At 40.7% G+C, this 277,796-nt stretch overlaps 4 protein-coding genes and 2 pseudogenes across 13 annotated transcripts; 4 read left to right on the forward strand and 2 right to left on the reverse strand.

The window, feature by feature from the left end:
- Nucleotides 1-92,174: 92,174 nt before the first annotated feature.
- On the reverse strand, nucleotides 92,175-93,041 carry LOC101270634 (frataxin, mitochondrial-like; annotated as a pseudogene).
- Nucleotides 93,042-101,439: 8,398 nt separating this feature from the next.
- DEK (DEK proto-oncogene) lies at nucleotides 101,440-131,395 on the forward strand. The gene is made up of 11 exons (XM_004273535.4): nucleotides 101,440-101,842; nucleotides 102,201-102,354; nucleotides 105,622-105,723; nucleotides 105,962-106,071; nucleotides 107,422-107,516; nucleotides 108,402-108,522; nucleotides 112,769-112,957; nucleotides 124,481-124,616; nucleotides 124,921-125,069; nucleotides 129,077-129,145; nucleotides 129,830-131,395. Exons 2-11 carry the CDS (start codon nucleotides 102,210-102,212, stop codon nucleotides 129,839-129,841), a joined length of 1,128 nt encoding a protein of 375 aa, XP_004273583.1. The 5' UTR covers nucleotides 101,440-101,842; nucleotides 102,201-102,209; the 3' UTR covers nucleotides 129,842-131,395.
- Nucleotides 131,396-131,755: 360 nt separating this feature from the next.
- Nucleotides 131,756-187,595, reverse strand: KDM1B (lysine demethylase 1B). 7 transcript variants are annotated; one of them, XM_033434834.2, is made up of 23 exons: nucleotides 187,438-187,594; nucleotides 187,077-187,120; nucleotides 185,749-185,787; nucleotides 183,816-183,915; nucleotides 182,839-182,966; nucleotides 181,651-181,740; nucleotides 180,997-181,108; nucleotides 177,977-178,093; nucleotides 168,484-168,522; nucleotides 165,027-165,231; nucleotides 163,082-163,266; nucleotides 160,335-160,511; nucleotides 159,883-159,957; nucleotides 156,577-156,714; nucleotides 155,535-155,706; nucleotides 152,614-152,741; nucleotides 151,475-151,606; nucleotides 151,002-151,076; nucleotides 141,670-141,786; nucleotides 140,810-140,935; nucleotides 139,777-139,899; nucleotides 137,841-137,993; nucleotides 131,756-133,714 (listed from the first exon to the last, which is right to left on the reverse strand). In XM_033434834.2, the coding sequence occupies exons 4-23, from the start codon at nucleotides 183,900-183,902 to the stop codon at nucleotides 133,631-133,633; spliced, it is 2,463 nt and encodes an 820-aa protein (XP_033290725.1). In that variant the 5' UTR covers nucleotides 183,903-183,915; nucleotides 185,749-185,787; nucleotides 187,077-187,120; nucleotides 187,438-187,594; the 3' UTR covers nucleotides 131,756-133,630. The 7 variants fall into 7 exon arrangements, with proteins under 7 accessions (XP_033290725.1, XP_033290727.1, XP_049572315.1 ...); XM_033434836.2 differs by having other exon boundaries at nucleotides 186,773-187,120; nucleotides 187,438-187,543; XM_049716358.1 differs by lacking the exon at nucleotides 181,651-181,740 and having other exon boundaries at nucleotides 187,438-187,595.
- A 156-nt stretch (nucleotides 187,596-187,751) lies between these two features.
- On the forward strand, nucleotides 187,752-211,762 carry TPMT (thiopurine S-methyltransferase). Of its 4 annotated transcripts, none has more exons than XM_033434842.2 (9): nucleotides 187,752-187,851; nucleotides 192,934-193,117; nucleotides 194,139-194,231; nucleotides 198,131-198,263; nucleotides 201,814-201,866; nucleotides 202,548-202,622; nucleotides 206,934-207,019; nucleotides 210,315-210,359; nucleotides 210,790-211,663. In XM_033434842.2, the coding sequence occupies exons 2-9, from the start codon at nucleotides 192,978-192,980 to the stop codon at nucleotides 210,900-210,902; spliced, it is 738 nt and encodes a 245-aa protein (XP_033290733.1). In that variant the 5' UTR covers nucleotides 187,752-187,851; nucleotides 192,934-192,977; the 3' UTR covers nucleotides 210,903-211,663. The 4 variants fall into 4 exon arrangements, with proteins under 4 accessions (XP_033290733.1, XP_049572330.1, XP_033290735.1 ...); XM_033434841.2 differs by lacking the exon at nucleotides 187,752-187,851 and adding an exon at nucleotides 187,880-188,004; XM_049716373.1 differs by lacking the exon at nucleotides 202,548-202,622 and having other exon boundaries at nucleotides 210,790-211,762.
- A 3,610-nt stretch (nucleotides 211,763-215,372) lies between these two features.
- NHLRC1 (NHL repeat containing E3 ubiquitin protein ligase 1) lies at nucleotides 215,373-218,044 on the forward strand. The gene has a single exon (XM_004273539.3). It carries the CDS (start codon nucleotides 215,887-215,889, stop codon nucleotides 217,231-217,233), a length of 1,347 nt encoding a protein of 448 aa, XP_004273587.2. The 5' UTR covers nucleotides 215,373-215,886; the 3' UTR covers nucleotides 217,234-218,044.
- An 18,019-nt stretch (nucleotides 218,045-236,063) lies between these two features.
- Nucleotides 236,064-252,015, forward strand: LOC101283999 (glyceraldehyde-3-phosphate dehydrogenase-like; annotated as a pseudogene).
- The last annotated feature ends 25,781 nt before the right edge of the window (nucleotides 252,016-277,796 follow it).

Below are 277,796 nucleotides of genomic sequence, written 5' to 3' on the forward strand. Positions count from 1 at the left end.
GTATACTGAAACCATAAGACACCGATGAAAGAAATTCAGGACAGAAATAAGTAGAAAGACATTCCGTGCTCATGGACTGGAAGAATTAATATTGTAAAGATGTCCACCCTACCCAAAGCAATCTACAAATTCAATGCAATCCTATCAAAATTTCAATGGCATTTTTCACAGAAATAGGACAAACAATCCCAAAATTTGTGTGGAACCACAAAAGACCCCAGATAGCCAAAGCAATCTTGTGAGAACAAAGCTGGAGGAATCACACTTCCTGATTTCAAACTATATTACAAAGCTATGGTAATCAAAACTCTTTCAGATCTGCCTAACGAATCCACAGTGTGCATCATCCTCTCAAGCATGTATTGATCTCCTCCCAGACAAGCTGCTTGATGTTAGGAAGACAGACATAAGTTGGACACGGCCCCTGTCCTCAAAGAGCTCTCAGTCCAGGGAAGGAGTCAGACAAGCAAATCAATTATCAGGATACTATGGTGTGTATGTATGTGATACAACAGACTGAAACATGATGTGCTTTGGGAGCACAGAGAAGAATTTAACTAAAGGAAAGGGGCTGGTAAAAAGAATCAAGGAAGGCCTTCCCTGAGAAAGTGACTTAAAGCTGATACTTCAAGGAGCCAAGTGGGGAAGGTGGAAAAAGGTGAACCAGTCAGAGACAAGAGCCACTGCAAATGCCTAGAGATGTCGGACTTTAGGTGACACTTTTCATAATTCAGACAGAGCAGATGCATTCAGAAGTAAAGAATGAGGGCTTGAACTAACATAGTGGCAACTGGCATGAAAAGGAAATGAAGAAATGGAGAGAGAGCTCAGAAACAGAATTAATGGGACTTGATACCTGACTGGATGTAGGGAATGAGGGAGAAAGAAGAGCCCAGGCTGCTGGTACCACTAATTGAGAGTGAGAATAAAGGAGGAGCAGCATAAGGAAAATGATTCCATTAAATCCTGCAGAACCTGAGGTGTCTCTGGGACATATAGAAGACTTGTCTAGTAGGCTGTCAACAGAGAGAGATCTGGAGTAGAGGGTCTTGCACAGTGTCTGATGGCACTATATGAGTTGTGAAGGTAGGGCAGTGAATGTCACCTCCTAGAATTGTGTGGTACACAACCTGCTCAGCTGTACAGCATGGCCCTGGCCTGATACACAAAAGAAACTCAATCAGCATTGTTCACCTTAGAAGGAAGGGAAAAGGAGAGAAAAAAAGAAAAGAAAGGGATCAGAAAAGAGAGCCCAAAGGAACGCCAGTATTTATTTAAAATGTAGGTAGAAGAGGAGCCCTCACATAAGCCTAAGAAGGAACTGCTTCACTCAGTCCACAAAAGTAGATGTAACATTTGATATCTCAGACTGAGAAGTAAAATCCAGTCACCTCAATCTACAAAAATATTTTTTTTATCTTTCTGAGCAATGATAGACGTAATATAATAAATTGTTCACCAGAGATTGCAGTCATGTTGACTTTCATCACAATAGAGAGTTTCCTAATCTGAATCACAGACCTTCCTAAAGAAAAGGCAAACAAAATCTTGGCATTAATGGTAAGTAATCCAAACCACAGGAATTGTATTAACTTGTAACATACCTAAAGTCATGTAAAAGCAAGACCAAGATGAATCTAACACATACTTATATAGCCAAAATGCAAATATAGAAATATAATTACTAGATTACTAGATATGCATGTGTAAGATACTTATGTAATATATGCCATATTATATAAAATGTAACATGTAACAGATTATATATAACATACATTGTAGTCCTACGTAAGAAGGAAATCAACAATGGAATTTCTTTTTAGAGAATTACTCTCATTAATTAATATAAAGAAATATCAAGATTCATTCTGATGCCACTGAAATTACTCTTCTCGTCTACCTTAGTATATGTTAGTAACACACACCTTAGACTTGACATCTTAATTACATCCTGCGATAAAACATTTAAAAAAATTTTTTTAATGATTTGTTGAGCTTCAAGAAATCAGATGAAAGAACACAAGTACTGGGAAACCAGCTTCTGCAACAGGTGCAATTCTCTCTCCATGGGAAAAGATTTAAGGCAAAGGTCATGGTATTCTGCCAGTGACAATTTGGTCATTTCTCATTTAGAGCTACCATTTCATTCACATTTTTCTGTTGGATCTAATGGGGCTCATCTTATACATACATTCAACATTTATTGAGGGTATTGAGTACAGAACAAAGACTAAGACACAATACAAAAATAAGACTAAAAACATCACAAAATAATATAAGAGAAACTATGCCAGAGATTCGTTCAGGGTGGCATGACAGTCAAACTACATGGAAAGTCAAAATATGACCCAGAAATGATCACCCAGCTACATCTGACTTGATAATAAGAGTTTTCAAAAAGCTGGAAACATATCATTTTGGTTTATTTCATGCATACAAGAGCATCTCAACATCTCACAGAGCAAGTCAAAACCAGCTGGGACCCAATAAGAAAAACCTGACCAGAATTGTCATCATCAAAAAGTCTACAAACAATAAATGCTGGAGAGGGTGTGGAGAAAAAGGAATCTTTCTACACTGTTGGTGGTAATGTAAATTGGTACAACCACTATGCAGAACAGTATGGAGGTTCCTTAAAAAACTAAAAATAGAACTACCGTATGATCCAGCAATCCCACTCCTGGGCATATATCCAGAGAAAACCATAATTCAAAAAGATACATGCACCCCAGTGTTCACTGCTGCACTATTTACAATAGCCAGGACATGGAAGCAACCTAAATGTCCATCGATAGATGAATGGATAAAGAAGATGTGGTACATATATAGAATGGAATAAAAAAAAGAATGAAATAATGCCATTTGCAGCAACATGGATGCACCTAGAGATTATCATACTAAGTAAGTCAGAGAAATACAAATATCATATGGTATCATTTATATGTGGTGGAATCTAAAAAAGATGATGCACGTGAAGGTATTTACAAAACAGAAACAGACTCACAGACTTCAGAAACAAACTTATGGTTAACAAAAGGGAAAGGTGGGGGAGAGGGGTTAAATTAGGAGGTTGGGATTAACGTATACACACTACTGTATATAAGATAGATAATCAACAAGGACCTACTGTAATAGCACAGGGAACTCTACTCAATATTCTGTAATAACCTGTATGGGAAAAGAATCTGAAAAAGAATGGATATATGTATAACTGAAACACTTTGCTGTACACCTGCAACTAACACAACATTGTAAATCAACTATACCCCAATATAAAATAAAAATTAAATTAAAAAAATTTTGAAAAGAAAAACCTGACCAGAATAATCTCATACTGCCATTGCCATCATTCCACACAAGAACCCATCATGACCCGAGGTGAAGGGCTGAACAACAAGACTCCTAACATCCTACATATAACACCACTAGCAAGCTGGGGTTATGGACTGATGAGAAAATGGAATTCAGCACTCTTGTTCATCACCTAACTCTAGAAAAAAATGACTATGTTAGCCCTGAATTTAAATTCGCCACTAGAAAGTCAGATGAAATCATCTTGAGAATCCTTATGTTTGCAAAGTTTACATTAATCCTTCTATTAAAATTACCATCTCCTCCAAATTCTTGCATATCAGACAATCAATGAAAAAATTCCCCAATGTTCCCATAAATCATCAGCCCAGCCAATGTACCAATTGGTTTGTAGAAAATGAAGGACTCAGTGCTGTGTACCCATATCCTATAGATAAAAGGACTCAGCTGAAATAAAAGTCCAACTATTTCTTGCCTTAAATCATGAGGAACTTCATTCTTGGAATTAAGATTCCAATCTACAAGGATCAAATTACCCATACTTGGGAATATTATAAATGTTGAGTTTTCCAGTGGGACTTTATTTTGAAAGGCACCTTAAAAAGTTAAGTCTTCTCTGTGATGTAGTTGGCTGATTCCCTTCTTTTCCTGCTTTCTCCCTTTCCTTCATCTCCTCCCTCTTCCTGAAAAACAGTGAATCATAAAGTCCCCAGTGAAACCAGGAGCCAGAGAGAGCTAACAAATTCTATCATCTGCAACAGATCAAAGAAACCAAAGTTAAGGGCATGGAAGCGAGGGCTCCGTTAATGCTGGTTGAAGAAATGCACATACCTTGAAAGGCAGGCATCCTATTCTGAATCCTACAAGAGAAAAAAAAAAAAAAAATCCCCTCCTGGGAAAGTCCATTTCCCTTCCATATCTACCACCCTCCACCTAAAGTCCTCCATGTAGATATTAACAATTGCAGCAAAAACCAGACTCTGTGCAACAATGCCTGCATCCCGAACAAAATGAAATCTCAGAGAGCCTTCTTACAAATCAGTGTTCCTTTAGTGGATCCTTCTCATTCCCCTTGGCCTCTGGAGAGGAATCATACTCAGATTAAATATACAAAGATCAGTTTAAATAAGCAATAATTGCAGTCATGCTCCACGGTGTTACAAAGCGCCTTTTTCCACAAGTCCCACAATCATTTTAGTATATTCCTGACCCACAAAACTATACTTATCTCATGAAAGTCACTGTTACTAGTTGCACATAGTTAATGATCTCATAAGGCCAGTAATAAAGAAAATAATCTTCTGCCCAGAGTGTCTCTATTCAGATCACGGGTCTTTCCTTCCTCCTCTAACTCAGGTCCCTTTATTCCCCAACCATGGAACTTAACACAGCACTCAAATTACTGATGTGTCTATCTCCCTGAGTAGTCTGTGAGAACAGTGTCATAATATTTTTCCCACTTTCTACTCACATCATGTACCAAAGTTAACAGCCTATGGTGTCTTCTAAACGTTTCCTCTGTGCTCATTTCATCACACTGATGTTTGCTAAACACACACACACACACACAAACCATTTATCTTAGCTCTGTTGTCTATTCATAGTCTTCATTTTGCTTTAGGGTAGTTCATGTTTTTCCTGTCTATTTACAAGAGCTCTTTGTAAATTATACACATTAACACTTTGCCTGCAATATAGTTTAAAAATACTTTTTTCCAGACATAGCTGATTTCTATTGATTTATTTTATGTTACTATTTCCAGGAAATGGTTTCGGATGGTATATATTCTGATATACCTTCCTTTTCTCATAGAGCCTCTGGGGTTTCCAGTCTTGATTAAAGAGGTCTCCCAAGGCTTAGATTGTACATGTGGGCTTTCCCAGATTCTTGTGAGATTTTGGGTTTTTTTAATGTCTTTAATCCATCAGGGAATTATCTTTAAATAGTATATGATAATTACTGTTATATTTTACCCAGATAGAGAATTACCTATAAGCAGAACAATTTATTAGGTAACCAGGATTTTCCCACTGAATTGGGCTGCAACATGTATCAAATATTCAGTTTTCCATATTTTGAATGATCTGTTCCTGAATCTATTCTCTTCCAATAATCGATTTGTTGATTCCGAGGCCAAAGGTATTTTGAAGTAGTTCTTCAAAGACACAAAACATTTCTAAAATCTGATTGACAGTGGACGGCAAAAAAGAGAAAACACATACTGTACACTGAAGGATTTTTTAATATTCAACATCAGCTTCATCACAAAAATGTTGTAGTTCAACTACTTAGTGAATGTAGAAAAATATTTGTAAAATTTGGCAATGATTTCTATTGCAGTTTGCTTGAAAGAAATATTGAGTTATACGTGCAGTTATTTGTGCAAATTTCTCTCCGTGGATTCCTTATTTTAGTAATTCCACTGTATGTATTCTGACATTGTGTGCCACCAAAATCTTTATTTGTATTTTAAAAAATAAGTCATTTTCAGTGGCTGCCTGGGGCTGAATGTGAAAGTGTGGATTGGCTGCAAAGGGAGCACCCTTTGCAATTTTGGGTTGATAGAAGTGTTCTAAAGCTGTATAGTAGTGATGGTTGTACAACTGTATAAATTTGCTAAAAGTCTTCCAATTGCAAACATAAAACGGGTGAAATTTTGGTATATAAAGTCTACCTCAATAAAGCTGTTTTTTTTTTTTTGCGGTACGTGGGCCTCTCACTGTTGTGGTCTCTCCCGTTGTGGAGCACAGGCTCCGGACGTGCAGGCTCAGCGGCCATGGCTCACGGGCCCAGCTGCTCCACGGCATGTGGGATCTTCCCGGACCGGGGCACGAACCCGTGTCCCCTGTATCGGCAGGCGGACTCTCAACCACTGCGCCACCAGGGAAGCCCAATAAAGCTGTTTTAAAAGTAATTTTATTTTTGATGATAGTTTTAAAACAAATTTACAATAGAATTCACAATAATAAATATTTAAATTTCAGTAGAATAACTATTCTAAAGCTTTACTTTGATTCCATGAATTATATGAAAATAATTAAACGATTCAGGTAAAAAGTTTAACTGAATTTCTATTTGAAGAATCTGATAATATTTATATAAATCTAGCATAATCTGTGAAAATTCCTCTTTTGCTAATGGGGCCAACAGATTAACAGCTATTACTTCACTTTTCTACATGCATAAGAAAACTTAACATTGAAAATGGGTGGAATAGTTTTAGAAGAGTCATTTGATCTAAATGAAAAGCCATGCTTCACAGAATGAAATAAAATGACACCTTCTGTGACTGCATGTGTTAAATCATGGTCTCTGGGCAAAGTATTCTTTTTTTTTTTTAAAACATCTTTATTAGAGTATAATTGCTTTACAATGGTTGGGCAAAGCATTCTTAAAATAATTACAAATTTTTGAAGTAGATATGGATGCTGTTCCAGTAGATGTGTGAATTATACATTCATCACCATCATTCTTAAGAAACAGAAATTCAGTACTTAATTTTTCATTAAACTTTGTACTTCTTTAGTTCATTTTCTGCCAAAGGGGATTATCCTAAAATAAATGTTAAAGTTTTAAACAATAAAATAAATAGCTATCGGTTTGTACCCTACAAAAATGACAAAACTGCTGTACCAGGAGGAGTCAGACTTTCTACACTTCCCACTGACCTCACCAGTGGTCAGCGTGTCAGCTGCCTGCTTTTCACAGGTCACAGTGGGGAGCGTGGCATAACTGGTCTACCAAGTAGCTGACAGGGTTAGCAACATCAAGAACTTCTCCCACCACCATGAAGACTGGAATGAGTTAGTTGTTCTCAGCCACCACTGTTGGAATGCATTTCATTTTCTCAGTAAGTGCTTTGCATGCTGTTCTTCAAAGGGAGGTGTAAGTTAACTTGCACTTGGAGAGAACTGGGGGTAAAAACAGGGTTATACTACCATCTTTCACATTTAAGCATGTGTTAAAGTAAAAGCACTCTTTTCAACAGATACATCTCACATGCTATTAGAGGAGACCATATAGTAAAACCTGATGTTATAAGGTGGAGGCTTACTATCTCATCTTACTTTAGTTCATTTTAAGATAATAATACTTCCTTAAAAATAAAGTCCAGAACCAATGCCAAATGGGACACAACAACTGGCACAAACTGGGACTTCTATAGTAATTGATCTGTTTGAATTTTCTACATGAGTCAACATTGGTCATTTATGTTTTACTTATAAAATTGTCCATTTCTTCAATATTTCAAACTTGTTTCTACAGAGTTTTGCACATAGTCTTCATGTATAATTCTTATAATTTTTCCAACTCTCCTGCTTCTGTAGTCGTGTCTGTTTCCTCGTTCCTAATGTTGTATGCTTTTGCTTTTTCCAGTTTTTTGTCTTTAGCCGTTTTATCTATTTTCTCTCCATTCCATTAATTCCAACTTTTAAAACTTTATCGGTTCCTTTATAAGTTTTCCTTTATAAGTTCTCCTTTGAGTAAAGTTTAGGGTATATGCTATGCCCTAAAGATTTGGGTATTTCCAATTTTTTATTGCTTTCTTTTTCATTCTTTTATCAAAGGTTTATCTGGGAGAGTTTCTTAGTTTCCAAGTGGTTTGGGTGGGGGTCATATTTTTACTATTAATTTCTAATTTAATTGGATTATGTTGAGGGAATGTGATCCAAAAAAATACTCTACTTTTTATATTTGTTATAGTTTTGCTTTGTTTTTGCCAAGTAGGTTAATAATTCTATTTCTAGTCATTGGTGTTTGGAAAACTGCACATCGCCAAAGAAATACTCCCTGAAAGGAGATGTGACCAGGTAACCTGCCCTGCTCACCTAAAGGCTAACTCCCAGAAGTAACAATGGCTCATGTTGCAACAAGAATTCTCACTTGCAAATCTGGAACCATTACATCTCTAAGTAGAAAACAAGGCAATTAATTATTTTTAACAGCCAGATGATTGTTTCACCTGGGAATTTAATCAAAACAAACCAAAGACATGCAATACTCCTGAATGGTGCCCAGCAAGCACCTGGTTCAAGTTTTCATTTTCCAACCTGGCATCTCAATTCTTCCACAGCATTAGTAGACATTGAATAAGCATCAGGCAAACCTGCTGTCCATCTACAAATCCAAGAGAAACACATTTGTCTTGCATGTCAAGAGTGCCTCAGCATGATTCACTGAAACCTGGAGGTGAAAGGGGCTAGTACTATTTTAAATGCAAGTAACTGCTAAAATATTTAGTCCCACCAAAGCTTTGAAGACTCTGTACTCAAATCAGATCAGCCTTGGTGATCTAAGATGCAAACAATGAGCACATTTAAGAGAGGAAATCTTGTTTAAAAACACCAAGGAAATTCCAAACTCTTACAAAAGAATTAGATATTTCAGCATAGATACACTTGGAGGCAAGGAGTTGTTTTTTTAAAGTTTTTCCTGAAAGTTCATAAAGGTAAAGTGGAAACTCCCTCAGGCCTGGTGTGTTTGAGGAATAAATAGATTATATTCTTGAGCATCTACTGTGTGCCAGGCAAGGTACTTGATACTAAGCATTTTGCATACATTATCTCTTTTAATCTGCACAAAAGTCATGATTACAGAAAATAACCTACATTTATGTGCGTGCATTTTTAAATGGTTAGTAATGGACATATAGGAAAGGCTCATTAAAACATAAATTCGGCTATAAATTTCTCTCATGATATAGTCCATTTAGAATTAAATTAAGACTCCAATATTTTTACCTCTAAGTTGAGAAGAACCCCTTAAAACTTCTAAGATTTCAGTTTGTAATTTCAGCAAACTTTTGTTTCAAACACAGACCGATATGCCCATCCATTTCCTTTGAAATAACTGTTACAAAAAAATTAATTAAATAATAAGTCATCTAATCAAATAACCTCAGGAGATCTAATCCCATCTGGTATTATCCAATTGACCCAGCACATTACAGAGGTAACTCTGGCTAATACCCTAAATAATTTTAATTGGCACAAAATTCAAAGTAACATATAACCTGCCTACCCTTTTAGATTCATCTTCTGCCCTTATCATTTTGCATCTAAATTCCAGCCATACTAAGCTATTTTCAGGCACTCTGAATTTCCCACTCACAAGTTCCTCTGGTCCTTCATTAGCCGAGGCCATTCTTCCCCAACTTTCTCACCGAATGAAGAGCTCCTCATTTCACAAAATGTCACTCACGGTGTATCTTTTCTGGGGCCACCTCCCTCTACCTAACTCCTCCCCCATCGGGTTAGATGGCCTCCTCTGGTCTTCCTCCGTTAGTACAATGCTCTCACACTATTAGAGCACCCATTCCTTTCTTCAGTAAACATTCATTAAGCTCCTATTATCGACCAGGTTCTTTACTAAGTACTGGGACTATAAAAATAAATAAAACATCAGACTTCAAGTGGTGTAGGAAAAGTCAGAGCAGTGCCACAGGATCCAGGAAGGCAGTTTTGTGAGCCCCACCCTGTAGGACAGGAAGAGTTGAATGGGTAGAATTGTGAGACACTGGGAAAAAGAAATTGCATGAGTAATGGTATAGAGATGGATAACACATAAGCTTTGTTGATGGCAGAAAAAAATTGCTAGCCAAGACATTTGATTAAAAAAGAAAAACTAAAATGACTCACTAATAAAACTTTGTTCAAGCTATTATAAAAGCAAAAGATAATCAGAGAAAGTCAATCCTAACTTTATTCCTAATTGTTGTTAATATCCAGGGCTTTCTTAAACCCAAAGAGGCTTATCAGTGATATGTTAAGACTTTCAACTTTTATCTAAAGACAAAAAGGTTATTATTATTTTTTTTTAGATTCCATATATGTGTGTTAGTATACAGTATTTGTTTTTCTCTTTCTGACTTACTTCACTCTGTATGACAGACTAGGTCAATCCACCTCACTACAAATAACTGATTTTCGTTTCTTTTTATGGCTGAGTAATATTCCATTGTATATATGTGCCAAATCTTCTTTATCCATTCATCTGTTGATGGACACTTAGGTTGCTTCCATGTCCTGGCTATTGTAAATAGACCTGCAATGAACATTGTGGTACATGACTCTTTTTGAATTATGGTTTTCTCAGGGTATATATGCCCAGTACTGGGATTGCTGGGTCGTATGATAGGTCTATTTTTAGTTTTTTAAGGAACCTCTATACTATTCTCCATAGTGGCTCTATCAATTTACATTCCCACCAACAGTGAAAGAGTGTTCCCTTTTCCCCACACCCTCACCACCATTTATTGTTTGTAGACATTCTGATGATGGCCATTCCGACCGGTATGAGATGATATTGCATTGTAGTTTTGATTTGCATTTCGCTAATGATTAATGATGTTGAGCATTCTTTCATGTGTTTGTTGGCAATCTGTATATCTTCTTTGGAGAAATGTCTACTTAGGTCTTCTGCCCATTATTGGATTGGGTTGTTTGTTTTTTGATATTGAGCTGCCTGAGCTGCTTGTAAATTTTGGAGATTAATCCTTTGTCAGTTGCTTCATTTGCAAATATCTTCTCCCATTCTGAGGCTTGTCTTATTTATGGTTTCCTTTGCTGTGCAAAAGCTTTTAAGTTTCATTAGGTGCCATTTGTTTATTTTTGTTTTTATTTCCATTTCTCTAGGAGGTGGGTCAAAAAGGATCTTGCTGTGATTTATGTCATACAGTGTTCTGCCTATGTTTTCCTCTAAGAGTTTGATACTGTCTGGCCTTACATTTAGGTCTTTAATCCATTTTGAGTTTATTTCTGTGTATGGTGTTAGGGAGTGTTCTAATTTCAGTCTTTTACGTGTAGCTGTCCAGTTTACCCAGCACCACTTATTGAAGAGGCTGTCTTTTCTCCACTGTATATTCCTGCCTCCTTTATCAAAGGTAAGGTGACCATATGTGTGTGGGTTTATCTCTTCGCTTTCAATCCTGTCCCATTGATCTATATTTCTGTTTTTGTGCCACTACCAGACTGTCTTGATTAATATAGCTTTGTAGTATAGTCTGAAGTCAGGGAGCCTGATTCCTCAAGCTCCGTTTTTCTTTCTCAAGATTGCTTTGGCTAATCGGGGTCTTTTGTGTTCCCCTACACATTGTGAAATTTTTTGCTCTACTTCTGTGAAAAATAGCAGTGGTAGTTTCATAGGGATTGCATTGAATCTGTAGATTGCTTTGGGTAGTAGAGTCATTTTCACAGTGTTGATTCCTCCAATCCAAGAACATGGTATATACCTCCATCTATTTGTATCATCTTTAATTTCTTTCATCACTGTCTTATAATTTTCTGCATACAGGTCTTTTGTCTCCTTAGGTTGGTTTATTCCTAGATATTTTATTCTTTTTGTTGCAATGGTAAATGGGAGTGTTTTCTTAATTTCACTTTCAGATTTTTCATCATTAATGTAGAGGAATGCAAGAGATTTCTGTGTATTAATTTTGTATCCTGCTACTTTACCAAATTCATTGATTAGCTCTAGTAGTTTGCTGGTAGCATCTTTAGGATTCTCTATGTGTAGTATCATATCATCTGCAAACAGTGACAGCTTTACTTCTTCTTTTCTGATTTGGATTCCTTTTATTTCTTTTTCTTCCCTGATTGCTGTGACTAAAACTTCCAAAATTATGTTGAATAACAGTGGTGAGAGTGGGCAAACTTGTCTTGTTCCTGATATTAGTGGAAATGGTTTCAGTTTTTCACCACTGAGGATGATGTTGGCTGTCGGTTTGTCATATATGGCCTTTATTATGTTGAGGTACGCTCCCTCTATACCTACTTTCTGGAGGGTTTTTATCATAAATGGGTGTTGAATTTTTTCAAAAGCTTTCTCTGCATTTATTAAGATGATCATATGGTTTTTCTCCTTCAATTTGTTAATATGGTGTATCACATTGATTGATTTGTGTATATTGAAGAATCCTTGCATTCCTGGGATAAACCCCACTTGATCATGGTGTATGATCCTTTCACTGTGCTGCTGGATTCTGTTTGCTAGTATTTTGTTGAGGATTTTTGCATCTAGGTTCATCAGTGATATTGACCTGTAGTTTTCTTTCCTTGTGACATCTTTGTTTGGTTTTGGTATCAGGGTGATGGTGGCCTCCTAGAATGAGTTTCGGAGTGTTTCTCCCTCTGCTATTTTGGGAAGAGTTTGAGAAGGATAGGTGTTAGCTCTTCTCTAAATGTTTGATAAATTTCACCTGTGAAGCCATCTGGTCCTGGGCTTTTGTTTGTTGGAAGATTTTTAATCACAGTTTCAATTTCAATGCTTTTGATTGGTCTGTTCATATTCTGTATTTCTTCTTGGTTCAGTCTCGGAAGGTTGTGCATTTCTGAGAATTTGTCCATTTCTTCCTGGATGTCCATTTTATAGACATATAGTTGCTTGTAGTAATCTCTCCTGATCCTTGGTATTTCTTCAGTATCAGTTGTTACCTCTCCTTCTACATTTCTAATTCTATTGATTTGAGTCTTCTCCTTTTTTTCTTAATGAGTGTGGCTAATGGTTTATCAATTTTGTTTATCTTCTCAAAGAACCAACTTTTAGTTTTATTGATCTTTGCTATCAGTGCCTTCATTTCTCTTTCATTTATTTCTGATCTAATCTTTAGGATTTCTTTCCTTCTGCTAACTTTGGGGGTTTTTTGTTCTTCTTTCTCTAATTGCTTTAGGTATAAGGTTAGGTTGTTTATTTCAGATATTTCTTGTTTCTTAAGGTAGGATTGTATTTGTTACAAACTTCCCTCTCAGAAGTGCTTTTGCTGCATCCCATAGGTTTTGGGTCGTCGTGCTTTCATTGTCATTTGTTTCTAGGTATATTTTGATTTCCTGTTTGATTTCTTCAGTGATCTCTTGGTTAGTAAGTAGTGTATTGTTTAGCCTCCACGTGTTTGTATTTTTTACAGATTTTTTTCCCTGTAATTGATATCTAGTCTCATAGCGTTGTGCTCGGAAAAGATACTTGATACGATTTCAATTTTCTTAAATTTACCAAGGCTTGATTTGTGACCCAAGATATGATCTATCCTGGAGAATGTTCCATGAGCACTTGAGAAGAATTTGTATTCTGCTGTTTTGGATGGAATGTCCTATAAATATCAATTAAGTCCATCTTGTTTAATGTATCATTTAAAGCTTGTGTTTCCTTATTTATTTTCATTTTGGATGATCTGTCCATTGGTGAAAGTGGGGTGTTAAAGTCCCCTACTATGAATGTGTTACTGTCGATTTCCCCTTTTATGGCTGTATTTGCCTTAAGTATTGAAGTGCTCCTACGTTGGGTATAAATATTTACAATTGTTATATCTTCTTCTTGGATTGATCGCTTGATCATTATGTAGTGTCCTTCTTTGTCTCCTGTAATAGTCTTTATTTTAAAGTCTATTTTGTCTTATATGAGAATTGCTACTCCAGCTTTCTTTTGATTTCCATTTGCATGGAATATCTTTTTCCATCCCCTCACTTTCAGTCTGTATGTTTCCCTCGGTCTGAAGTGGGTCTCTTGTAGACAGCATATATACGGGTTTTGTTTTTGTATCCATTCAGCCAGTCTATGTCTTTTGGTGGGAGCATTTAATCCATTTACATTTAAGGTAATTATTGATATGTATGTTCCTATTACCATTTTCTTAATTGTTTGGGGTTTATTATTGTAGGTCTTTTCCTTCTCTTGTGTTTCCTGCCTAGAGAAGTTCCTTTAGCATTTGTCGTAAAGCTGGTTTGGTGGTGCTGAATTCTCTTACCTTTTGCTTGTCTATAAAGTTTTTAATTTCTCCGTCAAATCTGAAAGAGATTCTTGCTGGGTAGAATAATCTTGTTTGTAGGTTTTTCTCCTTCATCACTTTAAATATGTCCTGCCACTCCCTTCTGGATTGCAGAGTTTCTGTTGAAAGGTCAGCTGTTAACCTTATGGGGATTCCCTTGTGTGTTATTTGTTGTTTTTCCCTTGCTGCTTTTAATATGTTTTCTTTGTATTTAATTTTTGATAGTTTGATTAATATGTGTCTTGGCATGTTTCTCCTTAGATTTATTCTGTATGGGACTCTCTGTGCTTCCTGGACTTGATTAACTATTTCCTTTCCCATATTAGGGAAGTTTTCAACTATAATCTCTTCAAATATTTTCTCAGTCCCTTTCTTTTTCTCTTCTTCTTCTGGGAACCCTATAATTCGAATGTTGGTGTGCTTAATGTTGTCCCAGAGGTCTCTGAGACTGTCCCCAATTCTTTTCATTCTTTTTTCTTTATTCTGCTCTGCAGTAGTTATTTCCACTATTTTATCTTCCAGGTCACTTATCCGTTCTTCTGACTCAGTTATTCTGCTATTGATCCCTTCTAGAGAATTTTTAATTTCATTTGTTGTGTTGTTCATCACTGTTTGTTTGCTCTTTAGTTCTTCTAGGCCCTTGTTAAATGTTTCTTGTATTTTCTCCATTCTATTTCCAAGATTTTGGATCATCTTTCCTGTCATTATTCTGAATTCTTTTTCAGGTAGACTGCCTATTTCCTCTTCATTTGTTAGGTCTGGTGGGTTTTTGCCTTGCTCCTTCATCTGCTGTGTGTTTCTCTGTCTTCTCGTTTTGCTTAACTTACTGCGTTTGGGGCCTCCTTTTCGCAGACTGCAGGTTCATAGTTCCCGTGGTTTTTGGTGTCTGTCCCAGTGGCTAAGGTTGGTTCAGTGGGTTGTGTTGGCTTCCTGGTGGAGGGGACTTGTGCCTGTATTCTGGTGGATGAGCTTGGATCTTGTCTTTCTGGTGGGCAGGTCCACATCTGGTGGTGTGTTCTGGGGTGTCTGTGGCCTTATTATGATTTTAGGCAGCTTCTCTGCTAATGGATGGGGTTGTGTTTCTGTCTTGCTAGCTGTTTGGCATAGAGTGTCCAGCTCTGTATCTTGCTGGTCGTTGAGCAGAGCTGGGTCTTGGCATTGAGATGGAGATCTCGGGGAGATTTTCACCCTTTGATATTACGTGGAGCTGGGAGGACTCTTGTGGACCAGTGGCCTGAACTTGGCTCTCCCACCTCAGAGGCACAACCCTGATGCCTGGCTGGTGCACCAAGCGCCTGTCATCCACATGGCTCAGAATAAAAGGGAGGAAAAAAAGAAAGAAGAAGATAAAATAAAGTAAAAGTTATTAAAATAAAAAATATCAAAAAAAAATTTTAAGTAATAAAAGAAAGAAAGAAGAGAGCAACCAACCAAAAAACAAATACACCAATGATAAAGTGCTAAAAACTATATTAAAAAAAAAAAAAAACGGACAGACAGAACCCTAGGCCAAATGGTAAAAGCAAAGCTATACAGATAAAATCACACACAGAAGCATACACATACACACTCACAAAAAGAGAAAGAGGGAAAAAAATATATTTATCATTGCTCCCAAAGTCCACCTCGTCAATTTGGGATGATTCGTTCTCTATTCATGTATTCCACAGATGCAGGTACATCAAGTTGATTGTGGAGCTTTAATCCGCTGCTTCTGGGGCTGCTGGGAGAGATTTCCCTTTCTCTTCTCTGTTCGCACAGCTCCCCGGTTTCAGCTTTGGATTTGGCCCCGCCTCTGCGTGTAGGTCGCCTGAGGGCGTCTGTTCTTCGCTTAGACAGGACGGGGTTAAAGGAGCAGCTGCTTCGGGGGCTCTGGCTCACTCAGGCCGGGGTGAGGGAGGCATACGGATGCGGGGCGAGCCTGCGGCGGCAGAGGCCAGCGTGACGTTGCACCAGCCTGAGGCGCTCCGTGCGTTCTCCCGGGGAAGTTGTCCCTGGATCCCGGGAACCTGGCAGTGGCGGGCTGCACAGGCTCCCCGGAAGGGAGGTGTGGACAGTGACCTGTGCTCGCACACAGGCTTCTTGGTGGCGGCACCAAGCAGCCTTAGCATCTTATTTCTGTCTCTGGGGTCTGCGCTGTTAGCCGCGGCTCGCGCCCGTCTCTGGAGCTCCTTTAAGTGGCGCTCTTAATCCCCTCTCCTCGCGCACCAGGAAACAAAGAGGGAAGAAAAAGTCTCTTGCCTCTTCGGCAGCTCCAGACTTTTTCCCCGGACTCCCTCCCGGCTGGCTGTGGCGCACTAGCCCCCTTCAGGCTGTGTTCATGCCGCCAACCCCAGGCCTCTCCCTGCGCTCCGACCGAATCCCGAGCCTCAGCTCCCACCCCGCCCACCCCGGCGGATGAGCAGACAAGCCTCTCGGGCTGGTGAGTGCCAGTTGGCACTGATCCTCTGTGCGGGAATCTCTCCGCTTTGCCCTCCACACCCTGGTGTCTGGGCTCTCCTCCGCGGCTCCAAAGCTTCCCCCCTCCACCACCCGCAGTCTCCGCCCGCGAAGGGGCTTCCTAGTGTGTGGAGACCTTTCTTCCTTCACATCTCCCTCCCACTGGTGCAGGTCCCGTCCCTATTCTTTGTCTCTGTTTTTTCTTTTGCCCTACCCAGGTACGTGGGGGTTTTCTTGCCTTTTGGGAGGTCTGAGGTCTTCTGCCAGCGTTCAGTAGGTGTTCTGTAGGAGCTGTTCCACATGTAGATGTATTTCTGATGTATCTGTGGGGAGGAAGGTGATCTCCACGTCGTAGTCTTCCGCCATCTTGAAGCTCCTCCCAAGGCTGGTTTTTTTATTGGAGTATAGTTGATTTACAATGTTGTGTTAGTTTCTGCTGTACAGCAAAGTGAGTCAGCTATGTGTATACATATATCCCCTCTTTTTTAGATTTCCTTCCCATTTAGGTCACTACAGAGCACTGAGTTCCCTGTGCTATACAGTAGGTTGTCATTAGTTACCTATTTTTTTTAATTAAGTAATTAATTTTATTTTTGGCTGCGTTAGGTCTTCGTTGCTGTGCACGGGCTTTCTCCAGTTGCAGTGAGCGGGGGCTACTCTTTGTTGCAATGCACGGGCTTCTCACTGCAGTGGCTTCTCTTGTTGTGGAGCACAGGTTCTAGGCGCACGGGCTTCACTAGTTGTGGTATGCAGGCTCAGTAGTTGTGGCTCACAGGCTTAGGTGCTCCACGGCATGAGGGATCTTCCCATAACAGCAATCGAACCCATGTCCCCTGCATTGGCAGGTGGATTCTTAACCACTGTGCCACCAGGGAAGTCCCTAGTTATCTATTTTATACATAGTAGTGTATATATGTCATAAAAAAGGTACTTTATGACTGCTGTGATAGGCATTAGTGAATAAAGATAAATCGTTCAGTCATGTGAGATATTAACATAGCAAACTGAGAAACGGGCTAAACAGGAGAGCGTCACTCACCTTTCCATGTAAGGATGAGAACCAATCAAGACAAATGGTAGAAACTTGGCTGCAAGGCTCCTAGACCATTCTGTTGGGCTTGGGGTCGGGGGGGGGGTGTTGTCAAGGACCTACCTTGGACAACATAGATGTTGCAGTACTTACCTACAGCTACCAAAATTAGAAATGAGGACGCAGAAACCAGATAACATCATCCCCAAAAGAATGTGGTAAGCTTGGGTGGCTGCCTACCCCGTTCATGCTGATTGTTTCAGTTGAACAGTACAGATTGCTCCAGATGTTCCTTTGCCATCACGTCAGCTTATGTCTCTTATCAGAAAGCATGGTAACAATCAATGCCCCAAATAAACAGAGGCACTGATCCGCATCATGCCCTGAATTATGCTATGTTTATTTTATACTGCATTCCAGAAAATCAAATGGTCAACTATACGTCAATAAAAACTTTTTTCAAAATCATTATGTTGCACACCTGAAACCAATATAATGCTAGATGTCAATTATACTACAGTATGTATAAATCAATCAATAAATAAAAAGAAAATCAAATGGAAGATGAAATGACAAAGGAATGAACATTATTACCTCTTTTCTGCAAGGATGGAATAAAAGGCGTTGAGCACAATACCCTAGGTTTAAAACAAATAAACCTTTAAGCAAATTAATCCTTGTTACAATATAATATAAACTATTTTGTTATAGTTTATATTATATTGAGGAAGGATAGTTCTAATCTCTAAAAACTAATCAAAACCTCGGTTACTATAGCAATGTGACCTCATCTGAGTGCTTTCACAAACATCCTCTTACTGAATACATGCAGCGCCTCTCAGTTGAAGTTGTATCCTTGCCCTTTTACAGATGAGAAAACTGAGCACTGAAAAATGAACTGACCCTCCTGGGGTCAAAGAGGCAGTTACTGGCACAACGTGGACTAGAACCTAATAACCAAGTCGCCTGATCTTCTGCTAGAGGATCACTTGCTTCCCAAAATAAACTTATAAGTGAAATCAAGCTCCCCTTGTTCTCATATCAGGATCTTTTTTGGAAGGAGGACAAAATTAGAAGGTTGATGTAAAACGTTTATTCCTATTTTTAGACCTCTACTTTGGGCAAAAAGCCAGGTGTTCTACCAAAACAAATTAGACAATACTCCTATCTTAGCAAAAGCCCAATCTCGACCAAGAAGAAAAAAGAAAATGTACATTGAGAGTTCTGCAACTCAGGGCATTACATCTCAGCAGTAGCCTTCTGCAAGAAGGATGGGGCAAGTTTCCTGGAAGAGTGAACAGAGTATGACTCAAAGACTATTTTAGTACAAGATCCTGTTTCACCCTTGTCCATCTGTTTTGCCGAGAATGTAAAGTTGTCTGGGTCCAAGTCAAAAAAGGGGATGAAATCAATCTGCTAAAGCCACATACGCAGGAGCCCCACGCAGGCACACAGTGATTACCTAACACGGCCGTGCAATTAGAGGCCAGGGCACACCTTCCGTTATCTGGCTGGACTTCTATGCAGTCATGTTGCCTCAGCCCAGGGAGGGGAGTTCAGGAATTCAGCTAAACCAATGGGGAATATTGTAAAATTCATTATTAATTTACTACAGGCTGATCGAAGGCAAAGAACGACTCAACTGCATACAAGAAAAAATATTTACACGCAGACATTGACTAACTAATGACAATACCTATTTATCAAATGTTGCAGCCAGTTATTCTCCCCCTTCTACTCTTCCCCCCACAAGACTTCCCTATCTTTCCTATGAGAGTCACTAAGGACATCAAACTCACTACTCTCCACCCTACCCTTCCTTTTGTGCCATGTAGTACCCCTGCATCCTTCAGCACTTGGAGCCCACATCTATCGTCCATCTGCACACCTCCACGGTTTCTCCCTACCTTCTTTAGAGGGAGAAAAAAAATGGGAAGTCCAGAGATTATCAAACTGTAGAGAAATACAGGGGAATTAGTATTAAGGAAGCTAGTGAATTCAGGGCTTTTGACATAGAAGAGTCGTGATGCTCATTTTAAGGGCAAGGAAACCATTTCAGCTGTGTTGTAGACCAAATGATCATTTACAGTTTGGCTAGAAACCTAAACTATCAAGTGTAATATTGTTTCCATAGTGAAATGAGTTCCAAGTTTTAAACCACTGACCCACAAATAAACTTTTGGAACACTTAATATTCATAAGTTTGGGCCACCTACAAAAAATGTAACAATAAATATTTCCCCTTGAGTTTCTCTTTACAGCTGCAGAAGAATATATAAAGTATACACACGTATAACTGGGTGCTAAGATTTGACCTCCTTCCTTAGAAGCTGCTTCAAATGAGAAAGTAGTTGGTGACCACCACTGGTTCCTAAGAGCCCCAGGTGAATTTGTTCTTCTCACTGAGCTCAATGAGAGAAACTGGACTCAATTCTTGATAAGCAGTGACCACTGGGGAAAGGACTCTCAACATTATCATAAAGAGACAATAAAGCAAGAGGGAGGGGATATGGGGATGTATGTAAATGTACAGCTGATTCACGTTGTTATAAAGCAGAAGCTAACACACCATTGTAAAGCAATTATACTCCAATAAAGATGTTAAGAAAAAGAAAGACAGTAATGACAACAGGTTGGGGGAGGGTTTTATTTGCTTTATATTGGCAAAGAGTCAGTAGAATTGTTACCATTGCAGCTTAAATCAAAAGCTGAGTTCCAAGGAGGCAAGTGGTTTCTTCTGAGCAGAAACTGTAAACATACTCCCTATGTCTAAGTGTGTGTCTGTGTGTGTGTCCGTGTGTGTCCGTGTAGAACCAACTGAGCTATGAAGAATAAGATTGAGGGGACAACAATGATGTACCTCAAGACGGGATGATCACTGACATAACAACATACTAGCCAAGCCTATCCTAGTCCTGTTTTCTCTTCAAAGAGCTATAATCATGGGTCGAACCTGGAGGGGAACTCTTAGACATCTCCATGTAACAATTAGAGTAGCCAGAATCAGTAGTCAAACTAGATGAGTGAGAAAAGACAAGAGTCAGACACTCCTACCAGTAAAGGATGGTGCCTCCAAATCCCATGGCAGCCATGTTTGGACGATGTAATTCCGTCTCCTTCAGCTAAAGCTGATTGGACCCAGAATGGATGTCTGTCTGAAGTAGAGCCAATCAGATTTTCTCTATCAGGAATTTGGAATTTGGATTTAGGGACAAATAATCTCTGCGTTTGGCTGAAGCCGTACAGTAGCCATATTCTGCCGTCTCACATATAAGAGAGAACCTGCGTTAAGCACCCCACACACCCAGGTTAATATCCTTACTATGCAATGCAACAGATCCTCACTTGTCCGGGAGGGGTGCTTGGATATTCCCCGGGTAGTCTGTACATACTCTTCTACAGCACTTACCCTCCTGTATTTTAAGCATTTACTTGCATGTCTGTCATACTAAACTGTGAATGAGCACAGAGAGCGTGTCTTTCATTTCTAGGATTATGATTCATATAGTAAATATTCAATAAATGATAAACTTACACTATTTTGTAAATATAAATTACGATTTGTGCTCATTTTTCACTCACGAAATAAAAAACTCAAGATAGTGTGCAGGCAATAAAAGAATTTTGATCCACTTCAGAACATCCCCCAAAATTCAATCTACAACAACCTTATCAGGGCTGAAGGAAGTCTCTGCTTCGTCAATTCTGAAGAATTACATTTTTTGGCAATGGAGCTCTATACACTGCACAACTTCTGGTCTTCTCCGATTCTCTTCTACTCAAAGACATTTCTAAAATATACACCGCCATACACAGAAACACGTGAGCTCACACATGTACATCCCACAAGTGTCCGATTTTCATGGAATTGTCATGTACCACAATCAGCCAAAATATATTCACTTGTTGCTTCTTACAGATGTTGAAGGTAGTGGTAGAGATGAGAAGAATTATAGTGACATTTCAAGGCACATATACTGCCCTCAATTACATTTTGAATGTGTAGTTAACCAAAACCAAACAAACTTGAAACAAGGTAAAGATCGATACACAGGGCAAACCCTAGTCTTATCTCCGTATTATTACTGCCTTAACTGACTCATAAATAATCTAGATACAGACTTCTTACTCAAACATAGCCTTTTATTCATTCATTCAGTGAGTTTTAAATAAATCCTTACTATGTACTAGGCACAGTGCTAGACCCTAGGGATACAAAGGTAAACAAGAAAGCCAGAGTGTCTGACCTCACAAAGAAAGGATAATCATTTTTTAGTTATTTTTCAGTGCTAATAATAAAGTGCGAGGAGCGTTATGCTAGGAGATGCACAGGCGCTATGGAAGCACTCAGCTGGAGCCCAAACTTAGCTTAATCTAGAACAACGGTTTCCAAGTATGGTCCCTGTAGCAGCAGCAGCAGTGTCACCTGGTGATTTTAACAAAAGCCCTCCAGGTGATTCTGATCCACAGCCATCCAGTGCCATCACCTCCCTATGGAGGTGACATTTAAGCTGAGACCTGGAAGAACAGGAGTCAGGAAGTAAATAGGAAAAGGAATTTCAAGGTAGCGAAAACTGCATGTTTAAAGAGCAGGCGGCAGAAAAGCATGGTGCATTTGAGGGATTTACAGAATTCAATAGGGCTGGATTACAGAGAGGTTGAAGAAGAGTACTTTGAATTTAGGATGAAGAGGTAGACCAGATGACGGGGAAGCAATTTGCAAGTTTAAGAGCTAAACTAGAAGACCACGGGAAGACTTTTTAAGCAATGACATTAGCACATCTTTATTTTTTAAATATCACCCTGGCTGCAGTGTAGAAATAGACTGAACGGAAGCAAAATTTAATGCAGGTGCTTCTAGGTAAGAATATGTTTCAGTAGTCCAGGTGAGAAATGATGCTGGTGGGAGCAGGGGGTTGGAGAAAAGTAAAATACTGATTCAGGAGCAGCCTGCCTATTTACAATTATTGAAGCCATGAATGTGAACGATATAACCACTGAGTAACTCAACTTGGAGGTAAAGAGAGCTTAGAAACTAACCGCTTAGGAACACTAATGAAGAGAGGAGAAAGAAAGAATAGAGAAAGCAATAGCAAAGGATAAAAAAAATGGCCAGCCTCTTTCCATGTCCAAGTCATGCAGCTCATGGTGCAGGACTCTAGATGGGGAGATAGAGGAGTGAGCCTCTTTGGCAGCACCCCACACAGTGGAGGGAACCAGATGCTCACTCACCTGCTCTCATTTTTCCCCTTACAAGAGAAATTGTGGAGGACTTCCCTGGAAGTCCAGTGGTTAGGACTTGGTGCTCCCACTGCCAGGGCCTGGGATCTATCCCTGCTCAGGGGAACTAAGATCCCACAAGCCGCACGGCACAGCCCCCACCCCAAAAAAAAGAGAGAGAGAAAAAAAAAAATTGTGGGCTGAGAAGTTCTCTCCTGGCCCTAAGTTGTGCCACCTTGTGGGAGGGTTTGCGCGGGTAAAGTCAAGTTTTTCCTCTTACCCTCTCCACTGTGTCCAAATGCATGTTTTTGCTTCAACAGTATGCTAGAAGCTCTCCTCTAGGAACCTGGACTTCCACAAAGGCTCTACCATCCTTGCGTGATCGTCTAAGACGGTGTCTTCCAGTGTTTTCCATGGCTCCTAGACCATGGCTGAGGAGGACTGGACCTGGTTCCTGGACCACTGCAGGGTCTACAGCTGCAACCAAGGTCTGTATGTCTGTTACCTGACACACAGATGGCCAAGACTCATCCTGAGTCCCACTGCTCCCACAAAGGCACTTCTGTCCATTAGTATATTTCTAACATACTGATTATTTCTAATGTAATAATATATCTGTGTCCATTAATACTCATTATTTCTAAAACGCTAAGATGCTTAGATAGAAACTGCTTTTAAAAGAATGAAACACACTACGTTAACTTTCTTGATCATTCGCGAATTGACTATATACTCCTTGGTTATTTACTTCTCACTCTTCAATTCCCACTGAAAATTTTATAGCAAATAACTCAGAAGAAACTGAAGAAAGGGGAGTTTTGACATCATATCTGAAATTTCTCTTACCCACATATGACAAAAACTGATCCAGCTATTGACAGACACAAAGTCATAAATATTAGACACTGATCAATAAAACACAATATTTATAGTATGCGTTCTAAAATAAAATTAGGGGTTAGCAGTCTAACTCTTTGGGGAAAAAAAAGGACCAGAACTAAAAGAATACCATACAGAAGGGGGAAAGCATTGTTAAATAGGTATGATTGATAGCCTCAGAAATTACACTGGGTTTTTATACCCCATCAATCCTCCTCAGATACCCAACATTACTATGTTAATGGAAAATAAAAACGTAAAGCTCTCCGTGTTCTCCCTCAGCATAGCTCAGTTACAGCTTAGCTTTAAAGACATATTTACCTCCCAGTACCCTGTTGCCAAACTCTTTGTAATCCTCAGAAGTATGGTTGAATTTGGTAGAGGGAAAAGAAGCATGGAAGGCTAGAGTTTTACTGTTTCCTCAGAAATGAAGCCATCTTGTGCAGCCTTCATGAATATTGTCATTATTTTGATGCTTTCTGAGTTCTTAGAATACGTTGATATCTGCATTATCATTCAAATCCCCAAAATTGTTTTCAATAGCTAAATCAAAAACTATTTCAAATTAGTTCTCATTTAGGATATCCCTAGTACTGTTCCCTTCCCAAATACAGCTACAGAAATAGAATAAGTACCCCAGTGATATCAGAAAACACAATTCTTAAACAGAATAGTTATTTGGAGGAGACAGCGCATAAGATTAGACTGTAGTTCTCAACTCAGGTCACACACTCGAATCACCTAAGCGTGCTTTTTATGAACACTTGCCTGGCTCCTTTGCCAAATCAATGAAATCAGAATCTGGGGTGGGGCCCAGGCACAGTATTTTTAAATAGATTTCCCCAGATGAGCTCAATGTGTACCCAAGGTTCATTAAGTAAGAATTAGGTTTGGCTGCATATAACAGAAAAAAAAAAAAAAAGAAGTATCTTAAGATAGAAGTTCTCTTTTTCTCTTTCATATTAAAAACTATTTTTTGAAAGTCTGCACATAATAGTGCATGTATTGCAGCTCTTTGAGTCATCCAGGGCCTGAGTTTATTCTGACTTCCTGTACTACAGTCCTGTGTTGGGTTTCTGATTTTAACATCCCTTCATGGTCCAAGATGGCTGCTGGAACTCCAGCCATCATATTCAGGGCTATAAGAAGGAGAAAGGAAAAGAATGTGTGCCCCTCCTTTTCAATAGCCTTTCTGGAATTTCCCAAACACTTACATATGATTGGCTGAACCATAATTATGTGGACACACCTGGCTGCAGTGGAGGCTGGGAAGTCTACTCTTTAACTGAGATAAAGTTCTATGCCTAAAGGAGAAGCTGAAAATGGAATTCGGGAAGGCAACTATTATAGTAGTCTCTGCCACAGATAAAGAAATCAGCAACATAACTCAGGCTCTCTCAATTCCATCTTGCTCTTTTTTGCTTGAATCAACCTCATTGTTGGGACTTCCCTGGTAGTGCAGTGGTTAAGAATTCACCTGCCAATGCAGGGGACATGGGTTCAAACCCTGGTCCAGGAAGATCCCACATGCCGTGGAGCAACTAAGCCCATGCGCCACAACTACTGAGCCTGCACTCTAGAGCCCGTGCACCACAACTACTGAGCCTGGGCTCTAGAGCCCATGTGCCACAACTACTGAGCCCACATGCCACAACTACAGAAGCCCGCGCACCTAGAGCCTGTGCTCCACAACAAGAGAAGCCACTGCAATGAGAAGTCCACGCACCACAACGAAGAGTAGTCCCCGCTCGCCACAACTAGAGAAAGCCCATGCGCAGCAGCAAAGACCCAACGCAGCCAAAAATAAATAAATTTATTAAAATAAAAAACCCTCGTTGTATGGTGTGCTGAATTGTTACTGGCCTTAGAAACATTAAGTTCTAAAGCTTGACACCATTATCTTCTGCTACAGTTGAACAAGCCAAAGACACCAAACCACATGCAGTAGCAGGATCAGTTGTCTATAATGTCACAGTGGACTCAGCTTCAAAGACTAGACTTAGAATTTAGGGATATGCATTCAATACACAATATTCATACCCCTTCTGGGCAAAGTGTGCACAAAGCCAGGTCTTTTTCAGCATAACCCTAAGCTAAGAATAGAGACAGAGATTCTTCGACATCACATTGAGTAGCATGCATACTAAGAAGCAGTCACCACTGCAATATAAGTCACCCAACTTTCTTGCATATATTTGACCCTGAGGCCATTCTTATAGACTCTGTGCATGATCAAACAGCTAAACCGATAATGGTCAGGGCCATCTTGCACAGAAAGTTCATTACTACCAACTTCCTATTTTAGTGTCCCACCACCCCACTTATGCAGCTTGCCATGCAAATCCTCTCTCTCCTTTCATACCCATTTAGGTACCCACAGTTTAGGGTTCTAATCATAGCATTCCCTCTGCAAAGCAGCCAATTCCAATTCCCTTGCCCCCAACTGTTGATGTCTCAGACCATCTCAGAGGAGGTATACACTATTGCCTCATGGCAACAATGGTAGTGTTAATAAAATAAACTAAAAACATAACCAATGAGTGTCCCTTCTAGTTAATGCCTGGTGAAAATGTGTATCCAAGACTCCCTCAGGAAGTGTTATGAGCTGAAGTGTGTCCTCCCAAAATTCATATGTTGAAGTCCTAACCCCTGGTACCTCAGAATGTGATTTGAAGATAGAGTCTTTAAAGAGGTAATTAAGTTAAAATGAGGTCATTAGGGTAGGTCCTACTCCAATGATACCGGTGCCCTTATAAGAAGAGGTGATTAGGACACAGACAGAGGGAAAACCAGGTAACAGCACAGGGAGAACATGGCCATTGACAAGCCAAGGAGAGAGGCCTCAGAAGAAATCAACCTTGCCAACACCTTGATGCTGGACTCCTAGCCTCCAGGACTGTGAGATAATAAATTTTTATTGTTTAAGCCACCCAGACTGTGGTACTTTGTCACGGCAGCTCTAGCAAACTAATACAAGGAGTAACAAAGTATTTCAAACGGCACCAACTTTAGGACTGGTGGTAAGTCCCACTGAAATCATTCCAGGTAAGCAGTTATTTCCTTTGCCTGCAGGTAGGCCTAGACCCAGTCAACGGTAACAGTCCTGCGTTTATAATGGACATTAAAAAATCTATAATTTGAGCAACAAAGTACTATTGGATTATAAATACAAAGCATAAAATAGGCATTCATGAGTCCATACTGATATAAATAAATAATGGAGAATTGACCAATCTCTCATACAGAACTCCAAATAATTGATGTAGATACTCCACCCTCAAGGAAGTGGCACACAACTCCCCGATTCTTAAGTGTGAATGACACAGAGACTTCCTTCTGAAGTGTACTGTAGGGAAAGAGGAAGAAAGAATAACTTTGAAGTGGATAAACCTGCCAACACCACCTCAGTCAGGTGATCAAGGCCAACATCAACAGCGACAAGTCATGTTGATAGTAGGTACCTTTGATATGATAAGAATGACACTTTATTCCTGTGGTCGTTCCTCCTGAAAACCCATAATCCCAGTCTAATCACTAAGAAAAGCATCAGACAAATCCTAAATCCCAATTGAGGGAGAGTCTAAAAATACCTCACAGTACTCCTCAAAACTGTCAAGGTCACTAAAAACAAGGAAAGTCTGAGAAATTTAGCCAAGAGGAGCCTAAGAAGAGATGATGATTAAATGTAATATGGTAACTTCGATGAGATCCTGGGACAGAAAAAGGGCATCTGGTAGACCTTAAGGAAGTCTGGATAAAGTATGATTGTTGGTTAATTTAAAACATGATAATAATAATCTATAGACAAACGTGCCCTATAGAATTTCAACAAGTAAGGCTCCCTTCTTTACCACTTCAAAAACCCTCAGAAACTGCTGAAGTCGTAGGTGGCTGCAGAGCAGCTGCAGGAAGTATGTTTCCGCAGCTGAAAAGGAGGCAAGTTCACTGTAGTGTACGTGCCAGAAAGGAAATGAGCCCCATACAGTTATCGAAGGCAACACGTAGCAGGCGTCAGTGCTGAAATTAAAAGGCAGCACACAACACAAAGGGAGGACACCTGAAGAGGGCCAGCTGGTCACCCATTCAGTGACATTGCCTTGGTGAATTCATCTCTACCAGGGTCAGCCCTCAGCCTGACAGGCTTGGCAACTACTTGCTAGTATCTTGAAGTTAATCAATCCCATGGATGCTGACTCATACTAACTAAACATCCGTGGGTATGATACAGAAAAAGAGAATGCCACACTGTCAGGCAAACCCAACACACTGGGCTTGGTCGGGTGGGGCATGAGAGTCTGCAGTTCCTTTTTTTTTTTTTTTTGTGGTACGCGGGCCTGTCACTGTCGTAGCCTCTCCCGTCGCGGAGCACAGGCTCCGGACGCGCAGGCTCAGCGGCCATGGCTCACGGGCCCAGCCGCTCCGCGGCATGTGGGATCCTCCCGGACCGGGGCACGAACACGCGTCCCCTGCATCGGCAGGCGGACTCCCAACCACTGCGCCACCAGGGAAGCCCGAGAGTCTGCATTTCTAACAAGCTCCCGGGTGACGCCAGTGCTGCTGGGCCATGAACCACACTTTGAATAGCAAGGGTCTGAACAAGCTACATGCGAAACCCAAGTGTCAAGTTTACCGATGAGCTGAGTATCAGTTAGATCACGAGAGAGGTCAACCACTTAACTGTTAATGCCATCAGGCTTTGGACGCCTGACGCATCCATCTCCAGAATAGAGAGAAACCTACTACTATCACTCAGTGGTTGCATTATCCCTGGCAGTTCACTCTTTCCTCTGGACGGGGCTCACATAGGTACAGCCAATATGCAGTTCCAGAGATTCTTACCTACGCTTCCACACTTAATCTCCTCCCACCTCCAGTGGGAGGAACAGATTATATGTGCAAATAAGACACCTTCACAATTATACTCCAATAAAGATGTTAAAAAAAAAAAAAAAAAGACACCTTCAATTAGTTTATGAGCTGGTTTTGCAGACTGAGGAGTCATTCCCTCCAAGGGGACCTGATCAATCTCTGTACTGACCTAGCGCATATACATTTCCTAGATTAGCTCTCTGAAGAAACTGTTGTTTCCCTCAGTCTTAATGGAAAAGGCGAAACACTGCACTTAACACTGTTGCCACAGTAGGAAGGATTCTCGTTTCTAAACTATTTATGGAGCCCCGGTTAAGTACCACACATGTTAAGCCCTGGGGATGCAGTGCTGAGCAAAAGTACACAGGACTCCAGCCCACATGCAAGGTTGCCATCTGAGAGAAGTGACAGGGTTTCTGCCTTTAGAACAGCTACATAAAACTTCTAATCTTTCAAACTTCCACTTCCTCCTTTTTGTCAGCTCCAGCTTTTTCAGACCTTTGGTTTGATAGCCTTGGGAATACAGGCACCCATGCTGAACTACAACCTGCTCAGCCCAGGTGGCCGTTCTACAGCACTTTTCCCTGGTTTCATCATCTGACCTGTTATGTTCATGAGACCGTGCAAAAACCCAACAATAACTCCCATCAAGTTCTGTCAGGTCAAGTCAAAGCATATTAAAAATGAGACAACTCGGGCTTCCCTGGTGGCGCAGTGGTTGGGAGTCCGCCCGCCGATGCAGGGGACGCGGGTTCGTGCCCCGATCCGGGAAGATCCCACGTGCCGTGGAGCGGCTGGGCCCGTGAGCCATGGCCGCTGAGCCTGCGTGTCCGGAGCCTGTGCTCCGCAGTGGGAGAGGCCACAACAGTGAGAGGCCCACGTACCGCAAAAAAAAAAGAAATGAGACAACTCTCTAGAAACCCTATACCAACCAATGGAGAGTAAGTATTGAATTTACAAACAGTACATGAAGAAGCATATTTCTAACAGATTGGTTTAGCAAAAAAGGAAATAGTGATCCCATTTCATTCATTCAGCTGTTTCCACTCATCCTACTACAGGAAAATGCCATGTGGTGTGTAGTTCTCAAAGTCTAGCATGCAGAAGAATCATCGGGAAAGACTGTTTCCAGGGTCTCACTCTCCCTACCCCACCCTCAGCCCAGCTCATTCCCTACTACCAGAGAGTCAGATTCAGCAGGCTGGAGCTTTTAAATCTCTATTTTTAACCCACACCCCAATTGATTCTGGGAAATACTGACTTAAGTCTGATTTTCACTCTCTATTATAGTGGTTTTCAACTCTGGCTCACATTAGATTTCTGTGATAAGCTTAAAAAAAACTCCTCATTGCCTGTACACTGTCCACCAAGATCCCAAAACAATCAAATCAGAATGTCCACTGCATGAGACTCAGGCATCAGTGTTCTTTCAAGCCTCCCAGGTGATTGAGTGTTTGGTGTTTCCAGGTGGTACTATTTGTCTGGGTTGTTACACATCAGATTCCAAGACGCTCCCTGAAGATTCTGATCCACTAGGTGTGTCTGGGGTACAGCTCTAGATTCTACATGTCACACAAGTGCCCCGGGTGATTCTTACAAAGGGGTTTGAGAAATGTGCCTGTCTTGCTCAGCTGAGTCAGAAACTCCCATCCCCAGCAAGACTGCTCCAACGGACCTTTTGACCTCCGTTTTGGAACCCCTATTCCATGCACTCAACTCCAATCTAACCTGGGTTTTCCTACGTAGGGAAAGGGAACTCACTTTATGCTACATGGTGATGAAAGCTACTGCTTTACGTGGCAGTGACTGCTGCAACCTCCCTTCTATTACTAATATAACAAATTATTTCTCCCACTCACTTAGCACTATGTACATGGTCTTATCAGCACCTAATATATTAACTAATTTAATTTTCACAGCACCATTAGGAAGAGGAACTCTTCTTAATGCTAACTCTAGAGATAAGGAAACTGAGGCAGAGAGGTTAAACAAACTGCCTGTTAGCCAAAGTCACAGGTAGAGGATAAATTTGAACCCAACATCCATATTGTAACAGGGCTCACCAAGCAAAAGCTGAAGAGCCTGCCTATGCATCGCTCGCTGCCGGAAAAAGAACACAGAAAGGATTCCGGAATCCCTACCCCGTGTTCTAAGTACTGGGCTAGAAGCTTTATTATTTCATCTAATCCAAGAGTCAGATATAACGCCTATTGTCATGGACACACTCTCCTGTCTTACTCAGCGATGGGAAGAGTTAACAGTTGTAGGGCATTAGGCAAAAAAAACAAAGAAAGCAGCCAAAGAGACCTTCCAAGTAGACTTGGCAGGCAAGATAGTGGAGAATTAGCCAGTTGTGGGTTTAGCGATTTGAGGCAAGAGGAGGCTGAGTAGGGAGGCACTGGGACTGGCTCAGGAAGGATTCTTCAATGAGGTAGAGCTGTGGAGATCTCTGATTCCAAGATAGGATAGGGCTTCCTGAGGTCTCGGGAAGAGACGGACCTTCACTCAGATGTACTGCTTCTCACAGTGAATCTTAACAAGTCAGGACAAATGGTGGAGGTCCACCCACTTTGGCGGATGACATGACACAAGCTGCCTTGAAAGATAAAGTGATGTTTCCAATTCCTGCAGGGCAACACAAGAGCAATACCTTTTGCCCTGCTTCCGGTTTCTTCCTGAGCAGTGGTACAGGAGGGAGAAAGGGGCTGCAAACCCAATGCCCTGAACTCCAAGGCATTTCAAAAGCCTTTGGCAAGAGGCCAAGAGAGACTGTGTCTTTATGGAAAACAGCGATGAGTGGCCACCTTTCTCCTACCTCTGTTTAGGGACACCACACCCTGCCAATCCCAAGTAACACAGCTGTCTAAGAAGAGCCACAGGGGGCTTCCCTGGTGGTCCAGTGGTTGGGACTTCGCCTTCCAAAGCAGGGGGTGCAGGTTCAATCCCTGGTGGGGGAGATAAGATCCCACATGCCTCCTGGCCAAAAAACCAAAACATAAAACAGAAGCAATATTGTAACAAATTCAATAAAGACTTTAAAAATGGTTCACATCAAAAAAAAAAAAAATCTAAAAAAAAAAAAAAGGAAGAGCCACAAGGAAATCCACAGGGCCTCCAGGGTTACGGAGGGCAATGCTATTTGCTAGGTCACAGAGCACATGTGGAAGCCCTAGCAGAACTGGAACTCTCCACTGAACAGCTGACCAGAAAGGGTCTAAAAGAAAGCAAGGATTAGATACACGGATGAGTTCCAGAGCAGTTGGAAAGGGGAGGTCTAGGCTGGCTGGCTAAAGAAAAAAAAACTTGATTTCAGGATAATCATTCAAGAGTAATAGCTCTGATCCTAGAATATGAACTGTTTGGTCTTTTCATGTGCGCTGTGGACCACTCTGGGCCCAAAGGCATTAACTGGAACTGAAAGGTAGGCAAAGTTCCACAGGTCAACCTCGCTCTTAACTGAAGCAGTGATATAAATGTTAAATTTCCATGAGAGTTGTGTCCCCATCCAAGACGAAGAGCAGGTGAGTTAGGTATGTGAAACCAGCAGAATCACAGGAGTGAGGAGAATAGAAAAGGAAGCAAAGTGTAACAAGCCTAAAAGAAGGGCTAGCGATCAAAAGGAAACATATGCAATCATTTTTCACTGAAGGCAATAAATAATAATAAGTAAATATTTAAAATCATTCTATACTTCACTCCTTTTTTATTGAGCTCCTACCATGATTTATTAGCAAATTTGCAAAACAAGCATTACCCCAAAAAGGGGGAAGGGGGAGAAGAGGGAGGAGGGAGAAAGAAAAAAGAAAAAAAGGTTGGTTGAAGAGTTTATTGTTTTTCAAACCTTCCACTATGTGTTTTATTCCTCCTGGGCATGGAGGGCTAAGTAGACCATATAAATCAGGCAAACCAGAATTCATGGTTCAAGCCTTTTTTACTTCCTCCATCCAAGAAAAAATAGCTGACAGTGTTTAGAATTGAACATTGTTTCAAGGCAGACAGCACTTCCATGTCCCATGTTTAATACATTCTGTTTCAAATCCATACTTACTGTTTTCCCTTTGTACATTATAAAGTCATCATCTCCCTTATGTGCTACACTGGTAGTGCCTTCCCCGTTGGCAAACAATGCAATACCTGCCTGCAACTCACTGAACCTTCAAAGCAAGCAACCTCACCGACTATTTAGTACGTTCTAGGCATAACAAATAAAAAACAAGCCTACTGCTTCTAAGAATTATTTGATGTACATCCATGAACAGCAAACTGGATGAATTCTCCACAAAAAAAAAAAAAAATGTTTTTTGGGAAACACCTACTGGCTTAAGGAAATCAACTTTGCCCAAACTGGACAAATCCCTATGAGAGCAAATGACCTTGTATTTTACATATCCCCTTGTCTGTGTCGCCCACTTAGCTGTAACCATCAGAAGGCAGGGACTTTGTCTAGTTTTTTCACCCACTGTACCTAATACACTGCATGGAACATAACACATGCTGAATAAACATTGGTTGGAAGAATAGAAGTTGCTCAAAGTAAAAAACCAAAACATTATGCAGTTGTGAAATAGCCTTGGCTAAAACCACAAAAAAATTAAAGAAATGGATTTGATTAGGCTCTCAGGCAAACACCTACATGTCTTTCTACATCGACGTTTGTCTGGCATTTAACACTTTATGTGGTTGAAAGGAAGACCCATAAGACAGCCATCTCATTGACCCTCACCTGGGAAACCCTGGAGCGTGGTATTAGAATTCTGATTGAGCATCACTGTGCCTTCACCTACTAGCCCAGTTTCCTAGGAAATTTCTTGACCTAAGACTCATTTTCCACATCTGTATAATGGGATACTTTTAAAGCTTCCTATAAGAATATCTGATGATAACTAACATTTATTGAGTATTCACTCTTTGCTAGAAACTGTGCTAAATTCTTTATATGTATATAATATTTCCTATATTTATATGTTATGTAAACATATAATCTCATTTAATTCTCACAACAACCCTATGACTATTCTCTCCATTCTACAGATGAGGGAATGGAGGCATCTGGACTTTTAGCTGTGGGCCCATGTCAAAACAGGTAGCGAGTACCAACACCAAGACCAAAATGCATGTAGTCTGGCTCCAAAGCTGGTACCCACAACCTCTGCTGTGGTTGTATCTATGGGCTTAGATCATCTCTAGGCACAGAAAAAAGTGGTAATAATCCTGCCTCCCAGGAGAAGAGCTGGGTGTCTGGGATACAGAAGGGATAGTTTTAACTTATACACCCTTACAAATCCTTGGAATTTTATGCTTTAGGAATGTATTCCCTATTCAGAAAAATATTATACTCTAAAGAAGGCTGAAATTGCTATATGAGTTGACAAACTCAGCAATGATGCTTCCCTTTATGTAAAGAGTTGGGGGGCAGGTATCATTTTCACTATTTAACACTAAAAGCATCATAAAATCTTATACTCATGCAAAGGCCCATGCAGGTGCCTGCTTACTACAGGCTGAAGTTCCTAACATAACACTGTATTAGCTCTTTTGCTCCAATTGTAAGGGTTTCGCTGACTGTGAAGAAGCGTGTCCACCTCAAGGCTTTTGCATTTGCTGTTTCCCCCACCAGGAGCCTTCCTCTCCCATTTATGCACAGGCCCCACCCTCACCTACCTCCTTCAGGTCCACGCTTAAATGTCATCTTCTCAATCACACTTTTTTTTTTAACATCTTTATTGGAGCATAATTGCTTTACAATGGTGTGCTGGTTTCAGCTTTATAACAAAGTAAATCAGCTATACATATACATAACCCCATATCTCTTCCCTCTTGCATCTCCCTCCCTCCCACCCTATCCTACCCCTCTAGGTGTTCACAAAGCATCGAACTTATCTCCCTGTGCTATGTGGCTGTTTCCCACTAGCTCTCTGTTTTACATTTGGTAGTATATATGAGTCCATGCCACTCTCTCACTTCATCCCAACTTACCCTTCCCCGTCCCTGTGTCCTCAAGTCCATTCTCTAGTACGTCTACATCTTTATTCCCATCCTGCCCTTAAGTTCTTCATAACCATTTGGTTTTTTTTAGATTCCATATATAAGTGTTAGCATACAGTATTTGTTTTTCTCTTTCTGACTTACTTCACTCTGTATGACAGTCTCTAGGTCCATTCATCTCACTACAAATAACTCAATTTCGTTTCTTTTTATGGCTGAGTAATGTTCCACTGTATATATGTGTCACATATTTTTTATCCATTCATCTGTCAATGGACACTTAGGTTGCTTCCATATCCTGGCTATTGTAAATAGAGCTGCAATAAACATTTTGATACATGACTCTTTTTGAATTATGGTTTTCTCAGGGTATATGCCCAGTAGTGGGATTGCTGGGTCGTATGATAGTTCTATTTTTAGTTTTTTAAGGAACCTCCATACTGTTCTCCATTGTGGTTTTATCAATTTACATTCCCACCAACAGTGCAAGAGGGTTCCCTCTTCTCCACACCCTCACCAGCATTTATTGTTTGTAGATTTTTTTTTTTTTTTTGCGGTACACGGGCCTCTCACCGTTGTGGCCTCTCCCGTTGCGGAGCACAGGCTCCGGACGGGCAGGCTCAGCAGCCATGGCTCACGGGCCCAGCCGCTCCGCGGCATGTGGGATCTTCCCGAACAGGGCACGAACCCACGTCCCCTGCATCGGCAGGCGGACTCTTAACCACTGCACCACCAGGGAAGCCCTGTTTGTAGATTTTTTGATGTTGGCCATTCTGACCGGTGTGAGGTGATACCTCATTGTAGTTTTGATTTGCATTTCTCTAATGATTAATGATGTTGAGCATTCTTTCATGCATTTGTTGGCAATCTGTATATCTTCTTTGGAGAAATGTCTATTTAAATCTTCTGCCCATTTTTGGATTGGGTTGTTTGTTTTTCTGATATTGAGCTGCCTGAGCTGCTTGTAAATTTTGGAGATTAATCCTTTGTCAGTTGCTTCATTTGTAAATATCTTCTCCCATTCTGAGGGTTGTCTTTTTGTCTTGTTTATGATTTCCTTTGCTGTGCAAAAGCTTTTAAGTTTCATTAGGTCCCATTTGTTTTTTTAATTAATTAATTTATTTATTTATTTACTTGTGGTTGTGTTGGGTCTTCGTTCCTGTGCGTGGGCTTTCTCTAGTTGCAGCGAGCGGGGGCCACTCTTCATTGCAGTGCGTGGGCCTCTCACTGTCGCGGCCTCTCTTGTTGCAGAGCACAAGCTCCAGACGCGCAGGCTCAGTAGTTGTGGTGCATGGGCCTAGTTGCTCCGTGGGATGTGGGATCTTCCCAGACCAGGGCTCGAACCGGTGTCCCCTGCATTGGCAGGCAGATTCTCAACCACTGCGCCACCAGGGAAGCCCCCATTTGTTGATTTTTGCTTTTATTTCCATTTCTCTAGGAGGTGGGTCAAAAAGGATCTTGCTGTGATATATGTCATAGAGTGTTCTGCTTATGTTTTCCTCTAAGAGTTTGATAGTGCCTGGCCTTACATTTACTTCTTTAGTCCATTTTGAGTTGATTTTTTTGTATGGTGTTAGGGAGTGTTCTAATTTCATTCTTTTACATGTAGCTGTCCAGTTTTCCCAGCACCACTTATTGAAGAGGCTGTCTTTGCTCCATTATATATTCTTGCCCCCTTTATCAAAAATAAGGTGACCAGATGTGTGTGGGTTTATCTCTGGGCTTCCTATCCCGTTCCATTAATCTATATTTCTGTTTTTGTGCCAGTACCAGACTGTCTTGATTACTGTAGCTTTGTAGTATAGTCTGAAGTCAGGGAGCCTGATTCCTCCAGCTCCATTTTTCTTTCTCAAGACTGATTTGGCTAATCAGGGTCTTTTATTTCCACACAAATTGTGAAATTTTTTGTTCTAGTTCTGTGGAAAATGCCACTGGTAGTTTGACAGGGATTGCACTGAACCTGTAGATTGCTTTAGGTAGTATAGTCATTTTCACAATGTTCATTCTTCCATTCCAAGAACGTGGTATATCTCTCCAACTGTTTGTATCAACTTTAATTTCTTTCATCAGTGTCTCACAGTTTTCTGCATACAGGTCTTTTGTCTCCTTAGGTACGTTTATTCCTAGGTATTTTATTCTTTTTGTTGCAGTAGTAAATGAGAGTGTCTCCTTAATTTCTCTTTCAGATTTCTCATCATTAGTGTACAGGAATGCAAGAGATTTCTGTGCATTGATTTTTGTATCCTGCTACTTTACCAAATTCATTGATTAGTTCTAGTAGTTTTCTGGGAGCGTCTTTAGGATTCTCTATGTAGAGTATAGTATCATGTCAACTGCAAACAGTGACAGCTTTACTTCTTCTTCTCTGATTTGGATTCCTTTTATTTCTTTTTCTTCTCTGATTGCGGTGGCTAAAACTTCCAAAACAATGTTGAATAATAGTGGTGAGAGTGGGCAACCTTGTCTTGTTCCTGATCTTAGTGGAAATGGTTTCGGTTTTTCACCATTAAGAATGATATTGGCTGTGGGTTTCTCATATATGGCCTTTATTATGTTGAGGTAAGTTCCCTCTATGCCTACTTTCTGGAGGGTTTTTATCATAAGTGGCTGTTGGATTTTGTCAGAAGCTTTTTCTGCATCTATTGAGATGATCATATGGTTTTTCTCCTTCAATTTGTTAATATGGTGTATCACATTGACTGATTTGCATATACTGAAGAATCCTTGCATTCCTGGGATAAACCCCACTTGATCATGGTGTATGATCCTTTTAATGTGCTGTTGGATGCTGTTTGCTAGTATTTTGTTGAGGATTTTTGCATCTATATTCATCAGTGATATTGGCCTGTAGTTTTCTTTCCTTGTGACATCTTTGTCTGTTTTGGTATCAGGGTGATGGTAAGGGGATGGAAAAAGATATTCCATGCAAATAGAAATCAAAAGAAAGCTGGAGTAGCAATTCTCATATCAGACAAAATAGACTTTAAAATAAAGACTATTACAAGAGACAAAGAAGGACACTACATAATGATCAAGGGATCAATCCAAGAAGAATGTATAGCAATTGTAAATATTTATGCACCCAACATAGGAGCACCTCAATACATAAGGCAAATGCTAACAGCCATAAAAGGGGAAATCAATAGTAACACAGTCATAGTAGGGGACTTTAATACCCACTTTCTCCGATGGACAGATCATCCAAAATGAAAATAAATAAGGAAACACAAGCTTTAAATGATACATTAAACAAGATGGACTTAATTGATATTTACAGGACATTCCATCCAAAAACCACAGAATACACATTCTTCTCAAGTGCTCATGGAACATTCTCCAGGATAGATCATATCTCGGGTTACAAATCAAGCCTTGGTAAATTTAAGAAAATTGAAATCTAGGAAGTATCTTTTCTGACCACAATGCTATGAGACTAGATATCAATTACAGGAAAAAAATCTGTAAAAACTACAAACACATGGAGGTTAAACAATACACTACTTACTAACCAAGAGATCACTGAAGAAATCAAAGAGGAAATCAAAAAATACCTAGAAACAAATAACAATGAAAACACAACGACCCAAAACCTATGGGATGCAGCAAAAGCACTTCTGAGAGGCAAGTTTATAGCAATACAATCCTACCTCAAGAAACAAGAAACATCTGAAATAAACAACCTAACCTTATACCTAAAGCAATTAGACAAAGAAGAACAAAAAAACCCCAAAGTTAGCAGAAGGAAAGAAATCATAGGGATCAAATCAGAAATAAATGAAAAACAAATGAAGGAAACGATAGCAAAGATCAATAAAACTAAAAGCTGGTTCTTTGAGAAGATAAACAAAATTGATAAACCACTAGCCAGACTCAACAAGAAAATAACGGAGAAGACCCAAATCAACAGAATTAGAAATGAAAAAGAAGTAAAAACTGACACTGCAGAAATACAAAGGATCATGAGAGATTACTACAAGCAACTATGTGTCAATAAAATGGACAACCTGGAAGAAATGGACAAATTCTTAGAAAAGCACAACCTTCCAAGACTGAACCAGGAAGAAATAGAAAATATGAACAGACCAATCACAAGCACTGAAATTGAGACTGTGATTAAAAACCTTCCAACAAACAAAAGCCCAGGACCAGATGGCTTCACAGGCAAATTCTATCAAACATTTAGAGAAGAGTTAACACCTATCCTTCTCAAACTCTTCCAAAATATAGCAGAGAGAGGAACGCTCCCAAAATCATTCTACGAGGTCTCAATCACACTCTTTTAAAAACTGCAATCCCTTTATTTTTCTCCGTATCACATACCTCCATCCAATGACACCTGTGTTTTTACTTATTTGTTGTATTATCTTTCTCCCTACCCCAGGCCCTTAGAATGTCAGCTCCACGAGGGCTGGAATTTTTACTTCTTCAAGTCACTGCTGCTTCCTCAGCCCCTAGAAGAGTGGAACCTCATTTAATTGTTGAATGAAATGAATTGAGTGTGGCCTATGGAATCCTCCTAAGGTGAACATTTTGAAACTTTTAAATTGAAAAATGTATCTACTTTACAGGGCCAGCTTTAGGAAAGAATGAGGAGTGACCAACATAGTATATTTTAAGAAAGAAAGAAAATCCATTAATCCGAAGTGTCACAGTAAGTAAAGTCTACCTTTACAAATTCATTCTCTGGGGTTCTTCTGAAAACGTTTCGAACGTGTGTTACAGCAGTCTTGCCGATTTGAATTGAGCTGGTGAAGTGAAAAAGGCATGGAGGTTGAAATCAGACTATAGATTTCCATGTCAATGTGGCCAGCCAGATATTTAACCTCCCTAAGTTTCCTAATCTATAAAAGGTTGATAATTATAACAGTTGCTTAACTTTATAAACTTGTTATGTGACTTACACTGGTTTAGGTGAGGATCAAATGAGTTTATGAGTGAAGCACTTGGTAAAACGTAACACATATTCTAACTAAATGTAAAGTCTAAGAAGGAGTAACGTAACAGATGTTTCTTTCAAAGTTATCACCAATATAGTAAAAGTTAAGTGACATTTAAAGAATAGAAGAGAAAATAAAATTTAATAGAAAGTATGGACTTAAAATGTCACTTAAATTAATGCCAGTTTCCTTGAGCTTTTCATTTTTAAGCTTTATGAAGCGAATTTGTAACAAAATCTACAGAAAATAATGTGGTATGGCTGCCAGTGGGCACATATTAAGAATTTCCAGAGGAGGGAAAAAGTTTTTAACATCACATGTTCTAAAAGAGCAAAGCCCAACAATCCTGACAAGCCGCCCAGAAAATTCAGTGGAAACAAGCATTTATTTAACGTCAAAGAAGCAGCAATGACTTGCTGGTTGATAAGGAAAAAAAAAAAAAAAAAAGTGCAAAGTCAAAATTCTCTTGCTGCCTTTTTTTCTCATTTATGTAAGTTTAAATGACTTCTTTCCTTGGACTATTAGAAGTATACAATCTTCTAGAGGGCAGTCAACCTTCATTTAAAGGGTAGGGAATGACTGACAGATGTTCAACAGTCATTCAATCCTTATAATTTGCATTACAAATCAGAGCCCGTGAGAAAAGAAGAGGTCGGAGCACCCAGTCGAACTCCCTCATTTTATAGAGAAAGAGACTGACACATCGGCAAATTAAATGGCTTTCCCAGCTCTCATATTCATTCATTAAAAATAGACACCAGAGTGTTTCATGTAATATGGAAATTACTTTTTTAAGGAAAAAATAATTTTCCTCCCTAGCCCAAAGGAATTAAATACACTGGATGAATGAGTTAAATAAACAGCCCAGACGGCCTTCTCAGGATCTTTTATCAGAGGCTTCTGAATCTCCTTCATATTTCAGCAGGGGTTTTCATAGAAGGGAGAGTAACAGCCTTTTTCTCCCTTTCAAGTTGAAAATCCTGAGGCTCACCATTTTAGCATAGATACAAGTTATAATTATGTGCCTCTCTTCCAAAGACCCTGGATATGTAAATATATATGAAAAAATATTTTCCTACCTTTATTGTGACTATACGTAAAACAACCCTCATCTTTAAGTGGCAAACTTTGACCTTCTTTTGGAGAGAAGCTCCTCCCTCCACCTGAATTCACCATCCTTTTAACTTTCAAATTATTCAGTGATCAGCATCACATATGCTGGAAGAGACGCCAATAAATTCAAAGGGAGATGATTTAAGAATATAATAAAACAACCTACACGAAGCAAATAATAAAACTAACACCCAGACTCATAATTCCCAAGTGTTTGGATACCATTTACTATTAAGAGAGTTTTCCTAATAATGCTAAGGAAAACCAGAGCTTTCTATCAGCTACCCAGGCAGATGCTCACATATAGCATGAGGCTTCAGAGAAGCCTAAGATGGCCCTAAATATTACAATTACACCTGCTAATTAACAGCTTGCTATGTGCTAAGCATTCTACCATCTGTTAGCCCACCTAATTCAAACAGCAACCCTGCCAATTGGAAATATCACCCTCATTTTTGAGATGAGAATCAGAGAGGTCAGTCATTTGCCCGAGATCACCAGGCTAAGAGGAGCCAAGATTTACACCCTGATCTTTCTAACGCTGAAGGCAGAATTCCTTCTCCAGAGACACCGTGTGACTTTTCCCCTTCTAGCCTGAAACTGGGACCATTGTTCGTTCTCCTTAAACATCTTCAGGAAATGGCTGCTTTATCTGAGACAATGATATACTCTGTAGCTAATATATTCACTCAGATGAGCATCTCTCATTAACAATTACTGTCATCTAATAGAAAGCAGACTCTGTGGGAAGAAGTCAAAGAATAGGGAGGGTTCACCTGTACCCAACAAAGCAGGGAAAATGAAAGGATTGGGGGGCCGGCTGGGCTCTGACAGTATGACAGTGATATCCAGAGAGCAAGACACCCCCACCCCATCATATGTATTTTTCATATTTTGAACTAATAGAATAAGTTACAAAGAAGTTCTACCCAAACCATTCTATTAAAAGAGCTCTTCTAAAAACACATTTGGGAAAACTCACAAGTGAATATACAGAAGCCTGTGGATAGGAAGAGACTCAAAGAACTTAATGATACTATCCCTTAGGAAGGGTTAAGGAATATTCAGGAAGTCCTGGTTGATTAACATTGAATCTGTAGAGCTCATTCATTGAGCCAATATAATCAAGCACACATTACATGCCTGTTCCCAGATATGCTTTCCATCTACCACGTCCCCAGGCTATATCAGGGAAACCAGAAATGTCATCTTTGGTCAGAATGGTCCATGGACTGTCTTTGGCACAGAGCTCTTTGCTGTTCTGGTTCTAGGTGGGTAAGAAGTTGGCCTGTGATTTCAGAGTTGTAGAAATAGAGTTTTTAGGACCAGGGAGGACCTGAGAGGATGGAACAAAGTTGCTTCAGGGCTAAAAGAAGCTATGCCTCCCTTCAGTAGGGCAAGGAGAAGGGTGGGTGGGAAAAGCATCTAATCTTCTCTGCTCAGAACACAGAATATTCCTTCACGGGTGCTTCCTAACTTCTCTTTTAAGAGTAAAAAGGCAAGTGGGGTGTAAGCCTGCTGAAAAGAAAATGGATGACATGCATGTTCCAAATAATATGTTTTCCAAAGATTCCGATTACATACAGGTTTTTCAGGGCTATATCATGATAGAAAAGCAGGATATGCTATTTTTGACTAAGAATGGAGTACAAGGAAAGTTATCAGAGATGGTGAAAAACTATGTGGAAAATTATCCCAAAAGCAACATCACACCTATCAGATTCGACCTGGGGTAAATCTAATACCACCCTTCTCTATACAACAAAATTATCTTATTAGTTAGAATTATAAAAGGAAACAGTGGCCAGAAGAGGGGAATAGGCAGGGACACTTTTATTTTATTGAACTCAATATGTATATGTAATCATGCCAATAAAAAATAAAGAATAAAAAGGAAAAGGAATTGCCATTCAAAAAAGGGGGAAAAGATGAATCAAATACCGTTTAATGACTTTAATATATTTTTTTAGAATAAAGAGGGAAAAACTTATCTACATATTAGTCTATCTTTATATATGATTAATGAACATGAATTTACCTTATATATAATGAATATTATTACAATAACTGAATAAGCAAATTTCAATAAAAATGAAATGTCTGAAAAAGGTACAATTTTGGTAAACTACTAAATCATATTGATGTGATATTGTATCTTTTTGTTTCTTCTTTAGTTTTAAAACAAGAATTTTTTAAAATAAATTTTAATTTTAAAGCTGCTATTCAAATTCAATAAAATGTCATGTGTAAATTAAAATTCACACTTACAAATAAAAATTGTACCCCTTGTGATTTGCACTGTTTCAAATTTTAATTACAAATAGAATCTCCAAATGGTCACAAAGAGTGACATAATTGAAGTAGATTTCTTCCTCTGTGCCATCATTGTGGTTATCACTGTTGACTTCAAATCTATGATTTAAGCACAGATGTGTGTGGCACCAGAGGGACCAGAGACTTGAACTACACCTGAGGTGAGCTCAAACAGTTCTGAACTTTTAGGAACTTACTGTCAAAGTGAATGTGTATGTATGGCTCACACAGGGAGAAGCCAGATGCCACAATGAACAGCCCTGTTGGAGAGGCCCAACCGGTGAGGAACTGAGACCTCCGACCAACAGCCAGTGAGGAACTGAAGACCAAGCTGGAAGCAGATCTTACTCCCAAGTAAGCATTCAAATGATGCAGCCACAGCAAAAATCTTCATTGCAACCTCATGACAGGTGCTGAGCCAGAACCATGAACCTAAGACACTCCTGGATACTGACCTTCAGAAACCATTCAAGATAATCTTATTATTTTTTAAGTATGTAGTTCAGTGTTCAAGTAGGTCTTCTCAAAATTAACTTCCACATAGAAACAATGTGTATTAAAGAGTAAGTAACACAAATGTCCTAAGTTTGTAGCTTACGAATGTGCTATTAAAACAACAATAAACATAGAAATTGTTTAGAACTTAGGCCAATGAAAGAGTTTTTTCAGGGAAGAGTATTTTATCACTGACATTTATTTAGGATTGTTCTCACACGGTGATATTAAAAAGGAGACCAACTATTAGTTTCATTACTGTTTTACAATTATACACAGAAAACACAACCCTCATTGTGTCCCCTCATGGCAGGCCACTCCTACTTTCCCATACTTGCTGGGTCATGGTCAGGAAAAGAAAAAGGCATTTTAAGTCAATTCCTGAATAAGATAAGAAACGTAGACTCACTGAATAGAGAGTGAAGAATCATAGCAGGTAGAAGAACATCTATTTAAATTGTATTGATGCCTCTCAAGAATACCAAAGTACCACATCACAAAGGAATCTACACTTAAACTACAATCTAAATAACAGATGTGGCAATTAAATAAAAAATGTTATACATCAAAATGGCTCAAACATAGGTATTTTTCAAATTTAAAGATATAACTGTCAGTGTTTTGTTTGTTTGTTTGTTTGTTTTGCGGTACGCGGGCCTCTCACTGTCGTGGCCTCTCCCGTTGCGGAGCACAGGCTCCCGACGCGCAGGCTCAGCGGCCATGGCTCACGGGCCCAGCCGCTCCGCGGCACGTGGGATCCTCCCAGACCGGAACACGAACCCGTGTCCCCTGAATCGGTAGGCGGACTCTCAACCACTGTGCCACCAGGGAAGCCCCTGTCAGTGTTATTTTTGACTGCCACCATAAGTGGAATAACTTATTCCCATTTTCTTGACAAGGATACTGAAGGACAAGAGTAAACCTGGGCCTCCACAGAGGCTACAAATAAAGAGACACTCCTATGTGCAGGTTAAAAACAAGTATTAAACCCATTCCAGCAGTCTCACCAGGAAAACCATGACCTCTGAGCACAATTCCTCAGCTTGTACCTGAGCCCTTATTCCCAGTTGTCACATGGGCAATCTTTTCTTAATTCCAATAGACTGAACTACATGGCTGTTCCTATCCCAAAGAAGAGCCGATCCCCTTGTAAAGCCTCTAGAAACCTGACATCTGCTTCACATCAAGTTTTCTGTTTGCAGTGACAATTGCAGTCCTAAGTGGCATCAAATGTGGTGTGCAGTCTTGGTGCTAAACCAAGACCAGGGACCTGGAACCCAAAACAAGGCTGTAAAAATGAGACACTTAGCAGACGTAGCCAGCAGTCTTGTGAGCCCCAAATATTTTGAATGGCCCTATTTTCTATACAGGCATTTGATTTAATTAAATTCAATCCATTTCAACCCAAGTAATAGTTACCTCTGCGCCAGGTCCTGTGCTACACAGTGTTTCGGGAGGGGGGTGGGATTAAATATAAATAAAAGAATCCCTGTTTCAAAATGCTCACAGTCCAAAAGGGGAGAGTACAGAAACCCTGAGATAAAGGTAACAATAAATAGTGGCCTGCTACAAAGGAAACAGAGGAAAGAGGGATCGCCGCGAGCTGGAGGATCGGAAGGTGATAGAGCTGAACTTAAAGGACAGCGGTAGTTTACAGGCAGGAGACAGGGAAATTCCCTCCGGTGTATCAGTACCAGTGAATGTCATGTCAAATTATTTTATCCATGAGTACCTTTAACACTGAAAACAATATCTATCCTTCTTATTTCAACTAGACAGCCGCAAAAACATTTGTAATGTCTGTTTTTCTCTGTACACACATGACAATATTTATGAACAAATGACCCATTTACAGAACTTACTTTGTGCTAGGTGTCACAATAGATATGTTAGCCCTACAATATCCTCTAAACGTTATATAGTCTTGTCTTTACAGATGAAAATCCTTTAGACAGACCAAGGTCACCTGGCTAGTCAATGGCTAAGGCAAATTTTGAACCAGGTTTACCTAAGGCCAATGGTTCTGGTCTTAATCACCATTCCAAATTTCCTCTTTATAACTTCTCTACATATTTAAACCAATCCCTTGTTTCTCTATTTAGTAAAGATCTCCAAGTTGACATAGTTATATTCTCCTCCTGCTAGGCTATGAACTAGAGCTAACAGTTTCCTTCTCACAGTTGCTTAAGCCAGAGCCCCTCCTTTCAGAATTGAACAAATCACAAAGCAAATGTAGAAGTTACACGGGGAAGTGGGAAGATGTTTGCTTTGCAGGACGTTGAGCTACCGTGGAGTTTTTGTGGCTAGGGGAGTCCCTGCTTCCAAAGCCCCAATTCTCGAAGTAGCAAAAGGAAGAGAAACTCTACAGCTGAAATGACTCAAGAAGGAACTTGAGAAAGTCCATATAAAACCAAAGACCACTGAAATGCTAAGGTCAAAGATGGAGAATTCAACTTTGCCAGCTCTTCCTCTGAGCTGAACCAGACTCACCCTTAGTTTCCCAGCCCTCATTCTCGCTATTATTTACAGTACATGGTGGTCCACTTAATTTCTCCCCATCAACAGAAACAGTCCCTAAACAACTGCTGGGATCTTTGAATGTGGCACAACTTTCTTGCTTTTTAAGGAAATTATATCAAATTGTGGTTGGAGGAAAAAACTGGCCAAACATTCTTTTAAAAGTTCAGAACAGGGGCTTCCCTGGTGGTGCAGTGGTTGGGAGTCCACCTGACAATGCAAGGGACACGGGTTCGAGCCCTGGCCTGGGAGGATCCCACATGCCGCAGAGCGGCTGAGCCCACATGCCACAACTACTGAGCACACGTGCCACAACTACTGAGGCTCACGCTCTTAGAGTCCGTGCTCCACAACGGGAGAAGCCGCTGCAGTGAGAGGCCCGCGCACCGCAATGAAGAGTAGCCCCCACGACACAACCAGAGAGAGCCAGCACACAGCAACAAAGACCCAATGCAGCCAAAAATAAAAAGATAAATAAAAATTAAAAATATAAAAAATGAAAGTTCAGAACAGTCTAAACTATGGGTTTGGACACACAAGGAGAAGAAAGTTTTGTTTTAATCTGATTTTAAACTGAATTAGTTGAGCCTGCTACAAAAATGAACTATGTAATTCGAGCAGTCTACTCAGTTAATATATGTCTACAATAAAGGAATACAGTCAGAGTGAAGGACAGAGACCCAAAAGCTTTTTTTCTGCTTTCCCCACTAAAGTCATTATCTTCTTTTGTAACAGGAAAAGGAAACACAAATACTACATTGTACATTTAATATGCAAAAAATACCTGATATTAAATAATTTTGAAATTCTATTTCTTACAAAATATACGTTTTATCACTTCTTGTAAAATAAATGTATCCTTTTTATGTGGGAGGGGGACCTGTTCTTTAAAGGGGTACTAAATGTATTTATTTACTTTTAACATAGGTCTCACACACATAAACTGATCACACTCACAATATATGTAACTGGAGGGAATTAATGCTGCCATAATATTTTTAGTGTCTCAACTTTTAAAATTAGTTTTTAAGCAATGACATATTGTTTATTAAACATTTTTAAAAACCATACTTAATGGAATTACTATTCCCACTTAATTTTTAGGACTGAAAAGAATCTCAAAGTTTACTGAAAAGCAGGGAGGAGATAGAAAAATCAAAGTTACACAAGACAGGAGAGTCTTTTTATTATGTCATACCAGCAGAAATGAGGCGTAACTGAGCAAGTTTTAGAAACAAGAAAGCCATGATGCTGATGAGTTTGAACTTAAACTTAGAAAGTCTCTCCAATGCTCAACCTAACATCAAAATAACAGGAGTATCACAGTTTCAAAATACAAAGAGAACATATATTCTTCAAGTGTTTTTTTTAAATGTTTTTCATTGAAATTGAAACATAAAAAGCAAAGTCAAACACAAAAAGTACAGTGAGTATAACTTTAGGAAACAAATAACTAACTTGTTTAACAAGGAACCAGTTTTCTGAGTTGGTGAAAGAAAGCCAGATCAAGTGATGCAGATTTAATCACTTCAAGGAAGGTGATTAAACTGAAAAGATTCCATTGGTACCTTAAATATTAAAATGCGACATGATGAACACGGCTCCTTTAAAGTCTTGACAGTAAATATTAATTTACTCCTCATACAAATTACGTGTAAGACCAGGGTTTTATAACACCAGCAGCAAAGCTGCCGTTCCAATAATAAGCAGGCAATATTGTTCCCATGGGCTTAAAAGGAAAAGAAAGAGTATAAGAAGGGATTACGTGCAATTTTCAAGTGCATGTAAAATGTGGTCAGGAACTGGAAGTTTGGACATGGAAAAATTGAAAGGAGTGCAGGTCATTCACTTACCAGTAAGTGATATAAAAATAATCAACTCATTCAATGAAAACAGAATGTAGAATTAGGTCAGCAACACAGACCCAGAAACCTCCTTCCTGTCTCCCCACCCCATGCGTACTGCAGCCAAGGCTGGCTGCCTTTCCACAAACCCATCCAATGAGAAAAAGCCAAGAGAGAACAGCAGTGAGGTGGAAGGAGGCCCCTCCTGCTTCGAGAGTGGCAGCGAGTATGGAAACCTCCGGGGAAGGCTCTTCAGAGTCACGGCCAGGGGAGCTCAGAGCTGGAAGTGAACGTGAGGACAGATGAACAGAACAGAAACTGTCTCCACAAAGAGCTTCTCTTTTGCACTGCTTGACCCAGAGTCAGCCCTGGAAACTTCTTCCATGTCTATCACCAGAGAATCTGCAAAGGAGGGAGGAGGGAGGCTGCAAAGTCCAGCTCTCCCCACACCCTTGCAAGACCCCAGGGGGGCTGGCCACCTGAGATGCTTTAAGTGACAGCTGCTGGGTGGGCAAGGGTAGTGTCCCGTCTGGTGCCGGTGAAGACACGCCAGGGCAGGGCTGGCTCCTCCGGCCCCCTCCTCACAATCCCAGCTTCCCCTTCTCTCCTCCATCTCCCCACAGGCCTGGGGCTTTGGTGGTGTCTGAATAAGGCTGCCGTACCTGTGCTCCAGAACGACAGCCTTCCCCTACCCTCTACTCCAACTCCATCATTCTTGTTTGCTTACTTCTGCTGAGGGTGCTGGTGAACGATCTGGGGACACAAATTCACATTCAAGAGTGAGTAAGTAACAGGTCTTTTCCCTACCTCAACGCCACTGCCTCCCCGACTCTCTCACTGTGAAATCAAGCCAATCTCCTAGTTCCTGTATTTTAAAGAGAAGGAATTGGGGGATAGGTTGGGGTGAGGGGTGATGAATCACACCACTCACTGGCCGTGGGACGTGGCAAGGAACAGCCAAGCGACAACTTGGAATTTCTTCAACGGCAGGAGGACGGCACCCCTGTTCTGCTTTCTCCCCTGGCCACCAGAAGAGGACAAGCCCAGACCCCCTCATGCCATCTCCTCTCCCGTCTCCCAGTTTTAACAAAGAAATAAAACTCTGACACAGGCTACGTGGATGAGCCTTCAGCACGTTATGCTAAATGAAAGAAGCCAGACACAAAGGCACAAATATCATATAATTCCACTGAGATGAGGAACCTGAAATAGGCAAATTCACAGAGACTGAAAGTAGAATAGAGGTGACCAGGGGCTGGCAGCGGGGAGAGGGGAATGGGGAGTTTCTATTTGGGAAAATGAAAAAGTTTTAGAAATAGGTAGCGGTGATGGTTACACACCGTGGTGAATGTACTTAATGCCACTGAATTGTACATGTAGAAACAGTCGATTTTATGTTTTGCATATTTAACCACACTTTTAAAATTATAAAACAGAAAAAATTTTACAAAGGGAGACAACCTCACACATACCTCCCCTACTCCCACCTCACCCACTGCTCACTGAAACCAGTTTTAGTCCTGAAGTTCAGTGTCTGTCCATCTGCTCTGGTTCCATGAGGGGTGGACACATTTGTCAACCCAATGAGCCCTGGCTCCTGGCCAGCCCGTGGAGGGTCACAGAGGGACTCGACTTTCTCCTGAGTCAGGTCAGAGCTGCCAAGGGAGTCCAAGCAGTGTCTCCTCCTCGAATTTTGCCTGTTCATTCCAGAAGTGGACCCCATTCTTGTTCCCATGCTCCCTTTACTCCATCCCTGAGCCAAACTCCCAAGGGTTGAATTAGTGGGTAGCCTTGAATCTGAATCCACTATTTTCAGGCAAGCCTTGATGTGACCCAGGCAAATCCTTTCCCAACCCTGATGGACTCCACTAGACCCTTGGGAGCTGGGGTGAGATTCACTGAATAAAATATGGGGGAAAAAAATATGAAGTGGTATTTTCCCTCTTTCCTTCTTTACCATGTATTTCATATCTTCGTGTCTTCATTCATTAGACTTTAATCACTAATTATTATGCCATGCAACTGCGTTTAACTTCATTGTTTAGAGCACATGTCTGAAGACAAACTTCCAGGCACTAATGTGTGACCCTGGGCAGCCCCCACAACTCCCAGTGCACCTCAGTTTCCTCATCCATAAAGTGGGGATAACAGTCACGCCCATCTCATAGGGTTGTGATAAAATTTGAATGTGCTACACACAAAAGGTTTAGGAAAAATACCTAAGCACATATTAGCATTCAGAGTAAGTTGCTGTTCTCGTTTTATCTGAATCAGTTTATCACCCTCAATTTTCCTTGCTCATTGCCAACAAGGGACATTTTTTATTCCCAGTGTTTGACATTTTTGTCCTACAAACGTAGAGGAATGGGGCGCAAGAAGATGACTTTACATTTTATAATTTTCTCTACAGTTTTTTCATCACTTATACTATAGTGGTCAAAATACCAGCCAGCCATCTGGCATGTGATAATCCAACCAAAGTTCTCCACCTCACTAGAATTCTCAAGAAAGATTTTTTTTTTAAACTGTAGGATGCAAAACTGTAAGCAGAGGTGAATAGAGCTGAGGGAGGTGGAGAGTTCTATGGTCATATTTGAATCTCTGATCCAGTAATTCCTCCCCTACCCCCTCAGACTTCCCAATTATGTGAGCCCACAAATTTCTTTCGCATCTGCTAGTCTGAGTGGAGTTTCAGTCACTTGCAACTAAGAGAGTCTTGACTGATAAGCTCAAAAACGATCTTGTTAAAAATGACAGTAGAAATATTGTCATCGATTTGATTTGTCTCTTCCCCCAGTGTTATTTTTAAGAAAATTTTACGGACAAGTAATAAAATGAGTTTTTACATAAATGCCTGAGGAAATGGTTGTACTCCTTAAGCAAATGAAGGTTCTCTAAGGAATAGAAAAAATGGGTTTAGAAAGCGCCATCTTGAACTCAAGCCAGCATGTCCATCAAAGACTTTATGATGTGTTGAAAGAACTGAGAGCTCCATCTCTTGAAGGCACTTCTGCCATCCCCCAACTCACATCCTCCCCTGGACCACACTGCACAAGGGACTGGGGTTCATGGTCCCTCCACTCACACCTTGGAAAGCCTGCTGTCCACCTGGAACCCGTGTCTTTCCTTGAAAGACACGGGGCATTAGCATATTAGTGAGGTCATCTCCTCATAGCCTGAACCCCTGGAGCGCCCGTGGCTCTCCTCTTAGCATTTGTGATTTTATCAGGGTTTATTTCTACGTTTGTTTCACCGACTGATCCTTAAAATGCTTGAAGGAAGACACTTCCACATTCATTTCACCAACCACACACCTGGCAACAAACTAAGTACTCAGTACAGGGTTAATGAATGGGTGGGCAGCATCTTCCCGACACTGACCTCTGTAGCCTTCTGGGGTGGTCTACTTGCCCACCTGCCCCAGTTCCCAGGTGTGAGACCCATCCCAACTCCTGCCTTCCCTCCTCTCTGGTTCAGCCTCGGTGTCCTTCCCTCCCCTACTCTGCCTCTGCTCCCAAAGCTCAGTTCAGATATTATGAGTCATGAAGCAATTGCCAAGAGATGGAAGTTTCCTTCGGGATCTCCTTCATTTTGATTTCACCACCACAGATGGTGAAACTACACAGTGTGAAGAAACTTGCAAGATCTAAAACAAGTTATCATGCAGGAGTTACTAATTGTGAGTGACTGTCTACGTGAAGCATGAGCGCACAGAGACACCCGCAGACACAAGGCATGCAAACACAAGCACACAGATGCACACACAGACACAGACACACAGAGAGACATGCAGAAGACTACTGAAAATGCCACCAATTGAGAAATGTGTTAAAAGTCACTTTTTTATCTCTATATAAGACAGGAGTTTTACAACTCCACCAACCAAATTATTTTTCTTCCAATAGAGATGAATGTCACTAACATTTCATTTTTCCATGTAAAGGGTACACCATTCAGCATGTTTATTTTAGAAGTAGAACTCAGTCAGGAATGTCTGAGAATTCTTGGGAAGTTAAAAAAACAATGTAGCAACAATATTCAGATCCCTAAACAGTCTGGCTTCAATTACCTGAGGGCCGAGGGGGCTTACATCTACCTGGCAAAGGGTCATCTCCGGTGTTTTCATAGCATCAGAAATAGACTAATTAGACTTAAATGAAAATCTCAAGTGATTTTTGGCCTCTCACTGTTTATCTAGCCTGAATCCTAGCAGCAAATGCAATGAATATAAGCATTTAACCATCATTTTTACTTCAAGGGAAGATTGAGGTTGGGGAGCAGTGCTTGTATGAGTATTTTCTACCAGGTGACAAAGAGCTATCTGTTTCTAATGTAAAATAAGCCACTATAAAGAACTTGATCGGGGCTTCCCTGGTGGCGCAGTGGTTGAGAGTCCGCCTGCCGATGCAGGGGACACGGGGTTTGTGCCCCAGTCCGGGAGGATCCCACATGCCGCGGAGTGGCTGGGCCCGTGAGCCATGGCCACTGAGCCTGCGCGTCCGGAGCCTGTGCTCCGCAACGGGAGAAGCCACAACAGTGAGAGGCCCGCGTACCGCAAAAATAACTACCTCCCCACATTCTCCTGAATCAAGTTTTCACAGTGTCACAGACTTTATGATTCTAACTGAAGGTAACTTCTAGACAGGGCACCTATATGCGAATGTAAATTTAAGACTAATCGACATTAGGTGTAAAAGTCAGGATAAGAGAATTTTAGACTTGAAAAAGACTTAGTCATTTAGTCTTGAAAAAGACTGAGCCACTTTACTAAGAAACAGGCCCAGAAAGAGCCTAAGATCTCCCAAAATCACAGCGACAGGGACAGAACCAGGGGCTCCAAGACCAGACGAAGAGTCAAACAATGTTTTTCCCCACTGTTTGTACTGCTGCCCTGAAGACTGGAGTCCTTGCCTAATAATCCACCCGTACTTAACACATATCATAAGAATAATGGGTGCCACACGTATGTAAAACAGTATCATCAGGGTTATCTCTAAAGAAGGACCATGTTATAGCTGTTTTAATTGGCTGTACAGCCCTCCCTTGCCCTGCCCCTCCTTCAAGAAAAAACAAAACCCCAACTAATGAGGACAGATTGCAGCCTAATCTTTATCTAACCTTAAGGCACTCCTGAAGATTTAAGGAAAAAAAGACATTCTGAAGTAAAACAAAAATAGGATTATTATTGTAAATCAACTATACTTCAATTAAAGAATAATAAAATAAAATAGGATTATCATAACCTCCAGCATGGGGACACACACACTCCAAAACATTTGTGTTGAATCTGATCATGTTCTTGGAAGAGTGAAATCAACTTACATGGACTTACCTAAATTTTTATAAACCATTCACTACTGAAGTTTGTAACATCCTATGTTTCCTTGCGTAAATAAAGCAAGATTCTTAATTACAGTCTAAAGCGCCCTCTAGTGTTCCTTAATTACTGTCTAAAGCGCCCTCTAGTGTTCTAGTGTTCCTAGTGTTAAAGACTTCTTTTAAGATACGGTGCCGTCCTTCCTAGTGATAATGGCTAGGACTTTTTGCCTTAGACAGTCCTGCTTTTGGCCAGTTGTCCTGCCGTCTTGTTTAGCTTAACATTTGCCTGGGTATTTTCACTTTAATGAATTACTATTAGTAATCGTAATAGAATGATTATGAATAGCCTCATTAAAATAAGCTGGGATTGATTTAGTAGCCCTCCACTTTGTGTTTCCATGCTCCTTCTATTGTCTTGTCCATTAGTAGTGCATAAGGCACATGAGCAGTGCCAAGAACTGAATGGTGTGCATCCCCAAAAGTCATAGGTTGAAGCCCCAATTCCCAGTGTGAGGTTACTAGGTTTAGATGGAGTCACGAGGGTGGGGCCCTTCAAATGGAAGTAGTGGTCTTATAAGAAAAGGAAGGAATCTCTGTGTGTGTGTCTCTCTCACTGCAAACACTGAGGACCTAACGAGAAGATGACCGTCTACAAACAAAGAAGCAGGCCCTCACCGGACACTGAATCTGCTGGCACCTTGATGGACCTGCCAGCCTCCACAACTGAGAAATAAATTTCTGTTGTTTAAGCCACCCAGTTTACTGTACTTTGTTATAGCAGTTCAAGCTAAGACAAGCAGTGAACAGAGCTGTCGCTCTCATGACAGTGGTTAAATCTCCAAGGTGACCAGCAATGACCTAATTTCCCCAGCCCTTTCCAAACACTTGGAACTAACACCTCCCTTTCAGGATAGCAGGGCATCTGCTCACAGAAGAAAATGTACTCAAACAGGAGCTGCCAGCCTCTGGTCGTGGTGAGAGAACTCTCTGATAACTGCCATGCTGTACCCTTTGGATTTACCAGCTAGGTGTGCCAGACCCACGGTAGGGCCCACAAAACTGCCAAGGCACAGCTAGTAGGGTCAATGGGAAAGGTGGGAAATTATGGGGAGGGGGAAGGTGAAATAGTTGCAGGGAAAAGAGGTCAAGTGTGCTGCCTTCAAGCATGTAGAGACCAATATGGACACTTGGAATTGGTCATTTCTTGTATGATGTATATCTACAACTATTCATTATGTTACTGTTTGGCTTTGCCTTTTTATTTCATAATAGGCCCTTCAACAGCAATGAGCTCAAAAACTGGAAGTTTATGTTTAGCAAAATACTAAAAGTGCTGAATTTTCAATTCTCAAGTATGTGAACGATGAGTGTAAAACTGCACAAAATGTCATCATTTGCCACCTCCTACAGCCATGAGGAACCATAAGGAAAGTGATATCAATAACCGAGTGAAAACTCAAAAACACCAACTGGCTGAAGAAGCATTATATTATCATAGAAGTCAAAAATCAGTAGCTGTTTTCAGAACCCTGTACTTATAGTTTGGTTTATCACATGCAGCTGTAGAAGGTGCTTACATAACATTTAGATCCAGTGAATGCTCTTCGAAATTGACTTTGTCAATTTTTTATTTCAAGTTTTTCTCTTCATGCACAAAAAGTAAAGCAAAAGCTACAATGTGTTGGTAGTGAAAGCAGAAGAATTTCATAAACAATTCAATTTTGCTAATTTTATCTCAGTGTTATCAAGGCTTCACTTAGATCAACTAATTCCAACAAGGGTTTAATTTTTTTAATCCACTTCATGGAATCAAAGCTTTTGGAAATTTAGTCTGTTTAAGATGAAACATCTAAAGTTACTGGGAAACTTCCTGCAGATTTAGTTTAAAAGTTCAACATTAAAAGTAAAAGTATTTGGTTTTGAATCACAACATATTATATTTTGATAATATAATTTTGGTGGACCATGGTGTCCATGGTAAAAACAACATTTTACTAAATTTTAAATTAGATATCTTAATTAAGATACGGAACAGAAAAATAATTGGAATTGGCTAGAGTATATATATATAAGTAATAATTTCATCCAAAGAAGTTGCATTATTTTACTGATTGAAATGGAAGCTCTAACTTGTCAAATTTTACAAATTTTGAATATGTCAAGTAATTAAATTACAAAACTGGGGATGAAGCTGATGTGGAATTAAACACACATACACACACACATCAGCATGGCAGTACCAGACTTTTCTCTTTGCTGCCCATCATCAGTTGAAACTACTTAATAAATTAATCTGTGTCCTGCCTAAGATACTGAACATTTTTGTAAACGAGTCCTCTAGATTTGGGGTGCATTCTGTTCAATATCAGTTAGAAATTTTAATTAAGGATTCAAGGAGCACCAGAAACCTTCAGATTTCTAAGCTTTTGGAGAATTACAATTATTGAAAAACAAAGTTGCAAAAAGGAAACAAATGGGACCTAATTAAAAGTTTTTGCACAGCAAAGGAAATCATCAACTAAATGAACAGACAGCCTACTGAATGGGAGAAGATATTTGCAAATGATATGACCTTTAAGGAGTTAATATCCAAACTATAAAAACAGCTCATACAACTCAATACCAAAAAAACAAGCGACCCTATTTAAAAATGGGCAGAAGATCTAAATAGACGTTTTTCCAAAGAAGACATCCAGATGGCCAACAGGCACATGAAAAGATGCTCAACATCACTAATCATCAGATAAATCCAAATCAAAACCACAATGACATACCACCTCACACCTGTCAGAATGGCCATTATCACAAAGACCACAAATAACACACACTGGCAAGGATGTGGAGAAAAGGGAACCCTGGTACACTGCTGGTGGGAATGTAAATTGGTGCAGCCACTATGGAGAACAGCATGGAGGTTCCTCAAAAAACTAAAAATAGAACTACCATATGATCCAGCAATCCCACTTCTGAGCATATATTCGAAGAAAACAAAAAAAAATAATTCAAAAAGGTACATGCACCCCAATGTTTATAGAAGCATTATTTACAGTAGCCAATATATGCAAACAACCTAAGTGTCCATCAACAGATGAATGGATAAAGAAGATTTGGTATATATACACAATGGAATATTATTCAGCCATAAAAAGAACAATGAAATTTTGCCATTTGCAACAATGTAAATGGACCTGGAGGGTATCATACTTAGTGAAGTGAGACATAGAAAAGCAACTACTGTATGATATAATTTACATATGGAATCTATAAAAAATGATACAAATGAACTTATTTACAAAGCAGAAATAGACTCACAGACATAAAAAACAAACTTCCAGAAAATAAACTTACAGTTATCAAAGGGGAAAGGGGGAGGACAGAGGGATAAATCAGGAGTTTGGGATTAACAGATACACACTACAATGTATAAAATAGAAAAACAATAAGGATCTACTGTATAGCACAGTAGATCACTGTATAGCACTGTATATTCAGCATACTGTAATGACCTATAATTTTTTCATTATACTGAAAAAGAATAGCTATATACAGAGAGAGACATATATATACATATATAACTGAATCACTTTGCTATATACCTGAAACCAACACAGCATCGTAAATCAACCATATTTCAATTTAAAAAACAAACAAAAGAATATGTCCATATTAGAAAAAAAAGTCTTCAAAAAATGCCAGTGATGTGGTATTAGAGTCAGCTATGACTAAAAAACTGATTAAGTATGTGAATACATATCAAAAATCATCACTCCACTTACTTTTATTGTTCGAATAAAACATTATAAAGTTTTTAAAGTTTTGCTTTAATGTACATGGCTATTTATTTTTAATTTTTGGAAAGAATTTCATTTTCAAACGTTTTTAAATAGAACTGTGGGCCTATCCACATAATAAAACTAATTTTGCAGTCAATATATAATTATTAAAATGTATTTATATATATTATATAATATGTCTCATCTTAGTACCCTTTTTCATTTTTGAAAGTGTACTGGTTTGGACAATAAACCACCCTTATAGCAACTACCATTTTCCAAGAGCTTACTATTTATCAGGCACTGTGCCTGAATCACTTTGTCAATCTAATCTTTACAAACACCCTGAAGGGTTAGAATTATCCTTATTTTACTGGGGACAGTAAGTGGCAGAGTCAGGATCTGCACCCAGGCTCTCCTCCGGCCACCCCTTGGCTGGCACTCCCCAGTCACCACATTCTGCTGCCTCTCTCCCTACGTTGCAGATACACTTCTGACCCAACACAGACTGAATCTTACAGTTAGTGATCTTGAATCTGGTTCCATCATGACCTCTGACTCCACTACCCACGTGGCCAAGGCTGTGCACTTTCATGATAGCTGGCACATTTAGAAGGCCAAACTATAGCTGCAAAGCCAAGCAATTAACTGCCCCAAGTTATACTTACCCCTACCTTTCAAGGAGCAGGTGACTTTTGCATGTTTAATCTCCAATTCTGCAAAATCTTTTATTTTTCATTCAGTGGTATCCTAGACACTTAAGGGGCAGACCATAAGGTAGAGCTCTTATGTTAATGTGACTTAAGTGGTATTTGACCTCAAACCTTACCTTCACAAAAAAATTATAAATTATTTATAAGTCCCTGGCTATCCTATGATATAGAAGATGCTATGAAAAGCAACAATAAAAGTATAATAAGTTTAGTCACTAAATGTAGCACTCGGTATGTATTCTGTTCTGTCTTAAAGTGTCACTATTGAGACTGGGAACTCTTAAAATATGATGGAGCTTAACCTAGGTACTTAGTTTTCTGATGCTTTTACTGTATTTTCATTGTTTCAATCATGTTTTAGATGTACAAAAGCTTTCCCTTTAAAAAGGAAAATAACAACAAAGACATTATTTAGTTATGTCTTTAATGTTAAACAATTAACAGTATGTGCTACCAGATAATGAAAAGATATAAAGTACCTGTTAAGTGCATTAAGCCAGGAGTGTTTTATCTGGGATAATATAGATGAAAATGTTGCCTGAAGGTAAGAGGTTTGCTTTAGATTAGGTACCCCCCAAAGCGGGGATTTTATTTGATTTGAGACAAAGATTTGATTGCAAAGTTTACTAAGGAGGTATAGGAATTACTAGTAGGGGAGCAGCAAGAAAGGAAGGAGAGCTAACAAAGGCTAAGTCATACCCTGGGACTTAACTCCACCAGGAAACTCTGAGACAAACAGGCCTTAGAATCATCCCACCCAAGGGGTGAAGGAGCTGGAGTAAGGACACCCTAAGTCCCATCAGCCACAGATGAAGAGCTTCTGGGGGTTGGTGTTAATTCACATTTGTTAGTCTGAAACCAATGAAACGATAAAGGAAGTGAGCCGGCCACCCACAGTACCTGCCACCCACTTCCAAGGGCGAGATACATTCTTACATCAAGTAGCTATGCAAATGCTAACTGCCTGCCCCCTCCCCTCACCAACACAAAGAGTCAAAACCTAGGAGTGATCGTTTTTTTAAGTAATTATAGCCAAGAAAAATAGTTCTAACTTTAAACATCCTTTCCCAAACAAAAACTTCCTAGAATATCACATAATTTAATGTTATACGGAAAAGGACAGAAATAAAGATTCAATTTAAACTTCTATTAGGTTTTGGCTTGCAAAATATTTTGAGAAAATCCATGAAATTGGCCCTACTAAAATATAACGGGGATTTCTCAGTCCAATCAGATCCCAAAACAATGTCAATGAGTCGTTTATGGATTGAGCTGGAGGTGAATATAAAGAACCAGAAACACAATTCAACTGTGTGTTTCAATATTTCAAAGAAGGGAAGGACTTGCCCATGGTCCCCTAACTGATCCAAATGTTCTCATTTTTTAAGAGAAAAATCAAGGTTTCTCATTTGTTTTTCTTTCTTGGTTGGTTGGTTGGCTAATAATTTACAGACTATGCAAAAGTGCTATTCTCCAACATATATATTGCAACAGTGCTAGGTATACATGGATGTTAGGAGAACAGCAGTACTGCATAGCGCATATAGTGCTGGTTTTGCCATATATACGTGGCAGGAGAGAGTGGAATTTGTTTACTCTGTTTGTTTTGGAAACGTACTGATGTTCCTTGGGTCTCCAAAGCACTCCCCATCTGTGGCTGACCTAAGTTCAGGCAGATGAGCATTCTGAGAGCTGCTCAAAGGAATGCAGCTTTCCCAGATATCAGATGGCAAGCCTACAATCTGTTGAAGAATTTCTCACCTAGTTTTCACCTCTGCTTATCGCTCACCAATTTTACATCTATACCCACCCCCTCCAAAAAAAACGACAAGCATTCCTATGGTCATATCCTGGGTGGATCTTAAAAAGTATTGGAAATAGCACATGCAGCTGTTAGCTTCTCCAGATACACAATCCAAGGCATTTAAATGCCCAGTCTGTAATGCTGGAAGCTAAAGACAAGAATAGGGACTTCCCTGGTGGCGCAGTGGTTAAGAATCCTCCTGCCAATGTAGGAGACATGGGTTCGAGCCCTGGCCAGGGAAGATCCCATATGCTGCAGAGCAACTAAGCCCGTGTGCCAAAACTACTGAGCCTGCGCTCTAGAGCCCACGAGCCACAACTACTGAGCCCACATGCTGCAACTACTGAAGCCCACGCGCCTAGAGCCCATGCTCCGCAACAAGAGAAGCCACCGCAATGAGAAGCCCGCGCACCGCAACGAAGAGTAGCCCCCGCTCGCCACAACTAGAGAATGTCCGTGCACAGCAACGAAGACCCAACGCAGCCAAAAAATAAATAAATTAATTTTTTTAAAAAAGACAAGAATAACAGTTACCTTTTTTTAACCAAAGATAAATGCCCCCAGATTACGCCTGAAAAAGGCAGGATCAGCCTAACTTCTAGTCAGAAAAGAATAGTACTAATGTCAATGGGAGAAAAGGCTCCTGGGAAGGATGCACAGACCCAACTAATTGAAGGGCTTTTAAAGAGGAAAGCAACTTGGTTTTAAATTTTGAAAAGAAAAATATTGATCTCAACTGCTTTCCAAAATTAAGAAGTAGATTTTTTTGGACTTGCCTGGTGGCACAGTGGTTAAGAATCCACCTGCCATGCAGGGGACATGGGTTCGATCCCTGGTCCGGGAAGATCCCACATGCTGCAGAGCAACAAAGCCCATGCGCCACAACTACTGAAGCCCACGTGCCTAGAGCCCGTGCTCTGCAACAAGAGAAGCCTGCACACCACAAGGAAGACATAAATAAATAAATTTACTTCTTTTTTAAAAAGTTATTTATTTTATTTATTTTTGGCTGCATTGGGTCTTCATTGCTGTGCATGGGCTTTTCTCTAGTTGCGTTGGTCAGGGCCTACTCTTCATTGCAGAACGTGCGCTTCTCATTGCGGTGGTTTCTCTTGTTGCGGAGCACGGGCTCTAAGCGCGCAGGCTTCTGTAGCTGTGGCACGCGGGCTCAGTAGCTGTGGCTCGCGGGCTCTATAGTGCAGGCTCAGTAGTTGTGGCACACGGGCTTAGCTGCTCTGCGGCATGTGGGATCTTCCCGGACCAGGGCTCGAACCCGTGTCCCCTGCATTGGCAGGCGGATTCTTAACCACTGTATCATCAGGGAAGTCCCTAGAAGTAGAGTTTAAGTATATACAACAAAAAGTTAGTTCTGATTTTCTCTGGGTGATGGAATTTCAGTGACTTTTATTTTCTTCCTTACATACTTAAGCATTACTGAATTTTTTTGACATGGATATAAACTACTTTTATAATCAAAAAATTTATAAAAGCTATAAAGAATTTCAAACTATGAGGGAAAGACAAAATAAATAAAGCTATAGGAAGACAAGAAAGAAAAAGCAAGAAAAGAATGTGAGCTTCTCATTCATTCATTCAATCATTTGACAAAAGAATTCTTTAGTCAGACACTGTTCAAGAGCATAATGACTACAGATTATAGCTGTGTTTGTTGAAAAAACAAATATAGGGCTTAGAAAGGGGCAGAGATTACTATGCGTAGTAAGGTCAGAGAAAGCCTGTCTGAATACTCCAGCTAAACTCCCAAAGAATCAAAGCTAACCTTCCGAAGAATGGTGGGGAAGAGCACACGATAATGTCCTGGTGCAGGAAAACCTTGGTGACTTCAAACTAGCCAGCATGCCTGGAATTCAGAAAGAAAGAGGCAGAGTGGAAGGGAGGTGGATTCCTTCAGGCACCTGAAAGCCCACTTAAGGAATTCATAGTTTAATCTCAATACAATGAAAGCCATTAAAGGGTTTTAAGCAGGGAAGAAAAGTAATCTGAGTTGATCATTCTCACTGCCCAGTGGATTGGAGAGGGGAAACAGGTTCAGATTCTACAGCGCTGGTGGTGCTGTAATAGGAATATCTTGCCTCTTTCACCCCTGCACTTGCCGCTACCAAAATCTCTGCGCCTTAGATCCAACCCACCTGGCAACATTGCCCCCAAATGTCTAATCATCCTAATCACTCAGCTCTCAGACACACTGCAATCTTCACCCCGAACCTGCGAACCCTTCCAAACTCATGCCCCCACTTCCTAGGGCTCCTGCCACACAGACCCCATCTACCCCTCGCTATGCAGCTTCTGCAGACCTCTGGGAGGAGTAAGGCCAATTCCCCCATAATTGCCATCTCTTTTACTCCTCTAATTCACCTCTTGGTTCGATCTCATGCCACCTTCTATGTTCCCGGTACTAGGTGTCAGTGTTTTATTTCATGGAACTGTAAAATGCCTGGGGTTGAAAAGGACTTTATAGATATTCTGATTCAACCTCCAGGTTTTCATGATGAGGAAAGAGACCTGGCATGGTTAGAAGACTTTTCCAAGTCCCAAAGGTTAGTACTTCTGACTTCCTACTTAGAGTTCCTTGCATGGTTTTAAAGCAATTTTTTTAAAAAAGAAGGCTTGCATAGTACTTCATGTTTTACAAAACACTTCTACCCACACCACCTTGCAGAATCACTGCAGCCCCCAAGTACGAGATATAAATTGAAGCTGAGAACGATGGAGCTGAGAGCAGGACTAAGCCAGGCTTGGACCCCGGTCTTCTGGTTCTAAGTACATCTTGAACTATGAAGACATCCCTCTTGTAAGATGAAGCTAGTCCAAGGGCATTAAAGTTAGAGGTTTCCTATTTCTGCTCATTATTTTTGATTAATAATACCTTTGTGTTTTAGTTGTATATACCTTCTGAAAATCAGATTTCTTTTACTGTGGTTAGGGAGGGACTATGCCCAATACTGGGATTTTATTGGAATGAGGGTGAGGGCTTCTGAGCAGGAGAGAAAACTTAATGGACAAAGAAAATTAAGAAGAAAGATGCAAACTTTACCAAGTTTATGATTTGGCCTAAAGGTGCATGTGGATGCAGACCCAATCGACACGGCAAATAACCACTGTCAGAAGACCCTCTCTAAAACTGGTCGTCTTAGGTAAAAGTTAACATAGCACAATTCCAACATAGTGAAAGAACGTGAATGGTTTCATAGAGATCATTATGAAAAGATTTGAACTATATACAAACTCGATTATTTGTATTATATTTTTTCGGCATATTTGAGCCTTAGAGTTTCAAATCCAATGTCAAACTCTAAGTGACAAAAAAAAGTCCTTTTTGGTTGCTTTGCAGGATGTGGAAGAGATTACTGCTTTGGAGTAAATATATTTAGGAATGCGTTGCATCCTCATGCTTCAATTAGTTCTATTCTTGTTCTGAAAGTGGAAGGGGGTCGGGGCCCTGCATAACTGACACTTAGCAACAGCAGCTGATGCAAACGAGGCATCCAACACTCGCCCAGGAGAAACAGCTCACTCTCGCCCTCAGAGCCCAACAGAGATCGGTTAACAGAACATTTATGCAAGAATTATTGCTTGCCTACTCTTTAATTTGCTTTTACTTTGATAAGCTCAAAATTCTTTTTCCCAAATATCAAACCTACTATTGTCAACGTCCCCTTAGGGTACGTAGGTACAGTTATTTGAGTGTGTTGTAAAACCTCTCAAGTGTGAATGAAAAAAATCTGCACTTACCTCAAACGCTAAGTACCCTAAGAATATAGCTCATCCCCTCTGTGACTACTTGCTGAGCTAAGAGAAATCTTATGGGTCTATTAACTGAAAGCCCAGAGTAACGTATTTATTAGGGTTTGCTTAATATCATCCGTTGGACTTGGAGAAATGGCTATGCTAACAAATCAAGCAAACGGCACTGCTTGTTTTTAGAAGGCTAAGATAGAATATCTAAAATAGCAAGTGTTCCACTGAAAATAATCATACAAAATGCACCTCTCTCTCATACCATCAAATCTGAACACATTCAGGACATCCTCTGTGTTACTGCATTCCATCCAGTTTACAGTCCTTACCAATTAAGCCACCCAAGTTGTGACATGTGGATCCTGGCTTAGCTCAGTTGACTGCTGGCGCATAAAGGAGTTAGTAAATACCTCACTCCACATACCTCTCATACCTATCAAGAGACCCCACGATTGTGGTTCACAAATATACAGAAAGCCTACAGTGCGTTACCTTGGCCTTGGGGGCTTATGCATTCCTCAGAATTAAGTGAAATCTGGAGGCACTGAATCACTTTTTCTAACACTGCACTCCATTGTAAGTAGCCAATGTTTAAGACCAGGTAAGATGACAAGTTGAAGACGATAAGATTGTACGGTTAAGATCACTCTTTTCAAGCTCTTTAAAGCACTAAATGGTGCTTTTGTACACGGGACTTTAAGCTCAATAAAAATTCTTGTGACTGAGTAACGTTTGTATCCATGTTGAGTTATTTTTTTTTTCTTTAGGTAAATGCACCAAAACTGTCTTTATATTTAAGATTCAGAAGAAAGCAGAAAATGAAAATAATGTTTTAGGAATACAAAATAAGTAACAGTTGTCCAAATGTCACACTCTGCTTTCCTAAAAACTGAGTTTTATTACATAAAGAGCATTTTATTTGCCATTAAATCAGGGCAATTCAGTAGGCTTATATTTTCAGGCAATTTCTGATTCTTAGAAGTGTACTTTACAAACAAGAAGAATGACGATCATTACGAGTAACTTTCTCCATCATTAATAGCTCCCTAAGGTAAAAGAATATCATGCTCCAATACCAACTATATGAAACTGCAATACCAAAAAGAAGTACAAGATGAACAATCCATGACATTGTCTACGTAAAAGCAAACAACTGAACTGGCTTTCATAGATCACTTCGTCCATTTACCGATCCATGAAGATAGCAATGACATTAATATAACTTAGATTTGCCGCTCCTGGCCAGGGTCTATGGCTTGATGGTTCTGTAGCCAGCTTAGTTTTGGCTCTGAGAAAAGTCAGTCAACAGCCAGAGCAAGAAACCTGTGACACCGCTTCCACCATTAAGGCACATGGCCATTGATCCTAAAGCCTTTGTCACTTGATCCTTCCATCCACATTGACTGCAAACAAAACGTTCTGAAGATTTGGTAGCTGAACTTTAAGCGCAGCCACTGGTGCACTTCCATCAAAAAGGGAGCCTGCCACTACTTTCCCAGGGTCTTAGAACTCAGCAGAAGTAAATTTAGATAAAGTTGACAAATCTCTTGAAAAAGTTAAAGATCTTGGCATCCACATCTCTTTTTAAAAAATGGAGAGATAAAAAAAGGAAGTTAAACAAAATAGACAAACAGTTCCACTGCATCCTTGGGAAACTTTTTCTGAATGCCAAAGAAGAACGCTCTTAAATATATGGGAAATACACTTACATATTAGAAAAACCTGGAAAATATATACTTTTAAAAACATAGATAGCACTTACAAAAGACCTCTGAAAATACAGTATATCATGTTTTGGAACAAAGTTTGGGATGATTTAAGCATTGTTTATAATTGAATTGTTAGAACAAGATATTCTTAGACCTGGTTTTTATATTTTAAAATTGTGCTTAAGATCCCTAACCCAAAATAGCTAGCGACATGTTACTCTGATTTCCTGGAATTACAGATCAAAAGTGCTAGAAAAATATTCAAGATGATTTGTTTCAACACCTATTTATAGATGTGCATCCTAAAACCCAGACAGGATGAAAGTCATGCAGCAGCAATATGAAAACGAGGACCCAGATTCCTTGACTCTTACTTTAATTTAGTGAGTCTTAGTTGTGACTTAAAATAATAATAGTTCAAAAAATTTTGAGATTGGTTGCAGCAGTCACTCCAGGCATAGTTTGCTACCATAGGTGATAAAAAATAACCAAAGGGGAGAATCAAGATAATGATACAGAAACATTACCCGCCCCCACAAAAAAAAAAAAAAAAAAAAACCCTTAAAAAGAAAAAAAAGAAAAAAAAAACCATATCATTCTTTTTGTCCTAAATTGTCAAATGTGTTGCCTAAATTCTTCATTTCCCTTTAATGCTATAGCCTAAATTAGAAGCATTTTCTTCCTTGAAAGAAAACACCCCTTAGCAAGTTTATAACCTGAGAATAAAGTAAGCCCTAAATCTTAGTGACTTAAAACAAAAAGGGTTTAAATGATACATTAAACAAGATGGACTTAATTGATATTTATAGGGCATTCCATCCAAAAACAACAGAATACACTTTCTTCTCAAGTGCTCATGGAACATTCTCCAGGAGAGATCATATCTTGGGTCACAAATCAAGCCTTGGTAAATTTAAGAAAATTGAAATCGTATCAAGTATCTTTTCTGACCACAACACTGTGAGACTAGACATCAATTACAGGAAAGAATCTGTAAAAAATACAAACACATGGAGGCTAAACAATACACTACTAAATAACCAAGAGATCACTGAAGAAATCAAAGAGGAAATCAAAAAAATACCTAGAAACAAATGACAATGAAAACACAATGACCCAAAACCTATGGGATGCAGCAAAAGCAGTTCTAAGGGGGAAGTTTATAGCAATACAATCCTACCTTAAGAAACAAGAAACATCTGCGATAAACAACCTAAACTTACACTTAAAGCAATTAGAGAAAGAAGAACAAAAAAATCCCAAAGTTAGCAGAAGGAAAGAAATCATAAAGATCAGATCAGAAATAAATGAAAAAGAAATGAAGGAAACGATAGCAAAGATGAATAAAACTAAAAGCTGGTTCTTTGAGAAGATAAACAAAATTGATAAACCATTAGCCAGACTCTTCAAGAAAAAAAGGGAGAAGACTCAAATCAATAGAACTAGAAATGAAAAAGGAGAAGTAACAACTGATACTGCAGAAATACAAAGGATCATGAGAGATTACGACAAGCAACTCTATACCAATAAAATGGACAACCTGGAAGAAATGGACAAATTCTTAGAAATGCACAAGTTTCCGAGGCTGAACCAGGAAGAAAGAGAAAATATGAACAGACCAATCACAAGCACTGAAATTGAAACTGTGATTAAAACTGTTGGTGGGAATGTAAATTGATACAGCCACTATGGAGAACAGTATGGAGGTTCCTGATAAAACTAAAAATAGACCTACCATACGACCCAGCAATCCCACTACTGGGCATATACCCTGAGAAAACCATAATTCAAAAAGAGTCATGTACCACAATGTTCACTGCAGCTCTATTTACAATAGCCAGGACATGGAAGTAACCTAAGTGTCCATACACACATAAATGGATAAAGAAGATGTGGCACACATATACAATGGAATATTACTCAGCCATAAAAAGAAACACAATTGAGTTATTTGTAGTGAGGTGGGTGGACCTAGAGTCTGTCATACAGAGTGAAGTAAGTCAGAAAGTGAAAAACAAATACCATATGCTAACATATATATGGAATCTGAAAAAAAAATAAAAGGTTATGAAGAACCTAGGGGCAAGATGGGAATAAAGACGCAGACCTACTAGAGAATGGACTTGACACGGGGAGGGGGACAGGTAAGCTGGGACAAAGTGAGAGAGTGGTAGTGTATATATGGACATATATACAGTACCAAATGTAAAACAGGTAGTGGGAAGCAATCGCATAGCACAGGGAGATCAGCTTGGTGCTTTGTGACCAGCTAGAAGGGTGGGATAAGGAGGGAGACGCAAGAGGGAAGAGATATGGGGATATATGTATATGTATAACTGATTCACTTTGTTATAAAGCAGAAACTAATACACCATTGTAAAGCAATTATAATCCAATAAAAATGTTTTAAAAAAAAAGAAAAAACAAAAAGGGTTTTCTCACTCGAGCTAAATGTCCTTTCTGGCTCAGCAGGGGGCGCTGCACATCATTCTCATTCAGGCCAATGGAGCAGCTAGATTCTCAGAGGGTCTCATACCATGGATTAAACACTCCCCCTCAGAAGTGACACACAATCCTGCTAGCAAATCATTGGTCAAACTGGTCACATGATCCCATCCAACCACATGGGGGTCAGAAAATGCAATATTGAAGGCAGAAAAACAGAAATATTTAGAGAACAGCGTTACTACCACACGCTATATTTCTGAAACATGAATAACCGGATATTGACATTCTCTGATTGAATACACAATTTTATTATGTACCTAGTTTTTTTTTTCCATCATACGCAGAAAGTAGCTAAGAAGAATGTCACCAAGAATCAAGAACCTTCAGCACCAGCCTTTGTTCAACCACCAGATAACTAATGACCCTGGCAAGCTACATCAGTTTCCTCATTTGTAAAATAACAATTGACAAAGGATGATTTCTAAGGTTCCATCTAGCTTTATAAAGCCTACAATCCTAACTTACTGAGTTTATAAAAATAAACAAGAGGACTTTTTGCTGGTTGCATTGGCCATGCTAAAATCAAGATATGTTCTCTTAAAAATGTAATATTCAAATATAGAAGCCTTAATTTCATACAAAAATGGTGAATACTTGGCTGTTGGGTTTGGGGATTTTTAGCTTTGTTTTGCTTTTTCCAAGTCATCACAGAAGTAGAAAATCTCACTCTGTTCAAGGAATTATGGCATGTAGCTTGCATAGCGCTTGCTCCGAAGAATGGTATACTATATCTAGGAGTAGTTTCCCTAACCAAAGCAAAAGTTTTCTGTTCATTCTGCACCTGACTACACTTTACTATGCTTACATGCACAATCTTTTTGTTATCTATTTCTCTCTGCTTATATTTGTCCCTTTTCTTATAGTGATGAAAGAATTCTAAGTTCTGCAAGGCAATATGTAGCATTATACTTTTTCCCTACAGGGATCAGTTCATGACATTTTACCTGAATTAAGGTCATTCTCTTTAATCAGCTGAGCAGATATGGACACTCATATTTACTCCTGATCATTAAGAATAATCTTAACAGGAAAAATATTTATTTTACATGATATCGAAAGAACAGTAGAAGATCCTCTTTGAGAAAGGAAAATGTGAAATTGGCCATGGGACTCCCTTGAAAAACTGAATCTGGGGCTTCCCTGGTGGCGCAGTGGTTGAGAGTCTGCCTGCCGATGCAGGGGACACAGGTTCGTGCCCCGGTCCGGGAAGATCCCACATGCCGCGGAGCGTCTGGGCCTGTGAGCCATGGCCGCTGAGGCTGCGCGTCCAGAGCCTGTGCTCCGCAACGGGAGAGGCCACAACTGTGAGAGGCCCGCGTACAGCAAAAAAAAAAAAAAAAAAAAAACTGAATCTGTTTTTGCAAACTATTATATATAGGATGGATAAACAACAAGGTCCTACTGCATAGCACAGAAAATTATATTCAATATCCTGTGACAAAACATAATGGAAAAGAATATGATAAAGAATATATATGTATAACTGAGTCACTTTGCTATACAGCAGAAATTAAACACAACACTGTAAATCAACTATACTTCAATAAAATGCTTTAAAAAAATGAAAAAAGGTGAATCTGTTTTAATAAAAGGTAGATTATAAAGCAAGTCACTTGAACCCAAAATACTTTATTTGGATCCTATGTTACTAAACATCTTGATCGGTGTTGTTACAGAAGCTGAATTTGGGGTCTAATGAATGAAAAGAGAGCCCCAGTTAGCTTTTGATCAACTAAGGTGGATGGTCTCAACTAAGCTTAAAATTAACTATGCACTATTCTCTTCCACAAATAACAGATTCCTCCATGGGATTTTTCCCAAATAGCCAATGTAAGGAAAAGACCCTCTTGCTTTCCAGTTATCTCCAGGAGCCTGCTTTACCCATATAAAAAAAGGAAATTTTTATATTTGCATAAACCTCAGGATTTGTGAAATCATGTTTCAAAGTCGTTAAAGATGACCAGAGTGGGAGGTGAAGCCAAGTCATGAACTATGCATGCTGTTAATCAGTTCAGATATATACGCATGTAAAATCAACTTAGTGGGTGACAAAATTATTTTCCTGCCTAGAACTAAGTCTTGGTCCCATTGACACTGTACGAACCTCAGTGTGGCTTCCAGCATTGGACCCAGCAGCTCTGCCTGCTCTCTCTCTGCTGCAGCTGTTTGCAACTAACTTGAATTATTATCATTAAAGAGCTTCTCCCAATTTCTGAACCCAAAACACAGTACAGAGCATTGTTCATTCATCTACATTATAGAAAAACAGCGATTTGTTTTGAAAATAAAGGTCTACCTAAAGCCCCCAGTCATTAAGTCAGAAACTAAATTGCAAGTTGATGGTAGTGAAATACGAGCTCAGAACTGAAGAAACAGACTCATTAAGGCTTACATTTTCTAACTGCCTATGTTAACCAAGGCAATCTTAAATCAGAAATATTTTTCTTCCTTCCAAGGAAACTCTTTCATCTACACAATTAAGGGGTTAGACAAGAGAAATGATTCTTCACCAGAAAAGTACATCAGATTACCTGGGAAACTTTTCCAAACACACACACACCCATCCACACCTCAGACATACTTATTCAGAAGGTGGCATGTACATTTTGAAAATGTTCCACAAAAGGATTCTGATCTCTATCTTCAGTTTGTAAATTCTAAATCTCTGAAGTCCTTTCCAGCTCTAAGCACTATGTTAATCATAGCCAATCAGAAAAGAGTTCTACAGAGTTGAATCAATAAGGTTCTGCAAGCAATAATGATTTGTTAATTACATGGTGAGATTGTAGTGGAAGAAGAGAGGCACCTGGTTTCCATCTTACAGTTCAGTTGTTGAAAAGGCTTTACTATTAGATTTGCATTTCACAGACAGCCTAGTATAGAGGAAAGGAATGGGCTTTGGCCCAAGTTCAAATTCTTGTTTCTTCATTAGTAGCTGGGTAACTAAAGCTGCACTAGTTACTGAACTTAAACCTTTTTGAGCCTCAGTTTTGCCATGTATCTAGTGGGAATAAGAATTCCTCTCTCACTTGTGCACAGTGCCTCACGCAGAGCTTAACATATAACAGGTGCTGGGTAAATGTTACTTCCAAACCCGTCATACTCTCTTCTGCTTCTGTCTCCTCATCTCTCTAAAGATAAGCCTTTTCTCACTATAAAACTAGTAAGACATTTTGGTTTAAAGAGAAAACTGTAGTCTTAATTATTCATGCCAGTGATAGAAAGATATATGACAGACAGACAAAACATTATAACTAATCATCCCAAACTTGTTTATATTTATTACTATTTCCTAAACCACACACCTCACCTTAGTCATTTCTATTTTCAGGTCAAATCCTCCAATTTTCTAAGTAGAATGCCTTGGGCAAGTCACTTTATCTTTGGGTCTTTGCTCTGTAAAGTATAAATGTTAATATCTTCACCATCTACTTCACAGGGTTGTGTGAGATCCAAATGAGATAATGTATGACAAAGTTATTTAATGTGCATTTAATATTACACAAATATAAAAGAAGGCTATTAGATGGCAACTCTTAACAGCCTTTCACCAGGTTTCTCAGACACAACAAATTTGACTTGCTTACACTCTCATTTTCTTTCTTCATTCCCATATTATAAGGGAGATGGTAAAAACAAAACCAACCAGCTACATGTGAAGAAGGTAAACATACCTGAGGAATAAATTGATTTGCAACCGTAATATCATATACGAGTTCCAACTACAGTAATGCCTATCCCATTTGTTTTCATTATATGTATTTCACTTTAGTAAATCACATAATGAAGCTTTTGTATTTCCCACAACCTTCCTAATACATTCTCAGAATAGTTCTCGTGGAATCATAGTTAAATATGCATAGATAGACTTTTTATTTTTCCAATAATATGAAAAAACAACGAAAATAAATAACAAAGGTACAATTTTCTAAAATGAGCAAAAATTTTTTTTTTGGCTGCACCACACGGCATGCAGGATCTTAGTTCCCCGACCAGGGATCGAACCCGTGCCCCCTGCAGTGGAAGTGCAGAGTCCTAACCCCTGGACCACCGGGGAAGTCTCTAAAACGAAACAATTTTAATATAGGGTGCTAGCTAAGCATACCAGAATAACTAAAGATAACAGAGAATACTGTAGCCCAGAAATTCCTAACATGTTATAAGATTTGCCCATTTAGGCTTGGTTGATTTGGGGATGCCCCCTTAGATTCTTATCTCACCTGACATATGGTGCCAGACGTCTATTTTTTAATTAAAAGAAATGATAAATTTTGCAAAATCCTTCAAAACTGTGGGTACATGAAACCAGGGTAGACAGTTATTATGCTGCCAACAGAGGGTGTGATCACAGAGTTTCCACTGACACCTCTTCAAGGCCTCTTTGGGAACGTAACATTTCTGTTGTGTCTGAGTTGACTTTTACCATATCCTAGCAATGAAGATCATGCAGCTCACTCAATGTTTGTTGCCTAAATCTGGGCTCCCCAGTCTAGCCACAGACCTAGGTTCCACAATTTCCTTCTTTCAGCTAATAATTTCAAATCCTGATTCTGTCATGCATCAAGTTAAAAAAAAATACATAATATTAAACAACAAAGAAAAAAATCATACATAGTAATTTTGTTTACTACTGTTTCTATTTTTACTCATGTTTCAAAAAGCTCTACTTTATGCATTTTGAGTAAAACAGTAATTAGTTCAACCAAATTAACACTATAATGATTAGATTATTTCCTTATGGTTATTCAACAAGCCAGGAATAATACCTAGGAATAAAGTATAAAACCTAGAACTAAATTTAACAATAAGTACACAGTACCTATTTTTTTTTTTTTTTTTTTTTGCCATACGAGGGCCTCTCACTGTTGTGGCCTCTCCCATCACGGAGCACAGGCTCCAGACGCGCAGGCTCAGCGGCCATGGCTCACGGGCCCAGCTGCTCCGCAGAATGTGGGATCCTCCCGGACCGGGGCACGAACCCGTGTCCCCTGCATCGGCAGGCGGACTCTCAACCACTGCACCACCAGGGAAGCCCCACAGTACCTATTTTTAATTGCACAGTTTCAGTAGGACATTAAAGAGAAGTTTCAAATGAAGGGTGGGATATATACCAGATTCATAGTGGGAGGTCTCAATATTATAAATACTCTCCAACTTAATTTATAGATTCAATATAATTCCAATAAAAAGTAAAATGGAATTCGGAGGGTAGATCACAAAATGAAGTTAAGGACTTCTAGTCAATAAGGCATGCTGAACTGATTTAGGAAGTGCACTCCATCCCCACCCCTTGCCTTCCCATCCCATACCTTTCTTTGCTAACATATATAAGCTCTGGGTAAGTATAACAAATTACTTTAAATGCATAGCTGGGCAGAAAGCAAGAAAGGGAAGTCTCCCGGAAACAAAAAAGAAACTCAAAACTCGTAATAGTGATTAGGAATCGAAGACCTAGTAGGAATATGAGAATAGGATATTTACCTTCAAGTGTAGAGTTTACCTACCACGTGAGGCTGGAATTAAGCACCTTACATAAAATCAGGAGGGTGGAAGAACTAGAAAAACTCCATCTGCTCAGAAGGAAAGCAGTACAAAACAAGATTTCAAGAGGAATCACACAGAGATCTAGAACTGAAAATATCTTTAATGAAAAAAAAGTAGACCATTTTAACATAGCCACACTTAAGGGGAAAGGATTTACAGAGGTGTACACCAGGGGGCGGAATCTTGGGAGACATCTTAGAGTTTTTGCCTACTACAGGGAAAAAGCAATATTTGAAGATATGTCCCAGGTCACACCACATTTAGCACCTTTGCTCTTAACCACTGTGCTAAGGGAATTGCACATCAAATACTAGAACAGCACGGAATTGGGCTCAGGATCCTAAGGGTATGGCAGGATTTTCTCTAGAGCCACTGAAGACTGACTCACCCTCAGGCCAAGTCATCACCTTTCTTCCATCTTTGCAGGTCAATCTAATATCCTACTTCTGGATCCAAAATTCCACTTCTATGGAATAAACGACACTTGTTGTCAATGTAAATACTCTGTGTGTGGCTCACATGTATTTTTCAAGTTGTCTTTTTAACTTCTAGGAACACATTAATAAAAACATTATTTAGATTGTCTCCTTGTCACTCCTTTACCATAAAAGACTTTGATTGAATAACATTACAAATGCTGCAAAGATCATATGAAAGCTAATAGTTTAAAGCCCTTTTAAAATTCCCCAAAGCTGAAAAGAGACATCCATTAGCATGCTTGTTTATTCTAGAGTTTATTGGCTTATGGGTATCAGCTTCATTGTTTCACAGGAATGCATACTTTTTTTTAATTGATCAACGGCAGAATACAAACGGTGAACAAGTAATCTTAGCTGTTGATTACTTCTATGATTCTCTGGAAACAGAAGGGGGAAAATGTCTTATGTGCTTATAACACAAAAGCACTATCTCAGATCATTTCCCCAGCTGTGGAACAGGTTGCAAATTTCATCTTAAAATTACCAAATGTATATCTTAATTGATTAAAATTCTTCTAGCATCATTTTAAGAAACAAAAATAGTTTTTGTGACATTTCTGTGAATAAATTTGATTCCTATAGTAACCATCTCTGCCCTTCCCTTCTATCCTCTTGCCAATTATGTATCATTGAAAAACTATACCAGGTTTTGTATGCGTGACCCTTATAATGAACAAGCAGGACCCATGGGATATAATCAGAAAATGACTGTTTCTTCCATTGCGTCTGTAAGTTTATTATGTGGGGCTGGTTTTTCCCTTGTCCTTGTATGAAATTCAGGACAGTTGTCATGTCTTTTGCAATCATTCAAATAATGAAGACTTTTCAAGTCACTCTAAGTCCAAAAAATCAATCACAGTTCTGTAATTAATGTGTCTAATTTAATATAGCACTCAAACTCTTCCAACTTCATGCAAAGTTAAATGGCTCCCTCCTGCAGCTAGGTATGGCCTAGTGAACACTTTCCCACATGTTCTGGGAAAGGTGAACAAAGATTCTTCTCTCTCTAGCCGGATTGCTAATTTAGGTTGCCCCCACTTTCTGATCCAAAAGTGGGGATGAGGTAGAAGGAAAAAGAGGCAGCAGGAACATTCTTCCTTGACTAATACAGACTAGTTAGATCATTAGATCTAATGCTGGTGATCTGTGAGCGTGGTGAGTGTTTAAAGGTTACTTTTTTAAAATTGAAATATAGTTGATTTACAATATTGTTTTAGTTTCAGGTGTAGAGCAAAGTGATTCAGATATATATATTTTTTTTGATTCTTTTCCATTGTAGGCTATTACATGATATTGAATATAGTTCCCTGTGCTATACGATAAATCTTTGTTGCTTATCTATTTTACATACAGTAGTATGTATCTGTTAATCCCATACTGCTAATTTATCCCTTCCCCCTCCACTTCTCCTCTGGTAACCATAAGTTTATTTTCTATGTCTGTGAGTCTGTTTCTCTTTTGTAAATAAGCTCATTTGTACTATTTTTTAGTTTCCACATATCAGTGATATCATATATTTGTCTTTCTCTGTCTGACTTACTTCACTTAGAATGATAATCCCTAAATCCATCCATGTTGCTGAAAATGGCATTATTTCATTCTTTTTTATGGCTAATATTCCATTGTGTGTGTGTGTGTACATGCATATATAGTGTGTGTGTATACATACATATATATATGTATGTGTGTGTGTGTGTATATATATATATATATATATATACACACACACACACATACACACACACATATATACATACCACAACTTCTTCATCCATTCATTTACTGATGGATACTTTAAAAGCTTACTTTTTCTTTTGAGCCGGGGCGGGATGGTGATGAAGATAACTGAAAGTAGAGAGGTGGGAAACCTCAACTCCAGCCCCAACACTGGGTATCTCTAACCTCCGGATCCTTTTTTGCTGATGGTTACTTAGGGCTCCCTCCTCAGTTTACCCTGCTGGGGTCCAGGTGGTCCTCTCAGACATGACCTGAGGTGATCCCCAGCTAGCTCACTCTCCATCGTGGTGATCTATCCTTGTTCTTTCGGGAACAACCCATGCACTCTGTGCTCTACCAAACTGTGGAACAGTGCAGCTACATCTCTTTCACTCCATCATCAGAGGAGCTAGCCAGCCAGTCTCTTGTCCTGTAGATTTCTCAGGCCTGAATCTCTACACCTCCCCATCTTCAGGGATACACATTAAACACTCCAAATGATCTGCATAAAACCCCTTTCTCTAGACATGAGTTGAGGGGCAGGTACCTCACACCCCTTTGTTGGTGGCCAGGATCTGGGACTCGAATTCACCACCAACTCTCTGAAAATCATCTTCTAATCATTCTTTTTTTGGCCTCTCCAACCTGTTTTATCACCTGGGAGTGGCCAATAAGCTAACCACGAACAGTTTAAACTGGTTCTCCTGTGCTTCCAAGTCTGCATTGTGGTCTTACTTTGGAATGTGGCCTCTACTGTCTTAAGCCACAGCTAAAACTGAAAACTAAAAAGTTCCGTTTTAACATCCTGTTCCATGAGTACTCATATTTCTATCAAGTGGTCCATTTCTATTTTTCTTCCAAAAGGAAATATATGTATTCTGTTGGCTCACAAACTCCTACAAGCAGGGTTTGAACTCTCAAGAGTTAAATAATTGTATAAACTGAGGTTTAACCATGAAGGATGAAATGACAATGGCTGAGGCGGGGTGATGGGGTGAGGTGGGGACCTAGGCAGAAGCACAGAGTAGCAAGAGTCAAACACGCAATCAGAGCTCCCAACCTATATAGCCTCCTGCGCGCTGGACTGAACCCACGATCTTCTATTCTCCCGGTCCCGCTCCTCTATGACACCACGTAGCAGAGTCACCTGGGAGTTATCTTAGATCCCTCCCTTTCTCTCATCTGCAAGATCCAATCAGTCACCAAGTTTTATTACTGCTACATATAAAGCATCCCTCCTACCCAGCCACTCCACCCATTCCCTCTGCCACTGTTTCATTTCAGTAAGAGTTAATGAGGACCTATGTTTTTTTAAGAGAGGAGAGTGGAGTATGCTTATATGTTAATGAAAAAGAGTCAATCAAGAAGAGATCAAAAATATTTGAGAAAAAAGACAATTGGTGAGGCCAGATCCGTAAAGGAGAAGGAGAGAAAGAACCCTGAACCCAGAGGGAAAAGGAAATCTTGGACAGGAAAAGAAAAACTTCACTATCTGAGATACTGACTTTCTCATAATGCTAAATTTATTCAGCTTTTCAATGTTAATATTTTCTTTTCTGAAATAAGATTAGACGGTGGTATTTTTAATGTCCTTACTTGAAACACATTTAAACTTGGCAAACATTCAGTCCCTAAAATTTGGGGTGGGAGGGAGATTTTTCTATTCCCTCAAATCCAATTCCCCAATCTTGAGTATCTATGTGGCTACTGACCTCTCTCTCTCTTTCCCTATCTTGTCCCTTTCTCCTAAGGGAGAAACATTTTTCTATTCGCTGTCTACACTTTCCTGTCTTCCTGAAGCTCATTCATCATTCCACTGCAGCCTTCCTTCTATCTGCATCTCGCCACTGAAACTGCCCCTGGCTGAGGTCACACTGACCCAATTGCCAAACCCAATGGTAACTTCTTTGTCCTCATGATGCTAATGAGAGTTCTTTTCATCTTAAATTTCTAAATTCCCTTTGATTCTCTAATTTCACTCTCTGCTCCGGCTACTCCTTCTCAGGCTCCTCTTGTTGACTTGTTTCCTATGTTCTCAGAGTTTCACTGTTGAGGGTTCCTTTTGCTGCACACTCTAGGTTCATCTCATCCATGCCTTCTACCACCACCTGACAACTCCTCTATAATTACCTTGTGTTACCTGTACCACTCTAGGACGTGACTATCACCTTTTCCAGATGAGGGAAATGAGGCTAAGAAAACTAATTTGCCAAAGTTCCATTATTAGTATAATTTTAAGGAATGTGTTTAAACCACAATCTTCCGAATCCAAAGGCCATAGTCCTCTGACTCTAAGACAACTGTTTTGAGGATAAAAGAAGATAATGTATAAAAGTGAAAACAGACAAAGGTTTCTATTTTAATCAAGTTCGGGCATCGTAGAATCAAGAAAATTTTGTAAAGAGCCCAAGCTCCCTTCTATAATGCCATCTGCCTCTTGCCGTCTCCCTTCTCTCTGAGGCGGTAAAGTAAATCACAGTACATTCCAACCTTCTCCTTCTCCTCTCTCTGACTGTGGAGTCAGCCAGGGATTCACACCATAGGTACAGGACCTATCGTACCCCTGATTCTGGACTAATTAGGCATTATTTCTCCAAGGTAGAGCAATCAGGGAAAAAGGACTAGGTATATGAAAAGACTATTGCAAAAGAAGACTCTTCTAAGTAATTACCAAAAATGGTGTCTACTGAAAGAAAGTGGAAACAGTAGAAAGTGGCAACAGTAGAAACTTTCATAGATTTTCTCTTTAGTGGACTCAGTAAGAAGAAAATGGACATCATAGCTATGAAACCAAAGCAGGTAGTCATAAAGCGGAGAGAATCTGAGATTAGGTAAGACAACTTGGATACCAAAAATATGACCCAATAAAAAGCTGCAATGGAGGTGGTGAGTAACAGATTGGAAATGATTGAAAATCTAATCAAAGTAGATTGATTAGATTAAGCTTGAGAAATTCTGCCCATATTCAGAGAAAAGGCAAAAGATTAAATGTAGTAAATAAAAAATGAGATACGGGAGATGAATACATAAATGTATATGTAATTACAAAAAGAAATAATCAGGAAAAAATTGAATTCCGAGATGAAAAGAAATTTTAAGTCTTCAAATCAAAAACTACTCAAAGAGTACCAAGAAAAATTAATATAACAGATTATCACCATGATACGATATGGTAAAAATTTTCATAGTATCAGAGAAAAAAAAACAATGCTTTTATAATGGAAAAGAATCTAAAAACGAATATATATAACTGAATCACTTTGCTGTACACTTGAAACTAACACAACATTGAAAATTAACTATACTTCAATTTTTTTTTAAATGATGCTTTAAGCGTCAAGACAGAAAAAGATGATCTACAAAAGAACAGCTATCAGGCAGACCTCAGACTTCTGCAATCCTAACCTCTAGAATTCAATAGAGCAACATCTAGAGAGCACTGAGGTAGACTGTGACCCAAGAATTTCATATAAAGCAAGAAAAACAGAAAAGCATTCCCATCTATACAAGGATTCCTGAAAACAATTTCTTAAAAACTTCTCAGCTATTTATGACCTCCTAAAAAATTACTTGAATATATACTTAAATTTGTCTTGCTATGAACTTAAGGATGGAGGAACTGTAATTCTATTAAGCTGGCATAAGCAGTAGAACAGCTTAAACAGAGTTAAGTCGAAATAAACTTGGTCAATATGGGCACAAACCTTAAAGAAAATGTCCAAAGTCCTTAAATAGAAAATAAATGATTTCAGCATTTATTAACGGTAATAAATTTGATTTTAATAACCCTAGATGATATCAACAAAAAAACTAGGAAATGGCAGAGCTGGAGAAAGAAAGGTAGTAAGTGTGTTAAATTTCTCATCTTACAAAAGAAAGTTTATTAATACCATTTCTCCCTGGCACTGATTAGGGAAGACAAGGTCATATATATATATATATATATATATATACACATATATATATATACATATATATATATAAAACAAACAAAAACCTTAAAGGCAGCTATAGTTGGATTTTTTAAATATGATCTATACCTTTTAATCTATCAGAAGAAAAGTTAGCAAATAAAATACAGTCCAGACAGCTAGAGAAAATTGTTGAATAGCAGGGGCAATTCTTATGACCTATTGTTAAATTTTTTAATAAAAAGAATGCACAGAAAAAAATCTAAACTCTGTAACAACATTCATACACATATATGTTCACATGGATACTTTTATCAATAAAACTGGAAAAATGATGCCAAAATGTTAGATGTGCTTATCTCTGGATGGTAGGATTAGAGGTGGTTCTGACAGTCATCCTTATAGTCTTCTGTATTTTCCAAAACCAAGATGTAAAATTAGTCAACAGTCTGACATGCTCCTTAGAGTTTTTTAGTGTTATTTTATTTTTATTTTTATTTTTTGCGATGCGCGGGCCTCTCACCGTTGTGGTCTCTCCCGTTGCGGAGCACAGGCTCCGGACGCACAGGTTCAGCGGCCATGGCTCACGGGCCCAGCTGCTCCGCGGCATGTGGGATCTTCCCGGACCGGGGCACGAACCTGCGTCCCCTGCATCGGCAGGCGGACTCTCAACCAGGGAAGCCCCTTAACGTTTTTTATAAGCCTACTTATAAACTTAAATATATTTATACATAAATTTACATATGATACTCCAAACACTCTTACCTCTTTCTGCTCACATGGTTTCCAAAAAAACATTTCAATAGTGATAAGGCACTAAAGTATGCTAAAGGAGAGTATTATTTTAAAAAGGAAAAAAGTCTGGACTAATTAAATACTATAGGAAAGAGGTATGAAGTTACAAGAACTTGCTTGAAGATTTAAAGCGAAATTTCCTGAGGCACTTCTGCACTTTCCAAGAGGCGGCAGAGCTGAGGACCAGGGCAAACGCTGCCTGAGTTGCTGGCAGAAACAGTCCCAGTTTGGAGACCCAGAAGCTGGGCTATATGAACATTATGGCCAAGACAGTTGCTGTTTGTACTAGACCTAGCAGCAGAACCTTTTAAACTGTTTACAAAAAAGATTTTCTATGAACCAACTAATGCAGAGAATAACATCTGCCTTTGAGGAGATGGAAGAAACTGCGAAGGAAGGACGCCTTCCACAGGTGCAAAGACTCTCTCCTGGGGTAGAAGCTTCAAGGTTAAACTTTAAGGAGACAACTCTTCACTTCTTTACGTAAGGTTTAATGTTGATCAGATAGAATAACAAAAGCCAAAAGAAGTTGATTAAAACATAAATTTATGAAACTAATGGTAAAACTTTTACTGCTAAATAGTTCTATTTGTGTCAGATTCAGTAGAAATATTCCTTATAGGACAATGACTCTCAACCCTCTCAAACTAAAGCTCATTTTTATAACAAATATTCTGTAAGTTACTCCTTTGCTGTCTTGAAATGAAATTCATAGAAAATATAGTCTAATTACATACATATTTTCAAAACCAAACAAATATAACATCCTAACTGTAATATATAGGAGACATAAAAGAAAGTAAATTTGGGCTTCCTTGGTGGTGCAGTGGTTGAGAGTCCGCCTGCCGATGCAGGGGACACGGGTTCGTGCCCCGGTCTGGGAAGATACCACATGCTGCGGAGCGGCTGGGCCCGTAAGCCATGGCCGCTGAGCCTGTGCGTCTGGAGCCTGTGCTCTGCAACAGGAGAGGCCACAACAGTGAGAGGCCCGCGTACCACCAAAAAAAAAAAAAAAAAAAGAAAGTAAATTTAATTAATACACATTTTAATTTATAACTGCTCTGGGCAGGACGACACTAGAAAACAGAATTTCTAAAAAGCCTTGAAGGAAGTGGTACCATGTAATACAGAATCACTTGTAGGGAGTAATGGAAGGTGCAGCAATTAGTCATACTATAGATGTGAATCACCAAAATGTCATGAAATTATAAAGAAAATATATTTTTAAAGGCGTCTTGGGCTTCCCTGGTGGCTCAGTAGTTAAGAATCCGCCTGCCAATGCAGGGCACACGGGTTCTATCCCTGGTCCGGGAAGATCCCACATTCCGTGGAGCAACTAAGCCCGTGCGCCACAACTACTGAGCCTGCGCTCTAGAGCCCGTGAGCCACAACTACTGAGCTTGGGCACCTAGAGCCCGTGCTCCGCAACAAGAGAAGCCACGGCAATGAGAAGCCCGTGCACCGCAACGAAGAGTAGCCCCAGCTCGCCGCAACTAGAGAAAGCCCACGCACAGCAACGAAGACCCAATACAGCCAAAAATAAAAATAAATAAATATTTTTTTTTTTAAAAAAGGCATCTTGATTGTTGAGGATTAATTCTAGTTTGGAACACGTATTTTAAATGTAGTAATTGTCTTTAGTCTTTAAATCTATGCAGGAATGTTGAGCTCCACACATTGAACACAGCTACACTGAAATACAGAAACATGTGAAGACTTTATAAGGTCTTTGCAGAATTAGGAAATTTGCCAGATATCCCAAAATTAGCATACTATCATCTACAGATTCAATCAACAGCTTGACTCTAGGGAAGCAGTGTGGGGTGTTGAAAGGGGTATGTGTGTGCCGTCAAGATGCTTAACTTCTCTGAATCACAGATCTATATAAAGGGGACCATAATGTCTATCTGTTAGGACTATGAAGATACTTTTTAATGTATGTAAAGTACCTAAATAAATAAATGGTGGTGAGTTGCCACACTAGCAAGAGTACTCCCCTAGATTCTATGTGGTCTCTTAAGATTGGATCCAATCCTTTCAGTGCCTATATATCAGGATAAATTCTTTTGTAAATCCTCAACCCTAGGAACTTGGGAAGATAGATTTTTAAGATAGAAGATCTTGAAAGGCAGAAACATCAAGAGATGGAACTTCCAAAAACCAAGTCTCATTTAAGTAGGATTTTGAGGGCTAGAAACCCCAGTGATTGTCTCCATTATTTCAGATTAAAATCTCTGGGGAGGGGTCTGAAGGCCAACCATTTCTGAATGATTTACTGATTCATTAAGTCATGCTCTTCACACATCCCACCACCTTGCTCTTCTCTCTTTGCCCTCATCTTTCTTAGGGTACTCCTTTTCTCCTGTCAGTCGGTTGAAATAGTCCCCATCCAAGATAATGAAAAACACAGGATGCTAGTTTATAGTCGTTCACCACCTTTGTAAATAACTTACATCGCCCTTAAGATCACACTTTGAATTTCATTGGAAATCAGAGATTTGCAACTTACTTTACTGCCATTCCTACATCACTGAACTCGTATAGAAATTCATTTCAAATGAGCGAAGTCCTCATTACTACAAGAACTGGAAAGAATATAAAATTTAATGTCTATGAAAAGAATATGAAATGTAATGTCTCTTCTCAAAGTTTGGATTATGGCTACGATTGCATCAACATTTATCTGTAGAAAGAAATTATTAGAATCTAGATGACTTCTAAAGTGCCTTCCAACTTTAATACTGTATGACTCGATTATTTCTATACAGGTTGAATCATTGGGAAATTAACACAGCACCATTAAATAAGGCAATTTGTGATCTAGGCTGCCCTAAGCCTACTACTCTCTTTGTGGCTAAAGGTATTTCTTAGAATACTGAGCTAAAAACGTAACTGAATTCTGCAACCAATGCAAACGTCCTAATTGATGGGAGTGGAAAAAATTCAATCCAGAGTGCTAGCAATTGCTCTGTGAGGCAAGCGCGGCAGGGGGAGTGTGGGGTCAGTGAAGCATCAAGTTACAGACCAAATTAAAGGTCTGGAGAAGAGTGGCAGGGTCTAATCATCCACTGAGGCTGCCAGAATTGGATCTACCGCCCTTAACTCGCTCACAAAGAACTGCTCGGTGGATGCTAAGCACATAGACTAAGGGCTTCAAACATCTTTCATTTAAAAAGGCCTTCAGTTCCAAATAGCTCTTGGTGGAATTATTTCCTTGAAGTTTTCAGTTCTGTCATATTAAAATTTCCATGAAAAAGTAATCAAAACCTAATGCTTACAGTGTCCTGTCACAAAGAAAATATTGCAGGTTTTCATTTCTATTAAAAACATGTGTTACATATATGTACATAATTATGTAAGTCCCAGACCCAGTGTACACATATATACACAGAAACCTTAGGAAAATAATAGTCTTCCCTAAGCCAACAAAATGTATAACACAACGTTGTACTCTGTTCATAACTCCCCTCATTAAGCCAATGCTTTGAAGATGTCAGCAAATAGTGAATATTTCTGCATACTTTGTGTCATAAGCTGCAAACACTAGATGTATTAGAATGAATTAAGGTCACTTTTAAAATTCAGACACAGTAGTTTCTGGACTTGGTTGGCTGAATCGTGTGTATCTGCACTATTTTTCCTAGAGGAAAGTTAATTTTAGAAAGGTGAAAAAGTTTGCCAGGAAAACAATCCCATTGGCTCAATACCTAGACAGTGACTCTAAAGGTTCAAAATGCTTTACAGTCACTTACTTGTCCTTAATATCCTTGAAAGCAAGTATCAAATATTATCCCTATTTCATAACAAGCATCTCATTTCATAAAATGTATGATTTACTATCATACCTACTTCATGGTATTTAAAAAAAATTAGTCCTTCACCTCAAATTTCCAAAAGACAGATAAACAAAAATCTTTATTTTCCCTGGTAGTTACACTCAGAGTTTGTTAGTTACTTAGAATGGTTCAGGTATAGATATACATGAAAAGCAGCAGATGTACATCTATGACAAAGTTCAAGATGGAGAAACAGTACTAGTGCAAACTCAAATACAATATAATTTACACTCTTAACCAATTCAGGGTAGAAGAGCTTGGTTCAAATAGGAATGTAAACAGGAACTAAATCAATTTATATGATAATTCCTCTTTGGGTTCCTAGAGATATAGTCCATTAGGGTCTTTAGCCTTAAAATAACCAACATGTAAAAATGCCAGTGGTCATTGACAGAAAGTCAGCCAATGCAAGCTCAGTGAAGGAAGCTTTTCTGATTCCCAGGAGAATAGGCCCCCGTCCTTTCTAATTGCCAGAGTACTTGTGAAGGAATTCTTACATCTTAAAAGCTTATGTTTAAAAACTAACTCTTTAACAAGGGCGGTTAGAAGTGGGGTATTTCTTTCCATCCTATATCTGAGTTTCAAAAGAACGTTAACCCTCCCGTCCCAAAATTGCCATCTTAAAACCAATGACACTGCACCAAATTCCCCAACTTGAAGAGAACCAGCTTTCACTCCGTTTTAATTCCCTATTCACACTACTATTTTCAGGGGATGTTTACCAACAGTTGGGTGCCCCCTCTCCTCATAAGGACCTTACAGATATTTTCAAGTAATTATGAGGGGAGAGCGCATCGCAATCACCTGGAGTGCTTTTTAAATACACAGAAGCCTGCGCGCACACGCACACACATCCCAATTTCTTAATCATGATCTCAGCGCCCGCGTAGGAGCTATTGCTTTAAGCTGTGATCAAGTTCTCGCACCGCAGTCACACAGAAAACCTTGTAAACTCATCACAGTATTTAATTTTCAGGAAAACAAAACCCAAAAACCAAAACCAAAGAACCTCCATCACTGTTTGGTGCAGATACAAAAGATAAGACACCTACCTTGACCACGGGTTAATATCCTCCCAAAGTTAGTATAGTAACAAAAGGGGAAAGAGGTATGTTTTGGAAGGAGAGGAGTTGTGATTTCTCAGCTTGGAAATTATTGCAGACTCGAGGGGGAAAACGGTGCGCCGGTGTTTGCGCCACACACCTGGACACGCTGGACGACCTCCTGCCTCCTCCTTCGCCCTCTCGTCCGGGGCCGGGGGTGCGGGGTTTCGGAGCTGCCCGGGGGAAGGGGGAAAAGTGAGGGGTGAGGGCAGAGAGGAGGCGGGGGGTCCGCGAGGGCCGGAGTCCCTGAGGGCCGCCCGCCTGGGGCTCGGCCGGGCTCTGAGGGGACCGGGGAGGGGGCGAGGGAGGGAGCAGGAGGTGACAGCCTGGGGAGGCCGAGCCGGCAGCTGGCACCGCGGGCCTGCAGCGCCGGTGCGAGGGCAGCAACCCGCGCCCCTCCTTACCATGCGCGCGAGGTCGGAGCCCGGGGCAGGGAGACCGCGAGGGGCAGGGCTCCGGCGAGCGCGTGCGCCCGCTGGCGTCAGCTGTCAGCTTCTCCCGGCAGCGGCTTCAGGTATCGGAGGCATTCGGGTCTCCCGGCTACCAGCCCCTGCGCGCGTCTGGGGCCCCTCCCCCGGCCCTCGCCCCCGCGGCTGCCTCCTCATCCCCTCCCGCCGCCCTTCGCGCGCTCCCCTTCTCCCCCTGCTGTTTATTCCGGAGAGCGGTGGCCCCTCTCCCGAGCCTTCCCTCCCCCAGCGCGCGCACGCACACACCCCCAGAAACGCGCTCCCTTTAGGAAGCTGGCCGCGAACGGGATCCTGGAAATTCTGGGGCTGGGCAATTTCAGAAAAACCCTTTTAAAATCTTTGATCTGCCCACCGAGGTTCAAGGCAGACACCACTTCCACTCATCCCCTGCCTCCGTCCTCATTTGTTTTAATCACAGCATCACTCGACAGTTGATATTCATGTAGATTGTGCTCTGAGAATCTGCTGCCAGTCATTCTTATTTTCCCAAAATTGCTCCTTCCATTTTATTGTTTTAAAAATGTAGACGTCCCCACTAGTTACCCTTAGGTGGCAAGGACTTTCGATTGGCCCCGGGAAGGATATGTTCAGCTGTAGAAGACAGGACAAGTTTCTTTTGCTAGCATTGTCGATACCTGCCACCTGTCAGGGCCCCACGTCAGCGCAAGGGCAGTTAATTTCACCTGGCTTGGAGTACTGAGCATGCCTCCGTTCCCGGTTAGGAGAGAGGCAGTTTTGAAGCCAAAGTTCTGGGGAGGAGCAGGTGGATGTATTCAAAGAGAGTTCTAACGGCAAACGAGCTAGCAAAAGGGAGAGCATACTGAATAATATAAAAGATGAGAGCGATGGGAAGCGATATGTGAAAACATCACTGTATCACTAACAGGCAGGAACTGGGAGTGACATATCCCTACTGGGAATGTGGAAGGTGAGTTGTTAAATGGCGCTCCGTTTGTTCATTCATTTACTTATCAATATACGTTTATAGAGTAGATTAGAGTGTAACATTATTCATAGTCATGTTATAATTTAAGGGTACTAGGAATTGAGAAGCAACCAGTTTATAACAGAGCGCTGGGAAATGCAAATACGTTAAAATACGTTTTAACTCCATGTTAGTCCACTATCTTTCCTAAACTTATCAGATAACTTTTTAATCTAAGGGCTGGAAAAAAAAAATTGGTGCTTACTAGAATTGTCAGGGTTCTCTATTGGGCAGGAGGCCAGTGCTGGAAGACAAACTCATTAAACAAGTTATTGCAAATGAAAGGACCCCCTTAGGTGACAGAGGAAGAGTGGGGGTGGGGGAGGTTAGCACAAAGGCTCTGGCCTTCTTAGTCATTCAGCCAATATTTATTGGATGCTTACTAGTTCGAGACACTGCTCAGGGCTAGGGATAGAAGAGATAGCAAGAAAGATAACATCCCTAACCTCGGCAAGCTGAAGAGGGGATAGGCAAGTAAACAGGCTTTTGAAAGTAGATGCTCTGATAGAGGATGGCACTCACAGAGGGTAGTATACAGGAAGCCATAGGAGGAGAAAGAGTTGGGGGAGGGGTAAGCATGCAGGGAAAACCGGAAGGTAAGAAAAGCCTGGTAATTCAGAGAATTTAAAGAAGCTCATTGATTGTGGCTGGAAGATTGTTTCCAAAGAGTGGGAGTGGGAGTGTTTGGGAGGAAGAATGGAGAGGCAGGCTAGAGAGGTAAGCAGAGGCCAGATCATGTAGAGTCTTCTAGGCCCTGTTTTAAAATTGCATCTTAGGGAATTCCCCGGCGGTCCAGTGGTTAGAACTCCGTGCTCCCACTGCAGGGGGCCCGGGTTTAATCTCTGGTTGGGAAACTAAGATCCTGCAAGCAGCATGGCAGGGCCAAAACACAAAACAAAACAAATCAAAATAATGGCTTCATCTTATAAAAAAATAATACAAAAATAAAAATAAAATTGCGCTTTATTCCACAGACAGTGGGGAGACATTGAAATGTTAAGGCAAGGTAATAACGAGATCAGATTTTTGCTTGAGAAAGACTACTGCCTACAGACAGGAAAAAAATGAGGATGGGGGGTAGGGATGAGAGGGAATGGAGAGAAGAGCTTTAGAAGGGAGACATGGTCAATGAGTATCAGCATGTAGATCCTCATGCCTTTGTGAAATCCGCCCCACCACAAGTCCTTGGGGGGAGGAACTCTTCCTGAAGGGACGTGGGGAGGGAGGAGAGTCAGCGTGAGAAACAATTGAGAAACAATAGAGGTAAATAGAAATTAGAGATAGAGAGAGAATGGTATGTTTTGGGGGTTGGGTTTTGTTGAGTTTTTTTACAAGATATTTTGTTTATACATAACTCTAGCTCATACAGTTCAAGGATAAAAAGAATGTTGATTTGTTACTGAGCAGTGGAGTAAATTAAAGGAAAATTGGACACACAGGAATCACTGATATATACATATTCCAAATTTCCTGCTTTGGGACAGCAAACCAGTATGCTCCTACCCCAATAAAGAAGGAGCTCGCCTCTCCTTCTGAGAGAGTTGTTTTATTCCTATTATCTTTCACTCCTGCCATCTAATCGTCTTATGACCTGCCTCGATTTCAATCCATCTGTCGGAAATCAAAGTTCATGCTACTTGTACTAGGTCATGCTCTCTAGATTAGTTTAGGTCTTAGACACCTGTGGCTGCCCGGGGAGCTGAATTACCTTATGGCGTAAGCATGGTGGGCTGTAATCAGAAGATCTAAAGGAAAGCTTAAGTGCTAGCGCTAAGGTGTTTGGAGGTACCAGGGCTCCCTGCTAGACCTTCTCTCTACTCTGAGAGCACAGGGGCAGACGTAATATCCAGGGGGAAAGCTGGCTGACCAGAGCCAGAGGAGGAAAGCCAAACATTTTACCCCTAGCTTTGCTTGTTATTATTTTGAGATCATTTGCTACATTCTCTCTCTCTCTCTCTCTCTCTTCTCTTATTTCTACTATCCTCAATTTTCCTTCATATTTTTCCTTTCCTATTTCTCCTCTCCTCTTTTAATCTTTTAAAATTTTTGTTTTAAATTAATTAATTTATTTATTTTGGTCTTTGTTGCAGTGTGCAGGCTTCTCATTGTGGTGGCTTCTCTTGTTGCAGAGCACAGGCTCTAGGCATGCAGGCTTGCAAGTTGTGGTGCACGGGCTCAGTAGTTGTGGCTCACGGGCCCTAGAGCGCAGGCTCAGTAATTGTGGTGCACAGGCTTAGTTGCTCCATGGCATGTGGGATCTTCCCAGACCAGGGCTCGAACACGTATCCCCTGCATAGGCAGGCGGATTTTTAACCACTGCACCACCAGGGAAGTCCCTCCTCTTTTCTTTTTAACTCTCTCTACACTTCTCTTTTTCCTTCTTTCCTTTCTCCCTTTCCTCCTTTCTTCATTAATTGATTCACAGATATTTTTGTATCCAGTATCTATTTTGTATCTATATAGTACAATCTACTCTGTTAGTGGCATAAGTGCTGGATCTACAGAGAAAACCAAGGCAAGGGGCTAACCCTTGAATTCATAGCCAGTCGATGTATGAATGAGGACTCTATGGTTGCAGGTAATAGAAATGCAGTCAAGATAACTTGGGGGTCGGGGGGAGAGGAAGTGTTTAAGAGGTAACAGGGCTGTCACCTGGGAGCCAAACATATGGATACAGACAGCAATCTGAAATGGGAATTGAATACAGTCCTGACTCTCTCTCCTTCCCTTCTCTTGATTCTCTTTTATCTTCATTCTCTCTCTCAATTCCTAATTCCCAGGGAGGGGACTAACTGGCCTTACTTGGTCAGATGCCCAGTCAAGGAGGACAAGGTGTCAGGATCATGATGTAAAAACATGCCTACAACAAGACATAAAGAACCTGAGTTTAAGTCCTGACACCAGCTGCCCAGGCTGTCAGTGGTCGTGGCAGCCCTTCTCAGTGGAGACAGCGCTTAGAGGGGTGCTTCACACAGAACACAGAGCCAGGGTCTGAGGCAGGACCCAGCGGACACGTCTGAGGGTTGACCTTGACCACCTGCGCACACCTCAGATCTCCCAGAGGAGCAATTTCTAAAGTTCCGTGTGGCCATGTCGCAGGAAGCCTCTGCAGTGCTGTGCCTTTAACCCCTCTGCAGCACCTTCACATCTCCCCCTGAACTTTGACAGATACCGAAAGCCCCACAGGTGGGAGAAGTTACCTTTGTGCTGCCCACAAGCATGTAGACAGACCCCAGACTGGTTGGAACCAGGTTGATGATGCTGACTCCCAACTGCCTCACCACCAACCAATCAGAAGAATGTCCACAAGCTGATCCTGCCCGCCTCCTTGAACCATTACCATAAAACTCTTCGCTACCCCTTCCAGGTCGGGACACAGTTTGGAGGGCATTAGCCTGTTGTGGCCCCCTTTGCCTGGCAAAGCAATAAAGCTATTCTTTTCTACTTCACCAATAAATAAATAAGAGGGAATATCCTGGCAGTCCAGTGGTTAGGACTCGGTGCTTTCACTGCCATGGCCCGGGTTCAATCCCTGGTCGGGAAACTAAGATCCTGCAAGCCACGCAGCGTGGCCAAAAATAAATAAATCAGTTAATTAATAAAAATAAAAAGAAGAGAGATTTGTTAGAGAATGGGTTTAGCTGTGATATGTTGAATTTCAGATATTAATAGGATATTAAGCGAGGAAATCTGATAGGCAATTATAAGAGTATGATGCTCAAAGAGAAAGTAAGTTGTTAAATATATTGATTTGGATTTTATTCATCTAGAGGTCATTGATACCAGGGGTGTGGACGAGATCACCCAAGAAAATCATGTCTAAGGAAAGAAGCAAGGGCCTATGGGGATCCCTGGAGAACACCAACATTTAAAAGGATAACAGATGCAAGATAGCCAGCAAAGGAGGAGACCCTAGAGAAAGCAATGTCATGCAAGTCAAGAGAAAAAGGTTTTGAAAGAAGGGGATGCTAAACAGTACCTAATGCTGCATAGAAATAAAGTAAAAGTATAGCAGTATTCAAAAGAAGTCTCAATTGCCTATTTGGAGATCATTACTGGTCTTTATGAGAGCAGTTTTAGTGGAGTGCTAGGAAAAGAAAGTACTGTACATTGCATGAGATTAAGGTTTCTTAATCTGAGCACTATTGATGTTTTGAACCAAATAATTCTTTGTCATGTAGGCTGTCTTGTGCATTAAAGGATGTTTAAGCAGCGTCACAAGCCTCTACCCACTAGATGCCAGTAGCACCTCTCCCTACTTGGGACGACCAAAAATGTCTCCAGACATTGCCAAATGTCCCCTGGGGGCATAATGCCCCCTCCCCCACTTGAGACTCACTGCATTAGATTGAGATGTGGATGGGAGAGAGACAAAACAAATGTATTTTTCCAAAAAATATTATTAGGAGGCAGCATCATCTCTTTTTTTAAATTTATTTATTTTATTTTATTAATTTTTGGCTATGTTGGGTCTTCGTTGCTGTGAGCGGGCTTTCTCTAGTTGCATCGAGCTGGGGTTGCTCTTCGTTGCGGTGCGCGGGCTTCTCATTGCAGGGGCTTCTCTTGTTGCAGACCACGGGTTCTAGGCTCTCGGGCTTCAGTAGTTGTGGCTCACGGGCTCAGTAGCGGTGGCTCATGGGCTCTAGAGCTCAGGCTCAGTAGTTGTGGCGCAGGGGCTTAGTTGCTCTGCAACATGTGGGATCCTCCCAGACCAGGGCTTGAACCCGTGTCGCCTGCACTGGCAGGCGGGTTCTTAACCACTGTGCCAGCAGGGAAGCCCAGCACCATCTTTGAAAAACCTTTTTCTTTTTGTTTTTTTTTTTTTTGCTGTTTTTTTTTTGGCTTATAAACAGAAATTTATTTCTCATAGCTCTGGAGGCTGGGAAGTCCAAGATCAAGGCCCCAGCAGACTAGGCGTCTGGTGAAGGACTGCTTCCTGGTTCATAGACAGCTGTCTTCTTGCTGTGTCCTCACATGGTGAAAGGGATGAGGGAGCTCTCTGGGGTCTCTCTTATAAGGGCACTAATCTCATTTATGAGGGCTGTGATTGGGGGTTAGGATCAACACCTTAGCATTCAGCCTACAGCCCAGGCTTAGCACGGTAATGGCACAATAAAAGATGATTACTTGAACATGAATTCAACTGAAATTCAAGTAGAACAAAACCCAAAACCATCTACTTACTCTATAGCTTAAAAAAAACTGTTCACTGTCATCTCCTCTACTAGAGGGAATTAAGCTGGCCTGTTAAGTTGCCTGAGGGGACCACTAAATGTCTAAATTGGGAATCGACTATATTCTATCCAGTTTAACCCTTTCTGTTAACACGGGGAAACAGAGGTCCAGGGAGTTCGAGAAACTGGCCCAGAGACAGACAACTACTTTTGTGCTGGGTCAAGTGTAAGACCAGGGTTCCTTTCATTAACACCAACATCTTTTCATTTATGTGGCCTTTCACAGTTTACCAAGCACCTCTCAGCTCCATGACCTCATTTATTATACTATATCCATGAGCTTACAGAGATGGCTTTTGGGGGATTTTTTGCATCCTCAGACCAGTGTTGCAATAGCTTATTCTATACTGACTCTTAAATTTAAAATATATATATGTACACACACATGTAAATGTATATGTAAAAATATATGTGTGTACATATACATGCACATATGGAAGACACGGCACCACATCTCCCTGTGTCACCCCATGCGGGCCACACCGGGGCAGTCACAAAGCACCAACAGAAAATGGTCTTCGGTTTCAGAATTCCCGAGTTGCCACTGATGCTTCAATACTAAAGGGCTTAGAAGTGTTTACACTTTCAAGAGGAGTAGGAATGTTTTAGGCTTCCCTTTAATGAGTCTCATTTTGAGATAGAATGGCAAGGTTGGTCACTCTTCATGCAGTTTTTGTAGTAAGTCTTTCAGGGAATGAATGGTGAAGCCAATTCATTTATCCTCCTGGAATTTGTCTTTCTTCTTTTTCTTTGTTGTGAGGTTATATATTAAAGGTATGGGCATACAGACATTACGAAAGATAAGGGCTATCACGGGAGGGAGGAAATCAGACAATAAATCCAAAGAAACCTACGGAAATTAAAAACCTGAACTCAGGGGCAGGGCAAGAGGCGACACGGTCTTTTCACAGAGCCGTTACACATAATGCAACTGTCGTCAAAAGCAGGAATGGAGAAGACTAGACATTCAGCTGCAGAAGGAAGCTGGGGTCTTGGCTTTAGAGAGCTTTCACTGTCTTTAGCATTCGGCTGGGCAGCAAGTGCCTTTTCCAGAGTAGGCCAGAGAACATAAGTCTAGTTTGGTTTTTAAGGCTTGAGTCAGCTCTGTGGCCAGCAGCTCGTGGAGGGACACACCGTCGTGGGAGTACACCCAGTTTCTCCCAGTCCAGTCGTAACGCTTGCGGACACTGGATGGTGAAGACAACCAGATTTGCTCGTTTGGGGTCTGCTTGTTGATGACGTACATTCCTAGATCTCCACCCAGTTTAATTCTTAAAACACCACTCCCAAAGGAGACATCATAGTCTTCAAATGTGTAAGGTTTGTCTGCAAGGTCTTCAAAAAAACTCTGCTAAGGAGTCCAGCGTCTCCTCGGCCCGTCTTTCATAGGCGGTATTGTCCTGAGGGCCAGCGTCACCCAAAGTTCCCGTTGTCCTCAAATTCATCCAACAGACACACTGCTTTTTGACATTCAGGATCCGGTTGAGGCAGCAGAGACTCAGACTGGGCTGGCTGGGTGTGCCGGCCGCGGCGGTCCCGGTGCGCAGGCCCCGGCAGCCGTAAAGCTGGGGGTCCTTCGTTGGCCGCGGGGCCCCGGCGCGGGCCTAGGCAGAGCCCGGAGGCGCCGAGTGGGGCAAGAGGCTGGCGGCCGCTCGGCGCCCAAGCGTCCACATCGAAAAACCTTTTTCTTTTCCTAACTTGCAAACATCTGTTCATTCTAAATTTACTTTTTTAAACCCAAGCTGCCTATGGGGAAGATACCCACCCAAACTTTCTCTAGTTCCTTTAAATGAAGAATAAGTTTAAAAAAGAAATATTTTATTTATAGAAGTCTATAGACTCAAAATAGGAATTATCTTTCTTTCTTTATATTTATTTATTTTTGGCCGTTTGGCTTGTGGGATCTTAGTTCCCCAACCAGGGATTGAACCCAGGCTCTCAGCAGTGAGAGAACAGAGTCCTAACCACTGGACCACCAGTGAATCCCCCCATAGGAATATTTTAGAGTTTCACGTCAATTTTTTAAGATAATGCTCTGTTTTGACAATCTTGTGACAATGTTGAGGATTTCTAGCCAACTTGTAGTGGAAAACACTTTTCTGCCCCTGATGTTATGATTCTACCAACAGTGATGGCATTTAATATAATCTAAACAATGTTAGTCCATAAGTAGAAAAGCCCCTTTCAACAGAGATGATTTTATTTTACAGAAAACAAGGGAAGTAATACCAAAGCTCTGTCGTCTCTATTTTTTTGGCCTCATTCCATGAAACAGTTGCTAAGGATATATTAATAAAATGTGTTACAAATGATATTTGCTAAATTTAGAGCAAAATTAGATTCTAGGGTGAAAATTTGGTAACCACTTATCCTTTGTTCTCCAACTGTTATTGTCTTACCACCATATCCCTCACCTTCTCCTGCTGCTTACTTTGAATAGTCTTCTCTGGCCATCGTCCAAGCTAGAATATCCCATTTATCAACCAACTGGATATCGTTGCATTCACATATTTTCAAACCTAATCTCAAATTACTAACCTGCATATGATACTTTGGCTAACTCTACCAGAATAGAGTATGATATCTTGTTTTTAGAAGAACCAAATGTGTCACTATATTTATATTTATGACCGGGTTTAAAAGAGAATCTGGTCATCAGCTTATTCGAGCCACGTTAATTTACGGAGCTGGTATTGCTGGAAGGTCTTTAAATGGCATCCAGACAACAGACCCATGCCACTGTCTTAGAACCAAAAGGGGATGCATTTCAATTAAACACATATTTTAGAAGTATTTGTGTTAGGCACTGTGCCAAGGACTGGGAGAGAATAATAAGCATGGATGTGGTCCCTGCTCATGAAGCTTGTCGTCTGGGAAAGATAGATATGTGTGTAAGAAAGATAAGATGTCTGTGTGCAGTGGATGTAAAAACTTCTTAAGGCAGAAATGGAACCAATTTAAGAATCAGGGTTTTAACATTTCCAAAATTAAACCAACAAATATTTTTAAGCATGGTCCCCGTTGATCCCAACTGTACCTTATTTGGTTGTAATTATCATCCCCTCTGTGCAGAGAGAGCAAAGCTCACCAACTGTTCCATATGTGCCCCCATGTTGCCTAGATTCTTTGCAGTGAGGTGGGGTAGCATGACCCATCTGGTCACTAGCCAATGAGCAGAACCCTAGAGGAGCTGGTATGAGTTCGTGTCTTGCTCTATTCCCCGAACACTCAGGACTCATATCGTGATGGTGGATCACAAGACCAAAAGGAGCCTAGGGCAATGAGTAAATCACAGGAAAGGAAGCCCTGCAGAGTTGCCTGAACTGACCAAGAGTTTTATAGAGTGAGAAATAAACTTCTGTTAAACAAAATTGTTTAACTGCTGTTAAATAAACTTTTGCCAAAAGAACCTGTCTCATCCTAATGTACCGTCCCAACGCAATAAACAAAAAATGCTCTGAATCTTCATAATAAGAGTTTATTTTGGTTTGCATGCATTTGGCAAATCCCTATTGATCACTTACTATGCGTCAGGCCCTGCTTTAGGTGCCAAGAATACTGTGATGAACAAGACAAAGTCCCTGCAGCCACAAGGAGTTTACATTTTAGTGGGGAAGACAGACAATAAGCAACTAAAAATTTCAGGTAGTGATAAATGCAACAAAAGAAACAAAGACCTTACTTCTTTTGTTGTTGTTGTTATAAATTTATTTATTTATTTTTATTTTTTATTTTTGGCTGCATTGGGTCTTTGCTGCTGTGCGCAGGCTTTCTCTAGTTGTGGCAGGCGGGGGCTGCTCTTCGTTGTGGTGCACAGGCTTCTCATTGCAGTGGCTTCTCTTGCTGCAGAGCACAGGCTCTATGCACACAGGCTTCAGTAGTTGTGGCACGAGGGCTCAGTAGTTGTGGCTCACGGACTGTAGAGCGCAGGCTCAGTAGTTGTGGCACATGGGCTTAGTTGCTCCCCGGCATGTGGGATCTTCCCGGACCAGGGCTCAAGCCCGTGTCCCCTGCCTTGGCAGGCGAATTCTTAACCACTTGCCACCAGGGAAGTCCAAGACCTTACTTCTTAATCTTGCCCTATTTTCACCATGTCTCATCCCTCTCACATTGTTACTTTCCTCCCTACTCAACTCCTATTCTATGCTCCATCATTATGTTCATTGTCGCACCTATATCTTCAACTCACCCTTCTCTCCTCTCTTCATACTTGTCTGAAAAAAGGCCAACCTGGTTAAATCCAATTATTTGCCACCTTTATACCTAATCCTAGTAGCTGAATATGGCTGCAGAACAACAATAATCCTGACTGTTCTCACTTTGACTTCATGGCCACTAACCTCAATTGGTCCTCCTTGCCGCTGCCTGGCAACCCTACTACATTCTCTTGTCCACTCGTCTCCCATTCTCCTATATGACTAGCACACATTCCTCTCTCCTGAAACCTCCAACTGTCCTCTCCCACACTGACAGTCAATGATTTTGCTCCTGATTTCACTGAGAAGTTCAAAGGAATAAGAACTTCTGAAGTTCCCACAAATCTGCCAACCCCACCCACTGTCTAAAGCCGTATCCTCTGTCTTCCCTTCTGCTACTACGTAGAAATTGTCCTAAGGACAGCTCCTCCACTTGTGTACTAGGTTCCGTTGCCTCTCATCTCCCATGTAGACATGAAGATGTGTCACCTAGATCCCCCTTCAAGGAAGGACCTGTTGCTCAGCTGCAGAGCCCGCAGTCAGCAGACAGCCTCCATGGTCAGCTTGTTCAGCGGCTGCCCCATCTGTGGTCAACTTCATCCCAGGTCATGCCCTTCCTGGAGCAGCTTGCATGCAGTGACTGGGCAAGGCAGGGGTATAAAAGCTCAGCCACGCAGGACACTCTGAAGAGCTGTACTCACTCCAGAACTCCCCATGGAGTTGGCTGAAGCTTGGCCAGTTCTGCTTTACAGTTTGACCTCTTCCTCTGCCCACTCTTGCTTTCTCCCCCTTCCTTTCACAGGTACTGATTCCTAATCAATATCTGACACCCCAGATTCTGTTTCAGCATCTGCTTACAGAGCCCAACTTGACATACCAACTTTAGGTCAGCTCCAGCTATTGTCCCCTCCTTCTCTTTCATCACCAATTTCCCCCTCCCTACTGATTCATTTCCATCATCACATAAACATACAGTAATATCTCCCTACTTAAGAACCAAACTCCCAGGTCTTCCCTGGTGGCGCAGTGGTTAAGAATCTGCCTGCCAATGCAGGGGACATGGGTTTGAGCCCTGGTCCAGGAAGATCCCACATGCCGTGGAGCAACTAAACCCGTGCGCCACAACTACTGAGCCTGCGCTCTAGAGCCCACGAGCCACAACTACTAGCCCACGTGCCACAACTACTGAAGTCCGCACGCCTAGGACGCATGCTCCGCAACAAGAGAAGCCACAGCAATGAGAAGCCCGCGCACCACAACGAAGCGTAGCCCCCGCTCGCTGCAACTAGAGAAAGCCCGCACGCAGCAACCAAGACCCAACGCAGCCAAAAATAAATGAATAAAATAACTTGATAAAAAAAAAAAAAAAGAACCAAACTCTCTTTGAGTTACTGCTCCATTTTTCTGCTCCCCCGAAATAGTAAAATTTCTGGAAAGTGTCTGATTCCATTCCTTACCTACCTGTCTCTCTCTAACCCCACTCCTGGCACCTTCATACTCACCACTGCAGAGAAACAACTCTTGTCAGTGCCGCTGATAACTCATCATTCTTATACCCAGCGGTCAATTCTGAGTGCTTATCTCACCTGACCTTTTAGTAGCTTTGACCCAGCTGATCGCTCTCTCAGCTTAGATACTTCTTAATCACTTAGCTTCTGAAGCTCGACATTTTCGCTTGATTTTCCTCCCACTTCACTGGGTTCAGTTGCTCCTTGTCGTCTCCTTGGCTGGTTCCACTTCCTCTCCTGAACCTCTAAACCTGGTGAGCTCCAGGGTACAATCTTGACCCTCTCCTCACCTCTGCTGATGTTCACTCTGTTAGTGCGCTCCTCCAGGCGCAGAGCTTTAAATACCATCTACTACGTGTTGACAACTCCTACATCTATATCTTGGGCTAGAGTTTCACCTGAATGGCAGACGTTCATATCCAACTGCCTAGACTGAATCTCCATTTGGATGTTAGCAGGAATCTCAGACCTAACAGGCCTAAAAAATAACTGACTTCCCTCTCCACTACTCCTTGCCCCTCCCCTAATAAAAGCCCGCACCCTCCCCCAACCCCTGAGGTCTTCCTCATCTCAGCAAATACATACTCTGTTCTGGTTATTGAACCAAAAACCCAAGGTCATCATAACCCAAATTCAGTACTCTAGAGAATTCTTTAGAATATATCTAGTCTTTCTCCACTGCTCTCATTTACTTAAGATCTCTTTTCAAATGACATCTTATTAACAAGATCTTCCTTAATTATCAAATATGTAAAATAAAATCCCATCCATCCTACTGGTCCTTCCTATCTCCTTTAACCTGCTTTACTTTCATAGCTATTTGTCATACAATAAATTCACTTGTTTGTTCACTGTCTCAACTAGAATGTAAACTTGAAGATGGCAGGGACTTAGTCCTAGTGACAGGTAGAGAGTAGGTGCTCAATAAATATTTTTTTAAAATTAATTAATTTTATTTTATTTATTTATTTTTGGCTGTGTTGGGTCTTTGTTGCTGCGCGTGGGCTTTCTCTAGTTGCGGAGAGCAGGGGCTACTCTTCGTTGCGGTGAGCAGGCTTCTCATTCTGGTGGCCTGTCTTATTGCAGAGCACAGGCTCTAGGCGCGCGGGCTTCAGTAGTTGTGGCACGTGGGCTCAGCAGTTGTGGCTCGTGGGCTCCAGAGCGCAGGCTCAGCAGTCATGGCGCACAGGCTTAGCTGCTCCACGGCATGTGGTATCTTCCCGGACCAGGGCTCGAACCTGTGTCCCCTGCACTGGCAGGCAGATTCTTAACCACTGCGCCACCAGGGAAGCCCCTCAATAAATATTTTTGAATGAATAAGTGAATGACTGAAAAAGAATGGAAAGGGAATAGTGATGCTATTGGGATAGAAGAAGCACTTGAGCATAGAGCTAAATGATGTGAAGGTACAAATCACTTGAAGATTCTAAGGGAAAAGCAGTCCTGGCAGTAAAAAAGTGGAGAGCCCAAAGGTAGGGGTGAGCTTGGCTTTATGGGGGAACATCAAAGGTATGTGTGGCTGAAACAGCCAAGAGTGTCAGAGAGATGAAATCAAGATTGTCAGCAACTGGATGATGTAGGACCTTATAAACCATGTGGACAAAAAAAAAATTGTTGCCTGCCATTTCAGTAAACAAAGAATGTTGCCTGTCATTCCAGTAAACAGCAAATGTTACCACCATCAAGCCATCAGCCACTGCACCCTGAGGGGAATTCAGGACAGAGAAAAACAGGATACTGGCCCTAGATAGTTAAGATGCATTTCTAAGGACTTCCCTGGTGGCGCAGTGGTTAAGAATCTGCCTGCCAATGCAGGGGACACGGGTTCGAGCCCTGGTGCAGGAAGATCCCACGTGCTGCGGAGCAACTAAGCCTGTGTACCACAACTAATGAGCCTGCGCTCTAGAGCCCGTGTGCCACAACTACTGAGCCTGCGTGCCACAACTACTGAAGCCCATGTGCCTAGAGCCGGTGCTCTGCAACAAGAGTAGCCACCGCAATGAGAAACCCGCGCACCGCATCGAAGAGTAGCCCCTGCTCACCGCAACTAGAGAAAGCCCGCGGGCAGCCACAAAGACCCAATGCAGCCAAAAATAAAAAATAAAAATAAATAAATTTATAACAACAACAAAAAAGAAGTAAGGTCTTTGATTCTTTTGTTGCATTTATCACTATCTGAAAATTTTAGTTGCTTATTGTCTGTCTTCCCCACTAAAATGTATACTCCTTGTGGCTGCAGGGACTTTGTCTTGTTCATCACAGTATTCTTGGCACCTAAAGCAGGGCCTGACGCATAGTAAGTGATCAATAGGGATTTGCCAAATGCATGCAAACCAAAATAAACTCTTATTATGAAGATTCAGAGCATTTTTTGTTTATTGTGATGTGATGGTATATTAGGATGAGACAGGTTCTTTTGGCAAAAGTTTATTTAACAGCAGTTAAACAATTTTGTTTAACAGAAGTTTATTTCTCACTCACTGCAACTAGAGAAAGCCTGCATGCAGCAACAAAGACCCAATGCAGCCAAAAATAAAATAAATAATTTATTTATTTTTAAAAAAGAGATGCATTTCTAAGGAATGATTTCCAATGAGCCCAATCTCTTGCATCTTCCCATTCATAGAAAAGCAGTAAAATCATTAACTTGAGATATCTTTTTTTTGTGATTAGCAGTAATCTTTTGATGTTTGACTACATGTTTTTGTTTGGGTTTTGTTGTTGTTGTTTTGTGGGTTTCGTTCAGCAAAAACTCCTATATATCCTGGCTCTTCCCTTACTTATTCAGAGCAGTTCCTCAGAGCGATCTGAGAGGCTGTCTCCCAGGCCATAGTCCTCAGTAAGTTCCCTGAATAAAACATAACTCGAGGCTTCCCTGGTGGCACAGTGGTTGAGAATCTGCCTGCCAATGCAAGGGACACAGGTTTGAGCCCTGGTCTGGGAAGATCCCACATGCCGTGGAGCAACTAAGCTCGTGCACCATAACTACTGAGCTTGCGCTCCAGAGCCCGCGAGCCACAACTACTGAGTCCACGTGCCACAACTACTGAAGCCCACGTGCCTAGAACTCGTGCTCTGCAAAGAGATAAGCCAGTGCAATGAGAAGCCGGTGCACCACGACGAAGAGTAGCCCCTGCTCGCCACAACTAGAGAAAAGCTCGGGCACAGCAATGAAGACCCAATGCAGCCAAAAATAAATTTATTAAAAAAAAAGAAAAAAGTAACTCGCAACTTTTAGGTTGTGCATTTTTCTTTGGTGGACAACCATAAGTATTTTGAATTTTATTCCAAGTATGATGGGGAATCATTGGAGAGTCTTAAGCAAGCGAGTACCCAATCTGATAATTAAAACAAAAATACAAACAAATCACCTTGGCTGCTACGTGATTAGTAGGAGGTGGGGCTAGCAATGTGGAAGCCACTTGACCAGTGAGGGACTATGTCCAAATCCAAGCAACAGAGTGGACAGGAGCTGAGTGACATCAGTAGAGTGAAAAACGGTTTTAAATTTGAGAGTATAAGTGACAGGATTTGCTTATGTTTTCAGTACGGGCACAAAAGGAAAAAAGAAGATTCAAAGAAAATGTCTAACTTTTGCCTTACAAACCGGAGTCCATTCAGGGAAATTTAACTGATCATATTTCTGTTAAATTCATCCAGTAAAAGGATCCTGTGGGCAGACAGTGGTTGAGGACTTCGGGGTGGGGGGGCGGGAATGAAGGGAATCAAATACAGTAAGGGGGAGCATTTGGGCAGGGGGAAGCACTGTGTTGTGTTTTGTTTTTTTTTAAACGAAGCCAAAAGATGAGTTTATTGCTAGGCTTTCGACCTGCAAGCCCGAAAACTCAAGGGTATGGGAGCAATGTGTTCACTTTTTTAAACGTTGAGTTTTAAAGGATTCTGCGGAGCTGGCCTAAAACTCTGGGAGAAGAGCCTGGACTGGGTGATACCGTATTTCCTCTATTATAACTAACACACATGATTTCCCCCTACATTTACAGGTCTGGAAATCTTTTCCTCTCCGGTGACTGTGAATTTTCAACGTGGTAGGGGCTTTTCCCTTGCGGTGCACCTTACAAGCGACGGGGTCCTCCGAAATACAGCAGATTCGGAAGTCATCACCAGCGTGATCTCTGGGACCCAAATGAGATCGCTCACTTAGTTATTCCCCTCAACCTCTGGGAAATACTGTAGCAGCGACTTCACGGGATGTAAACTTCTTCACCACCCTCCGCCCGCCCCCTCGCGGACCCGCGGCCGCTCCTCTTTTCCGGGAACGAGCCACGGAGACAATACACATGCAGGCCCTCTAGCGTTCTTCCGCTCGGCGCCGCCTCGCCGGTCCCGCGCCCGCTCCCGCCCGCCGCCCGGGAAGCGGCCTGTCCGCTTTTCAGGCAGAACGCCGACCAGACGCCGGACGCCGCCGGGGGCCGCCTTGGAGCGCGCGGCCCCTGCGCCCGCGGCCAGGGCCACCCTCGCGCCCCCGCCCCAGCCTAGCCCGCCGGGGCTTCCCACAGAGGCGCCGGCCCGCCCCGCCTCCCCCACTCCGCGCGCGCCAACTCCCAGCTCACGGCCCTGATTGGCCGCCGCATTCCCGCTTTCCTTCCCGAACCGCCATTTTGAAAATCTTGTTGATTCTGGGCATTCGAGAGAGCGGCGCAAGCGTCACGCCAGCGAGCAGTCCGCGCGCGTCCTCCTCGGTGCCCGTCGCCACCGCCCGGAGCGTCTTCGTGCCCTCGCGCGCCAGGCCCGCGGCGGCCGGGACCCGTGGTGAGGGCCGCGTTGGCGAAGGACAGGCCGAGAGGGCGCGCGGGGCCCGCCCGCACCGCCGCGGCCATTTGGACGGCGGCCTGGGGCGGGGGAGGGGACGCGGGGCGGCCGGCGGCGCGGGCCGGGCGGTGGGAGGGGCGGCTAGGCGCCCGCGCTTTCCCGCCTCAGGACGGCCGGACTGCCTGCGGGGCAAGAGGGAAGCCGCCCCCGGGGAGTGAGAGCAGCAGACCCGGCTACGCTGGGAGGCAACTTTGCGGTCAGGTTTCCCGCGGCTCCCGGGGGCAGCCGGCTGGAGCCGCCGCGTCCTTCCAGCCGGGGGCGAGGGGACCGAGACGTGTGGCTTCCTTCCCGCTCGCAGGTCCACAGCATGTCCTCCTCCGGCCCTCCTGCGGAGGGAGAGGGAGCCCCCGCCCAGCCCGCGTCCGAGAAAGAGCCCGAAATGCCCGGCCCGAGAGAAGAAAGTGAAGAGGAGGACGAGGACGACGAGGAGGAGGAGGAAGAGGAAGAGAAAGGTGGGGAGGAAGTCTCGTTGCTAGTGATCGATTTTCCCGAAAACGGTTTTCTGGCTGTTTTTGCGCTTAGAGACGCTAAATCGGAGTGATTTTCAGTAGGAATGTTTGCGGAATTAGGGTTTTTCGTGTTGAGCAGTAGCAGAGAAAATAACTTTGGGAATTCCAATTTAAAAAAAATTACTCGTTCCGTTGTTACTACTTTGCAGTGCAGTTTACTTCTCGCCAGCAACAGAGAAGTTCATAACATTTTATCATTTGACAGGAAGTTTGTAAGTTTCAGATCTGTTTTTTTAAAACTGCTAGCCTTGGGAGTTCCTAAGGTAATGTTTTGTTTTTGCTAATTTAAGTACACGTCCTTTGCCTTTTGAAGTTATTGTAGGGTCCTAACTGAAATCATATATTAAGACTTGAAAAAGTTATTAATACGAGTCTTGGAAATATTTTAATAGTTTTAATTTATTTGCCGAACTTCAGCAGACGTTCTTTTCAAAGGCTTAGGGGAGTTACTTTCACGGGGAAACACCGGTGAAAGCTGTTGCTCCCTTAGAAAGTAGTTAAATACGAAAGTAGTGAACTGTGAAAGTTAAATGAGAGCTCAGAGCTGTCTCAGTTTTGGTGTTGAGAGAGAGCGGTAGTAGCCTATTTGGACGCACGAAACCGAGGAGCCTTAGAGAATTGAGTGGTATGCTGCGTCAGTTTATCCAGGATGCATGGGGCAGTGCCCCTTAGGTGTGCCCGCTTCCTAAAATGTTTCTAACCACTTAAAGCTCCGTGTCACAGATCTTATCCTTCTCTCGTGGTGTTAGCCCAATCTAGGTTTGTTTAATATTTGACTACCGCTCAACCAAACTTGGGAAGAGGTTTGAGGATTTCGTCCCAAACCCAGGTTTCACTGTCAATTTTTTTTTTTTTTAAGTCTAAACCAGTCCACCGTCAGCACTTTTTATAAATACAATCTGGGTTGAGATTACGCGGTGTGCCTTTTGTTTGTCTAAAGTGGTATGTGCTCTAAGGGGAAGCATGTCCACGTTTAAGTACAAAAACGCTTAGGAAAAATATGAATTATTTTTAAATTATTCATGATATAATAACTGGAAATTGGCCGCAGTATCTCACTACTAGTCCAAGACTTTCTCAGCGCTTTTTCCTCGAATTTTTGGTTTTGGATACCACCGAGATGATGAATTTCTTCACATCAGGAAGAAATTACAGAAGTCATGTAAAAATTCTATAAATGACCGGTACAGTAATGCTAGGGAGATGGATGGCAGTTTAAATTGTGATTTTTTTTTAACATGAAAATTAAAAAAAAAATAGCCCCAGGCAGTTCTATAGTTGTCCTAATTTATTATTGTTCTCCTTTTCCTCATGTGAGGTGTTTGTGGAGCAGTCGAAATTGTGGATGTTTTTATCCTACTTGGCCCTGAAAATTTAACTCTACTACTGAGGCATCATAGAAACAAGACACTGAAATTTGTGCCAAGTAAGGGGGTGAATTGACTTAGCTTGGCAGTGGTTTGGGGAGTGAGGGGAAGGGCGGTAGGAGATGCCTTGTAAAAGATGACCCCTAGGTTTCTGTCTTTGGCAGCTGGGTGGATAATACTGCCATTTTCTGAAAGGTAGAATTCATGAAGGTGAGTGAGTTTGGAGATGATTATGACTTCTGTTTCGGATGCCTTGAGTTTGGTGCCTGTAGGACATGAAGTGGAGCTGTTCAGTTGACAGCCTGAAGCTCAGGAGAAGGCTCTGGACTGGAGGTAGACCAGGAATGTCATTAGCTTATAGATGGTAATCAGCAGCAAGCAAAGGGCTTACATCACTCAGGGAAAGGAAGCGAAGTGGTCACCAGCGTTGCTTTAGGGTGCTTTCTTTCCTTGCCGCACACCATTGCCAGCATACACCTGCTGGAATCCCTTTCTTTTTACTAATTCTTTATGGGCAGATCCTTACGTCTCCAAATCTTACCTGTCCTTCAAAGCCAGATCCAGTGTTTTGGTCCTTTTTCCATAATCGAAAAAGAATTACTCTTTTATCAACTCAGAGAACTTTCAATTATATCTTTCTTAAAGTGTGTTATCATCTACTTTGGAGTATATTTGTGTCTCACGGACCCCAGTAGACATGATCTCTTTCAAGAAATATTCAGTTTCTTAATCTATTGATGCCTCCTTAGTATCTAGTGCAACTTGGCACAAAATAGGCATGCAGGTGAATGAGTGGAAGCACTTCCAGCAATCTATAGTGTCCTCTTATTTATCTGACTTTATCTCAGTCAGAAAGTAAGTGGGTTTTAGAAAATCCAGCCTAGGGACTACCCTGGTGGCTCAGTGGTTAAGAATCTGCCTGCCAGTGCAGGGGACACAGGTTCGAGCCCTGGTCCAGGAAGATCCCACATGCCTCAGAGCAGCTAAGCTCGTGTGCTACAACTACTGAGCCTGCGAGCCACAACTACTGAAGCCCGTGGGCCTAGAGCCCGTGCTCCGCAACAAGAGAAGCCACCGCAATGAGAAGCCTGGCACCGCAACTAGAGAGAGCCTGTGCGCAGCAGTGAAGACCTAACACAGCCAAAAATAAACAAAAGAAAATCCAGCATAATGTTTAAATTGTAAAATATATATATTACCTAGCTTAGGAAAAAAAAAGCGGTACGGACTAAACATTGCAAAACTTTTTTACAGGGTTTTATGACCATTATTATGAACATCATTTATTGAACTACAAAGTAATGCCCTCCCAATTGATTGCCTTAAATGTAAACTTGTAGAATTTTACCCTAGCCATAGTAACTCCAGGCTGCTCTGCCTTACTGTTGCTTTTCTTCTGTCAGCTTACTAAATTATTGCTTTGCCCTGAATATCTCTTGAAGTTCTTAAAATCTCAATCTAAACTTGCTGTTTTCTGATGTACGGTAAATGGAATCCCAATTAATAGAATTATGTCTAGTCAAATCGTAGGTTTAATGAGTACCTTGGTGATTTTTCACAAATAAAGTGACTGGACTTCCATAGCAATAATTGTAGCTGGATAGAAGTTTGTTTGCTTTCTGATTTTTTTTTTAAAAACTGGTTCCCCTGTGGGGTTGCCAGGTAAGTAAAATGTTACTTTTAAAAAACTTCAGCGACGCTATTAACTTATCACGTATTTTCATCTCTGTTGTATCATTTACTTCTCAAAATCATGCTCAGGAGAAGAGTTTATGTTTATGTAATAAAGTTAATACCTTCTTTAAGCTTTTTGTTATTTAAGAAGTATTAAATTGATTTCTAGAAAAGAGTCTCATCGTGGAAGGCAAGAGGGAAAAGAAAAAAGTAGAGAGGTTGACAATGCAAGTCTCTTCCTTGCAAAGAGAGCCATTTACAATTGCACAAGGTGAGTTTATGTTCCTTTCATTTTATAGTGAAAACGCCTAAATGTACAAAATGATGGATAGCAGTGCTTATTAGTTTTTAGTGTTTACTAAGTAGCAATATATAACTGGTGTAATTCTATTTAATTTGCCCTATTAGAACAAGTTATATGTAAATTATGCTGTAAAAAACAATTCTCATTAAATTAAATGTTCTAACACATAATGGGTATTTAACTTTAACATGGTATTTTTTCCTAGGAAAGGGGCAGAAACTTTGTGAAATTGAAAGGATACATTTTTTTCTGAGTAAGAAGAAAACGGATGAACTTAGAAATCTACATAAACTGCTTTACAACAGACCAGGCACAGTAAGACCTTTTTTATACCTTTTACCTAGTAGTATACTTATGTGTTAAAATACTTCACAATGGAAGCATAATTTTAGTTCTGGAAAGGACTTAAGCAATCAACTAGATCAATCTCCATACCATACAAGTGAGCCAGCTGACACACAGTTGAATGACTTATCACAGGACATGTAGCTGGATATTAGCCATTAGTATTTTAACATCCAGGGCTCTTCATACTGTAGTTGTTTTTAAGGCAAACTAAAATTTCACATTGTGAAATCAAAATTATGATTTTAGTGATTTTTAACTGTATTAGAAGAAATCTGTTTTTTGGATTTTTAAAAAATTAATTTATATTTATTCATTTATTTGTCTGTGCTGGGTCTTAGTTGTGGCACGCAGGAGCTAGTTCCCTGACCAGGGATCAAACCCAGGCACCCTGTATTGGGAGCACGAAGTCTAACCGCTGGACCACGAGGGACCTCCCTTTTTTGGATGTTTCTAACCATTCAGAAATAAATGATTACAGCATATTGTATCTCATTTTGAGGAAATATCTGTTAAATTAGGTGGTAATTTTTTGCCAGTGTTAGAATAAATCAGTGTTTCATTTACTGAATTACTATACTGTACACACAACTTCAGTATTTCATATAAGTGAGGAGACTTTGAGCTGTGAGTGGACAAAGTAAAGTTTGACATTGTTTGACTGTCTGAAGCATGGTAAAATTTATTTTCATGTGTGTTACCTCAGTCGACCCTGACAACAATCTAATCTACACAAGTCCCATTACTGCTAAATGGTATTAACTTTTGGAGGTGCTCTGTTCTTCTTAAAGAATCAATCCCTGACTTTCTGTTGGAAAATAAGAAATATTACTAGCAACTTGTATTATTTAAGGAAAGGACGTCATTTATTTTTTAATGTTATTTATTTATTTTGGCCACACCGCACGGCTTGTGGGATATTAGTTCCCTGACCAGGGACTGAACCCGGGCCCTTGGCAGTGAGAGCACGGAGCCCTAACCACTGGATCGCCAGGGAGTAGGCTGTCCTTTTAGTAACTTTCCACATTCCCTGGTGCTGTCAGGTAACATTTAGTTGTGGTTTTATAATTACTAGTAAAAATTCCCAGATGAAATTCATTTCAATTCAAATTGTTATTTTCAAAGAATTGAGTTTGAACACTTTATAATGTTAATATTTTAGTAGCAAATACAGTTTTCCAATGTGAAGAAAAAATGTTGAATACACCAATATTGTAGTGTGGAGACAGGTGTGAAAATAAGGTGTTGGCTTTGAAATTTTTCTTGTGTACATTACTGGGTAATAAATAGTAGCATTAATAATAGGAGAAACATTTTCAGGTGTCCTCATTAAAGAAGAATGTGGGTCAGTTCAGTGGATTTCCATTTGAAAAAGGAAGTATCCAATATAAAAAGAAGGAAGAAATGTTGAAAAAGTAAGTTATTTTTATAAATATCATAGTTAATGTGCTTCACACTTAATTTTAAACATTTAAATATAACTGCCCTTACATTTTCAGTAGACTGATGATTCTTTGCTTTAAATTCCAAGAGCATGTCATCATAAAGTATTAACTATTTCTGGTAAATAGCGGCTGTCAAGATTATTGAAAACTCAAAAGACATTTCTGTTTCTTAGAAGAATGATACAGGTAAATCATTCACACAGTCCAAAATTCAGGAGGTCCAAAGGAAATGTAGTGAAAACTCTTCCATTCCTGTTCCCTGCCAGCCACTCTGTTCTCCCACTTATAGGTACCACTTAAACTATTTTGAAGTTAATCAACTTGATAGAAATCATTTCCATTCTAATGCAAACAAGATGATATATTCTTTAAAAAAATTTTTTTTAATGTGATGATATATTCTTATAAGAGTTTTTGTTTGTTAAGTCACCTGTAGTTTAAAAACTCTAAGTATTAAAGGTCATTACCTATACCTTCTTTGAGACATTGTCAGTAGGAATACTCGGGAAAATGTGTTGTTTAATCAGTCACCAGCCAGAAGAATTAACAAGTCTGTGAATTTTATAGTATTGAAAACTTTAGGTTATATTTCAGTGAACTAAGTGAATTTATTTTCATACCACCTTTAAGAGTTAATTGGTAAATGATGTTTTCCATTTATTAATAATTACATCTGGTTGTATTTTGTGCAGTAGTCAAGATTATCGGGAGTACTTCTAAGATTCAGAGAAACATTGGCTGTTTTCTTAATATTTGTGGCTGAGCCAGTTTGGTTAGCTATTATCTTTATATTGTGGAGAATGTTTATAAACTTTCCTACATAATCACATTGGTTTCTTCCATTTTCTGTTTCAGATTTAGAAATGCCATGTTAAAGAGCATCTGCGAGGTTCTTGATTTGGAGCGATCAGGTGTAAATAGTGAACTGGTGAAAAGGATCTTGAATTTCTTAATGCATCCAAAGCCTTCTGGCAAAGTGAGGATCACTTTTTACTATTTCAGTAACAAATCAGTTATTTGTAGTGTCTCCATTCTCTTTTTTTCTGGAACATTTTAATTAGCATTGCTGTCAACATTCAGTAATATCTTTTACATTCAAAGAATATGCCTTCCGTTGACATATCTGCAACAATTTCATGACAGAAATAACATCTACGGATGTGTTCTCCCTTATCAGATGTAAAGGATGTAAGATTAAGAAAAATAATTGTTAACTAAATGTCAAATGGGACAGAAATACAAAGGAAGTATCCAGAGTTATGTATATAGAAGGCACTTGAAGGACAGAAACAGGTTGAGCTGAGGGTGAGGTGTTGGGCTGGTGAGGGAGAGTGTGCGACCTATAATCAGATCAGGAAAGGCAAGATGGTGTATTAAAGCTGGATATTTACTAGATACTGGAATAAGGTTATGAGAAAGTGACAGAAAAAAGCTGGCTCTTTGAAGTTTCTTGGACTGTATTTCCAGAATCATCAAGAGAGCCCAGGAGCTGGACAGGGAAGTAAAAGTCTTACAGTTTTCCCTACTCTTCTAAAATCTGGATTAGGTTTGCCCTGATTGTTCAACAGTAACAAAGGACATCACTGAGTTAAAATGTTTATTGAAGTGTTAATTATATGACCTTGCATTTTCAGTTTGTTTTCAATCTTTTAGCAAATATTTTCATATTTTCTCATTTTGATAGGAAAGAAATTGGGAAGAGATCTAGAGGGCCTAGGAGTTCAGGGGAACACCATCAGTGAGGGGAGAAGGGCATTAAGATTAGAAATCAGAAAATAGCTCTGGGACTTTATTTTTGTCTGCTCTTGGTCCTGTTGACCATTAGCTGGATAGTGATACTTAAGGATATTTTTGTCATACAGCCACAAACTGAAGGCATATGGTAATGCGAGAGGAGGGGTTTTAGTTGATTTATTTAAAAGATGAGTTTGAACACTATTTCCCCAGAAGCAGTTACTAAGTTGCCTGAGATATGAGGGATATGTTTATATTCAACGTTTCCTCAGTGATTTTCAAGTGTGTTAGTCTCAAGACCCCATTACCCTTTTAAAATCAATGAGGGCCTCAAGAGCTTTTGTTTATGTGGGTTATTTTGATATTTACTGTATTCTGAATTAAAACTGAAAAGTTCTAAAATAACAGGCTCACTACATGTTAACAAAAGTAATATCTGTATGAAAAATAACTATACTGTACAAAATTTTAATGAGAAGAACGGCCTTCTGTTTTTGCAAATCTGTTTATGTCTGTCTTAAGAGAAGACAGCTCTCTACTCATTTGCTTCTGCATTTCCTTCTGTTGCAATGTATTGATTTGCTTGAAGTACATGAAGAAAATCCAGCCACACACAGCTGTGTATCTAGAAAAAGGAAGGATGTTTTAAAAACCCTTTCAGTTAATTATGGATAGTCTCCTTTGATATAACACCAAAACTCCACAGTGGGGAGGTTCTTAAAGGTTAGTTGTAATGTATCTAAAACCATGTTAATAAACTTGGACCTTTTACCTATGCATATTTTGTAATATGCACTCTCCATTTGGAAAATGTTGGTTCCCTGAATTATGCATATCTTCCAAATGCTGGCGCATTTCATTGAACACTGTCAAAAAGTCACATTCATTAATATAACCTTTGTCTCATCAGAAAAAAATATCTTTAGGTATTGGGAGGCTGTCAGTTCCATGATAGTGGATGTGAACTTTCCAAAATTTTAATTTTCACTTGAAATTTTGAAATTTATCATTGGCAATACATACTGTCAGGTTTCTTTTGAGGTGACAGGCTCACATTTATTTCTGAGACTATGTCTGTCAAATACCTAAGTCTGAATAGGCATAGTTTTTTAATTATTCTTTTAAAAATGATATTCCATGAAAAAAGGTAGCTTAGTTCACTGCTCAGTTGTGCAAGTGCTTTTCTTTGAGGAGATCAGTGAACTTCCTTATGTAGCCAAAGTACTCTGTGTGTAGCTCTGATTTTGTTATACAGATATTATAAAGACATGTACTCAAAGGTTGAGAGTTAACACAGTATTTACTGTTTCATCAAGAACTGGTGGGTGGTTGTGAGGAGTATGACTACAAACACAGTTTGCTGCCTCCATCTCGATAAGGTACCTTTGCTTTTTGCACAATTACTACAAATGTCAACGCAGTGAAAAGAGTGAATAAATAATGCCCTGGTATTATTATGAAAATAGTTCTGACCTTTTGGACTTCTGGAAAGGTCTCAGGAAACCGCAGGTTCCATGAACCAGACTTTGAGCACCACTGTTTTATCCTTTTTATGGAATCTTACTCTTACATCCATTTTTCATATCTGATTCTGTGATGATTACTCCTTAGTCTAATGGTATCAGTCTCAAGCTATTTTCTGTGCTACCATATGCTTCCATCATTTGAGGAAAACACTATAAAGTCATTAATACTAATTTTTTCTGCTCTAGGATAGTCTTAAAATTATTGATTTAACATTGTTTTACTATCTTTTTGTACTTCTAGTTTGACTGTTAATCAGATTTTGTTTCCAAAAAGGGATGATGCTCTTGACATTGGATTCTGATTAATAGATTCAGCTATTTTTAGAACCAGTATAGGAAAGCTCTAAGGCATTTATATATTATTACTTTTTAAAAATGAAAGTCTCTTCGTTTATTTTTAGAAGTTGCATTTTCTTGATGGGTTTCTTGAATGATGCAACATTCTTTCACTTTCTTGTATAAATTTATCCAGCACCCATTCCAGTCCTCATCTTACTGATTTCACATACAGATTATATTCTTATAACCTGCATCTGGTTTCTGAGCTGACATAGGGATATCACATTTTTCAAATATATTCATGTCTTGGATTTCATTTAGTGAGTAGTGAGAGTTTGGACGGTGAGTTACCTTTTCTCCAAACAAGCATATCAAAGAATTTATCCAGATGGATTTGGTTCCTGGTAATAGGTGGTAATGGCAGTAGTTCACATAACAAGGTTATCTGTATACATTCTAGGAGGTTTCTTGTGGAGAACCTCTCTGAGAAATATCTTTGGTCCACTGACTTATTTTCTGGAGGTACCTAGATTGGCTGTTTCCCAGTCTGTCTTTAGAGAAGGGTAGGTTGTTTGGGCAAGCTAGAGGCTGTCCTGTGGGTTGTAGATAGCCTGAAAATGCCATATTACACAAAGCAACCACCTTTTCTTAATTTTTGTACAGGTAACATTGACCCCTAAGACTGAAATTTCCTGGAAGAGAAGGGACCTGTGGTTCTGCTAGTTTCATGAGACATGCTTAGAGTTACCAGTAACATTTACACAATCGCATATCTTAAGGTTACGTTACAGAATTTTCCTTATTGTAGAAAATAACATAGGCAAAAATAAAGACAAAAGATGCCCATGATTTTAGAAGTAAATAATTTTAATTCCTTAGTCTTTTCAGATCCTTTATGCAAGGTTATTTTATAGTTTTCAATTTCAGAAGTTAGTAAATACTCCCCTAAGAAAGCATTTAAAAATTAAATTTTTTAGTTAATTAAATTATTTTCCTCATGTGATCTCTGCTTTTTAAATATACATGGTTTAATTGAATATCAGAGTAATGGCAGGGGCACTTATTCTGTGGTTCTTAATTCATTTCATAATTAACATACTCAACACTTATTGCATATTTAAAATCATCAGTGAGAATATAATCCTGGCATTATTGAAAGTAGAACCCATAGGTAATATGAATATAAACTATATGTTTCATCAATTCAAGATGTGTAAAGTGAGGTTTTATTTCCTTTATGGATGATTCCTCCTGGTCGATTAGTGGGTCCCCTAAAGCAAGAAGGCAGTGACAGTTTTAATGCTCGTAGGAGTGAAATAAATAGCAAGTCTAACTGCAGATATCATCTTGATGAAGTATAAACAAATATCTGAACTTAACACAGTGTGCACTTGGGCTTCTAGTCCCATATCAGAATGTAGAACACATACTTCTTTCAAATATGTGAAGAGTCTCTTGCCTAGAACCTAAGGTTCTGAAAAAATGAAAGGGTGTTGGTAGTGCAGACAAAAAGGTTGATTTGACACGTGAAGTTAAAGATGAATTCTCTGTAAAGCTGCTAAGCTTGGAAATAAAATTTCTTGAGACAGGAACAAGAAGAATTGAGTTGAGAAGTAGTTATCAAAAAGACGTGATTGACTTGGAAATATAATAGCTCATTGATGTTATCCTTATTTTATGCAGCCATTGCCAAAATCTAAAAAAACTTCTAGCAAAGGCAACAAGAAGGAACGGAACAGTTCTGGAATGTCCAGGAAAGCTAAGCGAACCAAATGTCCTGAAATTCTGTCAGATGAATCTAGCAGTGATGAAGAGGAAAAGAAAAACAAAGAAGAGTCTTCAGATGATGAAGATAAAGAAAGTGAAGAGGAGGTAAAATGTTGGGGTTTTTTCCTCATTTCTTTCCATGGAGAGAGTTAAATACTCCTGCTATATAATAGATTAAGACAGAAAGCATAGATTTGAAGGAACTATATGTGTACCATGTTGGTTGTTTTTAATTCCAAAGACACAGAAAGGATTAAGTGTAAACCCTTTCTTTCCCTTAAGGAGCTTTTAGTTTTATTGCCATGCCAGAGTGTAAGAGTTGGAAAAGAATGAAGTTGCTGTGCACTGTGTTTGAGCTGGACCTTGAAGGCTAGAGTAGGTAAATGAAGGGGGAGGAGTACATATCCTGACAGGAACACAAAGGAGACTTTTAAAGAAATTTTTCATAGTGTATTAATACTTTATGATTGACTTGTACCATTTTATTCTGCTTTATGCAAAAAGCAAGGGGTTTAAGGACCACCGTTTTATCTCAGTTTGGGATTATTTAATGAGACTAGTGGCATTTGAAGTTTATTTGATTGGTGGGCAAATTTTGTGTCACTTAGGAATGCCTGTCAGTTTCTTTTACTTGGCAGTATTTATAAAATGTTGAGAATGTTTAGTTTCCGAAGAAAAACTTTGGGAAGCGGAGAGCTGCTGAACCATGTAAGGGGTTAACTTTACCTCTCCTTAATATGTATCTTCAATCAAGTAGATGAGGGAGAGGGTACAAGGAGGTGATTTCCTGTTATTGTTAACAGTGTTTTGCTGGCTCTATTTTGACTTGTTTTGGTGCTCTCTTTAATGATCAGAACTTGCTCTGTAAATTGGGTAATCCCCCTTGTCTTATGTAGGGGCTTGATTAATGTGGCTTGACATTTTGGACCAAGATGATTCTTTGGTGTTGGAGGGGGCTGTCTTGTGCATTGCAGAGTATTTGTTCACTAGATGCTGGTAGCACATCCCTGCCCCCAGCCTCCAGCTGTGAAAACCAAAACTGTCTCTAGACATTGCCAAATGTCCCCTGAGGGCAAAATCACCTTCAGTTGATAACTGCTGGATTAGAGAGAATAAAGATGTGGTGAACTGTGATTTTATAGGTGTGCATTTTGTGTATACTTGTCTTTAGGTATTTAAAATCCATGCTTGTTTTAAGGTCAGATTTTATAAAGACTTCTATAAAGCTAAGTATAGAATGCTTCATAATTTTAAAAAGGATACTACAGATCCAGCAGGTGTTTCATAACTAGTATCTTAATATATTTTTGGTATGAAGGAAGATGAGTAATCTGAGCACTAGGGTTTTTATGGAATAGATTTTAAGGACATGTAGGAGGAAAACGTGTTATTTATATGTGAATATAAATAGTGGCAATTTTGCAGTAATAGATTTCCTCATTCAGCAAATTTTGGGTTATCTACTATTGTGTATTCACTACGCACGCTTCCCAAGACCTTTTTAAAGGCAGACTTAAAGCATGAAAAGTTGTCGTAGAATATAAACATCTAATTTTTTTTGTAGAAGCAAGATGATTAGCATGGCCTTTGGAAACTGGGTTCAAATCCCAGCTGTACTCTGATTGTCACTGTTTGACTTTGGGCAAGTTACTTGTAAATTCTGTACCTCAGTTTCCCACCTTTAAAATGGGGATAATGATAGTACCAGCCTCCAAGGGTTGTATTAAGTGCCTTTATTTAAAGCACTTAAGAGTAGTACTTGGCACAAGTACTATATAAGTATTAGCTGCTGCTATTACTATTAGTATTAAGATGACATTTTACCATATGCAAGATTTATAAATCCAGTCTTCTTGTCATTACTAAGGTGCAGGTTAAAAAGTGAGGATATTTTACACTCGTTTTCTCATTTGCTTTCCAGATTATTGTCCCTTTGTTCTGAATAGAGTTAGTTGACATCTGTGAATGTAGATGACTCCTGATTTATAACCATATTGGTTCCTGGATAATGATCACAAATGGAACTGTCCCACTACAGATCAAAGCCTTTCTTTCTTCATTGCCTTAAATGAGGATCATTTGCTAGAAACCCAGGTCAAATGATGAAAATCCATGGAGAAAAAAAAAACACAAAAATGCCTTTCAGACATTAAGTATGTAAAGCCACACAATCCAAAAGCTATATCATAATGCTCTGTTTTCTGCTTTGGTTTTTCTACTTGGACTGGTATTGACAGACTTCATAAAATATAATGCCAGTAAAATCTAGACTGAGAAATCTTTTCTTTTCCTGATAAATCACCCTCTAGCAAACATAGGTATTCTTCATTGCTTTAAAGACTCCTTCAAATTTAGGGCCATCCTCCTCAAAAACTTTATTGCTGATTCCATTGCTGTGAAAGGCTCTGATTGCCTTTGAAAGGTAAGTGTTGGCAGGAAGGATAGTATTTCTATAGTAACTTTGTTTTCCCTTATTCTGTTTTTTTGAGGAGTCTGTTAAGTGGCATCCTTGTTAGGGACTTCATAAACTGAGGTATTTTTGGTCAGTACTATGAAAGGACCTCTTTTCTAAGAGGCTATACAGAGGAATTGCAGGTTGATTGGAAAAGTTGAGGATTGCTTATAGATGTAATTTTTTTTTTTTTTTTTTTGTGGTACGCGGGCCTCTCACTGTTGTGGTCTCTCCCGTTGCGGAGCACAGGCTCCGGATGCGCAGGCACAGCGGCCATGGCTCACGGGCCCAGCTGCTCTGCGGCATGTGGGATCTTCCCGGACCGGGGCACAAACCCGTGTCCCCTGCATCGGCAGGTGGACTCTCAACCACTGCGCCACCAGGGAAGCCCTATAGATGTAATGTTTTTTGCAGATTTTTTTTCATGGAAAATTACTGGGTTAATATTATTTATTTTTATTTCCTGAAATGAATTTTTCCTTCATAGATAAGAGTTCTCCCTGTTAAGATCAGCTGCTTGTTCTATTTTAGATTCTTAGAGTAAATAACTGAACTTGTTTCTTGTTTCCTCTGTAAATTGAGAGCTTTGGACCAAATAATCTGTATCATATTGCTGAAGTCAGAAGTTTTAAGCAGAAATCCAGTTCAAGTTATAGTTGTTCATTAGCCAGTTACATGAGGCTGAATATCATTCACCTGCTACTTTCCATATTTAGCTGTGTGAAAGAGTAGGATAGTTAATTTATAATAAGTAAATATTATTTTAAAATGTATGTTTGAAATCACTGAAAACTGCAGTTGAAACAGAATTGACAGGGTTTTTGTTTTTCTTTTTAAGTCTTTTATATGAAATATGTCACATTTAGCATGTTAGCCAGCAATTGCTAAGACATTTTGTTTGAGGTTCTCTGTACCTATACCTCTGTTTCTATGATATGCAGCGAGCGGTTCCCAGTGATTTTTAATTCTCTTTTTCTTTAGAATTAATTCACATAAGGAGGTACTTTCTGAGTGTGACCTGGGTAATAATTCCTTTATAAAAGAGCTGGTCTAAACTTCTTTATCACCTTGGCTCTTGGACATTTGCTTACTTAGGGCAGTAGAAGGAGAGCAATTTGGAACCAGGAAGAAACTGATAGATGAGATTTCTTTAGAATGAGAGAATAGAGGTTTAATTATTTTCTGTAAACTTATTATGAAAATCAACTGATTTACACATTGGAGTAGATCTTTAGGGGAGGATTCCTGAAATGAACCAGTGAGATTAAACCATACTCAGGCATGCCGTTCACAACAGGTATTACCTTAGGTACAGAGAAATTATTGAGAGTACAGAAAAAAGAACGGAGAAGCAGTGCTCTCCACGTTAGAGAAAACAATTCTAATTATATTTTAGACCCTTAAAAGCTAGCTTAATGCTTCTTCAGTTTTTGTTTCCTAGTGTTTTTATAAATACTCTTTATCTCTAGGAAAGTATAAAACAAACTATAGATATTTACTTTGTGAGTATTGAATTTATCTGAATGTTCCCAGATACATCAGGAATATCTTCAGCTCTGAATACTTAAAAGCCCTACTGATAATGTCCAAAACAGGAGTTCCCTTTTTCTTTCAGGACAAGAAGTCCGCAGAGAGGCAATTCTGGGCCAGTAGAGTGGCTCAAGAAAGGTACTAAGAATTTGGGGACTGTCTCTTCCTGAGCCACCATCTTTACATGTGGCATTAAACCTCATGATCTCAGGATGATTGTTTTACCTTTAGGCATTGTATCCCTGTTCCAGATAAAAAAAGAGTAAAGGGATTTCTTCTAGTGATGTTTTGGCTTTTCCCCCACTGGCAGGGATACCTTTTACCAGAGATCTCCAGGTACATCTCATTGGCCAGAACTTTTTACCCAGCCACCTCTAGTTGTAGGGGAGGCTAGTAAGACCCAAGTGTTAGCTTTCCTGCGTCTATAAGAGGAAGGCAGATAAAAAGTGTGGTGTTGAGTGAGCCATCCTACAATGTTTACCAAGTGAGAGAAATTTTCAGTTATAGTTTTGATAAACATTTGGGCCATTTGAGAAATTATTTGGTAGTGGTGGGAGGGTGAACGTGAAAGCTTTGTTAGTCCTTAAATATGTTCTAAAAAATAAGAATTCCCCCATCTCAATCTGATCAGAGGAATTACAGAATTATATAAACTATTGAAACCTTTTGTTGGAAGGCAAAATTGAATAATTACCATAATAAAATCTGTTTAGGGTTAAACTTGCTTTCATAATCTTTTGTGGAATATAGCAAGGTTTGCACATTCTTTACTCTTGGCACTCTTGAGTTTTCTCAGCCAAGTTGTTAAAAGAATAGTGTATTTTAAGCTAATACTTATTTTGTTCATCTGTTCACCCAGTACAACCTTTCTGCTGTGAGGACAGGATTCTGGCTCTGTGACAGGCGTCTTTTTTGGAGACCCTCCTTCAATAGCCCTGCTGCCTATAAAAGATAGGTAAGCCTTCTCCCAAGAATTTTTTTTTGCCTTCCTTCAAAAAGTGCTCGTGTCATTCCTCTGATTCTATACCTTCACGGTTATCAGACACATGGAAAATCTCCTTCAAATTTTAAAAAATTTATATTACTACAGTACATTGTAAAAAGTTTAGATGACAGTACGTTGTACTACCTGAAATTGATGGCAGCTCTCAGTTTTATCTGTTTCCCTTTAGCATGTAAAAAATACCTACAGTGCTGGATGGTCCTGATTGAACCACTCACAGCATATTCAAAAATGGCAAGCCAGAATCTTAGAAATAAATCCTATGAGAATTTGGAAACTAGCTTTTTCTTTTTCACCTAATTTTTTCCCATACATTTTGCTAAAAGACTCACAGTCTTGCCTCCTATTTGATTAAATAACAAAGGTGTTAAATATCATAAGTACTTCCAAGGTTTTTGCTTTATAATGCCACGTACTGTGTTTAATTACTGAAATATTCAGAATATTTTTAAAAAGACTTAAAATAGGGGGCCAGTACTTGGTTTTTAATGTAATCACTTTTCGATTGCTCAGTTCAATAAATTGAGAGTGTGCTAAGTGCTGTTGGGGTTACAGAAAATATTTTCCTACCCAAATACCATTTCATTGACGCTTAATATAGGATTTCAAAAGAAAGAGAATCTCTCTGTTGATGAGTGAAAGCTTTGGGGAGAGATGGAAGAATTACCAATTGAAATTGACCTTGGGGATAGAAAGGAAAGTTGGACACATGAACAGAGATGGAGAGTAGGAAAGTACTGTGACAGACATGCTTGTTTGTGGTTAGGTAGTTTGTCCAGAAGTAAAGCGGTTAGAGATGAAGCTAGAGCAACGTACCTTGAAGCCAGACTATAGAGAACCCACGTGGTTGGGCATGGCTGTGTAATACAACCTTTGGGGGTAGATTGATCATTCTCCTTCCTTCAGAATGGTTGTCTTATTCTACCTGAGCATTTTGCTAAGTGGGGAAAAGAGACATGGCCTCTGTCTTCCGGGAACTGACAGTCTATCTGGGGAGAAGTACCACTCATTCCATAAGCATTTATTGGTATGTAACAAGGAGGATACTATTGAGATCTGCTGTGTACCATGTACTTTCACATCTTCTTATTTAGTCTTGACTCCATGAGAGAAGGTGATATATATCCTCATTTTTGTACTTTGAGGATATAATAAATAACGAACTTTCCAGAGCTTTAGGTCATACTTTTTGTCTTCAGTTCTATGTCCAAATCTGATTTTAAGCAGTAGCTTTAGGAAAGTTAATATGGGCATATATCCACTTCTGCTGGAAAAAATTTAAAACTAAAAGCTATTGACATAAAGGATCCTATTGATCTCTTTATCTGGCTCTGCCTTTTCCCTATATGTCTCCAGTAGTTCATGATCTAGACTAGGAGTTGGCAGACTATGGCCTGTATGCCAGATCCGTTTTTTTGGTACAGCCGAGAAGCTAAGAATGGTTTTTCCATTGTTTAAATATTTGTAAAAAAAAAAAGGTGAATGTACAACAATGACCATATGAACCAGCAAAAGCTAAAATATTTACTGTCTGGCACTTCATAGAAAAGGCTTGGTGACAGATCTAGACCATATATTTCTCTCATTTTACTGTGGTGCTTTTAAAAAATACATGGGTCCCCAGGCCGCACACTTGATTTTTTTTCTCTCTCTCTTAAATGTACAACCTATTTAGGTAAGTTGTGCCAGAAGACTGATACTAAAAATCAAGAAGTTTGGCTAACTGCTATTGATAGAAAAAATGTTTGTCTTAGCAAGCAGAGTGATTCTAATGAAATAGAACCTCAGGGTTGGAATAGATCGTTAAAGTTATCTAGTCTTCAAGGATCTTTTCCCATCCCAGTTTTCCAAATAATTACATAGCAACTGCTGTGTGCCAGTTCTAAGCTCTGCAGTGGAGATCAAGAGACAAATAAGAGTCTCTGTGTTAAGCCGTTCAATCTAGTTGGTAGGAGGGGAGAGGTCAAAGATTAGGAGGGAGAAAGTACAGTAAGGTATAACTTAAGAGCTAAGAAAGTGGTTTGCTCAAGATGGAGTATTTAACTCTTTCTAGAGGCAGGTAGGGAGCAAAGATCCAGACAGGGAAACGTCATAGGAAGTAGCAATTTGATCTGAGCCTTAAAGGATAAACAGGAGAGGTTGGCATAACAAAAGAAAGATTTGGAGAAAACTATGCAAAATTGGATTACACCAAAGGCCCATCTTGGCTTCAAAAAAAAAAAAAATTTTTTTTTAGAGAAATGATCTTGAGCCCATACAAAGTTAGGAGGTGAGGGCCAGAGACAGCCCTGATACTGAGTTTGGTTGTCCTTTGTTGCCCTTCTATATTTTCTGCCAACATTTTTTATTCATTGTTATTATCAGTAACATTTGTCTGTAACAGAAAAAGTTAAATTTAACAGTATGATAAATAGATTATTATATCATTGACTTACTGCATTGGTTTAGTTCAGTAGTTTCACCTCTGGCTTAAAGAAATACATAGGTACATTAGTCATTTCTGTAAGCAACTAATGCAGCAGGAGGCACACTGAATTTAATCAAGGTCTTGCTTCTTACTAGCTGTAAGACATTGGCTCACTTAACTACACAGATAAATTTTCCTTATTTATAATGAGATCAACTGTCTGGATTTTTTGTGTGTGTGCTTTGTTTTGTTTTTTAGGTCATAGATCGTGTATGTGAAAATAGTGCTATACAAATGCCTTTTTTCTTTTTCCTTTTAATTACATTTTTAACCATGTCCTGGGTTCAGAGTACAGGTAAACCAGATCCTGCAAACGATATACAGAGGTGAACATGGCAAGAAATATTTACATGGCTACTTTATGGCGAACACTCTTGTGGTTGTTAGGGACAGATAGAGCTAAATTAGATAGGTGTCTCTTCTTGTGGAGATTGTCAGATAACGCCCTTAAGAAACTTGGAGTGTAGTGGGAGAAGAGACATGCAACCACCTACAGTTTAAAAAACATAAATACGTTAAATATTTCTTTGGTGCCTTTTATGTATTCACTCATTTGATCCTCACAAAATTTTACAAACATGGCCATAGTTTGTCAAATCTGCAATGCCTGTAAGGCATCATTTTAATGTAGATTGCAAAATGTACCCCAGGATCTGAGATAAGGTGTGGGAGGGGGGAGTGTTAAATTTAGCAAAGTCTGGTATTATTACCTCCATTTTTACAGATGCGGAATCAGATACAGAAGGGTAAGTGACTTGCCTGAGAATGCAAAATTAGTCACTGGTGGAGTCAGGATTTGAACCAAGGAAGTTTGGCTCTAAAAACCTGTGTTCTAATTCACTGCTTCACAGTGCCTTCCAGAAAGAAGGGGCAAATGAATTGTAGGTCAAGTACTGTGGGATTACAGATTAATCAAGTTGGTGGTGTTATAAAAGATTTGGAGGAGGTGATTGCTAAGTTGGGTTGAGACTCATGAGTGAGGTTTTCCTAAGTACAGGAGGGGGAATGAAAGTAATGAAGACTTGAAAGGTCATGTAAAATTTAAGTAGGCATGTTTTTTAACTTTACTTCTCAGTTCTCCCAGGGCCCCTTTTCATTACCTCGGAAATACCAGATTGCCATGTTTGCCTTAACTGCCAAAAATTGTATGTTGGGTTCCAATATCAAGGTCTGTCTTTTGAGATGCCCTGTTTCCCAAAGTTACCTTTTTTTCCTATACATAATATCTCATCTTCAGGGCAGCTCAAATGATTCTTAGCAGCTGCAGGGCTAAAGCACATGATGTGAGTTATTTATCTGATTGCCTCCCTGCTCAAGATGAAACCCATAAGTATGAGTTTCTACAGTTTATTTTACTACCGAGTTTTCATGCTTCCCCATGCCAACACTTACCAGTATGAAAAAGATACTTTACTGAATTCCTACCTTAAGTTTGTCACAGAGTAATTTGTAACTGGTTACTAAAGATAAGCGAATTCCAGTGTAAATAACATAATTTGTTATTACAGAGATTCGGTTATTTGTGGGTCCAGTTCTACCAGAATATAATGAAATAAGCATGATGTATCATGGTTAGTTAACACAGGTGTCACTGAGGCAGTCTTACTGCTATTCTATGTATCTATTCTATGTGTTTGCCTTTTAAAGAAAACTTCAGGTTATTGGAGGAAATTACATTTGTATGATGAAAGAATTCCTTTACAGAAGGAAGCACTCATAATAGTAGTAATAATATTTATTGTTTCCTCTGTGCCCAGCACCATTAAAAGTACTTTTGTGTATTAATGTACTTACTCCCCCTAAGACTGAGTACTATGATTTCCCTCATTTTATAAACAAGGGAACTAGGGCCCAAAGATGTACTGGGTCTAGAATTTGAAACTAGGCAGCTTGCCTCCAGAGCCTACACTCTTATCTATTAGGTTGTATCTTCTATAGTACTTCTGACAGTATGTTTGCAACCTTTTTGTTAATAGATGATAATAGGCTAGTTGTCCATTTAAAAAACTGTAGAACACTCTCCCTTGTAGAAGATTTAAGTATAGAAAGAAGCTTAGCTTTAATTTTTTTTGTTTGTCCAATTGTAATATTTTTAAAAAATTTATTTTATTTATTTATTTATTTGGCTGTGTTGGGTCTGTTTCTGTGCGAGGGCTTTCTCTAGTTGCGGCGAGCGGGGACCACTCTTCATCGCGGTGCACGGGCCTCTCACTGTCGCGGCCTCTCTTGTTGTGGAGCACAGGCTCCAGATGCGCAGGCTCAGCGGCCATGGCTCACGGGCCCAGTTGCTCCGCGGCATGTGGGACCTTCCCAGACCAGGGCTCGAACCCGTGTCCCCTGCATTGGCAGGCAGACTCTCAACCACTGCGCCACCAGGGAAGCCCCAATAGTAACATTTTATGGAGATGGCTTGATTATGCTTTATTTATCACTGCACAGTTTTATGCTTTATCCAACTATTACTACTCCCAAATGCAGGTTTAAAAATGACACCATAGTGTGTGTTCTTTCTAAAATTTTACCTTATACCCTGGCCTTTAAAGGCTCTGAAAGTATTTTAATCATCTGATTCTAACTCTCTGATTTGAATGGGGATCAAGTGGTAATGCTTATAACATTGTTGCTCTCCCTTCCTCATCCCCCCCCCATGCTTTCTGTAATAACTTAAGTTTATTATAAAATATTTGAATGACCCGCAGGTCCAGATTTTATTAACCTTTGACTGATGAGTGATATATAATAGTCATTATTCTGTGTATTAAGTGCATCAACAGAACTTATGAAGTTTTAGTATTTCCTTTCAGAGCCTGGTGTGGTTCTTAGGAATTAAGTGGATGCTTAGTAAACTTAAAACTTAGTTCAGGTTAGTCATAGAAAATTGATGAACCATTGATGCCTTTCCGGCAACCCCCATGTCTGGAACACCTCTGAGAATTAGGAAAAAAAGTATAAATGGCCTCTAAATAGCAAAAATCCATAGGTGAAGCTTATAGACTTTATTTTTAGAAGCATGTTGGCCCTTTGACGCTGCTTAAATCCATTTTTTTAGTCGCAGTTAAACTAGATAGGTTAGCTAGTTTCCGGCCAACAGTGTATTATTGAGGTAGTGTAGGGTGATACTATACTTAAGTAAATATGTACAGTGGATGGCAGTGTAGCAAAAGGAAAGACAAGCACTAAAATCCAATGAACTTCACTTAGAAATAGCTTGAGCCCACCTAAGTTTAGAACAGGTTGGTCTATGTACTTTAATTTTTCTTTACGTTCAACATAATGTCTCTGTCCTTAAAAAAAAAAGGTTGAATTTTGATGATAATCTGAAATTCAGAGTATAAAACATTTGGAGAAACATTCTGTCAAAAGTGATTGCGGTGTTTTTGGTGTGTAAAGATGAGATTTTAAGTTATCTTGAGGTACTTGCCTTATATACAGGTACTTTTACCTTCAGGAACGTTAATGAATTAACGTTTCCTAATTTCATAGACTCTGCTTAAGACAAAGTTACAGTGAACTATAATTTTGTCATTTTAATCTAACCGTATGTGTATACTTTGCTTTTATTTTATTATCTGTGAGTTAGTGTTTAAGAAAACAAGTTCTGGAGTCAGATCTATTTGAATCTCACTTCTTTATTTTATTAGGTGACTGGACAAAACCTCTCTGAGCCTTCGTTTCCTCATACATTTATAAATAGTTTTTGAGCAGCTCCTTTGCACCATGCACTGTTTTAGGAGTTAGGGATATGTCAGTGAAAACAAAAAGGTCAAAAAAATCCATGTCCTCATGGAACTTACCTTTTAGTTGGGAGAGACTGACAATAAATAACAGAATATTAATAGTACCTATATTTTAGAGTTTTTTTCAAGATTAAGGTCTGATGGGGTAGACCTTAGTTAAGGGAGGGGTAGACAGTTTTCTATCTATAGTGTGTAATAAATGTGAGCACCTAATAATTTTAATGTTTGATTCTTGACCTCACCTGACTAGTCTCGTGTTGGGATAAAATTAAGTTCATTGAGTGTATTAGTCATCTCAAAAATTAATAATTAGTAATAATTTTTCATTGGTGATATTGAACACATTAATTTTCTCTAATATTGTTGAGGGGTGTGGAGGAGTAGAGGGATCGCAGGTAATCTCTCATCAGTGTATGTACTTTGTTTTTCTTTCCAACAGCCACCAAAAAAGACATCCAAAAGAGAAAAACCCAAACAGAAAGCCACTTCTAAAAGTAAAAAGTCTGTAAAAAGTGCTAATGTTAAGAAGGCAGATAGCAGTACCACCAAGAAGAATCAAAATAGTTCCAAAAAAGGTATGTTAGAAATGACACATTTTCAGCAGCCTAAAGATATACATTATATGCTATAATACAGGTTTTTTTGTTTTGTTTTTTTATAATACAGTTTTTAAGCATGTGTGGAAAATAGGTAAACTCTGAGGAACATTTGAGGGGGGAAAATAGTATACCAGTTTTTTAGTTTTTAATTTTTTAATCTAATACCTTTTCAAGGATCTGATGAATACTTACAGAATTCTTCCTAATGTGTCTTGAATATTAATTTACTTTGCTATATAAGAAAAATTTATTTTCATGTCATAAAATGTCTTACTTTTAGAAAGTGAATCTGAGGATAGTTCAGATGATGAACCTTTAATTAAAAAATTGAAGAAGCCTCCTACAGATGAAGAGTTAAAGGAAACAGTAAAGAAATTATTGGCCAGTGCTAACTTGGAGGAAGTCACAATGAAACAGATTTGCAAAGAGGTAATTGGACAAATGCTGAGATCATTTTGCTTCTGTTTGAAAAATTCTTTCACCCATCCCTCACTTGGAAGCTAGATTCTTATGTGCATTCATTCATTGAACAAATATTTATTGAACTACCACATGCCAGGTATTCTTACAGGTGCTGGGATACCACTTTCAGTAAAATAGTCAAAACCTGCCCTATTGGAGTCATTTCATAAATAACATTTGAATGTATACAGTGAGTAAAGTTAAGGTAATACATTTCAAACTCCATAGATGTTCTTTTCCTGATCTAGCAACTATTTTTATTGGTGCACCCCTAGATTATGTTAGTTTAAATAAGCAGGATCTTGTGGACCACCTTATTTTCAATATTACTATGATAAATGAGATGTTATAGATTAGGTTCTTAGCTCAAACTTCTCTTAAGTTCTTCTGATGCTTCTCAGGAAATGAAATGATCTAGTCTTGAATATGATTCTGTAGCGATTCCATACTGTAGACCAAAATTGGAAGGTTTTAAAATCTAGTTTCTTATGGTAAAATGAAATTAAAATTTGAAATGTACCAAAGGTGGAATATTCTTTACCTTTTTAAGACATACTGTTTTTCTTATTCAGCATTCGCTGAGCCTCTGCTACGTATCAGGCACTGGGATAGATGTTAGAGGGGGAGCAGGAAAAGCCATTATTTGGCTTCGGGGTCTTGTGTAATCTAGTGGGTAGAAAGAGGCAGCTGTTTTAGTCACTTAGTACAGTGTGTGAGAGCTGTGTTAGAAGAGTACAGAGGGTGCCACACCACCACAGAACAGAGGGTACCTGCTTGGGAATGGGGGTTGGGGGAGTCTGAAAAGGCATCTTGGAAGAGGTCTTAGAGCTTCAGCTTTCATACAATTGAGGAACATCAACACATTCACATAAAACATGACACGTAATGACTGTGAGGAATAATCATTAGTTTAATTTGCAAGGAATAGTCATTAGTTTAATTTGGCTGAAGACTAGAGTTGGAAGGAATTCTTCACAGAAGTTAGGAGAGAATACTAAAGAATTCTGCAGATTTTATATGTGTTGTTACAGAGTTTGATTTTTCTCCTTGAAGCTAATGAGGAATTGGGAGGCAGGGTAGGTTATTGAAAGGTATTTGGCAGGAGCAGTCTAGGATGACTCTTAAAAAAAAAAAAAAAAAGATTTTTATTTTGTAAGGGTCATCCTAGACACATCAAGAAGAACGGACTGGTGAAGAATGAGACAAGAGTCAAGAGAAACCTTTACATCATAATCAGAGTTACAGGGCTGCCGTAATCCAAGTCTGAAGTCAAGAGAGCCTGATCACAGGTTGCTCCGTGTGGGTGTAAGGGCTTGGGTGCATTAATCATAATAGGGAGTAGAACAAAAGGCTACCTCTTGAGGAAAAGATGAGTTTTGTTCTAGACATTTGAAGATGGAGTATTTGAAACATCCAAGTGGGAGAAATGGTGAACATTGTAATTCTCCAAGGTAGGAGAGAAACCTAGACTAGGATATTGCTGGGAGTTAAAACCAGAAGATAAGGTGGCCTAGAGAAGAAGGTAAAGGATGAGAAAGGCAAAGGACAGACCTGGAGACCATTGTCATCAGAGTTGGGAAGTAATTCCTACAAAATGTAAGAAATTGTAGAGTCAGTAGTAGAAGGAAGGCCAGAGAGAATAGTGCTGTAAAAGCCAAGCGAGGAGAGTTTCAAGAAGGGGCAGGGAGGGGTAGTTCCCTGCCTAAGAAAAGGTAATTAACTTACATGGGACGTTGGACAATGGCTGTGGAAAGTCAGGTCACAGAAAAGAAACATAAATGACCTGTAAACGTGAAAACATTAACCTTCCCTACTAATGAGGAAGATAGAAATCAAAAGGAAATACTTTTGCTTATTAGCTTTAACAAAATCTTTATAAAGATTAACAGTTTTCAAGGTTGGCAATGGAATAGGGAAACGTACTCTCATCCTTTAAGTTGTAATAACTTCGGCGAATAATTAGGTAGTATATTAAAATTTAAATGGCAAATACCCTTTAACCCAGCAATTCCGTTTCTAGGTCTGTATCCTAAAGACATAGTCACACCTGCACAAGATGATTTCAGTAATGTTAAGCGTGTCTGTAATACTGAAAAGTCAGAAACAACCTAAATGGCCATCAGTAGGAAAATGTTTAAACTGTACATCCATATTTTTGGAATATGAACTGTGTAGCAGTTCAAAAGAACATGGAAAACCTTCCAGGTATTGTCAGATTTTTAAAACAGGTATTTCCCTATTTGTGTAAATACAGAAAAACTATATTGCCATTGATATATGTTTGTATATAAACTCATTTTTAAAGGTCTGGAAGAATACACAGCAAATTGATAACTGGTTTCCTTTAGGGGAGAGGAACAAGGGCAGACTGGAAGGAAAATTGAAGGGAGACTAGTTCTGTTCATTTGAATGAGTTTTGTGAATACATTTGTGTAATTTTAAGGGGATTGTTAATAACATGGAGAGGTCAGGTGGGAAGAACGTAAGGGTTTTTTTTGGACTCAGCAATTAAGAGACAGTTCACATAATAGCAGTTTTGAAGGGTGGTAAATGCCAGGGTTGTCCCTTGGACTGAGAATTAATAGTGAGGAAAGTGAAAGCTTCTGATTTAGTAGTTAAATTGGGGGAAGATACAAGTTGATAAAATACTTTTTAAGGTCAGAGGGGAGTGGAAGCATGCGTTAGGCTAAGGGACAATTCTGGGAAAGAAGATGAAGGTACAGGAGCATTGAGTGTTGGGTCCCTGCAGAGGTAGAGGAAACAGGACTGTTGATGAATCCAGACACAAATGAACTGGAGGAGAACAGGCACATCAGGAAGTTGAAGGAATTCATAGTAATGGCTTCTTGGCTGAGAGCAGGAGTGTGGGACACTTGAATAAGGGGATGAAATTGCCACTGATGAGAATGTAAGGGGGACCTGATTAGAAATCCTTGGGATTTCTAGGGAGGCTTTGACATTGAATACCAAGTGGGACCATTTTTTTTTTTAACTTTATCCAAGTATAGTTGATAAAATGGAACCATTCTTTTCAAATTTGTTACATTTTCGCATTTGTTACATTTTCAGAATTTAACCATATAAAAGTTGGTAGTTAGACCAATTAAGGGTTGGAGTTTTACAGAGAAAGAACAAAGGGCAAACAATTAGAGTAATGTAAATGATTGACTATATTTGCAGAGGTTGGCAAACTACAGCCTGTGGGCCTTTGTAACACAGACATACACCCATCCCTTTAAGTGTTGTCTATGGTAGCTTTTATGCTACAATGACATAATTGAGTAGTTGTGACGGAAACTGTCACTGGATAGCTGAAATCATTTACTGTCTAGCCCTCTACAGAAAACATTTGCTGACCTTGAATTAGACAATAGGAGTGAAGCCAGCTTGGTGTATATGGCAGTTCAGGACCAGAAGTCATTGTGAAGCCAAGCAGCAGGTATCAAGTTGGAAAATTTAGAGAGTAAAAATTCAGGAGTGGAGGACTCAATGATACAACTGGATCTCAGTGATGCAGCTTTGGGGAGGGGATTGAGCAATGCTCTGGGGGCTGAAATTCATTAGAGTTGAAGTTCAGGAATCATAAGTAGTGTTAAGATGATGTAACAGAAAAAATAAGAGGATACCTAAAATATCTGATAGATAACCTACCAATATAAAGAATTTAATCCATTTAACCTAAGGTCTATCTAGAAGTTTTCCTCATCCATGTTTATTGTTAGTTCAACTGAAACTCCCACTTTTATAAAACACTGAGAATGTTTTCATGCTAGTTTACTGCTCTATATACAGTATTATTGAAACTACTCATTTGTTGTAGAATGCAACATGGTGAACCACTGGTGGTTAGAACGTACTATTCAAACGTACATGCAGCTCTTGTCCATGGCACACATTTCTTCATTATCCAAAGATAGAGAATATTATTGGATTTTTAAATCTACTTTTAACATTGTGTTTCCTTTTCACTATAGGTATATGAAAATTATCCTGCTTATGACTTAACTGAAAGAAAAGAGTTCATAAAAACAACTGTTAAAGAGGTAACTATATCCAACTTTTCGAACTTGGATCATTTTGGACTTATAAGACAAAAGAAATTACATGTATCAAATACTGCGTATTTTTCAAAATATTTATGTCACTAAATATCACATGTGATGCTCAGATTTCCTCAAAATGGGAAAGATAGTTATTTTCATTCCCATTTTAGAGCTTAAAAATAAAGTTTGAACATTAGTGACAAAACCTGGCCTCAGATGAAGATGTGGGTTCAGTGTACATGGGTAGCTGGGCATCTCAGAGTTCATACAACCACTTGAGCACATGTTCCTTTCTGTCCACCAGTTAAAGGCAGGAGAAGATCAACAGTAGCTGTAGTCTTATATTGATCCCAGCTGATTTCCCAAGGTCACAGCAGTAAAATAGAAGTTAAAAAATAAATGAGGGCTTCCCTGGTGGCTCAGTGGTTGAGAGTCCGCCTGCCGATGCAGGGGACACGGGTTCGTGCCCCAGCCCCGGTCCGGGAGGATCCCATGTGCCGCGGAGCGGCTGGGCCCATGAGCCATGGCTGCTGGGCCTGCACGTCCGGGGCCTGTGCTCCGCAGCGGGAGAGGCCACAGCGGTGAGAGGCCCGCGTACCACAAAAAAAAAAATAAAATGAGGTTTTATGTGTTCCAACTATTGTATGTTGGGTATGAGGAAATAACGTTTCTCTTTCATTACAGCTAATTTCTTAAGAGGACAGAAACAGATGACCTGTACCCATGGATTTAAAGATCTGATTTATACCATTATACCAGCAAAGAGAATGTATTTCCTTTTCTAAATCTTTGCAAGCATTGTGTTGGTAGAACTTCCTTCTGACCTTTTTATCTTGAGTGTTAGGTGAATTTGCGTTTGCCATTTTAAATTGCATTTCTATGCAGTTTTTAGTTTAAATTTTTGCATGGCAGTAATTGTCCCTTGCTTTTATAGTTGTATTTTGTACATTTTGGATTTCTTTATATAAGACTATAGATTCTTGAACTGTTGTAGTTTTTAGTGTGCGCGCAATATTAGCTTAAGACATACTTTTAATCGTAGAACAGAAACGATCATAACTGGCATTTATACATGCAGAGACTATTGCAGTATTTAGCATATGAAATATTTTGAATACACATCTGTCAGTGTGAAAGCTCAGTGTGTGTTCATCATATTAAAAATACACAAGCTTCAGCCGTCCAGATGACTGAATCAGAACTTTTCTCCTGCATGTGTATATATGTCAAATTGTCAGCATGACAAGAGTGACAGATGTTATTTTTGTATTTTTAAAAACGAATTTGTTGTATATAAAGTTTTTTTATTTCTTTTGTGCAGATCAATTTTTAAACTCATATAAGTACGTATCTTTACAGTTATTATAAACTATGAAACGTCAGTGTTCAGCCAGATGGTATGACGGAGCAGTGAAAGTCAGAATTCAGTGAAGAAAATACTGAAGGAACATATAGTTCTCTGCTTTGCCTTGGAAGTGTCATCAATTTATAGTTTTAGTGTTAACCCTGCAACAGTGTCTGTAGATACATTTTATAGTGAGGATAGACCAAAATCAACACATCAAAACTTCAAAAATTTGGGAGAGTTGGATTAAGTAGAAGCACATTTTGCTTATAATAAATGAACTGATTTTTATTAACTGCTTTTGCCCATATAAAATGCTGATATTTACAGGAAACCTGGCCACCTTTATAATTATGGTGAAAGTACCAGTTGTAATTCCAGATTAAGATAATGTGTAGACAGTAGTGGGTATCTGACAAAGTATTTCTCAAAAGTGATAACACTTATTTTTAACATTAAAGAAACTTAATGTATTTGTGGAATCAGGGGTGTTAGGCTTTAAATTTTGGCCAATTAGGATTCTAGGTGATCAACGTATGGACCACTCCTGAATGAGACTAATTTTGTCTTTTAACTTAACTGTCTTAATCGGTTTATTAAATTATCTCTTAATTTTAAAATAAAACATGCTGCTTATACAAGAATTAGGCCTTTGATAAACCATTGAGTGTTTAAAATATCTTTGCATCATAGAACAGAAATATATAAAATTGATATGTTGACTGTTAACAGGTGTTTTCACAGGTTTGACTTGTTTCTTGATAAAGTTATTAAGACATTAGAGAAAGGTATACTTAATACAAATTAATGGAATAAACAACTAAATGAGACTTAATAATTGGCATTTGGTTTTAAATATTTAATTTGTTCCTATAAACCTTGTCAATAAAAATAATAAATCACCACCTCTGTCTCTTTGCATTTGATGTTTTAACATGTATTTCAGAATAGAGATTTTTAAATGGATTTAGCCCCATAGCCTATATAATTTGGAGTGCTCGTCAGTAACTGACTGATTTTACTTTGAATTAAATACATTACAAAGAAATCCCTAGGGAAAACTTGAAGTGCTCTCATGAAACTAAGTTGATCAAAGTTAACAATTATGCGTGACCATTTACTTGAAAGGGATATGCAGTAATGCCTGTGACCTAAAAAGTCTAAAGAGGGTTTAGAGGTTGAGGGGATTGATTTGGTGTATGTGAAAGTTTGTGGTGAAGATGTATCTGCTTAAGAGTGTGCATTCACCACTACAGTGCACAGTGTATTTGAAAAACAAGTTTTATTAAGCAGTTTTACACAATCAGCGGTTCACAGTCTGCAGTTCAAACATTGTGTATATTCACTGCTACTCAATTACAAAATCTTCAGACAGCAGTGAAAAACATACTCAAATAACTCAAGAAAAAAAAGGTACCGTGGTTCTTTAAAGAACAAAATGTTAGTTGATGTCACTTGAGACAGGAAATGAGGGTTTTTTAAAAAAATTTACCATACTTTATTTAGGTAGGTTTTCCCCTTGTTTGCTTATAGCACTATACAAGTTTAAGTGCCCAGAAACTAAAGTAGTAATGTACTGTGAACCATTTCACCTTAAAATATTTTGCATTTATCACTTGACACATGCTATTCTTTTAACATTTTAATACATAAAACACTTGAAAACAGAATACTTCCCAATCAGTACCAATGAGTCTCATCAGATAACCTAAATATCAACATTTTCCTGTGTTAACCTTGAAACCAATATACTGCTATTTGCTTTCTTTCAGTTGTAGAATACTTTGCTGGGGAGGGAGGTGTGTCTCAGCTCTGTCTAAAGTTCACCATATGTTCTTTCTATAAAATACGATTTCTACTTATAAGCTGACTTTAAATTTTAGAAATACCTAATATTTTGAAAAGTGGTTTTAAAGTCATTTTGAGTCCTTTTTTAAGCTGACCAATATATTGAAAGAATTATTCAAAGACTTTTTAAAACAAAAGCACATAAATTACCCATATTTCTAACCTGTAAACTGAAGTTTCCTGGCAAGATGGGCATCCTGAAGACCCTGAAATCAATGTTTATTTTTTCTTGTCATGAGTGAAAGAAGGAAAAAGTAAATATTTACCATGTACTCAGGCTTTTAAGATATGGCTTATAAAATGTGTAATATTTACCAGGATAGTACACATTTTTCTGCAGTTTTCCAGTGGACCTGCCTATGGAATACTGAAAACGTAATTCTATAAAAAATATTCCTAGAGATGTAATCAGTTATTTTAAAAGGAGGCAGTGGGGAGAGGCTTAATTATTCTGACAAGATCCTTCTGCTAGTGGTTGCCAAAATTGAGGCTATTTAAAGTGTGCCATCCACCCAAACATGACTAAGAAAAATAGCCATATTCTATGTCTAAAGTATGAAGACCACACTAGCTCTTCCCAGTTCTCAGTGATACAATAACATGTACTGTTGAAGGAACTGAAAATTTTGCTATTTTGCCAATGAGTGCACAAACCTAAATTTTTTTTATAAAAGATACCTGAATTTAAATTTCTTTTGAACACCCAATGGAAAGAGATATGTACAATATAAAATAGAAGTTTCATTTACCTTTGACTGAAGAGTTTGTGCTGTATTCAAAATGGAAAGATTTCTATCTAAATTTTAAGTAAAAGCTCAATATTGGAGCTATATAAAACTCTTAAGGCTCATTGGCAAAGATACTGATAAATTGTCATAGAGGAAAAGTACATGGCTTTTTTTTTTTTTAATCCTGCTTGATTGACTTGGTTTCTCAATGTGTGAAAATTGGTCAGCCAAAAAAATGTCAGATTTAAAGGGAATCTCCAACCATGGAAGGATCATATCCAAGGTCTTAATTTAAGGTTATATTCTGCCTTATTCTGAGATCCGGAAGATTTAGTGCTAGTCAGACCTATGGAAAATGCCATTAAATATAAGTGCTTACAGAAGGATTCTTGGGGCTAGTGCTTTCAGAGTGGTAAAATGGGTTTACATTACCATGCCACCTTAGAACATTTCAGTTTTGCTACCCAGAGAGGATTTTTTGTTTGACTTTATCAAAGTGAGGTTTAACATGTTTTTCAGACTCTCCCATTTGGGAGAAGAAAGCTGGGTCCAGATAAATTCTGTTTAAAATGCCGCAATCTTACTTGCTTCTCGAACACCACTCAAATATGCCCCTGTAACAGTTTGTGGAAAATGCCTGTTTGTTGCCTGTAAAAAAAAAAAAAAAATTGTATAATTTGAGATCATGTATAAAGAATTTAGATGAAAATCAAAAGGTAAATACAAACTTACACTTTCTCTGATCCTCCTAAAATAAAGACTGTTGTCGCTCCTGTGTGCTCACATGAACACTCTACTCACCCATCCATAGCACCATGTTTCACCAAATTTATTCTACGATATAGTCAGTGCTCCCGTGAAATACTGTGTGACATTCATTAAGATATTGTCTATGTGTGCCAGGTGCTGCAGTTAAGGATAATAAGACACAGTCCCCTCCCATCAGACAATCTTAGTTGTTAAAATCAGTGATAAGTAAAACAAGCACAAAAAGTGAATCACAGTTCATCCACGGCTGGAGTTTTGCTAGATGAGTATAACAGAGTTGGGTTACTCCAAGGATAGATCAGTTCAACAGGAAGGGAAAAGACAAAAGGTGAGGACTGTCAACAGGAGAACCTCACTTTCAAGGAGGTTATAGTGCGAACAGAATAAGCAAACCAGGAGGACAGGAAACTTGAATTCATGACCGTTAGACATTAAAGACAAGGTCTGGGATGTGGTTATGGGGAAGAGTAGCTGAAATGGGAGTCGAGTAGGTCACAGAAAAGGGAGGATAAGAAACAGATGAAGTTCCACGTGAACTAATTTAGGTTCCATGTCACCTAAACTGATGAATGGAATGGAAAACATCCAGGTGCCAAAGACTTTAATAAATGGGGGAATGACCAGGAGGTCAGTAGGAATACAGTTACGGGGGGAGGGGGGGAGAGTCACAGAGTGACAGAAACTTCAAAGAAATGGCTTTTATAAGAAGATGAGGTAACAACTGTATCAAAGCAGCAAAGGAAAGTCAAAAACTTCCAAACCCTGTTCATGACCCTTTGGCACATTAGTCTAATAGGGCCATCTCTTGGAAGCAGTTCACAGCTGTTGCCTGGAATGCAACCATTATGCTCTGTTCCTACAAAGTTGGCTCTTCACAGGCCAAGGAGGAATCAAAGACAGCTGTTTTTAAAATTACATTCTTTTGTAAAAATTCAAAAACCCTGAAGCGAAAAAATTAAAAACACTATTTTAGATGAACCAGGAAGACCTGTATAATTCCAAACTATAATATACAAAGTATGAAGGCAGATCAAAGAGTGCTGAGAATTCATTTATTCTGCTAAACTGGGTGGATGTGTGTGTGTGGGGGGGTGGGAAATAGCAAAGGGAAACCAATTCACCCTGAAAAATCCTTTATAAATCTCAGCCATTGGTGCCATCATGGAGGCAGAGGCTTGGCAAGGGTGAAAAACTGAGGACTGGTTTAAAAGACTATGAAGAGCGGGACTTCCCTGGTGGTTAAGCATCCTCCTGCCAATGCAGGCAACACAGGTGCCATCCCTGGTCCGGGAAGATCCCACGTGCTGCTGAGCAAGTAAGAAACACAACTACTGAGCCTACAACTACTGAGCCTGTGCTCTCAAGCCTGTACTCCACAACAAGAGAAGCCCACGCACTGCAATGAAGAGTAGCCCCCCGCTAGATGCAACTAGAGAAAGCCCATGCGCAACAATGAAGATGCAACATGGCCAAAACGAATAAAAAATAAAAAGAATTTGAAGAGCAATTTGGTCCCTCATCAGGTTCCCCACTCCCCCTACTGCAACCCCCAGGAGTTCTGAGGTACAGGGCAGGGGTGAGGTGCCAAACAAAATGCAATTAAGTATAACTAAGAGTGAGGCTTCGAGTTCCCAGAATGCCAGGAGGTGAGCCTCTATCATGCAAACGAGAAACTAAGAGAAAAGAGCTATAGATAGATCCTGATGTTTGGGCCCCCAACCTCCAGTTGACAAGCTTGCTGGAACCTTCAGTTGGCTTTTTAAAAAGTGCCTCACTCAAATCTGAACAGTCAAGGACTGGACATTCGGACATATGGGAGGCAAAGGCTAAAGTAAACAAAATAGGAACTCAGGAGCCATGTAAGGAACAAGTTACGAAGCAAGAAGAAAATGCTACCAAAAAGGAATAATCTTAGAACAAGAAAGTGCTCATAAAGTAAAGGAGCCAAAGTTTAAAAAATCTACTCAAGGGTTAGAATATAAAAAACAGCAAAGAGTAACAGCAAAGAAGATTAGAATCAATTCAACAGTTGCAATATATGAAATAGAAGATCTAGAAATAAGAGAAAAATTGTAGGAACGAAATGAGCAGAGTAAAAAAAATCTAGAGGATGAAGGACATGAGCTCCAAGATTATAATGCAAAAAAATGGCACAGAAAGGATTAGGAATTAGAACCACAAAACATTTCTCAACAGAAGTAAATCAAGAAAGAAGAAAGGCTGACCTCACACCCATTAGGACGGCCATCATAAAAAAATAGAAAATAGTAAGTGTTGCCGAGGATGTGGAGAAACTGGAACCCTTGTGTGCTGTTGGTGGGAAGGTAAAGTGGTGCAGCTGCTGTGGAAAAGAGTGTGGTGGTTCCTCAAAAAACTAAAAAACAGAACTAATATATGATGCAGCAATTCCACTTCTGGGTATACACCCAAAATAACTGAAAGCAGGTTCTCGAAGAAATATTTGTACACCCAGGTTCACAGCAGCATTATTCACAATAGCCAAAAAAGACAGAAGCAACTCAGGTGTCCATGACAGATGAACAAACTAAATGTGATAGGTGCATATAATGGAATATTATTCAGTCTTTAAAAAGAAGGATATTCTGACACATGCCACAACATGGATGAAACTTGAGGGCATTATGCTAAGCGAAGTTAGCCAGTCACAAAAGGACAAATACTCTATTATGATTCCACTTATATGATGAGGGACCTAGAACAAATTCAGAGAGACAGACAGTAAGTTGAATGGTGTTTGCTGGGAGCTGGGGGAGGGGGAGTTGTACACAGTTTTGGTTCTGCAGTATAAAAATGTCCTGGAGATGGATGGTAGCAATGGTTGTACAACAGTGTGGATGTATTTAACGCCACTTAACTGGACACTTGAAGATAATTGAGGTGGTAAATTTTGTTATGTGTTGTTTGCCACAATTTTAAAAATAAATATTAAAAAAAAGAAAAAAGAGAGGGATCTAGGAAATAAGAACCCCAAGCCTGGAAAGTGGTAAGGAGGAGTGCTGGGAGGACAGCTCTGCAGGGGTCCCCGGGATCAATCAGTGCAGCCTGGAGCAGAGGGAAGATGCCAGGAAAGGAGGCTTTGAGAAACAGAACCTACAGGCCGGCCAGAGGGATTCAACTGAATTAGAGATGACTCAAGAAGGGGGAGGCTTTGGAATTTCCTGGCGGTCCAGTGGTTAAGACTCTGTGCTTCCACTGCAGGGGACACAGGTTCCATCCCTGGTCTGGGAACTAAGAGTCGTGCATACAACGTGGCCAAAAAAAAAAAAAAAAAAAAAAAGGAGTGGGGAGGATTAAGGAGTGGTATAAAAAGAATTAAGCTAGTGAAAAAAGAGGCCATTATGACCGAAGAGAAAACAGCTGTGTAAGAAAGGAATCAGTGAACGCCTTCCTTCCTGGCTCAGCAGTAAGCAGCCACACCATATAAGCACTGACACCAATTTAGTGAAAAGTGTTAAAAACCAGAGTGGGCTAAACCTTTAACCTGATAGGAAGTCGAGAGATATGTCTAACTTCTTAAATCAGAAGACAACAGTATAAAAATCTTAAAGCAGGGCTTCCCTGGTGGCGCAGTGGTTGAGAGTCCGCCTGACGATGCAGGGGACACGGGTTCGTGCCCCGGTCCGGGAGGATCCCACCTGCCGCAGAGCGGCTGGGTCCTGAGCCATGGCCGCTGTGCCTGCGCGTCCGGAGCCTGTGCTCCGCAACGGGAGAGGCCACAACAGTGAGAGGCCCGCGTACCACAAAAAAACCCCCCAAAAAACAAAAAAACTTAAAGCATGAAGTAAATTCCAGAAGAAACAGGAGAAAGAGTTAAAAATGGCTGCTCGGGGAGTTTGAGGAGGGTGCTGTCAGGGTACCTGGGGCTTGTTGCCGTAAGACTTTTGACGGCATTTGATGTTACTTTTAAACTCTGGACATAGATCACTTTAATTTAAAAGCAAGTGATCAAAATGAAAGCAATCGGGGTCGGAGTCCCCGTACACACCTCGCCAGCAAAAAAGATGGTTCCTTGTATTTCCTCAGCAAGGATGTCGTAGGCCTCACCACTGCCCCCTGTCTTCACGAAGCTGTATGCCATCTGGATCCAGGGGTCTGTGCTCCACCGCGTGACGAAATACTTCGTGGGATCTGGGACTTCCTGTCTCAAGTAGAAGGAATTGGAAAACGGGATCAAGAAGGGACTTAGACTTGATGCAACCCAATGTATAAAATTACAGTTCTTCCTCCATCTAGAAAGTAAGTTAATCCCTGTAGCATTCTGAGACAGCAGTTCTCAGCATGACCCTCCAGCCCCCTTGCTGCTCTGCCCAGGCGCCGTCTCTGTGCATTTTCCTCTTTCGCTGCCCCATCTCTCTGACCTTCCCCAGCACACACACATCTCCTCGCTTTAACACTTTATCCTTCTGCCAGAGATGCTTTCTCCCACCTACCAGGGGCCATCACCAATGGCTAAGAGTCCAGGCATTCCCCTTCCCATCGCCTGAAACGCGCTGGACCAGGGGAGGAAAGGGACGGGCAGGGTCTTAGGACCTCTAACTGGAATTCTCAACAGGCTTCTCCACAAAGCAGCTACACAGGTTAGGTTTCACTCTACGTTTCAAATAATTTTCTAGGCTGACCTCTGCCAAGAGCCACCATGAAATAGATTTCTACGGAGCCTGTGTTAAGTTCCAAATAACTGATTTGAAAACAAATTTTTGAACAAAAGCCCCAAGCTAATAAGAACTACTGTGAGATAGAATCACATCATGTAAAATACGCAATACCCCGAGGGCCCCCCTCTCTTGAATGTATGTAACATTTGAGGCATTTTCATTTCTTTGTACTTCTCCTCCTTTATTTGAAAAAGTTACATGTCACACGCCATTTATACTCTCCAGAGACTGTGAGATTTAGTAAACTGGCAACTAGAAAGTACCTTAAGCTTCTTGGAGAAAAGGGAGAGAAGAGACTCGCTGCGGGGTACAGAAAATTCTGGACAATGTCCCTTTGATTGGAAAACTGTCATCAAAGCTTGCTAGGGTTTGGGTCAATACAGAATCTGTGGAAAATGCTGAGCCTTTTACCTCCTTAGGAAAGAATGGGGATGTGCATGATGTGAGACAAAAGGGAGGAAGGCAATCATGTAAAAGGAGGAATGAGGTACTGTTATGGGCTGCACTGTGTCCCCCCAAAATTCAGATGATGAAACCCTAACCCCCAGTACCTCAGAACGTGACTGTACTTGAGATGCGGCCTTTGACGAGGTAATTAAGTCAAAATGCGATCATTAGGGTGGCCCTTAATCCAGTGTGACAGGTGTCCTTCTAAGAAGAGAGGATTAGAACACAGACAAGAGACAGAGCCGCGCCCATGTGAGGACACGGGGAAGGCAGCCATCTGGGAGCCAAGGAGCGAGGCCTCAGGAGAAACCAACCCCTTGATCTGGCAACACCTTGATCTTGGACTTCTAGCCTCCAGAATTGTGAGAAAATAAATTCCTGTTGCTTGAACTACCCAGTTTGTGGCATTTTGTTATGGCGGCCTGAGCAAACTAATCCAGGTACTTAAGTGGCAAGTTGGATACTGAAAGAAATAAGAAGAATGTGGTCCACTGCCTCAAGCCCCTTCATGTCTAGTATTGACGGATTAGCTTTGGGTTCAAACCACTCCGAAGAGTGAAGTTAGCAGCAAGAGTGTCTTTCTCTCTCTTTTTTTTTAACATCTTTATTGGAGTATAATTGCTTTACAATGTTGCATTAGTTTCTGCTGTATAACAAAGTGAATCAGCTGTACGCCTACGTATATCCCCATATCCCCTCCCTCTTGCGTCTCCCTCCCTCCACCTCCCCATCCCACCCCTCTAGGTGGTCACAAAGCACCGAGCTGATCTCCCTGTGCTATGCGGTTAGTCTTTCTCTTTGCAAAGAGGGGTGTCTGACCTGCTCCTTGAAGAGCTCGCGCAGGGTGGCCATGCACTGCTGCAGCACCTGCTTGTCCTCCAGGCTCTTGACGGCCGCCACCGCCTCCCCCGCGATCACCGACATCAACACGCTGTGCTGCTTCTGGACACGTGACGGGAAAAGCACTTTACACTTTGGACTTCGGGCACCAAAGTCTCTAGACGCACAGTTCCAAACAGAGAAGGACCTCATTCTCACATCAAATGTCATCATTTCCTACTGTCCTGTAGCCTCCTTTCCATCACCCAGGCCACACATACTCATTATTCATTTACGCATTTTATTGTTCCCTGCTGGAAAAACTCCGGAAGTCATGTAAATATCAAATTCCGGGTTCTCTTGGCTTTTCCCTTCTAAGAACTTGTTTTAGAATAAGTAGAAAGACATTGAGAAGGGAAGTCTGCCGGTCAAATAATGGGAAAAAACCTTCTCAAACAGTAAGGACATTTTGCCCTTGGCTCCCACGCGGAACCTTTGAAGATAAAGTGTCTTGGAACAAAGAGGCAGGAGGAAAAACAACTGTGATTCTTTGGCAGGACATCACCACAACTGTCACTTGCAAAGCCCCAGGTATGTCCTCTCCTCGTCTTCCTTGCCCCACCAATCACATCTACCGACTCCCAGACCTGCCCTCACCTGCGCCAGGCATATCCCACCCCTAACCAGGGCTCCCTGGCGGACTCTTGGGGAGTACCTTTCAAGTACCACTCGTTACTGTGCTGACACCAATTCTCCCTAAAAGGAATCCTTCCATCAGCCTGAAATAACACATTTCCACGGCAACAAATTCATTTCCCAGGAGGCAATATTAGTACTTTAAGAAAATATGGCAGATATTGGGGCTCTTTTCCTACAGGAAAATGTCCCATCCAAGTGTCCCCCCAGCATATAAACAGACATCTGGAGTGTCCACAATGTCCATTAGCTCCTGGGCTGGACACACGAGTAGTTACCAAACCAAACTCTAAACTGTAATAAGGGAATTCACACCACATTCCACCAACGATTTTACCTGGGGATCCATGTCATAGAACACGGCAAAAAGCCCTCGCTTGCTGGCACTAGGAGGAACGTGACCAAAAAAGTCAGCCCCTTGAACTTTACTGTCCCAAAATCTATAGGGAAATTGCAAGGCAATCTGGAAAGCGAGCAAGAGAAAGGTGGTTAACAGCTTCTTGAAATCAGAAGTACAGCAATCTCTAAGAAGCCACCTATAGCTCTTACATACTTCAATTAAAAAAAAAAAAAAGATGTTCAAAAAACTCAAACATTTCTAAATATTCCCTTTCCACTTTCCTAACCTCCTTTGTTCTCTTTGTGACCATCTGGCTTTTTATGCCATTCAGTCCTGTACTCCCACAGATAATGGTGGGAACCACTGACAACCTCTAGGCTAATCTGAAGATGCGGAGCATCCCTGAGACCTGGTCTCGAACCTTACGTCCATGAGATAAATTCTTACTAATCATAGGTCTGCTGGTATCTACTGTAGCGCTGAGAGATTCTGCTACAGGAGCTTTTCAAGGCAAAGGAAGTATAAAACACTCTCGTCACTGGGGCTAATTAGTGCAGGGTAGACATGGAAAGCAGAAAAAAAAAAAAAGAATTGCTTATTTATATACCCAGTTCAAATTCTGAATAACAAGAGTCATTCTCCTAAAATCAAAACTTGCAGACCTTAGCCAGCTCTCCTCTTTTTGTTTTGTTAATATCCTTTTATATTCTTCATGAACAATTACTCAAAGGAAAAGGAAATCTTCGAATTTGATTTGGATTCAAAAATTACCTGCTGCTTCCCAATATCAGAAGTTAAGGAACCCCTGTCATCTGATACTCATCTCTCTAGTTCTGAGGCTTAAGTAATTCAGTTACCTTTTCAATGATGCCTGCACCTAAGCTGTTGATAGCCTTCATCTTCTTGTCTGACAACGGTGGATTAAACTGAAGGGAACCTTTCTGCAGTAAGGCCAGGGGCACAGTGACTAACACCTGTGGGAAATAATGAACAGTTAACATACAAACAGCAACTGAATCTAATACTCAGTGGGTTCATTTCCAGGAAAATCTGCCCCCCTGCCTTTTATTGCCAGTCATGAGATTATCAACATCCTATGTTGTTACACTGGTAAGAAGAATAACGGCCATGTACAGTTGTGCAGGCTGTTCACTGCACAAGAGTGGACTGGCTGAGCAGAAGCAACATTCATATGGAGGAATCTGCATTAAGGTTTTGATGCATTAATAACCCTGGGTAAGAAGAGTCAGCAGATCTCAATCCTGAAAAGCAATGCTGTAAGAGGAAATAGCCCTAAATACAGAGTCAGGAGAACCAGATTTTGTGTATCATTCCTGACACTTTCTAATGCGTGGCCAAGGTAATACCTGCCCTACTAACCTTAAAGGATTGGGGATATGCTTAAAACTAAAACTCTTACAATATACATCAGTATGCTTCATAAATGGTAAAGCACATCACAAACATTAGGGATTATTATAATCATGTAAAGCCACATACCTTTTTTTTTTTAAAGGAGGAAACAATTTATTGCAGGTTTTCAACTAGTTTACAGAATCATTTAGAGCCTCCAAGAACAACTCACAAAACCAGACCATCAAAGAGAGCTGCTGTCTCTCCATACAATCAAGAAATTTCTGGTGAACCATCTGCTGAACAATCATCGACAGGAAGACGCTAGAACTCACCAAAAAAGATACCCCACATCCAAAGACAGAGGAGAAGCTGCAGTGAGACGGTGGGAGGGGTGCAATCACAGTAAAATCAAATCCCATAACTGCTGGGTGGGTGACTCACAAACTGGAGAGCACTTATACCACAGAAGTCCACCCACTGGAGTGAAGGTTCTGAGCCCCACGTCAGGCTTCCCAACCTGGGGGTCCAGCAATGGGAGGAGGAATTTCTAGAGAATCAGACTTTGAGGGCTAGCGGGATTTGACTGCAGGACTCCAACAGGACTGGGGGAAACAGAGACTCCACTCTTGGAGGGCACACAAAGTAGTGTGCGCATCGGGACCCAGGGAAAGGAGCAGTGACCCCATAGGAGACTGAACCAGACCTACCTGCTAGTGTTGGAGGGTCTCCTGCAGAGGCGAGGGTTGGCTGTGGCTCACCGTGAGGACAAGGACACTGGCAGTGGAAGTTCTGGAAGTACTCCTTGGCGTTTGAGTCCTCCCAGAGTCCACCATTAGCCCCACCAAAGAGCCGGGTAGGCTCCAGTGCTGGGTTGCCTCAAGCCAAACAACCAACAGGGAGGGAACCCAGCCCCACCCACCAGCAGACAAGAGGATTAAAGTTTTACTGAGCTCTGCTCACCAGAGCAACACCCAGCTCTACCCACCACCAGTCCCTCCCATCAGGAAGCTTGCACAAGCCTCTTAGATAGCCTCATCCACCATAGGGCGGACAGCAGAAGCAAGAAGAACTACAATCCTGCAGCCTGTGGAACAAAAACCACATTCACAGAAAGATAGAAAGATGAAAAGGCAGAGGGCTATGTACCAGATGAAGGAACAAGATAAAACCCCAGAAAAACAACTAAGTGAAGTGGAGATAGGCACCCTTCCAGAAAAAGAATTCAGAATAATGACAGTGAAGATGATCCAGGACCTCAGAAAAAGAATGGAGGCAAAGATCGAGAAGATGCAAGAAATGTTTAACAAAGATCCAGAAGAATTAAAGGACAAACAAACAGAGATGAACAATACAATAATTGAAATGAAAACTACACTAGAAGGAATCAACAGCAGCATAACTGAGGCAGAAGAACGGATGAGTGACCTGGAAGACAGAATGGTGGAATAAACAGCCGTGGAACAGAATAAAGGAAAAGAATGAAAAGAATTGAGGACAGTATCAGAGACCTCTGGGACAACATTAAATGCACCAACATTTGAATTATAGGGGTCCCAGATGAAGAAGGGAAAAAGAAGGGGACTGAGAAAATATTTGAAGAGATTCTAGTTGAAAATTTCCCTAACATGGGAAAGGAAATAGCCACCCAAGTCCAGGAAGCACAGAGAGTCCCAGGCAGGATAAACCCAAGGAGAAACACGCCGAGACACATAGTAATCAAAGTGACAAAAATTAAAGACACAGAAAAATTACTGAAAGCAACAAGGGAAAAATGACAACATACAAGGGAACTCCCATAAGGTTAACAGCTGATTTCTCAGCAGAAACTACAAGCCAGAAGGGAGTGGCATGATATATTTAAAGTGATGAAAAGGAAGAACCTACAACCAAGATTACTCCACCTGGCAAGGATCTCATTCAGGTTTGATGGAGAAATCAAAAGCTTTACAGACAAGCAAAAGCTAAGAGAATTCAGCACCACCAAACCAGCCCTACAACAAATGCTAAAGGAACTTCTCTAAGTGGGAAACACAAGAGAAGGAAAGGACCTACAAAAACAAACCCAAAACAATTAAGAAAATGGTAATAGGAACATACATATCGATAATTACCTTAAATGTGAGTGGATTAAATGCTCCAACCAAAAGACACGAGTTTGCTGAATGGATACAAAAACAAGAACCATAAATATGCTGTCTACAAGAGACCCACTTCAGACCTAGGGACACATACAGACTGAAAGTGAGAGGATGGAAAAAGAATTCCATGCAAATGGAAATCAAAAGAAAGCTGGAGTAGCAATTCTCATATCAGACAAAATAGACTTTAAAATAAAGGCTATTACAAGAGACAAAGAAGGACACTACATAATGATCAAGGGAACTATCCAAGAAGAAGATATAACATCTGTAAATATTTATGCACCCACCATAGGAGCACCTCAATACATAAGGCAACTGCTAACAGCTATAAAAGAGGAAATCGAAAGTAACACAATAATAGTGGGGGACTTTAACACCTCACTTACACCAATGGACAGATCATCAGGACAGAAAATTAATAAGGAAACACAAGTTTTATTTTATTTATTTATTTATTTTTGTGGTACGTGGGCCTCTCACTGGTGTGGCCTCTCCCACAGGCTCCGGACGTGCAGGCTCAGCGGCCATGGCTCACGGACCCAGCCGCTCCACGGCATGTGGGATCTTCCTGGACCGGGGCACGAACCCACGTCCCCTGCATTGGCAGGCAGACTCTCAACCACCGCGCCACCAGGGAAGCCAAGGAAACACAAGTTTTAAATGACACAATAGACCAGATAGATTTAATTGATATTTATAGGACATTCCACCCCAAAACAGCAGATTACACTTTCTTCTCAAGTGCACATGGAACATTCTCCAGGATAGATCATATCCTGGGCCACAAATCAAGCCTCGGTAAATTTAAGAAAATTGAAATCATATCAAGCAACTTTTCCAACCACAATGCCATGAGATTAGAAGTCAATTACAGGGAGAAAAATGTAAAAAACACAACACATGGAGGTTAAACAATATGTTACTAAATAACCAAGAGATCACTGAAGAAATCAAAGAGGAAATCAAAAAATACCTAGAGACAAATGACAACAAAAACACGATGATCCAAAACCTATGGGATGCAGCAAAAGCACTTCTAAGAGGGAAGTTTATAGCAATACAATCCTACCTCAAGAAACAAGAAACATCTCAAATAAACAACCTAACCTTACACCTAAAGGAACTAAAGAAGAACAAACAAAACCCAAAGTTAGTAGAAGGAAAGAAATCATAAAGATCAGATAGAGATAAATGAAATAGAAACGAAGAAAACAATAGCAAAGATCAATAAAACTAAAAGCTAGTTCTTTGAGAAGATAAGCAAAATTGATAAACCTTTAGCCAGACTCATCAAGAAAAAGAGAGGACTCAAATCAATAAAATTAGAAATGAAAAAGGAGACATTACAACAGACACCACAGAAATACAAAGCATCATAAGAGACTACTACAAGCAACTCTATGCCAATAAAATGGGTAACCCGGAAGAAATGGACAAACTCTTAAGAAGGTATAACCTTCCAAGACTGCACCAGAAAGAAACAGAAAATATGAACAGACCAATCACAAGCACTGAAACTGAAACTGTGATTAAAAACCTTCAAACAAACAAAAGTCCGGGGCCAGATGGCTTCAAAGGTGAATTCTATCAAACATTTTGAGAAGAGCTAACACCCATCCTTCTCAAACTCTTTCCAAAAGATTGCAGAGGAAGGAACACTTCCCAACTCATTCTATGAGGCCACCATCACCCTGATACCAAAACCAGACAAAGATACTACCAAAAAAGAAAATTACAGACCAATATCACCGATGAATATAGACTGAAAAATCCTCAACAAAATACTAGCAAACAGAATCCAACAACACATTAAAAGGATCATACACCATGATCAAGTGGGATTTATCCCAAGGATGCAAGGATTCTTCATTATACGCAAATCAATGAATGTGATATACGATATTAACAAACTGAAGAATAAAAACCATATGATCATCTCCATAGATGCAGAAAAAGCTTCTGACAAAATTCAACACCCATTTATGATAAAAACTCTCCAGAAAGTGGGCATAGAGGGAACCTACCTCAACATAATAAAGGCCATATATGACAAACCCACAGCAAACATCATTCTCAATGGTGAAAAACTGAAAGCATTTCCTCTAAGATCAGGAACAAGACAAGGATGTCCACTCTCATCACTATTATTCAACATAGTTTTGGAAGTCCTAGCCATGGCAATCAGAGAAGAAAAAGAAGTAAAAGGAATACAAATTGGACAAGAAGAAGTAAAACTGTCACTGTCTGCAGATGACATAATCCTATACATAGAGAATCCTAAAGATGCTCCCAGAAAACTACTAGAGCTAATCAATGAATTTGGTAAAGTAGCAGGATACAAAATTAATGCACAGAAATCTCTTGCATTCCTATACACTAATGATGAAAAATCTGAAAGAGAAATTAAGGAAATACTCCCATTTACCATTGCAACAACAAGAATAAAATACCTAGGAATAAACCTACATAAGGTGGTAAAAGACCTATACTCAGAAAACTATACCACTGATGAAAGAAATCAAAGATGACACAAACAGATGGAGAGATATACCATGTTCTTGGATTGGAAGAATCAATATTGTGAAAATGACTATACTACCCAAAGCGATCTACAGCTTCAACGCAATCCCTATCAAATTACCAGTGGCATTTATTACAGAGCTAGAACAAAAAATCTTAAAATTTGTAGGAGACACAAAAGACTCCGAATAGCCAAAGCAGTCTTGAGGGAAAAAAACACAGCTGGAGGAATCAGACTCCTTGACTTCACACTATACTATAAAGCTACAGTAATCAAGACAATATGGTACTGGCACAAAAACAGAAATATAGAATGGAATGGAACAGGATAGAAAGCCCAGAGATAAACCCACACACCTATGGTCAACTAATCTATGACAAAGGAGGCAAGGATATACAGTGGAGAAAAGACAGTCTCTTCAATAAGTGGTGCTGGGAAAACTGGACACCTACATGTAAAAGAATGAAATTAGAACACTCCCTAACACCATACACAAAAATAAACTCAAAATGGATTAAAGACCTAAATGTAAGACCGGACACTATAAAACTCTCAGAGGAAAACATAGGAAGAACACTCTTTGACATAAATCACAGCAAGATCTTTTTTGATCCACCTCCTGGAGTAATGGAAATAAAACCAAAAATAAACCTATGGGACCTAATGAAACTTAAAAGCTTTTGCACAGCAACGGAAACTATAAACAAGAAGAAAAAACAACCCTCAAAATGGGAGAAAATATTTGCAAATGAATTAACGGACAAAGGATTAATCTCCAAAATATATAAACAGCTCATACAGCTCAATGTTAAAAAAACAGACAGCCCAATCAGAAAATGGGCAGAAGACCTAAATAGACATTTCTCCAAAGAAGACATACAGATGGCCAGGAAGCACATGAAAAGCTGCTCATCATCATTAATTATTAGAGAAATGCAAATCAAAACTACAGTGAGGTATCACCTCATACCAGTTAGTATGGACATCATCAGAGAATCTACAAACAACAAATGCTGGAGAGGGTGTGGAGCAAAGGGAACCTTCTTGCACCGTTGGTGGGAATGTAAATTGATACAGCCACTATGGAGAACAGTATGGAGGTTCCTTAAAAAACTAAAAGTAGAATTACCATATGACCCAGCAATCCCACTACTGGGCATATACCCTGAGAAAACCATAATTCAAAAAGAGTCATGTACCACAATGTTCATTGCAGCACTATTTACAATAGCCAGGTCATGGAAGCAACCTAAATGCCCATCGACAGATGAATGGATAAAGAAGATGTGGCACATATATACAATGGAATATTACTCAGCCATAAAAAGGAACGAAATTGGATCATTTGTAGAGACGTGGATGGACCCAGAGACTGTCCTACAGAGTGAAGTAAGTCAGAAAGAGAAAAACAAATATCCTATATTAACGCATATATATAGAATCTAGAAAAATGGTACAGATGAACCGGTTTGCAGGGCAGAAATAGAGACAAAGATGTAGAGAGCAAATGTATGGACACCAAGGGGGGAAAGCGGTGGGGGGTGGTGGTGGTGGTGGGATGAATTGGGAGATTGGGATTGACATGTATACACTGATGTATATAAAACAGATAATAAGAAAAAAAAAAGAAAAAGAAATTTCTGGCTCTAGAACCATGTTACCACTGTCACAATCAGGAGCCAGTACTACGGCTACCAGCTCCAGAAATATGCCACTTATCGAACAAGCTGCACCAGCAAAAAGGATACCTCATGCCCTGGCTCTTGACTTCCAGGTAGTAAATGAGTGGTTCCTGGAACCTCTAATGTTCCGGCTGTGGAAGAACCCAACATCTAGACCATTTTGCTTGGCAGCAAAGGCAGCAGAAGTGAAGCAAAAGCCATACCACACCTCCCAAGTCTCATGCGAGTACATCTGACTGGCTGGACCCAATTCATATTTAGACCCTCGGCTGCAAGGGAGACTGGGAAATGTGTGTGTGTGTACGTGTGTACTTTCCATCATCTGCAGTACAGGATAACACAGTTGGATGAGAAAGGAGCTGAACACCAAGGACCATATCGACTGCTACCCTCATCAAAGATGTAGTCTATTGAAACCCCAACTCCAGGATCACAGGAAGTTCAGAGCTCTTCCTGTGATTTTGTCACTATTTTCTGCCACGTGAAAATTTTATAAAATATAAAACATGTTCTCTCTCCTCAATGTGGTTATAGATAATAGCCACCATGCAACAAAAAGAAAAAAGAAAAAAAGGAACAATTACACTCTTGGGTATATAAGACTATAAGTAAATAAGATCTAGATGTTTTCTTAATGACAAAAAAAAAAAAAGCTTTCAGAAACACACAAACTCAGGTAAATAGGCAAAAGATATAAACATACCCTGGTAAGGAACTAACGCTAGGTCTCAGTGGAAGCAGCCTAGACTGAATTACAGTTTGTTAAGTGTTTATCGGTGTATGCTGTTGGGTTGGAGATCTTTCACTTATAAGCTGGGGAAGCTTTCAATTGAAACTCTGTGATTTGTGCTGACTACTAAAAATAAACACATTTGCTTTTCTCATTTCAGAGCAGGCTTTGAATCACAGCCTGAAACTATGTTCTAATTATTCTAAAGAGCCAGAATACAAAGAAAGAAAGCAAATATGCCTGGTCAGGGTCAGGCAGAGGGTGACCCAGCAGGGTAAGCACACCTAGCATGTTGTCCTGGATGCAAAGAAGCAAAGTCACAAAATACCAGAGGTTGAGCCATCAGCCGACTTCCAATTTTTTTTTTTTTTTTTTTTTTTTTTTTGCGGTACGCGGGCCTCTCATTGTTGTGGCCTCTCCCGTGGCGGAGCACAGGCTCCAGACGCGCAGGCTCAGCGGCCATGGCTCACGGGCCCAGCCGCTCCACAGCATGTGGGATCTTCCCGGACCGGGGCATGAACCCGTGTCCCCTGCATCGGCAGGCGGACTCTCAACCACTGCGCCACCAGGGAAGCCCCCGACTTCCAATTTTATAAGGTGATATTAAAAAAATTTTTTTACCACCAGGAAGAATGTTAGATATTAGCCGGATTCTCACCTGGGGACTCACAGATAAGAACACTGTTGCCCAGCGGTTCTTAACTCTGGTTGCATGTTGGAATCACTTGGGAAGCTTTAAAAATACGACCAGATCAATTCAGCAAGAATCTCTGCAGGGTGGGGCTTGGCAAGCTTTCTTTTTAAGCACCTCCCAGGTGATTCTAAGGTGCAGCCAGGATTCAGAACTACTGCTACTCCAAAGTCTATATGACCAATACTCACTATCCAGCTAGTAAATGGCAGGAATAATATGAGGAAACATCCCCCTGGGCTCATACACTCTACCCCGTCTTTCCCATTTGACATGCAGTCCTTCATTTCTGTATGAATATCAAGGACTGTGAAATGATTTTTTAGCTAGCTGAAAAGCATAAAACACAGCTAGTTTAGGAACTTATGATGGTTCATCAATTACACTTTTTGGTAATCACTTCAGACATAACTAAATTTAAATAAATCTATGGGGTTTATTAATCCCCCTCCACCCCCAACACTTTATTTTCCAACACTACAGAAATCTCAGTGTGATTTCATATATTACATTACAGCACCTTTCACTGTCCGCCTACTAAAGCTGTTTACAAAAAATTCAAATGATATAAAAGTACTTCTGCCACTTTCAAGATAAAAATGCAGAGTGTTCTTGAGCTGATTTAAAAAAAGTTTCCATGGTACAAAAACAAAAAACACCACCAACTTGGGAAACACTGAATTACACAAAGTAAAACAGGTTTTTAAAATGCAGGACTTCTCAGAGCCTTTAATGTGCTCTTATTTAACCCTAAACTTAGACTGTAGTATATAATACTTTACAAACTAATTTGGCCAAGTTTTCTTCTCTTGTCAACTCTCAGAACTAATGTACCGTAGAACCCACTCTGAGAAACACTATTCAGAATTCCATCTGCCATGAATCTATATAGTGTTTGAATAATTAAATCTGATTTGCATATCCATACACAACAAGTAGAGATACAGAGCTCTCCAGAAATCGAACAAGGCTCTGGGCAGATTGCCAAAGGCAAACTGCTTGGTGGAAAACACTGGTCTCCCTTACTCCCGGGCCCCTGGCAGCACCTAGTGGAATCACAGCACTTACCTTTTGTGCTGTACACTCTGTCCCATCTGTAGTGGTAACTTGCACTTCATCTCCAGAATAATCAATACTCTTTACCTGCTCAAGAAAAGCAGTTATGAAAAACATAATGAGGGACGGAACCATATGATCCAGGATCCTTTCCAATTCTCTTATTATGGGAGTTTACATTTCCAAAGCCATGGGGAATCACTTCCTGGCATTCAGAGAACTAAACAACAGGTATTGCTACTTCAGGGAACTCTCACTCAGCCCCTTGATTATTAATGAAAATGCATCTCAGCCACTATTGTTTCCAAACAGCAGCAGCTACCTCATCGACAGGGATAATGTGACTGATCATAGTATCAAAAGTATTTGCAGACACTGGCTGAACATCAAAGCAGGCACCTGTCTCCTGTGTAATCCACGTGCCCCAAACTTCACATTCTCCAAACTCCACCAAACCAGAGCCTCCCACCACTGTGGATACTCACTGGAGATCTGAGCCGAATGTCCAGTCCCTCTGCCAGTTTTTCCAAGATGACGGAGTATCCGGGAGTGAGGAGGGTGTGGTCACCGGCAAACTGGGCAAAGAATTCATTGTGGTCCCAGGAGCGAGCAGACACCTGGGAAACATCAGGATAGGTTGGGAAACAAGAGGTGGTGTAAACCCTGGAGCCTGCACCTGAGGGACAAAAACAGGAGCCCCAAGGTGGGAAAGACCACCTCAGGCCAGAGGGCAGAGGGCAAAACAGAAAGGTGGGGGGGTGGGGCGTGAATAGATAAACCCAGGTGGATACCGCTGCCAGGGAAAGGAGATCTCTCAATAAAGCACAGGAAAGCTTATTTTAGAACAAAAGGTAGACATGATTTGGGCATGGGTACCACTCCCTGATAAAAATGAAAGGTGTATTATACATCAACAACCCTGGATAAGGAGAATTCCATGAGAGGAGAATTGCATTCAATCAACTCCATATATAAATATGCCACCTAGATGTCTTCAACATGGGAATTCCACAGACACTGAAATGCAGCATGATTTTGGAAAAGTGTGATTCCAATTGCAAAGAATCATCAAATGGAAACATGAATTGTTGTCCCTGCCCGCCCCACCAAAGAGGATTATTAAGTGAGGGGTCATCCACAGAACCGCTGTTCAATGTACAGCATATCCAAGTATCGAGATCACAGTTGGTGACATGAATCAGGCAAGTTTAAATTTATTTTAGCAAGATGAACAGATCCTAATTGCAAAGATGCTCTATTCTGGTTTCTTAGGAGCAGTGTTTTCAGCCCACAGTTGCACAGAAATGGCTCGAGGGCCCCCAAGGAGGGCAAGGGGAAGGCAAGGACACTGGCTCTTGCCGCCTCCCTGACTCAGCCCAGCAGCCCTCCTGTATTCAGGTTTACGGACTGGGTGTCTTCACAGGTATGATTTGAAGACAGGTTTCTCTTGCTTTAAAAATTTTTTTTTTCAAAACCACTGTGGGTTTCATATACTCTAAAGTCCTGGTGTTTGATCTTTTAAGCAGCAGACCCATTGTTCCCCGTTTATCCAGACCATCCCAGGCTAAATATCTCAATATATAAAACACACACATACACAGAAACAAGCGTCTTCAAAGCCCACCTGATGGAGGCTGCTGCCACAGGCATATTCCAGGTTACTGAGATGGAACTGAAGGACCTCCTCCTCCAGCTCACTGAACTGGATTCCAGACTCGTTAATAAAAGCTTTGTAGATCTCCTCTATCTTTTCTGCAATGGGAATGGAGCAAAGCAGAAAAAAAAACTTTAACATTATTCTCGAATTCCTTATCTTTTGCGTTCCACCTCCTTCAACCTGCAAGGCCCCAAACTTTCGAAGACCTTTCCCAGGTAAACTCAGGGGGAAAGAGCATCTGTCTTGATAAGGTTGGTTTCTCTCAGGAAGTAAAAGCTTATCTTAATGGGGAACAAAACTATGCAGGTTCTATGTCTTCAACCATGTTTCATTTCTGCTTAGTTGAGAGACTATTTCTTCTTTTGCTCAAGATAAAGGAAAAGTAACCCTTGCACATATAAAGACAGAGAGAGGATTCCCACTCCCTTTCTGGTCCTATTGCCATCACCTTAAAGTCAAGTTCTTATAACAGCTCACCTCAACTAAGAGACCTATCATAGACTGACTACTGGCTATCTTCTCTCCCAAACATTCCAAATAGTCCATCATGGACTTTCATCATGCCAACCCTCTGGCTCAACACCTTTAATTACTGGTTCTCCACTGCCTATGTAATAAATTCCAAAAACCACAGCCAGACAGTGTTAGCACATTTTTAGCCTTTCCAAAGACAGCAAACACCACCTGCCCACTCACAGGCTCTGCTGCACTGCTGCTCAATCTTTTCCTGGAAATGCCAACCCTGCAATGTCCGCTACTACCACGCCCCTCCCTGGAATGCCCTCCCCACCCCAGTCCCATCCGGCCTTTACAGACCAGCGTCACCTGGTCACTACCAGCCTCAGGAATCGCTCCTTGGTTATCAACCCCCAGCACTTATCTATCCCATTCACCTGGAACTTTCAACTACATATACACCGCCCGCCCCGTGACATCGTTCCAATGATTGGCTTAGATTCCTTTTTGGGGGGGGCGGGTGGGGGAAGGTTTGTGTCTGACAAAGTATAAGAATCTTAGCACAGGTTACTTCTTTATAACCTTCCCAGTGGTGACAACCACCCCACAGATACATTGCAGTCTCAAAGCTTCTATAAAGTATTGTGCACATGCTTGACTAGAAACAGAACGGAGCATCAGTTAACTTTTCTTTTTTTTGACAACTCAAGGTTCTCATTAAAATGTTCCATTCTTATGTTAGACTGTAGTATGGGGATGTCTGTGGCACCTCTGTGCTAGGCTTTTGCCCCTAGACCACTGGGCTTTTTTCCACTTTTAATACCTTTTTGTAACAATCCCATTCCTGCCTCCTGCTATGTAGTTTCTATTTTCCTTTAGGTTTTGTAGAGGTGTGGGAAGAACCAAGACTGCTAGAACAGTATAAACAGACTGAGAGAAGCCTCAGTGTGATCTCTACGTAAATAACATTTAAAAGCTTTTAGTATATTTGCTTTGTGAAATTCACTCTAGCTTCTTAGTATTTATATTTTTGTCTTTTCAGCTAAATGCTAATAAGGTGAGAGCTCAGACAGCTGAGATAGGGCTAGGCAGGTTCTAATTGTAACCTCATGGAGAGATGTGCACACTATTATTAAAGCTTTTCCAAAAATATACTGATGAGATGAAACAACTACTTACACAGTAAGTGTTGCTGATCCTCCCTTAATAACTTGTTTTAAGTAAAGCCAAGACAAAGCAATATTATTAACTTTTGTATTTGGTGGCCCTGAAAGAATCGTAAAGAAAAACGCCACCCAGCGACTATCACACATGTGCAAAAACACTAATCAGATCCTGACAACATAATGCAAGTCCGCCTGGTCGCTGTCTTCATTTCCAGAAAATTCAACGACTCACCACTTGGTCTGGACACCACATTTGGTTAAATGTTCCCTGTCAACCCCAGTAAGTTTCTAAAAATGTTCTGTTACGGTTTGTCAGTCAACACTTACTAAGGGCGATTAGAATGTGGGTTGGTCTCAGAGGCGAAGAATTGAGGTCGCGGTGGGGAGGGCGGGGGGCGAGGGGGGTTGGCGGCGTGGGGCAGGCGGGGAGAGAGGATAAAAAGAGGAGACAGACAGTCCCTGCTCTTGAGAAATGTACCCCAAACAGAGACAGAGTGTATTCCAGGATGGAGACTTGAGACCCCTTGCACAGAAACACATAGCTGAAGCAAATTAATACCCTGCCAATTGGATTCAAATGCTCGTACTGTAAGAAACTCCGACATGCTTCCAAGAATTACAAGTGAATACATTCAGGTCATGAAATTGTAGGTTAAATAAATATCAATTTAAGAAGCAATATAGTAAGATCTCAGTGGGCGCCCGCAGGGAAATGAGCTGTTACAGTCAGGTTTTCTAAAGGGTGAATATTGTCCATTTAGTACCAAAGCCTAAAAACTTTGAATTAAAGTTCTTAAATCATAATACAGAGTCTTGCATTCTTAAACAAAATATACTGGAAAAAAATCTCAACCTACTGTCCAAAAAAGAAAAGGAATCCTTTCACACAGGAACTCCAATCTAGAAGAGTCATTATGTGGTGGCTTGTTATTCACATAGAGCTTACCACATGCTTCCTTAAAAGTAAGCTCTTCTGGAAAATTGAAAATTAAACATTTAAATAATTTTTTTAAACACTGGCTATTGTGTAAAGCATTATGTGTGCGTATGTGCATGCGCGCGCACACACACACACACACGCACGCATCTAAAGGTCCCTGAGGCAGTTCTGCTCCCCTCTGTGGAATGGTCAGTTCAAAAGGAACGCTCCTAAGGGCTATTCTTGTTGCATCCATCCAGGCTTGTGGATGAATGACGCTACCGCTAATCAAGCTCAGGTTAGAATGAGACTCAGATGGAACAATCAGAACACCATTCTCCCCATACCTCCTAAAGGGACATCTTGGAGCTGAGTCTTATCCTTCCTCCACTCAGAGACCACATCCAAGAGAGCATTAAAATGAAAATCCATGCGCTTGTCAATAGTGGGGTCAGTTATTCTTCCACCTTCCTGAATTAAGTCACATCTTTCTCCAAATTTATGCATGCTGATGCCAAGCTTCAAAATAATAAGAATAAGAAGGTGAAAAGTTTTCCCTGGAAAAAACAGGTACAGGTTCTAAGCTGAAATCAGACAGAGCTCTCATGGAGAAAAGGGTCTAGGACCTCTCAAAAACAAATGCTGATTGGGGAATGGCAGCAAAGTAAGGCAGTGAAAAACCAGCATGGAATCTGCGAATGTCAGCGTGCCAGCAACAGCTCCTATGCCACGCCCTCCACAGCTTTCCAGCCAGTATTGCTGTGCACCGCCTCTCTCTGCTCTGACATCCTATTTCCTCTGTGGAATCTCATGTGAAAGAGCACACAAACACACGAACGCTCACAGAAGTTGAAATTGAATTGACTGTCAATAAATAGCTCAGAAAAATCCTTGGGCCTACCATAGGTCTTCAAAGACACTAGGTAGGTTTGCCTGATGAAAGATTTGATTCTCAGATAAACAATGAATACTTTTTTTTTTTAAGATAAGTATGTCCCAAATATTGCATGCAAAATATCCCGTGTAATATGTGGGACATACTTAAACTAAAAAAATGATTGTTATTTATCTGAAAGTCAAATTTAAGTGGGCATTCTGTAATTTTGTTTGCTTAACCTGGCGACCCTAATCAAGTGGCCTGTGAATAATGCACAAATACAATTGAAGACCTTGGGGCGGGGGCGGGGAATATTTTAAGTCTTCTAGTTCCACCTTTGCAGAAAGGAAGAACTATACTTGGTCTTACTTACTTTTCAGAGGGCGTGAGGGGGCAAGAAATCATTTTGGGGTTGTTACATATTATTTAGAAGCATATTAATACTGCACACAAGCAAACTGAGACCATTTTTTCTTTTCTTTATCTACAATACAAATCTTAAAGAAACCCACTTGTTCACACATTAGTGCTACTGGGTTGTTAATACAGCCGTTGACAATCTGGGCTCCTCGTCCCACTGTGACGCCTGTGAAAGACTTATCATCCCACACTCGGCCTCCAATTCTGTCTTTGGCCTCCAGGACAGTCACCTAAAAAGACAATCAGGGAAGCTGAATAGGATGCAGTATAAATGTACAGTGACATTGTTAAATGAGTTTCATATCCGGTTAATGTATTATTATATTATTAGAGAAACAACTTTAAAAAGAGGGCAGTGTGCATATGATCCAGGAATCCCACTCCTGGGCATACATCCAGACAAAACTATAATTCAAAAAGATACATGCACCTCTATATTCATAGCAGCACTATTCACAATAGCCAAGATATGAAAACAACCTAAATGTCCAATGACGAATGGATACAGAAGATGTGGTACATATATACAATGGAATACTATTTAGCCATAAAAAAGAATGAAATAATGCCATTTGCAGCAACATGGATGGACCTAGAGATGATCATACTAACTGAAGTAAGTCAGAAAGAAAGACAACTACCATATGATATCACTTATATGTGGAATCTAAAATATGACACAAATGAACTTATTTACAAAACAGAAACAGACTCACAGACACAGAGAACAGACTTGTGGTTGCCAAGGGGGAGGGATGAATTGGGAGTTTGGGATTAGCAGATGCAAACTATTATATATAGAATGGATAAACAACAAGGTCCTACTGTAGAGCACAGGGAACTATATTCAATATCCTGTGATAAACCATAATGGAAAAGAATATGGAAAAGAATGTATACATACCTATATGTATAACTGAATCACTTTGCTGTACAGCAGAAATTAACACACTGTAAATCAACACTACTTCATTAAAATAAATTTAAAAAAAAAAAGAGGGCAGTGTGAATAAGAGCCCAAGTAGATGTTAAAAACAAACAATGCAGGCTCTAGCAAGGAGTAAGTGAGTGGTCTGCTGGAGAAGCCCCTCAAACTGTTTCCTCTCGAATCCCAAAATGATAAGACTGGATGAACTAGCATGTGAAATGCACATTGAAAGCTTTTATTAAACAGTATTCCATAAATTAAAAGGCACTCTTAAAAACTAAGTTAGGGGCTTCCCTGGTGGCACAGTGGTTGGGGGTCCGCCTGCCGATGCAGGGGACGCAGGTTCGTGCCCCGGTCCGGGAGGATCCCACATGCCGCGGAGCGCCTAGGCCCGTGAGCCATGGCCGCTGGGCCTGTGCATCCGGAGCCTGTGCTCCACAACGGGAGAGGCCACAGCAGTGAGAGGCCCGTGTACCGGAAAAAAAAAAACTAAGTTAAAGAGGTGGTTTTGTCCTATGAAATATCTGTGTCTGTAGCAAAATTCCTTTAGCATTATAAACAGGCCTTAACTTCCCTATGACTATTATTAAAAAAAAAAAATCATATGTCATTATATCTAAGTATGGCCTCACAGGCTTGGCCAAAGCAGGTTGGTCCCACCACACCCAGACCGTTTTATCTCCTCCAAATTTCTGATGCTGGTGGTGGTGGGAGCTGCTCTCAGGTGGACAGCCCTGTGGCTCAAAGAGCTTCACTGCCCTTGGTTGTAGTAACTGAAAATGTGAATCCTCTTCAGGGCAAAACCAGTCCTTTCATTTCTGGATCCCTAAAAGCACTTCTTCAAATTGCTCCAGGAGGTTCCCCGAGCTAAACATCTCTTAGGTTAGGAGGAGTCTACTTCCTAACCACGAGGGAGTGGGGTGACCTCCCCAGGGTCTCCTTAGAGAAAGGGGAGAATAACAGAGGTCCCCTAAATATGCTTCTTCCTTGGACCTATATTTCTCATTTTCTCCAACTAGAAAGGCTACAGCTTGTGATTCTCCCCTCCCCACCTTCTTTCTCTGACTTCAGATGAACTCAGAACCATCCGTTTCTAGTTTATTTTAGTCTATAAGAGGAAGGCTGAACATTAAAGACAGCACCCCTCCTAGACTTTGGCTAGGACTAACCTTCCTTGTAACATAATCTGTGGGTTTCCCAAGTGAAAAATGAACAAGAAACCTTGGCCCTAATATCTAATGCTGAAATACATAAATGACCAATTAAAACACCTCATAGCTTAATACCACTTAGACAATATTTTGAAATGCAAACAGACTTCTTATACATTCAACTCAGATTCTTCTGTTTTGTCAGCAATATATATAAGAATCCAAGACGTAGGTCTTGCATTCCACCAAAAGGAAAACCTCTTAGGCAGAGCCACTGAAAACTTTCTCATCGCCGAAACTCCTCCAGCAGAGAAAAACGTTGTGAAAAAGAAGTTGTTTCTTTCAGCCAGAGAGAATACAGCGAAAGACTAATTCAATTCTACCAAACTGATTTTCACATTTGGTTTAATGGAAGAACAAAGTCCTTGCAAAACAAGTTTTTAAAAAAGGAGAAATGAGTCAGACATAGCAAGTCCCAGAAATTTGGAAGATTTGAATGAATCTAATGGAAATTAGATACTGAATTGCACAATTTTTGTTTTTTTGTAATCGTCTCTATTTTGGCTAATTTTGAACAATTAGAATAAGGCAACATACTAGATAAAAAGAAATAATATCCTTCTCCTTGGGGAAGAAGGATACCTCAAAAATATACAGTACTTTAAAAGTCACATAATTCTGTCTTAACCCTGGATTAACTAATTCAATCCTGCTTCCAAAAGCAAAGATTGTTTGTTTTCAAAGTGTGATTTTCATAAGAAAATGTAACTGGATAGTTCATTAACTTTTATGCAGGAAATGGTGCATTTCCAAGCTGCTATTTGTTGTCTCAAACTATTGCAGAAACAAGGGCTTTTTCTTCACTGCTGTGTCAATAATGACATGTCAAGAATTTCTGCTTTTTAAATTTTACTTTTTATTTTATTTTTTGGCCACACCACATAGCATGCAGGATCTTAGTTCCCTGACCAGGGATCGAACCCGTGCCCCCTGCAGCAGGGGCGCAGAGTCTTAACCACTGGACCACCAGGGAAGTCCCAAGAATTTCTGCTTTAATATCATCTTAGAGTCACTTGAGTCTTGCCCATCATAGTCTAAAATCCTCTCCAAAGCTGCTGGAGTTTCTATTTCCTCTACCTTTCTTCAATTAAACCAATTGCAAATTTTGTATCTTTTCTAGGATCTATTGTAAAGTTATAAAGATATAATGTATTTAGCATTCTTTGCTAAAATCAGGAACTAGTTTCCAAGTCTTAGAACATTCGGACCAAAGGAGCAGTTAACCATCTGTTTCCGCCTCCATGTCCCCCAAATCTTACCTTAATTCCAAAGTTATGCAGTTGCCTACCAGCTGCTAATCCTGCTGGACCAGCTCCAATAATGATGACTGATTTCTTTAACAAAAAAAAAAAAAAAGAGAAAGAAAAGAAAAAGAAACAAAAATCCAATTAGAGCAATGGAAACAATGTAATAGAAGGTACTAGCTGCTGAGCAACGTTCGTTCATCTGTATTTCCTTGATGTCCTGTCTGTACAAGTTATTTCCCTGAAGAATACATTAGTACTTGTCCTGAGTCAGCCCTTCCTCCTTTCTACCGCCTAGAGGAATAGTGATTGATATTCTCTTCCCTTGGAGAAATGCATATTCTACAAAAGTCTTGCCTTCTAACTTTTATAGTGCTTACGGGAGTTTTACTTGTATTATGAACATTAATGTACTAGCATTTATCATGACCGATGGTGGTGGTATTGCTAGAGCTACAGTCACCTACGTTGTGGTAATCTTTAGGAAGAAGATGCTGGTCGGTGCCGACGGTGAGAACTCCTGTGTTGATGAGACCTTTCCTCGTCATAAAATAAAGTATCCTCTCCACTTCCTGAACACATCGGATGCGCACGAGACCCCGGACGATGATGTGAGGAATACATTTCTGAGGAGTAAGAGCTTCCTGTGTTTGGAAATAAAACCAAACTGTTAAAACCAACCAACCAACCAAAAACAACTCTTGGTTCCTCAGAAAGTGAAACGTAGCATTACCGTATGACCCGGCAATTACACTCCTATGTATTTACTGCAAAGAACTAAAAACATAGGTTCAAAAAAAATTCACAGCAGCACTATTCAAATTGCCAGGACAACCAAGTGTCCATCAGTGGATGAAAGGATAAAGGAAAGGTGGTCTATCCATACATGGAATATCATTTGGTCATAAAAAGAAATGAAGTGCTGATGCATGCTACAACAGGAATGAACCTTGAAAACATTATGCTGAGCAAAGAAGCTAGTTACAGAAGGCCACGTATTGTATGATTCCGTTTATATGAAATACCCAGAACAGGCAAATCTTATAGAGACAGAAAGTAGTTGTCAGAAGCTGGGGGAAGGGAGGAATGGGGAGTCTCTGCTTAACGGGTGTGGAGTTTCCTCTTGGGGTAATGAAAAAGTTCTAGAACTACACAGAAGTGATGGTTACACAATACTGTATACGTATTTAATGCCACTGAATTATCCATTTTACAATGGTTAAAAGGGTAAAAATGGTAAATTTTATGTTGTGTGTTTTACTACAATTAAAAAAAAAAACAACCTCTCCAGGTAACTGGAATCCATCATTTATCACTAAGATATAGTAAGACCAAAGGAAGGTCTGCCTGGCGAAGGAAAAAAAGGAGAAAGGGACAAAAGAAGCACATAGCAATCTGCATTTTATCACCTAAGTTTCCCCTCGCAGAGAATGACTGACCCGAATGACTGACCCAGGAGTGTGGAGGCAGACCATACCACAAATATATTCCTGATTCAATAAGTCACACAACAAAGGCCATTACAGAAACCCAGGATGCTGCTTGCACTGGCAGCAGAAAAAGCTGGACACTCATCACTGATAAGACATGGGGGGAATGGACTTAGGAACTTGTTAAAAAAAAAAAAAAAAAGACACTGCCTTTCTCTTTTCACCCCAGCAGCTTTGGCAAGGCCTTGGTCTGTTTCAAAGATTCAAGAGTAATGTGGCCTCTGCCCAGTGTCACGAAGTTAGAACAGGCTTGGGCCATGCTGGCGGTGGCGGAGTGGGGAGAGGGCCCACCCTGGCCTTTCCTCTACTTGTCCCCAAGCCCCAGCTCCAACAGAACCTGAACACAGGAAGATGACTATATACTCAAAATGTGAAAGAAATAACATGTACAACATTGGCTTGGATTGCTGCAGAAGATTAAAACACGTGTTGGTATTCATGACGTTAAAAAAAAATCACGATGAAAGATCCCGCGCTCCGCAAAGAAAGATCCCGCATGCCACAACTAAGACCTGACGCAGCCATAAAAATAAAATAAATAAAGATTTAAAAAATCATTTCAAAGTCTGACCCCTTTAAAGCAACCATATTTGAGTTTTCCCACTAGAGTATTAAATAGATACAATACTTGCTATCTTATTACAAATTAAAATAGATCCACACTGATAAGTGGAGGATTTGTTTTTTTTATAAGATTCTTCTCCTGTATAAGTCAAATTTCAAAGTCAACTAAAAAGAAATGGGAAGAAAAATGAACCCAAGGCTGTTTCTGAAAAGTGCATCTTCACAACTTATTTACAGGAAATTCTGACCAGTTTTGTTTAGTTCAGCAAATGTTTATTGAATACCTCCCTCAAGCCTGCTGGAGAGGAAATGAATAATTCTACCTTGTCCAATCCACTCACCTGGGTGTAATTCATATAAACTGCATTTATAGCCAAAACTTAATCAAGTCATCTCAGACTGGAGTCTAATCCAGTGAAATACCGGGTTGGAACCGGAATATCTTTCTTTAACCAAGATTTCTTTGGCAGTCTTGTAAAATGTTCTGCATTCAGCAGTCACTCAGATAATTGCAGAAGAAATTAATAAATTGGAAAAAGACTAGCATCAGGAAAGCCTCTGCTTTAAAAAGAAAACAAAACTCGTGGTCCCGCCCTGCCCACCCTCTAATTTATCTTCATCCCTTTCAAGGTGGGCACTGTGTGAGGGCCCTAACATTTATTCAGTCCCAGCAAAAAGCTAATCGCTGGTCTCAGATGCTTGAGGATAATCAGGTGAGTCAGAATCCCTGCCCTCAAGGGGTTTATAATCCAATCTTTAATATTTTATTCTTTTTTCTCCTGGTATTGTCACTGGAACTCGTTGAACCAAATTTTGCACCATATAACTAGAGAGTGAAGAATTCTGATGACACATGGCCTAAAGTGGTGGTTCTCAGGAAGGGGAGACTTTGCCCCCATTTGGCAATATCTGGAGACATTTTTGGTTGTCACAACTGGGGGAAGGGGGTGCTATGGCATGTGGGGAGTAGAGGTCAGGGATGCTGCTTAAACATCCTACGATGCAGAGGACAGCCCCGACACAGAGAATATCTACCCACATGTCAGGAGTCCTGAGGTGGAGACACCCGGATCCAAAGGTTCTGTCCACAGTCAAAGCAACTTCTCTCCTTAACAGAAATCTGTGTCCATGTGCTGCTGGCTAACACACCCTTCACTCACCTTGCAGTTAGTGTACCACAGGGCGAGGATGAGGTTCCTCAGAGCCAGGTACATGGTGGGGTCTCGGGAATATTCTGGGAACTCATAGAGCTCGTCCAGCTCCATCACGTCTGGCCTCACGCACAAGGCTTTGCCGCACTCGTTGGGCTGGTAGAAAGGCTGGAAGTACCGGTTCATGCCTGGAACTGAGAGAAGACACAGAATGGGCAAACCTCACAAGCTGTAAATTCTAAATCTGGCTAAATTGAAGAGCAAAAAGAAACCAGAAAGGAAAGCCTAGACAAGCTCCCCAGTCTGTCCTACATAAATATTTCCACTTCCTCTGTCCAGTTAGACAAAATAGGCGTGAATTAAACAATTTTTTTTTTCCCATTCGTTCTTCAAAAATTCAATTTCTGTGGCATGGAAATTTTTTTTTTTTTAATTTTTTGGCCACGCCACACAGCATGTGGGATCTAGTTCCCCGACCAGGGATCAAACCTGTGTCCCCTGCATTGGAAGGACGGAGTCTTAACCACTGGACCACAGACCAGGGAAGTCTGGAATTTTTTTTTTAAATTTTTTACTGTGGTTAAAAAAAACACGTGCCATAAAATTTACCATCTTAATCATGTTTGAGTGTTACCATTCAGTAGTGTTCAGTATACTCACATTGTTTTCCAACAGATCTCCAGAACATCTTCATCTTGCAAGACCAAAATTCCAAGCCCAACTGAATGCCAAGTCCCCATGGAAATATATCTTAAAAGCAACTTTCACTGGAATTTTTCTGATTATAAAATTAATAGGTTCATAGAAGTAAATAACAATCACTAACTACTGATAATCCTTGAGCGGTGTTAACATTTAGGAGTATAGTCTAACCTTGGTTCTGTTTCTATGAATAGAGAATATAAATATAACTGATATTTTTTCTTACAAAGCCAGAAAAAAATGCAATAAAAAGGCTGTTTTTCCTACCTGCTTTTCAAGAACAGTGTCCCATGTCATTAAATATGACTTCAATGGACATATAATATTATCCTATTTATTATTTAACCACTGCCCTATTGCTGGGCACTTAAATTTCATCCAATTACTTCACTATTATAAACAATGCCACACAAATCTTTGGACTTACTTTTGATAATCTTTGATAATTTATTTAGGATAGATTCCTACATCCAAAGAACATCTATTTTAAGGTTTTTGATTCATGCTGCCAAATTGTCTTTCATAAATGTATACACTAGTGGTATCTGAGTTGCCTGTTTTATTCCTCCTTCATTAATACTGGGATTTAATCACTTCAGCTTTGATTTTGACCACACCTGCATTTTTAGAGGGCCCAGTGTTATTAGTTAAAAACCTTAAGATAGGGCTACAATGTCAAAACCTACTTGCACCACCAAAGATGAAGTTTGTTAGTGTGCAGGAGATGACCTACAATTCTTGCTTGTACACCAAGAATTCTGATGGAGAATTTTAAAGATCCCTTTAAAGTAAATGGTTATCAGTCTGCCTGCCTTGACCTGAAGTTTTTCCAAGAGTGGGTTGTTTGGCTGAGATTAGCAATGGCATAATTAGAAGCAGAAAGACTCGGGGAGAAAAAAGAAGGGTGGCTCATAGGGTCAAAACCTTCTTCTGGCATGTCAGAGTGAGTAGGTATTATCATCAAATTATGCAGCTATCCAACTTTCAAAGAAATGCTCGTTGAACTCCGTAGGCATGATTCCTGGACCAGTGTTACAGGCTTTCCCACTGACTGAGGGCAAAATTAACTGTCCAATATATACAAATGATACGAGTGATCCACAGTGAAACCAGATCCGTGAAATAATGAGGTGCTTTGTAGCAAGCTGCACACATTAAAAAAAAAAATCTTTTCCGTTCTGCTCACCCACATATTTCCAGGGCAAGGGCGGAGGGAGGAGGGAAAGCGGGGAGGGCCAGGACCAGCTCTCACCCAGCACACAGGGGACTGCCTTGGAGTGCTCCAGCTTCCCAGGACTGGCATCGCTGGCCGTGCGGTGCGTGCTGGTGCAGGACGGGCTCATGCCAACGCAGTCGGGGTAGTAGGCAGAGAGCAGGGGTGCTGCCACGCTATCTTTCAGCAAAGGAGGTAGGATGAGCATGGAGTACCACCAATGGTTGGAAACTTCCGACACTCTCTGCAAGGGGGCAGAGCAAAACGAAGAGGGACAATGGCAACCAAGAAATGTACATGCAGATGGTTCTCGTCGTGTCATCCATTCTCATTCATCCTTAACCCTTCTACTCTGCCTTCTCCCACTCCATAGTCCTAGACCAGAGTTCTGCACAGGAAGATCAGAAACAAAAAATGCCTGATGAGACCTGGAGAGAATGTTTCCTAGGCCGAGTTTTTTCAGATCTTCAGCAACGGCCTCCCCCTTTCCCTCCCTCAAAAAACCCCACCAACACCAGGTAAGTCTTAAAGCTACCCCCACTGACTCTACCGCAAGCCCAGGTTTGTTTGAGTCTGACATGAGAAACTTATTTCTGTTCCATAATCATTTATCACCCATCCCTTCCCCCTTTTAACTGAGGATCTAAAGATAACTGAAATTACAAAATTCAGCAGAAAAAACTATTCTCTGGAGTAGCAGTCCAAACAGTACTGCTTTTTGCCAGAGGCTACTAAAAAAACTTCAGAGGGAAAAGTACATGACAATCATCAAAATAAAATGCTCCATGTAGAACTGAATTGAAAAAGCTATTTTCAGTCTTAAAATATGTGATCATATTCCAGAGATGATTTAACATACGGAGCCATTCGATCAAAGCAGCCCCGTGATGACTAACTATTGTGATAAAAATAAAATTTACCTGGCTTCTAAAGTGAAACTGCCACATACCCTATGTTAGGCAGCCTTTGCTACACGTGATCTTGAATGTACGCTCCAGGAACTCTAGGAACCTGGTAGAGGAGAACTCTGGGCTCAGGGACCCTCTGATGCTAGTTATCCAGGCTCCACGCAAATGCCACTTGCCATCAAGCAGGGGTTTGTGATCTCAAGATGCATTTTATTTGCCCTTCAAAGTCCAAATCTGGGGCAAGCATTTTTCAGCTTACTACAAACCCTAACACCCCCCATAAGTTACTCCCAGCTGCTACACGCATTTATTTTACTTGCCCGGCCCGTGAAGCCTTTTCAGTTTGCAATCTTTGTCCTCAAGGCTTGTTTTAGGTTTGGCTACCCTTGAGCAGCCTGTGCTGGACCAAAAAGAAGGAAAGCTTCAGTTCCTTCTCCAACACAGCAGGGCTGCCTCTATGGACCCCCTTCCTGGCTCCGACAGAGTAAAACTGGGTGTTCAGATCCTGACACTCGAAATGGACCAAAGAGGGCAGAATGTAGATGCCTTAAAAAAACAAGAACCCCCCAAAATTAAATAAAGTAAACCACCCAAAAAAAAGGGAGGAAAAAACAAAAACAAACCACATACCCAAGTGCTTCCCATTCTAATCCACTTCCTGGGCCTTGCAGCTGTGTTGGGAAATTAAGTCAGGACCCAAGAGAGACCCTGCCATTGCTACCTGCCCCAGGCTTTCTTCTCCTTGGAAGCCCACCTGAGGGCGCGCCAACCAGCCTCTGGCTTAGCGTAGGAGAAACTCAATGACTGGTAAACAAACACGTGGTCTTGCTATTCCGAGTGTGTTAGCACACTCACCATTCTGGGACACCTGACTATAATTTTGTCAATATGCCATCAAATGTTCCACTCTCGCTTTTAATACACATACCACTGAAGAAACTGTGCTGGACACAGTCAGTCTATTAGCATATTTAATGAAATGCCCACTACACTCGGTTAAAAAGTTGTCTCCCCAAATTCACGTCTACCCAGAACCTCAGAATGTGACCTTATTTGGAAACAAGGTCTTTGCAGATGTAATTTGTCACACTGTAGTACAGTGAACCCTAAATTCACTCTAATGTGTCCTTATAAGAAGAGAAGAGACACAGGGACCGGGAGACACACAAGAGGAAAAAGGTCATGTGAAGATGGAACAGAGATTGGAGTGATGTGGCTATAAGCCAAGGAATGCCAGGGATTGCTGGCAGTGCCAGAGCTGGAAAAGGCAAGGAAGAATCCTCCCCTAGAGACTTCAGTGGGAACACGGCCCTGCTAACACCCTAATTTCAGACTTACAGCCTCTGGAACTATGAGACAATAACCTTCTGTTGCTTTAAGCCCCCCAGGTGGTGGCAAGTTGTCCCAGCGGCCCCAGGAAACTAATACAGGCACTCAAAATTTAGAAACTGCTTTAAAGGTAACCCCAGAATCCATATGAATAGAAAAAGGGCAGCAGGTATAGGTGACATGGCTATAAACCTGCTCCGGACTCTTTCTTAACCAAAGACAAAAATAAATAACGGGCAGATGAATATCCAGGGACTCTTCCAAGCTTTTTAAAGTTCTTATATCCCAAGAATATGGCCTCTGTCCTAAAGTTCAGACTCCTTGCGCGCAAAATGGGGAAATATTCTTAAGGTATTTGTAAGTGTTCTTTAAAGTTATTTTGTCCTTTCTTTCTGTAATGTCATCCTGTGTACCCTAAATCCAGAAATTATCTAGGCCACTGCTTTACTATGGAAATGTTTGACGGTACCACTGTTTTTATTTTTTTAATGGGTCTGTGTGCGCACGCACGCACACACGCGGGCATCTCACACAGCCCTTTATGTAACAGAATAGACATGCTAGGCGTCAATTCTCCCTTTGCCTAAACATCAGTCACAGTCCCTGGGTTTCAGACATCTAGAAAAACTACAAACTATCTTGGATCGCTGTAATGCAGAATAACTCAGAAACTCAGAATTTTAAAAAATCATTTTCTGAAACAGCTATTGGATCTAGCTATGTGGCAAAATTGGCCAGCTCAGGTGGCAAAGTTTCCTAAGACAGATGAAATGTGATGAGGCTCTGCCAGCTGCTTCCCCTTCCACATCTGGGCAGGGATGGGACAAAGCAGTTATGCTGAGGTCAGAATACACAAAAACACTCTCACAGCTGAGTCTGGGCCAAGACCATCAAATTATGGGCCTCTTGTTCTCTTCCTGGAACGATTCAAGTGGAGAGAAGGTCATAAAGTCGCCCTTGAAAAACAAGTATAACAAGTCTAGTCCCTGTAGGAAGGCAAGGTGTCCGTTTCTTCCTTTTTGTTTCCTTTTAACATAGAGCAATAACATTTTAGTTTTCTTTTTTTTAAGTTGGGAGAGGATCACCCACAATACCACTATTGCTAGCATTTTCATCATGTTATCCTGTTAGATAAAAACCCCTTGGATCAGCAACCAAAAAAAAGAGAGATACTCATAAAACTGTTACTGTCATTTACTTATAGCACTTATCACTGAAGGCGTGACGCACTCTAGGCTAGAACATGCAGAAATACTCACGAGATCCTCTGGAAGGGAACAATGATCTGAGGTCTCAGGCTGCAAAAACAATACAAAAAACAAGCATTAATTAGGTTTAATTATAAAATATAGTCTTAAGTGTCAATTACCTTCAAGAAGATACCCCTTTTCACTGATTAGACTGGTTAAAAAAAAAAAAAGTGTGATAAAACACCGCATGAATGAGGGTACGGGGAAGACAGCCTCTCTTGTAAAGATGTCCTGGCTGGAAATCTAAAAGAATGTAACCACTCTGGAGAACAGTTTGACAAAATACGAAACTTTTAAATGCACGATAATTTGGCATTATCTTGTATCTATGCCCAGCAATTCCAGCCTTGCTATACAGACATACCTCAGAGACACTGTGGGTTCAGCTCCAGACCAACCATTGCAATAAAGCAAATATTGCAATAAAAGTGACTCAAACGAATTTTTTGGTTTCTCAGTGCATATAAAAGTTATGTTTACACTATGCTGTAGTTTACTAAGTGTGCAATAGCAAAAAAAAAATTACCATACATACTTTAATTGGAAAATACTTTATTGCTAAAAATGCTAACCGTCAATGCAGGGTTGCCACAAACCTTCAATTTGTAAAAAAAAATGCATATCTGCGAAGCGCAAAAAAGCAAAGCACAATAAAACAGGGCACACCTGTGTTTTCTAGAGAGCCCCTCATCCATGTGCACCAAGAGAAAGATTAGAAAATGTTCAAAGGAGCACTGTTTTTAAGAAACAGAAGATACACACAACCCAGAAGTCCATCGAGAGTAGAATGGAGAAATAAACTGTATTATAGTCAAGAGAATAAACTACAGCTACATGTTACAACATGGACGCCCCTCACAAACATAATGGTGAGCGAAAGAAGCCAGACCCCAGAGCATACATACTGTCTGACTCCATGTACATGAAGTTCAAAAGCAAGCAAAACAGCCATAGTGTTGTGAAGTCAGAGGGGTAAGTACAGATCCACAGCCGTACCACCCTGGATGTGCCTAGTCTCTCTGGTCTCAGAAGCTAAGCAGGGGGTGGGCCTGGTTAGTACTTGCATGGGGGAGAAGAGTTAGTAGGTAGTTACTCTGGGGAGGCAAGGGATAGACTCTGTGAGTGAAAAGGGGTGCAAGGGGGCTTCTGAGGGGTTGGTAAGTGTTCAGTTTCTTTACTGGGAGCTGGCTAAATGGGGACTCTGAAAATTCACTGAGCTATGCATTTTGACTTGTGCATTTTCTGTTTGTATGTGATATTTCAATGAAAAAAAGTTACCTAAATAAACTGAAGACTGGCATACCATATGGCCTGGGAAATCTGGCCCTTGGAATATATTCCAGAGAAACTCTTGCATGTGTGCATGCACTAGGAGAGACGTGCAAGAATGCTCACAGAGCGCTGTGTGTAGCAGCCGCAAACCAGAAACAACCCTCACACCTATGAACAGGAGAATAGACATGTTGGGGTAGATTCACACAACGCAAAACTACACAGCAGGGAAAATGAATGAACCAGACGTGCAGGCATCAACATGGATGCAGCGGAAAAACCTCAACGTTAAGTAAGAGAACAAAGCGCAGAGGAATACACACCATAGAATACAATTTACAACCAACATAAAAATATGCAAAACTTTACATGTTATTTAGAGTGTCATACGTATTTATCAACTCTGTAACAAAAAGCAGAGGAAAAATGAATACAAAATGCGAAATACTGTTTGCTCTTGTAGGAGAGGCAGAGGAAGAAAACTACTGGGGGGAACCCAGGGAGTTGCAGAAGCACTGGTAACGCTCTGTTTCTAAAACCAGGTTGGGGGGCACACAGTGAGTGTTCACCTTCATCCTTTATTCCTCACACACAAGTTATAAATACTCTACTGGGTCTAAGAATTATTTCATATTAAAAACAACTGGATAGGGACTTCCCTGGTGGTCCAGTGGTAAAGAATCCACCTTTCAATGCAGGGGACACGGCGGGTTCAATCCCTAGTCGGGGAGCCAAGATCCCACATGCTGCGGGGCAGCTGAGCCTGTGCGGGGCAACTACTGAGCCCGCACACCACAACTACAGAGCCCACGCGCTCTGGAGCCCGCACACCACAACTAGAGAGAAGCCCGAGAAGCCCGTACGCCACAAAGAAGAGCCTGCGTGCTGCAATGAAAGATCCCGTGCGCCACAACTAAGACCCAATGCCAAAAATAAATAAGTAATATTTTAAAAAACAAACAAACAAACAAAAAACTGGATATACTTTGACACAGCAATTTTATTTCTAGGAACTGATACTACAAATACACTGAAAAATAGCACAGATACAAAGCTATTCATTACAGCACTCTCACTAACAGTAAATGTTTAAAAGTCACCTAAATGCCCTTCAGTCACACCAAATTCATCATGACATATCCATTCAGTGGACTATTTACTACACAGTCTTTAAAGAGAAAGAGGTCTTTACATACTGAAGCGTACGTCAAGATCTTTAAGAAGCATCTTTAAGAAATATTAAATGACAAAAAGCTCCAAAACAGTGTGTGTTGTTTGCTACAATTCTTTTTAATGCTGTTCTACAAATAAACCTTTCCAGACTTTGTCCTTGACAGAAGATCAAACTGAAAACCAAAAGGACTCTGGGTCAATAAACACCCTTTAAATAAATATTTCAAAAGTTCAGGCTCTGGGTGGTAATCAATCGCAATGGAGCAGGAGAGTCTCAAAGGAGGATTTCTTGGGCGGGGGTGGGGGAGGAGATTTAAAAGATGTGATACCATCCTTAGAGGCTGGGATCTAAGAAGATCATAAAGTCTTCAACATGAAGATGGATGGAAGAAGAGAAAGGCATTTAAGTTTTTCAAAAACAAGGACTCTGACACCTCAGAGCTCTCCTGGAAAAAAGTACTTGATCTTAAAATACATCCAAGCAGGTGATGAATCAAAATAATGGGATAGAAGGAACTGTAGTAACAGAAATTGTGGGCAGCAGTAATTGCATATAAGTGCAAGAGTAAACAATGAATGGGATATGGTCATAGAAAAAAAGTGATATTCCAACAGAGCAAACTAAACTAACACAAAACAGCAAAACCCTAACAAAAATGGGAGAGAGAAAAAGGGGAGGTGGGCTGAAGTATGGTGTCATTTACTTTTCCCTCTGTCTTAGCAGGGTGTCAATTGATACAACCTAAAATTGAAACATGCAATTTTGTTAAAAAGCTAGAGCGATTCCAACTTATCCTCATCATGTATTTTCTTAACCTTTTAGGGAGTTTTTAGAAACTACTATTTCTTGAGATGAAGAAATAACTGTCCTATGTCCCGCAATTTCGTATTTCACTTTGGCTTCTTTTACTTACTTTAAATTATGTTGTACTGAACTGAATCATTTTACATAAAACAAGCATATACAGCACTCCTCCTTAATATGAAGTTATCTATCTGCCAGGCTTTCTCCTTGTGTACATGCATGAATTCTCTTGAATGAATCTCATTTAATAATGGTTATTTCATGACGATGACTGCATGAATTTTTTTAATCTTTTTTTCTATATTGCTTGAATTTTTCAATGATAAACAAATATCATTTGTCTGAAAACAAACTCATTCTAAAGAAAACAGACTTTTCAAAAACTACACAGGGGCTTCCCTGGTGGCGCAGTGGTTGAGAGTCCGCCTGCCGATGCAGGGGATGTGGGTTCGTGCCCCGGTCCGGGCCGGGAGGATCCCACATACCGCGGAGTGGCTGGGCCCGTGAGCCATGGCCGCTGAGCCTGCGCGTCCGGAGCCTGTGCTCCGCAACGGGAGAGGCCACAACAGGGAGAGGCCCGCGTACCGCAAAAAAAAAAAACAAAAACGTAAATTGAAGAAATTGTAAATGACACACCTGAAGAAAAATCAAGTAATCAAAAAAAGCAACATGGATAATCTGAACAATTAGTAGAGATGAAGTCAAAGTTAGATTCAATTATCTGCAAGTGAAAAAGAGGAGATTATGGATAACTCTAAACAGTGGTTAAACCAAAGCACAGTACAAAATGATCTGAATGTGAACTTTTAATATAAAAATCACACCTAATATTTAGTAAGGTAACATTAGTATGCAAATATTCCTATATATATATATATATATATATATATTTGGAACTGTTCAGAAACTTCACAGAAATAGGTTGAGTGAAAATGACCCAAAGGCTAGCATCTATTAAAACAGTCTGCTATTTTTGACTGCTCCTTGGCTGAACTCTTCTTCAAACGTTACAATAACATGCCACTGAGTCTACTTTTCCCTTGAGAAGTAATCTGGAGCACAGGTGCTGGTTAAGTTCAGTGCAACCATATTGTTCCCGCCAGCTGGACATGCTCCCCTTCACCACACAGGCTCATGGTCCCTTCATCACTCAAACCCCAGTTTCCTTTGGTGTACCCACTCAGTCTGGAAAATCAATTACCCATTCCCTCGGGGTAAGCCCCCTCCCATTTTTTTCTCTTCTATCCCTCAGAGAGGTCTTCTACTCTGGAGGCTGAGCTCAAGAATCAATTTAGGGCTAAACTGAAAGGTTTTAGAACAGGATTTGTTAATTCCGGGACCCTGACCCCTGACCCTGAAAGATCAATGCTTTCCACTCTTCACTCCCAAATCACCAATATCAACAATAAAAGGATTCCACCATAAATACCAGTGGCATTAAAAGGAGAATTAAGAGAACATTGCAAACAGCTTTAAGCTAACAAACTTGACAATGTAGATGAAACAGACAAATTTCTTGAAAAACACCATGTTCTAAAATGGATAGAATAAACCACCTAAGTAGCTATGTATCTGTTATAGAAACTGAATTTGTAATTTCAAAACTTCTCACAAAGAAATTGGTCCAAATGGCTTCACTAGTGAATTGTACCAAACACGAAATAAGAAATAATATTAACCATCCACAAACTTTTCAGTAATAGAGAAGGAAGAGATACTTCTCATTTCATTTTATGAAGCCAGTGTAACTCTGACAGAAGAACCTGACAAGAACATTACAAGAAAAGAAAATGACAGGGACTAAACCTCATGAACACAGATACCAAATCCTTAACAAAATATTAGGAAACTGAATCCAACACAATGAGAGGATAATACATTGAGAACAAGTGGAATTTTTTTCCCCCAGGAATGCAAGGTTGCTTCAACATTCAAGAATCAGTGTAATTCACCACATTAACAGATTAAAGGAGAAAAACTGTATGATCATCATAAAAGATACAGAAAAAGTATTTGAAAAAATCTAACATCCTTTCATAATAAAAAGTTCTCAGCAAACTAGGAATACAAAGGAACTTCCTCAATCTGATAAAGGGCATTTGTGAAAAGCCACAGCCAACATTACACATGATGATAAAACACTGAACACATCACTCCTAAGGTCAGGAACAAGGCAAGGAAGTCTGCTCTTCCACTTCTATTCAGCTCTGTACTGGTGGTCCTGACCAATGCAATAAGGTAAGGGAAAAAAATGAGCAAAAGGATAGTTTTTTAAAAAAGCAAAAGTCTTTATTCACAGTTGATATTGTAGAATTCCTCCCAACAAAAAAATCTACAAAAATATAAATGGAATTTAAAATGAAGTCAACAAAGTCTCTGGGTATAAAGTCAATATGCAAAATTAAACTGTATTTCTATATAACTGCAACAAACAACTTGAAAAGTTAAAAATAAATTCTACTTACAATCACAGAAAAAATAAGTATCTAGAAATAAATTTAACAGAATACATTCTCGGTGAAAACGAGAAAACACTGTTGGGAGAAATTAAAGACCCTGAAAAGATGGAGAGACAGACCACACCCATAGGTCAGAACAGGGGTCGGGAAACCTTTTATTTATTTATTTTTTTGAATTTTATTGTATTTTTTTTATACAGCAGGTTCTTATTAGTTACCTATTTTATACATATTAGTGTATATATGTCAACCCCAATCTCCCAACTCATCCTACCACCACCACTGTCCCCTTGCTCCCCACTTTGTGCCCATACATTTGGGGAAACCTTTTCTTTAAAAGGCCAGATGGGGGCTTCCCTGGTGGCACAGTGGTTGAGAATCCGCCTGCCGATGCAGGGGACACAGGTTCGTGCCCCGGTCCAGGAAGATCCCACATGCCGCGGAGCGGCTGCGCCCGTGAGCTATGGCCGCTGAGCCTGCGCGTCCGGAGCCTGTTGCCCCGCAACGGGAGAGGACACAACAGTGAGAGGCCCGAGTAACGCAAAAAATAAATAAATAAATAAAAGGCCAGATGGCAGATATTTTAGTTTCTGCGGATCACATGGTCTCTGTTGCAACTACTCTGCCATTGTAGTATGAAAGCCGTCATACACAATACATGATGAATGAGTATGGCTGTGTTCCAATAAAACTTTATTTACAAAAACAGGTGGAGGGGGCCAGATTTGACCCATGGGCCATAGTTTGCTGACCCCTGGATTAGAAGACAAAAAAATGTAAAGATGTCAATTCTCCTTCAAATAATTTATAGCTTCAATCCATTCCAATCAAAATTCTAAAAGTTTTTGTAAATACTGACAAGTTGATAACAAAATTTTTATAGAAATGTAAGGACCTAAAATAGCCTAAACAATCTTGGAAAAAAAAAAGTTGGAGGAATTTATACTACCTGAGTTACTATAAAGATACAATAATCAAGACAGCAGGGTACTGGGTTAAGGATAAACAAAGAGATCAATGGAATAGTGTCCAGAAATTGGCTACAGGTATGGCCAGCTGACTTTTTTATAATGTTGCCAAAATAATTCAATGGGAAAAAAATTGTCTTTTGGACAACTAGATACTTATATGAAAAAAATTTGAATCTTGACCCATATCTTACATCAAAACCAAAAATTAACTTGAGTTAGACTAGTGTCCTAAATATAAAGGCTAAAATAATAAACCTCCTCAAAGAAAACATAGGAGGCTGTCCGTGCAAGTTGAGAGTTGCAATGATTTTGCAGAAAAAATACAAAAAGTTCTAGGCATAAAAAAAAAATGGATACATTAGGCTGCAAAATTTAAAAACTGCTCATCAAAGGGTCTATTAAGAAAATGAAAAGGCAAGGCAAAGACAGGGAAAAATATTCAAGATAACATATCTCATTTCCAGATTACATAAAGAACTCCTACAAGACAAGAGAAACCCAATTTTTAGGAGACTTGGACAAATATTTCTCCAAAGAGGAACTATGAATGGCCAATAAGCACATGAAAAGATGTTCCACATCACTAGTCATCAGGGAATTGCATTTTAAAACCACAATGATAAAACAATACATACCCATTAGAATGGCTGACATTAAAAAAAAAAAAAAAAAGTACCACCTCCAAATGTTGTAGTCTTGGTACAACAACTGTGTAAAACCATTTGGTAGTTCCTTACACATAAATTTACCATATGACTCAGCAATTTCCTATGTATTTACCCTTCAGAAATGAAAACATAAGTCCACAAAAACTTGCACAGAATGTTCATACAGATTTATTCATAACAGCAAAAAATTTTAAACAACACAAATGCCTTTCAACAGGAGAATAAACAAATTGTGATACATCCATACAATGGAACACTGCTCAGCAATAAAAAGGAAAAAACTACTGATCCATGCAAGAACATGGATGAATCTCAAAAGCTGTTTTACTCGGTGAAAGAAACCAAACGCTAAAAAGTATATACTGACTGATTCCATTTTACAAAGTTCAAGAGCAGGCAAAACTCTGTTTAGGGTATGGCAGTCTAAATAGTGTTTGCCTCTGGAGGGAGGGAAGGAAATGACTGGAATTTTTTAGGGTGGTGGAAACATCGTGTATCTTGACTGGGGTACTGGCTACATAGTGTGGACATTATCCAAAACTCAATGATCTGTGCATGTAATTACAATATGTAATTATACCACAATTTTAAAAACAAGACATAATTTTACATTTATTAAAAATATCACCACTCAGTGTAGGTAAGGTTTTGATAAAATGATCACTCTGAGCTATAGTTCTTTAAACCTTTAAAAAGTTTTAGATATTTGTATCAAGTGCCTTAAAAAAATGTGCCTACCCTGGCGGTCCAGTGGTTAGGGCTCCGTGCCTCCAATGCAGGGGGCACGGGTTCGATTCCTGGTGGGGGAACTAAGATCCCACCTGCCACATGGCGCGGCCAAAAAAAAGTGCCTACCATAAATACATAATCAAAGCACAAAAAAAGTTCTAGCAGGATAAATGAGTCGTTAAGAATGGTTATCTATTAGGGTGGGAAGGAAGAGATGGTTAAGGGGCACTTTCATTTTTTATTTGTAAATTATATGTGTGTGTATATATTTACATATACATACATATATTCAATTTACTTTTTTTAAACCCGAGATTATATTCATGTAATAACTGTGTAAAATTTAAAACAATAAAACACAGAACTCCTAAATGTTCATACCCTTTTTCTCACCATTTCACTTTGCAAAATCTTCCAAATATATTTACAATAATTATGAGTCACTTTAATAATATTTGTATCTTAAATCCCAGGCTTTTAAAAACTTGATCATAAACTTTATAGAGCTTTTCATCATTTCTTTAAAAAGAAAATATTTTGCTCATGATAACCGCATATCTTTGTGAATATACAGCAAACCACTGAATTACATACTTTAAAAGGGTGAATTTTATGCTATGTGAATTAAATCAAAATTTTCAAAAAAGAAAGCCTCTTGCTTCTGAGATTACAATGATTCCTAATATTCTTTAATGTACTGATGGAACTAGAGACATTTTGTAGATGAGTGCTTTAACACATTTAAGCAATTAACACATTTTTAAACGCAAGTAATTATCAAATCCCAAAACAGGCACACTATACCAACTATGGAAGACTGCTAACAGTCCACACATATATATCTTTTTCGCCTTACTAACAAGATCCTAATTTTGATTCTGTTATAAAATATTTTCTTCCAGTTATAAAATATTTTATAAAATATAAAACACGCAACAGTTATAAAATATTTTCTTCCTTGGTCCCTACTGCTGTTCAGAGTAGCTGCATGATACTATTCTGGCCAATGAGCTATAAATAGAAATCTACTGCTGGAACTTCCAGGAAAGCTCCTGGTTTCCCAATAAAAGAGGGAGAGACTTGGCTTGGAACACCCCAGCCTTTCCCATCTTTTCTGCTTTGAAGTTGGAATGATGGCTGACAGTGCAGTAATGATCTTGTGACAGAACTGGAAACTAAAAGGAGACTTCCTTGGATACCTACACCAACTCTGGACTGCCTGTTTCTAAACTGCTTATAGTGAGAGAAAAATAAAAGCCTTATTAATTGGTTAAGCCATTGTAGTTGAGATTCTGTTATACGTAGGACAATATAATCCTGATACAATGATCAACAGAGTTATTGAAAAATATACACCATTATTATTTACTGACAACTAAACTAACACATCAATTAATTCAGAAGGAAAACCAACAGAGATCATACCTTAACAGCAGTATTTGGTTTCATACCACATCGGTACGTCCTTGCTATCTGTGGAGTCAGCTGGATTTCCTTGGTAAGTTGCCTCCATTTCCTACACTCAGGTTTTGTACATTGAACCTAGATGGAAAGTAAGAAGTCAAGATCAATGGGTTGGCACCTCACGAGCTATAGCATTTCTATCTTCCACCTCTCACTTTGCCATCTTCTTCACATGATTTGGTCAACAACCATTCAGCACTTCCAAGTAAATACCTTTTCTTCCCCTTGCGCCATCGCCACCCATAAAATCCACTTTTACCCCATCAGTCTAATTTCTGATTCAATACTAGCTCAGGCCCCCAGAAGTGCAAAGGGGATCTTAGTACTGTTGTCAGAATGGCTTTCTAGCTCTAACCTAAGGAAACAGAGTTAAATTTAGTTGCAGGTAGTCAAAAAGTCTCACACTAAAAGCAATGTGGTATCCTGGATTGCATCCTGGAACAGTAAAAAGACACTAATGAAAACACTGAAGAAATCCAAATAAGTCTGTAACATACTTATTAGTACTGTACCAATGTTAAGTTCTTAGTTCAAAATATAATCCTGGTGTGTTAGATGATAACAGTAGGAGAAACTGGGTGAAGGATATACAGGAACTCTGTACTATCCTTGCAAATTTTCTATAAATTTAAAATTTTTCCAAAATAAAAAAGCATGCAGATATCCATCTGCAGAAGAATGAAGTTGGGCCCCTACTTAATACACATACAAAACTTAAAATGGATCAAACACCTTAATGTAAAGAGCTAAAATGATCAACTTCTTAGAAGAAAATATGAGTCAGTCTTCATGACCTCAGATTTGGCGTGGATTCTTAGATAGGACACCAGAAGCACAAGCATCAAAAGAAAAAATGGATAAACTGAACTTCATCAAAATTTAAAACTTCTGTGCACTAAAGGACACTATCAAGAAGTGAAAAGACAACCTAAAGAATAGGAGAAAATATTTGCAAATCACTTATCTGATCAGGGCCCAGTATCTAGAATAGATAAAGAACACTCACCATTCGACCACAAAAAGACAAACAACCCAATTTAAAAATGGGCAAAAGACTTGAATAGACATTTCTCCAAAGAAGATATACAAATGCCAGCAAGCACAGAAAAGATGCATTAGTCATTAGGGAAATGCAAATTAAAACCAGGAGATACCACTTCATGCCCACTAACACAGCTATAATTTTTATTATTTATTTATTTATTTATTTTTGCAGTATGCGGGCCTCTCACTGTTGTGGCCTCTCCCGTCACGGAGCACAGGCTCCGGACACGCAGGCTCAGCGGCTCATGGGCCCAGCTGCTCCGCGGCATGTGGGATCTTCCCGGACCGGGGCACGAACCCGTGTCCCCTGCATCAGCAGGCGGACTCTCAACCACTGCGCCACCGGGGAAGCCTCAAGACAGCTATAATTTAAAAAAATGGTAAACATGAGTTGGTGAGGATGTGGAGAAATCTGAACTCTCATACATTGCTGGTGGGAATGAGAGAGGGTGCAGCAGTTAGCTATGGAAAAGGGTTATCAGTTCCTCGAAAAGTTAAACATAGATTTACTATGATCCAGCAATTTCATTCCTAGGAATGTACCCAGAAGAACTGAAAACAGATGTTCAAAAATATTTGTATACAAATATTCACAGCAGCACTGTTTGCAGTAACTAAAAGGTAGAGATGACCCAAATGTCCATCAACAGATGAAGGGATAAGTAAAATGTGGCACATCCATAGAGTGGAATATTATTCCCCCATGAAAAGGAATGAGGTCCTAATACATGCTACCACAAGGATGATTCTCAAGTGCACTACGTTAAGTGAAAGAAGTCAAATATGAAAGGTCACACACTGCATGATTCCTTAATATAAAATATCTAAAATGGTAAATCCATAAAGACAGAAAGCAGATTAGTGGTTGCCAGGGGCTGGAGGCAGGGAGGAATGGGAGGTGACTGCTGAATGGGCACAGGTTTCCTTTGTGGATGCTGAAAATGTTTTGGAATTAGACAGAGGTGGTGGTTGCACAACATTGTGAATGTACTAAATGCCATTGAGGTGTACACTTTAAAATGGTTAATTTTATGTGAATTTTTTGTGAATTGATAGTTATGTGGGGACTTCCCTGGTGGCTCAGTGGTTAAGAATCTGCCTGCCAAAGCGGAGGACACGGGTTCGAGCCCTGGTCCCGGAAGATCCCACATGCCACGGAGCAACTAAGCCTGTGTGCCACAACTACTGAGCCCAAGTGCCACAACTACTGAGCCTGTGCTCTAGAGCCCATGCTCCACAACAAGAGAAGCCACCGCAGCGAGAAGCACGTGCACTGCAATGAAGAGTAGCCCCCCTCGCCACAACTAGAGAAAGCCCACTTGCAGCAATGAAGACCCAATGCAGCCAAAAATAAATAAATAAATAAAATAAAATTTAAAGTTATGTGAATTTCACTTCAATTAAAAATTTTTTAAGTATGCAGAGAGAAGCTCAAATTACCTGTAATATTAAATAAATTAGCAAATCATTTATTAAATGATGTTATATTTATATTATATATGCAATTGCTAAAATATGTTTTCAAAGAACAGCTAGATAGAAAAATGATATAAAGTTAAATTAATAAAAAAACTCAGTTAGCAAAAACTTACATGCAAAGTATGATTTTAAACCTAATTAGGATTTGTATATAAAGCATAAAATTGTGTTTAAACATACACAGAAAAACATGAATAGAAAAAAGGATGAGAGAGATATGGACCAAACAGCACTGACTATAACCAGTTGGTAATGAGTCTTTAGTTTCTTCTTTACACCATAGGTTGAATTATGTGATTTCTGTACAAAAATCAAAAATGTGATTTGCTTTAACAGTTACAGAAAGAATAAATGTAATAAAAGAAAACTTTCCTAAAAATTGGTATTTTCATCCATTCCTCTTGCATTTAGCTCTACATATCCTTTACAGAACAGTAAAGCGTTGTTATCTTCTTTACCCAGTAGGGAAGCTGCTGGTCTGCCATGAAAGCCTTGGGGCTAGGTTCAGTTTTTCCATTGCTAGTCCATATTTTTTTCCATGTAGTATATTTGTCATATCCATCCTTATGGCTGAAAAAGAATAAAAATAAATATATCAAGCTATAAGTTATTCAGGTTTTCAAAACAGGTGGCAGAAATCTTACATAAAGGACTTAACCAGCCATATTTTAAGGAGGGGGGTAGTTATCATGGCACCCATAAAACAGGTGGCATTCCTATCAGTTTTAGTACTTAAAACTATCAAGAAGGGATGGTTACCTGTCTGTCCAGCACCCTCTAGTTGTCAGCATCCTCCCCCTAATCTTTGCATTCTGCCCCCATGCATTGGCACAGAAGAAGCAGCTCCTAGATTTTTCAGAATTTGCAAACTAAGGAGAATAACTGTCTCACAGCAGATGCTTTTTGAGCGCTGAGTGTGCACACACATAAGTGTACACACATGCAAACTACAGCATCAAAGTCCTGGCCCACCGGTAGTCAGCACAGGTGTGGCTGAAACAGTGGAATAATTCAGTAAGCCTGGGGGCTCAGTCATAACCATCTGACCCCCTCCACCACCCAAGCCACCATCCCTTCCACCACGGAAACCTCAAACAATTATCAGAACAAACCTTCTATAGTAATGGTCAAAGCATTCATTACAGAAATGCTCCCCACAGGAGAGGTGATACCACCGGGATGTGTAGCCATTTTTGGCACATCTGAAAACAGCAAAAACGGGTAGCTTTGGTAATGAATAAACATTTCTTCTCGTTTTGTTTTTTTTTTTTAACATTTATCAAATCGTTTAAAAAAAAATTAATCAAGCACCTCCTAGGAGCCCTTTTGCCTTACCTCCAACAGACAGAATTACAACAACCAGAATTATAACAGGGGAATCCTAACAACCAGATTACAACAAGGGAAATGGAAAGGCCAACTGTTACATAACAGTGTACGGTGAGGACACAGGGACTTAGATCAGTGGTACCCATCAGAAGGGCCTGGGACTTAGCAGTTTTATCAAGACGCCACGGAGTGATGATAGGGTTTTAGACATGAAAGAAGGGATGCCAGTGGCCTTGCTGCATGTGAGTGAAGGAGCGAAGTGCGGTCTTTAGTAATAACATCTGGCCCGATACTAAACAGTGAATGAATCTGGCCAGCTGGAATGGGAGCATCCAGCATGCAATCTAGTAAATACAACCTACCACACAGCTAATCATGTAGTCAAAGAAGGAAATATAATGCCACTATGAACAGTAACACCACCACCTCTTTGTGATTAAAAAAACAAAACAAAAAAACCAAAAACAACAACAAAAAAAAAACCCAGGATATGTTTTCCAGGTTTTACTGAATGTTAACTGAAGATTTTTCTCTGGAAGTAAAAGGTTATGTTTGGGTCATCCTAATAAGAATGGCAAGAGTACAGTTAGCTACACAGCTTTAAGGAGACCTGTATATATCTGTTGGAGGAGAAGGTATGTTATATGAGGGAGAAAAGCAGCACAGGGAAATAAGCATATACTTGTCTCTCCAGGGAGGTCAAGGTTCTCTCTCCTCTGCCCCCACCTCTTACCCCCATCCCATCCTCAAACTGTCCCCCCTGCCATCCCCTACCACCAGAGGTACAGCCATTGTGAATGGGACTGGAGGACACGGATTGGCAGAGTTGGGCGTGCTGTATACAAAATGGACAGACAATGTCTCTGTTGTTGGATAACAAGTATCTCTATGTATCTTCAGGAAGACTATGTTTGAGGATGAAGGCTCTCACCCGCAGGAAGGTGAGGCCAAGACCCGCCATCTAAACAGACCTTTCAGAAGCGCTGGCAAAGCACACGGGACACGCGGCTGTACAGCCGGCTTTTTCGCATTTCCTGTACTTCTTCTCTGACCCACCATCTTCATCCTCGTCTGCCGTCTCTGTGGCCTTTTTCTTCACCTGAGAAAGAACCAGCTGAGGTTAAGAGTACACCGGTAGGGCCAAAGGTAAAGGCGGTGGGAGGTTTACTACTGAAATCACTTCCACGTTAGAAGTTCTAAACGTGAAGATCAACAACATCCTGGCAGTGGGGGAGGGGTTGATGATACAGCCATTTCCCTGAGACTGCACTGTGCAAATAACTCGCTAATTTGCTAGAAATTCAGAACTAGCACTTTGACAACAGCTCTCTGAGTAGAGAACTAAAATGCGTATGAGCTTCTCTTAGGAAAAAGCTGTTTCAACTATACTTCAATAAAAAAATTAAAAAAATTTTAAAAAGCTGTGCCATCAGAAATAAAAGCCACTCTCAAATCAAGATTTTTTTCTTTACTTAGTTATATCCTCTCAGTATTATAGATTTTAAAAACTAGACAAATTCTAGAAAAAGAATTCCATCATTCAATATTTTTCTTTAAAAAAAAAAAAGTCCTACAAGAGAGATGGCAGCAAGTAACCTGCTAACAGCACCCAACCAACTACAAGCTGAGGCCCAAATTCCTATGAATGACACCAAGCGAAGCATGATCTGGCCCCAGCTCATATCCTGGAGGCAACCCTACAGCTGTGATTCTCTGAACACCCCATGCTGATTCCCACTCTGTGCCTTTTATCTCTGCAGTTCCCTCTGCCAGATACACTTTTTTCCTACATTCTATCACTTTATCACACTGATTGTCCCAAGGTGAATTTCTTCACTAGACTGCAAGCCCCTTGAGGGCTGGAATTATATCAACTCTAATTCTTCAGTCCCAATCACAGTAGCCTGTTGTTCAAAACAGGTGCATTGAATGAACAAATGAGTGATACCTGCCTACCGGAGCTCCTCAAAGGAAGGCTATCTGGAGAATGATCAAAAGGTGCTTTTTTCTTTGTCCTCCCCCGTGGGGTTGCCATCGTATCAGAAAATCTGAAAAAAAAAAAAACCAAACAAACATTACATATTAGCATCTGCTAATACTTTCAACACTCTGAAGTCAAGTTATTATGTAATTTAGTTGGTAAGAGTGTATGTTCCGCAGTCAGATGGCCTGAGTGTGAAGCTATTGCTTTCAAGTTACTTAAGCTCGCTAAGACTACACCTCAGTGTCCTCATATATAAAATGGGCACAGCCAGAGTGTACCCTAGCATTGGTGTGAAGATTAAGTAAAATAACTAAATTTAAAGCACCAGGCCTGGTATAAGTACTCAGTAAATGTTATCCATTAGTAGTATGTATATTTACATATAAAAATGTAACCACACGAATGACCGATAAACAACTGACACTACTGTTTATAAAATTCAATGAGTAAAAATATCTCATTTTTGTTTGTAATATTCCTCTCTATCTCACTGCATCTTCTTAGTTCCTGAATTTTGCTCTCTTATTATACTTTAAAAAGAACACTCATTCATTCCTTCTCAATAAAACCCAACAAATAAATCTCAGGCACACTGTCTAGTCACTACTGAATATAGGAATCTGGGTTAGATAGTCACTAATATCTTCCACTGGACAAATTTTATGAGTTCTCAAACTAGTCTAATAACAGCACAGTTAAAGAAACATTAAGAACCAAAAGTCTACAAGAAAAATAATGCATAAAACCATGAATGATTAAGTTATCATATTAATATTTTTTCAATTAAATTTGATAAGGAATGAAAAATGCTTCGCATAAGTACGCAACAGTGTATGGATCCTACAATTATCACACATCTCCTTCCCTGATCCATATTTACTACACACACATACACTTACACAAAACGATAGCATGAGAAATAAACAGGACATACCTATGGATAAGAAAATGGAAAGTGGAAAAGTGTTTTTATCTTAAGATATAAATCCCACATATATGATCTTAATCCTGGGGAAAAGCTTTAAAGGGCCTGTAGTCCTATTGTTTCACTATAAAGTGTAATCCTATTGTTTGCACTAACATTCATAAGCGCATTTTTCATGGATTATTAACATCACGTGTGAAGACTTTCAGTCTGCCATCTATAACAACTTTCAGAAATCTTGACACCGATGTTATGGATGGTTTTTCTTTGACTCAGTCTTCACTTTCTCAAAACCATTATGTTAGCTGTGAACAAATATACCTTACGCATATTTTGAAATGCATTACAGTTCTTTAACCATTAAAAAAAATTGCCATTAGTGCCACAGCACTCATTATGCAGTTGGATAAAGAACTAATGATTTTAAAAGTACTACTGTCTACCTATACTTATACCCAGAGAAGGCTTTCTGGATCACATTTTCAAAATTCTGTCCAATCTAACCAATCTTTTTATGTAAAACATATATCCCACATTATTAATAAAATGGACCATGAATAAAGCATGTGTAAACACGTATACAGTATACATTAAGTATTGCAGCAAAAATATTTGAGTCTAATGTGGGGTTTAGGGACATAAATAAAATCAGGTTCATGCAACATTTGAAAGTGTTACCTGGGCAAGAAAGCACTCTCAAAAGAAAGCTCTCCCAAAAGAAAGCATAGATTCTGGAAATTTCATCAAACATTTTAACCCAACTGTATACTGAAAAACATGTATTTGATTGCAATGAAGAAATATGTAATTCAAGAAATGGTTAACAGGAAATGAAAACATTAGCTATAAAAGCCATAAAGAAATCTGTGTTGTCTGGGAAAAATATGATTGAAGATTTTTAGGGCAGTAATTTTGTCTCAGTTAATTATACAATTAACAGTTATGTACCTTCATCCTTTTTTTGACACTTACTGTAATCTCTGTATTTTCACTGTTGCTGGGTTCTTGGGGCTTAAAATAGAGGAAAAATATTTAAGTTGGAAGGACTACAGTTAATTGTGCTTTTAAATATAGTCTTAGAAATATGATCAAAAGTGTCATTAAAACAAATTAGTTTACTGGAAGTGCTTTCCCACCTGGTTCTTCAAATTAATAAACTCACCTAACGTTAAGTATGATCAATTTGTTTCAGGTTCAATATGACTTTATAGGCATATTTCTTCCTAATTTTAAATTCATAGCTTTGGTTTTCTTTCAATGTGACAAAAGAAAGAAAAAAATGGTTGGGAGGGCATAAATATATAGATGAACATATCAATGTCTAGATTTCTACTTTAATAATTCCCAGGATTTTTTCAGAAGTAGCTTACTCAAAAAGCTTTTTTAAAAGACACAGAATTCATAAAAATATGAATCTAAAGAACTCCAGGTTGGAATAAAAATTTATAGTGGTGTTAGCATAATTTCTCAAAACTGGACAAAATACTAGAAACTTCTTCAGAGACAAAAAGAGCAAAAGTTTCCCTTTGGGCCACCTGAAATTCTACCCACAATAATCAAATTTTCCGAAATATGGATCCAGTTCAATTGCCCGAATGCTTTGTTGACTACTTTCTCTGCGTGGAAGATAATTATTAATGGTCATTTTCTCCTGTACCTCCTGACGAAACCGTCCCTCCCACTCGCTTTCCTTTTACTAAAATAGGTTAAAAAAAAAAAAAAACCAACCAAAGTATAAAAGCCTCGAGTTGTGTGTGCACAGGTGGAGTGACGGATCTCCCCAAAGGGAGTGGTCTATGGACGCCCGTACGCTCTCCCGAGGGAGGGCTGGGCCTCCAGCTGGCTAGGTTCCAGATCACGCAACCCCAACTCATTACAGCTGGGCCTGCCCATTCCTTCCTCTTTCACCTGCCGGCTGCTAGGCTGTTGACTAACAGCTACCGTGATCGGGCCGCCCCCTAGGGGTCCCAGGTCCCGGCGGAGTTACCCCAGCAACCTGGCAATGCAGATCGCGTCTCAACGCGTGGTCGCGGCGCCGCAGTCGAACTAATAACACCTGCGAGGCCGTGCCGGCTCCTCGGCGCCACGCTCTTGGCTGGGAAGAACAGCCAGGGAGTTCCTACTCCCGGACTGTAGGTCCCCCGCCTACTCCCCGCAGCAGGTACTCCCCAGGTGACAGGGCACTGACAGCCCCCAGGAGGGAGCCCCAACGTTCCCTGTGCCAGATGCAGCAGCCACGCTTTCTGAAAAGCTTTCTCGTCTCTTCTCCGAAGTCGAAGCAACAGCCTCTCCGGGCTCACCTTTGCTCTGGAGGCGTGCAAGGAGTCGCGGCGAGAAGGCACCGCTGTACAGAAAGGAAATATTGCGGGGAGGGGGGGTTAGGAGAAACCCGCAGCACCGCGATGAACCGGGGAACCCGGTCGCTGCAACACCCCAGCCCGGGAATTCCCCCTTTCTCAGGCTGGGATCCCCACCTCCCACCCCCTACCAATCCGGGGAAGGAGGTATAGCCCCGAGGGCACCGGTCCGCCTCCCACCCGGGCAAGGAGCGCTGCACAAGGGCAGGAGAGCGTGCACCCCGGCCAAGCTGCTTTGTGCAGAGCTGTCACCCGAAATCCACCGCCGCCCTCACGCCCGCCCCCGGAGCCGCGTGCCCCCCACCTCAGAGCGCAGGCGAGACCTCGCGCGCCGCCCAGAGCTGCGGGCGCCTCTCCGAAGCCGCGCGCCGAGCGCACGAGACTGCAGGATCCGCGCAGCGAGCCGCAGCCCCCGCTCGGCCGCCGCCGCCGCTGCTTCCGCCCCTGTCACGACGTGACCCGGGGTGGGAGGAGCCGGCGGGAAGAGGGAGGAGTAGGGTCCCCGCCTTCGCCTTCGCCGCGCTACTCGCCCCGCCCTGGGCATTTCCGCCGCTGAGCAAGCCAGGGAGCGTGGGGAGGGGGGCGGGGTCTGTGCGCCACGGGAGGGGCGGGTCCGGGGGCGGGTCCAATAGCAGGGCTGAGCCTGGGGCTTAGGGACTCAGCCGGTGAGGCCCGCGGCAGCGCCAGAACCAGCAGCAGGCGACGGACAGCGCACAAGGTAGGCTCCGCCGGGTGCAGAGAGGGTGCGATGACCAATGGGACGTTTGCTAGGTGTGAGTGTGTGATCGGATTCCGGAACGGGGCGTCCCAGCCATCCGCGCCCTGAAATGGGCTCAGGGAGCCGAGTGGGAACGGGGAATAACGAGATCAGGTAGTGAATGATCTTTCTGAGTCCATGGTTAAAGTGACCCCAAAGCATTGTCGGGTATTGTTGATTTTAAGAAAAGAGAAGTACTTGCCGGGACAGTGAGGTGAACTGGGGTGCTGTAAATATTGTCTTGCTCCATGGTAATTGCATAGGTTGTATGCATGTATAAAAATTCACTGAGCCATACTCTTAAAATTTGTGCACTTTAGGGAAGTTATTCTTCAATTTACCAAAATTTTAAAATAAATCTAAAGCAGAAACATGCTTTTTGAAAAGGTGAGGAGGAAACCAGTCTTGGGAGTCCACCCAAGGAGAACTTGGGCGACCAAACTAGCACATCTGCTATTTCTGTGTATGGGTAAGAATGATTGTGAAATTTGCCTTTTCTGATTCTTATAATTTTGCACTTGTATCTTGCTTGTAGAAAGAAACTTTTTATTTCCCCAGAAAAGGATGTGGACAAGTTAAGTACAGGTTGAGAAGCTATGAGAACACCTAAGAAGTGATTAAGTTATATTCATGATGTTAAGTTATATTTCAAGTTTGTGTGAGAGGGGTAGAGTTGAACAATTCCAGGCTGCCCTGGCTTAGTGATAAAATTATGCTTCCCTTTTGTTTTAAGTAGAGAACTGTTTATGAAGGCTCAAGTTCAGGTTCCAAAGTTTCTGGCTGAATGTGGAAATGGGAAAACTGCAACTTTCTTTTGCTTTTCTGTACCCAATACATCAGATACTTCCCTCTGACCTCTCAGAAAACCCTGAGCATCACCTCTTGACATCACCAGGGCCTTGCAAAAGCCATTTGTTAACAAAAGTTTGCTGGGAAGTGAATTTGTGTTCCCAATTCCAAGAGAGGTGCCTTCTCCTTAAATCCTAAGCACACTGAAGCCAAGTTTTGCCATAAAGGGAACTTTTCCTTGAATAACTGCTTTTCCATGAATAATGATTCATGGATGAATCATTAAATTAACTCCACCAAGAATAGCCTGCTAGTGTAATCCAAACTAAATTAGTTTCACTAATGACTCAAAGGATATGTTACAGCTATTGTGTTGTATCGTCCTCACATGACAAATTTCACGTTGAAAGGACAGACATTTTCCTCATACCTTCAGGTAGATTTGCAGTTATGTTCACATGTCCTTTTTCCTCAGTTCCCTTTGTAAAAGGGGGAAAAAAAAGGAACAAAGAATGTTGCTCATCAACCAGTTATACTAAGGGTTAAAACACAACCCCCTGCAGAGGGTGATGTACCCCAGGCGATTTAGGACTTCAGGAGGGAAAATAAGGGTGAGGCATTCTGGGTTTTGTATAAATGGCCCCTAGATAGCATGCCTCAGGGAGAATTTCAATGGCCCCAGATTCTTGCATCTTCTTGTACATAGAAATCACTAAAATCATTCACTTGAGGTATCTGTTCTTTGTGATTAAAAGTAATCTTTTGGGCTTCCCTGGTGGCGTAGTGGTTGAGAGTCCGCCTGCCGATGCAGGGGACACGGGTTCGTGCCCCGGTCCGGGAAGATCCCACATGCCACGGAGCGGCTAGGTCCGTGAGCCATGGCCGCTGAGCCTGCGCGTCCGGAGCCTGTTGCTCCGGAACAGGAGAGGCCACAACAGTGAGAGGCCCGCGTACCGCAAAAAAAACCACAAAAAAACAACAAAACAAAACAAAAAGTAATCTTTTACCAAAATGTATGCTAGACTACATGTTTTTCCTAGTCAAAAAAAAAAAATCTTATACATGTGGAACATATATATTTGGAGCAGTTCCTCAGAGGTATCTGAAAGGCTCTCTCCCAGGCTATCATCCTCAGTAAGGTCCCCGAATAAAATTGAAACTCACAACTCTTATGTTGTGTGTTTTTCTTTAGGTCAACGCCTTTGTGTGCATTTTCCCATACCAAAAAAAAAAGCTATAAGAAAATTATTTGAAAATGCAAACTTGTAGGGTAGAGACGGGATATTGAATCTGTGCATCTACTTTTGCTTCCTCCTGAAACTCCACCAAAACAACAGTAGGATTTTTAAAGACATAAAGGGAAGACAGAAGAAAAGATAAAAGCAATAAAAATTTGAAACTAGAAAGCAGATGGACGAGTGATAAAGGATTTTGCAGACTGAAGAAAGCTAAATTCTAAACCAGCAATGGGGAAAGCCAATGAGCAATCCTATTTGCATTATAGAATCCCCCAATGCTCAGGAATTAGCGGCACCAGGTACCTCAGGGAGATGGAAGGGTATGGTTGAAATTAGGAGGATTGCTTGAAATTCTGGTTCCTAAAAGGCTAAGTCCGCAGATCCCTTTCCCAATTCCCTGCAACCAAGTATCTCTTCTTCACCACACCAGCAGACTTTGGGGGGTTTATTCCCTGGAGAGGGTACAGTCTTTGGACTGGGAAGATACAGTTCACAGTTGGGGGTGGGAGTACCATACTGAAAATATGGGGATTAATTGAACACAGGCAAACTGAATGCTGGGGCCCTTTCCCACTTTTATCCTTTTCTCGTGTGAGTATAGAACCATAGTCCCAAGGACTCAAACTTTCAACGGGAATTGGGAAGTCCATCTATGGAAAGTCTGATGAGTCCAAAGAGAATAAAGATAATGACATCTAAGTTTCCAAATAATATTTATTCATATTATCCTACAGAGAAGCTTACAGACAATAAGCCCCATCCACAAACTTAAACTTATAGTCAGCTTTTTGGTATTTACTCTTAAATGTGAGTAGATAATAAGAATTGCTAGGAATTTGAGGACAGTCACTAGTTTGAAAGATAGAAAACAAAACCAACAGAAAAAAATGACTCAGTAACAGACCATGCAGGTAAATAAGAGAAAATATTATATACATTCTATACATGAAGTAACAACAAAATAAAATGAAAAGAGAACATCAGAAACAAAAAGGAGCTCTTGAGAATTAAAGACTTGAGAGCAGAAAAGAAAAACTAAATAGCAAGGTAGAAAGATAAAAATAAGGTGGGCTGTCAGAAAATAGGACAAAACGATGAAGAGTTGGAAAATAGAAAAAAATATGAGAAATTTAGAGCATTGGGTCAAGAGCTTCTACAACCATAAAAAGGGGTCCGAGAAAGAGAAATAGAAAAAAAGGACCAAAATCATCATCTGAATAATTCAAGAATTTTTCCATAATTGAAGGATATGAGCTTCCAGATTAAAAGAAGTCAGCCAGATGGATGAAAGCAGACCCAGGGTAAGGCATAGAATTACGAAATTGCAAAAACTAAGGGGCGAAGAAAAGCTTTGAGAGAGAGAAAAATATTGGCCACATGGAAAATATCAAGATCCAAATGTCTTTGAATTTAAGCAGTAACGCTACAAGCTAGATGACAAGGGAATGATTTCTTCAGAATTGTGAGAGAAAATGTTTTCTAACTAAGAATTCTTACCCAGCGAAACTATACATCGAGGTTGGGGAATAAATAGTGTGGAGACATTTTCTACATGCAAAATTGCCAAAAGCCTTTTCTCCCATGCACTCTTTCTCAGAAAGCTGCCAAAGGTTGTATTTTACCAATATAAGGGTGGTAACCAAAGAAAAGGAAAATAGCCAATAGAGGAAACAGGAGATTCATCAAAAGATAAGAAGGAAGGCTCCAGGATGGTGGTAGATAAAGATCGCAGAAGGCTAACTGTGTGCCAGGAGAAGACAGCATCCAGGTCAGAAGGCTATTCTCTGAGATGACATTGATAGGATATCTGATAAGCGAAGAGATTGAGAGTGTATTGACAGGAGATTGGGAGAACTTAGAGTTGAATTAGTAATAAATATATTGAAATTTTATAAATGAAAAAGCCAGATAGTTATTAACTACAGAATAAAAAGTTGTACAGGAAAGGAAAAGTAATCATAGAATTCTATATGGCTTACCTGTGAATAGTATTTACCTAGTCCTAATAATGTGAACTTGAAATGTTTAATCACGAATATGCTATATCTATATGGAAAGGATAGGAAAAATGAGAAGGTGGTGTGTGTGTTGGGAAGTTGAAAGAGGACTAAATGCTTATTTTTCTAGATGCTTCCTAGAAATAAAAAATTAAGAAGATACAAAATAAGCATGCTATTTGAGTTATATTTTGAGTTATATTTCAAGATTCAGCTAAAAGAGTTAAAGATGTTTGTCTCATTGGAAATGGGGACTGCTGCTTTCATAGCTCTGTTGAACTCTGAATTGTGTGCATTATAACATTGATTAAAAAAATAAGAAGTAAACATTAAAGGAAATTTTAAAAATTGAAGAGTGAGATGCTAGGAAAGATTCTAAGCTTACAAAAGTTATAATGCCTGTTTTTTTTTTTTGGCCCTGTCTCTTTTTTTTAAACTTAAATTCTTTTACTCTAAGATGTAATTCAATTTATTTAAAGATCTTTCCTAATGTGTATTATGAGATATGCCTCTACCATCAGATTCACTGAAAAGTAATTTTTTGTATAGCTTTTCCGTGAATATTGAAATATTTTTAAATAAGCCATACTGCTGGGACTTCCCTGGTGGCACAGTGGTTAAGAATCCACCTGCCAATGCAGGGGACACGGGTTCAAGCCCTGATCTGGAAGATCCCACATGCCGCGGAGCAACTAAGCCCATGTGCCACAACTACTGAGCCTGCGCTCTAGGACCCGCGAGCCACAACTACTGAAGCCCGCGCGCCTAGAGCCCGTGCTCCGCAACAAGAGAAGCCACTGCAGTGAGAAGCCCGTGCACCGCAACGAAGAGTAGCCCCCGCTCGCTGCAACTAGAGAAAGCCTGCGCACAGCAACGAAGAACAAACACAGCCATAAATAAATAAATAAATAAATAAATAAAATAAAAGCCGTACTGCTGAGAATAATAGGTTTTTTCTTCATTCATCAATAGAATTGAAATGCACTTAAGTGACAACCTTGCAAACATTTTCCACTTAGGCATTGGAGACATTTGTTTCTGAGTCAAAGCTATCTACAAAACCATGGCTAATACAAGAGCAGTACTTGATGCTGAAGAGTACCCCAACACTGAGGTACAGAAAAACCGAGTGCTAACTCTGGAAGAATGGCAAGAGAAGTGGGTGAATCACAAAATTGCATTTCACCAAGAACGAGGACATCAGTAAGAAATGTTTACGTTTCTTTATATCAAATGTTGGTCTATAACAGAAATGCTCTATCAGAAACTGACTTTGGAAATAGAAATAATAATATAGATATCCATTATTTGATTTTAAGATGCACATTTTTAGATGTTCACATTGGAGCATCTCTGAAATCAGGATGCATCTGTGGCATGTCATAGGTGAATTGGTAGTGATATTTCTTCTCATGGAGTATAAGTAATGGTGTGACTTACAGTTGATGACATCTTAGATTTATGAAATATGTCTTTTTTTTTAATCCCCTATAACATTTATTTGTTGGGCATACATGTTTATACATACGCAGATGCTCAGGTTATATTAATGCTGGCATCTCTATGCTGAAAAGTGGTGGTGTTCTGACTTTGCTTTCCAATAGCATGTGTTCAAATGTTAAAGTATTATCTATATGGTAGAAGAGAAGTTGAGAGAAATTAATCAGTGAGCTGAATGCTAAGCAATGTAATAGTAGTAGTAGTAGTGGGCTTTGAAGCAGCAGCAATAAAGATGGGTCAGTGCTGAGTAAAGTGGTTGTGACAGATGTTCCTTCTTCCAGGCAGCCACCCTGACTGCCCAGGGGACATCATTATTATTATTACATTTGCACACTAAGTAATAGTTGGGGTATCATCCTAGAACCATTGTATGAGTTATCTCTGTCATGTAGCTGGCCTTAGAAGACACACACACACACGTATACATTTTCAAAACATATCAAACAAGGAAAAATTAATTTTTTATGTTTAATTACTAATCAGGAAAGCCCCAGCTTTGAGTCACATTAACTGCTTGCCAGTTACCTGACTGAGCAAGTTGCTTAACCTTCCTGTTTCTTCATGTATAAACTGGAGATTTTAATGAATAATGTTACCTACTTCATAAAGTTGTTGGGAAATATTAAGTGAGGTAATACATGAAATGTACTTAGCATTGTAAAATTGTAGTCCCTTCCTCTGTGTCTTGGGCTAATTAAAACAAACAATTTTTTTTTCTCCCCAGGCTATTAAAGAAGCATTTGGATACTTTTCTTAAAGGCGCGAAAGAACTGAGGGTATTTTTTCCTCTTTGTGGAAAAGCAGTTGAGATGAAATGGTATGAGCAGATAAGCATGAACGTACTTTCTTGTCTTGATGATAAACACTTTGGGTGAATAATAGGATGTAAGGTTAAAAAATCCCATTCTCAGGAAATGCACAGGGATTCTATATTTTTAGTAGACTAATACTGATGGGTTCATAGAGGTAATACTCTCAAACAGGAAGACAGTGCAGAAACAGAGGGGAGAACTAGTCTTTCTGTATTGAGTTTCTAAGCAAAAGAATTAGTCTACAACCAAAGTGGTGGGGGAGGCAAAGGATGGGACCAGCCTTCCCACTTAAATTTCCTTCATCTTTTTGGTGGTTTAGTTTTTGTAGGTGGTTTTGGAATGTAACTAAGTTAATTTTAGGTATTTTAAATAGAGGTGGACAGAAAAGCTCAAAATGAATTACAGCTTTTTGGCAAAACCGTGTATAGTCCACAGTTCAGCTCAACTCTCCCATCCCTCTACGAGCACATAGGAGGTTTTGTTTTCATGAATCATTGCTAATAAAACCAGTGATAAAGAAAGTATTTCTTGTGAGTAATTCTCTCTTGTGAGAATTCATTTTAATTCACAAGCCACTGTCACTATGGGTTACCCTAAAGTCACAAACCTGGCAATCGTTTCCTATACAGAATTTGTTGTAATGATAATGTACGGAGGCTATCGTACATGCCAAGATATAAGCTTGTATAAGCTTGAACGTTGAGAACTTTGATCGTCAAGCAGGAAAGAAAAATAAAATATATGAAAATGATTAGTAAATGAAAAATATAGTAACTTAAAAATGCTCTCTGCCCTACATAAATACAGGTGGGCAAACTACAGAACATGTGTGCATTGGGAGTGGATTTCTGAGCGGGGATGGTGGCATTTTTGCAGCCAGCCCCCTGCTCCCTCAACTTGTAGCTGAGAGCATTTGTGAGTGGCTGCTGTGGCTTAAGATTCTAGGGTGGCCACGAAATTGAGAACATTATATCCTAACCAACTCACTGAAGCAGAAGAAAGAATTACTTTGCAAACTACCTGCAAGAAAAACATTAACTCTATGAGCAGATTGTCTTTTTGCTGTGTCATAAGTGATAACAATCTAGTTCTAGCAGAGGCTTTGATACAAGGTTAGAAAATGGTATTATGAAACAGCCAATTAAATGTGATTGTTGAAGATTTAGGGTCTAAAGTCCTTTGTAATAAAAATGCCAGAACTAAGCTACTGTAATTGTATAAAAGTTATTATATTAGAGGATTTTTCACTTAGGTAACAAATTTGTATATTAAGGTCTATACAGATATCAGATGTGAATAGATAAACTATGAGTTGAAGCCCAAAAGCATTAACATAAAATGTTGAAGACATTTCCTTAGGTTTTGGGTTTCTTTTAGGACAATATATTCCAGTAGAATCCAGCCTATGCCAGTCTATAGTAGGCTATGGTTCATTTTTCCATATATTGAGTAGAAGTAAAAATCCATGCAGCTGGTTTGGGTAACTTTTTTGTTTATATTTTATAACTTCAAAAAATGTATGGAGAATAAAAAAAAATATTCCATGTATGTTAACTTACAAATTTCCCAGGAAATGTGAAAGACAAGTTATTAATATGTATGTTTTAGAACTATAAACAGTACATGTTCTGACCACATTGAAAGTGTGTCCTTTTGTGTAGGGAATAGGTACCATCAGTTCTGCTATTATTCAATTGTTTTGAAAATGCTAATTGCATTCTAACTCCACTAATATATTAAGGAACAATTTGAGCATGGTTTGAATTTCACATCTGCTTATATGTAATTTTGTCTGCAAGAAACATGAGGTGAAACACCCAGCTCTACTAAACCGTGTACAAATAGACAAAATGCACCCATGCATAAACCTCAACTATCTCCCCGATACCTCAGTTCACCTCGGTGTGCTGTGAGCCACTTGCTCCCATCCACAGCCAGTGTTGGAACTTTCCACGGCTGCCAATAATCCCCCTTCCGTTACTTTACAATAACTTGAAAGCTGCAGCCCTTCCAACGCCTACAAGTCTACAAGTAAACTTCAGGTCTCTCTCAAGGTAGAGTGCCATGTTGTAGTATTTATATATTTTGTAACCATTTAACATGTAAAACTGTGCCACCATGTCTATTAGGTTCTTGTCTTTTTTCTTTTTAATGTGGCACTAAGTTTTTTCTTCTTAAGTACTATTTAATCCATTTTATTTCTAAATACTGTTTAATTACATATTATTGAGAAAATCCTGATTCACAGAGACGAGTTATGGCAAATGCGCAGCAGCTTTTTCTTAAAAAAAAAAAAAACCTTTTTAAAAATTAAGGTATAATTGACATACAACATTATGTTAGTTTTAGGTGTACAGTATAATGATTTGATATTTGTATATACATATATTGCAAAATGATCACCCTAATAAATGTAGTTAATCAACACATAGTTACAGAACTACATAGTGTTGTATGTGATAAGCACTTTTAAAATCTACTCTCTTAGCAACTTTCAAATATGCAATACAATGCTACTAACTATAGTTACCGTGTTGTACATTACATCCCCATGACCTATTTATTTTATAACTGAAAATTTGTACCTTTTGACTTCCTTCACCCATTTCACCCATTGCTCACCCCCAGCCTCTGGCAACTACCAATCTGGTCTCTGTATCTATGAGCTTGTTTCTGGTTTTTGTTTTCTTTTGATTCCACATATAAGTGAGATTATAAGCTGTTTGTCTGTGTCTGACTCATTTCACTTAGCATAATGCCCTCAGAGTCCATCCATGTTGTCATAAATGGCAAGATTTCAGTTGTTTATGGCTGAATATACTCCATTAGGACAAAGCTGTTTAATGTGTACTCCAACCCCCATTTTCCCCATAAGCCTCATGATTTTTACTGCATGATTTTGCATGGTGTGTGATTTTTAAAAATGCATATGTTGGGCTTCCCTGGTGGAGCAGTGGTTGAGAGTCCACCTGCCGATGCAGGAGACACGGGTTCGTGCCCCGGTCCGGGAAGATCCCACATGCCGCAGAGCGGCTGGGCCCGTGAGCCATGGCCGCTGAGCCCGCGCGTCTGGAGCCTGTGCTCCACAATGGGAGACGCCACGGCAGTGAGAGGCCCGCGTACTGCAAAAAGAAAAAAAAAGCGTATGTTGCATAACTGACTTATGTGTTTATTTAATGTAACATAAAATCAATACTGTACCTGGGTATTTGTGCCACTAGTGCTGTTTTCTTTGAAGTCTAAGATCCCAAGACTGAATTCTGTAATTATAAACCTTAACAGAAAAATACTGGTAAGCTTTTGCATATGGTAATCAAATAAATTTTTGGATAGGGTTTAGTGTAAGTGGAAATTATAAGGTTATTATAGAAATGGATGATAATGTTCTAGAGCCGAGTGCTCCAGTACGGTATCTACCGGCCCCATGTGGCTGTTTACACTAAGTCACACGAGCCACGTCTCAGGGCTCAATAGCCTATGTGGTTAGTGGCTGCTGGATTGGACAACACAGGTATAGATTTTTCCATCATCACTGAAAGTTTTAATGGACAGAGCTGATTTAGAGAACTTGAAAAGCATACCTAATTCATAGGATGCTTTTAAATCAGAAACTCTTCCAGTCAAATCCATTTGTAGTAAATCAACATGTTAAGGTATAATTTTCCAAACTGTTAAATTTTTCCTAAGGTCATATAAATCATTTTTTCAGAATTCCACATAGCATAAGGTTTGAGAATATATAGATCCACTTTCTGTGTATCTACATGTTCTGTGAAACGTTGTGAGTCTGAATTCAAATAAATCCCTTAAAATTAAGGAAAACGTATGCTTATTGGTACATATCCTTTTACTTAGTACTGTATTTGAAATAAAAATTTAAGTGTAATTATATGATTTTATGCAGGTTTGCAGACCGAGGACACAGTGTAGTTGGTGTGGAAATCAGTGAACTTGGGATACGGGAATTTTTTATGGAGCAGAATCTTTCTTACTCAGAAGAACAAATTATGGAAATTCCTGGAGCCAAAGTATTCAAGGTGTGTTTTGATTTTGGTAAATAGTTATTTCCATACCCCCAGAAGAAGGTTTTTCTCAGCATGAGTAAGTGAGGATACTATACAAGTGTCAGATGACCCCACTTTATCACCAGATTCACCTGGATATTATACAGTGTAAGGAGCATAAAAAGATAGACAGTAGCTAGGTGTGAACAAATATATATAAAAGCCAAGGTCAAAGCTTATTTGTCGTGATTTTGGTTTGGGTTTGTTTGATTTTTAATTTATAAACACGTGTTTCTGAGAACCTGTCTTGTGCCACACCCTGCATAAGACACTGAAGAGATGAAAACACAGTCCCTGCCCTAAAGAATCGCTTAGCTTAGGACAGAAGAGAAACAGAGGAGGCTGTTTGTCATACATGGAGCGAAGTGTAATGACACGGGGTATTAAGGGAACAGAGAGGAATGTTTCCTAACCCAGCCTGGGGGAGCTTCCTGAAGTGTGGTGACAGATAGGGCTAGGACAGGCAGAGAGTCAGGTCATCCAGTCCAGATGTCCTGTAAAGCTGGTACCTGAACGTGACACAGCCAGCTTTTCTTTTGTGACCGACCACCCTTGTGGCCTCAAGGGAAGGGCAGTAGCCTCCTGGCAAAGAGACCAGATAGGAGGTTGTGAGCAGTGGTCCAGGAAAGAGATCCTGAAGGGCTGCACCAGGAGAGCGACGGGGCACTTAGAGGAACAGATAGATTAAAATGATGTTTAGGGTGTCAAACTGGGAGGATTTAGTGATTAATTGAGTGGGGGTGGTGAGTTCACATTTCCAGCTGAGATGACTGGTTGGATAGCAGAGAATAAAGGAGAAGCAAGTTGAAGAGCAGAGAAAATGAGTTTTGTTCTGGAGGTGAGTTTAAAAGACCTGTGGCGTGATGAAGGGATAACTGGCAAACGTCTCTGAAGCATGCGCCAAGCATTTGGGCTGGAAATGATAGATTTGGGAGTTGTCCTCCTCCTGTGACCAGAATGATCCAGTGGAACTGCTTCGCTAGCTTGGGGTAATAATGTGGAAATAAACAGAGACCACCCACATGAGAACAAGCAGAGGCTGTCAATTCAGAGGGAGTCGCCAATTGAATTTGTCAGAGGCTCAAAGCCTGGCAGGGGGGTAGGAGAGCTTTCTAGAGAAAAATGCGAAGGCTTCTGGCACTGTTGGCTAACTAGAAGCGACATCCCTTGTGATTGGTTTGGGAAGCGTATTTGATTTTGAGCTAGAAGAGAGGCGTAGGGGTGGAGGGGAGGCGTAAAAATCAGGGAGGCTGGCAGTCATTGACCACGTCCTGCAAGGCTGTGGTTAGGCTTCCCTGGCTAGTTGGTGCAGAGGTTATGGGTCCGAGCTCTTACCAGATGTGGTCTGGCCACCATCCGTCTGTACATTCGGTCTCTCGCAAAGCACTCTCTTTTCTAAATATTGAAATTAATTGCTCAGGTCACTAGGAAACTTGAGAGGACTTTATTTTACAGCTTCCTCCCACTCCATTCTGAGATCATCTAAGAGTTGCTGTTTGCTCAGTCCGGAGAGGCTAGTCCTCTTCCAGACTCCTTGGAGGAAGTGGTTCTCAGCCCTGGTGGCACATTTGAAATTATCTGTGGATCTTTTAAAATTCCTAGTGCCAAGGCCTTGCCTCCAGCTAATTCAGTCAGAACCTCTAGAGATGGGGCCTGGCATCAGGTCTATTTAAAGCTCCTGGGGGATTCCAGTCTGCAGCCAAGGTTAAGATTCACGGGCTGTTTCCCTGCCTCCAGACCCCTTCCTCTCAGGGCTGACCCCCACTGTGCTTCCAGACTGGTCTTCAAAGACCCACCCACCTCTGTTGCACCTTATTTCAGAATAAAATCCAACATTTTCACATCCTGAAGTACATCTCCTACCCTGCTCCTCCCCCCACCTCCCAGACTTCTCACCTCCCACACCCGTGATGTCAGCAGATGCATCCAGCCAGTTCTTCGGCCACCTTTTTTTTTTTTTTTTAAACATCTTTATTGGGGTATAATTGCTTTACAATGGTATGTTAGTTTCAGCTTCACAACAAAATGAATCAGTTATATATATACATATGTTCCCATATCTCTTCCCGCTTGCGTCTCCCTCCCTCCCACCCTCCCTATCCCACCCCTCCAGGCAGTCACAAAGCACCGAGCTGATCTCCCTGTGCTATGCGGCCACCTTTTGTTCCGCCTTTCCTGGTGCTCGGGCAGTGAGTTCCCTGCTCTGTCTGCTCTGTTCCCACAGTTCTGGGCACACAACCAGAACAGTACAGCCCATTCTGTACCGTGATGGTTCTTTGTTCCCGCACCTCTCTGCTCCATCAGGCTGTCCTCACTGGGGTCAGAGACTGTCAAATTCACTGCAGTATCTAGAACTTGGGCTAGTCCTGTCTACAAGGTGCTCAGGAAATAAATGCTCATCAGTCAGTGAATGAAAGAGAGGACACTGGGGAGTCAATACAACTGCACTTTTCAGGAGTAACTTTTTTTTTTTTTGCGGTACGCGGGCCTCTCACTGTTGTGGCCTCTCCCGTTGCGGAGCACAGGCTCCAGACGCGCAGGCTCAGCGGCCATGGCTCACGGGCCCAGCCGCTCTGCGGCATGTGGGATCTTCCCAGACCGGGGCACGAACCCGTGTCCCCTGCATCGGCAGGCAGACTCTCAACCACTGCGCCACCAGGGAAGCCCTTCATGAGTAACTTTTAAAATGTCTGTCCTTTCTCTCTCAGTCTGCCTGGTAATTGATTGATGTGTATACTTGTCATTAGGGGGTCAAAATATTAGGATTTTGCTAAAGTAAACATTGCTAAAATATAACAAGCCCCAAAATGAGTAACAGTTAACTGATCTTCAGGATTAACCAATCTGATTTTCCTTTTTGAGTTGATCCAAAAGAACCCTATATAGGTTTTTAATTTTAAAAAGTCCCATTAAAAATTATTTTCAATAAAATTGTATTTTATTTTCAGTTAAAAAAATATTTGCATAGGTTGCAAGGTGCAGGAAGTGAGGGGGGAAAGATGGAGAGGAATTCACCAAAATGATTAAAATCACTGTGTTCAGAGGGTGGCATGCAGGTTTTTTCTTTATTCTATAAATTCTCTGCAGCATGGTCCATATTTATTTCAAAATTAAAAAAATAAAAATTTATATTTTTTATAGATTAGTGTTTTTTAAAAATATGTTATTTATTTATTTGGCTGCATTGGGTCTTAGTTGCGGCATGCAGGATCTTTAGTTGCAGCACATGAACTCTTAGTTGCGGCATGTGGGATCTAGTTCCCTGACCAGGGATTGAACCCGGGCCCCCTGCTCTGGGAGCGCGGAGTCTTAGCCACTGGACCACCAGGGAAGTCCCCCCAAAATAAAAATTTAAAGTAAGATGTCTAAAAAAATTGTTTGCCGTGAAATTATGTTCTTTATGTTTAATTACACATTCTTTCTCTACCACCCATGTGCTGCTTTGCCCCTCTTTTTTTTCCCTTGACCATTCAAGTACCTCCTAATTAAGTAGAATTTTTTTTTCTTGACTTTTTCATTGCAGAGTTCTTCAGGGAACATCTCATTGTACTGTTGCAGTCTTTTTGATCTTCCCAGGTAGGACTGATGTCTACCTCTGCACTTTTAAAAACTCGAGTGTTTGCTAGGCAATGCTGGGGTGGGCTGAGGGTCTTTTTATCACTCCCATTCCCTTGCAGTAGCACCCATGAAGCACTGATTCGAGTCTCTGTTCTGCAGTTATTTTTAACTGCAGCCTGTATGTCTGCACACTTGATATCTTTGCCCTTGGGTAGCTGCTAGGCTCTGGAAAAATTATTAGGACCCTAGGAAGGTAGGGAAAAGGAGGGGAGAGCAAGAAAGTGTCTTCCACTTCACACCTGTGTCTGTAACAGAAATGCATTTCAGGGTGTGGACGGAGGTGAGAGCTCATCTCCTAAAAGTCCCTGATACCTGTTCCAGGGGCTGGGAGGAGAGTTGTCTCAAACTGTCCCTTGTTCCTCCTTTGTGCCCCCAAGTCCAAGCTGCTGCCACCAGCTCCTAGATCTAGGAGGAGATGGGCAGCTACACACACACACACACACACACACACACACACACACACACACACACACACACACACACACACAAGCATATCCCTAGAGACTCTGAGGAAAAGCAGATGTGAGATCCCAGTTCCTTAACAGCTGGTGAGGTTCTGACATGTGCCATGGGGAACACTGTGTTGTTAAAGATTTTATTTTTCTTACATAAATTTTTTTATCTTTTTCTTTCTGGTAGAGCAAATATTGGCAAATTTGACAGAATTTGGGATAGAGGAGCATTAGTCGCTATTAATCCAGGTGATCGCAAACGGTTAGTGATTTGGCTCCTTTAATTATGTTGTTTTTTTCCCCCTTTTTTAGCCTCCTTAATTTGCTATATTGTACTTTTTCTGGTTTCCAGAAGATTACTAGACTTCTGCTAGTTTGAAATAGCTTATTGTATTTGGAATTAGAAGACCTATATCCAATAGCATCTTGGTCTAAAAAGTATAGGATTTGGCCACGGGAACATGGGTGCAAGGCTTGTGGCTCTGTCACTTCTAAGCTGTATTGCCCTGGTCAAAGAATTCAACTTCTCTACACTTTAGTTTACTCCTCTGCAAAACTGTTAATTTTCCTACTAATACCACCCTCACCACCTCCACTGAGAGTACCAGGTAATACTTGTTCACTCCTTGCCATGTGCCTTTGTGAAACAACACAATTTATCCACCAAGCAACCCTGTGAGGTATTACGCTATCATTATTCCCATTTTACAGATGAGGAAACTAAGGTCAAAGAGGTTAAGTTACTTGTCCAAAGTGCGGCAGCAAGTACGTGACAGAATTGAGATTAAAACCCAAGGACTTTGGCTTTAAAGTCACGCCCATGACTAGGCCCCCTCACACGGTTGTTGTGGGAATGGAAAGAAATAACACGTGTAACAAGTGCCGTGTTGACCCTAAATGACTGCTTAAATATTAGCTGCTATTGTATTAGAGCTTTTGGTCTAGATATTTTGGGTGACCATTCTTTTGTACCTGGTCTTATTAGAAAATAAAATTAAAATATGCGAAAGTATACTGAGTAAAATGTGACCCCTCCTGTGTACTTTCCAACCCAAATATCATTCACAGCCTTACTTGGGTGTAACACATAAATACTGAATTACTTCGTTGTATGGAGGCAGACTCAACATATCAGCAAAATGAAATTTCTCTTTTTAAAAATGAATTGTTTGGAAAAAAAAAAAAAAATGAATTGTTTGGGACTTCCCTGGCAGTCCAGTGGTTAAGACTCTGAGCTTCCATGGCAGGGGGCGCAGGGGCTTCAATACCTGGTTGGGGAACTAGGATCCCGCATGCTGCACGCGGGCCAAAAAAAAAAAGAATTGTTTGGTGAGTAAGGCTTGTTGCCAAACCTAATCTTATTTTAATTAGACATTGCCACATCCTCTTTTTTTTTTTTTTAAAGATTTAATTTTATTTATTTTTGGCTGCACTGGGTCTTCGTTGCTGCACAAGAGCTTTCTCTAGTTGTGGCGAGCGGGGGCTACTCTTTGTGGTGGTGTGCGGGCTTCTCCTTGCGGTGGCTTCTCTTGTTATGGTGCACGGGCTCTAGAGCTCAGGCTCAGTAGTTGTGGTGCACGGGCTTAGTTGCTCCATGGCATGTGGGATCTTCCCGGACCAGGGCTCGAACCCATGTCCCCTGCATTGGCAGGCGGATTCTTAACCACTGCATCACCAGGGAAGTTCCACATCCTCTTAATATATATTTTCCTCTGGTGATAAGTCACACCCCTTTTTCCCTTTTCTTTCTGACACCTTCCTCCTTTCTCTCTTCTCTGGGACCCTCACCTTCCTCACATGCCTAGAAGTCATCATTCCCGGAGGGACCATCCTCAGCACGGCTGTGCTGTCCTCTCTCCTGTACTTGCTCCTTCAAAGATTGCTTCAGTTCTCCTATTACTTTCGTTCTGGTATTCAACAAATACAGATTAAGTTCCTACTATGTCTAAATACACATGATGTTGGGGAAATAACTGAACAAGTCGCGCATGGTATTGGCCCTTGTTGTTTCTGTATTTCCAGCTCTGTTCTTTCTCCTAAACACCCACATCCCATATCCAGTGTCTGCTCGGCATTTCCCTGTGACATCAGTGTCCGTCATCAACTCAAAAGTACCACCTGTGACTTCTGCGTCTCCATAAGACACCACATTTATACACTAAACTCAGTTCTGCTGAGTCTCTAAGATCGTAGGTGTTCCCCGCTTCCTAAGGTTGTCTACCCTCTTCCTCGAGGTTAGTCTCTCTGCAGGCTTTGGTTGCGTCACTCAGATCCCCAAGGCAGTGGGGAGCAAACCCGAAATCACAAAGCTCACTCTACAGACCGTGCACCTTGTGTTCAGTTATTTCTCCACCATCTGGCTTAATTTTTATAGATAATGATATCATCTGGCATAATAATAAATATAAATATATGTATATAAAATTTTAGCACATAGTAGGAGCTTAATAAATATTTGTTGAGTAAATGAGTGAAAACAAACCTGACTCAAAGCAAGGAAAATACACTGTTTCCCACCAGCCACCATTGCCTCCTCTCTCCTAGAAATAAAGGCCATCTAAGTGGCCTCTGAACTGTTTAGTTCATGGTAAGAAAGAGTCATGAGGCCCCTCCAGAGCTCTTGGAGAATCTAGTTCTAGTTTGGTCACAGACTCTGTCTTCCTGGTCCCCCTCTTCTCTTTCCTCCCCTTCCAGGCGTGTGTGTGTGTGTGTGTGTGTGTGTGTGTGTGTGTGTGTGTGTGTGTGTGTCTTGTCACAGCCCCAAGAATGCCTTGGCCTTTGTTTCCGGAATAACTGCTTATTTTGAGCCATTAGGAAGATAAATGACTTTATCTTAGCATTTACAGTACTTAGTGCTTTTTTCCCAGTCCTGCTGAGATTACATGGGCGAGAACGGATGTGGTTTCTGCTGTGACTCTCAGGTTTCTTGCCTACCATCAATCATACCTCTCATTTTTCTGAATTTTTGAGGCTGGTGGACAGAGAAAGTCCGCATTCCAAGAGGAAGGATGCCTGTGAGTCCTCTGAAACCCTGCCAAACCTGTCTGACCGATCACTTCATGGGGACAGCAAGTCCCTCCTTTCTTAAGAAGAAGAATCTAAAGTTAAAAAGTAAAGGTTTCTGCTCAGAAGTTTGCTTAGGTCTGATTCTTTCACTTGCAAGGAAGAGTGACCAGCCCAAGCCAGCTCAAGTTTTAAGGGAGTTTATGTTGAGGATGCTAACGGAATAAGCTACTGACCCGAGCATTTACCACATACCAGGCAGTGTTCTAAGCACTTTATGTGTGTGCACTCATTGAATTCTCACAACCACCTGTGAGTTGGTTACTAGTTTTATCCCCATTTTACAGATGAGAAAACTGAGGCACAGAGGGGTTAAGACTTTGTCAAGCTTACATAGCCCGTAAGTGGAGGGGCTGGACTTTGAGCTCGGGGACCTTGCAGAGTCCGTACTCCTAACCCCCATGCAGGACAGCCTCCCTGATTTCTCCCAGGGCTCCGGACAGGGATGGCAGCACAGCCGGGCCCCGTGGAAAGAGCCAAGGCTCCTCACTCAGAGCTGTGCAGCTCGTCCACCTCTGTCTGTCTGTCTGTTTCTCATGGCCTCTTACCTCCCTGTGCATGCCTCCGCTGCCCTCCTACCTCAGCACTCAGCTTCCTCTGCTCCAGCCTCCACCCAGCACAGAAACTCCTGCGTTTGGTCCAATGACCACAGCGAACTAGCAGCTCCTCTTTGGATCTCTTAACTCAGTTTCCCAGTGGAGTCATCTGATTGGTCCAACTTGTCATTCTGTACCAGACCCAGGTCTGGCTCCTGGTCTGTCTGCTGATGGGCCCTGTTAGGGCAGGTCCCCACTCTGAACCCATCAGACACGGCTGGGAAGTGGCATCACCTGCTCCTCAGGACACCTACTCCAAAGGATAGTTGCCGTAGCACTCGGGGTTTATGCCACCCGTGCAGAACTGTAATGTCATAGTACCTTGAATTTTGGCTTGTTTATTAGTCTTATCTCTCTCCAACTAAAGAGAGGAAAGGGACTGTGTTTTGTACCTCTTACCCGTGCCCCCACTGATGACCCCGTCATCCAGGATATTTGTTAAGCTGCAGCATCCCAGGCCCCACAGCAAACCTACTGACTCAGTCTTGGGATGAATGAAGCTCGAGCATCTCTTCTTCCAGCAGGTGCCCAGGTAATCTTGATATCAGCCTGGTCTAGGAACCACTGCCCCAAAGCTGGCAGTGCTTCGGGAAATATACGTTCAAAGCTGATGGGCCTCCGGGGACCACATCACGTTGGAAGGAGCCTCTGTTCTGCTTAATTTGACATCGTCTGGTCTGATGGGCTCCAGAGCCAGGCCTCCTTTGGATTCCCATCCTTCGCTATTTCCCAGCTTAGGCAGGTAACGTCATTTGCTGAGCCCATTTATAGCTTTTTAGAATGAGAATCTACTTCATGTGATTTTTTAGGAGAGTTAAACTCAGTAATAGAGATGAAAGGAAAAGCTGGCTTCCCTCCCTGCCTCTCGTTCTTTGTAAAGAAATGTAACACATGCCTTTCAATGTTCTTTTCAGCTATGCAGATATAATGTTGTCCCTAACAAGAACTGGGTTTCAGTACCTCTTGTCTGTTTTTTCTTACGATCCAACTAAACATGCAGGTAAAGTTTCTTGTTCTTTTTTCCAGTTGCCTTGTTTCGTGATTTAACTCTATGACTTGGATAGCATTATTTTCTCCTGTGAGGCATACTGCTGATACACACGCAGTCTGTGTCATCCATGGTGGTGGGGATGGGATGTATTGGGCTGACGCCTACAAATACATCCTCATAGGAGGATGGGGTGAGACGTGGACGTGGGGAGGTAGGGGTGTGCAGGAAAATCTCTAAACTATTGCTGTTTTTAATTTCTGGAACTTTATAATTTATTGCATTTAAAATATAACTGTATTTGTTTTGAACGTGTAGAAGGGATGTTTTCTTCTGGATTCATTTAAATGTGTTTGAACATTAAAGCCTGACCTTTTTTCTTTTAACATCTTTATTGGAGTATAATTGCTTTACAATGGCGTGTTAGTTTCTGCTTTATAACAAAGTGAATCAGCTATACCTATACATATATCCCCATATCTCCTCCCTCTTGCGTCTCCCTCCCACCCTCCCTATCTCACCCCTCTAGGTGGTCACAGAGCACTGACCTGATCTCCCTGTGCTATGCGGCTGCTTCCCACTAGCTGTCTATTTTACATTTGGTACTGTATATGTGTCCATGCCACTCTCTCACCTTGTCCCAGCTTACCCTTCCCCGTCGCTGTGTCCTCAAGTCCATTCTCTATGTCTGCGTCTTTATTCCTGTCCTGCCCCTAGGTTCTTCAGAACCATTTTTTTTTAGATTCCATATATATGTGTTAGCACACGGTATTTGTTTTTCTCTTTCTGACTTACTTCACTCTGTATGACAGTCTCTAGGTCCATCCATCTCACTACAAATAACTCAATTTCGTTCCTTTTTATGGCTGAGTAATATTCCATTGTATATATGTGCCACATCTTCTTTATCCATTCATCTGTCGATGGACACTTAGGTTGCTTCCATGTCCTGGTATTGTAAATAGAGCTGCAGTGGACATTGTGGTACATGACTCTTTTTGAATTATGGTTTTCTCAGGGTATATGCCCAGTAGTAGGATTGCTGGGTCATATGGTAGTACTATTTTTAGTTTTATTAGGAACCTCCATACTGTTCTCCATAGTGGCTGTATCAATTTACATTCCCACCAACAGTGCAAGAAGGTTCCCTTTTCTCCACACCCTCTCCAGCATTTATTGTTTGTAGATTTTTTGATGATGGCCATTCATTCTGACTGGTGTGAGATGATATCTCATTGTGGTTTTTTTTTTTTTGCTGTACGTGGGCCTCACTATTGTGGCCTGTCCTGTTGCGGAGCACAGGCTCCGGACGCACAGGCTCAGCGGCCATGGCTCACGGGCACAGCCACTCCGCGGCATGTGGGATCTTCCCGGACTGGGGCACAAACCCGTGTCCCTTACATCGGCAGGCAGACTCTCAACCACTGCGCCACCAGGGAAGCCCCTCATTGTGGTTTTGATTTGCATTTCTCTAATGATTAATGATGTGGAGCATTATTTCATGTGTTCGTTGGCAATCTGTATGTCTTCTTTGGAGAAATGTCTACTTAGGTCTTCTGCCCACTGTTGGATTGGGTTGTTTGTTTTTTTTGATATTGAGCTGCCTGAGCTGCTTGTAAATTTTGGAGATTAATCCTTTGTCAGTTGCTTCATTTGCAAATATTTTCTCCCATTCTGAGGGTTGTCTTTTCATCTTGTTTATGGTTTCCTTTCCTGTGCAAAAGCTTTTAAGTTTCATTAGGTCCCATTTGTTGATTTTTGTTTTTATTTCCATTTCTCTAGGAGGTGGGTCAAAAAGGATCTTGCTGTGATTTATGTCATAGAGTGTTCTGCCTAGTGTTTTCCTCTAAGAGTTTTATAGTGTTTGGCCTTACATTTAGGTGTTTGGCCTTACATTTAGGTCTTTAATCCATTTTGAGTTTATTCTTGTGTATGGTGTTAGGGAGTGTTCTAATTTCATTCTTTTACATGTAGCTGTCCAGTTTTCCCCGCACCACTTATTGAAGAGGCTGTCTTTTCTCCATTGTATATTCTTGCCTCCTTTATCAAAATTAATGTGACCATATGGGCCTGGGTTTATCTCTGGGCTTTCTATCCTGTTCCATTGATCTATATTTCTGTTTTTGTGCCAGTACCATATTGTCTTGATTACTGTAGCTTTGTAGTATAGTCTGAAGTCAGGGAGCCTGATTCCTCCAGCTCCGTTTTTCTTCCTCAAGATTGTTTTGGCTATTTGGGGTCTTTTGTGTTTCCATACAAATTGTGAAATTGTTTGTTCTAGTTCTGTGAAAAATGCCAGCGGTAGTTTGATAGGGATTGCATTGAATCTGTATATTGCTTTGGGTAGTAGAGTCATTTTCACAATGTTGATTCTTCCGATCAAAGAACATGGTATATCTCTCCATCTATTTGTATCATCTTTAATTTCTTTCATCAGTGTCTTATAGTTTTCTGCATACAGGTCTTTTGTCTCCTTACGTAGGTTTATTCCTAGGTATTTTATTCTTTTTGTTGCAAAGCCTGATCTTTAAGTCATGGCTTTTCAGGAAGAAGTGAAAACGAAGTACATACACTTTTAATTTGTAAAAATACCCTATTTGATTTTTAATTGAGCCTTTTTAAAAAAGTGCTTTGTGTTAGTATTATTTTTTTCTGTTTGAATAAGTCAGATCTTAAAAACTCATTAAAAGATGAGACCTAGTGTCCATAATTAAGTCTGGGACAATCAGATGGAAATAGAAAATAAGTAACAGGATGTCAGCTCTGTGAATGTGATGTAAGTTCCCTTCCTGAACAGTAGGCCTAAGGAAGGGCCTGTAGGAAGAAGATAGAACAGGCCTTGTCTGGGGTGGAGGCTAAGAATTCCCTTCTAGGAAGGGGCAGAAGCTATTTCTTCTAAAGTAAATGGCCCACAGAAAAGTGGGCAGAGTTTGTAGATTGAGGGTAAGTGCAGGAGTGGTAGAAAATCTCTACCCTGGAAGCAGGAAGCCCCAAGGAAATTTGTTCATGAACTCCACTCTGATTTTCCTGTTCCCAAGTTCCAGCTGACTCAGCCATCTCATGTAAGCTGGAGATGGGCAGCTAACATTACCAGTCCCCTCAGTAAGCCAGTCTTTGGTATCATATGTGCAAAAGAAGCAGCAGAAGAACCTGTCACATCCTCACCTATTTGGATAATTGAGTTATGTATGGAATGTGTATACCAAGGTCATTGGAAATAAGCTGAGAAGTGGGCCCTGAGAATTTATTTTTCTTTACAATTAGATCTATTAGAATTTATTCTTCACCATGTTTCTCTTTTACTTAGGTCCACCATTTTACGTTCCAGATGCTGAAATTAGAACATTGTTTGGTAAGTTACAGACATGTGCTGTAAATTTTGAAATAAAGTCAACAGTTAACTGTTTTGAGCTATTAGCAAACTATTAATATCTAGAAGTATATAAAATTTAAAAGTCAGAAGCCAGTTAATTGGAGACTATTATATCCAAAAAAGGAACCCATCTCTGTAATAGGACTTTTTAGCTAAATGGTATGCTTATGTTAAAGACATCTGAATTCTTCTACAGAGATGGTATGTTTATTTTAGCTCTTAGGAGTTATAAGTGATAATAACAATTCAGAGTGCAGAAAATTTACCCTTAATATTTATTTCCCCATGTTCATTAAAAAGAAAGAAAAGATCTTCAGTACACACTCTTTTAAAAACCATCTGATATGTTTTTAGAACTGGTTGCATTCTTCATAAAGTTTTAACTTGTCACACTTTCTTTTTGTTTCAGGTTCAGTGTGCAATATTCATTGTCTGGAGAAGGTTGATGCTTTTGAAGAAGGACATAAAAGTTGGGGAATTGACTACATTTTTGAAAAGTTATATCTATTTATAGAAAAGTAAATGAGACGTAAATAGAAGCAAGTAATATCAACATGTTTTTGAGCAATTGAAAATTGTGCTAAGGCATGAAAATATAATAGGTGACTTTTGGAAAAAAATTCTTCACAAATCACATCACAGATCTTTGCTCAAAAATGCTTATAACTTTTTAGGAAAAAAAACATGTACTTTGGAAAAGAGACTGATTGGGGGGCGAAAGATTATACCTGTGTGTCTTACTTACAGATTGCAAGAATTTTTTACAATCAGCATGTATTACTTGTATAATTAAAGAATAAAAGAAAAATATAATGCATATAACTTAAATATAATAGACAGAAACATATGCATTCTTTACGAAATTTAGAACCATTGAGTAAATGTAACACTTTAATGGGGTCCAAGGTAAAAGATAATGGTCTAAGACATTACATAAACATTAATTTTTACTGTAAACCCTCATATTGTACTCAATCCTAGCACTCCTTTTCACATTTTTTCTCCTTATATAATTTTATATATGGCAGAATGAAGAAATAAACTTTTAAATTAATGAAATTAACCAATCTATATGGAAAAAATATTTTTCCCAAACTGTAAAAAGTATCTTTAAAAGTTGTTTTCTGTGTTTGGCAGTTTTTTGTTTCTCGTAATTTAATCTTGTTTAAATGATAGTCTTACGAAGTGCAGTGTACTTAGGGCTGGATTCATGCCTGTTCATTATGAAAGTTTAGATTAAAAACTTTTCAGTTTTTCATTAAAAATCACATTTTGATAAATCAGACATTCCTTTCTTACTGCACTACCTAATATTTAAATGATTTAGATTGTTTAGCTCATGTTAATGGGATGGTGTATATTATAAAAATTATTTCATTGTGTGTTTATGAAAATTTCAGAAACTTTGAAATCTCCAGCGTCTCACTTTCAACCATACATCTCCAGCTCATTTTTCTGTGTGTGCTCAAAACCTTCGAGCCTGCACCACTTTCCCCTCCCCACCAAATCCCTCACCCCTGAAGCCAAGCACGTGGGGCATGAGTTGTGAAATTAGATAGGTGGTCAGAGTGGGTGCTGGAAGACCAGGTGCCCTTGGGGGAGAGCAAAGCTGGAGACCAGAACCCAGGTTGGGTCCAAGGAACCACACAGGTGATAGAGATCTGCCTGTTAAGGAGGTGCCCGGAGGCTGCCTGAAACTCAAAGCCCACCAACCCAGGAGGGATTCAGGTTCGTAATGGTAGCAAGCTTTTGCTCCTGTAAGCTCACAAGCCCATGCTAAAGCGCCTACAGTCTGCTCCTTCTCTGTTCAAAGGTTGCACCTCTCCTCCCGGACTGAGATGCTTCTATGTGGCTTGCTCTCTTCCTTTCTCTCGTCATTGTCAGGTACAATCTGAGATGTAACTGTGTTACATCTTTCTCTCATTATTGTCAGGTACAATCTGAGATGTAACTGTGTCATTGGACTCGTTCTGGGATTCCTTCTCAACTGCATGTATGTGGCATGTCTTCCCACACTTGCAAAACCAGCAGTCCATGTGCCTAAGCACTAACTCCCTCCCCCAGACTCCTCAGCCTGTCGCCTTCCGCCCCATCCTCTCTGCTGTAACCACCCTGAGCTGGGTCTCCATTTCCCCCGCTCTGCCGCGTGGTCCTTTGCACAGGAGTCAGCCACTGACCACAAGATGTATTCTTCAAATCCTTTGCCTCCACAGGCCTCAGGGCTTGTTCTAGGTGGAAGGAGGAAGAGATGGTCATGCTATTCCAGGACCCTCTAAGTAAGAAGTATTGGAGGGAAGCACAGAGGAAATCCATGGAGACTTCGCCATGGAGGAGGGATGATTCTTCATAGGAAACTCAAAATGTTAGAGTTAAGACTTAGGGCATCGCTTCTTTTTTTTTTTTTAATTTATTTTTGGCTGCGACGGGTCTTAGTTATGGCACGCGGGATCTTCGTTGTGGTGCGTGGGCTTCTCTCTGGTTGTGGCGTGTGGGTTTTCTCTTCTCTAGTTGTGGCGCGCAGGCTCCAGGGCACGTGGGCTCTCCAGCTGAGGCACACGAGCTCAGTAGTTGTGGCACGTGGGCTTAGTTGCCCTGCGGCATGTGGGATCTTAGTTACCTGACCAGGGATCAAACCCACGTCCCCTGCATTGGAAGGCAGATTCTTTACCACTGGGCCACCAGTGAAGTCCCCAGGGCATTTCTCTTATTAATCAGTGTATATATGCGACGAGGATTGCACTATATAAGGTATTTGAGAAACCTTTCAACATTGACTCTAGAGATAAGCAAGTGCTATTTTCCTAGCAATACTTCCTATAAATACTAGAGAATCATCAAAGGAAAGGTATAACATTGGAGTTTGCTGCCTGTAAGTAGTATCCTTTTAAGTATTCATTAGTTTGTCCATTTAAAAAACATGTATTGACTCCTGCTGTGTACCAGGCATGCGCTAGGTAGGCACTGCGGATATGGTTCCTGCTCTCCTAGAACTTAGTTTCTGTCTTCAGAAAAAGAAAGAAAGGATGAAGATAAAGAGCAATTTTAAGATTGGATAAAAAGAAACTGGACTCTACACTTGGTAAAGTACAAAAAGGACAAGTGAAAAGGGAAGGGACGGTGTGGGTTGGGTTGACAGGAACGCTGGAACAGAATTTGTGTTTAACTCCATGGAGAGGCAGCAAACAGTGAAGAAAATGATTGCTAACGATGCCCAGCTAGAATGTGGGGATCCTCAGTGTGAAAGACGCAAACCTACTTGTGTTTAGTTCAGAAGCTTTGTGTCACTGAGAAAGCTTTAACTCTGATCAAACGCCACAAAATTACATTTCCATACTTTAAATTTACCAGTTAGAGTCTTGACAGCAAATCGTCAGGGTGAATTGTCAGTGTATGTGCCACAATGCTTTCCAGAACCGCTTTGCTAACTACCAAGTGGCAGAGCGATGACTGTGAACATTCTTAAATAAGTCGTATTTATTGCAGATTTGTCTGGTTTACCTCGCTAAACACCGCCAGCCTCTTGGTGCAGTACTACTGGTTGCCGCACGGGGACAGCACAGGATCAAGAAGAAGAAGGCAGGCTACTCACCAAGCAGAGCTCCTCTCTACTGAGAATCACACTCAATGGCAAGACGTCGCTGAGGGGTGGGGTAGAAGCTCCGTCACAGTCAGCAAGGAGTTGGGGGTCTTTGGATTCGTTTTAAAACAATGTTGGAGCAGAGGCAAGTTAGAAGCACCTTCAAGCATCAATGAAATCCGTATGAAAAGCATCTTGAGAAGGTAATTAATCACAGACTTGGTCTAGATCTCTGTTCCCCGCAGTAACCACCAGCTGCATGTGGTTACTGAATGGAATTAGGATGTGCTGTGGGTTTGAAATACATACTGGACTTTACTTAGTACTAAAAAAAAAAAAAGAGTAAAATATCTCTAATAATTTTTACAGTGATTACATGTCATAAGGACATCATTTGGGATATTTTGGATGAAATAAAGTACGCAATTAAATTCATTTTATTAGTTTCTTTTTTTCCTTTTTTTCCTTTTTAAAATGTGGCTACTAGAAAATTTATTATTCTATACATGGCTCTCATTATATATCTTTTAGTACTAATTCTAAAAATATTCCATTTTTAGATGGGATTTAGATTTCCTGAATGTTTTTCTTGACTTAAGGATGACTTCAGAAAGTAATTTCTATTTGGAATGAAAATGTATTGTAGTCTGAAATTATAATATTAAGTTGGTTACTGTGTCCCAATACACAGATAATCTTTGAATCTTGTAACACTGCATAAGAAAATGTTCTTTCTTGTCTTACATTAAAGCTTCCTCCAGGGGATTTAATGCGATAAAAATCCCTTGTTTTCTCAGAAGTCTAGCAAATAAGAGGGTGAATGATCACGGTAATTATCTCTAAATGAGGAGAAGTGATCTGATAAGTGGTTTTGCCAAAGACAATGTTCACGTGATCCACTGAGGGGAGACTCCTGAAAATGATTGCTTGTAGTACCACAGCGATTCCTGAGAGAGATTGTGCTATCTTCTGTTTGAGGATCTTTGAACATATTGTAGATTCTCTGTGCTTTCCATATTGATTGAGGTGGAAAGAATTTAACCTGCTGTCATGTGTGGGACTGTCATATCACAGTGATTCTCAAACTTGGCTGCATGTGATAAGCCCCTAGGAAGCTTTAAAAAAATCCCAGCTGCCCAGCCCACACCCTGGACAAATTAATCTTTGGAGGATGAAACCCAGGTATTTACCATGTGCAACCAAGTTTGAAAAGACTGGTATAGTTAAGAGTGTGGGCTCTGCAGTCAAATCCTGGCCACTTCCTAGCCACGTGACCCTGGGTAAGAAACTTAACCTGTACAAACACTATGGTAGAAAATGGGTGATGAAAGTAACACACCTAGTAGGATTGTCATGTGGTTTAAATAAGATAACCTATGGAAACCACTTAAAAGAGGGCAGCCATGGAGTAAGTTTATTATGAACTAATAGCTTTCTTCTTTCATATTAATTTCTCTGGGAGACATTCCCAGCCATAGTCCCCGCCTTGACACAAATTCATCTAGTGGATTGCATGTATTTTCCTATAACATTGCTTCATTCATACATAAATTCATTTTACAAGTAGTCATGAAGCATCTACTGTACTCCGAGAGTGATAGAAGACCCAAAGGAAGTATGTGCACCTGCCTCACCCCCTTGGATTTTAATTTCCCTTGTACGTCTGTGTTTTCCCAGTCAGATCATAAGCATCGTGAGCTCTGAGACCAGGTTTCATGCCTGGCCAGCCCCAGGCCCCAGCACCCAGCGCTGCCGACGGGAAACTGCAGGGCACTCTGCTGGGTACCAGGGAGCAACCCGCTTGTCCTCAATATGTATGTTTCCTCAAGTGTAAATTGGAGATAGTCCATCCATGACTGTTGTGAAGATTACAGGTCTGACCACGCGCTGTGGATACAGCTTGTCAGTGTCCACTGTCAGACCCTCAGGATGCAGTGCCCACCAGGGGGCAGCAGGTCTCGGCCGAGCGGCCGGCCGCCGTCGACGTCAGGACCAGCGCCCCGCCCCGTGACCGTGACCCCGGGCGGCGCGGGGGCAGCGTACAGCTCCGCAGGCTGCCGGGGCGGCGGGAGTCCTACAGGCCGCGCGATGGGTGCCGAGGCTTCCGGGAGCGGGCCAACGCTGCGGGAGCTGGTGCGCGAGGCCGAGACCAGCCTGCTCGAGTGCAAGGTGTGCTTTGAGCGGTTCGGCCACCGCCAGCAGCGGCGCCCACGCAACCTGCCCTGCGGCCACGTGGTCTGCCTGGCCTGCGTGGCCGCCCTGGCGCACCCGCGGACGCTGGCCCTCGAGTGCCCCTTCTGCCGGCGAGCCTGCAGGGGCTGCGACACCAGCGACTGCCTGCCGGTGCTGCACCTCCTGGAGCTCCTGGGCTCCGCGCTGCGCCCGGCCCCAGCGGCCCCGCGCGCCGCCCCCTCCGCCCCCGGGGTCCTCACCTGCCACCACGCCTTCGGAGGCTGGGGGACCCTGGTCAACCCCACTGGGCTGGCGCTGTGTCCTAAGACGGGGCGGGTCGTGGTGGTGCACGACGGCAGGAGGCGTGTCAAGATCTTTGACGCGGGGGGAGGATGTGCGCATCAGTTTGGAGAGAAGGGGGACGCTGCTCAGGACATTAGGTATCCACTTGACGTCACCGTCACAAACGACTGCCATGTGGTTGTCACCGACGCCGGCGACCGCTCCATCAAAGTGTTTGACTTTTTTGGCCAGATTAAGCTTGTCATCGGAGGCCAGTTCTCCTTGCCTTGGGGTGTGGAGACCACCCCTCAGAATGGGGTCATGGTAACTGATGCGGAGGCGGGGTCCCTGCACCTCCTGGAAATCGACTTTCCAGAAGGGGTCCTCCGGAGAACTGAACGGTTGCAAACTCACCTGTGCCATCCCCGGGGGGTGGCGGTGTCCTGGCTCACCGGGGCCATTGCGGTCCTAGAGCACCCCCTGGCTGTGGGGACCGGGGCCTGCAGCACCACGGTGAAGGTGTTCAGCGCAAGTATGCAGCTCATCGGCCAGGTGGATGCCTTTGGGCTGAGCCTCTTTTTCCCCTCCAAAATAACCGCCTCCGCTGTGACCTTTGATCACCAGGGGAACGTGATTGTTGCCGATACTTCTAATCTGGCTGTCCTATGCTTAGGAAAACCTGAGGAGTTTCCAGTACTGAAGCCCATCATCACCCACGGTCTTTCCCATCCTGTGGCACTGACCTTTACCAAGGAAAATTCTCTTCTTGTGCTGGACAGTGCAGCCCATTCTATAAAAGTCTATAAGGTTGACTGGGGGTGATGGTGGGAGTCTTGGGGCCTGGCATCAGACGCCCTGGAGCTGCCACTGCTGAATTGTTGAACCCTGGATAAATTACTTAATCTCATCTGTTCAACAGAGATAATTATAAGTGCCTGGTAGACTTACAAAGGTTGGGATAATTATTAAAGGATAATAATTAAATCTACGATTTATGGATTATGTACTCCCTGTGCTAAGAAATTTGCTAATATTAGCTCCTTTAATCCTTACAATTACCCAATTTCTATTATGAATCCCATTTTAGAGATGAGAAAACTGAGACCCAGAGAGCTTAAGTGATTTACCCAAGGTCACATTTACTTACTATGACAGTCACAAATGGAACTCAATTCTGACTCCAAAACCCCTTGCTCTTAAATAAGATAACAGATGTGGAAAAATATATGTGGGTGTATATTGTTGCTATGTGTACTCTATTTACAGGTAGCTATTTAGTTAGATGCACAGAGAAAGGAGACTTTATAGAGTTCAAGAGAAAAAGGATTTTGTGGTGGACATCAGTTTAGTTCAACTTGCAGTTCCTTTGGTGGCTCATTAGATGGAGTTACTGTGGATCCTGAGTTACTTGAATAAGAAAAACTATTGAAATTGCTTATTCAAAAGGTCAACGCGTATCTTAGTACCTGTATCTCCTCCGCTGTAGGTACTCAGGAAATACTACTTGGTTTGTTGAGAAAGGCTTGTGTTGACGTAAGTTCTAAACTCCTGCGGAACGCTCTACCCCTATACTCTGTGTTAGAGGGCTGGATGTTATTTCTGTTCATGTTAATAAAGAGATAAGTCACCACAATCAGTTCATGGCAGAAATGATTTTGCCTGCCTTTTTATGATCAGTGGTAACCTGAAGCACTTTGGTGATGGGGTTTTTCTCTGTCCAGTTTAAATCTGTCCCATGTGTTGCAAACACTGTGTACTCAATAAACAATTCCCTTGATCCTGAGTCAGCATTTAGCCACTGGTAAACAGTTAAATACTTCTTGAATTGAAATATAGCCTTGACCAAGGTAATTCCTGCTTCAACGTTGCAATTGATTAAGTGAATAGGTGGAAATTTCGGGTGAAGTGGCCAGTTCTTTGTAAGTTGTGTGTGTTTAGCTAGTGTAAACATTTCAGAGTTGAGGGCTGTTGGAATAGTACCAAATAAGTGACACCTCAGAAGCAGCAGAAAAAATTTTTTCTCAGGGAGAAAATATTGGTTCTGAAAGGTGAGAGTTTGTTTTAGGTAATAGCTGATGCTTTATCAGCAATAGGCTTCTATTTTACAAAGCATTTTAATAGATAGAATGTACATTCTAGGAATAGCCCCCAAATTATGAATAAGATTATAGTTTGTCCTGAAAGAGTGAGCTTGGCTCCCATGCCAGTCCACAGAAGCCCATTTTGCTTCAATGCGCCCATCATGCAGTGCTAATAAGATTTCAGGTACCCTGGACTGGTCACCATTTGTAAACGCATTCCAGATAGGGATTCTGGGAACAGCCCCAAGCCCTCACGCTCACCCAACCCTTAGAAATCGCCTATGGGTCTGTGACATCACAGGTATTCTGGGTTGCGTAACAAGAAAAGTTGTCTCAGGCGGAGATACGGGTTCAGACTTGGTCATTTGTGAGTAGGGCAACCGTGGATTGACCTTAAAAACATTTTCCTCGGGAACAATGACATTTTATTATTATTTTTTATTTATTTATTTTAAATCTTTTATTTTTTATAAATTCATTTTATTTATTTGTTTGGGTGCGTTGGGTCTTCGTTTCTGTGCAAGGGCTTTCTCTGGTTGCGGCGAGCAGGAACCACTCTTCATCGCGGTGCGCGGGCCTCTCACTGTCGCGGCCTCTCCTGTTGCGGAGCACAGACTCCAGATGCGCAGGCTCAGTAGTTGTGGCTCATGGGCCTAGTTGCTCTGCAGCATGTGGGATCTTCCCAGACCAGGGCTCAAACCCGTGTCCCCTGCATTGGCAGGCAGACTCTCAACCACTGCACCACCAGGGAAGCCCCAACAATGACATTTTAATGGCCTCCGGGTCAGTTGAGCCAATCAAGGCACCTTCTCCTATTTGGAATTATCAGTGGCATCGTATTTGCCTATAGAGCTGTGCGTATGTCCTTTTCAGGCCACGTGTGGTCTATGCAGCACGTGTGGAAATATCACTTGTTACCATGTGGATTACCCAACCGGAAGAATGGGGCATGAGTTCCTAAAATGATGTGGGAGCGAATCAGAGAGGTGATAACAAGTGACCTTGTTAACGGCTGCCTCTACTTGGCACATGAACAGGCTCGGGAGTGGGTGCACATGCTGAAGGAACAGGTTCAGTAACCCGCAAGGCAGATGCTAACTTCACCTTCTGGGCTGTGTTCTTTAAAGCAAGCTGGTTAAAGGGCTCAAACCATGCCCCACTGAACTCCAGGTTGTTAGAGGAATTGGAGAGTCTGAGGTAGGCAGGAGGAAGTAATCACAGCAGAAAGTAAACGGTTCCAAGGTGATGGAGGAGAGTTGGAATGACTCTCCAGAGACCAGAGACCAGGGGTAAATGGAGAAGGAGAAGGAACAGACTTTTCCTGAATGTCCCCCTCAGTCATGTGCCCTTAGGCCAGCACTGCCCACCCCGCGCCACCTGGTGAATCCAGAAAAGCAAGCAACGGCACACTCAGCGACGCTCACATCACCTTCCATCTGTTCTAGTTCTGCTCGATACCTGATCCTTGGATTGTCTCCTGTTTTTGACCTTGTTCTGCCCTCTGGACTTGCCACCTGGACTTGATTTTCTCAGTCTTTTTCCTTGGCATTTTCTAAGGACTTTGGTTCAGCATCATAAATCTTCCCTTAGCAAGACACACTCCGGATCCCAGAACCCAAAGCATCACCATTTTGCTTGTGCCTCGTCTAGACCTTTCCTGCTAAGTGGAGTGCAGACCTCATTGAAAGTGAATTATGTGCCTTTTGAGGAAGAAGCAGTATTCCATATACCTCAGAAAAGTGAGGAAGAACCCCTGATGATAGCAATTGAATCATCCTACACCTGCCGCAGAAAGAAGAAATGTAGACTGGTGGCTAGTGCTCTACTAGTAGTGACCACTGTGGTGGCATGCCATGGTTAATAAGGACGTGAACTGTTTTCTTGAAGACTATGTAGAAAATATGATAAGGAGGCTGCCACAACTCACCACAGCTACCGTGCTGAACGATGATGGTGTCTGCTGTGCCCACGACCCCTTCTAAGGAAAACCTCCCCTCCCACAGGCCCCGCTGATGAGCCAGCCCTCGGCCACCATATTTCCTACTACCCGACCCCCTCCAGCAATAGCTGATTGGATTAGGGGTGCGCACCCAACTGAAGAATAGCCTGTTCATTAATGTCCCATCAAATATATTAATTAGACCAGGAAAGCGGCCTACAAATTGGCCTGGGATGAACAGGTTTTTCCAAAAAGGGGCAAGGAGTTCCAATTAGAGTCTTTTTATTGAGGCGGGGGTTGCCTGTTTCTTTTTTAATTGAAGTACAGTTGATTTACACTGTTGTGTTTCAAGTGTACAACAAAGTGATTCAGATATACATACATCCTTTTTTAGATTCTTTTCCCTTATAGGTTATTACAAAATATTGAGTATAGTTCCCTGTGCTATATAATCTATTTCCAGTTTCAAACCACTGATGGATAAATCTGGATGGACTGAAATTGGTGATATAGGAGGCCAATTCCATTACATTTTGGAGTTAATTTCCACAAAATTATACAGGCCCGTCTGGTGGACACTAAAATACAAATCTTTTTTTTTGTTTTTTAGATAAATTTATTTATTTGTTTGTTTTTGGCTGCGTTGGGTCTTCGTTGCTGTGCACGGGCTTTCTTTAGTTGTAGTGAGCGGGGGCTACTCTTCGTTGAGGTACGCGGGCTTCTCACTGCAGTGGCTTCTATCATTGCGGAGCACGGGCTCTAGAACGCAGGCTCAGTAATTGTAGCGCACGGGCTTAGTTGCTCTGCAGCATGTGGGATCTTCCCGGACCAGGGCTCAAACCTGTGTGCCGTGCATTGGCAGGCGGATTCTTAACCACTGCGCCACCAGGGAAGCCCTAAAATACAAATCTTAAAATTAGTAATTTTTTTTCTCTGACAAATCAGTAAGAAATACTTTATATAAATTTGCTGGAAGCACTATTTGTACATGTCAGACACGTGAGGATAGCCAAATGCATTCTGATCATGGACGAAATTTATCAGTTCATGGAGTTTGTTTTTCTTTTTTGGTGATGTCTTTAGGTTTTAGCATTAAGGTTGTGCTGGCCTCATAAAATGAGTTGGGAAATGTTCCCTCCTCCTTTATTTCCTGAAAGAATTTGTGTGATATTGATGTCATTTCTTCTTAAATGTTTGATAGAGTTCACCAGTGAAATCTAGTGGCCTAGGAGATTTCTTGTGTGTGTGTGTGTGTGTGTGTGTGTGTGTGTGTGTGTGTGTGTGTCCAGAGTTTACAGTTGTTTTCTGTAGAAAGACGAGTTGGAGTTTACTCAGCCATACTGGAACAGGAAGTTTATCAATTAAAAAATAACTTTTAAATTTCTTTGATTTTTTTTGGCAAGCATTTATTCACTGAATATTTCCTGTGTGCTCATTTTGTGTTGAGCAAGGTGTGAAGCAGTGAGGACATGAAGGTTTCTAGGCACGGATGGTCTGCAGTGGAGATGGCCAAGCTAACCAGAAGAACACGGCACAGAAGTGTAAGTGCTCTGGAAAGCACGTGCTCAAGGCGCTAGGAAAAGTCAGCGCCCCAGATGGCCAGAACAGAGCCAGCATATTGGAAGAGATGATGTCAGTCACCCTAGAATTCCAGACTGATTAATGTCATAAATACTGGTCACTTCATCCAAAACAAACTAAACAGTTGTATTTAAGCCTGTGTTGTTTCTTCATGGTCCCGACATCACGGTCTACTTTTCTGTAGATGTAGCTAGTCGGGATTCTGGGACCATATAAAGAAGACAAAATGACAGCTGTGTTTCTGAGCATCTGGGGGTACTTTCTGATATTTTTACATTTAGCTAAACACCACAGTAGTAAATTTAGTAATATCTGCCCGGGTCAAAAGTGCCCCATTTGAACAAAGCCTATCTATTATTAAATAAAATCCATCCCGCAGTGAAACATTTTATAATCCTCTCCCACGTTTAGTCCTTTCCCATCATCCTGGCAGACACAGATTTTATGGGAGGAGGAGTCAAAGGGACATAACAAATACTTCACTAATTCAGAGATTCTTGTCGTTGGAGGCATCCTCCTGTCTCCTGTGCTCTTGACATCTCTCGATGCTCAGCACCTGCTTGTTGTTAAATCAGGACCTTGCCAGACATCTTGGCATGAGGGTGTTACTCAGGTCCTCCCGTCCTCCAGCTTCAGCAACTCAGGGGGCATCGCTCCCATGCACTAACCACAGGATCAGATAGAGGCAAAATATTGAAAATAAAGACATTGCAAGTTTTCACCTGGAGCTTTTTTTTTTTTTTTTGCTGTACGCGGGCCTCTCATTGCTGGGGCCTCTCCCGTCGCGGAGCACAAGCTCTGGACGCGCAGGCTCAGCGGCCATGGCTCACGGGCCCAGCCGCTCTGCGGCATGTGGGATCCTCCCGGACCGGGGCACAAACCCGTGTCCCCTGCATCGGCAGGCGGACTCTCAACCACTGCGCCACCAGGGAAGCCCCACCTGGAGCTATTTTTAATGAATCGGAAACCGTCTGTGAAAAGAGATCAGAAACAGTGACTCATTTCAGAGAACAGTGTTGGAGAAATAGGGAGCCTTAGAATAGTTTCGGCTTCAGGCACCCAGCACTTGGTCAGGATATTCAGAAAAGCTTCTCCAATTCTGATGGAAACCACCCTAAATAATGTATTGATTTGATGGGATATTTCACAACTGAGTTCAGAGATATTTTTTTTCTGCCAGGGCACGTGTTAAGTTGTCTATAAGGTCCTATTTTTGTTGTGAAACTTGCCAAATAATTTATGAATAGTATTTAGCACCATCTCTTCATGTAATCACCGTCAGTGAAAGGCTTCCTGTCAGATTGTGACCTTCACTTGGGTTCCACGCTCTCTCTTCCAGCCAGGTTAACTCATTACCGTCTCCCTCGGGGGAGAACGGGCTCCCACCTGCACCTGTTCTGCTGGTACACTCTGAAGCTGGCTCCTACCCCATCAGGAGCAGTATTAGAAGCTTCTAGTTAGAGGTTTTCCTGCTGGTGCCTGGGGTCTGCCATCCCGGGTATAGGCCTCGCTACTGGCTCCCATCTAGGCTAAATCAGCGGCCTTGACTTAGCTCTTACCCTCAGCTCTGTCATCCCAACCTGGGTACTACATCTTGGTTCCAGCTTTGCCCTCGCTCTGCTGTTTTAGGCTTCCTTCCCTCCGTCTCTAGCTGTGACCTACTGTGACACTTTCTTACCTAATGCTGTTAGCGACCATGGCATGTATGAGGTTGAAGTTTTTTTGGACCATTACAGGGAAGGAGGCAGAGGATAAGAAAATAGCAAGTGGAAATGGTACCACGAATGACTGGCTTCTCACTGGCTGCAGTGGCTCTACTTTGGGTACCATCCTTCAGTTCTTACGTAGCCTTATCTCATTCTCACTATAGCCTAGGAAATAGTTGTTGTTGGCGTTTTTACAGATGAGGAAACTGAGGCACAGAGAGGTTAAGTAATTTGCTGAAGGTCTTACAGACAGAGAGTAGATAAACTAATCTCTTTGAGCCTTAGTTTCTTTCTGTAGAACGCAAACTTAATAGTACCAACTTTCTAGAGTTGTGAGACCTACGTAAGTTTATACGTGTGCAGCAGAACACAGGGCAAGCATTCAAAGAATTCTTAGCATTATTTTGAAGCATTATTTTGAAGCATTATTTTGCTTGAACCATTTGGGGGCAAGGCAATACCTCTGTTTTTAAGCATAGAAGTTAATGATTATGAAGCTTAGACCTGCAGGAAGCCATCTGTGCTCCGACATAGGGAGAGCCTGCCTGACAATGAAGCCCATAGAAAAGAAAGCAGAGCTGAGAGACTGAGGAAGATGACATCCATGTAGCATTGTTGAGTCCCCAATTTTTCTGTTCCCAAAGCTGGACGTAACCCTGGATGTCATGGTTATCTGAGCTGACAAGCTCCCTGTTCTCCTGAAGTAAGTTTGAGCTGGGTGTCTGTGACTTTCCTCTAAAGGAGCCTCAAGAGAGTCCAAGGTAGAGGCTTCTAGAAAACATGACATATTACGAGGACTTTTCTTTACACCTTATGTCAAGTCAGCACAAAGCTGGTTTTCAGTCTATGCTCAGAGATCCACAATAGAAGAAAATGATTTGGCTCCCCTGAGTTTTGAGTGGGTTGTCAAACTACTAATAAATTGTTTGACTTTTCTGAGAAGTGGGAGGAGAGTCGCCTGATACCAATTGAAAGGATTTTTTTGAATTATCAGAGCTCCTTTGATACATAAGATTTTAAAGTTTGGTAGGATCATAGAAATGTTGATGTCTAAGTCCCTTACTTTCCAAATGAGTAAATTGAAGCCCGGAGAGGTTAAGTAACTTGGACAAGTGATTAATCTTCTTAGGAGAAAAACCAGAATTCTAAACCTTGCTGCTGTTTGAATTCTCTCTGATTTTGGATTTTCAGCAACATAAGCTGCACACAGCATTTTTTTCTACAGAGATATGCAGAATTGGAGAGAGTCAGCAGCTGATGTCAGCTCTCCTAACCTAGTTTGGTTTTCCCATTGTATCTTGCTTCTTCCTATAAGTAAACACTTTTCTCGTAACCACCATTTTTCCTTATCATACTATAACGTATATAAGCATGTGACAAATATGTAGAGTAGAATTCTAGCCCTACAGGATGTTACTAGAATGGGGGTAATATGGAAAAAGAGGTTCTGTATTTAAATGAATTTATGAGTTAAATGGGTTTCTTTATTGCAGTAGATCTCAAAGCCATTAATAAGCTATTTTGTGCTATAAATTGCAAAATATAGGGAATGGTTAGAAACAGGATACAGTGTTTTCCAAACTGATCTGACCCCAGGTCTGCTGTTATGGGTAATGCTGTATTAGAAGCCTGAATTTTCACATTTTTTTCCAAGGCTGAATATCTGCCTTTTCCCATAATTCCATTCTGCCCTTTTCTTTGGTGTTCTTCTTTCTGGGTCTCCAGTTTTTAATTCTTACCTTCTATTCTAATCCTCCCTCCCAGCCTTCTGTCCCCCTCAAGTTTCTACATTTGGTTGCTTTTCTGGTTTTAATTCTCCTTCTCAGTCTCTTTGTGTGTGGCCTTTATCTGGGGGGGTAAAAAGCTATAATGAGACAATGTCTCTGGCGGGTTTAAGGAAGAATGACCAACTTGGGCTCACTCAGATCAGCCTTGACTTAATTGTATCTCAGTATTCCCACACCCTCAGGTGGGCTTGTGGGAAAGATACCGTCAAGGGCTTGCCCAGAAGTGCCATGAGAGCCACTGTCCCCCTTGTTGAATTCTCCTTGTCTTTCCAGGCACAAGGCCAGCAGCAGAACGTCTCTGCAAATTATCCAACCATCCAGACACTCTCTCCAGACATCAGGTAAAACACCCAGTTACACCTCTGCATTTAGCTTCTTCTCTCCTGATAAGGCACCACTCTGTCCAGGATGGCATTTACGCTTCAATGGGAAGAATCAGCCTCCCTGATTAAGACCTGAAGCAATTATCACTGAGTACGTTGCTGTCTTTTATCTTTCCCAAGTGTTCTTCTGTGTTTTCTACATTTGCCTTGTTGTGTCCACAAAATTCTAGCAGTAATTTTGAACATGTTTTACACATGGGTATGATTTCTCTTCATTTACAGTTTTTACACTTAAAATCCCCTAATTTTCAACGTTCTTCACAGACCTCACAGCAGAGTTTCAAGTAGTACCGTGCTTCTTCTGTAGGATAAACAGTGTCAGAACCAACATTCACGCTGATCCAATTACATGAATACCTCGTGATGTTTCTCCTTCTCACACTTTTTTCCCCAGAATTTTCCACATTCATTCTGAAACTGCGATGCATCCTATGCAAATCTCTCTTTTGAGGAGTTTCAGGTCTGTGGCCTCACTGTGGAGACCACAAAGCCAAACAGTCCATTTCCAAGGCCAGGTGTGAATTATTGACAGGTGGCGCTTTGGACAAACTTTATACTCATCAATGTTCATTTCAAATTTTGATACAATCTATAAATCAGAAAATATATTCTGAAATGTTGATGGTAAGTATACTTCTAGTGTTTTCTACTTTAATGGCTTTCCTAGAGACATACACACCTCTTTTACTCTTTTATCTTGAATCAGACCTTCCTATGGCTGGTTCTTGTCACACAGTGCTGTCCGCTAGCAGCTGATCATGTGTCATCTTTAAGCATTGTGGTGTGTGTTGGGATTTGTTTGTAAGGAACGTTAAACTCTGATTGGCACATTGGTAGAGAACTGTGACCAGCCAGCAGAATATCCCGTGTACCCCTCTCCCAGCCTTGCCTCTGGGACTCACCAAATGGTGATACCCACTGCCTACTCATAAGGCACGCTCACAGGTGCAATTGAAGGAAACTATAGCAGAAATGACGCCTGATCTGATAACACCTAGATCCAGGAAAGAAGAAGCTAAAGAAGGTTACTTCTGCTATGTACCTGAGACTCAGGTAACCTGATAAGTACTGCGTGGCTGGCCATTAGTTTAAATAAATTACTTGTTTGGTCTCAGGTATCACATCAAGGTGTTAAATTTAATCTCTAAAGACTTATGTGGTCTGGACTCAGAATGTTCGGTAAACACAACTTCTTTCCCTTCTCGTGTTGCATCTAAACTCTATAACTGACCCAGATTTAAGGACTTGGCTGGGACAAGGAAAATTCCACAGGAAAATGTGAGGCAGAGTCTGGATTAAGTTCAGGATGTTTCCAGTTCTGGTCTGGCCCTTGATAGTATAGCTTGTCCAACTTTCCTGGTTTTCTGTCTCTCTTGGGATCTGAATGAAACCTGAAAACCTTGGACAGTAGAGCGTCGGACTTTGACCATGAGAGTCCGGGGTTGGAGTCTGTTCAAGACAATGTCTCTGTTCCTTTCTTCTATCATAATAGATAAGGATAGCCTTATGCCTTCCTGAAATTCCCAGCACATAGTAATATAATATTAGGATACCTTCAGCTGCAGGTAACAGAAAACCCAACTCAAAATAGCATAAATAAGGACATTTATTATCTTGTATCAGAATTCCAGAAGTAGGCTGGCTCTAAGGTGGGTCAAGTCAGCAGCTCAACAACATCATCAGCTACCCGTTCATTATATCTTCCTGCTCTGACACCTTCAGGCTCGTGGCTCTCACAGTTGCAAGAGGACTGCCCTCATTCTAAGAGTCATACTCAATGGAAGAAGAGGAACCATTCCACCCCACCTCCCATCCTGTGCCATGCTTCATTTTAGGGGAAAATAACTCTTTTCTAGAAGCCATCACGTCACATTGACTAGACCAAGACATACAACCAATCCTAAGCCAATCACTGGCAAGAGAAGGGAGACTACCACTCATGATAGATTTAGAACCATCGTTTGTACTCTTGGCAGCATTTTTGAATATTTGAGTCTAAGTAGGAAACTTCTAAAAATACCAGTGCCCAGGACCACCTTCAGACATTCTGATTTAATTGGTCAGGGGAGGGGAACCAGGCATGGGTATTTTTAAAGTTACCCCCAGTAACTCTAGTGTGCAGCCGGGATTGAGAACCACTGACTTAGATTAGTCAGGACTTATCCCTGAGCCACATCAGGAAGAAATGAAATCAGAGGTCAGCCAGGGGACAAGAGGAAATGGCTGTTGGATAGGCAGATGACAAAAAAATGTTTGTTGAATTTCTCCAGAGAAGATGCACAAATGGCTAGCAAGCAGATGAAAAGAAGCTCAGTATCACTAATCATTAGGAAAATGCGAATCAAAATCACAATGAGATACCACGTCACACCATCAGGATGGCTGTTATCAAAACATCAGAAAATAACAAGTGTTGTTGGAATGGGGAGAACTTGGAACCCTTGTGCACTGCTGGATAGAAGGTAAAATGGTGCAGCCACTGTGAGAAACAGTATGGTAGTTCCTCAAAAAATTAAACAGAATTACCATATCACCCAGCAATTCCACTTCTAGGTAGAGACCCTAAAGAACTGAAAGCAGGATCTGAAGAGATATTTGTCCATCCATGTTCACAGCAGCATTATTCACAATAGCCAAAAGGTGGAAGCAGCTTAAGTGTCCACTGATAGACGAAGGATCAACAAAATGTGGTCTAAACATACAGTGAAATATGATTCAGCCCGAACAAGGAAGGAGATTCTGACACACATGCTACAACATGGACAAACCTTGAGAACATTATGCTGCATGAAATAAGCTAGTCACAAAAGGACAAATACCGTATGACTCAGTCAAATCCACAGAGATGGAAAACAGAACGGGAGTTGCCAGGGGCTGGGGGAAGGGGGTAACAGGGTGTTGTTGTTTAATGTGCACAGAGTTTCAGTGTCACAAGATGAAAAGAGTTGTGGAGATGAATTGCACAACCATGAATATACTTAACACTTCTGAACTGTGCCTTTAAAGATGATGGTAAATTTGATATTGTGTATTTTGCCACAGCTGGAAAAAAAAATGTTTGCTGAATAGATGCAGAGCTGAGAAAACCATTTGTCTTCTGTGCCAGTGACTTGGTGGTGGAGGACAAAGTGAAGAAGCTGCACAGGGCAGGGGAACTTGGAAAGCAACATATTGCATTTCTTCAAAGAGCAATGAACTTCCAATTCCAGTGATGTTTAAAAAGAGGGGGGTGGAAAATAAGAATTGAGAAATGCCAGGAGGAGCCTGCACCTAGATAGTTATCAGCCTTCAGGGCAGCCCCTGCCAGGTGTCCTTTGGCAAAATGCCCTACTGAGGACCTGGGAAGATGAGGCAGCCCGTGGCCCCGTGGACCGCAGGCCTCAGTGAGGATTTTGCAAGAGGCAGGTTGAGCAGATGTCTACTCACCCTCACTTTTCCATTCTAATGAAGCCTCTGGGCAACCCTGAACTACTGGTGATAGCAAAGTCTCTTCAGTTTGGCTTCAGGGCTGTGTATGAGGACTGATGTTTAAAGTTTGTTGTTTTGGCTGCGTTGGGTCTTCGTTGCTGCACGCGGGCTTTCTCTAGTTGCGGTGAGCGGGGGCTACTCTTTGTTGCGGTGCGTGGGCTTCTCATTGCGGTGGCTTCTCTTGTTGCGGAGCACGGGCCCTAGGCGCACGGGCTTCAGTAGTTGTGGCTCGCGGACTCTAGAGCACAGGCTCAGTAGTTGTGGCACATGGGCTTAGTTGCTCCGCGGCATGTGGGATCTTCCTGGACCAGGGCTTGAACCCGTGTCCCCTGCGTTGGCAGGTGGATTCTTAACCACTGCACCACCAGGGAAGTTCCTGATGTTTAAATTTGAATGGGTCTGATGGATAGGGAATTTGTAGCCCTCAAGGGAAAATCATAAAGCCATACTTCTAAGCTCTGACTTGGTATAAGCTGGAAGCTCTCCAGACCCATCAGTCTCCCCTCTTGCATCTCTAGTCCAACATAAGCCATCTGCTCTGTTTCTCCCTGCTCACCACTCCCCAAGGAGTACGGACGGCAATCTGTAGGCCAGTGAAAACTGCCAGTTTTCCCTACCCTCCGCCCCCATTTCCACACTGCCTCGGCTCACGGTGTTTTTCCCAACACTTACCGGGACGGAGCACCTAATTAAATATTTTGGCTCAACGGGGTTTTTCTTCCGGCTGTTGACAATGAAAGGAAAGTAGTCTTGTGCTAAAGCAAAGAAACACTTGGAAATTTTCAAATTGCGTTTCCAGAAGTGTGGACAGCAATCCACCTGACTCAGAATTACCTGAAATAGGTGTTTAAAATGACACTTCCTGGGCTGTAACCCAGACCAACTGTTCCATGGTCTCTGGAGGTGGTGCCCAGAAGCTGCCTTTTAACAAGGATCTCGAGTGCTTCTTAAGCCACTGAGGATTGAAACGCAGTCTTCAAAGGGAGGTGGCCAGAGAGAGGCTGCTGGTGAGTGACCTTGGGCCAAACAAGTACAGCAGCGAAGGAGGAAGCATTGACTGATTATCTCCTTTTAAGTCTTTTGTATATAATTGTCATTTAACGTTATCAATGGGAGCTTGAACAAGGCTGACTTGCCTAAAAAATCCGAGAAACTGGAGCTTGAATCCGGTTGGTTTTGTTTGTTTGTTTGTGTTTTTGGCCTCGCCACACGGCTTGCAGGATCTTAGTTCCCCGACCAAGGATTGAAACCGGGCCCTCGGCAGTGAAAGCACCGAGTTCTAACCACTGGACCGCCAGGGAATTCCTTTAATCCAGTTTTAACTGAAAGCCCCTGGGCTATGTCAGCTCCCAGAATGTGTCCACTTTCTCATCTGTCAGGAAAGCCTGGAGGATGATGAACTCGAGTCGCTGCCTCCTGTTTACCTTCAGACCCTGTATTCATTTAAGTCCACTCTACCAAGATACCGTTATATCTGTAACGAAAGCCCTTCACCCAATAGGAGGCTCAGGGACCTTCCAGGCACCTACTTCATTCCTCATTAAAAATAGAAGCAAACAACTCCTCCTCATGGGGCAGGTGTGACATCTGACAAAAGGAAGCAACACACCCTCAAATAAGGAAGAACTAGCCAAGTCTAAGGATGTGGTCTGATAGCAAACGTTCCCCTTCAGATCGCACTTAGGCTTTGACCAGCTGCTACTTTCATTCACCGGGAAGAGTTCACTTTCTGATCCCTTTGTGCATTCAATGCCTCTTCCTTTACATCCTCCGCCTTGGAGAGGCTCTGCTGGCCACAGCTCTTGGTAAGGAGATCCCACAGTTCCTTGGGAGGTGATCTTGGGCAGGAGATCAGGCAATAAAGCCAGTCAGATAGTCATTCCATGCAGGTTTAGTAAGAAGCTGCAACTACATGCAAATTACAGATGAATGAGGTATCACACCTGCTCCTAAGGAGCTTACACTCCAGTGGGGGAAGAAAGATACAGGCACGGTGAGTTTGGGGAGCACTGTGGAGCAATGCTTAATTATAGTGGCCCAACCCAGGACCGGGCAGTGGCAGAAGGCAGGGGAGCCTTCCTGGAGAAAATTACATCTACAGAGAGGATTAGAGGGTTGAGGGGGAGTGACCACCGTGAGCAAAGACGAGGGAAGAAATAACAGAATATTGAGACTAAGGATATATCTGCATCTACCACAGAGACCCCCAACAACCGTTTCCATATGGCTACCTCAGCTTGTTGTTTCTCAGCAGATTTTTCCAAAGACTTGACTTCCCCAAAGGTCATTTGGCTGTTGCTTTTTGTAATTTTCCTGACCAGCCTTATTAACTCTGAAATTAGCAGAAGTTCATCTGGTCCACCTTTCCCTCCGTGCAGAAATCTCTGTTTTTTCCATTTCAAGTTTAGAGCATTCAGATTCTACTTTCCACCTGCATTCAATAATTCCTTGATATTCAGACATTCTGCTGGGAGGATATTTTTAGTTGGAAAGGCCAAAACTATCTTATTTGATCATCATGGGAGAGAAAGGAATAAGGCTATCTATCGATGTTATATCTGGAAAGTAGAAAGATTTCTTGAAGAGGTGTAATGACTCTCTGAGGGAGAGGATTCCCTGTCAGTTCAAAACATGGCCCACTTGAGGTGTGAAATGCTTTGGTTTGGCCAACCAGCAAATGAGAAGAGTTCCATCTTTTGGCCAAAGTCTAAATTTTAAGCGACATATTTTGTCATTGAGAGCAGGCCCAGTGCCACAGAAACACTCTCCCACGTTTCTTTTAATCACTTCCTCATGAGAACAGATTTTTTTATGGATTGAGAGTCTATATTAATACAAATAGGATGAGAAACAGAGGACTCTGAGCCAGCTGACTATTCCCACACGAAATGCCTTTACACATTTAGGAACTGACTGAAAGGTCTGAGGGAAGTGGAAATTTTTGGAAATTTTTCTGCAGGGAAATAAAAGTCTGTGGAATTGCAATAATGAACACAGGCCTGGTGGAGCATTAATGATAACCCATTACAAATATAATAAGCTTTCTTTTGACCTTTAAGGAATAATCACAACCTAAGCTAAGTGATCACCAATGAAAATCACGCAGCACAAAGTCAAGTATAACCCCTGACAAAAGAGTGAAATTCAGTTGTTCTCTAAGTTGTCGATCATGCCTTTGTAATAGAATGATGACTCATAATCCCAGAGGCCAGGAATAATACAGTAGATATTCAGGACACGGATCCTAACTGGAAGGCTAGTCCACTGCCTTAGGTTGGGTTCAAGACTGACTACATAACTCGCAGGGCCCCGTGTGAAATAAAAATATAGGGCTCCTTGTTCAAAATTATTAATAATTTCAAGATGGCAATAGTAGAGCATTAAACCAGATACAGGCCCTTCACAGGTTGCACACCCATGAAGCTGGCCCTACTTGAGTTCTTCCTTTGCAGACCCTGAGACTATAGTTTATTTGGGAGGTAATTCCAGGAAGCATCAGTAGGAAGAGTGGGGAAGTACCATGATACTAAAAACGTACCATGTCCCTGGAGAAAAAGAAGGAAAAATTAAAAGGTTTTAATATGCCTGTTATTCATGGGATAAGTATTGATTTTAAGCAGAAAAGGAACCTAATAGTTTTATTGTAACTTGGAGAGAAGTGAAGTTTAAAAATTAAAAAGACTCAATGACTTAACAACATGATCCAAAAATGTCCAGGGTATTTAATTCAATCAGCATTTTTTGAGCTATATGACTTACCGGACACTGTGTTAAGAGCCAAAGGATATACACATTTGAAAAAAGTTCTTTTTCTATCATGAAGTAAATTATTATGTAACGGGAAATCCTGAGAGGTAGATATTTTCATATGTCCCATTTTGCAGGTGACAAAACTGAGGCTCAGAGAGGTCCAGTTACTGGTTCAAGGTCACATAGTTTGTGACAGAGCGAGGATTTCAGCCTAAGATAATTCTGGAGTCATTTGCTTACGCAAGAATCTCTTCTTATACGTGTAAATAACTTGAAAGACAAGGTACAGTTTGATAAGTACTAGGTCAAAGTGTTAACAAAAGTATTGGGGAGGAAAAGACTGATCCTGACCTGTAAATGTTTTCTGAAAAAAGTGAGATTTACCCCCAATCTCTGTGACCTGGAGCAAGTTACTGGACCTCTTTGAGCCTCAGGATTTGATAAATGGATAAAGAGGAGATGGACATTCCAGGAATAGGGACCAGGCTGAGCAAAGAACAGAGATGGCAAAGACAAGTGCCAGCACAGGGCATGTAAAATAGCAAGAGATGGTTTTGATAGGCATTTGGGGGCCATATCTCGGGGAAGAGCTTGATAATCAGTCTGTATATCTAGTACCTTATTCCATAAGAAATAGGAAGCCATTGAACACATTTGGTGAGGAGTTGACATGCTATGATTGCAGTCTTCTGAAGTTTATGATAACTTCATTGTCTCTAGATTCTGTGGATAAGTGCCAGAGTTAAAATATTTGCCTCTACATGGCTCATTTTGTCTGTAATGATGCTGCTCTATTCTGGGCTGAAGGAGTGGTGTGAAATGATGGAGGAGAAGGCATTCTGGGCCATCTAATGGACAGTAGATTGCTAAATTCAACATTTAATGAAAGTCTGGAGTGGAGAGTCTAGGAGAAAATAAGAGATGAGTTTGGAATGGTAGGTTATGGAGATAACCGTAGGTCTGGAACAATGTCCAGCTCAGAGATGTAGACTTTTCCAGAGGCAGTGGACACCCCCTGAAAAGTTCCAATAAGGCAATGACAACCTAAGTTGTAAGTAGAGAAATCAGATGCAGTCGTCTTAAATTAGTTCTGTTTGTGCCTGCCCACAAGCCACCTCCTTATTCACCCATTTTGTCATTCAAAAAGCAAAGATTGTCCCCATGGCTTTCGAGTGCCCTTTGTAATATAGATGCTGATATACTTTTCATATCCACTTATTAGATTCTAACTTCACTTATTCCTTCTCCAAAGCTCTTCATTTCTTTATCTGGATTCGAGTTTCTGACCTATAGCATTTTCCTTCTCTCTGAAGAACATCTTTTAACATTTCTTCCAAGAAGGTCTCTGGCACACATTTCCTCAATTTTTGTTTGTCTGAGAAAATCTTTATTTCTCCTTCACATTTGCAGATAATTTCATAGGGTACAGAATTCTAGGTTGGTGTTTTTTTTTCTCTTAACTCTTGAAATATTTCACTTCACCCTATTCTTGCTTGCACAGCTTCTGAGGAGAAGTCAGATGTAATTTTTATCTTTGCTTCTCCTTAGATAAGCTGTTTTTTTCCTCCCTCTGGCTTCTTTCAGGATTTTTTCTTTATCTTTGATTTTCTGTAGTTTGAAAATGGTATATCTCAATGTAATTTGGGGGGTATTTATCCTGCTTGATGTTCTCTGAGCTTCCTGGATCTATGGTTAGGTGTCTGGCATTAATTCAGGGGAAATTCTTATCATTATTCTTTTTTTTTTTTTTTTTTGGCCGTGCGGCATGTGGGATCTTAGTTCCCTGACCAGGGATCGAACCCACACCCCCTGCAGTGGAAGCGTGGATTCTTAACCACTGGACCGTGGGGGAAGTCCCCTATCATTATTCTTTCAAATATTTCTTCTGTCCCTTTCTCTCCTTCTTCTCCTTCCAGTATTTCCATTTTACACATATATATGTTACACATTTTGTAGCTGTCTCAGTTCTTGGATATTCTGTTCTGTTTTTCTTTCTTCAGTCTTTTTTTTCTGTTTGCTTTTCGGTATTGGACGTTTTTTTTGAGATACCCTCAAGCTCAGAGATTTTTTTCCTCAGCCACATCCAGTTTACTAATAAGGCTATCAAAGGTATGCTTCATTTCTGTCACAATGGTTTTGTTTGTTTTGGTTTGTTTTTTTATCTATAGCATTTCTTCTTGGTTCTTTCTTAGAATTTCCATCTCTCTGTTTACATTACCCACCTGTTCTTGCACGATGTCTATTTCTTCCATTAGGCCCATTAGCATATTAATCATACTTAGTTAAAATTCCTGGTCTGATAATTCCAATATCTCTGCCATATCTCAGCCTGGTCTGATGCTTGCTCTGTCTCTTCAGTGTTTTTTGCCTTTTAGTCTGCCTTATAATTTTTTGTTGAATGCTGGATATGATGTACTGAGTTAAAAAAAAAAAAAAAACTCCTGTAAATAGGCCTTCAGTGATGTGGTGATAAGGGGTGAGGGAAAGGGAAGCATTTTTTTTTTATAGTCCTATGATTAGGACTTGGTCTTTTATTGTTTTTTTGGCCATACCACACAGCATGTGGGATCTTAATTCCCTGACCAGGGATCGAACCCACACCCCCTGCAGTGGAAGCATGGAGTCTTAACCACTGAACTGCCAGGGAAGTCCCAGGGTTTGGTCATTTAGTGAGCCTATGCCTCTGGACTGTGAACTTCACAATGCTTCTCAGTTACCCCCTACTCTGCAGGTGGGCAGGATGGCTAGAGTGGGCTGGAGTTGGGTATGTCTCTTCTCCCACGTGGAAGGCTAGAGGCAGCTGGTTAAGTATTTCCCTCCACCAATCAGTTACGCTTTGATAAAACCCCAGGAGATTAGCTCTGGTTAAATAGTTTCTCCTGAGAGCAGAGCTTGTTAAGAACAGAATGCTCAGGTGTGTTTCCAAATGGTTCCGTTTTCCTCCTCCTGCTGGAAGCATGATGGGATTTTTCTCTGAAATTCACCGTGAGGACGTGGTAGAGATCCTGGAGGTAAAACTCGCAAGTATGGGTGGCCCCCCAATGACTGGGTCCCACTGGAGTTTGTTTTTTGTTTTTTGTTTTTTTTTGCGGTACGCGGGCCTCCCACCGCCGCGGCCTCCCCCGCTGCGGAGCACAGGCTCCGGACGCGCAGGCCCAGCGGCCATGGCTCACGGGCCCAGCCGCTCCGCGGCACGTGGGATCCTCCCGGACGGGGGCACGAACCCGTGTCCCCTGCATCGGCAGGCGGACTCTCAACCACTGCGCCACCAGGGAGGCCCCCACTGGAGTTTTTATCTCTTAGTCTTGTCCACATGGAACCTCCAGCAATTTGTCAATTACAGCTCAAGTTCCCTACTGCCAGCCCTGGTTCCCGCGAAGGTTTCTGCTCCAGTAAGTTGTGATTCTTTGTATTTGCCTGTCAATCTATCTAATTCTGGGGGCAGCAGTTTGTCCTGTGACCTTACTTCTCTTACAGATTTAAAAAGAGTTGATTTTCAAGTTTGTTCAGCTTTTTACTTGTTGTTAGGATAGAGGGGTGACTTCCTGCTTCTTATATGCTGGACCAGAAACCAGAAGTCTTATTAGAGTCTATATTCGTTTTTATTTCTTAATAACAGGTTACCACAAATGTAGCTATTTAAAATAATACCGGTTTATTATATCACAGTTCTGTAAGTATGAAAACCAGGCACAACATGGCCAAGTTCTCAGCTCAGGCTCCGGCAAGGCTGAAATTATGTCAGCTGGGCTTGATTTGAAGATTTGACTGAGAAAGAATCTGCTTTGAATCTCATTCAAGTTGTTGACATAATTCAGTTCCTTGCAGTTGTAGGACTGAGGTCTCTGTCTGCTTGGTGGTTGTTGACCTCAGGTCCCTCTCAATTCCTAGAAGCCATTTCCCTGTGTCCCTCTCCATCTTCAAAACCAGCAGCAGAGAACCTTCCTGGCATTGAATCCCTCTCATGCTTTCAGTCTGTTCTTCAGGGTGAGCATAGTCCCTTTTAAGGCTCACATGATTCAATCAGGCTCACCCAGGTAATCTCCCTTTCTTAGTCAGCTGTGCCATATAACATGACCTAATCAAAGGAGTGATTATCATATCATAGTCACAAGTCTCGGGGATTATACAGGGTGTGTGTACCAGGGGAGGGAATCTTAGAGGCCACCATAGAATTCTATCTACTATGGATTTTAAGTCCCTTGAGGGCAGGGATTATATAGAAAATGCTTCAGAACCTAGCACAGTGCCTTGACCATAGTTAAGAACTCAACAAGTGTTGTTGAGCTAAAGATGTACATCACTGACCATTCCATTTAAAATAGCCCCTCACAGCCCCATGGGGCCAGGTGCTGAGGGGAGCCTCTCTGCCCCCCACCCATCACTTGCTTTCCCCCTCCCTCGTTGGGGGACCCACGTTGGGCACTGGCCCATTCACAAATACCTCGAGGGGGAGGGGGAGGGATGGGATTATAGCTGTTTTGTTTAACGGGAACTGGAAGAGGGATCATGTCCTGCTACGTGCCCTTCCCAGGAAGGGGGGACTGCGATTGCACTCCTGTACTGGCCACCGCCACTGTCAATCATCACACTGAGTTCACTTCCCTCGAGAGTTTGGATAAATTCAGGTCAGAGCTGCGGGTACGCAGCCCTCAAGTGTCATAGTAAAGCAGTTCACCGATCTCTCCATTCAGAAACGTGCAGTCATAATGTACAGTGATGCGAAACTGTTATTTCATGATCTTTTCATTAAATAAAATAGCCCTCACTTCTGCCACTCAATGCCCTTTAACCTACATTTTCTTCTTAGCACTTGACACTACTTGACTTTATATATGTATTTGTTTATTTATATCTTATTTGTCCATTTTCTGCCCTCCTATCACTTGAGTGAAAGCCCCATTGAGGCACGGACATCTTTTATCTTATTCATTCACTACCGCATCCTCAGTGCTTAAAAGGAACAGTGCCTGGCACCTCGTAGCACCCATTAATAAAAGTTTGGTAAATGAATGAATGGCTGAACAATCTCAAGGCGTCCGTAGGTTAAAGAAGGTGCTACTTTGGGGCCATAGAGCTATATGAAGAAATGTTCCAAATTTCAGCTCAGGAATAACTTGCATGTGTTTGGAATACACCAAAACATAAACATTCGTGGAATGCATATTATGCATATATATAATATATATTATAACATAGCAGCAGGGTGCTAAGTATTTTATCCTGTGCAATCAATAGAGCAGTCAGAGACAAAAATACTCAAGACCTAAATCAGATCATGTCCCTCCGCTGCTCAAAAGCCTCCAATGGCTCTCATCCCACTCTGGGAAAAAGTGAGAATCATCCTAATGGCCTATAAGACCCCACGTGATCTTCCCCTTCCAGATTGCCCTCTGCTTCATCTCCTCCCAGTTTCCCTTTGGAGTCTCCCCTCCAGCCTTCCTGGCTCTTGGAGGTTTCTCATACCAGGGTCACTCCCAGATCAGGGCATTTGCTCCTTCTACTGGGCCTGCTCATTCCCCCAGGTGCTGGCATGATTTGTTCCCTCACCTCTTTCAGTCTTCACTCACATTCCACGTTCAAAGTGGAGCTTTCCGTGGTCACTCTATTTATTTATTTATTCATAACATCTTTATTGGAGTATAATTGCTTTACAATGGTGTGTTAGTTTCTGCTTTATAACAAAGTGAATCAGCTATACATATACATATATCGCCATATCTCCTCCCTCTTGCGTCTCCCTCCCACCCTTCCTATCCCACCCCTCTAGGTGGTCACAACCATTTGTTTATTTTTGTTTTTATTTCCATTTCTCTAGAAGGTGGGTCAAAAAGGATCTTACTGTGATTTATGTCATAGAGTGTTCTGCCTATGTTTTCCTCTAAGAGTTCTATAGTGTCTGGCCTTACATTTAGGTCTTTAATCCATTTTGAGTTTATTCTTGTGTATGGTGTTAGGGAGTGTTCTAATTTCTTTCTTTTACATGTAGCTGTCCAGTTTTCCCAGCACCACTTATTGAAGAGGCTATCTTTTCTCCATTGTATATTCTTGCCTCCTTTATCAAAATTAAGGTGAGCATATGTGCGTGGGTTTATATCTGGGCTTTCTATACTGTTCCATTGATCTATATTTCTGTTTTTGTGCCAGTACCAGACTGTCTTGATTTCTGTAGCTTTGTAGTGTAGTCTGAAGTCAGGGAGCCTGATTCTTCCAGTTCCATTTTTCTTTCTCAAGATTGCTTTGGTTATTTGGGGTCTTTTGTGTTTCCATACAAATTGTGAAATTGTTTGTTCTAGTTCTGTGAAAAATGCCATTGGTAGTTTGATGGGGATTGTATTGAATCTGTAGATTGCTTTGGGTAGTAGAGTCATTTTCACAATGTTGATTCTTCCAATCCAAGAACATGGTATTTCTCTCCATCTATTTGTATCATCTTTAATTTCTTTCATCAGTGTCTTATAGTTTTCTGCATACAGGTCTTTTATCTCCTTAGGTAGGTTTATTCCTATGTATTTTATTTTTTCTTGCAGTGGTAAATGGGAGTGTTTCCTTAATTTCTCTTTCAGATTTTTCATCATTAGTGTATAGGAATGCCAGAGATTTCTGTGCATTAATTTTGTATCCTGCTACTTTACCAAATTTGTTGTTTAGCTCTAGTAGTTTTCTGGTAGCATCTTTAGGATTCTCTATGTATAGTATCACGTCATCTGCAAACAGTGACAGTTTTACTTCTTCTTTTCCAATTTGGATTCCTTTTATTTCTTTTTCTTCTTTTGCTGTGGCTAAAACTTCCAAAACTATGTTGAATAATAGTGGTGAGATAAAAGTGTCTTCTTCCTGGTCTTAGAGGAAATGCTTTCAGTTTTTTGCCATTGAGAACTTTCTTGGCTGTGGGTTTGTCATATATGGCCTTTATTATGTTGAGATAAGTTCCCTCTATGCCTACTTTCTGGAGGGTTTTTATCATAAATGGGTGTTGAATTTTGTCAGAAGCTTTTTCTGCATCTACTGAGATGATCATATGGTTTTTCTCCCTCAGTTTGTTAATATGGTTTATCACATTGATTGATCTGCGTATTTTGAAGAATCCTTGCATTCCTGGGGTAAACTCCACTTGATCATGGTGTATGATCCTTTTAATGTGCTGTTGGATTCTGTTTGCTAGTATTTTGTTGAGGATTTTTCCATCTATATTTGTCAGTGATATTGGCCTGTAGTTTTCTTTCTTTGTGACATCTTTGTCTGGCTTTGGTATCAGGGTGATGGTGGCCTCGTAGAATGGGTTTGGGAGTGTTCCTCCCTCTGCTATATTTTGGAAGAGTTTGAGAAGGATAGGTGTTAGCTCTTCTTGAAATATTTGATAGAATTCACCTGTGAAGCCATCTGGTCCTGGGCTTTTGTTTGTTGGAAAATTTTAAATCACATTCTCAATTTCAGTGCTTGTGATTGGTCTGTTTATATTTTCTATTTCTTCCTGATTCAGCCTTGGAAGGTTGTGCTTTTCTAAGAATTTGTCCATTTCTTCCAGGTTGTCCATTTTATTGGCATATAGTTGCTTGTAGTAATCTCTCATGATCCTTTATATTTCTGCAGTGTCTGTTGTTACTTCCCCTTTTTCATTTCTAATTCTATTGATTTGAGTCTTCTCCCTTTTTTTTCTTGTTGAGTCTGGCTAATGGTTTATCAATTTTGGTTATCTTCTCAAAGAACCAGCTTTTAGTTTTATTGATCTTTGCTATCATTTCCTCCATTTATTTTTCATTTATTCCTGATCTGACCTTTATGATTTCTTTCCTTCTGCTAACTTTGGGTTTATTTTGTTCTTCTTTCTCTAATTGCTTTAGGTGTATGGTTAGGTTGTTTATTTGAGCTTTTTCTTGTTTCTTGAGGTAGGATTGTATTGCTATAAACTTCCCTCTTAGAACTGCTTTGGCTGCATCCCATAGGTTTTGGGTCATCGTGTTTTCCTTGTCATTTGTTTCTAGATATTCTTTGATTATTTCTTTGATTTCTTCAGTGATCTCTTGGTTATTTAGTAGTGTATTGTTTAGCTTCCATGTGTTTGTATTTTTTACAGTTTTTTTTTTCCTGTAATTGATATCTAGTCTCATAGCACTGTGGTCGGAAAAGATACTTGATACAGTTTCAGTTTTCTTAAATTTACCAAGGCTTGATTTGTGACCCAAGATATGATCTATCCTGGAGAATGTTCCATGAGCACTAGAAGAATGTGTATTATGTTGTTTTTGGATGGAATGTCCTATAAATATCAATTAAGTCCATCTTGTTTAATGTATCATTTAAAGCTTGTGTTTCCTTATTTATTTTCATTTTGGATTATCTGTCCATTGGTGAAAGTGGGGTGTTAAAGTCCCCTACTATGATTGTGTTACTGTCGATTTCCCCTTTTATGGCTGTTAGCATTTGCCTTATGCATTGAGGTGCTCCTATGCTGGGTGCATAAATATTTACAATTGTTATATCTTCTTCTTGGGTTGATCCCTTGATCATCATGTAGAGTCCTTCTTTGTCTCTTGTAATAGTCTTTATTTTAAAGTCTATTTTGTCTGATATGAGAATTGCTACTCCAGCTTTCTTTTGATTTCCATTTGCATGGAATATCTTTTTCCATCCCCTCACTTTCAGTCTGTATGTGCCCCTCAGTCTGAAGTGGGTCTCTTGTAGATAGCATATATACGGGTCTTGTTTTTGTATCCATTCAGCCAGTCTGTGTCATTTGGTTGGAGCATTATTCCATTTACATTTAAGGTAGTTATCGATATGTATGTTCCTATTATCATTTTCTTAATTGTTTTGGATTTATTGGCCACTCTATTTAAAATCATAGCCATTGATTATCCCTCCTCACCTAGAACTCTCTGTCCCTCCTGTTTTAGTTTCCTCCTTAGTACCATGTACCACTTATATTTAATTTATTTGTTTCATTTATTGTGTGTCTTCTCCCACCAGAATGAGAGGGAAGCAGGGATCTTCTGTCCATTTTGTTCACTGCTCTATCCTCAGTACCTAGAACAGAGCCTGGCAAATAACAGGTCCTTAATAAATATTTGTTGTATCCTTGAGAGCTGACAAGGATACAGCAACAACTCAAATGAATACTGATTCAATATTTACCCAGTTAATTTCAGACAATTCAAACTTCCAGGTTCTCAGTCCCTCATCCCAATGAAAAGTACAACCCCATCTCCCACCCTTTGAACAATTTATAAACCTCAGGATAAGAGGTTTTGATGTCTTCTTAGAAACCTGGTCTTCTTATTCTTTTGAATGGCAAAGTGCTTAGCAACTCCTAGTAACATCTGAGCCTTGCATTGCCTTTGTATTTGGCAGGAAGAAGTAGGTTAATGTAACTGAGCTTTTTATCTGAGCCAGTGAAAGCACTTTGAGTCATTATTAGCAATGGATTGGACCTCCTTAGGAGAACTGTTGAGCAAACACACAAAATATGGTGTCTTGGGAATTCAAAGGGAAGATCAACAAAGGCTCCAGGGGAAAGGGGAGTGTAGGAAACTGTGTAGTTACTATGATGCCTGGGCCATCATCCTGAGGGTTTAGGTTTGGACTGTGGAGCTGTATTTAAATCCAGTATTGGCAGCTGGTGATTGGCTCTCATCCTCTGCTCAGCTGCTATTTTCATTTCATTCACTTTACAATCATGCAACCTCACATTTCACACAATTGCAGCTTTTGAACCTCACTCCCAGCATGACTTTATTCTAATGAGCTAGCCACACACAGCAGTTTCTAATGGATTCTAAACAGTGGCTGGACAATGTCTGTAATTTGGGGTTTTCAATGCAGTGAAAGAACCCATAACAGTCCTCGGTCCTTCTGAGTCTCTCTTTGCAGTAGATTTGTCCAATAGAAACTCAGCACATAATCACCAGCCTCAGATACCTGGAAGACACACCCATTGGTGTTTTCTCAAGAAGGAACCCACTCAGAGCTGCTCTGGTTAGCCTGGTTATTGATATCTTCCTCTGACATAAGGATGAGCCAGGATTTTCTTATTTGGTAACTAGTCGATGCTGTAAGAGATGAGGTCATTTGGACAGGCCAGGATGTATGTTGTTGTTTTGGGGGTTTTTTTGGCTTCCACAGAGGATTATTTGGAAGATTTACTGTGCATGAAACAATTTGAAATTCTTATGTAACAAACTCTTTGAAATCTGAAATTCCTCCTTGTAACAAACTATTGCTAAACATGAAGTAAATCTTCATCACCACTACTCTGCACCATTTTCTGAGCAATTTCGACAAGTACAGAGAGTATATGACAGTAATATACTACTATGGGGAAAATCCCCTTGCCTAACAACCACCTTGGGTTCCCTAATTGAAATGGAAATCAACATTGGAAAACATTAAAGTGGGAACCTGTGGATTCTGATTCAGAAAAGTTTGTGCAACATCCAGCAGTCTTCCCTCCTGTGAAGCTGTAGAGAGACCTTTCTTTTCAGCTATTCAAAAGTCCATTGTGCAACTAGTAACCAGAACCTACTATTTAGTAAGAAGAGTAACCCAGGGATGCTTCTCATCATAGCCAAAATGGTGGCTACTTGCATGGCGTGAAAATAGAGATACACCAACATGTCTGAATGCTGCCAACTATCTGCCCATTATTAGAGCCATTTCTTTGCTTTAAGACATTAGGTCTGCCTCTTCCTTATATGGGAGCAGAGGCACTGGAGTCATATTAAAGGTAAAATTCTGTCTTTTCATTACTTTTGCCTAGTGTCATCCCTGTTAGCACTATTGAGGAGCAGTGTTTTTGTTTTCGATTTTGTTTTTGTTTGCGGTACGCGGGCCTCTCACTGTTGTGGCCTCTCCCGCTGCGGAGCACAGGCTCCAGACGCGCAGGTTCAGTGGCCACGGCTTATGGACCCAGCCGCTCCGCGGCATGTGGGATCTTCCCGGACCGGGGCACGAACCCGTGTCCCCTGCATCGGCAAGTGGACTCTCAACCACTGCGCCACCAGGGAAGCCCCAAGGAGCAGTGTTTTATAGCGATGAGGATCGTGAGACTTAGAAGCACATGTCTCTTAATTCAAATCTAGTTCTTCCACTGATTAGTTGTATGACCTTGGACAAGTTACATCAGGTTCCTGAGCTTCAATTACCTGTAAAATTTGGATAAGAATACTTACTAAAGTTATATAGATTATATGAGATAAATGTAAGTGCCTAACATAGTATATGGCTCATAATAAATGGACATTTATTATTATTGTTGTTGCTGCTGCTGTTGTTATTGTTGCTACTACAAATAATAATGGCCCAGCTCTGAGGGGGCATTAACCCATCATGGCCATCACATCCAAAGTGAAGAGAAAATGTATTAAATATTAAGCCAGAAAAAAACAAGATATATTCCCCACTATAAAGATAGGGTGTCATCTATTATTAGCCATGATAAAACAGGGCATCACAGTAAATCTCTGGAATAAAGCATTTAGTATCCACTTTTCCAGGAAAAGAGGCCACTAAAAGGCATGACTCTTAAAATGACTCTTCTCCTTCTGTTAAAATGGATCATTTATCACTAATTTATCATAGGACAAAATTCATTACAGTTCATATGATATTGTAAAGGACCCATTTCAAGATTACCAACTAAATGCTCACTTGACTGAATGTTCTTTAAAATGGTCACATCCACTGGGTAATTCCTTTTTTTTTTTTTTTTTTTTTTTTGCGGTACGCGGGCCTCTCGCTGCTGTGGCCTCTCCCGTTGCGGAGCACAGGCTCCGGACGCGCAGGCTCAGCGGCCATGGCTCACGGGCCCAGCCGCTCCGCGGCACGTGGGATCTTCCCGGACCGGGGCACGAACCCATGTCCCCTGCATCGGCAGGCGGACTCTCAACCACTGCGCCACCAGGGAAGCGCCCCCCCCCTTTTTTTTAAAGATTTTTAGAAATTTCATGTAATATCTGAAACATTTATATTAACATATTTCCATACAAATAACCCAAAGAAAGTTTAGTATTTGTTGTTTTTTGTTTGTTTGTTTATACTGCAGGTTCTTATCAGTCATCAATTTTATACACATCAGTGTATACATGTCAATCCCAATCGCCCAATTCAGCACACCACCATCCCCACCCCACTGCGGTTTTCCCCCCTTGGTGTCCATACGTTTATTCTCTACATCTGTGTCTCAACTTCTGCCCTGCAAACCAGTTCATCTGTACCATTTTTCTAGGTTCCACATACATGCATTAATATACGATATTTGTTTTTCTCTTTCTGACTTATGTTACTCTGTATGACAGTCTCTAGATCCATCCATGTCTCTGCAAATGACCCAATTTCGTTCCTTTTTATGGCTGAGTAATATTCCATTGTATATATGTACCACATCTTCTTTATCCATTCTTCTGTCGATGGGCACTTAGGTTGCTTCCATGACCTGGCTATTGTAAATAGTGCTGCAATGAACATTGGGGTGCATGTGTCTTTTGAATTATGATTTTCTCAGGGTATATGCCCAGTAGTGGGATTGCTGGGTCGTATGGTAGTTCTATTTTTAGTTTTTTCAGGAACCTCCATACTGTTCTCCATAGTGGCTATATCAATTTACATTCTGACCAACAGTGCAAGAGGGTTCCCTTTTCTCCACACCCTCTCCAGCATTTGTTGTTTGTAGATTTTCTGATGATGCCCATTCTGACTGGTGTGAGGTGATACCTCATTGTAGTTTTGATTTGCATTTCTCTAATAATTAGTGATGTTGAGCAGCTTTTCATCTCGAGTCCTAAGCTGGATGGTTTTTTGTCCTGGGTGAAAGAGAGAGAAAAAGGGAACAGAGAGGCAGATGATGCATTGTTTATAGTTGCATTTTATATAAATATAAGCACCTACTTATATGTCTAAAACATAAAAAAACTATAGAGACAGAGAACAGATCACAGGTTGCCTGGGATAAGGAGGTGAGAGCAAGGATTGACTGCAGATACACAGAAGGGAACTTTTTGGGGTGATGCATGTATTCTAAAACTAGATTGTGATGAGCCTTGCATAACAGTATAAATTTACTGTTTATAAATTCATCAGACTCAAAAAGGCTGAATTTTTAAACTTCTATTTACAACAGCATCAGAAAGAATAAAATGCTTACGAATGAAGTTAACCAAGAAGATGTAAGACTTGTGCTCTGAAAACTGCAAAATATTGCTCAAAGAAGTGAAAGAACCCCTAAATAAATGGAAAGACATGCTGTGTTCATGGGTTGGAGGACTTACATTGTTAAGATGTCAATACTTCCCAAATTGACAGAGTCCGTGCAATCCTGATCAAAATGCCAGTGGCTTTTTTTTTTTTTGCAGACATTGAAAAGCCAATCCTCAAATTCATATGGAAGTGCAAAGGATCTCAAATAGCCAAAACAATATTGAAAAAGAACGAAGTTAGGGTACTCACACTTCTTGATTTCAAAACTCACTACAAGGCTACAATTTCCAAAGCAATGCAGTACTAGCATAAGGATAGACACATAGACCAGTGGCATAAAATTGAGAGTCCAAAAATAAATACATGCATCTATGGCCAAGTGGTTTTCAACAAGAATGTGAAGGCCATTCAGTGGGAGAAAAATAGGCTCCAACAAATGGATATCCATGTGTGAAAGAGTAGAGCTGGACTCCTATCTCTCACCATATAAAAAAATTAACTCAGAATGGATGAATGGCCTAAATGGAAGATCTAAAACTATAAAACTCTTCAAACAAAACATAGGAGTAAATCTCCATTACCTTAGATTTAGCAATGGATTCTTTTATTTTTTTTATTGGAGTATAGTTGCTTTACAATGTTATGTTAGTTTCTGCTGTACAGCAAAGTGAATCAGCCACACATATACATATATCCCCTCCTCCTTGGATTTCCTTCCCATTTAGGTCACCACAGAGCATCAAGTAGAGTTCCCTGTGCTATTCAGTTGGTTCTCAGGCAGTAGGTTCTTAGATATCACATCAAATGCACAAACAACAAAAGAAAAAATAGATAAATTGGACTTCATCAAAATTAAAGACATTTATGCATAAAAGGACATTATCAAGAAATTTAAAAGAAAACATACAGAACTGAAGAAAATTTTTACAAGTCATGTATCTGGTAGATGTCTAGTATCCAGAATATAGAATGAACTCTTACTACCTAACAATAAAACAGCCAATTAAAAAATGGGCAAAGGATTTGAATAGATATTTCTCCAAAGAAGCTATATAAGTGGCTAATAAGCACATGAAAATATGTTCAGCCTCACCAGCCATTAAGGAAATGCAAATCAAAACCACAATGAGATACTATTTCACACTCACTAGGATGGCAATGACAACAACAGCAACAGAAAATAACAAGCACGGGTGAGGATGTGGAGACATTGGGACCCTTGTACATTGCTGGTAAGAATGTAAAATGGTACAGCTTCTGCGGAAAACAGTTTGATGGTTTCTCAAAAGCTAAACACAGAATTGCCATAAGACCCAGCAATTTCACTGCTAGGCATATACCGTAAAGAATCGAAAGGAGGGAGTCAAACAGACACTTCTGTGCCAGTGTTCATTGCAGCATTATTCACAATAGTCAAAAGATGTAAAGAACCCAAATGTCCATCAACAGATGAATGGATAAGCAAAATATGGTATATACATACAATGGAATATTATTCAGCCATAAAAAGAAATGAAGTCCTGATACATGATCCAACATGTATCATAAATGGATGAACCTTGAAAACATTATGCTCAGTGAAGTAAGCCAGAAGCTTATATTATAGGATTCCACTTATATGAAATACTTAGACTAGGCAAATTCATAGAGGCAGAAAGTAGAATGGTGGCTGCCTGGGAAATGGGAAGTTACTGTTTAATGATTACAGAGTTTCTGCTTGGAGTGATGAAAAGTTTTTGGAATAGATGGTGGTGATGATTGGACAACACTGTCAATATAATTAATGCTACTGCATGCTTTAAAATGGTTAACATGGCAAATTTTATGTTATATATATTTTACCACAATAAAAAAAAATAGAAAATAAAATAAATAAATAGAAAATAAATTTAAAAATAAATAGAAAATAAATAAAAAAATAAATAGGTCACCCTGGTAAAGTTAATTTTTAAATTCTGATTTCAAAAAATAAAAATAACGCATTCTGTGTACCAAGACCACATCTGTTTCTTATCACCCTTGAGCAAACCCAGTCCTGTTTCATATGGAATTTGACATCCATGAGCACTCATTAAATGTTGACTAACCCTTAAAAATGGGATGATAGAAAAACCAGTTATGAGAGGGATAGCTATAATCTATAAAATCATATTAAGATTTATCAGGTAGTATTCATGGAGAGCAATCTTCCAAGCAGTAAAATATGTTTGCTGAGTGAGGGAAGAGATTTCTCTCTATTGAAACAGTTGCTGGTCTGGTACACTGCCAAATGTCCAGAAATGATGTAACGTGGAAGATGTTGGAATTTTCCACAGACATGAATGACAAAAATTATAAATAAAGGGCACCAATTAAAGCATCTTCCCTACTTGTTAAAGCAAAATATGCCCTAAAACACTGCCAAGGATTTTCAGATGTCAGTCAACAAATGACACAATCACCAGGACTCTGCTGGAATTTATTTTTCACTCACATTCTTGCCAACCCAAGCTTTTTAAACTTTGCATCTGCCATATTGGCTGGAGAGGACTGTTCCCATGCTGGTGATGGAATTTAGTGTGAGTCTTAAAGGGATCGGTCTATGGCTTTCCTCACATCAGCCACACTTGAAGTACTCCTGACCCAAGGGGTCATCTGCTCTAGTGTGAGGGGCCACCGATAGGAAAAGCCTTATTTCTTTCTTGTCACATACTGCTTTCCATGTTACAATATCCCTCCTATTTTTTAAAAAATTGGAGTATAGTTGATTTACAATGTTGTTTTACTTTCTGCTATACAGCAAAGTGACTCAGTTATACACGTATATACATTCTTTTTTATATTCTTTTCTATTATGGTTCATCCCAGGACATTGAATGTAGTTCCCTGTGCTATATAGTAGGACCTTGTTGTTTATCCCTTCTGTATGTAATAGTTTGCATCTGCTAACCCCGAACTCCCAGTCCATCCCTTCTCAACCCCCCTCCCCCTTGGCAACCACAAGTCTGTTCTCAATGTCTGTGAGTCTGTTTCTGTTTCACAGATAGGTTCATTTAGGTCACATTTTAGATTCCACATATAAGTGATATCATATGGTATTTGTCTTTCTCTTTTTGACTTACTTCACTTAGTATGATAATCTCCACATCCATCCATGTTGCTGCAAATGGCATTATTTCATTCTTTTTTATGGCTGAGTATTCCATTGTATATAAACACCACATCTTCTTTATCCATTCATCTGTTGATGGACATTTAGGTTGTTTCCATGTCTTGACTATTGTGAAGAGTGCTGCTATGAACATAGGGGTGCATGTATCTTTTCGAATTATAGTTTTGTCTGGATATATGCCCAGGAGTGGGATTGCTGGATCATATGGCAACTCTACTGTTAGTTTTTTGAGGAACCTCCATACTGTTCTCCATAGTGGCTGCACCAGTTTACATTCCCACCAACAGTGTAAGAGGGTTCCCTTTTCTCCACACCCTCGCCAGCATTTATTATTTGTAGACTTTTAAATGATGGCCATTCTGACTGGTATGAGGTGGTACTTCATTGTAGTTTTGATTTGCATTTCTCTAATAGTTAGGGATGTTGAGCATCTTTTCATGTGCCTATTGGCCATCTGTATATCTTCTTTGGAGAAGTGTCTATTTAGGTCTTCTGCCCATTTGCCGATTGGGTTGGCAGCAAATGCTGCCTTCGAGAAGTCCTGCATCCACTGGCTCTATCACCCCCACATGCTCAGTCATTGGCTGAAGGAGCCCAGGGGACCTTGCACAGCTGTGGGCTGTCAGCCACCCACACTCGCCACCATGTGTTCTCCCAAAGGGAGACCTGACCAGTGCATCTCCATGGCTGCCACACTGGCTGTCAGACACAGGTCTGTCGCTGGCCATTCCCTCCCAGAAGATGCCCACCTCTTTCTTGCCTTCCCTTAGCACCTCTGTAAGAGCTCATGAGAAACAGAAAACCAGAGTTGACCAGAAGTTACAGGCTAAACCAGGGGAGAAATGCCAACCTACTAAAACAAGGAGTTACTGTAAATAGACATTCCTTCTGGTGGGATGGAAATGTTCTACAATTGGATTGTGGTGATGGTTGTACAACTCTGTAAATTTACTAAAAATCATGGAATTGCACACTGAAAGCAAGTGAATATTATGGTACATAACTTATACTTCAATAAAACTTTAAAAATGCAAAATAAATTAATAAAGGCCTATGAGTTAGTCCTGAATAAAACATTGTTAGGAAGGTACAGAGGAAACACTGAAAGGAACAATAACAAACTTTGTTGATGGCTGTTTTGGGTGATGGAAAATATATATTTAAAAATTTCTTCTTTACCCTTTCTGTTTTTTTCTAAATTTTCTACACCAAGCAAATATTGGAAAGGTATATTATCATTTAAATATTTTCACCTCTCATATATCTGGGCAGAAAATAAAACCTAAACATGTTTTTATTCAAATAACTGGTGATCAGAATAATCATTGGAGATTTTGTTAACTGAAAGACTTTCAAAATGAAGTTAAACTGACTCAGTTGCCTGTATGCATAGCAGACTTACAATTCTGGTTATGACAGAGTAGCTTGGATCCTAATAACCGTGCCAACAAGAAAAAATATAAAAGCTGGATAAAATGCAAACCAGTAATAACAACCACCAAAATGGATAAATAAGCAAACAAACAACAGGTTTTTTAAGGTATCAGAAGCCAACCAAAGCAGGCAGGCATTCAGGGGCCAAGATCCTGCATAGGTGATACCAACATTCAACACTGTGTTTTCCACTGAAAACATAGGCTGATTCGTAAACTGTGTGTACGCAGGACAATAGGCAAAACCGCCAAGCAGAAAGTAGCTATTGCGAGGCTATAAGGGTAAACAAAGGATTGGCAGGCTTACAGCCCTGGGGAGACAAAAACTGCAGTTCAAGACCTGCCAGAGAGGAGGAGCCATGGTTAATACTCCAGTTTTCAGTTGAGAATCTTAAGGACTATGCCCCAGGGTAGGGTTTCTTAACCTTGGCACTATTGACTTGTTGGGCTCTCTTTGTGGGGACTGAGGGCTGGGGGAAGGGGAGCTGTCTTGAGCATTTTAGGATGTGTACTGCATACTGTCCTTTTCCTGCTAGCTGTCAGTAGCACCCATCCCCAACTTGTGACAATCAAAAATGTCTCCAGATATTGCCAAATGTCCCCCAGGGCCCCAGATCATCTCTAGTTGAGAACTACTGCCCTAGGGTTAAGGAAAACCAGAACTCGTGAACACCATCTGTGCCATCACTGCCACCCAGAAGACCATGTACGTCCCCTCTGGGCAGCTGTGGTGTGATGGCTGTGGGGCTGCCCTGCTCCTACTGGCACTGCCAAGGCTGTGGGCAAGGTCATCCAGGGGCTGAATGGGAAGTTCACAGGTTGGTCTTCCGTGTCTCCACCCCCAACATGTTGGTCACGGATCAAACCTGCCATCTAGGGAAAGCAGCCCAAAATGACATCAAGAAGGTGGTGAAGCAAACAGCAGAGGTCCCCCTAAAGAGCACCCTGGGTTACACTGAGGACCAGGTTGGCCCCTGCAACTGTAACAGTGACACCCACTCTCCCAACTTCAGTGCCGGGGTTGGCATTGCCCTCAATGACTGCTTTGTCAAGCTCATTTCCTGGTATGACAATGAATTTGGCTACAGCAACAGAGTGGTAGGACTTATAGTCCATGGGGCCTCTGAGGAGTAAGAGCCCCCTGGACCACCAGCCCCAGTGAGATCATGAGAGCAAGAGAGAGGCCCTCAGCTGTTGGGGGTTCCTTGCCCCACCTGGATTCCCCAACACACTGAGAATCTCCCGTCCTAAACGCAGTTTCCATCCCAGACACCTGAAGACACGGAGGGGCTGAGGAGCCCTACCTTGTCATGTGTCATCCATGCAGTACACTGTACCCAGCCCCCCTCCCCCAAATTAGAGATGGATAGATGCACAGTTAATTGTTAAACAAGTATGCTAAAATGTTAACAGTAGAATCTAGGGGACAGGTATATAGAGATTAACTGTAAAGTCTTTCAATTTGCCTATACTGTTGAAAAGTTTTCACAATCAAATGTCGGGAGGGGGCTTACTAAAAGACTGAGACTCATAATGGAATACAGGTAGCAAGTTAGCAGGAATCATGTTACCACAGTGTTAAAGCAACCTGCAAAGTAATGTGAGAATTAACTACGCACAGGGACTAAGTCGTCTGTTTATATATTGCCGTCATCTAAAGGCTTAATTGAGTGCTTATCCAACATGACCTTTGCTTTAATTTCCGACAGGAAATGATGAGTGTGCCAACCAAAAAACAGCAATCAACTGCTACTGAGTACACGTTACATTCTGGGCAGTGAAGACAAAAAAGAGCTTGTACTGCAATTTTTTTCCCCCAAGCCCAGGATAGTGGTCACAGGAAAAAGATTTGGATTATAATTAGAAAGTATTCAATAATCTTAGATTGCAAGTGCTTTCTGTGGTCACTCAATCATTTAATTAATTGGACAACTATTTATTGGAAGTCCACGATGGGTTGGCACTGTTCAAGGTGCTGAGGATTTTTTTAAAGCAGTGAATAAAAGAGTAAAATAATACTAGCCCTTATGGAGCTTAGATTCCAGTGAAGAGACAAAGACCAAACAAATAAATAAAATATATATTACCTGGTGGTAAGCACGATGGAGAAAAATAAAGATGGGATGGGTCAGTGAGTGCTGGGGTAGAGATGGACTGGGGTGCAATTCCAAGGATGGTTAAGAAAGGGCATTTCCAGAAAGGGAGCTTTTGATCAAAGGCCTGAAGGAGGTCAGGTAGTGAGCCAGGTGGGAATCTGAGAGAGGAAAATTCCAGGCAGAGGTGTCAGCCCATTGTAAAGGCCCTAAAGGGAGGACATGCCCAGTGGGTCAGGGAACAGTCAGGAAGCCAGGAGGCTGGGGTGGAGTGACTGAGAGGAAAGTGAAAGGAGATGAGGACAGAGAAGTGGGAATGCAGGCTGGGGAGACAATGCCAGTCCTTTGAAGACCTCTGGAAGATTCTCAGCAGAAGAGTGACGTGATCTGCCTGACATTAAACATTTGTTGACTACCGGTGCTGTTCTAAAAGGTTTGGACCTTACAGGCATGGGAAACCATCAGACTGTATAAGCATAGAGCTTGGTCATTAGTATAAGGTTAATCTGGGCAGTGAGGTTTCATTTAGGTTTTCTTTTTCTTAAAATAATGTTTTATTTTTAACTGTGTTAAAAACACGTAACATAAATTTTACCGTCTTCATCATTTTTAAGTGTGCAACTCAGCAGTGTTAGGCCTATTCACACTGTTGTTCAACAGATCTCCACAACTTTTTCATTCTGCAAAACTAAAACTTTGTACCCAGTAAACAACAACACCCCATCACTCCTTCCTTCCAGTCCTTGTCAACCACCATTCTACTCTGTCTCTATGAATTTGACTGCTCTAGGTACAGTCAAATTCAAGTGGAATCATACAGGATTTGTCTTTTTTCTTCTTATTATTCTTAATAAGCCAGTGAAACTGGCTTATTTCACTTAGCATAATGTCATCAAGGTTCATCCATGTTATAACATGTGACAGGATTTCCTTCCTTTTTAAGGCTGAATAATATTCCATTGTATGTATCTAGCATATATTTTGTTTATCCATTCATCCATCCATGGACACTGGGTTGCTTCTACCTCTTGGCTGTTGTGAATAATGCTGCTGTGAACATAGGTGTGCAAACATCTCTTTGAGTTCCTGTTTTCAGTTTTTTGGATATATGCCCAGAAGTGGGATTGCTGGATCATATGGTATTCCATTTTAAAATATTTGAGGAATCATTATACTATTTCCATAGGACTGGCATCATTTTACATTCCCACCAACAATGCACAATGATTCCAGATTCTCCACATCCTCTCCAACACTTGTTATTTTCTGGTTTTTTGATAGTAGCCATCCTAATGGGTCTGAGATTTTCTTCTTTGTGGTTTTTTTTTATTTTAAATATTTATTTATTTGGCTGCATCGGGTCTTAGTTGCAGCATATGGGAACCTTAGTTGCAGCACATGGGAACCTTAGTTGCAGCACATGGGATCCATAGTTGCAGCACACGGGATCCTTGTTGCGGCATGTGGGATCCTTCGTTGCGGTGTGCGGACTCTTCATTGCAGCTCATGGACTTCTCTTTAGTTGTGGTGCATGGGCTCAGTAGTTGCCCCATGGACTGTGGGATCTTACTTCCCTGACCAGGGTTCAAACCTGCGTCCCCTGCATTGGAAGATGGATTCTTAGCCACTGGACTACCAGGGAAGTCCCTCGTCTTTGTTTCTGATTGAAGTAGTATTTTCCGATTCTCTTCACCACTTCTCATTTTATCTCTTACACCAAGCAAACTTCCACTAACCTCTCTATTTCTACTTTTCTGGAACCAGTCGTAACACACAGGAGTCAAGCTGGAAAAATGAGGAGTGGCTGCAGTCCTTCCTTTCCCCCACTTCACTGCATTCCCTTTTGCTTGCTGGTTCATGTCAGGGGAATTAGCATAAACTTTGCTTCTTTGTTAGCTTCTGTGAACAAAATGCCATTTTTAGCACTGTATTTTAGCCAGATTTAACCACAGAACACTTCAGAAATCTGGGAGAGAAGGCATTTGATTTATGGTTCCCTTAAAGCAAAAGTGGAGTCTACTGCCCTCTGGGCACGATGATAGTCACCTGACCGGAATGTGTTTTGGCCTCCGTCTTGATCCATACTTAAACTGCATCCCAGTTTTATTGTTTGACTGTTAAGATTTGTGTCTCCAGTTGATTAGATAAGGAATTCTAAGCAAGGGTGGAGGAGGAAGATGATAACATTACAGACTTTTCTCTTTCAGTTCCTGCTCTCTGAAGCTTGCCTTCACGCTCTGAATTTCCCTCAAGGAGAGCCACTTAGTAACCATGTCCTTGGCTGGTGTTGACTCTTGTTTGAAAGTTTTCTGCTTTGAATAAAAAGTCTTTGGTTCTTTTCCTTCTGCCCTTAAAATAAAAATGCTGTAGTTAAGTGCCCTGGGTCAAATTCTGCCCTTAGTTACTATTTCTATGGCATTTGTATTGTACACATAAGCAAACCCTGAAGTTGATTCCATTACAAAGTTTTAATAACAACTTACGTCTGTGGATCATTTTATATTGTAGAAAATGATTGCATGTACATTTGTTCATCTGATACACACACACACACAACTATGCAGTAGGTAAGGCAAAAATATTTAGTCCTATTTGACAGGCAAAGTAACTGAGATTCAGAGAGGTTAAGTGGCTGATTCAAGGCTACACAGGCGTGGATGGGGCTCAAACCCAGACCTCCCAATTCTTAAAACTGTGCTAAGGAGGGTTTTGGTTTGCTCTGGTTTCTGATGATTATGGAATTACAAATACATATACAAAGATAGATTATTATATTATTCCCTTACAGTGCTTCCGAAAGATGTGAAAAGCGAGGAAGAAAACATAATTGAGTGAAAGTAACCAAATTTGTGAAATGCAGGACACAGGTAAGAATCTTGCCGGAACTGTTTGGAAGGAATATGATAGATTGCACACCACTAAGGAGCAATGACTGAGGCTTATTTATTTTTGCATTTTGGATAATCCCCAACACAGCATCTTGCACCCACTGAGTACTGAATGTATAAAGGAATGAATGAGTACAATTACCTAAAGTCCTGGAGGAAGCTTGCCAAGGAATTGAGGTGGCTGGGAGAACTTATTGGAAGTTTAATGAAAAAAAAGTTTAATAAAGAGTTTAATGAAAATTTCATTAAGTTCTTCAGGAAAAAGAGGCCCAACTAGCTAACTGGAGCTTCTGCTTCTGTGCAGCCAGAGAACAGGAAGAGGGGAAGAAATAGATAAAAAGCTGGCCTTGATTTGCTGTGACTTTCATTCCATCCACCTGAGAATTGTATGGTTGATAATAGATGCAAAATAGAGCGAACAACTTGTGCTGAGAATTTCCTTTTTTTTTTTTTTGAGAATTTCCAGTTTTTTAAAACCTGTCGTCGTTTTGCTGTATATAGTGACGTTAGTGACCCACCAATTGATCTGAATGTCTGGGGTCCATTGGGGCAGTGTCTGGCCCAGAGCAGGTGCTCAGTAAATGTTATTGGCAGAATGAATGAAGGTCAGGTGTTAACCAGACAAAAGCAGGCTGGCAAGCAGGGAGGCCCTGGAGAAGGACCGTCCTAAGCACTCTCTACCCTACTTGCCGCTAAAGAGTGGGACTTCCAGGTTGGAGGAACAGCGCCCCTTTGTCACTCTCTCCTTCAGACTTAGGAAGGGGAAAACCCCACAAATTACAAGAAGCTCTTTTGGCGAGAGCTGCTTAGGAGGTTGTATGCTGGTCACATCACCAGTGACATCCACTGGTGCTTCTGAGGTCAACTTTTCTAAATATCTATAGAGGGTTATGATGATTTATTTCACAATTTGATAAGGTAAACTGGAAAATTCTAAGTGGATTCATAATTTAAATGTTTAAAGGAAAGCTGTAAAAATTATTAGGTGCAATAAAGAATAGACATACATACTTCAGTAAATTGAAGAATTCTTTTGTATATTTTGCACCTAAACTTACTGGTTTCCTAATTGTTTTTTTCATATTTCCAATTTTGTTTAAAGTCAGGTTACCTATATTTTGTAAATGTCGATTAGGTTCAGTTGATTGACGGAGCTGTTCAGTTCAGCTATGTCCTTACTGATTTTCTGCCTGCTGGGTCTACTAACTACTGATGGGAGGGTGTTGATGCCTCCAGCTATAATAGTGGACTTGTCTATGTCTCTTGGCAGTTTTTGCCTCATGTATTTTGATCCTCTGTTGTCAGGCACATATACAGTAAGGACTGTTATGCCTACTTAAAGAAGTGACCCCCCTTATCATTATGTAATACCTCTCTTTATCCATGATAATTTCCCTTATTCTGTAGTCTGAAATTCATATGCTACCCCAGCTTTCTTTTGGTGAGTGTTGGCATGGGTCTGTCTTTCTCCAACCCTTTACTTTTCACCTGTCTCTGTGTTTATACTTAAAGTGGGTTTCTTGGATCTTATTTTTTAATTCACTCTGACAGTCTGTATCTTTTAATTGATGTTATTTAGACCATTCATGTATAAAGTGATTATTGATATAGTTGGATTAATATCTACCATGTTTGTCACTGTTTTCTGTTTGTTGCACTTGTTCTTTTTAAAAATCTTATCCTATTTTTCTGCCTTCTGTAGTTTTTTTGTTTGTTTGTTTTGTTATGTTTTTTTGCAGTACGCGGGCCTCTCACTGCTGTGGCCTCTCCCGTTGCGGAGCACAGGCTCCGGACGCGCAGGCTCAGCGACCATGGCTCACGGGCCTAGCCGCTCTGCGGCATGTGTGATCTTCCCGGACCGGGTCACGAAACTGTGTCCCCTGCATCGGCAGGCAGACTCTCAACCACTGCGCCACCAGGGAAGCCCTCCCCTATATTTAGAAAGACGTCTACTGATCTATTTTCCCCTTCCTTCTGGTAGAGTGTTGAGAACACTAAAGCAGAAAGTTACCAAGGATGGGAGGCAAGTGATGGAATTCAAGCTGCCTCATTCTTAGTTCCTAACCCTTTATGCTATAAACTGTGTGCTTGTCAGATACACTCCTCCTTCCTCTTGACTGGGTTATGATAGAAGAAAATACTACCAGGAAAAGAGATTTGAACAAGCTCTTCTACTCTGCCAAGGGTTTCATTTAAGCATGCACAAACAAGTCGCATAAATCCAAGGGCTTCAAAGTCTAGAGGAGGGAGGTGTAGTTGCCTTGTTGAAAGAAAGCCATTCATGGAATATATGTGAGTGGAGACAAGGGAGGGAGAGTCACTTGGCTAGATCTCAAGATCTGACCAAACCCACTTCAGATGGCGAAGTTCCACTGTTTTCAGACAGAAAAAGTTAAACTCAGCAATTACCCTGTTGGCCAAGTCAGCCTTGAGCCCAGGACATGGAGCTTGAAGGGGGAAAAACGGGAGAAGAATCTGGAGGGTTTTATCTCTGGAATTCTCACACTTTTCTGTTATCCAGGCTGCCTTTTTCTACTTCTTCTTCTTGTGACACAACCCTCTCTTCTGTCTCCCTGAAATATTCAGTACCCAATTTTTGAAAGTCTAACTCTCAGCTAGTGGTCAGCCACAGGAATCTTGACCTTCTTGCTTGCATCGTAGAACATGCAAAGGTATGACCTTCCCAAGGAGTATGCAGATTTTGACAAGGGGTACCTTAGCATGAAGAAACTTCTAAGATAGTAACCCAGGATATAGAGAGTATATTTTTCAGGCAAAGAATCCTACCTGTACCTCTCATACCATACCCCCTAAATGGTTGTGTGTCCTCTCTTTTCATAAAAATTATTTACCCTGAATCCCTTTTATTAGTGGGCAGAGGAAAAGTTTAATAATCTCTTTAGAAAAAAATGTCATTTTAGGAACACAAGAAAAGTGCCAAAGGAGTGCATCTCTATAAGAGAAAACACTGGAATACAGCCCATTAGTATCATACTTCTCCTTGAAAGGACAGCCAAATGCCATTATTCAGAGCATAAAATTTTCATTTTGAAACTGATGGAGAAGTTTTTCAGAGAAAAGAGAAACTTGTGAAAAAACTATTTAAAATCCAATGTAGAGTAACTTCCTAGTTTTCACCTTTTTCCCTTATTTCATTTTTCAAAGCACTACTCTTCTATATTTTGGGGAAAATATTAGAATCCAGATTACTTTTCTCTATCATGACTTTATTCTTGTCTACCTCCAATATGACTCTGAAGTGGAACTTCTGAATGTCAATCCTGGACAAAAGCTCATATTGTAAATGAAAAAAGAAATCTTTATTTTTAACAAGGGAAAAAATTCCAGGAATTTTTCGTCATTGAGTGGGGAAGAAAACCACACATCTACAAGCCAAAACCTGTAATAATGCATTTACTCCTAGGCAATTCTTTTCTAGAAAGATAGAAAACAGAGGGTAATTCAAAGAGGTGTAATGTCTAACACTATTTCAGTGATCGAGTTAAAGGAAAATATTAAAAGACATTTTGGACACCATAGACTTATTTTTAGTTATTTAGTTGCTTTTTAGTTAGTTAGTTGTTATAATGGCATTGTGGTTAAATTTTAAAATGTCCATAAATTCTGAGATGTATCCTAAAGTATATAGGGGTGAAAGGACATGATATTTGGAATTTGCTTTAACACACTTCAGAAGAAAGACAGAAAGCGCAAAAGAAAGGAAGAAAAAGAATAGATAAATCAAACATGAAAAAATTGTGATTTTGAATCTGCATGATGGGTATATGGGGTGTTCTCATTTCCTGAGGCTGCCTCAAAAAATTAAACTTGGGCGCTTAAAACAACAGAAACTTATTCTGTTACAATTCTGGAGGCTGGAAGTCTGAAATCAAGGTGTCAGCAGGACCACATTCCTTCTGGAGCCTCTAGGGGAGAAGCCTTCCTCGCCTCTTCCAGCTTCTGGTGGCTCCAGGCATTCCTTGGCTTATGGCTGCATCACTCCAATCTCTGTTTCCATGGTCACATGGCCTCTTTCCTGTGTCTGTGTCTTCTCTTCTGTTTCTTATGAGAATACTTGTCATTTGACATAGGGCCTCCTGGATAATCCAGGATGATCTCTTCTCAAGATCCTTAATTACATCTGCAAAGACCCTTTTTCCAAATAAGGTTGCATTCCTAGATTCCCAGGGTTAGAACATAGACATACCTTTGGGGAAGCGAGGGCACCCCAAATGGAGTCAGGCAGTCATATTTTCCACCGGTCTCTCCTGAACATGGCTGGTAGGACCGGGAAGTGGTGCCTGACGCAAAGAGGGATGGGCTGTTCCTGGGCTGGCCATGACTTTTAGCCTGAACATGGCCAGGCAGCTGCTCTCTGCCAGCAATTTGAACTAAAAAGCAGCAAGAAAAGGAGTTGGCAGCTGGAAGGACAGAAGCCAAAAACATGCATAGACAGATACCCAAGGTAGCTTTGTTGCCATGAGGCCAAGCCATAGATAAGAAGGGCCGAGTGTCCCCTGAGGGACTACAGGAGGCTCAGGTCTCTGGACCAGCCCCCATTCCTGGCTCCTTTTCAGGTTTAGGGACAGTGCCTATGCATTGCTATAATAGCTCCCATTTTTCTCAAGGTAATTTTACTTTCTTGCATCCAAACTATCTAACCCAGAATACTATAATCTTCCCTCAACCTCATAGTATGCTGGATTGTGCTTTCTTTTTCCAGCCTAAATTCCTGGCCGATTTCAGTAACATACAGTCTATGTTCACTGGAGAGCATTTGAGACACATTGACTTATACCAGAAACAGGAGGTGTGCATGGCAGCCCACCCTTCTGGGAAATTACTGAGCTTCTCATACTCTACAGAACACCTAACCTCAAATCCTAACGCCTGGAGATCAAGACTGGCAGTGGCAAGCTGTCCAGGGCACCGGTCTGGTAGGTGTGGAGAAGAAGGAACACCTCCACTACCTGCAGCCCCACTTCCTCATATCTTTTGCCATCTTTCCCTTGTTTCCAGCCAGAACTTGCTGTCACTCCCTAGCCCACCTTTTAGATCTTCTCTGATACTCTCCTCCATGCTAAACGTGCAAGTGACACGTTTCACGTTCTCTCCTCTTCAATGTTGTATCAACATTGAAATTACTGATAATTCCTTAATTCTTGGTTTTCAAACTGGAGGGAGAGGGAGAACAAACAAGGGAAAAGTAAGAGAAATAGTCTCTGTTATGAGGCTGCAGAGGCAGGGGTTGATTGCTATTTGAAAGGCATATTAAATTTTTTTTTTAAGTGACGTGTCACTTTTTTTTAATATAAATTTTTATTTTATTTATTTATTTTTGGCTGCATTGGGTCTTCGTTGCCGTGTGCAGGCTTTCTCTAGTTGCAACAAGCGGGGGCTACTCTTCGTTGCGGTGCATGGGCTTCTCTTGTTGCAGAGCACAGGCTCTAGGCGTGCGGGCTTCAGTAGTTGTAGCACACAGGCTCAGTAGTTGTGGCTCACGGGCTCTAGAGCACGGGCTCAGTAGTTGTGGCGCAGGGGCTTAGTTGCTCTGCGGCATGTGGGATCTTCCCGGACCAGGGCTCAAAGCCGTGTCCCCTGCATTGGCAGGTGGATTCTTAACCACTGCACCACCAGGGAAGCCCGGCATATTAAATATTATAACAAACATTTATACTGGAAAAAATTTTAAGTAATTCAAAGTCCCAGTGGTGAAGTTCAATTAATCTTGGCTGGTGGCAAAGCACTGAGTACGATAAACCTCAGGAGTCTATGTGAGAATCTCAGCTAGTACAGGATGGAGACGGTGAGAAATGGAAGTGGAGTTTTATCTAAGAGAGCAGAGGCTTGAAACGATCGAGAAACCCTACCTTAACCTAAGTGGTATAACTTAGATGTCACAATGTCAAGTTTCAGTACAGTCCCAGGTCTTTCTGGCCTCTCCAAACACCCTCACGTGGTGGACGCTTACTTCAGCTGCTTCTGTGTGATGCTTTCTCTGCACTTTCTTCTCATCTTATCAATTCTCCGAATCCTGACCCTTATTTTCCCGTATGGATGCCTTTCTCTTTGGCTGATATTGGGGAGCAAAATTAGGGTATCTGCACGATCTTTCTTCTATGTTAATGACATTGATTAGTCTAAGAATGAAATATTTGTCCAAAATTGCTTGCGAAGGTTAATAACAGAAGCTGGTTGTGACACACCCAAAGAGGCAGTAAAAACCCAGCATCTAGAGAGAACAGATACTTTCAGCTGTCAAAGGAACAAGAACTGCGTCTCTCACCCACTGAACGATGGAGTTGTCCTCTAAGTTCTAACATTTAATGACTGGAAATGTCAGAACTCAACAAATGATGATTCTCTTGTTTTCTTTCTTCACATATGAATGCTAAAATCTAATTTATTTTCTTCCACGGTGAAAAGTTCCTCAACTTAGTCAAAATCAGTCTCCAAATGTGTGCACATTCATCTTTTTGCCGTAAAAGCCAAAGATGTACCTCAATTTATTTTTTTAAAAATTGGTTTTATCTTCTGAAAATATCTTCTTGTTTTTAAATTAAAAAAAATTTTTTTATTGAGGTACAGTTGATTTAAAATGTTGTGTTAGTTTCTGGTGTACAGCGAAGCGATTCAGTCATACATACGTATATATCTATTTTTTTTCAAATTCTTTTCCCTTATAGGTTATTACAAAATATTGAGTAAAGTTCCCTGGGCTATACAGTAGGTCCTTGTTGGTTCTCTATTTGATACATAGTAATGTGTAAATATTAATCCCAAACTCCTAATTTATCCCTCCCCTCCCAAATGTTATCTTCTTAAATGCAAATTCCCGATGTTAATGAGAATCTTCAGGTATAGTAAAGAGACTTACTGGCTGTTTGGTTGGGGAAATTTTAATTTAATAACTTTTGATCCTCAGTTTCTTTATGAAATGTTTAGAGTATGACTTAGTCACATGACTTAGTATGACTTAGTCACATTCTTAGAGTATGAGAATCTTCAGGTATAGTAAAGAGACTTACTGGCTGTTTGGTTGGGGAAATTTTAATTTAATAACTTTTTATCCTCAGTTTCTTTATGAAATGTTTAGAGTATGACTTAGTCACAGGGCTTTGGTGAGAGATAAGTGAATTTTCTTCGGTGGTAAAGAGCACTGCTGTCCTTTCAATTGTTCAAGCAAGAAACTTATGAATCATTCCCAATGCCTCCTGCTCTCTCACTCTCCACATTCAATCCAAAAACAAATCTAGTAGGTTCAACCTTCAAAATATATCTCAAGCTTTTCCACTTGTCTCCCTTGCTATAGCTATTATCGTTTTAGACACCTTAGTTTCTTACTGACTATTGCTCTAATCTCCTGACTGGTTTCTCCACTTTTACTCTTATATCCCCATTCTCCTTACCACATAGATGCATGGTTTTTAAAAGCACAAGTTATGCCACTCTCCTGCTTAAACCTTTCTGATGATGGCTTTTCACTGTATTTTATTTATTTATTTTTAATTAATTTTTATTGGAGGTTAGCTGCTTTACAATGTTGTGTTAGTTTCTGCTGTACAGCAAAATGAGTCAGCTATACATATATTTATATCCCCTCTTTTTTGGATTTCCTTCCCATTTAGGTCACCACAGTGCACCAAGCACAGTTCCCTGGGCTATACAGTATGTTCTCATTAGTTATCTATTTTATACATAGTATCAGTAGTGTATATATGTCAATCCCAGTCTCCCAATTCCTCCCACCCCCCCTTCCCCCTTGGTATCCATACATTTGTTTTCTATGTCTGTGTCTCTATTTCTGCTTTGCAAATAAGATCATCTCTACCATTTTTCTAGATTCCACATATATGCATTAATATATGATATTTGTTTTTCTCTTTCTGACTTACTTCACTCTGTATGACACTCTCTAGGTCCATCCACATCTCTACAAACAACCCAATTTCGTTCCTTTTTATGGCTGAGTAATATTCCATTGTATATAGATGCCACATCTTCTCTATCCATTCATCTGTCGAGGGACACTAAGGTTGCCTCCATGACTTGGCTATTGTAAATAGTGCTGCTGTGAACACTGGGGTGCACGTGGCTTTTTGAATTATGGTTTTCTCACGGTATATGCTCAGTAGTGGGATTGCTGGGTCATATGGTAGTTATATTTTTAGTTTTTTAAGGAACCTCCATACTGTTCTATATAGTGGCTGTATCAATTTACATTCCCACCATTGTATTTTAAAAATGACATCTTTCTTAAGATTTGATTCACATACCATAAAATTCACCCTTTTAAAAGTATACAAATTAGGGCTTCCCTGGTGGCGCAGTGGTTGAGAGTCCGCCTGCCGATGCAGGGGACACGGGTTCGTGCCCCAGTCCCGGAAGATCCCACATGCCGCGGAGCGGCTGGGCCCGTGAGCCATGGCCGCTGAGCCTGTGCGTTGGAGCCTGTGCTCTGCAACGGGAGAGGCCACAACAGTGAGAGGCCCGCCTACCGCAAAAAAAAAAAAAAAAACTGTGGCAGCCAAACAAAATACTTCTTTAGGCTTCTTCTTTGGCCAACAGTCTGAGCCTAAGCAAAGCCAGTAGCAGAGGGAAAGGAGAAGAGTCAGAACCGTGCTGCTGAGCTGGAGTCGGCTAGTACTAGCTCAAGAGGACTGGCTGGGCACATCGCTTCCCAGCTCTGTTCTGTTACTTGGAATCAGTCATGATGGTGAGAGTATTTACACCACAGAAATAGGCAAATGCTGCAAATCAGGACTTTTTCCCAACCCCCTTTGGAATGGGAGAGAAGGGGTGGAGGGGAATCAAAGCTGACTCCCAGGGGTGTCAGTTACTCTCACTCCTGTTAACATCCCTAACTCTTAGAAACATAAATGATAAGAACGGATCAGCTGTAATTCCTTTACTTTTATTAGGCTATTGGTAGCCAACACTGAAAACAGTTACTTAAATGTTAAAAAAAAAACCTAGAAATGTACTCCTTTTGAAGAAAGAGTAATATTTTCACTTAAGTTTTAGAAACTGCTTCCTTCTTCCTTTAAAAATATTGTTATAAGCACAGTGTTCTTTATTTTGTTTGACTTGTGAGTGTATAGACCATTCTGATTCTAACTCTGGTCCTGTAGACAAGCTATATCTGGACTTTCTTTTAGTTAAAAAAAAGTTTGGGAGAAGGTGTAAGGAATGTTGAGGGAATTGAGAATAAACAGAATTGGAGAGAACCTCTAGGCTTCAAATGACCCCCAGAATTCAGGACCCCAAATTCCTAAATCCTCTCCAGTTGAGCAGCTGTCCTCCCATGTGAGTTTTTCAAGGGACATATATGCACAGGCTCAGGAACACTTTATGAAAACGACTTTGGGTCCTGAGCGTCAGTATTGTGTTCTAGTGAGCTAAACTGGACCTTGTTTGTTGCCTTGTCTTATCTTGCTTCTCTGGCTAAGGCTCTTCCCTAGGCCAGAATGAACAAATATCTCTCACATGCATAGCCACTCCCACTTCCGTGGCTGTAGTGGCTACTGTGGTATGCTACCCAGATCTCCCTTTTAGGACCCATGCATGCATTCTCCCAAGTGCTAGGAGTGTTGGCCGCTGATGGCTTACAACTGCATCCTTCTCCAAGAATGGCCTTACCCAAGGTTACAGCCCTCCAGGGTCACTGTTAGGGAGGGTTGGAGAAAGGGAGTAGTGTTCAAGCTTGTCCCTTTGCCTGATTTGGGACAACCTAGGTCCAGAGATCCCCCCATGAAATTGGCTAAGACCTTTGTTGCCACTGCAACGTCTCATATTGCTTCCCTTATTTCCTTACAAGTGCTGTTCTCAAAGATGCTTCTTGCAAGCAACTCTCTGGATCTCAGAGTTAGTTTTTGTGGAATCCACCTAGAACAGTGGCCATTTCGGAATATGTTACTAATCAATCATGTCGCTTGCTTTTTCTTGCTGAGCAGGGATAAATCTTAAGGGTCCTCAAAATAGGCCTCTACGTAACTGCAAAAAAATGACTGGATGATAAACACGTTGAAACCCGTTTATCATCCCTGCCCCAAGCCCTCATTTTAATATCAGTTCTCTAAATCTTAGTGTTCTAGTGGCAAGAAGAGACAAGGAGAGACAAGCCTAAGGAAAGTGCATCAATGAAAGAAGAGAGCCACTTGAATCTAAAGCCTTGAGCAAAACCTATCTAAGTTGTTTTCCCCCAATTATCCATTGGGTCCCCCAGGTGGGAGACAGCCTCGAGCCAGTCAGCTATCTAGGGGAAACCAATCCAAATGGGTCAATCCTAGAAAAGGACCTGCCACTTACTTTGAACAGCTCTACTGTCTGTCCCACCAAATTTCCATTCCCTCACACCAGAGCCATAAAATAACCTTGGCCTTGACCATTCATACCAGAATCCAAGAACTCTCCCTTGAGGTCAACATGGACTAAAAATCTGGTGACCTGTGATCTATACCCAACACTTCCAAGAAAAGCTGCCTATATTAGAATAAGACACTGGGTGCTAGCTTGCTCAATTTTAAAATATCTTGGTTAGACACTAAGAACCTAAATACTTGCTTCATTATAGGACCTTAGTCAAATCCTTTGGTATCTCTGAACATTGTTTCTGAATCTATCAAATGGACTGTATTTGTCAGAATTTTTTCGTTGTGATGTCAGAAACACAACAGAAAATAACTTATACAGCCACCCCCTCACATCTTTCTAGCTTAACAACTCCAGAGTGAAACAAGCTTCTGTCTCCAGGAGAGACTCTGAGTAGTGAAGCTGGGGTCACAAACCATCCCTGAGACAGTCACTGTGGCTGGATGGAGTCCATATACCCTTATAGTCAGGGAGGAGGGGACACCACCGCTGGTACTACACAGAGTAGAGTGAGGTGGTTTTCTTCAAGGAAAGATACTGGTAAATAAGAACATGTTTACTATACTACAAAAGCCCAGCGTAATAATGAAGATGATGATGAGGGTGATAATAAGGCCCACACTAAGGCACTTAATCATGAATTTTCTGAAAACTGGGGATAAAGGGAGGATTTAGTTAATTCTGGATAATTATCTTCAAATATGCTCCTTGCTGAGGATTGAGATGATTATGGTATGTTTTCTGCAAATGCTCTCTTCTCTTCTTGAAAGCCATTATTATTTCCCTTCCTTTTGCCCTTTGCATTCTGCTCACCATAAAATAATAAGCCAAATCTCTTTTTATTTGCCAGCAGAAAATTGTCAAATATACGGGGGACTCATTCACAGAGCAGAATTCTCAAAGGAAAGGTCTGGAGTCCTGTTGCACGTTAGGGTTGACTAAAGCAGCTAACAGACCTCAGCCACGTGATGCTTTTAAATTCATAACTCAATTGGAATAGTTCTTCTTCTTTTTTTTTTAAAGGCGTCTCTCATTTGAAAGGCTATTTTTCAAACCCTCTAATGAAAAAGCTGGGGAATATTGCTATCAATTCTTCCTTTCCTCCCCAAGCAAATAGCATTCCTCTGCCTTGAACAGATGGGGCTCTGTGTGATAAATAACCCAGTGTTTCAGTCCAGCAGCGGATGGCACTGACGTCTTGTCCTCAGTGTTTATAAGCTGGGCTGTCCCTCTGCTTTCATTTCCTCTGACTAGACTGGAGCAGTGTTTAAGAACTCATAAATGGCGGGGGTTAGTTCCAGCCATCCTCGCATGCCAGCCATTCTTTAGGATAATGATGAGAAGGGTGAGTGCCTTCTAGGAAGGATTCTGGAGAGGGTGGGAGGCGCGGAGGAGGAAAGAGAGCAAAGCCTCTCATGCCTGCACTGTCTTAGTGCTCACTATATTAATAGCTCAGGCACTGACTGCTGCAGTTAATTGCTATTCCCAGAGGGTTCAGCTGAGTTTCCATTTACAGAGGCAGCTCTAACAAAGAGGGCACACACATATGTACACCACACACACACACACACTGTACACACTATACACACACACATGCCACTATTCCTACTCCTCCAACTCTCTCCTGATTGGCTTCCTTGGAAGCCCTCAGACTCCCCATCATTACTATAAAGAATGTCAATCATTACTGAGTGAGAAAATCACCCATCTCTTCAGGAACATCAGACAGAGTGTTTGCTGTTCTAATGATTTCACCTGCACTGGATGGAGCTTAGAATATGATTCATGTGACATCAAAGTCCCCTTTGTCACGCTCTTGCAGATAAGGGCAGCCTGCAGCAGCTACCTTCCAAAGGAGAAGGGATAGACTCTGTAACAGTAAACGATGGAAAGAGAAAATAAATTCTGGAGCAGAGGGATAAGTTTACATTTCCAAACCTGCAATTTGTTCCTATGTTGTTGAATATTCTTCAGAAGTATTGTGGGTTCGTTCAAAACCAATGATGTTTACATATTTCTGCGTATAAATATCTTTGGGTGCAATTTTCCTTTCTGCCTCTGTTTGACACTCATTTAAAAAAAAACTCCATGTAATTAGGACCAGTTGCCAAATGCTTAATGTACATGATCTCTAAACAGTCAACCTCAACATATCTTTCTTGATAGGCTCTGAGTGCTGGGTGCAGGGGATTCTTGCCCTCATGGAGCTTCCAGTCTGGTCATTTAACAGCCTCATGAGTGTGGAATCCAAGTTGCTTGGGGTCAGAAATGGGAGGAGTGGCTCTTTAAGAAAGAGAATATAGGGGGAATTCCCTGGCGGTCCAGTGGTTAGGACTTGGCTTGTTCACTGCCAAGGGTGCGGGTTCGATCCCTGGTCAGGGAACTAAGATTCCGCTAGCCGCACTGTGCAGTCAAAAAAAAAAAAAAAGAAAGAAAGAAAATATAAATTTACTATGCCAAATATTTATTTAGAATGAATATAGAAATTACAAAAAATTGTAAAAGAGGCCTATCTGAGTGAAAAACCCGTCTCAAATGTTTCATAGTAAATCCTCTGATGGAGAGGTAGGTAGTGTCTTATCTCAGTTTTACAGATACAAAAAACTGATGTTGCATGAGACAATGTCTGATTTGGGGTCCGTAAGATTAAGCATTCCACTGCTCCTCAATCCAAGGGAGTATAATCAAGGCCCGGAGGGTATGCAGGTGGAAACAGCTTTTCCACAGCCAAGGCGCGGCTCAGATCCTGCTGGCAGGAAAAACAAGATACTGCCCAGACATCTCTGCTTCCATCCAAACAGGGGACAATAAGACCCCTTGAAACATTTATTACGATCTTAGGTCTTGTTTTCTTTGGGGTTCAGGTCCTTGCAGTTTGGACATTTCTGACTTTCTCTGCGGTTGGGCCTGGTTTAAAATTCCATATCTGATGTTCTGTGACTTGCCTGTAGAATAAAGAGGACGAACCAGGTTATCTTTTCCCAAACCTTTCCTCAGAGCATTAGACCCACAGGATGTGTACAAGCATTGTGACAAAGAGGCGCGTGGACACATTAGCTTGGAAATGCTGGATGGATGAAAGTGAAAACTGATTTCTTTAGTACTGGTCTCTTCAGGGGCTTTGTTTTGCTAACGTGCGCAGTTGCCCTCCAAGAGGGAAATATAGCATGCAGCTTTTCCCAAACTTACTCTATTTAACAATTATTTATTGAGTGCTTACTATGTGCCAGGCAGTGTTCTAGATGCTGGGGACACAGCAGTGAGTGAATGACATGATACAGAACCTCTTCTCCCCCAGAGGAGCATACAAGACAAGGGTTTCATGACTCCACCTTGGGGAAGACTAGGCTGAATATTCTCTGAGTCCCTTCCATTTCTAACATTCTGTGAACAACGATAAGCAGCCATTTGGTCACCCCAACTTTGGACAGAGTGTTTCACCTACGGTCTCAGCCCCACCCAGTTCTTTTCTTTTTTTTTTTTTAACATCTTTATTGGGGTATAATTGCTTTACAATGGTGTGTTAGTTTCTGCTTTATAACAAAGTGAATCAGTCATACATAAACATATGTTCCCATATGTCTTCCCTCTTGCGTCTCCCTCCCTCCCACCCTCCCTATCCCACCCCCCACCCAGTTCTTGAGCCTTAATTTGGGAGGTGCCTATTTCCTCAAAATAAAGCCCCTATACCCCTTTCGTTTTTGGCCTCCACCCACATTTCCAGTCTCATCTCCTCCTATGTCCTGTGTGTTCCAGCCACACTACTGTTTTTTGTGTTTCCAAACAATCCATGCTTCCTTGTGCCTCTGGGCCTTAGCATATGGTATGAACCTCCTTCACCTTGTTCACTCGGCAAATCTCTGTTCATTTTTTATTGGAATAAAATTCACATGACATAAAATTAACCATTGAAAACTATACAATTTTTTTTTTTTTTTTGCATTATGCGGGCCTCTCACTGTTGTGGCCTCTCCCGTTGAGGAGCACAGGCTCCGGACGCACAGGCTCAGCGGCCATAGCTCACGGACCCAGCCACTCCGCGGTATGTGGGATCTTCCCGGACCGGGGCACGAACCCGTGTCCCCTGCATCGGCAGGCGGATTCTCAACCGCTGCGCCACCAGGGTAACCCGAAAACTATACAATTTGATGGCATTTAGTACATTCACAATGTTGTGAAACCACTACCTCTATCTAGTTCCAGAACTTTTTCATCACCCCAAAAGGAACCCCATACATAGTAAGCAGCCATTCTACTTTCCCGCCTCCCCTCAGCCCCTAGAACCACTAATCTACTTTCTGTCTCTATTTTGAATATTTCATGTAAATGAAATCATATAATATGTGACATTTTTGACTAGCTTCTATCAATTAGCATAATTTCAGTCCTTCATTCCTTTTATGGCTGAAGAATGGTCCATTGTATGGATAGACCACATTTTGTTCAGCTGTTCATTAGTTTATAAACATTTGGGTTGTTTTCACTTTCCGGCTGTTATGAATAATGCTGCTAGAAACATTCACATACAAGTTTTCGTGTAGACATCAATTCTCTTTGGTGTATACCTAGGAGTGGAATTTCTGGGTCATATGATAATTCTGTTTAACTTTTTTGAGGACCTGACAAACTGTTTTCTACAATGGCTGCACCATTTTACATTCCTACCAGCAGTGTAAGAGGTTTCTAGTTTCTTTCTGTTCTATTTTTTCTTTTTTAAGACTCAGCTCAAGCTTCATCTCCATTGTAAAGCTCACCATAGCATCCTTTGTTTTCTTTTTTTTTCTTGTAACAAGATGAGTTTAATAGTTATTTCATATCAAAAAATAGCTAGAGGGCTTCCCTGGTGGCGCAGTGGTTGGGAGTCCGCCTGCCGATGCAGAGGACACGGGTTCGTGCCCCGGTCCGGGAGGATCCCACATGCCGCGGAGCGGCTGGGCCCGTGAGCCATGGCCGCTGAGCCTGCGCGTCCGGAGCCTGTGCTCCGCAATGGGAGACGCCACAGCAGTGAGAGGCCCACATACCACACACACACAAAAAAAAACAAAACCAGAAAGAGTATACAACACAAATATAGTGAGATCCATAATAAGTTTCCCTTACTTTTTAAGTTCACCATAGCATCTTTTGTGTCCTTGCACTGGTCACTCTGTATTTCTATATCGGTCTCACACACCAGAGATCTCCTTAAATGTGATACAATTACTTCTTCATATTTATATTCCCAGTACTAAGCCTTCAGTCAAAACTTGTTGAAGAAATGAATGAATGAACTAGCAGATAATGTCTGAAATTAGTTTTTCAATGTTTAACCAGTGTGTTGTGCAGGGCAATGCCTTGGTATCCTCTTGCTTAGGACCTGCTACCTCTCCCTAATCCCTATCTTTGTTATCCAGTCTGTAAACCTGGGTATTTTTGCCCTAGCCTCCTAATTAATTCCCCAGTTTCCTCTTGAGACTGAAGTCTGCCTGCGTTTCAGTCCCCTTGTCTGATTCCTGAAAATGTAATGGATTTATCCAGCCACCACGATCCACTCTGGGGAGTGAGCCCTATCACACAGGCAGACCTGTCAGTTATTAAAAACCCCTCAAGATTTTTAATAACTGACTCAAGATTATTTAATAACTGGCTCAAGATTATTCTCCCCACATCAGATATAGATATTGCACGACACTAAACTCAATGGCCACAACTTTTAGAACACCCTCTGCAGGGCTATGAGCGGAGGGCTATCACAAAGAACAAACCTCAGAGCCCAGTTCATTGGCTTATCTTCACCGCATTCCAGATCATCGTTCTTCTTCCTTCTCTTCTGCTTCCTCTTCTGCTTCCTCTTCTAGTTCCTCTTCTACTTCCTCCTCTTCCATCTTTTTTATTCCTCCTCTTCCTTCAGTTCCTTCTCTCCTCCTTCTACCTCCCATTCCTTCACCCCCTTCTCTCCTCCTTTTTCTGTCTCATCCTTTTTTTCTTCCTCTTCATCTCCTCATCCTCCACAGGCCTTTGTATGCTTTCTGATCTTATAATCAAAGTTGTGACAATCTCTAGATTGTTCCATCTTTTACCGCTAACAAGGTTAGACTGTTCTTGATGATGATGATGATGACAGTCATCAGACATTTCCTCTTCACATATACCATCTGTCATCCTTACAAAGCTCTCTGTGAGCCTGAGAAAGGATGTGTATCTTGCCCAAGGCCATACAATTAAAAAAATGGATCTGGGATTTCAACCTATGTCTGTCTGGATCTAAAACCCATCCTTGTTACACTCCACTGCTCTAATTCCCCTGATATGAGTTTCCTTGCTATGACTACCACAACCTTCTCCCAATTCCAATCGAACCGTGATCTTTTTCGAAAGGAAACTGCCAACAGCCTGGTTAATACCTCACACGTGACATTCTTACCCTCAGAGCCTCCTCAGTCAAGACACAGCAGCCCCCCCCAAGCCTTTTGCCTGTCCTATGTGTTGCTCCTTAAGTCTTGCTAATTTGAACTACTCATTGGCAGTTAATTGCATTCTGCTTTATACTTGATAGCAACACATATTGATTTATTTTTTTTAATATATGTCATATGCTATTCATACTAATAGACTTGTAAACCTATTGTATTTTTTGGAGGACTGTTTGTCTACCTCTCAAAAGTCATTAAAATATTTACCTTCTTTAATTCACTAGTGCTATTTCTGGGAATTGATCACAAGGGAAATTCGTTTTGAAAAAGCGACATATAATGATGTTTATAGTGGCCTTAATAGAATATTTATATTTTTTAATGTTTCTTTTTTTAAAAAAACAGGGTATTTATTTATTTATTTTGGCTGTGTTGGGTCTTTGTTGATGTGCACAGGCTTTCTCTAGTTGTGGCGAGCGGGGGCTACTCTTCGCTGAGGTGCGCAGGCTTCTCATTGTGGTGGCTTCTTTCGTTGTGGAGCACAGGCTGTAGGTGCACAGGCTTCAGTAGTTGTGGCGAGTGGGGGCTACTCTTTGCTGAGGTGCGCAGGCTTCTCATTGTGGTGGCTTCTTTCGTTGTGGAGCACAGGCTGTAGGTGCACAGGCTTCAGTAGTTGTGGCTCGCGGGCTCAGTCATTGTGGCACGTGGGTTTAGTTGCTCCATGGCATGTGGGATCTTCCCGGCCCAGGGCTTGAACCCGTGTCCCCTGCATTGGCAGGCGGATTCTTAACCACTGCCCCACCAGGGAAGTCCAATAGGATATTTAAAAAATCAAAGACACCCCCCAACCAAAACCCTAGATGTTTAACAGTTCAGAGTGATGGAGTAAATTACGTATGAATGATGGGATATTATGTAGCTACTGAAAAGAATAAATGTGATGGTTACGTCTTAACACTGAAACTAGTAAAAGATGTAGGCTACAATTCTGTATACACTATGATCCAACTATTTGAAAGCGACATGCATATATCAATACAGGTTGGAATGGATTTCATAGTTAGAAAATAGATGCAAAGTTAAAGTGGTGTGAGAATGGGTGGGGATTTTTTCTCTCTTTTTTTTATTAGAGTTTCTTCTTTGCAACATTTTAAAATTGGTGAAATGGTGGACTGTTAAAGTTCTGAGACAGTTCTAGATGGTGGGTCTCTTCATTAATACTCAAATTCATCTATAGATGGCAATGGCTCTTCACCCCAGTGAGCAGTGCCAGTCTTGGGCATGACAGCTCTGGCTTCTCAAGAGGTCTCATGTCAAAAGTAACCTGCCAGAGAATTTTTTTTTTTAACATCTTTATTGGAGTAAAATTGCTTTACAATGATGTGTTAGTTTCTGCTTTATAACAAAGTGAATCAGTTATACATATATCCCCATATCTCTTCCCATTTGCATCTCCCTCCTTCCCACCCTCCCTATCCCACCCCTCTAGGTAGTCACAAAGTACCGAGCTGATCTCCCTGTGCTATGCGCCTGCCAGAGAATTTAATTTGGGATGAATACATCCCATTGACATTGGAGTGTGAAGCGCCAGGAAACAAAAAAATGGGATTGATTTGCACATCATTTCAGCCCAAGTACCAAACTGGGATGGTCTATAAACAGATAGGAACCTTTGAGGCAAACTTAGTAAAAATTAGCAAAGTAGCCTAGTAAAAATTCAGGCTCTCCCCCCAAATTGGAGATTGTTTAATTTTATCCTCCCTAAATTCTTTCTCAGATTAACCCCACCCATATGTTTCTTAGATACGTTCTTCTCTGCACAGTGAAAGAGGCAGGAATTTTAATGGTGATAAATTAAATGTCTATAACCAACACACTAGGATCCAAATAGTAAATGTTAATCAGAGCTGTTAAGTAAACCATTAAAAAATTCTTTTTCATACCAACACTTCATCAGCAATGCAATGGACATGACCAATCTAGCCCCAAAGACACTCAGAGGGAAGACTCACCTGCAGAAGTCATCTCAGAGACATTCCAAAATGATTGTGCATCATACAGGCCACAACGTGAAAGGATTTGGTCAGGCTAGGAGTCAGCAGTTCTTCTGGGAAGCATTTCATGCTTAAAAACTAATAATATTATCCTGGAACTCAGAGAAAAGATTAATGATGGAGGTTTAACCTTCAGATAACACTTAGTTTCTCCAGAATATCCAAATCCTTGAAGACAAAAAAGAGGAAGAATGTTTGCAGTCAAATAATAGCTTTGGAAACACTGAACTTCCTTTAAAAAGGCAGATGGGTGGATGTTGAACTAAATTCAAGGGTGTGTCTATTCATTGGGTGGATCAAGATAATGCATTAGTGCTGCTTCACCTACAGACAACAGGGTGATCTCAGACCCTAGGAACAGCTCTGTCCTCTGGGTACAGCCCCTAGGAAGCCCAGGTTGAAATTACTTCTTTGTATTATTAGTCAGCCACCAATTGTTTTTAAGATGAGTATTCCATTCATCCTTACCATGTGACCACTAAAGTCTGAAAGCCCTAACTTACTGCCATACAGATTTAATGATCTCTGTAGTTCAGAGGCAGGATGATGTGCTCAACTGAGAAAAGGAGTGATTCCTAATGCACAACCAGAGCCCAAAGCAGGAGGCCAGGAGACAAGGATCCAACATACAATTACAGTTATAATGGGTATGGAGGGAAAGTACCAAATACATACATTTCATGGCTATAAGAACAGGAAGCTCGTGCTAGTACAGGTTCTCCAAGAGTCACATGTCAAATGGGGATTAAATGTGCAAGGAGTTTAGCAGGAAAAATTCCTATGTGAGAGAAAATGAGGAGAAAGCCACACAAGGCTCGTAGGACCATCAGACCATCATGCAAATCTAACATTAAGGGAAGGCGAGAGGGAAGGAAGATCGGGTAGAAGCGTCCTCAACTGCTGTGCAATTAAAGGAAGGCTCAGCAAGCCATTGGGTAGCCCCAAACCACAGTCAGCTGTAGAGGCATCCCCTGTCTTACAGAATGGCCTGCCTTAGCATCTTTGCTTCCCTCAGTCCCCGGCAGCCCTTGGGGGGCATCCCCTCAGCACACACACTTCAGTGGATTTCAGAGCACAGGGCTGGGGTTCTTAGTTACACTCCCCAAAACTGGAGGTCTAGAAAGCCCAGTCTCAGAGCTGTCTCCAAGTTGCCTACAAATCAAAACCCCACTAGTACTGACGAAAGGGTGGTTTGGGTAAGGATACAGATTGTGAATATAGCAGCTGATGGAAAACAAAAACAAAACAACAAAACAAGAAAACCAAGAACCAAGCTTTGGGAGAAAGTAAAAGGCGAGCAGAGAAACGGCAGGATCGATTTCTTACCTTAACTATGAGCATAGCCTACTAACCTGCTAACCTGACCCACAAAAACAAACAAAACTGACACTAGCCAGCTATTTTGCTATAGAAAAGTCAACATTCATCGACTAATACTGACAGTTGTTATGGTTTGGACTTTAGCCTCAAAAGACGAAGAAGATTGGATTTAACCAGACGTTGGATTTTAGAATATTTTCCCCAAAGAACAACTGATCTTTTGAATATATTGCTCTGGATGGAGTTGGAATAAATTCATACCAGAATCTTGGATATCTGCCTGTTTATTTTGAATAATACTAGACTAATAAAATACAGGCCAAAGCATCTCTCTGAGACAGATCAGTCAAATCAAATGAAATATATGGAAAAAGACCCAAGTGCAAATGAAAATTTACTGCATGGTTAAGTTGGCATTTCTAATTAGCAGGAAAAAGATAATTTGATAAATTGTGTTGGAACAACTGGTAGACATCTGGAAAAAAAAATTTTGAATTCTTACTTCATATGTTATACCAGAATAAACTCAAGATGGATTAAACATTTAAATGTTAAGATAAAATAAAAGTACTTTTGGGAGAATTTAAAAATCCTCTCTGAGTGGCAAAGGACTTTCAAAATGTGAAACAATACCCACATGCCATGAAAAACTAGAAATATTAATCTGACAAAAAAAGAGTAGTTTTTGCATGGGGAAAAACACCTTAAACAAAAATGGAATACATAAGCTATAAAAATACTTCTGTAATTTATATTATACAAAGGCCCAATTTCCCTAAAATATAAAGAGATAAGTCATCTATAAGTCAGTAAGAAAGACCATCAACCAATAGAAAAATGGGCAAAGCAGATGAAGAGCTATCTCATGAAAAAAATACATAAATGGTTCTTCAATCTATAAACATGTAACTTCATTCATAATAAGAAAAATGGAAGTTAAAATTATGCTAAAAAGTGAAAAAGCAGAATTTTTCTGAGATGCTAGCTTTTTACTATCATACTGGCAGAGAGGAATAGCATGCTGCCTTAGCTTTGGTCTCCTGAGAAGCAGGGACCAAGATGGGATTAGATATGCAAGAGGTGGATTAGGGGCCTTCCAGTGAAGGCAAAAGAGAGCCTTAGCCAATGATGCTGATCTGACCCCTGGGAAGGCGAGAAGGAAGGAGGAGAGAGGGTTGGATAGGGAGAGTCTCAGGCTTCAGCAGTTCTAAGAGAGTTTGCCCAGGCTGATAGAGAGTCCTTGAGCTGAAGTCACCTACAGAGGAATCCCACATCTTGCAGGAATGGACCTTCCTTAAAGTCCTGGCTGCGCTTAGCCACCGGCTGGGAGGAGCCTATGGGAAGCCTGGCTTCAATGCACATGCAGTGGTGGATTCCAAACACTGCAGTAATAATTACATTCTCTGCAGCATGAAGTCTGAGTGGTGCATATTCAAGGCCATCGTGCATGCTTTGTTAGCAAAGGTAGAGGGAAATAGGCATTCTACACTGCTGATGGGAGTGTAACTTGGTATAAACTCTATAGAGGAGAAGAGCAGCACCTCTCAAAATTTTAAATGTACAAAAAGCCACTTGAGCCTGCAATCCCACTTCTATGAATTTTTCTTAGAGACATATGTGTGTTTGAGAACATTCGCTTTGGCACGGTCTGTAATAGCAAAAGATTGGTAACAACCTAAATGTGCATTCAGTAAGGAACTAATTAAATAAATTATAAAACATCATGCAGCTATAACCAAAGAAGAAGGAAGCTCTTCCTGGACTGATATGAAACAATCCTTAAGATACACTGTTAAG

The sequence above is a fragment of the Orcinus orca genome, chromosome 10 (assembly GCF_937001465.1).
Source record: "Orcinus orca chromosome 10, mOrcOrc1.1, whole genome shotgun sequence".
NCBI classification, from domain to species: Eukaryota; Metazoa; Chordata; class Mammalia; order Artiodactyla; family Delphinidae; genus Orcinus; species Orcinus orca.

Excerpts from the sequence above, each read along its gene's own strand:
- TPMT (XM_033434842.2), top strand. The coding sequence starts at position 192,978 with ATGGCTAATACAAGAGCAGTACTTGATGCTGAAGAGTACCCCAACACT. Across the intron at positions 193,118-194,138 it reads CACCAAGAACGAGGACATCA|GCTATTAAAGAAGCATTTGG; the intron begins GTAAGAAATGTT and ends TTTTCTCCCCAG. Across the intron at positions 201,867-202,547 it reads AGTCTTTTTGATCTTCCCAG|AGCAAATATTGGCAAATTTG; the intron begins GTAGGACTGATG and ends TCTTTCTGGTAG.
- KDM1B (XM_033434839.2), bottom strand. The coding sequence starts at position 183,902 with ATGGCAACCCCACGGGGGAGGACAAAGAAAAAAGCACCTTTTGATCAT. Across the intron at positions 178,094-180,996 it reads ACCAGCAGCTTCCCTACTGG|GTTCAATGTACAAAACCTGA; the intron begins GTAAAGAAGATA and ends CTTTCCATCTAG. Across the intron at positions 156,715-159,882 it reads TGCATAACTTTGGAATTAAG|GTGACTGTCCTGGAGGCCAA; the intron begins GTAAGATTTGGG and ends TTGTCTTTTTAG.
- NHLRC1 (XM_004273539.3), top strand. The coding sequence starts at position 215,887 with ATGCAGTGCCCACCAGGGGGCAGCAGGTCTCGGCCGAGCGGCCGGCCG.
- DEK (XM_004273535.4), top strand. The coding sequence starts at position 102,210 with ATGTCCTCCTCCGGCCCTCCTGCGGAGGGAGAGGGAGCCCCCGCCCAG. Across the intron at positions 102,355-105,621 it reads GGAGGAAGAGGAAGAGAAAG|AAAAGAGTCTCATCGTGGAA; the intron begins GTGGGGAGGAAG and ends ATTGATTTCTAG. Across the intron at positions 105,724-105,961 it reads GCCATTTACAATTGCACAAG|GAAAGGGGCAGAAACTTTGT; the intron begins GTGAGTTTATGT and ends ATTTTTTCCTAG.